Genomic DNA, 288,358 nt, shown 5'->3' with positions numbered 1-288,358 from the left:
ATAGGAAAATATGGAAAAGAGGCAGTCATCTGCCTCCAGGTCCAAATGCCAGCCCATGAGATAAATCAAGACTTGAGTCTGGTGTCAGGGCTGGGGTTGGGAAGGGATCTGGGTGACTTCAAGTTCCAGGTGAGAGGCTCTTGTTTCCTTAGAGATTCAGCCTGCACACATGCTTCCTGAGTTTCTCTAAGAGGCTGGACATGAAGAGTTCCCTGTATGCTTGTGTGTATGTGTGGTGTGTGTGTGTGTGTATGTGTGTGTGTGTGTGTGTGTGTGTGTGTGTGTGTGGTGTGTGTGTGTGTGTGTGTGTGTGTGTGTGTGTGTGTGTGTGTGTGCTCTACCATTTGAGCTATGCCTCCACTTCTAGCTTCTTGCTGATTAATTGGAGATATTTCTACCTGGGCTGGCTTTGAACTTCACACCCCAGATCCCAGTCTCCCGAGCAAGTAGGATGACAGGTGTGAGCCAATGGTGCCCAGCCAAATCTGGAGCAAGCACCGCTGCACAGACAGCCCCTTCCCCATCCTGCTGGTAGAGAAAAGAGTCAACTCACAACTTATCTTGCAAGGTGGAAGTAAACACTAGGCACAGACTTGAACATGCAGAGTTCAGAGGTGAGTTAGGGTGGAAAATAATCAGAGCTTCCCAAATCACTAGGTTGTCTCAGGTCCCTTGGCCATGAGTAGCAGCTCTTCCCTTCCTGTGTGAAGCCAGCTTATCTGGGAGAAAGACAAAGGCCAAATGCTGCAGGAGCTCTCTGTTTCGTAAAGCTGGCACAGGTCAGCACGGAGCCCATGCTACGCGACTGGATCATCTCTGGTGACGAAAGGTTCTCAACCCTGTAGAGTACAGGGGCCCGATAATTAGGAAGTGTTTCCAACCTCTTCCTAGCTACCCGCATTGGGAAAGCACAGTGGAAACCCAGGGATGCCTTGCTCCCAGCCCTATGCTCTGACATTACACCCCATAAAAACAACTCACATCAAAGAAGCCTCCTGCGTTATGGGGAACTCGGCGTCTTTCCGGAGGGACATTTTCTCTCTCAAGATCAGGACTTCCCTTAAAGCTCAACGCAGCCAAGCGTTTTATCTCCCTGGCGTGTCCTGTTTTCTGACCAAGAGAAGCTGTGGGCACATCAGATCTTAAGAGTCCTTGGACCCCTGCCAAACCCTAGATCAAAGGCAGCTTCTTCTGAAGGTAGAGGCTGGTCTGGTTACAGTCAGGAGCGAAGTCAACCTGACATCTCAGAAGGTGATTGAGGCTCACAGGGGCTGCACTCTCCTTGAATTCTAGTCACCTAATTTTGTCCATTCAGTCTATGGTGTGGTTCAGGAGATGTTTGTTTTTTTGGGGGGAATACCTTTTTCTCTTGGGAAAGTCTGGGAAAGGACAGAGCAGTTCTTCTTTTCCCCCAAGAGGGTTCCTTCTACACCTCAGCATTTTGATCACCAGCTAAGGGGGGACTTTCAAGACAATCCATTGAGTTATATTGCTCCCAACAGGACTCAGAAGGGAGATGGCTTCCATGCCCTCCAGACCCCAAAGACACAGAAAGAGTGCCCACCCATTCTGCAGCCTCCCACTCAAGAGCTCCTTCTCATGGGGAGCCCCCAACACTCATTGGAGGGACGACCTTCTCTCTAGAGCTCTTCTAGCAATGGAAGCACTCTTAGTGAACTCGGGCTCAGGTATGAGTTTTGTTTATCTCTGGATCCCCAACCCACTTTTGAGAGAGGTAAGGTCCAACACACAGAAAATGTTCCAAAATATTTACAGAACTGAGTTGAGAACAAAGGATTTATTCTCAGGAGCTAGCTCTAGTATTTTCAGCCTAGTCAAATCACCAGCTGTCTGTTTCTTTGGCAGCTTCTACACGATGAGGGCATCCTGTCTGGAATCCTGTCTCAGAAGGGAGGAGAGATAGTCGAAGATGTAGCCTCTGCATCAACTCAAAATTATTGCTTCTTTCTCTATATTTGGGTCCAGATAAATCAACAGATGATGCAACCTATAATTCTCTCCTAACGGTTCATTATGGGGAGACAACCTCACCAGCCATAACTCAGCTTTATGTAAATACATATTTTTAAATGCACAAACTTTTTTCTGCAGGCCTCTCTATCCATAGAAAATACATCCATGTACAACTTCATAAATTGGAGATCATACACTTGCAAATATTTCCGTGCTAATCTTCCATGCAGACAGGTACCAATCCGTTCTGAATAGATACCTTTGATCAAGTGCTTGGATTTTTTTTTCTTTTACTCTTTTGAAAATGTGCAATGCCTCAGGGATCATTATCTGAGAAACTGAGGGTCACCTGGACCATACAAATATTTATTCAAACTGGACCATGTGAGAATTTCAAGTATAAGTGATTCAATCTTCCCTATTAAAAAAATAAAACAAATCTCTGTTTCTCTGATCCTGCAGTCAAACCTCACTCCCAGACCACCAAGATCTGTCTTTTTTTTTTTTTTTTTACCACACACATACTGTCTGGAGATGAAGTCAAGAGCCCTCTCAGGGAGGGAACTGCGAAGAAACTGAATGTCTAAATAAAGTCAAGTCTTCTCTGAGCACCTTGCATTTTATACATATCATCTCGTTCTATAAAAAGATCACCTTCCTTAGTGACTCAAAAGAGCTAAACACAGCCTGGCACTATCTGTAGATACACATCCATGAGTAGCCTTTTCTTTGATCAGCTTTCTCATTTAATGATAGACTTCATGGGGAAACATGCAAAGAATATTTAAACAATGACACATAACCAAAACAAAGAGGAAGGGGCTTCAAGGGATTCGCCTTGTTTTATTCCAACTTACATGGAATCCATCACTTTTTGTAAAACTTTGGCTCAATTGCTTAGAGCTCTTGTCAGAAACAGATTTGGATCTCTGTCTCTGTGTCTCTGTCTCTCCGACTCTCTGTCTTTCCCTCTCTCTCAGCACTTTTAGCTTTATCTTAGTGTATGTATAGAAGGAAAAGATTGGCACAGAGTCCCTGAGAGGAAAGATAAACACAAGACCAGGGAATAATAGATTGCTATTGTTCAGAGATCCTTCGGAAACGAGTTGGAAATCATTTTCTAAGGGATTTGAACTCTGTAAAAGAAACATATTCTATGCTGTTTAAAACAATCTGAAGGATGAAGGCATCAATCACTGGCTGTTTGTTAAGAACAGTAGAAAAACTTAGTCATAACATTGGCTCTTGAAGAGCTTACACCGTAAGTCCTAGAGATGAGAGAACCAACATACCAGCTTTTGATTGATGTGGACCCAGAATCCGTCTCTACCACTTGCTACCGGCTTATAACTGAGCAAGTTTATGTTCCCCTCAAGTTCTGATTTCCTTATCTTAATAATGGAGATAACCACAGGCCTTACCTCAGAGAAAGCTTGCAAAGGTGACCTAAGACTCATAAAAGCACTAGTATATAGAGAACTCATGTTCTCTATAAATGTGGGCTATCACTATTATCTGCACAATGTCAACCCTAGGTAACATGTGACATGAGAAACATTTGGCAATGTCATTAAGTTCATGGGAGTCCATAGGCTGCGGTCGGGGTCCTGTAGAGATAGATCATGGACGAAATGCTCTGCCACCATCTGGATACGGTCTGCAGAGGTTTGTGTGATGGAAGCTTGGTCCACGGTGTGAGAATGTTGAGAGGTGATGGAACCTAAGGCCTGGGTCCTAGCGGAAGGGGATGAAGTCCCTGGGGGTACTGCCTTCAGAAAAGATTCACATAGTTCTCAAAACACATGGTAATTGTTACAAGTTAGGAGTCTCCATGCATTTAACCTCTTCTACAGGTATTTGGTTCACTTTTTTGCTTCTTCACAACACTGTGACAGTTACAAGTAGAAATGTTGAATTCCCACCCTGGCCTCCCACATTACAGTGAGCACCTCCCAACTGAGTCTTCATGTCGCTCTAAGGTGAGGCTTTAGAAGATCTTCAACATCCCAACAGCAAGACATCTTGCAGAGAGGCTCTGACACAACTGGAGAACTACATTATTCCTTTCCTCCCAAACCAGAGGAGCAGGAGTGAGGGGCGGGGAGCACAAGCTATGTCATACACCCAGAATTCAACCTATCTACTAGAGCACTGGCTTTGGCCTAGACCAAGGCATAGAATGCAAGGAGACTTCTCAGAGCTCCAACAGGAGCATAAATACTAAATGAAGCACTAGAAAAGGTCATAATTCACAGCAGTCTGGAGAGAGTCAGATTAAGTCTACCTTGGGTCCTCTCTTCTACTCAGCTATGTGCTTTGAGAACCTGCTGGTAGAAGGGAGTGCGCACTGTGGAGAGTAAGAACATGAATTAGAAGTTCACTCCCCTGGGTTCCCAGAGCTCTACTTCTGTCCCATTAGGGTGTAATTACCCTGCATCACATTTATTTACTCATCACTTTCTCCAAGTAGACGTTCAGACCTGACTGTATCTCCTTCATTTTGTATCCCCAACATCCAGCTGTCTAGTGGCAAAATACTTAGCAGTTGTTGAAGACTGATTTCTTGCCTTCAGGAACTTACAACCCTCTACCCCTGTGGGTAAGATAATTCCACTGAGCAGTGGAATTACTCAGCCCCTGGAACATCCCGGATGTAAGGTTGCACCAATGTGCATCCTGAAATGCTCAATGGAGGTGACTTCTCCAGAGGTCCTTAGAAATTGAGATTCGAGTCCCTAATAGAGACAAGAGAGTGCTGGGGAGAGGGGAAGGCTGGAAAAGGTATATGTGCATACGGGACATGAATAGTCAAGCGTTTATTTGAGCAAGTCATATGCAGAGAAGAGCAGTGAAGGAATAGAAGTGTCTGGAGCAGGTGTTGGAGACCTGGCACAGGTGCTGGGCTTTAGCAGAGAATTCTCCCTTGCTCCTTGACATCATTTCTTTTTTGGTACTGCAAGTGATAAGACCTTGCATACAGAGTAGCTACTAAGTACCTAGCATGGGAGAGGTATTACGTGAAGCATTTTACATGAATGAATCATTCAGGCCTCACACTATTTGGGGGTAGCCTGCTGTTTGACATATAATAATACTGAGGCACAAAAAGGCTAAATTTACTTCCCAAACTGGAGTAACTCAAAGCAGCAGATGAAGATGATACGTGACTCCAGGTTGCCCACTCCTTTGGTGCTGACCACAGCCAGAAGGCCCTTGCTCAAGTCTTAACCCTCCACTGGTCTGGTCTTATCTCCACTATGAGTCTTCGTTCACCACAGATAGCTGCAGGGATTGGATACAGTCTGATTACCTTCTTCCAGCTAAGGATTATATTTCAAAAATAAAGTCACTCAGAGCTGGTCTTTAATCGGTATGTTAGCTCCTACCAGCAAGTGTCTGTAGTACATCTGCCATTTCGCTTCTGAATCCCCTTGTTTTCTCTCACCATGGCCATTATCTCTGGTGCCAGCCACAAATATACCACAGGATACCTCTCTCCCAGTGTGCCCAAGGCTGAAATCTGGGGGCTACTTTGGTGAGCATGACGCAGCTTCCTAGGGGTCACGCATCCCTTGCAAAGCAGATATTTAAGTTTCTACCTAGAACTACTTCATTCACATGGGCTCAAAAACTATTGATGTCCTACTTAAAGAATTAACTACTACTACCCTCCATTTCTTCCCTAGAAACAGATGCATAAATTTTCCTCTCCACTGTTCCCTCAGGCTAAATACAGATTCCTCATGTCAATAGTCAGAAAGGAATGAGTAAGGGTGTTTGGGGTTCCAATCTTCAACTATTAAATTAAAGAGAACATTAACATGCAAATCTTCAATACAAATTGTCAAGGTCTGTATATCCTCCCCCTTGTTCTTTTTTTCTTAAACTTTAATGGACATACTAAAAGAAACTTAAATTGCTTAATTTCCTATCTGACTAGAAAGTCTCATAAAAAGCTTTGATCAGAGTCATACTGAAATTTTTTTATGACTCCCTACATTCCTATCCCTCAGAGAGTTCTATCTTTCAAACCAGTCCTCAAACTCCCTCCCTAATGGAGGGTTTCTGTCCCTAGTGGAAGGTCCCAAAGGGAAAATGCTCAAAAAAGCATTACTATTGCCACCTTTCAGGCCCAGATTATGGTTTTAAAAAAAAAAATTAGCCAGATGCCAGTGGAACACGCCTGTAATCCTAGCTACTCAGGAGCCTGAGATCTGAGGATCACGGTTCAAAGCCAGCCCAGGCAGGAAAGCCTGTGAAACTCTTATCTCCAATAAACCACTAGAAAAGTGGAAGTGGCGCTGTGGCTCAAGAAGTAGAGTGTTTGCCTTGAGCTGAAGAGCTAAGGGACAGCACCCAAGCCCCAGAGTTCAAGCCCCATAACCAATCAAAAAAAAGAAAATTAGCCAGGCCTGGTAATTTAGCCATTCCTTTAGTCCCAGGTACTTGAGAGAATCTAACTACTTAGGAGGCTGAGCTCTGAGGATAATGGTTCAAAGCCAGCCCAAGTAAAGAGGAGGAGGAGGAGGAGAAGGAGGAGGAGGAGGAGGAAGAGGAGGAAAGAAAAGTTCATATGAAGCCGGGCACTGGTGGCTCACGCCTGTAATCCTAGCTACTCAGGAGGCTAAGCTCTGAGGATCGCAGTTCAAAGCCAGCCCCGGGCAGGAGAGACCGTGAGCCTCCTATCTCTAATAAACCACCAGAAAACTGGAAGTGGCGCTGTAGCTCAAGTGGTAGAGTGCTGGCCCTGAGCTGAAGAGCTGAGGGACAGCGCTCAGGCCCAGAGTTCAAGCCCCACAACCGACAAAAATAAAAGAAAAAAAAAAAAAAAAGAAAAGTTCATATGACTCTATTGCTAACTAATCAGCAAAAAAAAAAAAAAATGCTGGACTGGAAGTGTCACTCAAGTGGTAAACTACCAGCCCATAAGCAAAAAAGCAAGAGTACAAGGTGCTGAGTTCAAGCCCAATTTCCAGCACACTTGCTAACAAAATAAATAATCTAGATTTGCTTTGAATTAGTATAAGGGAAGAAAAGAATATAAATAAAATAGACTTGTTATAAATTGATCATGGTGGTGATGATGATGGTATACAGTAATATACATAGTTGCTTATTACTATATTTCCTTTAGTGGATGTGCAAACATTTCCAATAAAAACACACAAGATAAATGAATAAGTGGGGCTGGGAAGGTGGCTCAGTGGTAGAGCGCTTGCCTTGCAAGCATGAGGCCCTGGGTTCGATTCCTCAGCACCACATAAGCAAAAAGAAAAAAGCCGGAAGTGGCACTGTGGCTCAAGTGGTAGAGCGCTAGCCTTGAGCTGAAGAGCTGAGGGACAGCGCCCAGGCCCAGAGTTCAGGCCCCACGACCGGGGGAAAAAAAAAAAAAAGAAAAGATAAATGAATAAGTGAAATTGATGGGACAAGAAGCTCCGTCTCATTGGCCATTAGCTTCACCATTGTCTAGACACAGGTTACAGTATTACAGCTCCAGCTTCTTCTGAGTCCAGGCTATCATAACCAGAGAGGTCTGCAATGCATCTCAGATGAATGCCATCCTAGAGGTACCTGGGCTAAGCAGAGATGGCAGAGATAATGGACCACTGAAGGATGCTGAGATGAGACATTGAGAAAAAAAATGTCATGGGAATTCTCTCCCAGGTCTTGAACATAGGCCCGCTCAGAGACAGTTGTAAAAAGGGATGTCTGGAAGCTTAGTCCTGAAGGACATTCAAGTTCCTGTGGTGTTCCAATTCTGTGGTGTTCTGTGGTCTAGGTCTGGCCCCCAGTTCGTAAATCCGGCAGGGATGGCCCCTCTTCAGAGGTGAATAAAGATCATTTGAGTGTGAGGAAGCAAAACTAAAAGCCAGGGTCCACACGGAGCAGCCAACCTGTTTGGAAATCTACCACTGCTTCTGTCAAATCCGGATTTCTGCCACTTCCTTGGAGGTGCTCAACCCTCTGAAGAAGCCACATGGCTGGAGGGAAAACTCCCAGGGCCAGAGTCCACTTCCTGATTAGTCCCTCCCTCATGTCTTTGCATCCAGTCTGTCAGTCATCTTCCCTTTGGCTTCTCAAGGAACTTCTAAGACATGACTCCAGCTTGGCATCAGCATCCATCTGAAGGCAAGTCCCAGGTTAACCTCTTCCATCTCACAGAGGCTAAAAGACATGCAGAATGTTGGGATAAATAACCTGAATTGCATCCATCCCCAGACTGGACCCTAGATTGTGCTTTCTTATCATGGCTGTGGGGAAAGCAACTCGGTCCATTTCCCTCTGTCCCCTTAAACCCAGGCCACTATGTAACAGCTTCTAGTTTCCCATCTTGACGTCTCCATTCCATTCCTACAGCAGCCACAGAGCCCTCTAAATCATACACCAGATTACATCAGCCCTTACTAACAAGCCTGCAGTGACTGTGTGTCTGGCATACCCTCACACAAGGCAACAGCTCATTCGATTCTCTGCCCTTGCTCCGTCTCTCACTATCATCGCTGGCATGTTCTCTTCTTACCAGGCTGAACAGCCCCCAGTCCCCAGGATGCCTCTGTGACGCCAGTAGGGCTTCCCAAACCCCATGGCCTGGCTCCATGCCAGCCCTCATTCCATTAGTGACTTGTACAGCATTCATCACACTGCACTGTTCCTGGATTACTTCCCTGGTCACCCAAATTGAATTTGGACAGCTTGACCTATGCTTTTTAGCACTCTGTGTCTGGCGCACAGAAGGAACTGAAATTCAAAACAATAAATAACGCTCAAGGCAAGCCTGCGAACGATGGCTTGGTTGGTCCAGGCCATGGACTCAGTGGAGAAGGTATGGCTCCTAAATGATTTCTCACTGGTTCTTAGGCTTTCTTTATTGACACATTGGAGTAATGGCAACCAAGTCATCTCGACTCTCTCCATCTCTCCATCCCTTAGAGACTGACATCCTCCAAACCCACCCTAAAGGAGGAAGAATTCCCTGAATAGAGAATGCCCCGAAGTTCACAGTGGAGGACATGGCCACCTATGAGGCTCCAGACTACTGAAAGCTGAACCTAAGGAAAACAATGAGTGTGAGTTGGAGTCAGCTGAGCCCCTTGCTGAGATCTTGTCTCAAACACAACACAGACAAACAAGAACAGTAAAGGCCAATAGAACCACAACCCTACATAGAGTATGCCACCACCATACCTGAAGAACAAGTCTCTAAGGACGTCTGTCTAGCAACTGCCTGTCCTTGTCCAACCGGGGGATTGCTCTGGGTCCCTACAGATAAGCAAAATGGTCTTTGAAACAACTTACACAATCCTCCTCATGTTGCCTTGAAAAAGTTTCCCCTTGCCTCAACCTTGAGTCTAATCATTATTTTTATGTGTTGCTTATTCTCATGACATTCAATACTCAATTCTTCAGCTTTAGAGATTCTCTCTCTGTCTCTCTCTGTGTCTCTCTCTGTCTCTGTCTCTCTCTGTCTCTCTCTGTCTCTCTGTCTCTCTGTCTCTGTCTCTGTCTCTCTGTCTCTGTCTCTCTCTGTCTCTCTCTCTGTCTCTCTCTGTCTCTCTGTCTCTGTATCTGTCTCTCTGTCTCTGTCTCTCTCTGTCTCTCTCTGTCTCTCTCTGTCTCTCTCTGTCTCTCTCTCTCTCTCTCTCTCTCTCTCTGTCTCTCTCTCTCTCGGGGTATTTGTTCTTTAGGATGATAATAGGCACTAGTCCAACTAGTCAGTCGTCGGAGATCCAAGGGAGTCCTGGAGATCACCCTGATTTGCCAGAACATTTGGAAAATTCTGCACTAAGCACCATGAGAATTATGTTCTCCAACTGCCACCATCACACCCATTAATTCACAAACATACTTTCCGCACCGGCCCAGAAGAAGCCTGGCTCAGGATGACTGGACTTCCAAATTTCCTCTTTATAGATTAAAGGAGATTTTGAAGTCTTCCTTCTGAGGAGAAGCCTTGGAATGGAGCTTCATGGAGTAGGTATGACTCAAAATGGACTCAGCTGTTCAGATACTCTTGAGGTAGGTGGGATGAGACACTTGGGAAGACACAGACAGAAACTCAGACACACTTCAGGGACTTCAGGGGATTGAGAGGATAAGGCTGTTAATGGATTGGGAGTGTAAGAAGTATTGCTCAATATCTCCCCATGAACATATAGCACCAAAAGGAAACCATGAGGTAACACAAGATGATCCTGAAGGGACCCTACATCCTTACCCTGGCTTGGTGTTTAGCCATCACCAAACTGATGTCCTTACCTCCTGGGCCTTTCTTTGAGGTCCATGGATTCCTGGCTTGGCTATCCATTGAACTCCCAATCTCCTCTTGTCTTTATTGGAGAGATTTTGTTGTTAGCCTCGTTTCTTAAGGACACATCAGAGACCAGTTATTGAGAGATGACCCACTCCTCAAGCAGTCAACCTACTTCCCACAGTTCCATGCTCATGAGAACAGTACACCCTCCCAGCCTGAGACCCCATAGACGGCCCAATGGTCTGCAACTTTCCACCTCCTCACCTCTTCGATGGTGACTTCTCTCTCACTCCTTAATTCATCTAGGGAGAAACAGAACAAAGAAAACAAGTTCATGTGAATCTACTCTTATTGGAGATGGTGTTTACATTTTATCTCTTAAAATTAAGGAGGCAAAAAGGTCCAAATCATCTGAAGCCTAAAATGAAGCTAAGCATGGAGCTTCTGATCATAAGAAACATAGAAAAAGAAAACAAATTCCCCCTGGATAATCTAGCCTTTATCATATCTCCACAAAAGCCACAGATGAAAGTGAAGCAGACACACACACACACACACACACACACACACACACACACACACACACACCTGCATTCAAATCTAACCAGACAATATTGCCAAGGCCCCTGATACAAATGGGAAAAACATTCTGGCCAAATTCTCATCCAGCCCTATGCCATCATCTCATTTTTATTCACATTACTGTTCACAGTAATCAACTATAGATTCCAACTCATGGACAGTCGTTTTATTTAATTTTATACACATGAAGAGTCATGGCAACTTGGCTTGCAAATAAAATTGTAAATAATCCCAATGATCATTGACAAATGAATAATAATGAACAAAGTTGATGTCCTAAAACAGAGTATTACTAGTCAGCAAATAAAAGGGAATAACTTGGTAGGTATGATACTGTAGTAGGTATGGTTCTGTGCCCCTGTCATCCCAATTCTCAGAAGGCTGAGGCAGTAGATTGACAATACAAGGTCATGGCCAGTCATTTTAGGGACCAAATTCCCATAGCCTTATCTCCAGGCTTTCAAGTACTCCCACTGGTTTCTTTTCCCCCCATCAGTTCCCCTTTCCTTTTCATACTCATCTTTCACTTTAAATCTAATTTCCCTTTTCTCCTTCATTATGTTGACTAGTCATCTCCATGACAACCCTCTACATCCCAACTCCACAATGGACCCACATGCAAAGACTTGTACCTATCATTGTCGATTAGTCAAAGTGTGATGAGCTCAACTTCCCCTCATGATCAGCGATGAGTACTTCTTCGATTTGTTTCTTTGTAGCTAAGGCAACTCTGTGACTACTGAGCTATGGGTAGAGCAAAGAGAGTCCTTCCTGGAGAGAAAGAAATAGGCAACATATTTCTTACCAACCACAGTTCTTCCAATGGATAATGTACTTGCATAACCAAAAAAATAATGATGATGATAATAAATCTATAATGCAAAATCAAAAACTGTGTCCTCTTTCATAATGCTGCCAAGCCTGCCAGTACTGAGTCTCTCAGACAGTTTGCAGGGAAAGCTGGAAATTGCCATCAAAGCATTAAAGTCCTCTGAGTGTCTAGAGTGAGCAAAGTTTTCACAGGAAGCAGGAAGAAAATCTCAGTACCTCTTCTCCCTAGTGAAATGTCATTGTAAAGCTTCTTCTCTGCCCTTTCAGTCCAGCCTCTCCTCATACAAATCCTCACCCTGCTAGGCCAGAGGCCTCTTTGCCCCAAAGAACAAGCAGATTCTTTACAAGAAAGCAGAACCAAACCAGCAGAGCTCCCTTTCCTAACTTCCCTGGAAGCTTCATGGTGACTAAGTCAGAAGAAGCAGTTGTGAAAGCTGTGCTCATTCCAAGAGGCAAATCCAAGTCATCAGAGTAGAAAGAGAAACCATAGGAGAGCTTAGGTCTTGTGAGACTTTCTAGGACATGTAAAGGCTCATTTCCAGAATTTTCCACCCAAGGACTGGAAGGGACAGCATTCCTCCACCCACTCCCATCCCTTTGTCTACAAACAGCGTACATACAGGCTGCACCTGAGTGTGCCCTGAGCGAGCGCCTCTAGCCCAAGAGGCAGAGATGACTTTCTGCACAGAAAGGAGATGTCTTGGAGTGAGGAAGATAGGAAGGGAGGGGGGTGAACACTGGAGCCAGCCCATGAGGGCAGCTGAGATAGTCTCTAGGAGGAAGGACCATGAAATGGATTTGTCTGGGGTGTCTACAAGGATCACTTCTATAATGGGCAGGGATTCTTTTTAAAAAGAAGCCACAGGTGCTAGTGCACATCTAGTATACCAGCCCCTGGGAGGCACAGATGGGAAGAGCTCTGGGTTCTAGGTCATTCTGGGCTTCATGAAAAGACTATCTCAAATAGGGATGGAGAAAGAGGTCAGAAAAAGAGGAAGGGAGGCAAGAAGAGTAAAAAAAGAAGGAAGGAAGGAAAAAAGGAAGGAAGGAAGGAAGGAAGGAAGGAAGGAAGGAAGGAAGGAAGGAAGGAAGGAAGGAAGGAAGGAAGGGAGGAAGGGAGGGAGGGAGGGAGGGAGGAAGGGAGGGAGGGAGGGAGGGAGGGAGGGAGGGAGGGAGGGAGGAAGGATGAACTAACATCAGCTGCAATTCCTACAAACTCTCTTCACCTCCACTCTGGTTGAATCACCTTACTTACAAGAGCTCTACAGCAAAGGAGAGGTACCAGCTCCAGAAATGCCCATCCCCTGCCTACTCCTGCCTGGGCATGTCTACCCTAGCAACTTTGAGTTCCATTCAAAGACAGGATGAGAAGAACCACTTACAGTTGCTTTACAAAGCTTCCACTTAAACCACTTCATTTTATTCTTGCAACCAAACGTGGAGTCAACAAGAGAGAGCTTTTAATCTTTGTTTTAGAGAGGAGGAAATGGAAATCCCAAGAGGTGAAGCGGTTTGCTCCAGGTCACTCGGCTAGCAAGTAGCTGCTGCCAGGACCCAGCCTCAGTCCCCAGACTTCTGACCTTAGAAGTAAATGTGTTTTTCTTCACAGAGCACGGGCTGCTCAGCCCAGAGCACAGTGCTCCACAATCTGACCACCAGCATGCCTGGCTCCAAATCCTGGTAAGTCCTGTAACTGTTGAGCAACAAACTAATAATAATCATAGCACAAGTATTGAGTCTTTTTAGGTCTATACCCAGGTCTTTTGTTAAACACTTCATATTTATTCTCTTGTTTAATCCATATAAAATTTTATTGCAGATAAAGAAACTGAACATTTGTAAGGGGAAAAATTTTCCCTGCACACAAACATGTGAACCCCAGGCAGTCAAATGGGAACATTTGACTCCAGGAGTTAAAAGAAAATTACATCATTAGATGTCTCTTTTAAAACAGGTGACTTAGAATGGAAACTTCCAAAGGAGCTCTCAACCATTCTGAATGAGTTTCTAAGTATTACTTGAGCACTGGTTTTTTTTTCCCCCTTTCAACTTTCTAGTTTTTGTTTCTTTGTTAGTTTGGTTGGGCTAAAATGGAGTTTCTCCGTGTAGCTCAGACTAGTCTAAAATGGAGTTTCTCTCTGTAATTCAGACTGGTCTCAAAGTCACAGTCCTCCTACCTTAGGTATGTGCTACTATACATACACACACACACACACACACACACACACACACACACACACACACAAACACACACACTTTTTTCCTGAACTATATCCATTAACAAGAGCCCTCTCTTCTAATCCATTTATACTCTGGACCCTTACCAGAAAAGGTGTGGTTCTGAGCTGACTGATGCCTTGAAAGGTAGAGATAGAGGCTAAATAGTTGGTAGTTGGTTTTTAGTTGATTGAAGGAGCTAATGAACTCTGTGCTCTGAAAGCCTGTATCATTCTTTACCTGCTCCAAGCTGTGACATTTCTAAGGCTAAGATCCTCAGTCAGAAAAAAATTCTAGATCATAGAATGGTAAGACCAGAGGAACATTTGAAAAAGTTGAGAGTAATTTAAGATATAATCAGAAGTTCAGAAATGTAGACAATGGAAGTTACAGAAGAAATTCGGAAGAACAGAAGAAATGAGTTGCTGCTTAAACTAGTGTTAAACCTGCAGGTGTATTTCGTATAACAGTTAAAGAATAAGACTGGGAGCCAGGAGCCTGTAATCCTAGCTACTCAGGAGGCTGAGATCTGAGCATTGTGGTTTAAAGCCAGCCAGGCAAGCAAGTCTGTGAGACACTTATCTCCAATAACCTACTCAGAAAAAGCCAGAGTTGATGCTGTGGCTCAAGTGATAGGGTGCCTAGCCTTGAGCACAAAGAGGCTCAGGGACAGTGCTCAGTCCCTGAGTTCAAGCCCTGGGACCTACAGAAAAGAAAAAAAAGAATAAGAGTAGAAACACGGCTCAGTGATAAACTGCTTGGGAGCAGGCAAGAGAACCTTGGTTCAATGCTCCACACTGAAAAAATGAAATAATTAAATAAGTTAGTTAGAGAGGGGAAAAAGATCATCAATTAGAAAGCTTGGTGGAAGTATAAAAAATTTAACGGGTTTATAAAATTATTTTATCCAGGAAGTACTCATTAATAGATCAATGAATATGCAGCATTAATTTTTCCAGTCATTTTTCTTTCACAATCCATGGCACTTTTAGAAAGAGCAGGGATAGGGTAAATATTTAAGTATGTTTAATGGAAGAGAGATAGAAAGAAAGAGAAAGAGACGCAATAGAGCGCTTAAAATTAAACTTCCTTACTAGTTCCAGCAAAAAAAAAAAATCTGGGTAGACATAGGAAAAATCCACCCTCTCCTTTTCAAAGGAACTTATATATTCATCTTTAAACAATGATGATTGGTTATAAAGGCTCATAGGATCCTTAGAATGTTACCATGATCATACGCTCTCCCCAGAAGAAAGATTATTTATTTATTTATTTATTTATTGTTGATCCTGAGGCTTGAACAAGGGCCTGGGCACTGTCTCTGAGCTTCTCCTTACTTGAGGCTAGTACTCTACCACTTGGGCCCCAGTGCCATGTCTGGCTTTTTCTGAGTTGTTTATTGGAGAAAAGAGTCTCACAGACTTTCCTGCCTAGGCTGGCTTTGAACCACGATCCTCAGATCTCAGCCTCCTGAGTAGCTAGGATTACAAGTGTGAGCCACCAGTGCCCAGCTAGGAGTAGGTGTTTCTTTTAGAAACTAAGAGGTATATTTAAAGATAAGCCAGGAATGAGAATCTCAGCTGAGGGCTTAGGCCACCATGGGCCTGGGGTAGAAAGAGGCATGCTGAACACATGGAACTGTTTGGGCACCAGAACAAGAGGAGAGGAAGTACTCACAGAAAGAAAGGGCCTGGCACGTGGTGGGAAGATGTGCCGGATTAACCATTCCTCCTCTGCTTCTGCTTCTTCGGTACCAAGTGGAAGGAGGCCATGTGCTCTTAGACAGAGCTGGTGCCACTAAAGCAGCAGGGATGAAGGAAGAGAGAGGTGGCATTGTTTTGCTAGCAGCCTCAGACTTGGTGTCGCCCAGTCACAAGCCACCTGGCACCCCTCCACCGCCGGCCAGCTGGCCATGGTGGAAAGGACAGGCTTCAGGCTTTGAAGTCAGCCAAGCACACTTCCCCCTAGTCACCACCGGATGACCTGGGCAGGACTCAGGCATGAGCCACAACCCAGCTTTCCTGGCTGCTTGCATCACATACCACAGGGCAGGGAGGGCAGCCTGGAAAGGGCCCAGACCTATGGAGACTTTCCAGAGCTTGCTCCCAGCTCAGCACCAGAACCCAAATATCACAAGGTGGCCTGGGAGGGGCGTGTCAGGAGGATACTAATTTTTCATCCTTGACTCTGCCAACCCCCCCCACACACACACACTAATAAAGTAATCATTCTGTCACAAGGTCCCTTGCCCAGTGACCATCAGCAAGCCAGGCCCACGATAAGTATATGATAAACATTCTTGAGATTGAACTGTACCTCTCTTTGCAAATGACTTTGAGGTGATGGTACAGTCTCCATCTCTCTCATTGGAGGCTCACATCAATTGAGTGTTTGCTGGGAAATCTGCACGCAGAAAGCAGTCAGCATTTTCGATGAATGTCTGAAAACCTTAAAATTATCTGGGTGTGGGTTTGGATCTTGTGTGTCTGGATGGACTTAGTCATCAACCGTTGATAGTATATATACTCTACCACAACTCCCTCCTTGCTCCTCTTCTGTAACTAAGTTTTGTTTCTGATTGGGTTCAAGGATTTCCAAACCCTGAACCCTATATGGAAGGGCTAGCCTCACACCTTCTGAAGATTATTTTTAGCAATAGAAGGAGTTCTTCCGTGATCAGACAATTCTGCAAACAGTACTAGGTTTGCAGGAGGTGTGTGCAATGCCTCGCATCTCTTGTCACTAACATCTCTCAGGAACAACTACCAGCACGCATACAGGCCTGTGAACAGCCGTCAGTTCTCTGGATGAGCCTGTCTCCAACCAATCAGGATCTTGGAGCCACAACTGGTCACAGCCCTGCCATTAGAAAGTGTCCTCTCCTGGCTTCTTTATTAATGGGCACCTGCGGACAAGAGCATGTTCTTCCCAACTGTATCCATTTCCCCTCAAGACAAGCACCAAAGTGCTTCCTTGTGTTCTCCTTGGAACGTGATTCTGGCACATTTACATGCCTGGCTTTTGATAGCCACAGCGTCTGAAGCTGATGAGCCTGGTTCTGCCCGCCTGCATGACAGCATAAGGAATGCAAAGTTCAGAGAGATTAAATACATGGCTGAGGACAAACAGATGACAAGTCACTGAGTCATTCAGTCTACCTCATAAAAGTTATTTAAGCCTGCTCGGAGCCAGACCCCTCAACAGAAATTAGACACGAGGAAAGAGAAACTATGCTAATGAACAAGTAAATAAGGGAGCCAAAGGAAAAAAACCTGAAACTTACTAGATGGGCCTGGTCCTCTCCCTGAATAGGAATATTCACTCAGGCTGGGAATGTGGCTCAGTGGTAGAGTGCTTGCCTCGCATGCAGGAAGCCCTGAGTTTGAGTCCTCAGTACCACATACACAGAAAAGGCTGGAAGTGGTGCTGTGGCTCAAGTGGTGGAGCGCTAGCCTTGAGCACAGAGAGGCTCAGGGACATTGCCCTGGCCCTGAGTTCAAGCCCCAGGACTGGCCAAAAAAAAGAATATTCACTCCATTTGAGAAATTTTGACTGTGGCACTGATATTTTCTAAAGGAGGAGTGACCATGGAACAAGCGGAGGGGCTGGGATCTGTGGGTCCGTGGAATATGTAGATAATGTCAGTAAAGTCAATTCTGCTAGGCTACAAAGACGGGAAAATTAATTCCAGCGTTCAGTGGCTCATCCCATAAAGACATCAGTGCATGGTAACACATCTTGCTGCTTACTGAGATCTGTGCAGAGAGTTTCCCGTGCATTGTCTCATGCAATCTTCACAGAACTGGCACTGAGCATGGAAGACCCAGTCTGGATGGTTCCCTCTGGGCCCCTTAAAGTGCACATAACCACAGACAGTGCCTCAGAGATCCCATCACTGGTGTGGGGTCCTGACTCAGCATGTCATAGCCAAGAGCAGCGCCCTGGCCTCCCTGCCAGCTAGCACTTTCTGAGGCCACTGACCTACAGAGAAATCCTCAGCCCTGACGGTTCAGTCCTGGAGGTTCAAGACTATGTGTAGCTGCTCCCCAGGAGCCACGCAGGGCTTGAGACATCTAGAAGGCATTTAAGGCATTAAGTGATCTACTAGCCATGCCTGATGCACAGCCAGGCTAGAGGGGAAGAAGCAGGCTATGGTGTTCAGAAGTTAAGCAGCAGGCCTGCTTGCCAGTGTGACCTCACTCCACGTGTTTGTGAGTATGGATTTATCTTAGCATAAGGGACCAAGGAGGCTCCGGGGAAGAGTGCAGTACAGAATGGGTGTGGGAGCTAAACCCAGCTAGATAAGAGCTGGAACCCAAGGACTCCTGACCTTTCTCAGAAGTACAGTCACTGCAACCGTACTTGCCCCTTACCAAAAGTATTCTGTAGAGTGAACACATTTATTAACTCCTTCTACTTTTTATAGCCTCCTGTGTAGACTCAGGTCACAGATGAGGAAACTAAGTATTGTGGTTTGCATCTTTAGAAGGTCCCTAAGGACTATGTCATGAAAGCTTGATCACCAGCCAGGTTGATAAGGCCTTTAGAAGTAGTGACTGCTGGGAGGCTTTTAGGTCACTGGGTCATGTCCCCCTGAGGAGAGCACTGAGACTCCATCCTCCCCCTCCCCCTGGCCCTCGCTTACTGGCCACCACAAGGAGAGCAGTTTCACTCTACCATGCACTCCCACCATGATATTCTGCCTCACCACAGGCCTTAAAGCAACAGGGCCGAGTGACCACAGACTGAAGTCTCTGAAACCATAAACTAATACAGTCCATCTTCTAGGGGACTTTGTCACAGTGAAAGAAAGCTGACAAACATGCTGAGATGCAGAGAGGGTCACCAGCCCAGGGAGACACAAGGTGGCTGGATCCTCTCCTGCTCCCCTGCAAAGCTTCTACCTCCTCTACACCTGCAACATCTGCCAGGATCCAAAGGACACAGGACCTACGTGCTACTGCCGGATCACCAGATATCTGCTGTTTTATGGACAGACATAAAACAAGCATGACCCCAAAGAACTCAGGGTCCTGAATTCTCACAGATGCACAGCCAATCCATGGGAACCCTAGGACACTCCCTGTGCTCATTCCAGCTTCTCTCATCAAGCAGGAGCCTATGTACAACTTCGTGTCATGTCCTACACACCCAGGACCAATGGCCCCCCCTCCTTCATCCCCTCCTTCTCCAGAAAGTTCCTACTCTGGCTCACACTTGGCATCCTTTCTCTTCTTCAAGTGTACATACATGTATCATTTGCAATAACAAAATATTACAGACTACTTTACTTTCCAATGATTCACTCACTGAACATTTATTTGAGTGGCTACATATGTGTCAGATAATCAACAATTAATAATCAACAGTTATACAAAAAAAAGAATCCTAAATACCTGCCTTCAATGGATCTCACAGTCTAATGGGGATTGGAAGGTGGGAACACAAGTGGGCAGAATATTTAGTATGTTGCATTTTTAAAATTGTATTTTTAAGTTATCTTCAAGTAGTTGTGCAAAGGGGTCACCATTCAACAAATCAGTTTACAAGTACAATGATTGAAAGGCTGACCCTTTCATCATTCTTCCCCCATGGTTAACAGACATGATCGAAGAAATTTGGGAGTTTCAGTGCCTCGGTTTCCCCATTTGTGTTCCATAAGTGTGAAGGAAGCAGGGTGCAGGCCCTCTGGGACTCTGGATGACTGGTATCTGGCCTCTCCTGCACAGCAGGCATCCGTTCTACCATGGGGACCCAGTGATTCCAGGCTGGGTCTTCTGCCTCCCCAGTACCTGGCAAAGAAAGCAGTGTTCTGGAAGTGATGTCTCTTCGGTAGAGATTTCACTCTGGATCATTTGTGCCAAGTGAGAGAGGAAAACATAAATAACCCCAAACACAAAACATCACTTCTCCATGACGCCATTCTGCTAGTCGGTTGCACTCAGAAAGCCAGAAAGAGAAAGAACCAGCTGCATTCCACAGCTAATGAGGAGCATAGCTTTCCACTACAAGTGTATCCCGAAGAGGTTGTTTTCACTCAATCTCCTTGTAAAGTTGTGGGGTAGATGGTCCGTACACTGGTTCTAAGTGTAATTCCTTTCAGGGGGAGCCATCCCCCTCCTCCCCAGTCATCTAACTCATAGTGGGCTTTTCAGTCCAGCTCCCTGCCCTGGTGCCATGCAGTGACCCCTCAAGTGGGAGCAGCGAAGAGAGAATCTGGTCCACCAAAGGCCCCAGGGGGAATTGCGATGGATTCCCTCTAGGTTACCTGCTTTTCTTCCCCGGCACCTAGTTCCTGGATGGGGTCGCTGATCTTTGAGCCACATCTGAAGATGGAAGGAAGAGTTCCTGCATGCTTTGTACTGGCCTGGTTAGAAGGGACAATTGTCCCTGTCTGCCACCTGTTCCGGCCCCTTCTGTCCAGAGGTTCTCTGCCCCACCTGCTCAGAAACAAGCTGAGGAGAAGGAGACCAGGTTGGCAGGAGATCTCTGCCTCAGCAGGGAGCATAGGAGCTGCTCAGAGCAGAAGCCAGTGCCCCTCCTTTCTGCCCCTGTCTCCTTCTCTTCTTTGACTCCAGCCCTCAGCCCCAGAGACTCTCTCTATTTCTTCCCTCTCAGTCTGTCTCCCCCAGCTTTCTCTGTTGCCCCCGTCCTTTGTCTTTTTCTCTGTTTCTCCTTTCCCTCTCTTTCTCAGCTACAGAAGGCATAGCCCCTCTCTGCCCCCACCTTAGCTCCCTCTGCTCTTGGCCTCCCTCCAGACATTTGTTTCCACTTCCCGTTGATGAGGCTGATGGGGATGATTAGGGGGCTAAGGCAAGAGGAAAGCCTTTAGTTTTCCAGTGTGCACGTTTGAAACGTGCGTGATTCTGGTGGAGGGGCCTTGGGTGTTTTCCAAGAGCAGGTCTTTCATTTCCTCAGAGTCTGGGCCCTGAGCCTGACCCTCGGGACCTGGAACTGGCAGAATCAGAAACAGTAATGTCTGCATCCCAAGGTTGTCTACCCCGTGCATATGCATGCTTACACACACACACACACACACACACACACACACACACACACACACACACACACACACACACAGAGGCAAAGCCTGACATGCTCAGGTACACTTACCCACATACTCAGACACACAGGCACAGTCTGACACACTCAGGCACACTTACCCATACACTCAGAGACTCACACCCACATGTGTGCACACTGACACATGCACATACCCACAGGCGTGTTCTGTGACACTCAGACACATTCTCACACACTCATGTGCACTTCATTTCTCAGTTTCCATGAACTAAACAAACCAACCTAAATTGATGCAAAATAGGTACAGTGAAATAAGCATTTTAATGCAAATTACAAAAAATTGAAAAGACTGGAGGCATGGCTCATGAGGTAGAACACCTGCCTAACAGCTACAAAACCCTGGGTTCAACACAACACACACACACACACACAGAGAAACATTTAATTTATGGAGAGGTAATAGTAAGTTACTTTTTTCCCAATCAATGTATCTAGCTGTTCCAGGATCATTTGTTTAAAAAGATTGCCCTTTTCTTCATTGAATTGCTTTGATGGCTTTGTCCATTAAAAAAACTTTCTGTATAAATATGAGTCTGTTTCTGGATTTTCTGTTCTTTTCCACTAATCTATTTATCTATTCTTTTTTTTTTTTTTTTTTGGGTCCGGTTGTGGGGCCTGAACTCTGGGCCTGGGGGCTGTCCCTCAGCTCTTCAGCTCAAGGCTAGCGCTCTACCACTTGAGCCACAGCACCACTTCCAGCTTTTTTCTTTTTGCTTATGTGGTAATGAGGAATCGAACCCAGGGCCTCGAGCATGCAAGGCAAGCACTCTACCACTGAGCCACCTTCCCAGCTCCTCTATTTATCTATTCTTACATCAGTGTCACACTGTTTTAATAACTGTCACTTATGAGCAGTGTATCTTGACATCAGATAGCATAACTCTTTGATTTTTCTCCCTTTCTCTGAATTGTTTTGACTTTTCTAAATCCATGAATTTTCACATTTCAGAGTCCATTTGTCAATTTCTAACTTAAAAGGTAAAATCTTATTGGAATTACAGTCGTGTTGCAATTGTACTTATATTTGGGGAGACTCAACATCTTAATATGGAGCCTTCCAATCCATATGCATAGTATTTATTTGTATCTCCATTAATTTTTCTCAGTAGTGTTCTATGTTCTCCATATTGCATTTGTTCCATTTTTCCTTCAATGTATTTTGAAATATTTTGTGTTTGGGCATTGTTAATATATAGAAGTTGAATTTTGTATTTTGACCCATGTATTTTTGACCATTTCAGAAGTATTTTAATAGGATTAGGAAGAAGGAAATATGGGAGAGCCTTCACAAATCAGCCTGTGCCTACCCAGGAAGAGAGAAAATAAGCAAAAACAGAAAATACACTTGTCAATTTCACTACCTGCAAAGCACTCAGCTGGACATTTCCTAAACCTGACTTCCAAAGTCACCTTGTACAGTCAGTTATACATATTCTACAGACAAGAAAATGTATTCAAGTAGAGGCCAGATCCACCCAGAGCACTTGTGCCCCGGTGCCCTTCCCAGTTCATGGCTTTGCCACAGAGCTGCAGCAGGACAAAATGGTGAGTGTTCATAGGGTAGAAGCAAAGAGAAATGGCATCATGTATCAAAGCTGTGTGGCCTCTTGCCCAACTGCAGCCAGAAGATAAGAGTTGTCTGGTAGATAGCCAGGGACTAAGGCTCTGCACCCATTCCATTGTAAGTCATGAGACACAGCTGTCATGCCCATAGCATGGCCAACAGCACATGACCCAGTTTTGACTATGGCAGGAAGGACACAAAGCAGAGCCAATGGGGCCAGCATGCGACCAGCAGGCTTCATGTCCACATGTCCATGTATGCATGCAATGAGTCTTGATCAGAATCATCTCTTCCCATTCTTGCTTTCTAAAGTTATTTTTTAGGTAGAGTTGTGCATGGTTACCAAGAGTCTGGATTCAGACAATAGTCCTCTTTTCTATAGCTTCCTGGCATAGCTGGAAGGGTCACAGACACACATCATCATGCCTAACATTGATTGAGATGACGACTTGCTAACTTTTCACCTGGGCTGGCTTTGAACCACAAGTCCTCCCAGTCTTTACCTCTTGAATAGCAGGTATGAAGCACCATACCGGCTCCTCTTCTGTTTGGTGAATCCCTTATTCACACTTGGATAGCTTCAGCCCCTTCTTCCTATTCTCTCATTCTCTGCTGGGACCCTTCTGTCCTTTCTTCCATGTGAGATCATCAGTATAAAATGATTTTAAGGGCTGGGTGTCAATGGATCATGCCTGCAATCTTAGCTACTCAGGAGTCTGAGATCTGAGGATAGCAGTTCAAAGCCAGCCCAGGCAGGAAACTCCATGAGACTCTCATCTCCAATTAACCACCAGAAAACTGAAAGTGGCACTATGGCTCAAGTGGTAGAGCACTCGCCTTGAGCTGAAGAGCTGAGGGACAGTGCCAAGTCCCAGAGTTCAAGCCCCATGACCGACAAAAGTAAAATGTCCTGTGGGGAGGCATGACTCAAGTGGTAGAATGTCTCCCTAGCAAACTGTTGAGTTCAAACCCTGTACTACCAATAAATACATAAAGGAAACCCAAAAAAGATTCTGAAGGGCTGAGTATCATGATGAAACACATACATGGAAGGCCCAGGCAGGCATTCCACAGTAGGGAGGCCCTCAGTGGGGCAGGAGAGATTCACAGCTGACCTCTGAAACAATCCTGCTGAATATCCACCTTCTCTCCCAAGGGCAGCCCTCCCCTCAACTCCTTGACTTCTGAAGGCCAGTCAAAAGCCTTGAAGCTTTATTTGGTGACCTTTTTCTGCACTGCTGGTTGCCCCGGCAACCACTAAAGCTGGCCTCTTGGCCTCTCCAAAGCAGGCTCAGTAATGGCACTCTCGGGCAGGTTTGTTCTGCCAGCTTTGAGGACAATAGGTGGAATGCGAGGCAAGCAGCTCTGGTTTCAGAACCTGTCCCCAAGGGCAGCCTCTCCTCCCCCTCCATATACCAAATAAGAGAGGGGAAAGGATCCGAGAGGCAAGGTGAGGAGGGGGACACAGAGGCAAAAGACGGCAGAGGAACCAGCGCTGGGAATCAGGATCTTCCTCTTCACAAGCCTTGGGGCAAAGGTGCTGGATGAGAATCCATGCAGGATGGGTTAGTAGTTGACTATACAGCAGTGACTAAAGAATGCGTCTTCACCCAGCCTCAGTCTCGTCTGCATTGTTAGTGTCCAGTGACTGCAATGGACACAGGCTGATTCAATGTGCAGATGACCGAGAGCTGGTGGAGAAAACAACTGGACTTCAGCTGGAAGAACCGGTGTTCACAAAGAGAGATTTGATGACACTGGAATACGTGGCTAAAACCAATCACTTTAAGAAATACATCGGAGGGAAAGTGGATGGAGCCCAGAGAACTTGTCTACAGTGAGTTTACAGCAGTGTGTACTCATTAGCTGAGAACACAGATGTGCGCTTGCTTTCATCTGGATCCCATATTTTACCTATTAGCTGGTAACCTCTCAAGCAAAGTATATCAATCACTCTTACAGGTAAAACTGGCCTATGCAATTTGAATTCATGTTCCTGTATTGTATCCTCCACAGACTCAGCACTAACTGCCTAATCACCTTTGATCTATCAGTCTGTGTCTGGGCAGACTGCACTGAGGAGCTGCATGTCCTTCAAAAAAATTATTTAATCTCTCTTTGGAAACAATATGATTACCTCCCTTAAGGAGTTTCAGTAAGAAGTGAGTCATTTCTAGGTAAAGCACCTAGAAGAGGAAATACATGCTTCTAGTGGTTGCTATTGGTGTGAGTGATTCATCTGAGTGCTTTCAAAAAATTGGTAAGCATTTTTGCCTAAAGGGCCCTGCACCAGCCTCGATTTACTCAGCCCTAACCTCGTAATCACCTGTGAAATATGGGTCTGTGTCATTTTGTAAGTAGACTTTTAGGCCATAAGCCCCACTTTCAGGGTTCCACACGTTAGGTGCAGCCATTCAAGCCCAATGCACCAAATAAAGAGATGAGTAGTGGTGATGGGAAAAGAGATTTTTTTTTTAATGTAGCACAGGCATGCCACAGGAAGAGGCAAAAATAAGCATTTCAGCACATCCTCCAGATTAGAGACACAAGCTTTGGGTTTAAAGAGAGGAAGAACAGCTCCTGTTCCAAGTGAGGTCCAATGGGCAGAGATATTCCAGCTTCACATTATCTCAGGATTGCCCAGGTAGAACCTCAAGACAATTATGCTGATCTCAGGATGGCCTAGAACCTTCGCCATGCATTCAGACTTGTCAGAAAACTGGTTTGCATCATGCTGAACAAGAATGCATCTTCTGTCTCTAAGAGTTCCCAAGCAAAGAGAGGCTGGGAAGCTTTAAAAACTTTGTAAAGTTTCCTACATTTCAGAATCACATTCTTCCCCCCCTTGCTTTTCCCACAAACCCAAACCAGATTTGGAGCAAGCAAAACTATGCAGGAAAGGCAAAAAAAAAAAAAAAATCCACACTGGAAAAATGCCATCTTGTCCTAAAATCTAAATGCGGTCTCTTCCCTTTTGTCCTGACCCACGTTTTCAATTTCACTTATATATTATTCATCTTGCAAACATTATGCAAGTATGGTGCCAGCTATTATTCTGTTTAATTCTCATAATGGCACCATAAGTAGATACTGTTGTCTTTGTCTGCATTGCCAGAGAGAAAAATTGAGGCATAGATCCAAACCAATAAGTAGCCAGGTCAACCTCTGGAGTCTATATAGTCTGAACCCACTGAGGTGCTAGGTTCATTAGAGGTTTCACTCTTCTAGGTTCATTGGCATTTTCCAAACAGATTAGAATCTTCTAGAAAGGCTGAAATCACGTGTGTGTGTGTGTGTGTGTGTGTGTGTGTGTGTGTGTGTGTGTGTGTGTGTGTGTGTTGCTAGGGATTGAACCCAGGACCTCTTGTTTGCTAGGCAAGCACTCTACCACTGAGCTATATACCCTCAACCCAAGATTGTATCTTCATGAAACATCTTCTAATGGATACTGAAGGCAATCAGCCAGCTCCTCTCTCCTCAACTGCTGCTTCCTACTGCAGAAAAAAAAAAAAGCCTAAGAGTAACAAACAACAGCTGCTCTCCCCAAGAGAGAAGCACAGGCTCGGGGCGCCTGCTCTTTGGGGGAGAAGGTTTCCTTGCAGCAGTCCGCCTGACCTCTCTGAGACCTCCACCACCACATCCCGTCCAGCTTCCCGGACTGCAAAACAGCATCTTCACCCTCATTGTTCTCCGAGGAAACTTGGCAGCAGGAACAGAAGGAGTTTCTTCCAGGCCCTCAGCTCTGCACATGAAAGGCAGGCTGCTGTCTGCAAGGCCCTCAGACGCCCTGGATTTCCCTGCCAAATCTCGCAGCTTAGGGAGTGGCCCTGTCTCTTTGGTTAGTGTCCTGACCTGGAGATGCTAAGCTGGAGGAGAACAATGGCTGGCACTGGGCTGACTGGCTCCAAGTTGCAATCTCAGCAACCTGCCTGGCCGGAGTTCCCACTTCTGTCCCCAGGGAAGCTAGGGGGCAGGTGCTGGGTGAGGCTGCTCCTGCCCACGCTGGAAACAAAATGAAGGCGTGGCCAGGAGTACCTCCAAGAGGCTGCAACTACTGTTCTTCGGGATGTAACATGCTTAGCCAGACACCAGTGGCTCACACCTGGAACCCTACCTCTTCAGTAGGCTGAGATCTGAGAATCACAGTTCAAAGCTAGCCAGGAAAGTCCATGAGATGCCTATCATCAATTAGCTAACACAAAAACAGAGGCGGAGGTGTGGTTTAAGTGGTAGAGTGCCAACCCTGAACGAAAATGCTAAAAGACAAAGCCCAGGCCCTGAATTCAAGCCCCAGTGCTGTCACGAAACCGAAAAATAAAGGATATCACATGCCTGATGACTCTAGAAGCCTTACCCAAAGCATACACGATGACAGGGGGTTCTTTGTGCCCTCTCATCCTGGCTATAGCTCATTCCTTCCTCACACCTGTGGAAAAGTCCTCTTTTACCACCCACACTGAGGCTGAGGTATGACTGTCCTGGAAAAAAATGAGATGCTAGGCACCATCATCTAGCAGGCTGCTTCTTTGGGGGATGGACTGTTTCAGAATCCCTTTTCCAGAAACCCAAGTGTTTTTTTTTTGTTTTTGTTTGTTTGTTTCTTGTGCTGATCCTGGGCTTTGAACTCAGGGCCTAGGCACTGTCCTAAGCTCTTAAGCCCAAAGTTAATACTCTACCACTTGAGCCACAACTCCACTTCCAGCTTTTTGGTGGTAAGTTAGAGTTAAGAATCTCACGGACTTTTCTGTCCCAGCTGGTTTCAAACCACAATCCTCAGGTCTCAGCCTCCAGGGTAGCTAGACTTACAGGCGTGAGCCACCAGTGGCCAGCCTGGAATAAATTCTGAAGATGATGCACACACTCCTTGTTTCCCATGCATTGTCCTGTGGTAGTGTTTTCATGGTAATCCTGCAACACAGATGGGATGGGGGCAATTTTATGCTCATTTTGCAGATGTAAAAACTTTAAACTAGAGAAATCATCTACTAAATACCATCCTCTCTGCCTGCCATTGCCAGCATTTTGTGTTTTAACTCTGCTTTCATATAAGGTCACCCATACAAGGGGTGAGGGAAATAAAGATGACAGCTGTCAGGAATGAAATAGGAAATTGCATGACTCTGGGGGTGATCGCCTGTTAGAATTTTGGGCCCAAGTTCACCTGACTGTCTCACTTCAGTCTCAGCCCTGTGGAGTCTCTCTGGAGTGGAATAAAGGCAGGAGCCATCAGGATGTTGTGGCATTCACCAGCTGCACTCCAAGGAGAACCTGCCCAAAACTAAGCAAATATGTCCTCTCTCCAGGAGACCACTCTCCTATTGTTCCTAGTCAGTCTGTCTTCCTTGCTGGACACAGATGGAGGTCCTGGGATGCTCCAAGCTCACGCTGCCTTTCCTTAAGAAGGCCAGGGTAAGCTCTGGATGGAGCTTAGTGGCACAACACTTGTCTAATATGCATGAGGTCCTGGATCAAGTCTTGGCATAGAATGGAGGAAGGGAGGAATAAAAGGAAAGAAGGGATGGAGGGAAGAAAGAAGGAAGGAAAGAAGAAAATAAAGAAGGAAAGAAGAAAAATAAAGAAGAGAAAGAGGGAGGAAGGAAAGAAAGAAGAAAAGAAATAAGGAAGGAAGCAAAGAAGAAAGAGGGAGGGAGGGAGGAAAGGACAAAAGGAAGGAAGGGAGGGAGGTGAAGGGGATGGAGGAAAGAAGGGAGGGAAGGAAGGGGAAAAGGCATCTTCTCTAAGCCCAGGACCAAGGAGACCTCAGGGAGGTGGCTCTCTGGATGAAGAGCTGCCTAAAAATAGGCACCCGCTTCAGAGCACTGAGTGACAGTCCCTCTCTGGGCACAGCTGGGACCGTGTGGCCCAGCATGAGAGGAGCAGAGGCCAGGGAGACTGAGTGTCCCCAGGGGACTTAAGCAAAGCTATTTTGAAGCCAGTTTATTGGGCAGCCACACTGGGTGTTTACGCCAGCTTGCACATGCTTTCTGGCTGACCCTCTCATCAGCACTTGGCCCAGGGAGATGATGACACGAAGAATAGGTGAGATTTCACAGGAGGCCCATAAGCATACCACAGGGCATCAGGGAGCTACACTGGTTCTAGGGAGCCTCAGGACACCTTCCGCCCTTTGAGGGCTTAATTGGGCAGAGGGGACCAATGAGTGACTCGATAGAAGCAAATGAGCTTGTCTCCAGGTGGGCAGCTTCCACCCAACAGACAGGACTTACATTTGCCCGAGAGACCACAGCAACCAGGTTACCAGCTGTCCTGGAAGACGCATCCGTCCATGTCTCTGATGCTGCTGGGCAGTTAGAAACTTGTGCTGTATCTGAGGCATTTTTCAATGTATGCTATTTTCAGTTTACAGTGAGTCTGTTGGCACACAGCCCCACGTTAATCAAGGAGTAAAACTCAATGGCAGTACAATGTAACAACTGATAAGAAGCGAAGGGCTGTTGCCACAGTCACAGCAGTTATTAGGGTTCCCGGGAAGAGACCAATACAATCGCCAAGGCTATTCAGAGAAGACTTCCTGGAGGATGTGGGGCACATACTGAACTCTGAGTATCACTTCAGCATGGGAGAAAGAGTGGGAACACAAGTCCAATGATGGAAATAGGCAGAGTAGATGAGTAAGCAAGGAAAGCATCCATAGGATGGATGGACTCTAAGTGGGAGGTTGGAGGAGTCTCAAGGCAGGAAGTAGATTGGAGACCACTGTAAAGCTCAGGTAAGGGGCTTAATCCTGTGGGCAATGGGTCCTTCCTTCCTTCTTTGCTTCCTTTCTTCCTTCCTTCCTTCCTTGGGATGGGAGTAGGGTGCTGAACAGCAGGGATGAAGGAGGGGGTGTCAGGTGGCGTTTTCCAAAGGTCCATCTTGATGTGATGTAGAGTAGATTTCAGTTAGGAAGGCCAAAGGCAGGAAGTCACCTCCAAGGTCCTGATCAGGCTACGGGGCAGAGTGGCCAAGCAAAACAACCTGAAGTGGACCGTGGCTTCACAGTTCCCAGAGCAGAAAATCTGATCAAGCCATACTTGCTAATAAACACTTTCAGATGACTTCAACAATGGAATGAAATGATAGCCTAAGCGGTCCTGTGACGCGCAAGGCTGACTCCAGGAATTGAAGCACAAGCAACATAGGAGTCTGAGGATACAATATCCTTTCTCACTATCCACTTCCTATGTACAGGACAGAGCTGGGGTCCTTCAGGAGAGAGGAAAAGAAATCCTTCATGCTGAGGGTCAGTCCCCAGCTCCAGCCACTTAGATCTATGGGCCTCCTCTTATTCCTGCTTTGGGAGAACTCTGGCTATTTTCCTACCACCCCACAAATGGGAGAGGCCTGTTCTCTCTCTATTGCAACTAAACCTATGCCTTTTTAATGGAAGCAGGCATAATATAATGCTTTAGGTTTTCTCCAGCTTTCTAGGCTTCCTACTCTTCTTATGGCCCGAGGACTCCATTTCTTCCATAACTTTCTCCTTTCTGCAAAATGTGCTCCCAGTCCCAGACCTCACAGTGCTACTGATTATCTACTGTTTATGTGATTCTGTCCCCATTCTCTCCCTCACTCTCTCCTCTCCTCAAAAGTATCATTCAAAGCCGGCGTTATATGGACAGACAAGGTACTCTCCAAAAGAGCTAAGTGGATGGGATGAGCAGGCACAGGAAAGTCTAGGAAACCGTTTAAATTAAAGATGTAGGAGCCAGGCACCTGGTGCTCACACTTGTAATCCTAGCTACTCAGGAGGCAGAGATCTGAGGATTGTAGTTCAAGGCCAGCCTAGACAAGAAAGTCTGTGAGCCTCTCATCTCCAATGAACCACCAGAAAAGTGGAAGTGGTGCTGAGGCTCAAAAGTGGTACAGTGCTAGCCCTGGAGCAAAAGAGCTCAGGAACAGCACCCAGGCCCTGAGTTTAAGTCCTGTAATTGACAAAAATAAAAGTAAAAATAAAAATAAATAAATTTGTGATGCAAGCTCTGGTTTAAGACTAAATTCCTCACTCTGGCTTTAAGGCTCTCTTCAATTGACCTCCTGTCCCCTCTCTATTCCCCTTCCCACCCCCACCCCCCATATCTTCCTGCCCACAGGAGGTATGCCCGGCTATTAACAAGTCTTTCTTGCTCTGTCACATCTGACAAACTCCAATCCTCTACCCACCTCCATGCTTTTAAAGCCCTAATCTCACAGATTCTCTGAATTCAAGAATTCCTGATAGCCCAACAACTGAATTTTTTTCCCATTTATTCCTCAACACTTAATTTTCACGAAGTGCCCATCAGAACTGATCCGGAGGGAAGATAGCATGGTTCATTCTCAGGGCCTTGCTGGAAGGTTTGGGAAGCATCACAGACAGATGGACCTGAAACCTCCCATGCTTCCTGGATCTGGCCCGGGTTCTGACAGGGGGGTTTGGGCCTGGAAGTGGAATGTGCTCTTCTGACCCTACAGCTATCAGGGCCCAGGCTGAGCGCCCAGCGGAGATGGCACACCTGCCCCTGTAATTCATGGAACCCTCGAGGGGCCTAACGGCAGCTTCCCAGGCCCAGGCTCCGGGATCTTTGAATGACTGGGTCTGGAAAGATGGCTTTCCCAGGCCATGTTCTCTGAAAGCTGGCCTCCCTCCGTGACAGGCTCTAAGCCGGAGGTCTGCACGCCGCTGATGAGGGTGAGCAGGCGTAGCTAAAGGCTTCCTGGGAACAGTGAGCTGGGCCTGCTTTCACCTGTTCTCTTCCTGACAGCTGTGGGAGATGAAGAAGCCCCGCTGGGGCCAGCAGCTAAAGGACAGGCTGACTTCAACCAAAGAGGCTCAGTGCCTGTGCTTGCATGCAACACACACACACACACACACACACACACACGACAGCAAACACATCCTGGAAATGTAACAGAGCTATGTAGAACAAACTCCAGAGTGCTGGACATAGGGTCTTGGACGTGGTCTTGCTGGCTGTCCTTTAGGAACCATCTTTTTCATTCTTCTGTCCTTGAATCTCTAACAACAGGAGGAACCTCTAGGCTGTACAGAAGAGGCTGTACAGCTGGGATCAGGGTCACTTCCCAGGAATCTCTAAGCCACCCTTGCTTCTGGGCCACCCGAAAAGCAGATGGAAACAGGAGACTTGTGAACAGGGGAGCCTGCCAGCCATAGTCCCATGGTCTTTCCCTATATGAGTATGCTCAAGAGGGTTTGATCCCTGAAATCTTTCTTCATCTTTTTTGGTATGAGTAGTACCAGGGCCTTGAACTCAGGACCTAGACTCCCACTTATCTTTTTCATGCAAGGCTGACACTCGACCACTTGTGTCATCCCTCCACTTCTGGCTTTTTGCTGGGTTAATTGGAGATAAGAGTCTCATAGACATGACCATCAGTGTCTGACTTTTTCCTCATTTTATTTGGCAAGCCTCATCCCAGATGCTTTGGGGCGGAGTGGGGGAGGGGGGGTCCTTCTCAGGAATTCTCAAAATTTGGGGCTGGGAAGGTGGCTCAGTGGTAGAGTGCTTGCCTTGCATGCATGAGGCCCTGAGTTCGATTCCTCAGCACCACATAAGCAAAAAGAAAAAAGCCGGAAGTAGCGCTGTGGCTCAAGTGGTGGAGCGCTAGCCTTGAGCTGAAGAGCTGAGGGACAGCGCCCAGGCCCAGAGTTCAGGCCCCACGACCGGACCCAAAAAAAAAAAAAATCTCAAAATTTGGACATGCTACAGTTCAAAAATAACTGGATTGTGCCTTTACTTCTCAAAATAAAGCACCAACGTAGAACACCAAGTTAGGCTATTAGATATAATTTAGGAGCCAGGTGTGGTGGTGTACACCTATAATTCCAGCACTTGAGAGGCTGAGGTAGGAAGACCGAGGCAAGAAAGAAGAAAGGAAGAAAGAAAAGGAGGGAGGGAAAGAGGGGAACTTAAAAGAGTTAGCATCATTATCAACTGCTTGAAGATTTAGAGAGCATGGCTGAGAAGTAGAATAGACTATGAAGAAGTCAGCCCAAGAACAGGGTAATCCGGTGCCTCCCCTGTGCTATATAGCTCAGGAGCAGTCTTGGAGGCTGTAGTCCAGGAAATCTAAATGTTTTAAATAGCAGAGTAATAAAATACTGTATAAGGCACTACTCATCAAAGCCAGAAACCAGGAATCATTTTTCTTTTTCTTTCTTTTTTTTTGGGGGGGGAGGGTTAGTGGTGGGGTTTGAACTCAGGGTCTGGGCACTGTCCCTGAGCTCCTTTGCTCAAGGCTAGAGCTGTACCACTTTAAACCATAGAGTCACTTCCGGTTTTCTGGCAATTAATTGGAGATAAAAGTCTCATGGGGTTCCTGCCCAGACTGGCTTTGAGTCTCGATCCTCAGATCTCAGCCTACTGAGTAGCTAGGATTACAGACATGAGCCTCCAGCACCTGGCTCAAGAATTACTTTTCATTTGGAGGGGAACTACTTTAAATGGCTTGAATCACAACAATAAAACAAAAAGAGGGGAAAAGAGGAACTTAACAGTGATCTAGTCATCACTAAACATCATCTGAAAACATTTTCTGACACTAACTTCGGGTGTGCTAAGAAAAAAAAATGTGAGAAATTCCCCTGGCTCTATTATTACTATTTTACCAATTCCGTGGGATTAAGATTTTTTCCTACTATTAAAAATAATTCATTAGAGCTAGGAATGTGGCTTAGTGGTAGAGTGCTTGCCTAGCATGCATGAAGCTCTGGATTTGATTCCCTAGTACTACATACACAAAAAAAGCTGGAAGTGGTGCTGTGGCTCAAGTGGTAGAGTGCTAGCCTTGAGCAAAAGAAGCTCAAGGACAGCATCCATGCCCTGAGTTCAAGCCCCATGGCTGAAAATAATTATTATTATTATTATCATTATTATTATTCATTAATGTTTGTGGTAGGAAATTTAGGAAGTAGGAATTAAAAGGAAGAAAAAAATGTAAGTTGACTAGGCACCATTGGCTCAAGCCTGTAATCCTAGCTACTTAGAGAGGCTGAGATCTGAAGCTCATGGACAGGAAAATCCATTAGACTCTCATCTCCAATTAACTGACAGAAAAGCCAGAATTGGAGGTATAGCTCAAGTGGTAAAGCAGTAGTCTTTTGGGAAAAAGAGAAGGGAAAGTGCCCAAGTTCTGAGTTCAAACCTCAGTGCTGAAGAGAAGGAGGGAAGGAAGGAAGGGAGGAAGGAAGGAAGGAAGGAGGGAATGAGAAGGAGGGAGGGAGGAAAGAAAGAGAAAAGAAATATATAAATCATGTATATTCTCACCCACAGTGACATTTCATTCTTCCACTTTTTCCTATGCCTGAGTCTGTGTTACTTGGGGCTTGTTAGGCAAGAACACTGATTTGAGGCATTGCCACACATGTTTGATAATGGATTCATGGCAGCAACTATACTTCGGGCTGGAAAGAATTTCCCTGTGAGAATGGTGGACATCTCTTACAGTCATCATTAAGTTGAATACCTATATGAAAAATGGTAGGATCCTTACTTACTATTTCCTCATCCCACAAAATTATCATCTACCTAAGCTGGATGCTAATGGCTCACTCCTGTAATTCTAGCTACTACACAGGAGGCTGAGATCTGAGGATCACAGTTTAAAGTCAGCCTGGGCAGACAAATCACAGAGACTCTTAGCTACAATTAACCACCAAAAAGCTGGAAGTGGAACCATTACTCAAATTGTAGCACATCAAAAGAGCCCAGTAAGAGTGCAAGACCTGGGTTCAAACCCTAATATTAGCAGAAGCAGCAAAAGAAGAAGAAAAAGAGGAAGAAGAGGAAGAAGAGGAGGAAGAAGGAGGAGGAGGAGAGGAGGAGGGAGAGAAGGAGGGGGAAGGAGGAAGAGGAAGTAGAAGAGGAGAGGGGAGGGGAAGAGGGAAGAAGGAGGGAAGGGGGAGGAAGAGGAGGAGGAGGAGAATCATCTACCTTACAAGAAGTGAATGTGTGTGCGTGTGTATGTGTGTGTGTCTTGTTATTTCTTGTTTTGTTGGTTGCTGGATGTTGAACCCAAGGCTGTGCCCTGCAAGCCATCTGTCACCAAGCTCCATTCTCATCCCTGTCTAATTTATTAGCACATGTTCACCTTTGCTTTCCAATGCCGGCTAATGGATATTCAAAATATATCCAGACATATTTTTATAACCTGCCAGCTCCTTGTTAAACCACTTTGATTTGAAGAGCATTGTGTGCACAGTATACAAACTAGCCCAATGCGCCTAGAACTTGCCCCTGACCTCAAGGAATGGTTGCTCTTCAGAACAATCGAGTGACACATGATTAGATATGCTCCCAAGCTCCCATGGATCTGGAAGGCCTCAGAGATAATCAAGCTCTCCCCCTCCAGCGCCAGCTCCTCCAAGTTCCTCATGAAGAACGAGGTCCCCGAATCAGGCTTGCCCAAAAAGCCCTCTCAAAACCCCCTCCAGATTTATTCCTGAGCCCCTATCTGATTTCTCATTCATCTTTGTGGCTGTCAGGTCGAGTAAGTATTCTCAAGCAGGCAGTGAGCTCACAGTGAATCACTCCAGCTCCCAGTGTCTTCTTCCAAAAGACAAAACACCACCCAGAGAAAGTGAAGAACTTTCCCAGCTGCAAAGGGTTAAGAGGGGGCTGGTGATGTCAGCTGGAGCCCACCGAGGTTGGACAGGAAAAGAACTCGGGGCTGTTTTTCTTCTCTGAAACCAATCCCAGTAGAGTCGGTGGGGTTTTTTAAAACCAAATGTCTTTACAGCTTCAAATGAGTAACTGCATGACCTCAGCAGTCACACACGCAGCCCCTGCTGTTCTACCTTGAGCCCGGCTTCTCCCTGGGCGTCCTGTAAATAACCCACGTCTGCACAGCACATGTGGCGGCTGAGTTGCCCTCAGAAATGGTTCTGGCTGGAAACGCAGGGACACTGTCTCTCAGTCATCTGGTAGCGATTTCCCTGACTCCAATATAAAGCCAGACCCCGGATCCATTCTCATGGTGGCAGGCCCACATCAGGACTTCATCTCGGTTGCTTGGATGTTGGTCCCGAACCACATCAATTACAGCCCTTTGTGTGAGTGTGAAATGAAATGATGACAATCTTGTTGCTTCAATACACTGTGCAGATTGTACCGAATGGAATCCCAAGTTTACCATGAGAATAGACTGGGGGTGGGGGGTGGGGGGTGGGGGGGTGGGGGGTGGGGGAGGTGGGAGGGTGGAGGGGACTAGATTCTAGGCTACAGGAATAAGCCCACACCTTCAAAACAGGAATACTTACCCAATATCATCGAATTATTACATTGGACAGGAAGTTTGGGCTGTGTTCAAACTTGCAGGTTCTAGGGAATTAAGTCCTAGAACCTCAACCTAAGAAGTAATTTTTCAAATTGCAGAAGCAAGATTGCTTTACTACTACTACTACCACTACTGCTACTACTATTACTATTACTACTATTAGGAATAGCACATGGAAATTTTCATGGTTATTTACTAACCTCATGGAAATGTTTAGAAAACATAACCTTGAACCAACCAGACAGCAGAATTTTGTTTCATCCCAGTTCCTCTTTGAAATTGCCCCATGCCATGTAGATTGAGCTTCAGTTTCATCTTCTGAATTCCCATCACCCCTAACTCTCTAGACATCTTTAGGAAGAAAAATAAATAAATCAGAATATAAGGTCCTATGTGAGTTGCAGAATTCATTACACCACATTCTGATCCCAAATGCCACCCCAACCCCACAGTTTAGGGATCAAAGACTATCATAAATGCAATGACAAGACTCCTGGGCACAGGATGGAATGTGGACTCCAAACCACAAACATCCATACTGTGAAGGCATGTGAAGAGCTGCTTTAGGATGCTGTGGGTTTTCTAGCTACCCAGCCGCAATGCCAACATTCATGGTAGACCTCACCAGGAAAAGAGCCAAAGCTGGTGTCACTAAGGAAGAAGGCGGACACTGACAGCACATGGACTAATAGCTTTTGGCCTCACAAGTAACATCACACAGAATGGCTTGACTTGGGCCCCAAAATATGACTGCTCCTAGCCCCTGGAGTAGGCTTTGTAATTTATGGTTCGATCAAACCTGGGGGAAAGAGGAAATCTGCAACGAAGACTTTGCAAACTGCCTGTTCTTTTGCTCTCTTTTGCTTTCTACACATGGCTGATGGATGTGCTTTCAAGGAAGTTTGGTCTGATAAGTCATTTCCTCCTCTGAAGGCATTTGACTCACCTCTACTTCACCTCCCATGAGTCTGTTCAGGACCAGACAACTCAAGGGGGTTTTTTTTGGCGCTTTTTTCTTTTTTTCTTTTTTTTTTTTTACTGAGTTGTAATATATCATGACATCTTGCCTCAGGCCCCCACAAGAAGTGTGGCCTGTGCAGGAAATCCAAATAGGGACTGTGTCTTAATCCTGCTTCTCTGCAACAAATCCAAATCATCTCCCAGTTCTACCCATGGGGACAGGCAGCTAATGCTGCCCATGCTCAGAGGAGTGCATAGTCCAGCTGCAAGATCGATTCAGGATCCGACTCCACTTCTGATTCCCACACAGGATTTGTGAGGAGTTCCACAGTAGCTCAACCAGGCTAGACACCCACAGACCACGAACATCACACCCAAAAGGAAATACGTACTTTTTTTCATTTTTTAAAATCTTAATTGTTTACTTACCACGTGTCTTCTAGACTTACCCCCAAGGCTGACAGAAGAGAAAAAATAATCTCCCACATTTTGTCCTTCTTTCTGTAGTGCTAAAGGCCATGGCCACACACACACACACACACACACACACACACACACACACACACACACAGCTCATGCATGCAGGGAATGCAAGTGGTAATAAACACACATTAGCTCATCAGCCCTGAGAGCAGGCAGAAGGAGCCAAGGATAGACTATCCTGGTACATTGACAAAAGCAGATTGGCCACATTGGCTCCAGATTCATTAGGAGAGAAAGTGGCAACTGCACCTATGTCCCAGAAGGGATGTTCTCAGCCAGCCCAGCAATGAGCTGCTTCTGCCTGCAGGGTGATCTGCTTCATAGCTCTCCTTCCATGAACCATTACTGATTGTCCCCACAGGGTCTGTGTATCCTGCAGAGATGATGCAGAGATGGCTCAGTGTCTTCATCAGCCTGGTCCCCAGGAAGCACCAAGTCCTAAACAAGCAAAGACAGGTGGTAACTAATCCGTGGAGACTTCCTGGGGCAGCAAGTGAGTCACTGAAGGGAGAGTCCAAGAAGCTGGGAAGGAAGAGTCCTTTGCCCATCTTCGGTGGAAAGTAAGTCTGAGCAGAGGCTGGACAGCTCATTAGGGCCATGTCAGAGGGGCCTTGGGGCTATGCAGAAGCGTGGAATGGGGCGCTCCCATGCAAAGACCCTGCTGATAGTCAGGCACCACAAGGAAGACACCACCAACAGAGCCTGCTATGGCTCAACTTTGGAGCAGATTGTAAAGAAATTACATGGTGTAATCTGAGAAAGGACAGTAACTAAGGAGAAGAAAGGAGTGGGGATACTGAGGGTGGACAACTTTAGCATTGAGAAATAGACTCAGGTAGCCATTGATGGGGTCAGTTCAATGGGACAGGCAGAAATAGAAACTCTGAGGGTCTTTCCTCTTCCCTTTCCCTTCGAACTTTGTGCTTCGGTATTTTAGAACAAATACATAGAGAACATAAGTAGTAACCTTTACTGTGTGGTCCCGTGTGTGGCAGACAGGGTTGTTATTAACTCATTTCATCTCAAGGGAGGCTTGAGACAGAGTGGAAAGCAGAAGCGGCCTCTACTTTTTCTGGCTTTTGTTATCTAAAGCCCTAAGCAAGAGGTTAGCGGTGTGACTCTGTTGGTAGAATGCTAGCCAAAGAGCAAAAGCAGCAGGTATAAAGTTCAAGTCCTGGTTAGGACCTTAAAAAACAACAACAACAAAAACCCTAAGCTCTTGGGAGAATTGAGGAGGTAATTGTGGCAACAGCAGAGTCTCAAAGAAACTTGAGGGGGGGAAAGATAGCCACTAACAAATATTCATTTGGCCAAAAGAAGGAACTAAGGGACAGAGAGAAAAAGAGGTTGTGCTAGCCACCAGTGGCTCTCGCCTATAATCCTAGGTACTCAGGAAACTGACATCTGAGGATGACAGTTTGAAGCCAGCCCAGGCAGCAAAGTCTATGAGACTCTTATCTCCAATTAACCACCAGAAAACTGGAAGTGGCGCTGTGGCTCAAAGAGCACTAGCCTTGAGCGAAAAATCTCAGAAACAGCACCTAGGACCTCAGTTCAAGCCTCATGACTGACAAAAAGAAAAAAAAAGAGGATTGTGGATTCTGAGATGGAAGTCCTGTACCCATCTTTCCAACTTGTCGGAGGAAAAAGAGTTAGACCTTGAAGGGGGGGGAGGGGGGGGCGGGGCAGACAAAGACAAAATCAAGAAGTCTCTGAATCCAAGCTTGCCATAGAAGCTCAGAGCCAATGTAGATAACCAGAAGCCATAAGGGTCCTCTAAAAACTTTCACCCTCTCTGAGCTATTCTTTGGGCAGAAGAAGCCTGAGACAGACTGAGCTTAAGTTTTCTACAAGTCTAGTCAAATGGGGGCTTGAGCTTCAGAGTTAAATAGTGATGTAAAAACAAAAAGTTCTGCCAGGCACTGGTAGTTCACACCTGCAATCCTAGCTACTCAAGAGGTTGAGATCTGAGGATCACAGTGCAAATCCAGCCCAGCAGGAAAGTCTGTGAGACTCTTCTCTCCAATTAACCACCAGAAAACTGGAAGTAGAGCAATAGCTCAAAGTAGTAGAGTGCTAGTCTTGAGCGAAAGAGCTCAGGGACAGTGTGCCTAGGCCCTGAGTTCACAACTGACAATAAAAATTAAAAAATAAATACATTAATTTAAAAGTTTTATTTGTTTGAAACTGAGTTTTTGGACCCACATTTGCATATGCTATTTATTTCTAAGTTCCCAGCTTAACACCAAGTAGCTCATCAATGAAAGTTTATTGAATGGCAATCATAGTGTTACATATGAGGCATATAGAGACATTCACTGGACTAGTAGTTTTTCTTTTCTTCTTTTCCTTCCTCTTATTTTTTCAATAGAAAAGATTGACCCCAAGCCAGGCACCAGTGGCTCACATCTGTAATCCTAGTTACTCAGGACGCTGACATCTGAGGATCGCAGTTCAAAGCCAGCCCTGGCAGGAAAATCCGTGAGATTCTTATCTCCAATTAACCACCAGAAAACCAGAAGTGGTGCTGTGGCTCAAGTGGTAGAATACTTGCCTTGAGCTGAAGAGCTGAGGGATAGCACCCAAGCCTAGAGTTCAAGCCCTACAACTGACAAAAAGAAGAAGAAAAAAAAAACAAAGATTGACCCATAGACTCACGTGCTCTACTACTTGAACCATACCCCCAACTTTTCTTTGTCTTCTCCTCCTCCTCCTCCTCTTCTTCCTCCTCCACTGCCTCCTCCTCCTTCTTCTTTTTAATTTTTGTCAGTCATGGGGCTTGAACTCTGGGCCTGAGCGCTGTCCCTGAGCTCTTCAGCTCAAGGCGAGTGCTCTACCACTTGAGCCACAGCATCACTTCCACTTTTCTGGTGGTTAATTGGAGATAACAGTCTCACGGACTTTCCTGCTTGGGCTGGTTTTGAACCACGATCCTCAGATCTCAGCTTCCTGAGTAGCTAGGATTACAGGCATGAGCAACCCGCGCCCAGCTGTATTGTACTTTTGGGGACAGAATCTTAATAATTTTTGCTAGGGCTGGTCATGAACTGAAGATACTCTGGCCTTCACCTCCCAAATAGCTAGGATTATAGGCATGTGCTGCTGTATCTGTCTATATCAGTGGTTTTCAAAGTGGAATATGGGGACCCTTGAGGTACCCCAGATCCATTTGTAATAATTAACTTGTTCTTTTCATTCTGATTCCCTCACAAAGGCTATACAATGTGAGGCTGACTGTGAAGGAACTATGACCGCCCCCTGCCTTCTGTGAAGCCACAATGAAAGAGATGTGCAAAATGAAGTTGGGCCCCAGTGACTCACACCTGTAATCCTAGCCACTCAGGAGGCCGAGGTCTGAGGACTGATGGTGGTCTATAGCCAGTCCATGCAGACAGATTTGAGGTACTCTCATCTTCATTTAACCAGAAAAAAAAGTCAGAAGTAGAGGTATGGCTTAAGTGGTAGAACACCAAAAAAGCGAAGGGAAAGTGACTAGCCCTGAATTCAAGCCCCACTACCAGTACCAAAATAAGGAAGATTTGCAAAATGTGAAATAATGCCACTCTTTCCACTGATTTATTTTGTGTTTGAAAATAGTTCATTGATATTTTGGCATCAGATTTATATTAGCATGCAGTGGGTTCATTAATGTATTTTTTTTGGGGGGGTCCGGTCGTGGGGCCTGAACTCTGGGCCGGGGCGCTGTCCCTCAGCTCTTCAGCTCAAGGCTAGCGCTCTACCACTTGAGCCACAGCGCCACTTCCGGCTTTTTTCTTTTTGCTTATGTGGTGCTGAGGAATTGAACCCAGGGCCTCAGGCATGCAAGGCAAGCGCTCTACCACTGAGCCACCTTCCCAGCCCATCATTAATGTATTTTAAATGTATTAGTAGATATAGTGTTTTTAAATTGCTCTCAGCTTTGATTTGTAATATAACACTTATCAATCCCTATAAACAGAAGAAGCTTTGCGGGGGGGAAGCCTCAGTCAATTTTCAGAGTTCAAAGGATTCTGAGACCAACCGGTGTAAGAACCACTGAAGGAGACCAGAAGCAGCAAGAGGGAAGGGCAGGAAGGACCTTGGTCCAATGTCTCTTCATCGTTAACTACGTCTCACTCTGTTCTTTCTCGGGCCTAGGCATCTAGTAGAAGCTCTGTAAAGTCCCAGACCCTCTCTGAAATCCTGGGTCCCTGAGGATATACCAGGAGAATGCCACAGGAAGGGTTTGCTGGCTAAAAATAACTACCCTGAGACCTGAGGGTCAGAGGGCCCCTCCCAGGGCTAGGAAGAGAAGAGGGGTTGATGTCAGCGCTCAGAGCTGTCAGCATTCCTGGGCCGCTCAGGTCTATGGGTGACTGCTCAGGAATTCCACATCCTTTTATGCCTCCAGAAAAATGTCATCACTAATCTCTGCCTGAGCCCAGTGTGTGTGTGTGTGTGTGTGTGTGTGTGTGTGTGTGTGTGTGTGTGTGTGTGTGTGTGTGTTCTGTGTGTGTGTGTGTGTGTGTGTGTGTGTGTGTGTGTGTGTGTGTGTTCCATCAAATTCTCAAATTCAAGGGTTTGTTAATCCGATTTAGGCTCTGACGTTCTTTCACGGAACACTCGCAGAGAAACAAAGTTCAGGACCTTGTTTTTCAGTAAACCCTGCCACACTCCCACCCCCTTGCCACCACCTCCCTGCTGCAACCTCAGTAAGCAGAAATGCTCAGGGGAGGAGGGGCTGTGATTCCTAGCAGTGAGGTAACCTTCCCTCCTCCAGGCCCCTCCTGCCTTGGTTACTGCTAGAGCCCAAGCTGCAGTGTGGAGTTATTGGAAGCCTACTCTAAAACGCTGTTATAAATACCCAATAATAAATATACACAAGTTATTTCTGAAATGAACCCAGAAATAGTCCCCTGCCCAAATAGCCAAGGTTATTCTTCAGATCCTGGGAAGTGGTTTATATTTCCATTGCTCAAAGCAGAAGCATTGGTCATATGTGGCTAATTTTAGTTTTCTGTTTTCATTTTTTTTTTGAAAAAAAAAATCATCATCTGGAGGGGAAAAAAAGAGAAAGGAAAAAAGGTAAGAAGATCAGGGAAGAGTGTGTGTTTGTCTCAGACAGAAACAGAGAGACAAAGAAAGACAGAGAGGAGGGAGAGAATGAAGAAAAATAATGAGAGAAGGGAGATTCTAAGTTTCTACTATTCGTCTCTAGCTCTGGAATGACAATCAGAAAAACATCACAGTCTAGGTTTTCATATTTCCTTTGCCCTGTGAGTCAAAATTATAAAGCTCTGAGGCAGTGGGTGAGCAAGAAGAGTTCCATAAACCTCCAAATCCTCAAAGAATGAAACAACAAATGACAATATGGGTAGCTCAGATCAAAGCGGAGTGCCACAATAAAGACCGGAACTGACTTGAGACATCACAAAAGGAGCTCAGGGCGAGGAAGAAGGATCTGGAATGAAGACCTTTCTTTCAAGAACCTCTGCAATGGGTTCTGTTTGCCACATGTTACTAGGGAGGAGAACAGGCCTGATAAATTCCCTCAAATAAGTTGTTGACATGCCTTGCCTCCAAGTTTGTCATTTACAGAAGGGAACGATGCTCCCCACTGCCCCCTCCCCATCTCTCCCTTGGCTATTAAAACTCAACAAATTCAGCAGATTTATTGAGTCACTGCCAAGATTATGTTTTCCATGTGGGAGAGCAAGTTTACACTGGCAACATTTGTTCCTTCTCTTGGGAAGGCTAGGAAAAGACAGACCCAAGTCTTGTGTGTCTCAGAGGAAAACAACCCTACACAGCTCAGATTCCTTCTGGCCAGGTCCTTCCTGCCAAGATGAGTACCTAAGAGTACTAACACTAGCCAGACCTTGTACTAGCTGCCCTAGAAGTTGAGCTCAGAATCTCCAAAGTAATTTTAGGATCTCTTGAACCCCTCATCTGTTCCTATTTTGCTCTCCCCAGACCCTACCTTCCCCTGGCTGGCTACCTCTCTTACTGAAGTTGGCTTCTGGTGTTTTGTAGATTTAAACTTCCTATGGGTTTTTGCTTTCCTGATCTCCCATCTCACGAAAGGGTCTCTTTGGTTTTAACTCTCATTTTCCAGTGGCGCTGTAGCTCAAGTGGTAGAGCGCTCGCCTTGAGCTGAAGAGCTGAGGGACAGCACCCAGGCCCAGAGTTCAAGCCCCACGACCGACAAAATAAATAAATAAATAAATAACTCTCATTTTTCGATGAACTCTGCTAATTCAGATCTAGCTAAAAGGGTTCTCAACAGCACCCCTGAAAGAATGGGCATATATATATATATATATATATATATATATATATACCTTCTTTCTTTTTTTGGGGGGGGGGGGTCGGTCGTGGGGCTTGAACTCTGGGCCTGGGCGCTGTCCCTCAGCTCTTCAGCTCAAGGCGAACGGTCTACCTCTTGAGCTACAGTGCCACTTCCAGTTTTGTGGTGGTTTATTGGAGATAGGAGTCTCACGGTCTCTCCTGCCTGGGCTGGCTTTGAACCGCGATCCTCAGATCTCAGCCTCCTGAGTAGCTAGGATTACAGGCGTGAGCCACCAGCGCCCGGCTTATATATACCTTCTTTACACTCCCAAGTGTTATTTCTGTTTTATCATCCACACAGACCCTACATGGGGGTGGGGGGGTTGCCCCAGCTGGTAAAGTGTCCATAAGAAGTTCTTTACCTTTCCAGAAGGTCACTGCATGTGGGCTTAGTCATAAAATCTCAACAATTCAAAAGAAAGAAAGAAAGGAAGGAAGGAAGGAAGGAAGGAAGGAAGGAAGAAAGAAAGAAAGAAGGAAAGAAGACTCAATGAAGAGAGAAATCAAAGGCCCTCCTCCAGAGTTGTTTCCATAAACGATGCAATCAGGAACCATAACTAACCTCAAAATCTAGCAATAAGGGGTTCAGATGTTCTGATACCCTGGGATAGTAAGCAATATACCATCTATAAAAGCTTGAATGGCAAGTCCGATAGATAGAAGTTGATGGTGGGTTATAGGTCAGTGATGAGCTTGAACTCTCAAGTCACTTGCGCTTGGTAGGAAAGACAGAGATCAGATCCACAAGCTTATATGGCATTGAGCGAATCACTTTGCTTCCCTATGTTTGGGTTCCTATGTTAAAAAGGCCATATTCCAATGTCAAGTCCACAAAGATGGCCCTCAATCGATATTTGTGATGACACTCTCTGTCATCTAATTCTTCCTGGATCAAGGTTACACATTTATAAGACATCTCAGAGAATTTGGGACATGTTCTGTCACCATGGAGCAGTTAAAAAACTACTGGTCCAAATGAATCTCAAAACCATGACTTCTGTTTATAAGCCTTTACACCATTTTCCAGCTGCCTAGGTTTCCCAGTGAACTACACAGAGAAAATGTTTTTGAAATGTACTTATCTCCTCATTCTATGTTCAAATGAGTTTGAAGTGGAAGAAATAAACTCCACCTAGAACTTGTTCACAGGGCTTCTGATTTTAATAATTAAAAAACTACACTTCATATTATATTCTAGAAATACAGATTTCCTACTGGTCCCTATATGTTAGCTATTTTTGTGGGTGAAATAGAGCAGTTTTAATATATGTACTACTTCAGGGTAGACGAGATAGAGTTCACATTGTCTTTAGAGAGCCCTAGAGCAATGGGTAGAGAACATCAGATGGAGTGGCTGTCAATACTGAAATGCGAAATCCTCCTTATGATCGAGTAAGGCAATTTTCTCCCTTTATTGGGCTTAATTTCTTACAAAGCAGTAGTTTCAATAAGCTAAGCCTGCGGTGGCTTAAGGGATTTGATCATGATGTTGATGTCTGGAAACCAAAAGGATAGCCCAAGTGAATAGGCTGGAAAAAAAATATATCTATGGGATGACCGATGGGCATCTATACCAGATGTTCATGGAGGTAAAGATCTGTGAGTTGGGACAAATGAATTTCAACGACCAAGAGTAACCAGAAAGTTGTGGATTTGTTCAAGTGATGTTAAAAGAAGAGGAAAAGGGATTAGAGAACAGAAAAGAGCTGCCAGTGAGTTGGACAGAAACAAAACACCTTGTGTTGTCAGCTTGCCCTTGTTGAAATGCTTCAATGCATGGGTTCTAATCATCTGTGCAACTGCAAAAGCCTAAAGAATTCCTGAGAGCTTCTGGGTTTGTTCAGATATTCTGGAAGGCACTCACTTTCCAATATGGCAGAACAGAGATGCTGGCTAGGCCCCAAGAAGAAACACACACACACACACACACACACACACACAGGAGTCAACATGATTAGTATCACTTGTTCACCTGACCAGCTCTTACACTTTGAAAGAGACTCTGAGACTCATGCCTAACTTGACCTGATTTTCTATTTTTCTCTCCATCTCTCCCCTTCTCCCCCAAAACCCAGAAATCTCCCTCCTGAACTCGTGATGTGAGTTGAGGCACAACAACATCATTCCACAGCTTTTGAGGAAGTAATTATGTTGCTTTAGAAATCTTCTAAAAAGCACACAAGCTTTTCTCAACCTAGCAAGCTGCAGACTCCAAGGTGACTGGAGTCCTTCCCTGTTGAATTATCACCCCTTAAAGACTTGTTTGTTTGTTTTCTAAATTACTGGTCACAAATTTGGTTAGATTAAAAAATAATAACAGCAGGGCCTCTAGGAGCCTTACTTAGTTTCAACATGCTATAAAAAGTTCCATATACTTACAACTTACAACAACCCACAGCAACTGCCCCCCCACTCAGAAGTTTTGCCCTTTAGAAGTTCCAGACCCAGGGCCCACAGGCATGTTAAGGGGAGAGCCTTCTTCCTGGCTACAGCTGGCTGACTGCTCCTTATACCTTCACATGGTGGAGAGGTTGAGAGTTCTCTTTCAGAAAGTGACTCACCCCTCATGAAGTCTCCACCTTCATGATCCAGTCACTTCCCAGCATCCTCACCTCCTAATACTATAGGCTTGGGGACTTGAGGATTTCAACACACAAATTTTGAAGGACACACCGTTCTGATCACTGCATCAGGAAATTATACGCCTGTGACTCAGTATATGGGAACATTAAAAAGTCATTCCTTTTTGCTTTCTTTCAGAAGCCACAAAGACCGGTTGTCTTTCCCTCGAGCTATAGGCACCCTGGGAGCGTGGGACATCTGGTCAAAGTTCTGAACTACAGCATGGAAATGAATTTTGGAGACAGCATTCATTTTTTCTGGCTTTGAACTGAAGTTTTCTCTAAGCTTGTCCCCTGCTTCTTTCTACCCTGTCCTCTTAGGGAGTTTTGTACTGGGATCAACATGCTCAGGATGTGGCTTTGGTTTTAGAAGCTTTCCAAGGAGTTGAGGCAAAAACCACTCTGCAAACAAGCTAAACACAAAAGACTTAGCATGTACTGAGAACAGGTAAAGTTCATTTGCTGTTATAAGTTAGGAGGGACGGAAGCAGGTGGAAAGCAAGAGACTTCTAGATGTGGTTTCACAGGTGTGTGTTCTGGTTATAAAAAGTCGACTGGCAAGGTTTATGGCATGTGTGCATTATGGATAGTAAAAACAAAGGAAGTTAAAACAAAGGAAACACCAGCACAGCCTACACTACTCTTCAAATGTTGACAACTTCCATAGATGTGGCTTCTCTTTTTGTTCATGGGATAATTCCCTTCCTGTTCTCTCATAACAGTGATCAAGGTAGCTGGGCACCAGTGGCCTGTAATCCTAGCTACTCACGGAGGGTGAGATGATTGAGGTTCAAAGCCAACCCCAGGCAGGAAAGTCCATGAGACTCTTTTTTTTTGGGGGGGGGGGGTCTGGTTGTGGGGCCTGAACTCTGGGCCTGGGCACTGTCCCTCAGCTCTTCAGCTCAAGGCTAGCTCTCTACCACTTGTGCCACAGCGCCACTTCCGGCTTTTTTCTTTTTGCTTATGTGGTGCTGAGGAATGGAACCCAGGGCCTCAGGCATGCAAGGCAAGCGCTCTATCACTGAGCCACCTTTCCCAGCCCCAATCCATGAGACTCTTATCTCCAAGTAAGCACCAGAAAACTGGAAGTGGCACTGTGGCTCAAAGTGGTAGAGTGCTAGCTTTGAGCATAAAAGCTCAGGGACAGTACCCAGGCTGTGCGTTCAAGCCCAATGACAGACAGACACACACACACACACACACAAACACACACAAGATGGAGGTATTTCTTTTCTCATATCTGAAAGGATGTATCCTCTAATGCTGAAATTAAGAGGAAGTTCCCTTCTTTTTGCTTTTCTCCATTATCTTGTCACCTAGAAAGGATGCTGAGCTCCAGAACATGAGGAAGGAAACATTCAGAACATATCCACAGGATCCTGAAATCAGAAACTTCTCCTGGTACTTGCATGGAAGACCAGAAGTAGACAAGAATCTGCACTTCCTGCCCATACCTTCCCCCACTGCCCAGCATTCAGCTTGATTGCACTGGTCTTGCTTTCAAGGATCTACACATGCTTCAATGCAAGATTCTTCTGAGGAAGACCCGGAGTGTAGGGTGGAAACTGAGGCCTGAGAGGAATTCCCCCAGGCCAATATGGGATCCAAGCTGTCTCCAAAGGCAGCTTGATTCCCAAAACTCAAATGAAAACACCGTAGGAATTTCCAGAACAGGTCCCCAACCAAACAGTGTCACGCCTTGTAAAACCTAAACAAGCAATGCATATCTCTACCTAAAAATAAAACCCAGCTTCAAAACAAGCCCACAGGGTGATATACACCATAGGCACAAGGGAAATGGAAAGACGGGGGCGGGGGGGGGGGGGGGGAGCTCCTGCTGTCAAAAACAAAAACAAAACTCCTGCCAACCAGTAAGCATGGCCTCTGTGGAACAACTCTGAAGGTTCTCATTCTCCTGTTGTCCCTTCTGTGCCCATAAAACTTCAAAAAATGCCTCCTAAAAATTGTGCTGCTTTGGATTAATATCTTCATTTAGCTATTCAGCTGTTTATGCATTTAGCTATTAACAGATTTGGGGAGATTGACTTCCAGGCAAAACAGATTTCCATCACTAGCTCTTGCACACTGAACTGTTCTAAACAGAGACTTACGAGGTGGGTTTAAGCATCCTAAATCTGAAGATATCCATGGTCTTTTCAAGCCACCTGATCAGGTGAGAATCTTAACAGAAAAGCCAAGAAGTAGAAAGGGATGATGATATTTGGTGGCTTTCATTTTTTATTTTTCAGACCTTAAAAGAGTTAATAATGGGCTGGGAAGGTGGCTCAGTGGTAGAGCGCTTGCCTTGCAATGCATGAGGCCCTGGGTTCGATTCCTCAGCACCACATAAGCAAAAGGAAAAAAGCCGGAAGTGGCACTGTGGCTCAAGTGGTAGAGTGCTAGCCTTGAGCAGAATTGCTGAAGGACAGCACCCAGGCCCAGAGTTCAGGCCCCACAACTGGACCCAAAAAAAAAAAAAAAGAGTTAATAATGCCGGTGATTTAAGTCACAGACTTTTTTAAAAAACATTAAGTTTATCCACTTATATGATATATTTGTAAGGACAACCCCAGGACTGGAGATCAAGAGATAAAAGTTTCAAGAGTTCAAGGTCAAATCCTACCACTTCCTAGTGTTTATTTGGGGACCAATCTTGTCCCCTCCCTGGAACTTCGTATAAACCTAAAGAAAGGGACTTTGCCTCTGCCAGTGTCTAGTGGAGTCTTGGCAACAGTGTCTTCTGGCATCAAGTAGCTGTGACATAGGGGACCCTCTTGCACCTTTGTGTAATGTATCTTACTGCTAAAAAACCATGGAGTCCACCAAGACAAAGGCCCCTGAGCAGCCACTGTATGACTTGGTTCAACAGCTGAGGTCAGTGCATGAGTGGTTCCCAAGACATAGCTAATGTACCAAGCTAATGTAGCTAGTATTGGCTTCCTCATGCCTTCCCACTGCTGAGCAGCAGTAACCAGGGCTGACTTAATAACTGGAGTCATGTTATAGTTCTTTCATCAAATGGATTAAGTGCACTTACCCACATAGCAAAGGATGTTGAGCTGAACATGGAATATAGCAAGGTGCTATCTGCCATGCCATGCCCAGAAGAAACAAAAAATCACCACAGACTAGGCAGGGAAGGGCTTTCCTAACACTCTGCCATAAAAAAACCAAAATCACCAATATGGAGTTCAGAGGAATTAGACTTATGTGTTTGGTCTTCAAGATTGAAGGCTGATGCATAGAAACGAGGCAAGCAGACACTTTATCACTTCTGTGGGTCATACAGATCTAACGTGTCTGCAAAAGGAGAATTCAAACACTAGAGTAAGTATCAAGAAAGAAGCAGAGGTGTGCGCAGGATGTAGGTACATCATCGTATCCTAAAAGGAAGATGCTAGATATCATTGGGGACCAGGACAGGCTGTAGAGCTAGACCCACTGCCTGGGCCTTCTTGTTTCTTTTCCATAGACATATGTTCTGAACATGTGTGTTTGGACTCAAATACCACTCCAAGAGGTAACCCTTCTAGAATCACCAATCATTTCTTCTTCCTACTCCTCTTCCTCTTCTTTCTCCTTCTCCTCCTCCTCCTCCTCCGATTCTGCCACCACTACTACCTTCTCCTTCTCCTTCTCCTTCTTCTCCTCCTCCTCCTCCTTCTCCTACTCCTATTCCTTCTTCTTATGGCTCTTTCAGAGAAGTTCTACCTCACTTCAGTTATTTTTGAAACTCAGTCATCTTGCTGGGCCAGTACTATCATGCCAAGAAGGGGCCAGACAGGAAGTGCAGAGTTGATATTCCAACACTCACTTATAATTCCACCAACCCGTCATACAACCCAGCCTTTAATATTACTCTTTGATGTGGTTTCCCAAACCTATGTTGTGAGAATTCTGGGAGCCCATCCCACCTCTGTCCACCCTGTAGTGGCCTATGGTGTGGGTGTGACAGACAGGGAGGGCAACCTGGTTACCTAAGGTGATTTTCCCTGTAGGTACAATTTAGCCAGTGACCCAAAGCCTAAATGAATCCATTCAGAGGGAATCCCAGATCTTCATTCTAGGTTTGGAAAAAGAGAAGATCCTTCCTCCTCCTAGACAAAGATCCACATGGCCTAGGAGGTGAAGGCTGCTACACCATTAGCAGAAGACAGGTTTGATCCTTTGAGGAAGGCAGGGTTGAATCATGGATAAATCACCCAGCAGTGTTAATAAGATTGGGACATTTGGAGCAAATCAACCCTGAAGTTTGCCCTACCTCTGGTTGTTTTAGTTGTGCCAGCCAACAAACTGCCTATTGTTCATACCAGTTGGCCATGGATTTTCCATTATTGAACTATGAAGTGTCTTTATGAGATCACCATAGAAATTGCTGCTAAGTTTATGCATTTATTACTACAAAGGAAAATAGGAAGATATGCTTGCTCTAAAGGTCCACTCCAAGACAAATGTTTTTTGGCAGCACTGGGATTTTGAACTCAGGTCAAGCATTCAACTTGAGCCATACCTCCATCCCTTTTTGCTTTGTTGTTTTAGATAAGACCCTGCATCTCTCCCTACCTCCAGTGCCAATCTCAGATTTCCAGCCTCCTGTCTATGCCTCCTATGTAGCTGAATTACAGATGTGATCCACCACACACAGTGTGTTCCGTTATAAGGCAGTTTTGCCCCAGATGGACTCAAATTTTGGTCCTTCTAATCTCTCTCTCCAAAGTAGTTGGGATTTACAGGTGACCCAGTCCCAAGATACTTCTTTTTTTTTTTTTTTTTTGGTCCAAAATAAACCTTAATCCCTCCCTTCCAACCAGATTGTCATGTTAGCTCTTCTGATATAGATATCCTAGAGCCACTGTGTAGGAAGTCCCATCTATAAACATCCTGAGAATTATGTGTGCACTGTGTAATTCCTGAGCAGAATGGGCAACACAATGAATGAGACCTTTCAGGAAGATGATCCGGAGTCATTGTGTAGAAAATATTGAGACATAGACTAGACAGTAGAAAACCCATCTAGGAGGCAGAAACCATTATGAGGCCTAAGGAAGGCCAGATGGAGGCCAAAAGGAAAAGGGAGAGGGCTGGGAATATGGCTTAGCAGTAGAGTGCTTGCCTAGCATGCATGAAGCCCTGGGTTGGATTCTTCAGTACCACATAATCAGAAAAAGCAGTGCTGTGGTTCAAGTGGTAAAGCAATAGCCTTGAGCAAAAAGAAGCTCAGGGACAGTGCCTAGACCCTGAGTTCAAGCCCCAGGACTGGTCAACAAAAGGTGGGGGGCCACAAAATGGGGCAAAAGGGGGGCTGGGAAGGTGGCTCAGTGGTAGAGCGCTTGCCTTGCATGCATGAGGCTCTGTGTTTGATTCCTCAGCACCACATAAGCAGGAAAAAAAAAGCCAGAAGTGGCGCTGTGGCTCAAGTGTAGAGCGCGCTAGCCTTGAGCTGAAGAGCTGAGGGACAGCACCCAACCCCAGAGTTCAGACCCATGACCGGACCCAAATAAAAGGGGCGAGGTGGGGGGGGAAAGGTTTGATAGCATTAGAAGAACAAAGGATAGAGTGGCCACCCACAGCAGGGTGAAACCTTTCACAAGAAAGAATAACATGGGATTTGGGAAGGCAATGTGTGCTGCAGTTGTGTTAAATGAACCACAATTGCCTGAATGGTTGAAATTGAGAAAGATCTGTCTTCGTCTCCAATTATTTACAGTTCTGTTAAATTTGTTTTCACTTGGTTTGGTTTGGCTGAGGGAGATCAGTCACAAGTGGGAGAAGATTTCTGGGACCAAGAACATGAGAAATAACTCTTCCACTAAGGAAAGCAGAGAAAGAGATAAGGAAAAACAAATTCCTGTATTTTCCTATTCAAACTCCAATTAAAGCCAAGTGGCTGGTGGCTCATGCCTGTCACCAAAGCTACTCAGGAGGCATAGATCTGAGGACTTCAGTTCAAAGCCTACTCAGGCACAAAAGTCTATGTGAGATTCTTTTCTCCAATTAACTACCAAAAAGCCAGAAGTGGGATGTACCTCAAATGGGAGAGCTCCAGTCTTGATCCAAGAAAGCTAATAGATAGTACCCAGCCCCTGAATTCAGTACTAGCTCAAGAAAACAAATAAACAAACCTCCAATTAGAGGAAAAGGGTGTACAGCTCAAGTGGTAGAGTATTTGCCTAGCAAATGTGAGGCCCTGGGTTCAATCTCCCAAGGAGAAAAAAAATCAGCAGCCTAACAGGTACTCAGAAATGACTTTTGCTAAAAAGCACTGACTCCCTGCTTAGGCCTACTTGTTAACCAAAATCAGAATAGCTCTGCATCTCCCTTCCTATCACCTCAGAACCCAGAAAGAACAGATAACATCTTAGAAGAAGGGACTGAAACTACCCCGAAGGAACAAAACAGTTTTACAGCCTGGACTGCTCCCTAAATGAGGGCAGTTAGCTAAGATGCATCTCATGAACACCCTTTCATTTCAGGTGTTCCCCTCCAGTGCTGACCACCATGACTACTTCTCAGGGGAATCTCTGGAATCTTCCACAGAACTAGAAGTGAGATGATGATCAGCCAGGCCACACTGCTCCACGGACCGCTTAATTACACAGGCCTCTTCTCCCCTATACCCCACCTCAGGGCCCCAATTCCTCTTCTATTTAAACCTCAAGTACATGCCAGCACCCTGAAGACAGGTCAAATGCTCTCTCTTCTCATCCCACACATTAAAAAGTGCATAAATAACTCTCCTTTCACCAACCTTCATCGCTTCAGCAGGACCTGGCATGTTAGTCCTCTGGCCAACAACCTCCTTAATCAAACATCACCAAGGTTCACATATTTATTGTGTTAATGGTTAAGTTCAGCTAAGGTCCTGCCTTCTAGGAGATAGTCTACTATGAATAAAATGTGTTTCACCCCCCCCCCCAAATGAAATAGAATATTTACTATAAAGCTGTTTATTAGATATCTAACTGAAGGAAGAAGTATCCAATTAAACTAGCATTTGACAGATACTTGCAAGGGAAGGAGAGGGGAAGAAGAACAAATGAAGGAAATAAGTAGAATGTTGGCAAGAATGCATTGCATATGCCATAGAACTGGGAAAGATAAGGGAAGACAAGATCATGAACTGCTCTGTTGAATGGCAGCTGCTTTGTAGAACTAGGTAAAGAAAATAAAAAAGGGGCTGGAAAGGTGACCCAGTAGTAGAGTGCTTGCCTCTCATGCAGGAGGCCCTGGGTTCGATTCCTCAACACTAAATAAACAGAAAAAGCCGGAAGTGGCGCTGTGGCTCAAGTAGTAGAGTGCTAGCCTTGAGCTGAAGAGCTGAGACAGTACCCAGGCCCAGAGTTCAGGCCCCCATGATCGACCAAAAATAAATAAATAAATAGTTTAAAACAATAATAAAATAAAAAATTATAATAAAATAGCATTTGACATATGAAGAAATAGAGGCTCAGAAAAAATAACAGCAGAGTTCAAAATCCAACTTGAAGCTGGGAATGTGGCTTAGTGGTAGAGTGCTTGCCTAGCATGCATGAAGCCCTGCATTTGGTTCCTCAGTACCACATACACAGAAAAGGCCAGAAATGATGCTGTGGCTCAAGTGGTAGAGTGCTAGCCTTGAGCAAAAAGAAGCTCAGGGATACTGCCCAGGCCCTGAGTTCAAGCCTCAAGACTGGAAAAAAAAAAAAAAAATCCAACTTGATCTTCTCAATTACAACTAAGATGTACTGTCTTCCTACCAATTTAGCATCATTATCATGTAAGTGAGTAATCCATAAAGTCTTTAATAAGCTATGCTTATAACCACCTCAATGTTTTACATTTCTGGGACCTGCAGAACAATGGTAGAAGTCTTCAGAATGGATAGATCTTTTTTTTTCTTTTTTTTTTTTTTGTGGGTCCTGGGGCCTGAATTCAGGGCCTGGGCACTGTCCCTCAGCTCTTCAGCTCAAGGCTAGAGCTCTACCACTTGAGCCACAGCGCCACTTCCAGCTTTTTCTGCTTATGGGGTGCTGAGGAATCAAACCCAGGGCCTTATGCATACAAGGCAAGCACTCTACCACTGAGCCACCTTCCCAGTCCCAGAATGGATAGATCTTAATGGAGCTAGCTCCCAAAGGCATAGTTCTTGGTCACTTATAGTCTCTCCACCCAGGAATGTTCTAGTATTGGAAAATGGACCTGGATGGCTCTCCTGTACTGTATGACTCTTCTCCTGCCAGTAAATGGAACAAATACTGCATGTTCACTAGGACTGGGAGAGATCTTCAGCCTCCCTCAATGTGCTCCAGGTGGACCCCTGTTTCTATGAAGCACTGGGGGCTGGAGGGGAGGGCATGCTGCCTCACCAAGCTGAGTACTCCCATTAAAGTCCATGGGTCAAGAGTAGAAGGAGCTCCCATTCTGTGCTGGGGACATGCGGATCTTGGGCATCACAGGTGAACCAAAATTCCACATGCAAATTCATTAGCCTCCAGACTGCTGTTCGGGATATGCCTTTTTAGTGAAGTAATGAGACCTTTCTGTTCTTTGGGGTTTCGTTTTTATTTTTTGCCAGTCCTAGAGCTTGAACTCAGGGCCTGGGAACAGTCCCTGAGCCTCTCCATGCTTAAGGCTAGCTAGCACTCTACCACTTGAGTCACAGCACCACTTCCGGCTTTTTCTGCTTAGGTGGTATTGAACGCAGGGCTTCATGCATGCTAGGCAAAGCACTCAAGTACTAAGCCATACTCCCAGCCTTTTGGTTCTTCTGGACTTAGAAATCCAGGCTTGTGGAGAACCATGAATCCGGGTGTGTTCGTCTCTGCACACTGGCCAGTAAGGGTCAAGGATCAGCCCCAGAAATCCACATACCTGACCCACCCTACACTCGGTATTTTGGTTTGGCATTCTGAACAATCTCATCCCTAACCCTGTGGTTTTCAAAGCCTCCTCCTAGCTCCTATTCCACTGGGTTCCTCTTTTCCCCAGAGGAGTCTGAAGGCCTGGGGCCAACATACATTCTGGGAATTGGAACCCAATGGGACTTTTCCAAAGGAGTGTCCAGAGTATGTGCTGGGGAGCCTTTTTCTCTGTAGGCCCTACCCTGTCTCCACCTGCATTTTAGCGGCACACTCCAGCTGGGCTGGGGGCATCTCCCCAATCTTGCAGCAGCTAAGCTTTCTCACATTTCTTTAGATTGGCAGCAACAAGGAGACATTGCAGCACTGGAAAATGCCTGTTCTTGCATCTATCTCAAACCACAGAGCTCCACAAGAGACAGGGGGAAATGAATTAAGATGCAAGGAAAAATGATTCAGCAAGATATGCTTAGCCGGGTGCCAGTGGCTCACACCTGTAATCCTAGCTACTCAGGAGGCTGAGATCTGAGGATCACAGTTAAAAGCCAGCCTGGGGAGAAGAGTCCCCTGAGACTCTTATCTCCAATTAACCACTCAAAAACCAGAAGTGGTTCTGTGGCTCATAGTGGTAGAGCGCTAACTTTTTGAGAAAAAGAGCTCTAAGACAGTGGCCAGGCCTGGAGTTCAAGCCCTATGCACACACTTAACTATTCAGGGGTCAGAAATGGTCTTTGATTTCCTTAGTTAAAAGTGTTGTTTTTATTACATCTATAAAGGATAAAGTGAGCCAGGCACCGGTGGCTCATGCCTGTAATCCTAGCTACTCAGGAGGCTGAGATCTGAGGATCGCAGTTCAAAGCCAGCCCGGGCAGGAAAGTCTGTGAGACTCTTATCTCCAATAAACCACTTGAAAACCGGAAGTGGTGCTGTGGCTCAAGTGGTAGAGCTCTCGCCTTGAGCTGAAGAGGGCAGGGACAGTGCCCAAGCCCAGAGTTCAAGCCCCACGACCGACAAAAAAAAAGAAAAAAAAAGGATAAAGTGCTAGACTTGCACAGATTTTACAGCTGAGCTCAAATTCAACTAACTCTCTTACAATAATCGACTGCAAGCCATGGAGTCTTCATTAGGTTAGCCTATATTTAGCATTCTTAACAGAGAGTCAATGAGATCCCATTAACAGTTCGTTTTCATTCCTCCACGTTGTCATATTTTAACTACTTCTCTCTTTTTTTATCCTTACCTTGCATATACATTTTGTTTTACCAACTTACTTAGATAAGGTTAAGTTCCTGCAGACATTAAGTCAATTATCAAAGTAGTTATTATTCATGAATTACCATCAGTACATTTTATCTGGATTCTACCTTAAATCTTGTACGCTGGTTCAGTGGACCTTTTGTCTCTCAAAAACATGAACGTCTGTGGCTGGGAAGGTGGCTCAGTGGTAGAGTGCTTGCCTCACATGCATGAGGCCTTGGGTTCCATTCCTCCATACCACATAAACAGAAAAAGCCAGAAGTGGTGCTGTGGCTCAAGTGGTAGAGCACTAGCCTTGAGCTGAAGAGCTGAAGGACAGCGCTCAGGCCCAGAGTTCAGGCCCCACGACCAACAAAAGTAAATAAATAAATAAAAATTAAAAAAAAAAAACAAGAACAACTGAGCAAAAAAAATTTTTAAAGGCTTAGTCTCCCATGCAAGCCATTTTTGCTTGCATCATAAATATAGTGGACAAGAATGCCTCTAGGTGTACCCAGCTTTCCTCTAAGTTTTGGCTAAAAATCAATGGAGGGTGCATTGAGGAGTTTGCCTCTTAAGGTGACTTAAGTGTCTCTGACCTGAGCAAATTGAAACACCCAGCCCCTTGATACAAAATAAAACAATCCCCTGGAAAAACTGCCCCCTACCCTTGCAGCCATTTCTGTCCACCAAGATTCATTAGGAAAATCAGCTAAGTTTGAGTTTTCTTTGAGTTTGAGACTAGGCAGAGACCCCTGGCTTTCAGTATAAAGTGATCCATGGGAGAAGCAATGAGATCATGTCTGCAGAGGCCCCCCGGCCCATTGGAAGAAAACCTCGCCATCATTTCTTGGAAGAGACTTCTCCTTCCAATCATTTTTGCTCACACCATCTCAGTTTTCCTGTCTGGCTGCAGCCATCAACAGCAGCCAACAGGATGTTGCCAAATTTCCATTTGCTTGCCCTCTGGTCTTTTCATATGGTTGAGTTTCTCCCCTCTGGGACCAGATGCTGGTCTGACTGCATACGCAGAGTTTTAAATTGTGTGGTCCCCTCCGATCATTTAATCCTTCAGATAACTATAATAAAGGGAAACTGGGGACTTGAGGGCACATATTTAGTTTTGCTTTTTCATTTTAATTCATTCCCTCACTCTGTGTGGATATAGGAATCCTCAGAGGGAGAAGAAAAGTGTCTTTCTCTGTAGGAAATGTACTATTAGAGAGTAAAGTAATGCAGGCTTTGGGGCACCTGTGTCAGTCTTCAGTTTTGTGTGTGTGTGTGTGTGTGTGGTTTCCTTTCATTGGCTTCTCATGTACTCAGGTAGCTATGGGTAGAGAATTCCTAGGGCTCTTTAAACAGCTCTATTCCAGATACCAAGGGCACTAGACTCCAATTCCACCTTTCATGGGATTTTTTCTTTTCTTATTTTTTTCTGGGGATTGAATTCCGAGCTAGCTCAGCAAGCATACTCAGACAGCCACTTGAGCCTCACCTCCAGCCCCTTTTGGCTTTTGTTTTTTTTTTTGGTCATGGGGCTTGAACTCTGGGCCTGGGTGCCCAGAGCTCTTCAGCTCAAGGAGAGTTCTCTACCCCCTGAGTCACAGCGCCACTTCCACTTTTGGCATTATTTTCAAGGTAGGAAAGTGCATCATGCCTGAACTAGCTTGGACTGTATTCCTCCTACTTACACTTCCTACTTATATCACCGGGGAGGCAGGTGTGTGCCCCACACACACAGTCATTGTGCTTCCTTTGTAGCTTCGCTAACATGGGTTGAGATGGAGTCTCTTGAACTCGTATGCTTAGTCCAGCCTCAAATTATGATTCTCCCAATCTCCACTTCCCAAGTAGGTAGGATTATATAGGCTTGAGCCACTGTACCTGGACTCATGTTGATTTTCTTGATATTAGATGATAAATCCATTCTCTCCTCTAATATTGATACTCTCCTTGAAGATATGGTTTCCCCTTCCCTTTCTGGGAAGATGCTAAGGAGGCACTGGGATAGATGGATGAGCATGGACACATAAATCATGAGAGCAATGAATGATTATTGTATGGTTCTACAGAAGAACAGGAGGGTTGGCTGGTGGAGGCAGTCAGGAAAGACTGATTTCCTCCTGTCAGATGGCAGCAGGCAGCTGCTGAGAAAGATGGAGCTAGATGGGTAAATGCGAGCAGGCAGGCAGGTAGGCAGGCTTTCAATACTGTACAAAGGAATGTAGAGTTTATCCTCGGGACCAAAATCAATCTGGTGGAGGCTGGCAAAGCCAGGGAAAGGAAGACTAGCTCCTCCTCTCATCAGAGGGCATCAGAGAGAAACAGAGTGAGTTAGAAGATCCAGGGAAAGCCAATGGTACCAAAACCTTCAGGTAAGGATGCACTGGGATGGATCTAGGAGGGAGATTTCTTTCCCTTTTTTTGCCAGTCCTGAGGCTCGAACTCTGGGCCTGGGCACCGTCCCTGAGCTCTTCAGCTCAAGACTAGCACTCTACCACTCAAGCCACAGCATCACTTCTAGCTTTTTCTATTTATGTAGTACCGAGGAATCAAAACCCAGGGCTTCATGCATGCTAGGCAAGCATTTTACCACTAGGCCACATTCCCAGCCCTAGGAGGGAGATTTCTGTAAGTTTTAAGGATGCTGTGCTTCAGAGAAAAGTCCTTGTCATAGCTTTATCACTCGGGTCCCAGCCTCATCCGTTCATGGCACCAATGAGACAGGCAAAGCCAGAGCAGGACTCAGCATTGCGCATTGACAGTGAAGCCAAGGTACTCCAAAAGCAGGCAGTGAGCATGACTGCTCTTCTTTCTCTCACTGGAGGTGGGACAGGGTAGTGACCCAAAACATGGCTTCTAGATTCCAGTGTCCAGGTGGGACTCTCAAGTGTGCCACTTAACAAGTATAAATCTGAGGATACATTTTTTAATTTCTCCAATCTTTCATCCCCCTCATTAGCAAACCAGAGTTTGTAGCAATAGCTAGCCCATAGAGATCATCTCAGAGCCCAAAGTGATCATACACGTAAAAGATGTAGAACTGTGCATCACGTATTACAAGATTCTTCTTTGCCAACAGCTATGATGAGCTGCATTTTTCTTTGAACCTATCTTTGGAGAGTCAAATAATAATCATCAGCCTTGAAAGAACTTTTTGGAGGTTGGAAATACAATTGCTGCTTGCTATACAACCCCCAGTGGATTAAGTAACTTAGCCAGGAGCTCCCCACTCTTAAAAAGATTGGGTTGCAAGAATGGCTCTTTTTTCATCACAAGCACAGCAGGGAGAAGGCCAATTCTAGACTGAGCCTTAATTAATCCATGTTCAGAAATGAGGATAAGAAATGCAGACAAGGGTCAGTGGCTCATGCCTGTAATCCTAGCTACTCAGGAGACTGAGCTGAGAAGCTCAGTTCAAAGCCAGCCTGGGCAGGAACATCCAGAAGATCTCTTTTTTTTTTTTTTTTTTTGGACAGTCATGGGACTTGAATAACATTTTTTTTTTTTTTGGATACAGAAGACCTCTTATTTCCAGTTAACCACCAGAAAACTGGAAGTGGCACTGTGGCTCAAAGTGATAGAGCATTAGCCTTGAGCAAAAATAGTTCAGGGACAGCGCCTAGGCACTGTCCTAGGACCAGAAAAAGTGAGAGAGACAGAGACCGAGAGAGACAAAGAGAGAGAGGCAGGGAGGGAAGGAGGAAGAGAAAGAGAGAGGGGGGAAGGAAAGAGAGAGGGGGGGGAGGGTGGAGGGAGGGAGAGAGGAGGGAAGGAAGGAAGGAGGAAGGAAAGAAAGAAAGAAAGAAGGAAGGAATGAAAGAAAGAAAGGAAGGAAGGAAGGAAGGAAGGAAGGAAGGAAGGAAGGAAGGAAGGAAGGAAGGAAGGAAGAAAGAAAACACAGGCGGCCATGTGCCTCAGTCCTTGGATACTTCTCTTAGCCAGGGCCTTGGGTGGGTTCAGTATAAGGAAGCCAGGGCCTATACAGCAGACACAAGGCCATGACTGCTGGCTTTGTGAAACCATAGGCCTGCCTTTTTTTCTTCACAAGTGGTGGGAGACAGCAGCATTTCCTTTTTGGAGAAAAGACGCCCAGACCTCCAGGCTGAGGCGGGAAGGGTAATCAGCCACAGCTGTGGCCTCAGCTGATTGAAAATCAAGACTCCAGCCCTGCGCTTCCTCCTGTGGTTTTGCAGCCTGGCTGATGTGCAGCTCGGAGCTGCTTGCCAGAACGCTGTACACAGCACTTCATTCCATCTCAAGCCAGCTGTCTGCAACAGGCCACCTGTCAGTCTGAAGAGACTGAGGTTGAAACGGTGCAGGAACCCATTCGGTGCTGAAAGGATGGATGAGTGGGTGGAAGAGAGGATGGAGGAGTGGATGGATGAATGAATGAATGAGTCCATCATCCCTTCTCTTCTCCCATAGAAGATTGTTTCTGGCTAACTGTTGCACAGGCTTTCCAGCTCTGTGCTAAGACAGGGATTGATTGTTCAACATCAGATGTAACAAGTCTCACAGAGCGGAGAGCGCAGACAGCCAAGGAACATTAGACCATTCCTCCTGCAAGAAGGCCCACATGTGTGCATTGGTAGCCATGCACTGGGCACTTGCATACAGAGAAAAGCAATGATTCCCAGCCTAGCACAGGGCCTACAGGAATGCTGAACAGGGCTATGGAGGCAAGTAAAAGAGAAAATGCCATCTTATTCAGAAGGAAGCCAATGCACACAGACTTGGACCTTGTCGCTGGGGCCTGGGAGGAAAAAGGTAAACTACTCTGGCTGCAAGCAGAACATGTGGAAAGAGTTAACAGGGAAAAAACCACATAGCCAGCCTGTCTCAGGAGAGGCTGAGGTTGCCTGGAGGCTGAGGAAGGGGTTGGGGAAGGAAGTCTGACATTCAGCATTGGAGAGGCAGCTTATTCCTCCAGACAACCATTTCCTCCCTGTGCGGCCCTGTGGGAGGCCGCCTATCCTGAGGCTAAACTTCCAGCTCTGTTCTGAGGGGACATTCCCTCCTCTGTTGCTCCCCTATTCCCACCCTCTTCCCCCTCCCCGAAACCCAAATCTTCTCTTCCAGGCCTGGAAAGGCTCGACAGAGCCCACAGCCCACGGATCCAAGCCTTGTCACGTCATTGTTTTAAGTAGTCTGGATGTGAATCCATTCTGGGTTTGTTTTGAAGCCAAGATACATGTTTTCACTCCCCACCCCCCTCCCACCCCTTTTGCTTTTCTGTAAACTTGTTATGACTCATTTGGGGAATTTAAGGGGTGGGGGAGATGGATGGAAAAAGAGCAGACTGTAGGAAAAGTGGCCTGTGTTCTGATGAAGAGCTAGAGCCTAAAAGGAGGTACCCGATGGAGCGGCTGGGGTAAGGTACACTGATTTAAAGGGCCACAGAGAACTGGAGAAATGAGAAAGGTGGATGCGCTACCTAAAACGTGGCTTAGGGTTAAGGTTGGGGAGTAGGCCCTATGTCCTGGGTTCTTTGTAAAAAGCATATTTTGCTTTGTAGTCTGGACTCTGCTAAGCTCAGACCACATTTTATCCACTATGAGCTGATCATTTCTTATTTGCTGGGAAGAACTGAAAAGCAGAAGCTAGCTTCCACCGGGACAAAAGACCACACCAGGTGGAACCCTACTTGGGGCAGCCCTACTTGGTTGTGTCCTAACCAGCCCTGTTCTGGGGCCTCAGGCCAAAGCAGTCAGGTTGTGTGTAGTCAGGGAGCTGACCCATCCTGGGGAGTATACCACCAGTGGCATTCTGCAGTCACCACTGCCTGGGAGAGGCTAGCACACAGCCCCAGACTAAACAGAAGACAAGAAAACACTGGTTCTGAAGAACTGCTATTTTTACATCCCTTTTCCCAGAATTCCAAAGTACCAGATCTGATTTAAAACCAAAGGAAATAGCCAGGGGCTGGTGGCTCACACCTGTCATCCTACCTACTCAGGAGGCTGAGATCTGAGGATGGTGGCTCAAAATCAGCCTCAACTACAAAGGCTGTGAGACTCTTACCTCCAATTAACCACCTGAAAACTAAAAGTGGTGCTGTGGTTCAAAGTAGTAGAGTGTAGCTTTGAGCCAAAAAAACTCAGGGACAGTACCTAGGCCCTAAGTTCAAGCCTCATGACCAACAGAAAAAGTAAAAATGAAAAGTAACCAAAAGGATACAGAAAGTAGGAGAGATGCTAATGAAAGCGATTCATCTCTTCAATACATTTCTGTCGCATTATTTCACCCTATTGGCAAAGAACTAAAAAGAATACTGATTGAAGGGCCTGGTACCAGAACGACTGAATCAACCCAGGCCCAGAGAAGGCTAGGTTTCCAGAGAGCAAGCCAGCGGACTCGCTGTACCACTGTTCACAGACCACATTCCAAGACACAGGAGTGTTTAAACATGGAGAGTGAACCATGTTGTAAAAAAAACCTTAAATGAAATGCAGTAGGGTCTTGAGTAAACCCTGCTGAAAGTTACTGTTAGTGGCAGTTTCTGGGATGTATGAATAGAATTTGTACCTTGGGCTCTGTTCTCCTGTTGGTTTGTTTTTTTTAATCTCACTTTGAAAAATTAATCATTTTATTAACTTTAAGTAGCTACATGAAAGCATTTCAATTCAACATATCCGTTTGTGAGTACATATATTTTGATTAATGTATTCCTTCCATCATTCTCTCCTCTCAACCCTGCCTCCATCCCCTCAAGTTATCTTCTTCCATTTTCACATGCATACATAGTATTATGACTTTATTAGCTTGTCCTTCAACTTTCCTTGCACTCCTGGCTTGTTTTTCCTACCTAAATTCAGCCACTCCTCCAGGGCCCAGTAGTAGGACACTGGAAAGAAGATTCCAGTGTCCAGATATTGAGGTTACTTGTTCCCAGACACCATACCCTGCAGTAGCCCTTCAACAGACCCTTCAAAGCTAGCACAGTTTATGTAGGCTACCTTCCCTATCCCTCAGCCACACTCCAGGACAGATGGCAGGTGGGGGGAGAGATGGGTGGCAGGGAGACCATTAAGGACTCAGCTAACCACAGAGAAAGAAAGAAAGAACGAGAGAGAGAACCAGAGAAGGAGGGCAACTCGTCTAAGGTCACCTAGGCAAGGGAAAGGTCAGATAGGTATGAGAAACCCACAGTTTAGTGAAACCTAAGCTTCATCCCTGGTGTATTTCCTGCAGAATTAAAATCCAAATTGGCCAGAGAGTCCAGCAGTTCATTATGCAGGATGAATGAGTTCTTTGAGATCTAAAGTACAGCCTAGGGACTACAGTGAAGAATACAGCACTGTACACTTGAAGTTTTGCTGAGAGAATCCATCTCGTGTTCTCATTGCACACACACACACACACACACACACACCAAAAAAAATCACAATTAGGATGAATGTTCACTAATTTGATAATGGGGATCATGTCATAGTATGTACATATTATCAAAACATCACATTGCACTTTCCAAACACATGCAATTTTTTCAAATCTAGCCCTGGAAAGCTGAAGAAACTACAAATTTTAAATTTAAAAAAATCAAAGGCAGAAAATGTCCTCAGAGATCTTTCTTGTGCAGTCCTTTAGTGTTTCAGGTAGAGTCTGAGACTCAGACTCTTAATGATTCCCTCATTAAGCCAATAGTGACACGTGACAGGGCAGCCCAGCTCTACCTCTAGAGCAGTGTTTTCCTGGGACTGGAGTTGCCTTTGTGACTCAGTTACAGAGGTGACTGAAGGTTGTAAGGATGAGGGAAGGGAGTGGCTTTGTAAATAACTTGAGTCAGGCCTCAACCAGCTTGGTAAACCCCAGATTGGCCAGATATAGCTCAGGTGGTTCACTTTCTGACGTGCTAGGCTGGCTCGTGGGCGCCCCCGTGTGACCAAATGTCTAAACACAGGCTGGAGGCAAAGCAGGTCTGGGCAGCGGACCCTCAGATTGGTTCCCTTCTATGGCTTCCCCCAACAGAGTCACCACCAGTGGTATTAATGAAGGCTAGACACTGATGCTTCAAAGGGCACAAGTTTGTGCCCAAATAGTGACTGACAAATATTTTGCAGTGAGCCCTTGGTCATTCGTGAAAACTAAGGACATACAGAAGACCCTGAGTTGAAAAGAGTTCATAATGACATTAAACAAGCTAACATTTTGGAAGTGGGGCTGTGGCTCAAAGTGATAAAGCACTAACCTTGAGCAAAAAGAGCTCAGGGTGGGGGGGGGGGGGGAGGGGGGGGTATGATTGGGTGGGAGGGAGGGGGGAGGCTGGGAAGGGAGGTGAAGGGTAAACAAAGGAGGAGGATGCAATGCTTGGTAAGAAATGTATGCATTATCCTGCCCATGTAATTGTAACCCCTCTGTACAGTATGTTCTCAAATAAAATAAAATAAAATTTAAAAAAAAAAAAAAAAGAGCTCAGGGATAATGCCTATATCCTGAGTTCAAGCCCCACCACTGACAAAAAAAAAATCTAACTTTTCCAAGTATGGTAGTAAACACCTATAATCCATCTTGCAGCACTCCAGAGGCTGAAACCAGAAGATCGCAGACTTTGAGGCTAGCCTAAGCAGCACAGTGAGACTTATCCCAAGAAAATAAAAAGCAAGCAAACAAAAAAAGCTAACTTGATAAATAGTTACAATGGTGCATTTAGCTAGCAGAGCAGAATAACTATAACTGCAAATAAATCAGATAGATTTTTTTAATGTAGAAGTTTTTTTGGTTTGGGTTTGGTCTTTTTTTTTTAACATATAATAGAAGAAAATGTATCTAGGACAAAAGAATCCCTGGAGGCCACTTGCAAATGGAACTCTGGCCAAATCATAACAGAGTGGCAGGTTCCAGCCAGGCCGCTGGACAGGTATAGACAAGAGCTGCACACCTGTAATGCTAGCTACTCAGGAGGCTGAGATCTGAGGATCTCAAAGCCATCCCAGGCAGGAAAATACATGAGACTTATTTCCAATTAACCACCAGAAAACCAGAAGTGGTGCTGTGGCTCCAGCAGTAGAGCACTCACCTTGAGCTGAAGAGCACAGGTACAGCACCCAAGCCCAGAGTTCAAGCCCCATGACTGACAAAAAAAAAAAAAGAAGAGCTGTCTTTAGCCACTTCACTGAACCATGATCTACAGAACTCATCACCAATTTGTCATCTACAATTCTATAAGCTCCTCAGAAGAAGAGACAGGAAAGGGATAGAATTGTCATGATTACAGGCCTTCTGGTCTGTTCATCCTACTGCCTACAGGTAAATGATAGAGCTTATTGACACAACCCCTGCTGTATTGTGTTGTTGTTGTTTTAACTCTCAAGTATACCTCATTATGTTAGTGTAGATGTGAGGTAATAATGTTCCGACTGTGTTTGCATTTTAAAATATCAGTCACCAAAGGCACAAATATCTAGAATCCACACACAAACCTGCTCCTTTCAGAACTGCTGAGTAACACAGTAACACAGTACCTTAGACACAATGGCTTAAACCACAGTTTTAGAATCTGAAAGACCAGGATTGGGGTCCATCATAGTTGGGGGTCTGTTGAAACCTCATCTTTACCTGCACACAGATGTCTTCTTACTATCTTCATGTGGCTTCTTCCTTAGGAAATAAAGCATATCTCCCTCTTCTGGTATAGACACTAATCCTGCTAGATCAGTATCCACCATCACAACATTTACCCTTAATTATCTCCTTCAGGGCTCTGGCTCCATATAAGTCACACAAGGAGTTAAGACCATATAAGTTTTGGATACACATAATTCAATCTATAGCAGGTATGTCTGGCAATCCATCACAAGCAAAACAAAAAAGCATGTGAAGGTAGACCAGTATTAGTAGTCCTCACCTGTAACACCAGCACCTGCAGGCTAAGGCCGGATGACCTCAAGTGCAAGGCCAGCCTGGGCCTCTCACAAAATAAAATAAACCAGAGTTGAAAAGAGAGAAGACTGGTAGGGAAACAGTCAAAGGAAGAGGTTGTAGCTGTGATGGGTGGCAAAGAAAGCTGCTAAAAATGTGTGGTAACTGGGGATCCAGTTCAGCAATTGACCCCCTGTCCCCTTTCTATATTATCAGTTCTTTTTATTCTAATGATGACTCAGACTTTTCTCCTCTAATGTCCCCTGTCCTCATTAAAAAATGGGGAGAAGAGAGAAAAAGAGAAGGAAGAGGTGGAGGGCAGGGAGGAGGAGGAAGAGGAGAAGAAGGTAAAAGAAGAATAAAACAACGATCTTCAAAAGAACAACAATCCAATTAATAAATGGACTAAAGACTTAAAAAGAGACTTGTCAGAAGAAGAAGTAAGAAATAGCCAATAGACACATGAAGAAATGTTCAATATCTCTAGCCATAAAAGAAATGCAAATCAAAACAACATTGAGATTCTACCTACCCCAGTTAGTATGGCCATTATCAAGAAAACTAAAAATAACAGATGCTGACAGAACGCTATTGCACTGTTGTGGGAATGTAAAATCATTCAACCACTCTGAAAAGTAGTATGGAGGTTCCTCAAAAGACTAAGCACAGAGCTTTCCTATGACCCAGCAATTCCACTCCTGGGCATTTATCCAATAGACCACAAACCAGCCACACTAAAGCTATAAACACAACCATGTTCATTGCAGCATTGGTTACCATAGCCAAGATATGGAATCAACCAAGATGCCCCTCAGTGGATGAATGGATGAAGAAAATGTGGTATATATCCACAATGGAATTCTATGCTTCCATCAGAGAGAATGATATTGCACCATTCATAAGGAAATGGAAAGACTGGCAAAAAATATATATTAAGCAAAGTAATCCAGACCCAAAGAAACAGGCTGCATTATTTCCCTCATTTGTTGTAACAAAATTGTGCCTATGCATCTAGAAATAAGCACACTGGATGGTAAAAGACAAAAAAATACATTTGGATATAATAAACCATACTGCACTCTAGACATTTACATTGAGACCAAAGGAAGATATTCTTAGGATCATAAAGGTTCAATAGCTATGAGTATATAATCATATAAAATTATGTTAATCAAAATGAACTCCAAGAAATGGAAACTAGAGGATTTCTTATTTTTTTACTTTTTGCTTTTTTTTCTCCTTGCTGTTTTCATTCTGTACCTTTAGTCTTGTACGTGAGTTTATCTGTCTTAAGAAGGATAAGGGGAGCTCAGAAAGGGCTAAACAAAGAATGAACAAATGCAGCAGTGATACTCACTAGACATTACTTTAAAACTGGACTACACATTTTGTGGGAGAAGCTGGGGCAGGTGGGGAAAACTAGGAGAAAACAAGGGAAGAGGTGACACTGTTCAAAAAGAGATGTACTCTTACCTGACATATGTAACTGTAACCACTCTGTACATCACCTTCAAAATAATAATAAAAGAAGAAGAGGAAAGGAAAAGAAAGGAAAGGAAGGGAAGGGAAAGAAGGGGGGAAGGAAGGTAGATAGGCAGGCAGGCAGGTAGATATTAGATATTTGATGGTGAAATGAAGAATGAGTGTGGAGGAGAGGGAAGGAAGGTCAAAGGAAAAGGAGGGGAGGGAAGGTGAGAGGAGAAAGAAATGATTACACTTATGTTCTGTCCCTGGCTGGAAGTCTGGGACTTTTTGCAGCACCATTCCTCACAGGGTGAGGAGAGAGCTGCAGGAACTCAGTTCTGAGGTTTGGAAAAAGACACTTGAAACAGCAACATCTGGGCTTTGAGGAACAACCCTGCCTTCTCATAAAACCCTTTTGCATGAGGGGCCATCGCCATGGATTATCAGGAGGTATCACAGAAACTGCTCCTCTAAATCTTTGCGTGAACAGGACAGATAATCTGGTGGCCATCATGCATACACATACATACACATACATCATGCATCATGCTCTGAAGCCTGGGGCCCCTCGCCCCACAGCTCTCCTGCAGCTTCCAACAGTCACTGCTATGAGTGCAAGAGCACAGTGTTAGGTAAATTAAATTGGCAGCCAAGGAAAGAGAGCAGCACATGGTATTCAGGAATAGAAAGGATCGAACCACAGCCAGGTCAGACTATCAAGGCCAGGGGTGGAAGAAGCTGTGGACACACAGGATTCAGTGACTGCCTCCAAGGGTGTTGTTACCAAGGTGACACAGGTACTGGGTGGAGACTTAACCAAGAAGAGGGAGGAGTCTGCTCCACCTTCCCAGGGTGGACCTTACACACAGAATATGCTCTTTCCTGCCCATTTCTTTTCTTCTGACCTTGAAACCTATTTATGATGCAAAAGGAATTGTTGAGGTAAGGGATTTTTTTTTTAAAGATTGGAAAGTCTGACTCATCTTTTAGCAAATTTGGACTTTGAGTGTTGTATTCTCTTCTAAAAAGTTAGTGATGGAACCAAGTTAGTGACCAGAAACAAGTAACTATGGCATTTATAGACTGATTTTCTGCAATCTGCCTGAGCAGATTTTCCTCTTGTATGGAATTCACTCTGTTCTGGTTGTTATTGAGATTAATGAGTGATTTAAACACACACACACACACACACACACACACACACACACACACACACACACACACAGCTTTTATCCTTCTTACACAGAAATAGTATAAAGATCTCTGGGTTTAAGAAAACTAAGACTTCTGCATTTTCCCTCCAAAGACTCAGTTCAGAACCATGCATTGAACATTGGACAGTCCACATGTGTCTATTAAGTAATACATGAATAGATCAATAATAGACAGGTCATAAAGAGATAGAATGATGATGGTTGAATGGGTGGATGGATGGATGATTGACATATAGAGATGATTGGTACATGGTTAGATAGGCAGGCAGGCAGGTAGGTAGATATTAGATAATTGATGGTGATAAAAGACACAAACAGATAGATGAGGGAGAGATAAAGAGAAATAGTGACAGAAAAGTAATACAAATAGTCATTATCTTTGTCTTATAGGAACCTGCCACCACCATGTTAACAGCTTTGGCTGATTAGGAGCTCGATTCATACTCAGCCTCTATCTCCCCAAGCACTATGTGAAATAACCCTGACTCTATGAATAGCACTATGTGAAATAACACTGCTTTCCTCAGAGGGTCCTCGTGGAAAATGACACTAGGCCAAGTGAATATTCTGATTCTCTAAGGGGACTTGTTTGGACCAAAAGAACTCTTTGATAGAATAATGTATAGTAAAAGTCCCTGGAATATTTCTAAGAGGAAGACAAACTGTCCCTACTCAGCTACTTATTTGGAAGTAGTGGCTTCAGGATGTATAAGGCCCTATCTGCAGGTGGTATATAGGAATTTTTCTGTCTGTTTTTTTTTTCTCTACTTCTTAGTCTTGTGGTGTGTGTGTGTGTGTGTGTAAAATGGAAGCAGCTCCCTTTTTTTTTTCCTTCTGGTCATAGGGCTTGAACTCTGGGCCTGGGCGCTGTTCCTCAGCTCTTCAGCTTAAGGATAGCGCTCTACCACTCGAGCCACAGCACCACTTCTGGTTTTCTGAGTGGCTTGTTGGAGAAAAGAGTCTCATGGACTTTCTTGCCCAGGATGGCTTTAAACCATGATCCTCAGATCTCAACTTCCTGAGTAGCTAGGATTACAGGCCTGAACCACTGGCGCCTGGCCAGCTCCCTTTTTTTTACATGAAGCTACTGCAGGGCAAAATTTGACAAAGAGCCTGGAAGTATAAAATACATAAAAGAAACCCACCTCTAGGTGGCTTGTCTGTACATCCATATGATAAAGATTTATCAAACAGCACTGGGCTCTCCCACTCATCAATCACTTCCTTCAGCACCTGGAACATCAGGAAGAAAATAATGACTTCCACCTGGTCTGAGGTAACCAGTGTTTGTTGTCTATGAGCACAAAGTATATATAATTACAATGTTCAGTTACCAAGGATCAAATGCTTTGGCTAACACTAGAAGTCTAAGAAGGGAGGGCAGAAAGAAACACAGTAAGATCCTTGGGAGCTAAAATCTGCAAAACACCTTTCTAGGGACTCAGACTTAAGAAATCTAGGTAGGAGCGATTTCTCCACACAGCAGAGTAGAATTCACAATAGAAAATAGGTCTCTTCTGTGAGCTAACACCCTAAATCCCGTAAGAGTACAAGAGGGTTCCTTAAAAACATGATACTTCAAGGACCATGAACTAAACTGAGCCAAGAAAGGAAAATGAAAGAGGATAGCACAGAGGACAATGGAGTAGTGGATTAAAACAGTGGTTTTTCATTCTGTAGTTCCTCCCAACATGTCCCCCTCCCTCTGGCTCTACCAGCACCTCCTGGAACCTACTAGAAATGCAGATTCTTGAGTCTCACTTGAAAGTTAACTAGAAATTCTGGGGATAAAATCCAGCATTCTACATTTTTGACAAGCACTCCCTATTACTCTGATGCATGCTACAAATTTAAAATCAAAAACAAAAACCAGGCACCAGTGTCTCATGCCTATAATCCTAGCTACACAGGGGGCTGAGATCTGAGGATTGCAGTTTGAAGCCAGCCTGGGCAGAAAGAAAAGTCCTCATGAGACTTTTTTTTCTTTTTTGTACTTTTTTTTAATTATAAAAATACTGTACAGGGGGGGGGAGCGGGGAGGATTGGGGGGGGCAGGGGGAGGATGGGAAGGGATGGGAAGGGGAAACAAAGGAGGAGGCTACAATGCTTGATAAGAAATGTACTCATTATCTTGCCCATGTAATTGTAACCCTTCTGTACAGTATTTTCACAATAAAAAAATACTGTACAGAGGGGTTACAGTTACATGAGCAAGGTAATGGGTACATTTCCTATGGAGTATTGCCTCCCCCTCCCATCCCTTGTTTCTCCCCTATCATCCCTTCCCTCCCACCTCCACAACTCCCCCCTCCCATGGACTCTTATCTCAAATTAACCACTCAAAAACAGAAGAGTTGCTGTGTTTCAAAGTGGTAGAGTGCTAGTCTTAAGCAGAAGAGCTCAGGGACAACACCCAGGCCCTGAGTTTAAGCCCCACAACCAAATGACAACAAAAAAACAAAACAAAACAAAAACCCTGAGCTGGTCACTGGTGGCTCACATCTGTAATCCTAGCTACTCAGGAGGCTGAGATCTAAGGCTCACAGTTCAAAGCCAACCCCAGGCAGGAAAGTCTATGAGACTCTTACCTCCAATTAATCAACCAGAAAACCAGAAGTGATGTAATAGCTCAAAGAGCACTAGTCTTGAACAGAAAAACTCAGGGACAGCACCCAGAACCTGAGTTCAAGCCCCATGACTGACAAAAATAAAAAAGTACTGGATTAGATTAGATGGCTTTGGAAAGTTTCATGTCCATTCTGAATTTCTCCACTGGTAAATCAAAGAGTATGACTTACATTAGGTCTATTTGACCCTGATCTTCTTAATGCATTCTCTCAAGGTAGCTGGGGTAAGGCAGTCTCTGCAGCCTCCTTTATAAGGGTACTAATCCTACCCAGAACTCTTTCCCTACTGACCTCATCTCTCCTTAAGACTTCATCTACTCATACTGTCATACTGGGGAGAAAGGATCCCAGCCTATGAAATTAGATCATGATCGTTATCTAACCTTCAAGTCATCAGATAATATTGGTTCTTATGCCTGCCTAGGCCTGTGGGTCTGATTATAAATTCCCTCAGGTCCAGATCTGTTTTCATACCCATTAGTACCCAGCAGAGAATCTAAAACAGAAAAGCTGGTAACAATGAAAAACAAAATATGAGGAGGGATGGATAGGCAAGTGGGCCAAGGAATGAGTAAAGACTGCGTCTTTCCTTGCCCGGCCCTCTGTCCATAACACATCAGAATGAGCTTCAGTATTTGGGTCAACATATGAAGTGGTGGGGATTGTCTTTCTTGATTACCTATCATTCAGGCCAAATAACTAAACTAGCATCCTGGCCCAGAGATTAGGAGTAAATTCTCCTCTGCTTTAAAATCTGGGTTCACAAAACCCACACACCTGGAGAGCAGTTGCTGGGAAGTAAATGTTCTTTAAATCAGATGGGATAGGAAGGAGGGAGAGGGGGAAGGGGAAGGGGAAGAAAAAGGAAGAGGTGGGGGGGGAGGGAAGAGACCATGAATCTATTCAGTTTGGAAGTAATAAGCTTATAAATGTTTCGGAGATACCCCGTTTAAGTTGGGCCAACTTCAGACATATTTTTATTCAAATTCTGAGAGATCACGAGAGTTTCATGCCGGCATCATGGAACCTAGGCATCAATGCTATCTGGTACACGGTGGAGGAAAAAAGGCACAGATTCCCGGGTCTGGAAATATTTGCCAGGTTATCCAAGGGAGAACAGGCCCGCCCAGAGGGCGTAGGCACAAACCACAGCCTCTCAGGACTTTTGTGGTGCTGCTTTCGTCTGTGGGGTAGCTCAGCTGCTTGCAATCTGAGCAAGCTGAGGGGCTTTGTTCTCAGAGGCAGTTTTAGTTCACTTTCATGAATGAAAGAACTCCACTGCTTAGAGGAAAATGGTGTTGTCCTTGGGAAGCAAGCACGAGCAATCTTCCTGACAGTCAGTCACCCAAGGAGGAAGCAGACCTGCAAAAACAAATCTTTTTGCCCTAAATGACTTGCAAGTTCTCTGCAGATCTAGATGTTGGAGGTAAGAGCACAGGTATATCTCTATGGTACGAGACAAGATGCCATTTCCTCCCCCAAGAGACTACCAGGAAGGAACCTAGTGATGGACAGCTACTGCCAGGATCTCCCTGGAGTCCCTTCCTTCCTCCCTCATCACTTCCTACATCCTAGCTACAGAGGACAAGTAGCACTTGGGACCAGAGTGGCCAGGCAGAAAGCCCAGCACAGGCTGGAGACAGCTGATGCAGCTGGCAAGATGGTACCTATTTTAGAGGCACTGTTTTGATTCCTTCAAAGGGATTAAAACTGGAGTCTAGCCAGTCATACCCATAAGGCTCATCCACAACTCGGCTAGAGGAGCCATGCCAGAGCAGATGAGGTTCAATCAAGGCATTTTATCTAGCACTTTCCTTCAGTGGAGGTGAAGATAGTGTCATGAACCAGAGAATAATCTAGGGCTTTTTTTTTTCTTTTTGGTCAGTTGTGGGGCTTGAACTCAGAACGTGGGTGCTGTCCCTGAGCCTGTTTATGCTCAAGGCTAGTTGCTCTACCACTTGGGCCACAGTGCCACTTTTGGCTTTTGAGTGGTTAATTGGAGATAAAAGCCTCACGGGGACTTTTCTGTCCCAGCTGGCTTCAAACCACAATTCTCAGATCTCAGCCTCGAGAGTAGCTAAGATTTCAGGCATGAGCCACCAGCACCCAGCTTAATCTAGGGCTTTTTTTGTTGTTGTTTGTTTTGGTCAGTGGTGAAGCTTTAACTCTGAGGGCTTGAACTCTGGGCCTGGGCACTGTCCCTCAGCTCTTCAGCTCAAGGCTAGCGCTCTACCACTTGAGCCACAGCACCACTTCTGACTTTTTCTATTTATGTGGTGCTGAGTAATGGAACCCAGGGCCTCACGCATGCGAGACAAGCCCTCTACCACTGAGCCACCTTCCCAGCCCCAGTCTAGGGCTTTTAAGGTCTAGTTTGTCTAAAAAAAGTAGACCCCCAAAAGGTACCAACACTCAAAGGATAAGAAGAATTTTTAAGCAGAATTCATTTTGACAATGCTCTTTCCCCATTGTTGCTCCTCTCTGAATTAAATTTTCATGAAAAATGAAATACTGAAATATGTATATAATACTTCTTTGTTTCCTTTCCTCTTTCCTTCTTTCTTTCTCCTCCCTCTTCTCTTTTTTCTCCTCTTCTTCCTCCTCCTCTTCCTCCTTCTCATAATGTAGCCCAGGCTGCCTCCATTTCATGACCCTCCTGCTTCAGTCTCTTAAGTGCCCAGGTATTAGCTTTTTCTTTTTTTTTGGTCAGTTGTGGGGCCTGAACTCTGGGCCTGGGTGCTGTCCCTCAGCTTTTCAGCTCAAGGCTAGCCCACTACAACTTGAGCCACAGCACCACTTCTGGCTTTTTCTGCTTATGTGGTGCTGAGGAATCAAACCCAGGGCCTCATGCATGCAAGGCAAGCACGGAGCCTCCTTCACAGCCCTAGCTTTTTCTTAATGGTTGACAAAAAGATCTTTTTATATCTTGATTATCAGTTACTTTTTGTATGTGTTGCAAAGGCCTTCTCCAACACTGTAAACTGCACACTGAGTTTCAAAACATAAACTGGGAAGTGTTCTGATAATACTTCTGAAAGACATGGTACCAGGCCAACACAGAGAGAGAACAGTTTATATAGGTGTAAGGTCTACAACCATCAACAAATCCAAACAGGGAACCACATAACTTTTATACTTGAGGAATACATTATACTTTCTAAAAGATCCTTTAATCACCTAGCTTCAGTCTCATGACAATCTATGAATTTGTGGAAACTCATTTCCTCACTTGGAGTGAAAAGTTGGTCAAGATCTTTTTAATGGTCTCTGTCTGACCTGTTATGTCAGTTTTGCAACTGTACCAATCCAGGCCCAAAGGATCAAAGAAGCCTGTCTATCATCACAGCTCTGCCTCAGAACAGAGAAAGACCTAAAATGTTCCTCATCTGGTATCTTGAAAGGAAATTACTTCTCTCACCGGAGTCTGCTCCAGTGTTTCTGATCTTAATAAAAGGGTCATGTAAACACAAGGATGAGCTACATTCAACAATTTTTATTGAGTATTAAGGTTGTGGGACCTGATTCTTAGAGATATATTGGATAGAGATGTTGTCAGATTTCATTGTTAGAGTCAAGTTGCTATTACTAAAATGAACGAGGCAGACCAATGCTTTTTAAAAATATTATTATTACATGCAGGAACATTCTTTTTTTTTAGAGTTTAGATCTAAGATTACATTGGAAAGGGAGCGAATCTTCTTCCCAGTAGAAGATGACTAATTACGCAAAATCCTCTAACTCCTTGCTGTATATGTGTTTTTAAATTAAGATACAAGATATTAGGCAAAGCCAATATGAATACAAGACTTGTTATTATATTTCACCTTGTGGCCTGCAAGGGGAAAGAACAGTTTTATGACTACAAGAAGACACTGCAAAACATTTCCTCATTCTGCCTTTTCCTGGCTGATGGATCTCATTCTGGTTCAGGTCAAAGCCCTGAACCAATACCTTGCATGATAAATATTCTTAACAATCTGAAAAATGAGTGGAGAACTGAATGTTAATGCCCAATGGGTACTCCTAACCACTTCTACTAGTTTTATAGCTTCAAGGAATTAGAAGGAGGAAAAAAAAAAGGGATGGTGAAGAATTTGGTAACTGTAGAAACAGATGAAAAGCAAGCTCTAAAGAGTCTTCTAATAGCCCTTTACATTGGAAATGACTATACACTCATTGACAAATCTTAGTATTACTGTATGGAGCTATATCCTATATAACTTTGTATGCAAGCTAATACTGGAGAAACACTTCTAGCAGCGGGGATACAAAGTCTGAGCTTTCCTCGGTATGACCCGTATAAAGCCCCTGAGTGATGGTCCACCTGAGTGCAGGTAGGCCTTAGAAAGTGCTGACTGGTATCTCAGAAAGGGTGCCTAGATAGCAGAATGTCCACAGCGTGGCCATTGCAGGCCACGCATGACTGAGACCTCGTATTTCTGCAGCATGACACCCAAACATACAAAACTCAACCACCGTGCCCCCTCAGGCTCCAGCCTGGCTCCCTGACATCTGTCCTGACCATTCCTTAGAGGGAAGTCAGTGAAAAGCAGAAAATTGAGGGGTTACGCCTATGCTGGAGTGACAGCATCAGTTCCAGAAAAATAGCACAGGGTCACATCCACAACCGTGACCCAGGACACCGGCCTCCTGAGGCTAGGTGAGTGATCAGTCTGCCCGGCCCTCTTCCTACAGCTCAGTTGTAGGAAAGGTAGTCGATGAGCCGGGGAGGGATGTTTAACTTGGCGATTTTCTCCAGCCCTCGAACTCCAGTTGCCTTCCTCAAGGTCACTCTGCAGAGCTGAGATAAAGTCAGAGGTGTCTCTAGAAGAAGGGAATCAAAGAGTAAGGGAAGTTAGTTTTAGGCAGGAGCACAGCTGATGGATCTGAGGGTGCAAGTGGAAAAAGATTCCCTTTACCCTGCAGTTAGGATGGGACCAGGAGGAGACCTCTGAAAGGTCAACAGAAGGGTGATTGGAGGAAGGAAGAGCAGGAAACAGAATTCTTGTAATGTCCATGGAAATTTAATTTTGTAGGTTTTATGGCTTTTAAATGGTGGTATTTGTTTTGTTTTTGTTTTATGAACCACAGAAACTCATCTAGGACGGGGAGAATCATTTGTCAGACATTCAGCCGAACAAGGCACAAGTGGAAAGTTTGTACTAGAGCGGGTGGTAGTGGCTGCTGCCTGCTACTCCAAGCATGAGGTCTCCTTGGCCCTGTGATGTTGAAGCTGAAGCCACAGGGATCCCAAGAAGAGCCCTTTACTTATACAAAAGAGCTCCTACCCACAACATCCTTCAGTGGCAAAAGATCGGAGCTGAGGCTTAAACACTAAGCCATCACAGGGAGTTCCAGAAGAACGAGCAAGCTGGGGGGGAGGGGGCGAGGGGCGGGGGGGGGGGGGGGTGGCTGAGCCTGGCGGCCTGGCGGACACAGGACTATGTACACAAAGGAGCCCAACTCACTTTCATAATACTCAAAGCACTTGGCTGGGGCACTGCTGCTCCATGTGTAGTCGGATGGTTTCTTCCCCCTGTTGTCGCGGGCGTAGATGTTGCCTCCAAACTCAATGAGCATCTCAATGAGGTCAACATTCTTCACCTTGGCTGCATGATGAAGGGCAGTCTCATGAAGTTTGGCTGCATTCACATTGGCTCCTGAAGGTCAAGTAGAGAACATGTATCACCAACAACAGAACTTGGGGAGCCAGGACAAAAACTGGCTTGGACTTGAGCAGTGTACTAAAATCACATGTACAAGGACCTGATGCATCTTTTCTCCATTCCCTGGAGCTTGGCTCTCCTTAGGTTTTCCAGCAGGACTGTGACCCAAGCCCAACAATGCAGAATCATTACTTCTATAAAAATCCATTTGTGAAGCCAGGCACTGCTGGCTCATGCCAATAATCTAGCTACTCAGGAGGCTGAGATCTGAGAATCATGGTTTGAAGCCAGCCAGGGCAAGAAAGTCCATGAGGCTCTTATCTCCAATTAACTACTAAAAAGCCAGAAGTGGAGCTGTAGCTCAAGTGGTAGAGTGCTAGCCGTGAGCAAAAGAAGCTCAGGGACAGCACAGCACCCAGGCCCTGAGTTCAAGCCCCAGTACTGGTGTATGTGTATGTGTGTGCGTGCACACACATGCACACACACACAATCCATTTGTAAATAAATAGGAATAATCTATTGCTTCTTACTACTTCTCTGTGGGTTTGAAATGTTACACAATTTTTTGGGGGAGGGTCCAGTCGTGGGGCCTGAACTCTGGGCCTGGGCACTGCCCCTCAGCTCTTCAGCTCAAGGCTAGTGCTCTACCACTTGAGCCATAGTACCACTTCCAGCTTTTTTTCTTTTTGCTTATGTGGTGCTGAGGAATCGAACCCAGGGCCTCAGGAATGCAAGGCAAGTGCTCTACCACTGAGCCACCTTCCCAGCCCTGTTACACAATTTTTTAAAAAAAGTAATTCTAAGGAAAAGAAGAAGCTAATCTAGTTCATCATCCAAGGACTCCTGAAAGTAAAGTACTTAGCCATCAAGTTATACGTAGAGCTACCAGCTTCAACAAGACCTTGTAAAAGGCTATACTATACATTTCCAGCTCTCCCTCAGCAATGTGCAATCTGGCAATGTGGAATAGGGATATTGGCAAGGAGTAAATAGACCTCAGCTCTAGGACTGGCCCTAATGTATCCAACCTGCTTTCTCTACTTTAGTAACTGGTTTAAATAATCAAGAGAAATCAGAAATTGGCAGAGTTTTAGCCCGAGGGGATCTGTTCAGCTTTGGATATGGGATCAAGTTTGGGTCAGTAGAACATTATGGTAGGTATGTTGGAGGCATTGGGAAGAACAAGTAAATGTTTGGATTATTTATTTAGTGTCAGTACCACTGCTTGAACTCACGGCCTTGGAGCACCCTCTCTTGGATTTTTCACTCACAACTGGTACTGGTACTCTCCCACTTGAACCACACCTCCCTTTCTGGCTTTTTTGCTAGTTAATTAGAGATAGGATCTTAGGGATTTGTCTGTCTGGACTAGCTTCAAACCAAGATCCTCCTGAGTAGCTAGGATTATAGGCATAAGCTATTAGCACCCAGTGAAGTGTTTGGATTTTTGGGGGGTCCAAAACTGGGATTCAAACTTGTTATCTGATACTTCTCACTCACTGGCTGGTGCTCAACCGCCTGAGCCATGTCTACAATCCCAAGTGTCTGGATTTTAAGTCTGAATCTGCTATAAGCACTGACCACTGCCCTAGAGAATAGCTAACATGGAGTGAATCACAATTGCAAAATTCAAAAGCATAGAGGGTTCTGTGACATTGTTGAGCCATGAGGTTGGCTACTGAGCTTCCCACCTTTGTTACCTGAACTTGCAAATGTTCTCCATTGTTTTCCCCAATTGGACCTGGTTTCTGCATTACAGTCAGTCTTCCCTGTCCCTGAGTGCTGTATTCATAGATTCAACTAATTGAGGATCAAAAATATTTAGGGAATAAAAAGACTGCCTCCATCCTAAATATGTACAACTCTTCTACCTTGGAGAGCTCTCTGTATTGTATTGTCTTTTTTTTTTTTTTTTGTCAGTCATGGGGCTTGAACTCAGGACCTGGGCACTGTCACTGAGCTTTTTCACTCAAGGCTAATACTCTACCACTTTGAGCCATAGTGCCACTTCTGGTTTTCTGGTGGTTAATTGGAGATAAGAATCTCACACTTTCTTGCTCAGGCTGGCTTTGAACTATGATCCTCAGTTCTCAGCCTCCTGAGTAGCTAGGATTACAGGCATGAACCACTAGTGCCTTTTCAAACTTGACCAGACAATGACTGGATTCAAATGCTCCTTTCTCCTAAATGATGCCTATCCCTATCAGAACTCCTTTTCTCTAAGTAGGTATTGTGAACCCTGTCTGTACTCGACAACAATAGTCATTCATATTTGTTAAGCGCTAATCGTATATTAGGTCTTATGGATGCTTTATTAAAGGTATCCCCAGGAGCCCTGCAACATAGATTTTATTTTCTTTATAGAGAACCTGAGCTCTTTCCCACCTCTCTTTCCCAGCTCTTTCCCAGCTCTCTTCTCTTTCCCAGGTCTTTCCCAGGCCTTTCCCAGCCGCGTGGAAGGCCAACATGGCCTGGGCCCAGCAGGTCTACTGAATAAACCTACCGCTTACCTGAATACCATGTGCGTGGTGTGGTTCTTACTCGGCAACCTCTTTTTAAAAACCTAATATAAATGGTGCCGAAACCCAGGAAGGGCTTAAAGTCAGGATAGGTGAGATTCCTCTCCGTTTTTTTTCTTTTTCTTTTCTTTTTTTTTTTTTCTCTTTTCCCTCTTTTGCTGAGGAATACCCATAGTTCTGACGGCCTTTTGCGAACCCATCTGTCTGCTGCGGACACAGCATATCAATACCATTGCTGGCCTTCACATCTACGTCCACACCACTTCTTTACTCTGGTGAGTGAAACTATTCTCTACAGTTCTCTGTTGCTCAGTCTCTGTTCAGATGTGGCGCCACGCCAGAAAGCTCCTACGGCCTTTAGCTGAAAGGCCAATCACCTCTGAAGCCGAGGACGCTTGGGGCTTGGCCATTTCTCTATACAGGGCTCTGGGGGAAGTCGGGATGCCGCTTCTGCCTGGTCAGCTCTCCTTCACTCGACTGACTCTCCTACACAATTCTCAGATGTAGACAGTTTTTGCCACTGCAATGGTAAATGGTCAGAAGTCTGTTCTCTTTGCTCTCTCTCTGCCATTCATGTCCAACTTTCCTAATCTCTCCTATTCTCTAGGAACCCCCCTGTAGGTTCCCCTCAAAGGCTAGCCAATGTAGGCTTGATCTATTTGTTCAGGCTTTCTTTGCATTTTTTCAGAAATTCACCATGTTGAGTTCACCATCTTGACCACATGGTGGGTTAAGGGTTTGGCCCCATCTAACCCTTAACCTTCCACCAAGCTTACTACTCCATCAATCTATTCTAAGGAGCCTTGCTAACAAGTTGTTCTTTTCATAGGCCCTGGTAACTGATGCCCAACCATCTGATGTGCTTTGTTAGCAAAGATGTCTACACATTGTTGTCAAAATTTTAGGTTTTCAGTTTTGTCTTTTTTGTTTTGTGTTGTATATTCTACTACTGACTACATGGTTCTAAAATACTGGGCCTATCTGTGCTAAAATCCTCATCACATCTAATGAGTTTTGTCATTTCAGAATATTTGTTGGCAATTCTTGATAAAGACCAGGTAAACTCTACTTATTCTACTTGATCTCCTTGTTGCTTTAATTGGAAATAACAAAGGGCTTTTGTGGTAAAGACTGCAGTTCAAAGCCAGCTCGGGCTGAAAAATCCCTAAGACTCCATCTCCCAACTAACCTGCAAAGAGCCAGCCTGGAAGCATGGCTCAAGACTCTTATCTCTAACCAGCAAACACTGCAAGTGGTACTGTAACTCAAAGTGGTAGAGTGCTAGCCTTGAGCAGAAGTGTTCAGGGATAGTGCCCAGGCCTTGAGTTCAAACCTCCTTGAATACCAGCTGGGACAAGCCATCCCAGCAATGAGCACCTAGACTCAGCCAGTCTGGGGAACAAGGGAACATGGAGAGAAACAAGAGGAGATGATGTCACATCAGCCACTTTGTGCCTGCCCTTTCAAAATTAACCAGAGCTGGGAGGTCAGTAGAAGTAAGAAGCCTGCCCATCCAATGTCTATACCTGTCTACCTATTAACTGAACAGGAATTTATATTCTTGCCTTTGTCACCTGACTTCTCCTCTACCTAGTCGCCAGATGTCAGAAGTAGCTAGGGACATTTCTACCAACATTTTCAGCCCCAAGTCCTTCCTCTTGCCATTTATTTGCTCTCTAGTATTTTTTTCCCAGCCCCTCAATGCCTCATGAGACTTCTCCAGACTTCATGGACTCACGCCACCAAGGGACAGCTGCTGCTCGCCACCTTCTCTGGGAGGGGACCAAATTCCAGCCTCTTACCCCTAATGTCAACGCCCCTTGTCAGCAAGAAGTAGCCAGAGAATCTGTGCCCAATTTCATGATTATTAAAAAGCTGGAATGTAAGGTCTGCTCCTGGATGGCTAGCAGACTCCACCCTCTTCACTGCAAGGTCTCCACCCAGTACCTGCATTACCTAGGCAACTGGCACACCTGGAAGAGGTCACATCTGCATCTGCTGAGGTCACATCTGAAGTTGATGTGGCCACACCTTTCTCTGCCCATACCCTAGATAAGGCCTAGCCCAGGCCCAGCTCTCTCTCCCAGCTCTCTTCTCTTTCCCACCTCTTTCCCAGCTCTCTCTCTTTCCCGGCTCTCTCTCTTTCCCACGTCTTTCCCAGGCCTTTCCCAGCTGCGTGGAGGGCCAACATGGCCTGGTGCCAGCCAGAATGATGAATAAACCTACCCCTTACCTGAAAAAAAAAAAAGTGAGTACCTGAGGCTAAGGTCTGTCTTCCTGGTAAGTGGGAGAGACTGCTTCAAACCATCACCCATCTGTCTCTCCTGGCCAGCTGCTTGCCAGATATAGCATAGGTAAGACATTTACACAGATAAATACCAATACAGGGAAGCAACCCACACAGGTAAACGACAGCTCAGGTAAACCACCACACACCTGCATTGAGCAGCACTTTGACACAGTCTAGATGCTCCCGGGCGCAGGCCACATGCAGAGGGGTCCCAAAATGGCAATCGTGTGCTTCCAGATTGGCCCCAACATCAATTAGAAGCCTCACACATTCAGAACTCCCTTAAAATAAATGGAAAAGAATGGGAACATTCATGAATCTGCTCACTGAAAACGATACGCATGGCAAACGGCAGCTGGGACTCACTGCCTGTGCTCAGGTACAAGAAACAAAAGGGGAATTGATGACATGTCCCAATCTAGGGAGTGGTTTACAACCATATACAGCTCTGGGGAAGGCCAGAGATGCTGTCCTTTCCTGAGGACTGTGCAGGCTTCCGGCCCACCTGACAGTGGGGAATAGGTCATATCCACCCTCTTGCTGAGAATCAAAGATTTGGGACCCCACCTGGGAACACCTAGGGAAGGAAGACTGGAGTCCTTCCTCCCTGAGGTGGCCCTTGCTCCATGTCTTGGCTCCTCTGTCAAAAATCAGTTGGCTGCCGGGCGCCAGTGGCTCACACCTGTAATCCTAACTACTCAGGAGGCTGAGATCTGAGGATCGAGATTCAAAGTCAGCCCGGGCAGGAATGTCCGTGAGACTCTTATCTCCAATTAACCACCAGAAGGCTGGAAATGATGCCATGGCTCAAGTGGTAGAGTGCTATCCTTGAGCTGAAGAGTTCAGGGACAGCGCCCAGGCCCAGAGTTCAAGACCCATGACTGACAAAGGGAGGTGAGTTTATTCTGGGTCTTCTGTGCTATTTCGTTGAAACTTGAGTCATTTTTACTGCTTCCCAATTTTTGTACTTCTGTGCAAGCCAAATCCCTCCCCAAAATCTTTTTTTTTCTTATTTTTGTCAGTTGTGGGGCTTGAACTCAGGGCCTGGGAGCTATCCTGAAGCTTTTTGGTTCAAAGCTAGTGCTCTACCACTTCGAGCCACAGCATCCCTTCTGGTTTGTTAGGTAGTTCACTGGAGATAAGAGTCTCATGAACTTTCTTGCCCAGGCTGGCTTTGAAACATGATTCTCAGCCAGCCTCCTGAGTAGCTAGGATTTAGGCATGAGCCACCAGCGCCCATATCTTTTAAATGAATCCTTTCCGTGCCAACATCCCCCTCTGGGCTCTGTGTGCTTGGCATTTAGATCATTTCAATGGTCCCTAACATCAACTCACCACTCATGCAGGCCTCGTGCAATGGGGATGCTGTGTACAGAGGAGGGTTGACCTTTGCCCCATAGGACAGCAACAGCTTCACACACTCAATGCTGCCTGAAGCACAGGCATCACAGAGAGGAGTACTGCCATCAATGTTGCGGGCATCCACCTCAAGGAAAAGAAACAAATGATAAAGGACAGGCTAAAGCCCATGTACCTTTCTCTCATCTTCATAGATTCATCTTTGCAAAGACAACTTGGTACAAGCACAAGTTTGCTATTATGTACTAAGGCACCATGCCAGGCAAGGGAATTCAAAGAGAAAGATTGGAGGTTAGGGTATTGGGGTGGAGGCAGTGGCAATCATGATCCTAAGACTGGAAGACTCCCATTTCATGTTCTTTCCTCCCTGGAAGGTCAAACTTAGCCTCACTTGCCACCACCTCCAACAACTACTGAGCATAGAGCATGAAGGAGAACCTGGGGTTGCAAGCCGGGAAGAGGGTATCAAGATGGGTTTTAATTCAAGCCTCAGCTTAAAAGAAGCACCCAAGGCTGCCTTAACACGCCTCACCTAGAATGAAAATCATAGGGCAGAAAAAGGAGATCCCCTGGATTGGCAAGTTCCACTCTGAAATTGTCCAAGATCAGCCACTGTGTGTGTGTGGGTTCATGCTGGAACTTGTTCCACTGCTAGCTTCAGGAAAAAGTGGGTAGTATACCACTTTTACCTCTTCCCCACACAAGAACTCTGAGACCAGAGCTGCATTCCTCGTAAGACACTCTGTGTGGCAGGGCATCAATGGCTCAGGCCTATCATCCCAGCTACTTGGAAGGCTGAATCTGAGGATTGCGTTTCAAAACCAGCCTGAGTAGAAAAGTCTATGAAACTATTTTCAATTAACCAGCAAAATGCTCAAAGTAGAGGTATGGGTCAAGCCAATTAAGAGTGCCCTGAAAGCTAGGCACTTCTGGCTCATGCCTATAATCCTAGCTACTTAAGAGTCTGAGATCTGAGGACTGTGCTTCAAAACCAACCAGGGCAGGAAAGTCTGCGAGACTCCAATCTCCAATTAACCCCCAGAAAATCAAAAGTGGAGTCGTGCCTCAAAGTGATAGAGCACTAGCCTTGAGTAAAAGATCTCAGGGACAGTGCCCAGGCACTGAGTTCAAGTCTCACAACTGACCAAAAAAATACGTTACCCAGGGTGTGCTGGTTGGCTCTGAGCAGCCTGGTAGTCTGCCCGCTAGAAATCGCTGACAACTTAAAACTAGCCATGGTGTACTAGGGCAAGAACCAAAGTCAGAATCTTTACAATGTTGTTCCTTGCTGTCTGCCCCGCCTCCAGAAACCTGGTTTTGCCAGAACCCCATTTAGCCATCCTAGAATCTGGAACCCTGCTCTTTGAGCCTTAACAGCAGCGATTCGGCATTCACCCAGCTTCCCTCCCAGAGAGCTTGTGCCTGGCGCGTAGCTGGCCTGCCTGTCTCTGCGTACTATAGGCCCGGACACACTGCCACCACTATGTTAAAGTTGCCCCATTTATGAGCTCTTCCAGGCCCATTTCTCTTGCCTACCTCTAGAGGTCTCCCTATCCACTTCCGCAGCTGCCAGCCAAGTTAGGAGATGGTCCCCAGGGTCACTCACCTGAGCACCAGCTGCCAGCAGCAGCTGGACACACCGCGCCTGGCCCTGCAGACTGGCCGCGTGCAGGGGGGTGATGGAGTCCACCGTGACCTGGTTAACGCAGGCGCCGCTCTCAATCAGCTGCTGTAGCTGCAGGCTCTCACCCCTCTGGGCAGCCTCATGCACTGGGGTACGCTCCACCCAGAAACCTAGAGAGGAAACCATTGTCTGCTAAGACACTGTCTCTTCCACCCAGGTCCAATGAACATGTGTAAGACTTCAGAGCCCCTGAATGACACTCAAGACACCAGCTGTGTTTGTGTAATTGGTCCCAACACGCTTATTAAAAACCCACTACTAGCAATCCCTAGTGCCCAGAGGGTGGAGTCCACACTTCTCAGCTGGGTATGTATGGGAACTGCTCACATCCAGGACTCCATCTCTCACCACTGTCCACACAGAGGCTGGACTCTGCAGGTACACCTGTAGCTAGCTCATCACTGACCCCTGCAGTTCTACATACACACACCTCTGACTGCTGTACAGTCTCAAGAAGTTTGCCACTCCTAGGTAAAGAACAATAACCTGCCAGGAGCTAATAGCTCATGCCTGTAATCCTAGCTTCTCAGGAGGCTGAGGTCTGAAGATCACAGTTCAAAGCCAGCCCAGGCAGGAAAGTCTGAGACTCTTATCTCCAATTAACCACCAGAAAACCAGAAGTGGAGCTGTAGCTCAAAGTGGTAGAGTGCTAGCCTTGGGCACAAAAGCTGAGGGACAGTGCCCAAGCCCTGAGTTCAAGCCCCGGGACCAACAAAAACCAACAACAAAACAGTAACTTATGTATAATTGAGAGGGCTAAATATCACTTTAAGGTGGGTGCTCGGAGAGCAAAACCCAAAGGTATGACTTCAAATCTATCCATGAAGAGTGAGTACACTCTCACCCTCATTTTGTAGTCTGACTGGCCAGGCCTGAATACAGGTTGTTTTCATCCCTTGTTCTTGGACCCCAGTTGTTAACCAGATGTTTTCCCTCCCCAATTCTAGTGCTCACTGCCTCCCTGATAGCATGCCCTCTGGAAAGCGCAGATGGTGTACTGTTCTAGTAAGTTCCTCTGGGACCAGAGTTTTGCCCCTAAATCCTTGCCACATAATTAGGCTACTGTCTCCAGCGCCATCCCCCTTCCCCTAATGCAACTCAATAACAAGCTGGTCAAGTGGGACCAGCTCAACATCCCCCAGCCATTCTTCAGGATAAACTCTGCATGCAAGGCATCCAGCGCACCTTGACACCATACTGACATCAATATGATCACAGACCATCATCTGGTCTCATGCCTCAATGCTCTGTAGGCATTGTTCCTTCCCAGGCCTAGAATACCCCTCCCCAAGCCCCCAGCTCTATCTTCCCCCACCCCCCCCCCCCACAAGTGAGTCAACTGTGAGTTAAATCATCCTCAACCAAGACTGAGTGGAATGTCTGCTCTTTCAGGAAGCCTCCAATTATGCCGTCTACCCACCCATGCCCTTTCTTAAACCCTATCTCTACCAATGGCTGATCTGTATTCTTCTCAGCCTTTCTGCTAAGGTAATCACCTGGGATCCTCCATCTTCAGCATCGATCTGACACACAGGGATCTGAATGAATAAGTAAGCAACTTCTGCTTACCAGACTGAAGTTCCTACCCCGGAAGCTGGCTCTGTCCCTGCCCTGACTGAACTCATCTTTCAGCCTCTTACAAGTCTACCTAGTCCTAGACAGTGACCTGAGAGGCCAGACAAGGCTATGACCACACAGTCTGGACACACCCACTAAAAGGAAAATAGGTGCTATAACAAAAGCCAAGGCTGCAGCCCTGCATAGCAATGCGTTTGGTGATTGGTGGTTCAGTACTAGCAGCTGACTCTAGTCCGTTCTTGCCTCTTCCAAACTTGCGTGCTTTCATGTGTTTACTTGCTACTTGTATGCCTGAATAAGAGATGGCTAAGCAAAAACTTTAGCCTCAGAATGAGAAGGCTTCCTGAACATCAACTACATGTCTACTGCTAACTAACTGCTGAGGTCACCACAAGAAGAAATGACAGGTAACTGCAAACCCTCATACCAGTCCTTTGCCCACAGGACCTTTCAAGCACAGTATCTAAACCAGCATGGACCTTTCTTGTTCACTATTCCCACGGCCCTCTCGGCCTTTTGTGTCCCCTTCCAGACCACATCTGAAGGCCAGGCCCAGACGAGGACCAAACCTGACTCGAGCCTGAAAAGCTTTAGTGTGAGTTCTCAGCATAGATCTCAGCATCAGTCTTTCCTGAGGGAGTTGATGTACACGGTAGACCAGCCTCAAAGTCACTCAGCTCATGAGTTCAGATCCTGTCTCTGTCACCTACAAACAGCTCTGCCATTTTAAGCAATCCATCCACACAAAATTCCAGTCTCCTAACCTGTAAAATGAGAAGACTAAATGAACTAATGCTTGGATACTGTTTTATATAGTGCCTTGCCAATTCCAAGTAGTAACTGACAGATGCTGTAACTATTACAAGATTATTACTAACCCTATTAGTACTTGTTTTGGGGGGCCCAGTATTGTGGCTTGAACTCAGGGCCTTATACTTTTGTTTGGCTATTTCACTCAAGGCTGGTACTGATACTTGGAGATGCACCTTCATGTCCAGCTTTTTGCTGATTTTGGAGATCAGAGTCTCTTGGATTTGTCTGCCCAGGCTCGCTTCAAACTGTGATCCCTAGATCTCAGCCTGAGTAGTTAGGATTGATTATAGGCATGAGCCACCAGTGCCCAGCTACTATTAGTATTTCTATGAGTCCTATTTGGAGCTCCTGAGCCAGATCTTTGTTCTTTAACAAGCTCCTTCCTCCCCCTCCCCATACACACATACTGTACTCTAGTCCTAGTAACTAGATCCTCTCTCCCCTTCCCCCCAACTCCCTCATGAGTTCACCTGCTCATTTCCTGGGCCTCTGAGACAGAACCTACATTCTTTGTATTTGGTGTGCCTGAGCCAGCCCCACACAGCCCACTGCTATATCACCAGGAATTCTGCTAGATAGGCAGCCTTGATGTACTGATATCAAGAAGGGCAACAAATCGATTTTCTCTTTTTTTTTTTTTTTTTTAATCTCCAGAGTTCACTAGTTCACCAGCATCCCACTTAGTCATTCCAGGGGCAGAGTCCTGCTCTTTGAGCCCTAGTAGTGGTTGTTCAGCCCAGACCTGGCTGACCTCCCAGAGAGCCAGGAGAATGGAGCTGGCCAGCCCAGGCGGTGCCCACTGAAAAACAGAGCAAACCCTCCTGAAACCACTATAGCAACGAGTATTTTCAAATCCACCAAGGACAAAGCTGATCCAGCAGTGTGGCTTTGAACCAGGGCCAAAGATCCATGATGTACTCCTAAATATCAGAGGGCCGGAGAGTCTTTCTTTCTTTCTTTCTTGAACTCCTAAATATCAGAAGGCTGGGGAGTCTTTCTTTCTTTCTTCCTTCCTTCCTTCGTTCCTTTCTTTCTTTCTTCCTTCCTTCCTTTCTTTTGAGTAAGTCATTAAAGGGAATTTGGGATAAGTCCTCCCTGAAGATGTCATCTGAGGACTGAAAGCAATCTCCAGGCTCTAAAATAAGCTCTTTCCCAAAAGCACCCCAATAAACACTCTTGGAATGAGAGAGCTAGCCCTCAACATGCACCACCAATAAATGTAAGTACAGGAAGAAGGTCAGCCATATTTGTCAGAAAAAGAACTATGAACAACCATGAGCAGGAGTGGGAAGCTGAGGGTTTTTCTGAGGGTTCTCAAGAGGCTCACCTTTCTCTCTCGTGGAAAAGCTCAGAGTCCTAGTGACTTATCCCCCCCCCCCCCAGAATGCTAATAATGAATGCTAGAGCTGCAAAAGACCTTAGAAATCCATTACAATTGCTGGACCTGCCAGGCATCCAGCTCGCTCCTCAGGAGGCTTGGCTGGAAGGATCACAATCTGAGGTTGACCCCAGGCAAAAATGCCAGACTTTATCCAAAAAACAACTAAGGCAAAAACAGCCAGGGAGTGTGAGTGGCTCAAAAGGAAGAAAACCTGTCTAGCAACAGAGACCCTGAGGTCCAAATCCCAGGACAGCCCATAAAAGAAAAAGAAATTCTTTATAATTGATACTCTCAGAAAAGGACAGTAAAAATTGATCATTCCTATGTCTCCCATCTGTTTCCTGAACTTCATGATGATGAAATTAGCAGTTGCCTGAATTCCCGAGTATGTGTGTGTGTGTGTGTGTGTGTGTGTGTATACATATATGTGTGTGTGTTTATTTTGATTTTTAGGAACACCTAATAGTTTGGTTTTCTTCCTTTAAAGATTTTTCAACCATGTCTTTTTAACTTTTTTTTTGAAAGCCCCCAAAATATTCTGTTCAGTAAACTTGGGGCCAAATGACACATGGTGGTTTAAAATACATTGAATGGAAGTAAAAAAATGTTTGCCTTCCCTTAAGGGACAAACCAGACAAAACCTGGTATGAGTGAGGAAAAAGGAAAGTGAAACAAAATTTGAAAACAAAACACAAAGAGAAAAGAAGTTACAAATAATCTCCTAAGAAGTGGAGAAAACTAAGAATAGATTCTGTTGCCTTAAGGATGGGGGTAGGGGGTGTTCTTTCAATAGTGGGCTTGTTAAATCCAATAAAGAGCCTTACTCTCTTACCATTCCTCCGCAGTCCTCATCCAGTATCTGTTACACCTTCCCATGGCTCTCCTCCATCTCAAGCTCCAACCACAGAGCACAGTGAGCCTGGACTTTGCCTCAGAATGATATGTCCTTTCTTTTCCCTCTTTCTCTTTTAATTTTATTCGCATACATTAGTTGTACAAGCTTGGGGGTGGGGGGGTGTTCCATTTTGACAGTTCCACGCATTAAACAACAATGTATCCTGATCATTGTCCTTCCTTCCTTCCTTCCTTCCTGTTTTGTAAGACAGGGCATCCTTCTCAGCTGGCCTTGAATTCTCCATCCTTCTGCCCCATCCTGCTAAGTGCTGGAATTACAAGCATGAATCACTACACCTGGCTTGTCTTCTCCAGTTCTGATGAGAACTTTAGGGACCTATTTCATTTTAAATCCCCTATGCCTCAGTTTTCTTATGATATGAGGTAACATCTCTTACAGCCATTTGAGGGAGAAAATAAGATGTTTCGCCTATAAGTGATCAGCATTTATAACTTACTGTTTCCTTTGATTCTCTTCTTAGACCTAAGACTTTTCTGGTTTGTGAACAATGTCTTTTTGAATTCTTACTTTAGGATAAGTTTCCTACTGTAAGTATCGCTCTACCCTTTAAAAGATGCCCTGGGGTACTGCCTTATTTTGGATTTCCACACACACACACACACACACACACACACACACACACACACACACACACACACACACAGAGAAGTAAAGGAATGACAGAGTTGAGGACATTTCCATTTAGAAATGGGAATCTTCTTAGTCCCTTCTCCCAAAGACCTCATCAAATGAAGAGTAAGGAGAGAATAAATCCATGTAAATAAAACAAAAACCAAGAGAGTATAGAGACAAAGTTCTGCAAGTTCAAGAATACGTGGGGAGCCAGAGAAGACATGTGACTCTTAAATTCTATGTACTGAGTAAAAAGCTCCTAAGGGGGCTGGGAAGGTGGCTCAGTGGTAGCCCGCTGGCCTTGCATGCATGAGGCCCTGGGTTCGATTCCTCAGCACCACATAAGCAGAAAAGAAAAGCCGGAAGTGGGGCTGTGGCTCAAGTGGTAGAGCCCTAGCCTTGAGCTGAAGAGCTGAGGGACAGAGCTCAGGCCCAGAGTTCAGGCCCCACGACCGGACCCAAAAAAAAAAAAAAAAAAAAGCTCCTAAGATTCTGCAATGCCTCTGTGAGGCATTCTACGTCACAAAAATAGGAGAGATCAATCAGAACGTTAAAATGAGTGAAGCATCCACTTCCACTAATATTGTTTTGAACACCATTAGGTTTGGAAATGTCAGCAGAACATACTTTTAAAAGAAACGTATTGAATTCTTAAAAATGGCAATGTCAAAAATACCCACAAGCCCCTAAAGTTGTGCATCCATTAGTTTAGAACCTGCTTTATGTCTCCAGAAAATACACTCAGAGCTTATGTCATGCTATTGAACTCTACCTGAGCAAAATAAAATGGGTGCCTCCTCGGGTTTCACAGATTAGCTATTCACGGCATGTTCTCCTGAAGCGATCACACACAGATCACACAGTCAGGGTCAAAGTCCGTGCCGCCCGCAGTGGAAGGCCAAGGAAGACTTATTAAATGCCTTTGATCATTTGCAGGTGGTGTGCAAAATCATCTGAAATATCTCTGCCACGTTCTGAGGGCCATTGCTCCCTTCAATTAAGCCCCTAACTTAGGTCTTTCATTTTTATTCGCATGTGTGAAACACACACACACACACACACCTACCTTCAGTTCCTAGCTTTCTGGGTACTTTTGCAGTTCAATTCATTTTGTCTTATTAAACACGGAAAGAGTGTCGGTTTACCCTCGGATCCACTGTGTTCGTGGGCTGCCCAAAAGCCAAGGGAGACGGCCTTGTAAGCTGAAAGGACGTGGGGGGCGCGGGAAGGGGGTTCTGGGGATCGCAGCCGGCGCGATGCACCCAGCGACCTCCTGCCCGCCCTCCCCTCACCCCAGGGCCATCGAGTGTGCCCCGGTGTCCTCACTCCAGGGCGGACTCCGGGGCCACCTCCGTGGGATTGCGGGTGACTTGCACACCGGCTGACCTGACAGCAGCAGGCGCCCCGGGAGAGGTGCGGGGACTGCCCGGCCCGCGCGTCCGGCGGACTGGGCACGCGCCCCGCATCTCCCGCAGGGTGCGCGGCGCCCGCTCGGATGGCTCTACCGCGCCAACCCCCCCGCGCGCGGGGCGTCACTCGGATGACCGAGCCCGCCGGCCGGCCGGGACGCGAGCCGCTGGGGACGGGGCTCGGGACCCCGGGGTCGCCGCCCATCCACCCACCCAACCGCCCCAGGGCACCGACCAGCCGCGAGCTCGGGGACCCAAGCCACCCGAGGAGCTGCGTGCGTCCCCGGGAGCCGCCGGGCCCCGGCCCCGCTCCCTCCGCCGGCCTCGCACGTACCCACGTCGCCCAAGAAGTAACCGTCCGCCGCGCGGGGCTCCATGCGGGTCGCCGGCCGGCTCTCGGCGACTCCGGGTGCAGGGACCTGAGCGGCGACGCGGCCCGGCCGAGCCGCCCCTGGGCGGGGCCGGCCCGGAGGTGGCGCGCGCCGGGAGTTGTAGTTCCCGCCGTCCAGGGGGGGCGGGGGCCGGGCAGCGGCCAGCTCCTGGCGCTCTCCCTCCGTCCCGCTTCGCCTCCACTGTCAGTGTGCGTGTATGCGGGATGCGTGTAAACGTGTTGCTCGTGCGCGAGTGTTGATAGTTGCAGATCGTGTATGCAGGTGCCAAGCACGGCTTCCTGTGAGCAAAAACAAACATCCGTGTGCAAACGTGCTTGGGGCGCAAAGGGGTGTCCAGATGCACAGGGTCCTGCCAACCCACTCCCCTGCTTTGCACTAACCACGCTCGGGAGAGGCATCCAGGGCTCTTTATTACTTAACTATGAAGAAGCGCTTTCCGGCGTTCACAACAGCCGTTTCTTCCCCTTCTTTGTCAATCATCAGGCTTTTAAAATCTGGACCATCTGCCAATAATACCTATCCTGGGCGCAATCTTTTCCTGTGTGGGGAACACTTAGATCCGAACTATAGCAGTCAGTGAGATATATAGGCTGTAGTGGAGTGATTCTATCTTGAAAGGCACAAGAAGTCCTGATATTTGAGGTATTAATAACGTGTCATTACAAATTGGAACACTAGCAGTCAAGCATGCAGCGATAAGCACTGCAGTTATCCCCTGTAAGCTGGGCTCTGGCAGGCCATTGCTAGATACTTAGAAGGCTCAGATCTGGGGAGACCTGTTGGAAGGATCTTGGTTCCAAGTCGGTCCAGGCAGAAAAGCCTAAGAGATTCTTATCTCCAAGTAACCACCAAAAAGCCATTAGTGAAACTGAGTCAAGTATTAGGGTGCTACACATCTTGAGCAAAAAACGCTCAGAGACAGCACCCAGGCCTTGTGTACACACACACACACACACACACACACACACACACACACACACAAATTACCAACTATAGACAACTGAAAGGTTTGAGATGACCAAGTAGATACAAACTTTATTCAATTTAGGCTCATATAGAACATAGATGGATACTGGAGAAAAGCTGCTGATTTATATCATGAACTTGATTAGGGGAACTGCAGATGCTGCTTTATTGTTAATGCATAGCTACTGGTGTGATGGAAGTGTTCACTATCTCTAATTGTGAAGACCCAGCTGGGGTGGCCTTCAGCAAGCAGGAATAACAATACAGTGATATTCACTGTATTACCTCAGGCCTGTCTCATCATTTTGACTTTGTGTCATAATGTAGACTGCAGAAATCTTTTTTTTTTTTTTTTGCCAGTTCTGGCCTTGAACTCAGGGCCTGGCCTCTGTTCTTGAGCCTCTCTGTGCTCAAGGCTAGCACCTTACCATTTGAGCCATAGCACCACTTCTGGGTTTTTCTGTTTATGTGGTAGTAAGGAATCGAATCCAGGGCTTCATGCATGCAAGGCAAGCACTCTACCACTTAGCCACATTCCCAGTCCCTCTTTGTTTTGGTTGATCCTGGGGCTTAAACTCTGAGCCTCGGTGCTGTCCCTGTACCTTTTTAGCTCAAGGCTAGCACTTTACCACTTTGAGCTGTAGATCCACTTCTGGTTTGGGGATGGTTAATTAGAGATGTTTCCTCAGACTTTTCCTGCCTGGGCTGGCTTCAAACCATGATTATCAGATTTCACCTTCCTGTGTAGCTAGGATTACAAGCATGAGGCACCAGTATCCAGAAGCTGTAGAAATCTTGACTGCTTCTCCATTCAATGTCTTATTGCTCTAGTCCATTGTTATGATAGTATAATGTTTATTGGTTCTGATGAACAGGAGTGTACATACACACATTTAGTAAGATATATGCATAAAGACAGTAGGAAATAAATGCCACCCCCCAAAAATTATACCTCAGGGAAATTTAGAGTGAACTGGGGCATGCACATCCAGGTACCACTTCCAAAGTGAAAAGGGTTCCGGATGTGGCTCATGGTTGAGCACTTTTTGTCATGCCTGAGGCCCTGGATCCAACTCCCAAGTACCACAAAGAAAAGGGAAAAAAACAGAAAGAAAAACAATGTGAAAAAAAAATACCTGACCCTACAGCCACTAAGAAACATGATGGTGAATAAGCTTCCTTGGGTTTTTGTTACAACATATCCCCCAATTTCGAATAGAAGCATAAATAGACTCTCATTTGATCTTTAATTTCAGCTTCTCAGAAGTCCTGGGGTATGTGTGTATGTTTATCTCCATGATAAAGGGCATTGACTTCTGTTAGTTAGCCATGTTAATGAAGTTGGAGATTAAATGGATAAAGCTATGAATTTCCCTCTAATCACTTCTTTGGCTGCATACAAGTTTGTTTGTTGTTATCATTTTTTGCCAGTCCTGGGGCTTGAACTCTGGGCCTGGGTGTTGTTCCTGAGCTTCTTTTAATCAAGGCTAGCATTCTTCACTTGACCTACAGTGCCACTTCCAGCTCTGAGTAGTTTATTGGAGATGAGAGTCTCATAGACTTGCCTGCCCAAGTTGGCTTTGAACCACCATCCTCAGATCTCAGCAACTTAAGTAACTAGGGTTATAGGCATGAGCCACCAGTGCCCAGCTTTTGCACACAAGCTTAATATGTAATTATTTCATTTTTATCCAGTACCAGATGTTTTCTAATGTCTCATCTCTTCTTTTACTTGTGGCTTATTGTTACTGTTATTATTTTTGTTGGTCCTGGGGTTTGAACCCAGGACTTAGGTGTTGACTCTGAGCTCTCTTTCTACCACTTTGAGCCATAGCAGCACTTCCAGTTTTCTGGTGGTTAATTAGAGAAAAGAGTCTCATGGGGCTGGGAAGGTAGCTCAGTGGTAGAGCGCTTGCCTTGCATGCATGAGGCCCTGGGTTCGATTCCTCGGCACCACATAAGCAAAAAGAAAAAAGCTGGAAATGGTGCTGTGGCTCAAGTGGTAGAGTGCTAGCCTTGAGCTGAAGAGCTGAGGGCCAGCGCCCAGGCCCTGAGTTCAGGCCCCACGACCGGCCCCCCCCCCCCCCCGCAAAAAAAAAAAAAAAAAAAGAGTCTCAGGAACTTTCCTGCTCTGGCTGGCTTTGAACTTCAATCCTCAGATCTCAGCCTTCTGAGTAACTAAGATTACAGGTGCAAGCCACCCACAACTGGCTTTTTTTTCCTCCAGTCCTGGGGCTTGAACTCAGGGCCTGGGTGCTGTCCCTGAGCTTCTTTTGCTCAAGGCTAGCACTCTACCATTTGAGCCACAAAGCCACTTCTGGCTTTTTCTGTTTTTGTGGTACTGAGGGATCGAACTCAGGGCTTCATGCATGTGAGGCAAGCACTCTACCATTAAGCCACATTCCCAACCCCAGCTATTATTTTTTAACAATAACTAAAAAAACTATGTTTTCATTTCCTGGAATTTGTTTTGATAAATAGAATTTTAAATGTTCACAGAAGTAATACAGTTGGGAATTCTTCAGCTATTTGGTCATTGATTTCTAATTTAATAAAGAATAAATACACAATAACTCAGTAGTTCTTTCAGTGTTTTAAAATTTAACAGTATTTATATTGCAATGCACCATATATTCCAAACACACATTAAAAGAATGTGTGTGCATGCGTGTTGGCAGTGTTATTAACTGAAATTCCTATAACTTCCATTAGGTCAAATTCTTTGTCAACTTTCAAGTCATTTTTTAAAAATGTTTCATTCACTTCTATCAATTCTTAAGACTAGAGTTTCCATAAATGAGTTCCCATTAAACTTCAGTCACATCAAATTATTTGTCATGTTTCAAGTCTCTCTCTATATATATACTATATACTTAATTTCCATCTGAGAGAGTAGAGCTTCTAGCTATTAATGTGGATTTGTCCTTTTCCTTTTTAGTTATCAAATCCTGCCTTATGTTTTTGTTTAAACAGTACTTTCTTGATGAATTAAGTTTTGGTGTTTATTAACTATCCTCTTTACTTCTAGTACTTTTAAAAAAAATTTTCTGAATAGTCTATATTGTTCAATATAAAACCGATTCCAATTTTCTTAAGATTTTTTTCAATCTTCTGTTTTTAGCCTATCTAAGTTCTTATAGTTAAAAAGCATGTTTCTTCAATTTAGCATATACTTGGGCTTGAAAAATCTTCACCTTTTAATTAGCATGTATAGTACATTTTAATTTAGTGTATTTAGTGATATAGTTGGGTTTGCTGGTTTTTTTCTTATTTGTTCCATTTGTTCTTGTGGTTTTTGGTTTTCCTCCCTTCTTTTGTCACTTGTACTTTTGCTGTAATATCTAAGAAATTATCTAATGTAATGTCACAAAGATTTACTCCTATGGTTTCTAAGTGTTAAAGTATTTACACTGACATTTAGGTCTATAATCTATTTTTAGTTAATTTATGCATATGGTGTGAGGTAGTTTCATTTTTCATTCTTTTTAATGTATTTATATATGAACCCCAATAATAAATATCTAATACCCAAAGGGTTAAACTCCCTTAGCTGCCTCTGGAACATCAAGGCCAGCCCGGGCAGAAAAGTTCACAATTTCCCTTCTTTATCAATAGCTGAGTGCTGTCATGCATACCTATCATTCTAGCTCCATGGGAGGACTGTAGGATTGGGCTAGCCTGTGCAAAAAGACCACCAGACTTCATCTCAGTAGAGGAAATATGAGTAGTAGCACACGCCTGTCATCCTAGCTACTATGGAAAGCCTAAAATATGTAAACAGGCAGAGTGTGGCCTAAATGTGGGTGTATATCTGGACAAGAAGTGAGACCATATCTCGGAAATAAAAATATCTCTAGTGGCACAAAAATAAGTGAAATCATAGCTCATGGGTGGAAATCCTGCCTAGCAGACACCATGCCTTAAATTCAACCCTCAGTACTTTCTGAAAAAACAACAAAAACTTTCAAAAAACAAGAGGAAGAAGGCAGATGAGGGTAAGAAATCATAAAATGAGTGAATTAGATCAAAGTATAATGTATGCATGTATAGAAATACCACAACATGCTATTATGCTATTACATATATAATAAACATAATGATAGTAACAACAATAATAATAAAGCTTAGAAAGGGAGCTAACCATTCAGAAATCAAAAACCACCCTTCCAATAATCTCTTTAACTACTTAGGAAGATACCACTGCTTCCTGAAAACCTCCATTTTTGAGATGAGCAGTGATAATACTTGAGGCCTAGAATGTGATGACATAATATTCAAAGGAAAATGTATAAGCAGACTTCATGATTAAAAAAAAAGATGGGCTATACCATTTCCTTCTTTTTGAAGAGTTCTTTTTCTGGTATGGTTACATACTTCACATCTCTTAATGTTACAAGCCCAATAATATTACTCCCCCAGATTGGTCTGTTCAACACAATCCCAAACAAAACCAATCTTTTAAAAATATAATTCTAGGGGCTGGGAAGGTGGCTCAGTGGTAGAGCGCTTGCCATGCATGCCTGAGGCCCTGAGTTCAATTCCTCGGCACCACATAAGCAAAAAAGAAAAAGCTGGAAGTGGCGCTGTGGCTCAAGTGATAGAGCGCTAGCCTTGAGCTGAAGAGCTGAGGGACAGCACCCAGGCCCAGAGTTCAGGCCCCACGACCGGACCCCCCCCCCCAAAATATATATATATATAATTCTAAAACTTACTTAAAAAACTGAAAATAGTCAAAATGTATTTGAAAAAGAAAAAAGTTGGAGGCAATGCAAATTCAAACTATAATGCACCATCTAGAGCAGCTAAAATTAAAAAGTGTTAGAAAGGATGTAAAAGAACAAAAAGTCTTATACAGTACTTGGAAAGTGTAATTTATAAATATAATCTGCAAAAAGTTTACCATTATACCAAAGCTGAAAGCATGCTTTCTTTGTTGTTACATAATAAACCACTCAAATAGTTTATAACAGCATTAACCCTCACACTGATCTATAATGTTGGGCTGTAAAGTGATGTCAAAAGTGCGTTATATAGGTTTGTTCTGGAGACTTAGGCAAAAAGGACAACAGCTGCATGAGACATAATTTTCATAGGAATCTCTGAAAATCAAAGCCTAATCAAACAAAGAAGCCTAAGAGTATTTATTACACACTGTCTTCTAGGATCCTATCAGCTCAACCAAGGTAAACAGCAATGAGGAACAGAAGCAAATCTGGCCAACAGTATGAACGGGAGATAAGTATTTGTAGAAACAAAAATCCAAATTGTTATGGCTAGCATTCTAACATCCCATTCCTTGGTATTCACCCAATAGAAATGAATGCACAGCTGAATAGAAACGTTCAATATTATTATAATAGCAAAGAACTGTAAACAAAATCTATTGGCTGTGCAATCAGTTAAGAAAATTTGCTACATTCATATATACAACAATGATAATGAAAGAACAAGAACCATGAACCCAAGAAACAGACCTGAAGACATAGCACAAGTGCCGCCTAGCAATAACAAGGCCTTGAGTTCAATGTCCAGTATTGCCAAACACACACACACACACACACACACAAAACCACACCAAAACACAGCAAGTTGTACACAGACAAAAAAAAGCTTCAATTTACATTTACAAGTGCAAGAAAATGATATAGTTTAAGGATGTATATTTAGGTGCAAATCCATTTTTTAAAGTAAAGATTACCATGAAAGTCAGAATGATTATTAGTGTTTTGGTTGCTGTACCTATCACAGACTGGGTAAAGCTAGGACAGAAGTTTACCAGGCTACATTCTGGAAGCTGACAAGACTGAGGGGCTGCCCCTGGTGAGAGCCTATATGTTGCATGGTAATTTGATAGAAATGCAAGCTAGGACACATGAGAAAATCAGGCCAAATTTCATCACTTTATCAGGAACCAATTCTATAATAGTCCATTCATGAGAGTTCAGCCCTCATTACCTAATTAACCTTTAAAAGTGCCAGTACTGGGGATTGGGCACTGTACCTTAGCTTTCTCTGTTCAAGGCTGGCGCTCCACAATTTGTGCCACACCTCCACTTCCAGAATTTGCTAATTACTTGGAGATACGCAATTCTGAAACTTGACTTTAAACTGAGATCCTCAGATCTCGGCCTCCTGAGTAGCTACAATTATAGACATGAGCTGTAACTTTGGGGGGTGGGTACTGGGGCTTGAACTCAGGTTTTTCTTTTTCTTTCTTTCTTTTTTTTTTTTTGAACTCAGGTTTTTCTACTCATAGGTTTTTAGCACAAGGCTAGCCTCTACTGTTATGGTAACACAGAGCAGCGAAGATGGAGATCATTTTTAGACCCAAATCAGGCTAGTGCCAGAAAGAAGTTTGGGTCCCTAGGTGGGGGAGGGTTGTTTTGTTTTTTGTTCCATCGTGAGACTTGAACTCAGGGCCTGGGTGCTATCTCTGAGTTCTTTTGCTCAGGGCTAGTACTTTGACTACCACTTCTGGTCTTTTTGTGGTTAATTGGAATCTCACAGACTTTCTTGCCCGGGCTGGCTTTGAACTGTGATAAAACTCCTGAGTAGATAGGATTACAGGCATGAGCCACCAAGCACCTGACCTTAAACCCAGAATTTTATATAAACCTCTAGTTCCATACAAAACATAGGCATTAATCAGATGCTCAAAAGGTCAGGGAGGCGGACATCAATCTCTGACCAGGTGGGAAATTCCTGTCTAGTTGTGCAGAGATCACATTTACCTTGTTACTTCCCCTTCTGTACTGTTAGTAAAAGTAATGCTTTGTGGGCTTCCCCCTAAGTCTGCCCCAACCTGCAGTCTAGCAACAGCCACCAGGCAACTTTCCCACAACTGTAAAGTCCCTTCGCCCAGAGGGATAACTTTTGTCTTCTTCACTACCACTTGGGCCACAACTTGCGGCTTTTTTGGTACTTGAAAATACTGTACAGACTTTCCTGCCCAGAGTGGTTTCGAACCGTGATCCCCAAATCTCTGCCACTGAGGAGGTAGGATTATGGGCAAGTATCTCCATACTTATTCGGGTAAAGATAGAAATCACTGGTCATTTACAGTCACCTCGGTTCTTCATATGTAAGATTTAAACTTCCAGAATTTTCCTGGTTAAGTTGCTCAGAGACACCCCCAACACCCATCTAACTCGGATCTTAAATTAATAAAAAAAAATGGCAACATTTCAAATGATTTTTTTTTTTTTAGACTAGACCACACCAGCGTCGTCCTCAAAGGTGAGCTTGGCATTGAAGGCGGCCTCACCGCACATGGAGACATCTCCACGCGGTTTCCCCACGCTCCTTCAACACCCGACACGCACTAGGCAGTCGCGGGAGAAGCCAGATTCCACCGTCCAATCCCGAACGAGCTGAGGTCTTGCGCCTGCGCAGAGAGAAATAACAAGCACAACGTGGACGCCGTCGGTGGTTTGCGCCTGCGCCTTGGATTCGCCGTGCTGATTGGCTCCCGTCTCGGAGAGAGACACGGCAGTTCCGTTTTCACTTTCTGTCTTTTCTGCCCCTCCCCCCGCCTCCTCGCTTTTCTTTCCTCCGCAAGGTTTTACTTCCGGTGGCTGGCGCTCCGCGCGGGGAGAGTTGACGCGCTCCTTCCGGTGTGGCCGCCGGGACCCGGGTTGGTTCTCTGAGGGGAGCCCGCGGCGCCAGGCGGGGCGCGAGGAGGAGCACGCGGAGGAGCTCGCGGCGTCGCTCGCGGCGTCTCCCGGCCAGACGGACGGTCCGTGCGGAGGGCGGGAGCCGCTGCCCGCTTCGCTGTGGTCTCCGCCGGCCGGCCGCCACGCCGGGACAGGAGGAATGTTCTGGCTGGAGAAGCCTGCGTGGAAAGCTCGGCGGTGACCTGGGCCGGTAAGCACCCTCCCCCCCGCCCACACCGGGTGTCGGGGCGCCCCGCGCGGAGCGCAGCGCGCGGGCGGGTCTCGGGGCCCGGCGCGGGCTCGGCGCGGGCTCGGGGGTGGGGAGGCTCCGCCGGGACGGTGGTGGGGTGCCGCGTGGCGGGCCAACTCCAAGCCGCCGCGGCTCGCAAAAGGTCCCGGGAGAGTGGGGCGGGAGCGCTCGCGTGGCCCGGGCGCTTTATTAGACTTGGCTGCGAGACTCGCTACGGGCTCCAGGGCTCTGGCCAGACTCAGTTTCCCCACCTGCGAGAGCTCGAACTGTACACACACACACACACACACACACACACACGAGAGAAAAGGCAGGGTTACACACACACACACACACACACACACACACACACACACACACACAGACACACGCGGGAGAAAAGGCAGGGTTAAAAAGAACTTTGTTTGCGCCGCCTATCCGGGCTCCTGGACCCTAGGGGAGATAGATAATGAGTTCTAGATGTGAGTTTCCGACAGGCAGGCAAATCATTTCCCAAAGCTTTCTTTAATGCAGCTTGCTACTCAAGTTCCATTCCGCAGAGACCATGGCAGCGTGTGATTTTATTTATTATTTGTTAAGTGTCCAGCCGGGCCTCCGTGGTTCACAAGAATAATCCTAGCTATTCTGGAGTCTGAGATCCGAGAGGATCTTGGATGGTGGTTCAAGGCTAGCTTGGGCCCCTTAAGAGTCCTTTATCTCTAATGAACGAGCAAAAAGAAAAGAAAAAGCAGAAAGAGGAGTTGTGGCTCAAATAGTCAATAGTTCAAGCCCCAGTACCCACACACACGCACACTAAACAGAGTGTCCAACAGTCGGTCCGTAGATAATAGGTCATTTAGCAGCAAACTGGAATTATACATAAGGAAAGTTACAATAGATGCAACCTAATAATTTGACCGGAGGTGGCATGCCCCCAGACATTGCAAACAAGGATTGATAAGTGAAAATTCTCAAGTTGTGCTTGTGAGTACCCTGGAGCTTAAGTCCAGAGTCTGGGTGCTGCTCCCTATCACTGAGCTACAGCGCTACTTCCAGCTCTTTTGAGAGTCTCAAGGGCTTTCCTGCCTGGACTGGCTTCCAACCCCTATCCACAGATCTCAGCCTCCTGAGTAGTTTACAAACTAGGTGGGAGCCACCAGAACCCAGCTCAAGTTTTTTTTAAATCATAACTTGTCTGAAGTTTCTTAGATAAACCATTTGTTCTCCCCCTATAAAGAAAATTAGAATGGTAAGGTTTATGCAAATGTTTTGTAGATTTTAAGTGCTGTAGTTTGGGTTCCTCTGAGAAGGGGGGGTATGGCTCAGGTGAGTGTGGGATAGTTAATGTTACAGCATTTTAGATTGGTGGTAATTCAAAAAGGCTTATTACGAATGTTCCTTAATAGCATCAGAATAGTCTTGTGTTCAGAATCCTTGTTAGAGAAATGGGTAGCTGTTTATAGCATCTACAGTACATCAATAACTAGCCCAGTCTAGAAAAAAAGAAAGGTGACAGTATCCACAATTATTTTAAGGAAGACAAAGACAGTATTTGAAATGTTGTGTTCTCAGGATATTGGCCCAGATGTAATTTTAATTCTCTTTTCAAAAAGATATATCACATGCATCTCCTATCCCAAATGCATTTGCCTAAATGGATTAAAATCTGAAAAGTGCCTAAAAACTTGTCTGATAGTGTTTGTTATAGTATAATAACAATATAGGGGCTGGGAATGTGGCTTAAATGGTAGAGTGCTTGCCTAGCATGCATGAAGCCCTGGGTTTGATTCCTCAGTACCACATAAACAGAAAAAGCAGGAAGTGGTGCTATGGCTCAAGTGGTAGAGTAGCAGCCTTGAACAAAAGAAGCTCAGGGACAGTGTCCAGGGCCCTGAGTTCAAGCCTAGGAATGGCTAAATAAATAAATAAATAAAAATTACAGTGAATGTGTTTATCTGTTTCTCAGTTGCCAAACATTTATTTGCAAGATTTCCTTATAGTGACACAATGATGATTTCTCTGCTGCTGATAATAAACACACTTAAAGCACTCCTGCTGGCATTTCTGTAGAACCAAGTCCTTTTGAGAATGCTAGGTAATATTCATCTCCATGCTAGCAGTACTAGATGGTAATGATATATATATATATAGATATTTTTAGGTTTTTTTGGTCGGTCGTGGGGCTTGTACTCTAGGCCTGGGCGCTGTTCCTCAGCTCTTCAGCTCAAGGTGAGCACTCTACCACTTGAGCTACAGCGCCACTTCTGGTTTTCTGGTGGTTTATTGGAGATAGGAGTCTCACAGTCTCTCCTGCCCGGGCTGGCTTTGAACCTCGATCCTCAGATCTCAACCTCCTGAGTAGCTAGGATTACAGGCGTGAGCCACCAGCGCCCACCGAAGACAACTATTTTTGGCCTGGTCCAATCATCTTTGCCTTATGTGATGAACACTCTTAGCTAGGATAGTGTTTTAATAATTGTAGCTTTTTTATTTTAATTTTTTTTCAATTGTAGCTTTATAATATATTTTGATATACCAGTGTCTTTTGGTTTTTTTAGCATGTTTTCTGTATGAAATTTAGAATTATCTCAGTTATTATAGAAAATCTTGTTAGGTATTATTTGTGATTGCATTGAATTTAAGTTTGAATTTGAGAAGAGATTCTTTTGAGTTTTTCCATCTAGGAAAATTGGTATGTCTTCCTGTTTTAATTTTTTGTGATACTATGAATATATACAGTTAAATAAATTTGTGTACTCCATTGAATAGGTACCTCAGAAACCTTGTGTGTGTTGATTCCACAAGGAAAATACTCCTTGCCAGATCACCAGAGTCTTCATTAATTTTATGTCAGATGTTCTTTTTCTTTATTTTTTTTGGTCGGTCGTGGGGCTTGAACTCTGGGCCTGGGCACTGTCCCTCAGCTCTTCAGCTCAAGGCGAGCGTTCTACCACTTGAGCTACAGCGCCACTTCCAGTTTTCTGGTGGTTTATTGGAGATAGGAGTCTCACAGTCTCTCCTGCCTGGGCTGGCTTTGAACCGTGATCCTCAGATCTCAGCCTCCTGAGTAGCTAGTATTACAGGCGTGAGCCACCAGCGCCTGGCATGTCAGATGTTCTTTTGACTTGCTTATAGTTGTATCAGTTACATACTTTCCTTGTTTATTTTCACTTGATTTTGAATATTAGGTAGACTCCCACTGCATATCCTGTGACTTTTGTTAAACATGTTTTTGCGATTCATTGATGTTGAAGCATATGCCTGTCATTCAGCAATTTAGACTCCTTTACATTTATTTTAAAACCTATTGAGACTGAAAGCTACTGGCTCATGCCTATAATCCTAACTATTCAGGAGGCTGAGATCTGAAGATCATAGTTTGAAACCGGCTGGGGCAGAAAATCCATGAGAGACTCATCTCCAGTTAACCACCAAAAAGCCAGAATGAGAGCTGTAATTCCAGTAGTAAAATACTAGCCTTGGGCAAAAGAAGCTCTGGGACAGGGCCCAGTTCTTCAGTTCAAGCTGCAGGACTGGCGGCCCCTCCACCTCTCCCCCATACACATGTCTCTCTGGCTCTGAAACATTTGACCCATTTGCATTAATGTAGTGGGTCTTTGCATTTTTTCATTGTTTATTTATTATTACCTCTCTTTTTTATATTAATGTTCCAGGACTTGGGGATTTCTCGCAGTAGAAGAGCAGCAGCATTTGTCTGACAAATGCAAGGCTCTAACTTCAGTCCTCAGCTCTGCTAAAAAAAAAAAAGCTAATTTATTCCATTTTTTCATCTAGTTTGGAAATTGTATACTTTCAAAATTTTAGAATTTTCCTAGAAATATGCACCCTTGACTAATCTCTTTAAACCTTTCTTAGTTAGAATCATTCATTTCATCCAATCTCTTTGTGGTTATAACTTTTTGTTACCATGTGCTTGAATTCTTCTAAAATTTATTACTGGAGAGATAAGATACCAGGTAGATGAGTGTCTAACTAGCTTATTGTGGTTTACAACCAATGCTTGTTTATATTTCCTACATTTTTACTACTTCATTATTCAGACTTCATTGTTTCTTTTATCCAGCTGGACCCATCTTCCTCCTGTATATTAAAATACTTTCTTTGTAAAGGTTTTTATTGAAGGTTTGTTGATGAACCCTAAAAGTGTCTTTCACTATCACTTAAAAATATTTTTGCATGGAACACTCATTTAATTGATGCTTGTCTTTTAGCATTCTAGAGAACTTATTCCTGTGTATTTAACTTACATTGTTGCTGTTAAGTCACCTGTGGTTGGTATATTCCTTTTTCTCTGACTGCTTTTGGTATTTTTCTCTTAGTCTTTAGCATTCTGCTGTTCCTTTTTTTTGGGGGGGGGGAGTCTTTAGCATTCTGCTGTTTCTTTTTTTTTTTTTTTTTTTGGGTCCAGTCGTGGGGCCTGAACTCTGGGCCTGCGCGCTCAGCTCTTCAGCTCAAGGCTAGCGCTCTACCACCTGAGCCACAGCGCCACTTCCGGCTTTTTTCTTTTTGCTTATTTGGTGCTGAGGAATCGAACCCAGGGCCTCAGGCATGCAAAGCAAGCGCTCTACCACTGAGCCACCTTCCTAGCCCCTGCATTCTGCTGTTTTTGTGATGTGTCTATCTTGCTTGGATTGTTTGGCTTCTTTCGTTGTGTTCAAGTCCTGGAGCTTAAACTTGGCCTGGGTGCTGTCCCTAACCTTGTGTACAAAGCTACCACTATACCAAGTGAACTACAGTTCAACTCCCTGGATTGCTTGCCGCCTTAACCTTGTGAATTGGAAATGTTTTAAAATGTATTTGTTGCCTATTCATAATTCCTGAAAAAAGAGTCTCCCTTTCTTACTTATCTGTAATGGACTACGATTAATCTTTCATCGTCTGCATGACAGTGTCTTCTTTCTTTTTAAATTTTGTCTCCTGTAAGTTACTTAACAGAATGCATTGCCAGACTTTCAGGTTTCTGATCATTTGCTAAGTAGAATAATCTCTGAAACTGGTCTTTTGGAAGAAGGGATAGAGCTGCTTTCTTTCATCATTATTGTTTTATTCAAATAATAGTTTTACGGATTTGCTTATCTATCCGATTACTGTTTTCATAATTGAAAGTATATTTGTATAAATTGTTTCTGATAATGTATAATTTTAGAAACCTTTTCCCTGTATTTGTGGTTCACAAATGTTCACATCTTCATTTTTTTCTTTTTTCTTGCTAAAAGATTTAGTATTAGCTTTTTGAAACAACTAACTTTAGCCTTTATCCTTTACTCAATTGGATTTTTTGTTTTATTTTATTTTATTTTTTGTCAGTCGTGGGGCTTGAATTCTGGGCCTGGGCGCTGTCCCTCAGCTCTTGAGCTCAAGGCTAGTGCTCTACCACTTGAGCCACAGCGCCACTTTCAGCTTTTTCTGTTTATGTGGTGCTGAGGAATTGAACCCAGGGCCTCATGCATGCAAGGCAAGCATTCTACCACTGAGCCACCTTCCCAGCCCCTGTTTTAAAAATTTTTTAATGGCTTATCATAAGAAATGTGTTAGGGCATACTTGTGTTTTACCTTAAGATTTAATAACACTTAATTGGAGAACTAAGTCCCTTGTTAGTCTGTATTCTATTCCTTGGCATGGTGAAATAGACCCTGTTTAGAACCTGTGATGTACACCTGCTCCTCCCTCATTAGGAGAAATATTTAACCATCAATCTTGAAGCCTGGTTTGTTCACTTGAGGAAACCTACCTTTATGGAAGTCTATTTATCTGTCAGAAGCATTGAGTGGGATACAGTAGAGAGTTTGATGCAATCAGTTACTAATTTTGAAACTTACAAATCCAGTTTGATGAAGAGTTAGAACAGTAGTCATAAGGTTTATATAGATGTCATAAAAAGTCACCATAAAGGGCTGGAGGTGTAGCTCAGTGGTAGAGTGCTTGCCAAGCATGCCTGAGATGGTGAATTCAGCCTGTAAGCACTGAAGAAGCAACAACAACAAAAAATATCACCATATAAACTATGAACTGATTCTAAAATTGCATAATCTTGAACATAGCCTTTCTATACAGCATATCAAAAAAAAGCTAAGTGTAATATTATACTAATCTAACTTTACAGTAGAATGGATTTTGAGAATGTTAAAACAATCTTCAGAAGCCAAATATTAAACCCAAAAGTAACCAAACTGTAGTTAAATGAAAAAGTTATATTACATTGTAAGATTCACTTTACATAATAGTCTCTAAAAACATTTTTTTGGGGGGGTCAGTCGTGGGGATGGAACTCAGGGCCTGGCCCCTGTCCCTGAGCTTTATTTGCTCAAGAGACGCTTTGAGCCACAGCACCACAGCTTCCCATTTTCTGGTGGTTTATTGGAGCTAAGAGTCTCACTGACTTTCCTGTCTGGTCTGGCTTTGAACCAGGATCCTCAGACCTCAGCCTCCTGAGTAGCTAGGATTACAGGCATGAGCCACTGCACCCACCTTCCAAAAACTTTTTACACTAGTTTCTCTTCACTAGCTAGTGAGTTTCTAATTTAAAATAACATTTAAAGCATGTACATAATTATTTATTCATTTAATTTAATTGTCTCAGCCACGTAAGATTTCCTAGTTAGATTTCACTTGGGAAATGAATAAGTAAGTTAAAACCCTAGTGAAACATAATATTAATGAGACGGAGGTAAAGATGTTCTTAGATCAGGCAAAACACTCCTCCTCTCAGCCCTATTTCAGAAGCCGGTACATAAAGCATTCGCACCCATATTCAATAGGTCTTTCATTTTTGTAAATTGAATCTCCAGACACGGTGGGAAAGGCCACCTTCACTGTGGACAGAACGCTTAAGAAACCGGATTTTGTAGAGTGTAAAGGAACACAAGAAGCCATCCCCCAGCGGCGATTTTCCCCAGGGTCACCGTCCCGGCGTCAGCTCCGAGGACCGCACTGGTCGCCGGTCGGTAGGCGTCCCCGGCTCCGAGCTTCCCCGCCCTCCCCCGCATCGATCAGAGCTGCCCCTGTCGAGCTCCCCGCCTCTGGCGGGGTGGGGGAGGGAGGGAGTCAGCTCGTGGAGCCCCGGAGTCCACCACCCTGTTGACTTTCAAAAGGCACTGCTCGCCCCGTGCCCAACACCGGCTCCCCGCCCCCGTCCCCCTGCTTCCGGTGCTGGCCTGCCCTGGCCGCCCTGCGGGCAGGGCGGGAGGGGGCCAGTAGGGCTGCGGGTTGAGCAGAGCCCCCTCCCCCATACACCATGGGGTAAGGAGAGGGGTGGCCTCGAATGCCCTGAAGCTGCGGAGACAGTCCAGAGACCCCTTGAGGACCGCTCCTTTGGTTCACCTATGAAAGTGTTTGAGAATGGATCGATTCTGTGCTGTACCTTACCTGGTAGGAGGTTTGAGGGTGTTTGAGAATGAAGCTTTACCAGGGTCGTGTCAAGCCCCTGCTGCTGAAACCAGGTGATGACGGAGACCAGGTGATAATAGACATGTTTGTATGGTTCTTCAAGGTTTACTGAGTGCCTTCATTCCTGGTTCTTGATAGATTGTGTCATGGTGTCAGATGCCTTGACAGAGACTCATGTGTGTAGATCTACAATAATTGAGATTGGTTTTGTTGTTGTTGCAACAAAGCCTCACTGTATAACCCAGGCTGGCCTCAAACCCATGTTTCTGCTTCAGCCTCCCCGGTGCTGGGGTTATGGGCCAGTACCTCTATAATCTGCTGAGATTGTCTTTTGAAATGTAGACTAGTGATTCCAAATGAACCTTGCGCTTCAAATAAATAATAGTAACTTATTATTCCTTTTGTGCATGAATCTGGCTGGCACATACTTAAGACTTTTGCACATTAGAGACTTTTTTTTTTTTTGTCAGTTGTAGGGCTTAAACTCTGGGTTTGGTCACTGTCTCTGAGCTCTTCAGCTCAAGGCTAGCTCTACCACTTGAGCCACAGCACCACTTCCGGTTTTCTGGTGGTTAATTGGATGTAAGAGTCTCATGGACTTTCCTGCGTGGATTGTCTTTGAACCACAATCGTCAGGTCTTACCCCCCCCCCTCCCCCCAGTTCCTATGATTATAGGTGTGAGCCACCAGTGCCCAGCTGGTATTTTCAATTTTTAATAGGGGCACTTTGTTTTATGTGTCTTGATTGGGCTTATGTTGCTTTCTCTGCCTCTTCCTGCCCCCCCCCCCAAAAAAATTGTAAATTTGCTTCTAGGTAGAGCTGTGAAAGGTCTTTTTTTTTTTTTCTGAAATCAGAGTAGCTTTATTTCTCCTGGATTGTATTTATGCTAAGATTTTAGAAAATACAAAATTCCCTTCATTTGGCCTACTCAAAGGTAATTTCTGTTATAGAGTTTTATTATCTGCTGTAGTACTAAGAGCTTCCCTGGACACTAGGGACTTTGGTGAATAACACATAGTGTCTGCCTCTATGCACCTGGCATTCTAGTAGGGAAGAAAGATTATCCCCCCCCCCATCCAAAAACAAAACAAAAGCCATGAAATAATAGCATGTGTAAGGAGAGTTTCTTTTTTTTAAAGCAAACATACTTTAGATGGAATGACTTACAAGTTTCACTAAGCAAGTAGGAGCTTAGTTAGGAGAATGGGAGAAAACCGTCCCCTTAGAAATAACAGCTTGGACAAAGCTTAGAAAATAGATCAGTGTGGCCACAGCTTCATAGAAAGGCATGGACAAAATAAAGAACAGGAGCCAAGAGCCCAGCCCACACCTATAAGGTTGAAATCTGGGATTAAGTTCAAAGCCAGGGGAGGGGGGGGGGGCAGAAAAACCTGTGGGACTCTTCCAATTAACCACGGAAAAGCCAGAAGTAGAGCTGTGGCTCAAGTGGTAAAGTGCTAGCTTTGAGCAAAAAAGCCCAGAGATAGTGCTTAGGCTCTGAGATCCAGACCTAGGACTGGCACTCCTCCCCCCCCCCCCAAAAAAAAAGACCAAATTATATATAAGGCAAAGAGCTGTTGTTTTGTTCTGAGGACACTGAGAAGCAAAGAGTTTTAACTAACAATCATCAGAGAAGCTAACTGATTAAATAAATATGTATTGAATCCCTACTGCATACCTGTTCTAAGGGATCAAGACACACCACTGAAAATGAAAATGCCCCTTTATTCATGAAGCTATATCTAGTGTTGGGAAGCTAGTTGGAAAAACAAGACCAATATTAGATGTTGATGAGTGTTACACTGTAAGATGACGATTAATCTGCTTTTTTTTCTCCCTAAACAATTCACGGTAGTACTTTTTCTGTCTTATTAAATAAGCAGCTAAATTTATTTTTAAATATAGTTAAAAATAACAAGTAGAAATAAGCTGCAGCAATAGAAATTTACAAATTATAAGAAATCTACTAAGAATTACATAGTAACTTCCTTTTACCTATCTTCTCATGCCACAGCAGTGTTTCTGTGACTTGTTTTCTTTGAATTAACTAGTATAGTTCATTAAATTTATAGTTTTTCTTATTTCTTTGATTTCTCTATTGATCATTAATTGATGTCTGTTAACTTTTAATGCTTAATAGATTATCTTTGTCAACACATGATGTGCTTAAGACTTGAGAATCAATAGTCGTTAAGATGTAGGTCTATATATTTGTCAAGTTTTGTTATTAGCATTTACTTGCTTTGTAAGAAAAAAAAATTAGAAGCCTTGTTTTGTTTTCCAACTTTCAGAACAGGTTGCATATAAGGATGAATATTTAGTTAACAAATGCATGTCTATTAAATACTTACGATGTGAAAGCATTGACCTGAATATTGAATAATTATTGGTAAACCAAACATAACTCCTCCCATCATAGGGATGGTTTATTAGGAAATACTGGTTTATTAGGGAAAATGGTACTTGCAAAGTAATTATAAATATGTATGTATAAATAATTAACTACTTTGGGGTAGGCTGGTGAAAGGTATAGTGGTTCTTGCCAGAGTCAAAGCTGTTGAAAAGATTGAAACCAGAAGATAGCTTGAGCCCTGGAGTGCAGGTCAGTCTGGGTAACACAGTAAGATCATGTCTCAAAGTAAATAAAAGAAATTTATTAGGTGCCATTGGCTTATGCCTATTATCCTAGCTACATAGGATGCTGAAATGTGGAGGATCAAGGTTCAAAGCTAATCTAGGCAAAAAAAAAAAAACTCCCTGAGATTCCATTTCCAAAATAACCAGCAAAAAGCCTAGAGAAAAAAAGGTAAGATGCTTTAAGAGAATGAGGATCAATTTGAGGTTATATTATTTGTTAATTTGAGTAAATAATTGAATGCATATGCACTATAGGTTACTCCTTTTTTTTGTGTGTGTGCCAGTTATGGGGCTTGAACTCAAAGCCTGAGAACTATCTCTGAACTTTTTCTGCTTAAGACTGGTGCTCTACCACTTGAACTTCTACTTCCATCTATCTGCTGGTTAATTGGAGATAAGGATCACATGAACTTTTCTGCCTGTGCTGACTTCATACCATGATCCTCACATCCGAGCCTCCTGAATAGCTAGGAATACAGGCGTGAGCCACCAGCACCTGGGTTATCCTTTTTTAAATAAATATGGTAGGTGTGGTAGCACATGCCTGTAATCTTAGTACACTAAGGCAGAATACTCAGTACACCGAGGCAGAACAACCAGCCTTAACTGAGTTTATGTGTGGTACTAATTAATTAATCAGGTTTTGTACATATTAGCATACAGTAAAATAGTGTGCTAGCACTAAATTCATCCCCAACCCTTGGAAGCTTTTTGTTGTTTTGTTTTGTTTTTAATTGAAGAGATTGAGATGAGCTAAACTGACAGTTCTAGTTTAACATGTCCATTTGTACACTGGAAATGGTTTTTGTTCTTCTTTTTTTGGCCAGTCCTGGGGCTTGAATTCAGAGCATGGGCACTGTCCCTGAGCTTCTTTTTACTCAAGGGTAGCTCTCTACCACTTGAGCCACAGTGCCACTCGTGCTTTTTCTGTTTATGTGGTAATGAGGAATCAAACCCAGGGCTTCGTGCAGGCTAGGCAAGCAGTCTACCACTAAGCCACATTCCCAGCTCCTGGTGTAAATCCACAAAGATTAGGAGGAAAAAGCAAAGAGAACCTATACAAAAGCAATATTTGAGAAACTACAAAGAAAATAGATGGGAATATATTACATGATTTAATGAATTAGAGAATGGTAAATGGGAAAGGGAAGTAAGCCAACAAAGAAGCAAACTGATTATCCACAGAATCTGGAAGAAGCTCAAGAATTGGAGAGGTATAACTTTTCAAGGAAGAGTGAAGTGGAAATAGGACAGACTGTCATAATTTGACTAGCTGGACTCCTTCACTGCTTTGGTATATCTAGAGGCTACTTTCCCTCTACACTGAGAAAAGACTGAAGGTTTATAGTCAGGAGACATAAACTAGACAGGCTTTATTTAGAGAATTGAGCTGGGATGAAGCATCTAAGTGAAACTGAGAATTAAGTGGAAGACAACATGTTAAACAGTAAAATCCAGAACCATTTTTTTTCTGTTTCACTCCCAGAAATAAACAAGTTGATATGCTCCTAAGCAGAATATTAAAGGATTATTCTCTATATAAACTGACTAGCCCAGATCTTAACCTGATTAAATAACTACATCCCCATCAGAACAGACCAGATCTTGACTAGAGTTGCTAGTCAAAAAGAGTGTTCAAGAATGAACATGGTAGTGCATGCCTGTAACCTCAGGACTGGGAAATTTGAGGCAGGAAGATTGGAGGGTTCAAGGTCAGCTTGAATTACATACTGTAAGATGAGGCTAACCTAGTACATATTAAGACTTACCTGTCTCAAAAAAAAAAAAAAAGAGGGGAAAAATGTCTATCATTTCTATGGAGTAAATATCTAGGAATTGAATTGATGCAACATGTTATGTTTATCTTCATAACAAACTGTTCCTAATTGTCCTTAGTACAGTTTATTCACTACAGCTTTTAGACAGCATTTACTGCGTCACACATACACATGCACGACAAAAATTACCAGGCATTTGATAGATTTTCCATATGAAAAACACCAAATAGGAAACAAGCTAAACAGAAAATAAAAGGAGCTTGGTAGAAATAGATTTATTGCTGGGAACAAAAGAAACTGTATATGTGTGCGTGTGCACACATGCACATTCATGCTTACACATGTGCATAAGAGATCACATTTGTGAAAGATTAAAAAATTATTCAGAAAATAATTGTGACTGGACCAGTTTTTAAAAATTAAATATTTAAGCTGGGTGCTGGTGACTCATGTCTGTAATCGTCACTTACTCAGGATGCTTAGATCTAAGGATCTTGGTTTGAAGCCATCCCAGGCCATGATGTCCATGAAACTCTTTATCTCCAGTTAACCACATTAAAAAACAGAAGTGGAGATGCAGGGCCTAATAATCATAATATGTAGGGAGCTTCTAAAAATAGACACCTAAAGGAAGCACTTCTCAAAAGAAGTACAGATGGAAATAAATACATAAAGAAATGTTCAACGTTCCCTGGCCATAGCAAATCAAAATGATACTGAGATTATATCTCACTTCATTCAGAGTGACCATCAAGAATATGAATAAAGCTTGGTGCCAGTGGCTCACGCCTGTAATCTTGGTTACTCACAAGGCTGAGATCTGAAGATCAGTTAAAAGCCAGCTTGGACAGAAAAGTCCCTGTGAGACTGTTTCTAGTTAACCACTCAAAAACTGGAAGTGGTGCTGTGGCTCAAAGTGGTAAAGCATTGTCCCTGAGCAAAAGAACTCAGGGACAATACAACACCAAGGCCTGAGTTCATGACTGAGTTCTTGACTGACCCCACCAAAAAAAAAAAAAAAGAATATGAATAAGAACAAATGCTGATGAGGATGGAGAAAGGGAACCTTAATATATTATTAATGAGAATGTAAACTATGTAACTTTTATGGGAAGCATTTATGGAAATTTCTCCCCCCAAAACCCACCAACCAGATATAGCAAAAGTAGCATATACTAGAAGCATCTGTATAATCATGTTCATTATAGTACTGTTCACAAGTTATGGAGCAGCTCATGGATCAAGAAACTATAGATAGATCTAGACCTGTCAACATATGCACCAGATTATTCAGCCATAAAGAATACAGTCAGGCCATTTGCAAGGAAATGAATGGATCTGGAAACCCTCATTAGGTGAAGTAAGCTAGTCCTCAGAACACAGGTCATGTTTGTTCTCATGTGAATTTTGGACCTAAAAAATAAACATAAGAATGAAAGATTGTGTATGCTTTAAATATATGTGTGTATTTATATGTGTGCAGATATGATCAATCTAAAATATGATATATTCATGTGTGAGATATCCATGTTGAAACTTCAGAACAGTTAATGTGCACTTTTAACAAAAATGAATATTAAGAGTTGGAACATGTTTTCTCTGGGGTGTAGGTGGGATGGAATGAACAGAGAGGGAGGAAGAGAGGCCTGATTACAGTAAAAAAGCTTTGTATGTGTGAAAATGGAACAAGGATACCTGATGAGATTAGTTTGGTAAAGGAGGGAAAAGAAAAATGACAGTATCATGATCAAGTTGCATTGTATATATAAATGGACATGTTCAAGTGAAATTGCCTTGGATTTATAATCTCTGCTTTTCAATTTGAAATTTCAGTGAGGGAGAAGTGACTCCTATGAGCGTAATTTATTTCTCTGTATAAAATTTCTGATTAGGGCTGGGCCCTGGTGGCTCACGCCTGTAATCCTAGCTACTCAGGAGGCTGAGATCTGAGGATCGCGGTTCAAAGCCAGCCCGGGCAGGAGAGACCGTGAGACTCCTATCTCGAATAAACCACCAGAAAACCAGAAGTGGCGCTGTAGCTCAAGTGGTAGAGCTCACGCCTTGAGCTGAAGAGCTGAGGGACAGCACCCAGGCCCAGAGTTCAAGCTCCACGACCGACAAAAAAAAAAAAAAAAAAAAAATTCTGATTAGGAATTGAGGATTCTCGAAAAAGTATTTCAAACTAAGTTACTGCATACAGAGCAAATTCAGTACTTGGCTGTGAGATTCATTAAAGGAGAAAAATGAGCATTATAGCTTTATTCATAATTACTTGGTAAACATTTGTTTAGATAGTAGATATGTTGTAAATTGGATCATTTTTTTTCCTTTGTTAGAGTATTACATATATTTTAAATATTTTTATTTTAAAAATAAAAATATTGGGCTGGGAAGGTGGCTCAGTGGTAGAGCGCTTGCCTTGCATGCCTGAGGCCCTGGGTTCGATTCCTCAGCACCACATAAGCAAAAAGAAAAAAGCCGGAAGTGGCGCTGTGGCTCAAGTGGTAGAGCGCTAGCCTTGAGCTGAAGAGCTGAGGGACAGCGCCCAGGCCCAGAGTTCAGGCCCCACGACCGGACCCAAAAAAAAAAAAAAAAATTAAATATTTAAATAAAAATATTGTACAAAGGAGTTGCCATTCAACAAAGCAGTTTATGAATACAATGCATTTTGATTAGTGGCATCCCTTTCAACATTGTCATCCATTTTTTTCTTTCTTTTTAGCATTTATGACATTAACAAAGAAAAGGACCATGACAACAATTCTAGGGGCCTATGTGATGAAAATGAATTAAAACCACCCTCACATTCTGTCTTAGAGAATATTAATAGAAGGATTCTATCAGAAGACAGTAGGTATTAAATTAAGTGCTGTAAGTTAATTATGAATAATCCTAAACTAGAATTATAAAGAGATTTAGTTTGAATTTAGGTGGTATAACACAATTGTTTTTTATTATAATTTCTAGTAGCTACAGCTTCTACAATCAGTCTAAAATTGATAGGTGATTGAATATAGACTACATCCCACTTCACTGGTTTTATATTTTCCATTCTCTTGCTGATGACTCTAAGGTGATGGGAATGCAGGCATGTGTCACCAAAACTATTTTAATTATTGTCTTTTAATTTAAACTGAAAAAAAATTCTTTTTTTGGGGGGGTGGTACTGGGGATTTAAATTCAGGTTTACATGTACACTAGGCAGGTGTTTTACCACTGATTCATACCTTAGCTCTGGTGTTTTTCACTTTTTTTTTTAACAATTTTTTTTAATTGTGAAAATACTGTGCAGAGGGGTTATAGTTATTCACTCATTATTTTTGTGATAGGGTTTCAATTTCTTCCTAGGCAAACACCTGTACCATCATCTGCCTATTTTAGGTTTCCTGTTGTTGCTGTGATAACAGGTGGGCACCAGCTTTCCATGATTGAAATGGAGTCTTAGAGACATTTTCTCCTGGGTTGGCCTGCAACCACAATCTTTTTTTAACTCAGCTTCCCTTGTAGTTAAGGTTTATAGGTGCTTGCTACTGCACCCAACTGTAGGTTTAAGGAGTCTTTTAAACTTTCCTGCCCAGGCAGGCATTGAACTTCAGTCCTCCCATTCTCAGCTTCGCACATAGCTGTTGCTGAGCCTGAATAGAGATATTTTAAATGATATAATACAAACTTTTTCGAATGTAATTTAGTTTACTTTTTCTACTTCCCAACCTCAGTAACAACTGATTTAGCCACTATTTATGGCTAGTTTCAGCATTTCTAAATAATTTTCTGTATTCTTTTGAGCCCCTATTTTTATGTGTTTTTTAAGTCAAAACAACATTATAAGCTAACCACTGGTGGCTCGTGCCTGTATTCCTAACTACTAGGAGACAGGTCTGAGTAATACGGTTTGAAACCTGTGTAAGCAGAAAAGTCTGTGAGACTCTTATTTCCAATTAACCACCAAAAAAAGCACACATATGGACTTTTCTGCCTGGGTTGACTTCAAAATGTGATCCTCTGAACTCAGCCTTCTAAGAAAGTAGGGTTACAGGTGTGAGCACCAGTGCCTGGCAAGTATTGATTTTTAGAAATACCCTACTCTTTGAGAAGTGTTGACCTAAAGGAGAGGGCATTTTTAGCCATAAGTACATAGTTTTGGAATTAAAAACATGTAAGTGAAAAGAAAAATTCTTTTGTCAGTTGTGGGGCTTGACTCAGGGACTGGGTTCTGTCCCTGAACTTTTTTTTTTTTTTGTCGGTCGTGGGGCTTGAACTCTGGGCCTGGGCGCTGTCCCTCAGCTCTTCAGCTCAAGGTGAGCGCTCTACCACTTGAGCTACAGCGCCACTCCCGGTTTTCTGGTGGTTTATTGGAGATAGGAGTCTCACGGTCTCTCCTGCCCGGGCTGGCTTTGAACCGCGATCCTCAGATCTCAGCCTCCTGAGTAGCTAGGATTACAGGCGTGAGCCACCAGCGCCCGGCCCTGAACTTTTTTTTAAGGCTCAAGGCTAGTGCTCTACCACTTTGAGCCAAAGCACCACTTCCTCTTTTCTGGTGGTTAATTTGAGATAAGAATCTCATGGACTTTCTTGCCAGGGGTTGGCTTTGAACAGCGATTCTCACATCTTAGCCTCCTGAGTAGCTGGGATTACAAGCCTAAACCACCAGCACCGGTTCTTACTTGTAAATCATGTCTTTCAGCTTAATTGTGATGAATCATTTCCCACACTTTGAAAAATTCTATGAGCACATTGCATTTGGGAAACCCATGTTAAAGTTAAGTAGACGAAACTCTTCTTTTGCACTACTTTCTTCTTTTCTTTTCTTTTCCTTTTCTTTTCTTTCCTTTCTTTTCTTTTCCCTCCCCCCCCTCCTCCTCCTTCTTTTGGTGGGTTGTGGGGCTTGAACTCAGGACCTGGGTGCTGAGCCTGAGCTCTTTTGAGCCACAGCTCTACTTCTGGTTTTCTTGTGGCTAATTGGAGATAAGAATTTCAGGGCCTTTCCTTCCACTGGCTTTGAACTGTAGTCCTCAGATCTTAACCTCCTGAGTAGCTAGGATTACACGCATGAGCCACTGGCACCCGCCTTTTGTACTACTTTTAGTTTCCATTGTACATGATTTATTTAAATATGGGGAGGTAAATGGTACTCATCACTTTACAAATTTAAAGATATATGCATACCTATTCACATCTTAGAAAATCTGGAGCCATCAGTAATACTAGTCTTCATTTTTAAAGTTGTCTTTTTTTTTTTTTTTTTACTACTTTTCAACTGTGAGTGACATGCTTCTCAAATACTGAGCCTTAGATGGTTGAAAATTACCTTTATAAATAACAGTCCATAGAAATTTCCCAAAATCATAACTTCTAAAGGATTTTTGGTTTGTGTTTGGACTAGCAAAGGGATTTGAAGGCTTGGAAACCACACAGGTTTCCATTTTTCTTGGAGTCATACAGCTTTAAAAACTGTAACATTGTCACCACTGATGTTTTGTTATTTGAATCTAATCAAAAAAAAAATTTGTTTTTGAGCTTGAGTCCCTGGCTGATCCTGAGCCCCTACTCTCAAGTGACCCTTCTGCCTAACCTTCAGAGAAGCTGGTATACCATATACTAGCTCAGAATAACCTCACTTTTCATGGTGCTGACATTCAAAGGGAAAATGAAACTGAACAAAAATAAAAGTAAAACTTAGAATATATAGATTAGGCATTCTAGCTAGCTTCACTAAATCCTTACAATGCTTCATTCATTTTCCTTTCTTGCTTTCTATTTATATCTGTTGATGTTAGGAAATTTATTAAATGATGAAAAAAATCTTGAGTGAGGCATTAGTGGTTCACATCTATAATGTTAAACTACTCAGGCAGCTGAGATCTGAGGATCATAGTTTGAAGTCAGCCCAGGAAAGAAAGTCTGTGAGACCCTTACTTCCAATAAACTATCCCCTCCAAAAGACAACCAATACCCCCCCCCCCCCCCGAAAAAAGGTGCTGGAAGTAGTGCTGTGGCTCAAATGGTAGAGCACTAGCCTTGAGCAAGAGAAGCTCAGGGGTAGTAACCTCAGCACCCCTCCCCAAATAATTCTGATAGCTGAAGTATTTAGGTTAGTGTAAGTCCAAATGAAATTTCTTGAAAAAATTGTATGCATTTCCTTGATAGTCTAATTTTAGGTAACAACAGAGAACTTATTATATCTGTTGTTCATAAGGTAATTTTTAAAACTGATTTTTATTATTAACGTTTGAACTTTAATGCAATTGGAAGAGTTTAAATAAAAGTAGGAAAGCTTATTAATATGCCTACTTGTACTATGTGACCAAACCTTCCAGTGCTCTGTAAGTGATTTCATTTTTATTTAGAAATAATAGAAGAAAGTTAAAATATTTAAAAGCTATAGTGGTAATAAAACTAATAAGATTTAGTTTTTGCTGAAGGGAAAAAGTGTTAAAAGATATAGAGATGTAGAAAATTGCTGATTCTGGTCAGTATTCTTCTAGGAAACATTGGGTCAGTACTCTGTTAAGAAACATATCTTTCAGAGGACAAGCATATCACAGTCTCTGGAGATAGTATAAGAGTATGGATAGATGGAAGTACTTTTTAAAAAATGATCTGGGTGTGATGGCTTATATATGCAATCCTAGCTTTTCAGGAGGCTGAGACAGAAAAGGTCAGAGTTGGAGGCCAGCCCAAGCCCCCCTCAAAATCATGAAGACCCCCACCCCATCTTAGCCATTAAACAAATTGGACACTGTGGCATGTGCCTTTCATACCCAGAAATGTAAATAGGAAGATTCAGTCCAAGACCATCCAGACAAAAATTAAGATCCAGGGCTAGAGATGTGGCTTCAGCAGTAATATCCCTCACTAGCAAGTGCAAGATCCTGAGTTCAAACCCTAGCACTACCAAAAAAAAAAAAGTGGTACAATTATGTGAAGTGAAAGAAAGTTATAATACAAGCCATAAAAGTAAAGCTCTGTAGACTTTTGGCTGCAGGGAAACAGCAGAAATAAAATTATTTCTATTGTGTTTGGAAGGTAAGAAATAACAGGTCCCTTGAAACCTAACAGGTTTACTTGGGAATTTGACAAGAAATTGGAAAGGGCAACTTTATTAGAACATGGCCTAGGTGTGTGTGTGTTGTGGGGAGGGGGGCGGGGGTGGTGACAAAAACAAACTAAAGATGGAAACACTGGCCTAAGCAGTTGCTGACCAGTATCCCAACACTGGAATTGCATATGCCTTAATAGCATGCACAGCTTTAATCCAACATGCTTAAGAGTTATAGCAGTACATATGTCGTTTCTGTGCTAATTTCATCCTCAGTTACAATTTGTGTAGGTTAGTTTTTTTACATGACAGGTCTTTCACATCATGAATTACTTAGTCATATGTCACACAAGAAAGGAATAAGTTATTGAGTTTTCATTATGTGCCACTCAGCCATCTTTGGTTATCTTAAACAGTGACATTATTTTTGTTTGTATTTTACAGTTTTTGAGTCAGTGTCTCTGAGTTCAGATTCTCTCTTCCAGAGGGCAGTTTCAATTCTCCACACTTCTTACTTGGATTCTGCATCTGAGCATGGTTTTCAGTATAGTCAAGTGACTTTTGTGAAAAATGACATTTTCTTAAATGAGGTGAAGTATTTGGTACTTTCTGTGTTTGTGAATTAGTTTTACTTTAGTTTCAAGGGAAATGAATTCATCATAATATATATGTATACACACACACACATATATACATATAAACCTAAGTCTTAAGAGTATTTTATTGGGTGTGAAATACTAGAACTTGAACTCAGGGCCTTGGGGTTTCAGCTTTTTTTATTCACAGCTGGTGCTCTTATTGCTGAGCACTCCCTTCCAGCTCTTTTGTTGGCTAGAGATAAGTCTCAGACTCTTCTGCCTGAGCTGGCTTCAAAATAAAATGGTCAGATCTTCATCTCCTGAATACCTAAGATTACAGATGTGAGCCACTAGTACCTAACTTTTAAGATAATTTCTTAGCTATTTATCAGATAAAAGATCCCTGGAAATGGTCACTTAGGAGATAATACATTCTAGGGAATAGAAGAATAATGTGTTTACTTAAGTAAACACGTGTGTGTTTAAACATATGAGATGATAGATTTAAAAACAAATTAGTTCTTAAAATTGGTAAGAGAGAGGCTGGGAATGTGGCTTAGTGGTAGAGTGCTTGCATAGCATGCATGAAACCCTGGGTTTGATTCCTCAGTACCAGAAGAAGCCAGAAGGGATACTGTGGCTCAAGTGATAGAGTACTAGCCTTGAGTACAAAGAGGTTCAGAGACAGAGTCCAGGCCCTGAGTTCAGGCCCCAGGATCTCTTCCCCCCCCCCCCCAAAAAAAAAATTAGTAAGAGAGCTAGGTGCCAATGGCTCATATAATCCTAGCAACTAAGGAGGCTGAGATCTGAGGATCATAGTTCAAAGCCAGCCTGGGCAGGAAAGTCCGTTGAGACTCTTTATCTCCAATTAACCACCAAAAAAACTGGAAGTAGCGCTGTGGCTCAAGTAGTAGAGCACTAGCCTTGAGCAGAGCTCAAGGACAGTGCCAAGGCCCAGAGTTCAAGCCCCACGACAGACCAAAAAAAAAAAAAGGTAAGCAGTATGTTTATAGGATATATTCTCTTTCTTTATACAGTACAAAGCCTTTTACCAACAAAAACAAACAAGTAATTATACTGAGGAAGAACTTCAAGAAACTTACGGGTTTTTCCTGCTTGAAACTGAAAATCAGGTAAGAAAATCAGATTGTATAAAATTAGTGATATTGTTAGCCATAAATATTGGTATTTTAGTTTTATGAGATTGTAGGAAGACCTGTATTTTTATTTAGTAGAGTGTCATTGTAAGTAATACTAAAATCTAATCGTGAAACAGATTTAAGTTTTTAGAACTTTACAGTTCTTCTTTAAAATCTAAGTTTCTACCTAGGCACTGGTAGCTTACACTTGTAATCTTAGCTACTCAGGAGTCTGAGATCTAAGGATCACAGTTTGAAGCCAGCCTGAGTAGGAACAGTCCATGAGACGTTAACTCCAATTAACTACCAGAAAACCAGAAGTAGTACTGTAGCTCATGTGGTACAGCACTAGCCTTGAGCAAAAGAACTCAGGTACAGTGCCTGAGTTCAAGTCCCATGACAGAACAACAAAAGAAAATGGTAACCCCTCTGTACAGTATGTTCACAAAAAATTAAAATTAAAATAAAAAAAGTGGTAAAATTTATATGAATATGGGTTTGTTTCATTACTACAATTTTTAAAATTGCTTTTATAAAAGGGGGGTTACAGTTACATAAGCCAGATAATACTACAGTTTCAATGCTGTTGAATGCATGGACATTTTTTTCATTAATCAGTGTTTATTTCTGTGGGGGTTTTTCAGATTTAAATTGCATGGTTTTGAGGATAATAAGATGAACACTTCTTATTCAGTATTCTAGTTAATTGTTTAAAGATTGAACATTTTTATTAATAATTTCCCTTGCCTAAATTGGAGGAAAAGGAAAGCACTGTGTATATCTCCAGAGATATGTGTAGTATCTAAGAAGGAGGAATCTATCAATACAATTACATTTGATATTAAAAAGTAATTTATAAGGCTGGGAATGTGGCTTAGTGGTAGTGTTTGCCTAGCATGCATGAAGCCCTGCGTTCGGTTCCTAAGTACCACATAAACAGAAAAGGCCAGAAATGGTTCTGTGGCTCTAGTGGTAGAGCACTAGTCAAGCACAAAAAACTCAGGGACAGTGCCCAGGCTCAGAGTTCAAGCCCTAGAACTGGGGGGGAAGAGGGGGGGGGAATAGATAGCTAGATAAATATAGATATATAATTATGTAGGTTACATTACAGGCTTATAAAAATCAAAGACATATTTGCCTAAGGAATAATTAAAATATGTGGATTTACACTAAAAAAGACACTTTCAAATTAAATAGTTATAAAGCAAGAAACCTTCAAGAGAATACTTAAATATGACCTTGTGGAATTTTTTTTTCGTGACACTTTTGATAATAGAAATGGTAAAAAGCAGGGCTGGGAAGGTAGCTCAGTGGTAGAATGCTTGCCTTGCATTCATGAGGCCCTGGGTTCGATTCCTCAGCACCACATAAGCAGAAAAAGCCAGAAGTGGTGCTGTGGCTCAAGTGGTAGAGCGCTAGCCTTGAGCTGAAGAACTGAGGGACAGTGTCCAGGCTTAGAGTTCAGTCCCCACAACTGACAAAAAAAAAAAGAGAAATGGTAAAAAGCTTATGACAGTCTTTGGATCATTAATCAAAAGACAATTGTATGAATTTGCTCTGTGCTTTGTTTTGTATTTTAATATTTTTAGATTATGTACCCACTGTTTAATTTGCTTATCCCAAGACTGGTAATAAACAAAACAGTATCTTTTGTTTAAAGGCAAAATTGATATGTCAACGTGGACTCTGTGTTGGTAGCAGTGCTGTTACTACTCTTGGTGATCCAGCCAAAGGTGAGGCTGTAAGGAAGAAAAGAATCTCTTATTTTACTTGATGAACTGAGATTTAATTCCATAAGAAATATTAAAACTAGTTTCATTATTTTCAAACAAGTAATCTTTAGAGTTAGAACTTTAAACATAGGGGTTTTGAATCTGAAGCTTATAGTATTCTTCAGTGCCCAATGTTTAGTACTGACTTGAGGATTTCCTCTTAACTATCATAATGACAGTAAGTAAATAGAACTGAGTAAAGAGAGAGAATAATCAAATGTAAGGTTCCAAGCACATACCATAATATTATTAATATATTAATTATATTATTAATATATTAATTATATTATTAATACATTAATATATTAATATTATTCTCACAAGATGAGAGAAGCCGATTGTTTGGAATTGCTAATTAGTTAAGAGACCCTAGTGATGTAATGGTGAAGAACACAACAGTTTTGTAAATTTCAGGTTTCTCATTGGAAAATAGATTGGGCTATTTTGTAGAGTTGGTGTGAGGACTGAGACTTTATAAAATGCTTAATTAGCCAGGAATTTGTACCAAGTAGTTTATTAATAAAAGTATTACTTTATGAGTTACACTTGAGAAATAACAAGTTTGCCTTAAGTACTTCTGAAACAGAAAAGGGACCAGAACCAGGGCAGAAGTGAGAGAATATTGCTTGAAGCCAAGTCATTGTTAGGCACAATAGTGTAGGAGAAGATAGCAAAGAACAGAACTTCTAAATTGGTAATGGGACCTGGTGTCCTACACTGGGATGGATGATGTTATAGAATGAAAAAGAGGCAAAAGAAATCCATTACATGGAGAATTTGGAGGTAGAGTTTGACACGTAATCAAAGGATCTCAACTGAAGAGAATGTTCAGCAGTGCCGAGTTCTAGAGAATGTAGGACTAGAAAGGATTATTAGGTCTTCACTAGATTCTTGCTGACTTGTTAAAAAAAATGTTAAATTCCCAACGTAAAAAGTCCCTAAACAAAACAGTAACAACAAAACTACTTTAAAATGGGTATATAATATAGCATGTACAAAGTTGTATGATTTAAGTTGTACTCTGGTGGTTCATGCCTGTAATCCTGGCTAATCAGGAGACTGAAATCTGTAAATTGCAGTTCAAAGCCAGTCCAGGCAGTCTGTGAAACTCTTACCTCCAATTAACCACCAAAAAATCATGCTGTGGCTCAAAGTGTACAGTGCTAGCCTTGAGCAAAAAAGCTCAGGGAACCACTAGTCTACTTTGTGTGTTTGAGAATTTGCCTATTATGAAAGAACGTTCCTGTGAATGAAGCCATATATTATATAATCTTTTATATATAATTATATTTATTTAGGATAATGGCTTTATCCACATTATAGCCTGTACTTCATTTCTTTTGTAGTTGAATCCTATATATTTATATCACATTATATTTGTTCATTAGTTGGGCTTTGTTTCATATATTCTGAATGTGAAGATATATGAATAATGCTACTATGAATATATGTTTAAGCTAGCAATGGAATCATTGGGTTATATGGTAATTAGAAAACACAAAAATTTTAAGTTATATTCATCTAATTGCTTAAGAAAAAATAAGCTTATTTAAGAGTAAAAGGAGGGATTTCTCCTTATTCCCCCTCTCCAGATGAAGTGTTTCTACTACTATCTTTCACAGAACTTTTCTTTAACATTCCAGTAAACTTAATTTTTACTTAATTAAACTTACCTTTAAACTTAATTGTGAAAGGAAAGCCATGAAAGAAAGTAGTGAGACTGTCCATCTGAAGAAGGGTCCAAAGAAGACCAGTGAATCCTCTCGGAGGGCAGTTTTATACTATAGGACTCCCCTCAAATCTCCTCTCCTGGGCTTTGCACTGATTGCTTGATGGTTTGTATGTGTCACCTCAGCTCTTTCCATTGGTTATCAGGTACCCAGGGCATAATGGGAAGAAGTGTTTGAATGGGAACTTAGAGCATTATGGAAAGAAGCAGCATTTGAGCAGAATCCTGAGGCACTGTGAGAACAAGAAACACCATGAGGGCTGGGAAGGTGGCTCAGTGGTAGAGTGTTTGCCTTGCACACATGAGGCCCTGAGTTCGATTCCTCAGCACCACATAAGCAGAAAAAGCTAGAAGTGGTGCTGTGGCTCAAGAGGTAGAGTGCTAGTCTTTGAGCTGAAAAACTGAGGGGCAGCACCCAGCTCCAGAGTTTAGGCCCCATGACCGACAAAAAAAAAAAAAAAAAAAAAACACCATCATATGGGACACATGTTATCTGCCATGTGTTATGTCTGTTAGTTTTATCCTCGTCTACCTCATAGTTCCCCTTTTTCTCTCATTCCCCTTCTCGATGTGATCTCTAACTTCTGTAAGAGAACATAAATGATGATGACTACTACAGACTGTTTCTGCTCAGCGTGAAGTATGACAGTCTGGAATCCTCCAAGCACACAAGATGTCCATGGTAAAACTAGAGGACAGTTTAAATAAAGCATCTTTTTAAATGGCCATTTGTAATCTGATGGACTCCAGTCTAGAAGAAACAAGACTTAACAAGCAGGTTGAAAAATACAGGAATTCTTTTACTAGAAAGGGGTCCCAGGAAAGGTAGCAGTCAAGACAGCCAGGAGCAGATGTCTCTCCCCATAAGAGCCATTCTTGAGTAACTTGTTCTCTATGAGAGACCTTATAAAAGATTAATTTGTGGATGTTAGTTTGGACTTTTCCTGATCTGTTAACCCCCATATACTCTTTGTCATGGCCAAGCCCTGTCTGAGCAGCTGTGAGCTGCTGTAGAACCACGGCTGCTAGGGAGTCAGTTTGTCCCTGGAGATTATAAGGGTTTGGGCTAAAGTCATTGACTATCTCTTGCAACAAATCTTAACATACTAGAGCAGAATAATTTCTCCTATTCATGACTCCATGCCTGATGTAATTGTAGAGCCTACCAGCAAGAGGTATAAGTTTGATAGCACTCTTTTAAGAAGCTGTGTATGCCCATACATGATAATAATAACATAATAATGTAATATGATATATATAATAATATGATAATAACATGACAGGGTACAAAACTTACAGGGAGACAGTCCAGTATCTCTTCCTCTCTGGCCTCTATTGTTGTTCCCCAAGAGAACCCATGTCCAAGAGAACACAGAGTTCATTCCCATTTAATGTGTCTAAGAGCCCAAGCCCTAGAAAATTTTAAATGTTAGAACATGCAGCATTTAATCCTCCCAAAGGAAGACAGAGGCGGCACCCAAAAGAACACTCAAAGCATGCTATGCTTGCCAAGCAAGCATTCCCAAATTATTGGGTGAAGAAAGCAGTTAAGAGTCCAAGCAATTGAAAAAAGGTGCTTGCAGAATAGAACAGAGGTAGAGAGGATAATTCTTAGCTACTGCAGAAACTTACTTGTTAGATCCAAGATACCGAGTCACACACAAAAATAAATTCAAGTCAGAAACAGCCATATATGCCTCTTCATCATTGATGAGTTCTCAAATGAAGTGATCTAGAAAAATGGATTTATTTTCTCTGCCCAATATAATATTAAAGGCAGGAAAGTGTTTAAGCAGTAAATTAAAAGAATAACCATGAAACCATTAGTTTCCGTGCAAACTAATGATTATGAGGGTGGTAAGTTTTAAACCCTAGGAACTGTTTTGCATTATTGCTTCCTTTACTTATGTATTTATTTTAAGAATTGAAAGTTGGGTGCTGGTGGCTCCTGCTTGTAATCCTAGCTACTGAAATTTGAGGATTGCAATTTGAGGCTAGCCCAGCCAGGAAAGTCTACCACTTGAGCCACAGCACCACTTCCGGTTTTCTGGTGGTTTATTGGAGATAAGAGTCTCATGGTCTTTCCTGTCAGGGCTGGCTTTGAACCGTGATCCTCAGACCTCAGCCTCCTGGGTAGCTAGGATTACATGCATGAGCCACTGGTGCCAGTCCATACCAGGATTTTTATTATCTAATGGCTTTTCTTTTTCTGCCTCAATGCTCTCACTGTGGCCTATATATGTCAAATAATTTATGATCTTTTAGGCTTCTGTATTTTCATTCACTTGCCTATGTAGGAGTTATTCTCTGTCTAAAGAACTTCTTGCTCAAATATATTAACTTTTTTCTCTTTGGCCAGTCCTGGGGCTTGAACTCTGGGCCTAGACACTGTCCCTGAGCTTCTTTTGAAAAGCTCAAAGCTAGCACTCTACTTCTTTATAGTTTTTTTTTTTTTTTTTTTTGTCCGTCGTGGGGCTTGAACTCTGGGCCTGGGCGTTGTCCCTCAGCTCTTCAACTCAAGGCGAGCGCTCTACCACTTGAGCTACAGTGCCACTTCCTAGCAGTCTACTTCTTGAGCCACAGCACCACTTCTGGCTTTTTCTGTTTATGTGGTACTGAGAAATTGAACCCAGGGCTTCATGCATGCTAGGCAAGCACTCTCCCACTAAGCCACATTCCTAGCCCTAAATTAACATTTCCGTGTTTTTCAAGTTTTTTTTTTTTACTACATACAGTTGATTGTTTCAATTTCTTTGTATCTTCAGATACAACATGTTCTTGACATATATTTAAATGTCTACTATATTTTGACCTATGATGTGACTGAAGTGGAAAAAAGAAGTATAACTGTCTTGATAGAGGCAGGAACTTTTTTTGTTTACTTTTATCACTGCTCAGAAATCTACTATATAGTAAATTCCTGGTGCATATGATTAAAGAAAAGTGCTTTCTAATATTTTTTTTGTGAACTATACATTGAGAGTCATCATAAGCCTTTTGGTTGGATGATTATACAGATAGAAAAATAGAGGGAAAGTCAAACAGATTTTTTTTTCTAAGAATGTCATACTTTCCTTTTTCAGTTACTGTGTCAAAGTAGAAAATTGGTTGTCAAGTATCCTTTACTTTTAAGTTTCTGTTTCTTTAGAATCTCAAAATGGTGATTATTTAAAAGGTAAGTGAGGCAGGCACTGGTGGCTCATGACTGGAATTCTAGCTACTCAGGATGCTGAGATCTGAGCGCAGTTCAAAGCCAGCCTGGACAGAAAAGTCCCTGTGAGAATCTGATCTCCAGTTAACCACTTAAAAACAGAAAGTGTTGCTGTGGCTCAAAGTGGTAGAGGGCAGAAGAGCAGAAGAGCCCAGGGACAGCGCCCAAGTCCTGAGTTCCAGCTGCAAAACTGTCCCGTTCCCCCCCCCCCCCCCCCCCCCAAAAAAGGTAAATGAGATCAAAGCAATTTTTAATGGACTTGTTCTTTGGGTAGTGTTATTACTTAAATGTTATGGTTTTTGTTTTTTTGTTGTTTTAAGTAGTTAAACAAAGCAGTTTTAGTTAAATCAGATTATAAATTCAGTGAGTCTTGATCAGTGTCACTCCTTGCATAGTTCTCTCCTATATATTTTTTGTTATATGTAAATTGTATTTGAATAGATTCTTTCTTAAAGTGTAAATTAATCTATGTTTTATACTTTTATAGGTGTATACATTTCCAAATATTCAGACTATCTTCATCCAAGACCATGGTGCCATGGGAAATCTGGTTATATTGTCATTTTTAATATAATTAAGGTAAAGCCCACATGTGCTTTTATGTAATATTAAAAATTGAAGTTTGTCAGCCTAAATTTCTTTGTACATTATTAGCCACATTTCTTATCTACTAAGACATCTATCCAAATTCAGAAAAATGACACTGTATTTTCTTTTTTGGCACTGTTGAGGTTTGAATTCAGCTTTGTGCTTGCTAGGCAAGTGACCTACCATTTGAGCCACACTATTTTTCAGATAGCCTTGAGTTTTTACCCAAACCTCACTTTAGACCTTGATCCTCCTACATATATGGTCTAACACAGAGCTGGAATAACAGGTATATACCACCATGCTCTACTTACTTTATTGGCATGGGGGTCTCACTAAGTTTTATCTGAGCTGGCCTTGAACCTCCTCCATCCTCCCAATTTCTACCTCCAAGTAGTTTGCATTACAAGTATGAGCCACTATACTTGCCTTCTTTAAAGACAAAGCTTAAGTTTGTTTTAATAATCTGTGAATATATTTTTAAAAGAAACTTCAAAATAATAAAAAATATTTACTGAGAAGTTTCTCTCACTGATGTCTAGGAAATTAATGTTTTTATAAGTAAAATAACAAGTAGTTGTTTATGCAATGATCATGGCTATAAAAACTGAACCTTAGAAGATAGCATACCTTGTCCAACTAAAGTGGTTAAATAAAAATTCATTTTCTTTTCTTTTTCTTTTTTTTTTTTCCTTTGCTGGTCCTGGGGCTTGAACTTAGGGCCTCACCACTATCCCTGAGCTTCTTTGCTCAAGGCACTACAACACCACTTTCAGCCTTTTCTGTTTATGTGGTACTGAGGAATCAAACCCAGGACTTCATGCATGCTAGGCAAGCACTCTACCACTAGGCCACATTCCCAGCCATCTTCATTTTCTTTATCCTTCAAATACCCAGCCCTGTTCGCAGCTTCATGAGACACCACTAGTAGTGATCTTACAAATTCTAAATGTCCTAAATAGTGAAGTTTTTAGTAAATCATTCAGTTAGAATATTCATCCTACTAGTAGAGGAACTCTGATTTCAGAAGGGGTAGGGGTACTTTTTGTGATCTTACTTTGCTTTGGTAGTCTTTCTTACTATCTTAAGTTCTTTGGTTTATAAAACCGAAACTACTAACCACCCTCCTGCGGGCTAGCATTCTACCACTTTCCAGCCTTTTGGTACTTTATTAGAGCTAAGATTCTCATGGAATCCCTCCTTTCCCCCCCTTGCTGGGTTTAAACACAATCCTCAGGTCTCAGCCTCCTGAGTAGTGTGAGCCACTGGTGCCCCAACCTGACTTTTTTTTTCCCAAGAGAATTCTCTGTATTTCAACATCTATTCTCTAAAAGTGAAGAGCAAGTAACACTACTTTGCTGTACAGTCCCTGCTTTTTCCTCCTCAGTCCTTATTTTCTTGCTCTAAGATCAGTGGTACAAGAAAGTATGCCTGTCAACACAGATAGTAAACATTTGATTTTTTTACATGTGTTAGATTCTACTTCTCTTTTGGTTTCCTGTCCATGCATACTCCGATTGGCTGGATATTGCTGTTTAACTTTTGCCAGTGCTCTCTATTGTCCTTATTTATTTCACAAAAGAGAATCATACCTGAATCCATAAAATGCTTGATGGGGAAAAGATAAGAGGTGATTATTTTAAAACAGAGCTAATAACATTCTTTGGTGTCTTAGTATAGCTTTTGGTGATTATATAAAGAAGAGGATTTTAAACTCATGCACACACACACACACACACACACACACACACACGCTTGTGCACGCGCACGCGCGCGCACACACACACACATACACAATCTTACTTCAAAGAATGTCGTTTTCTGGATGTGGTTGGTAGTAGTTGCCTGCAATGCCCACACTCAGGAGGCAAGAGAATGGACAATTCCAGGCCATCCTCAGCTGAATAGTGAGATCTGAAAATAAAAAGAATGCAGTTACATCTATCTTAAAATTTAAATTGCCTACAATCCTATACTCCCTTGATGTATATCATATATATTTTGTATTTCAATTTTATATTTCAATATTTTTCATGTAGATCGATTTCATAACCCCAAAAAGATCTTATACTTTATTCTTAAACTTATATTAAGAATAATTTCTTATTTTATTTTATCTTAAAGACATTTCCGCATATGGTAAAACTTTTCATTTCCTTTTTCCATTGCTGGAGATGAAACCCAGGCCTTGCCTGTATTAGACAAGCACTATCACTGAGCTATATACCCTCAGTCTCAGTAAACTTAACTTTAACCATTGTGAAGAGGTCTGTAATGGGAAATACTAGGACTATTCACTAGTCATTGCCAGTTTCCACAAAGCACTTTCCTACATATTTGCTCCTTCTGGACTTTCTGAGCCCTAGTATAAATATATTTAGTTTTATACTTGAGTTTGAAAAGTGATTTTTAAAATTTTATATTTCATTTTTTTCTGTTATAGTCAAGTAAATGTATCATAAAAGATAGTGGGCTAGTTTTTCTCATAAGAAATTTGTTCTCTCAAATTTGGGATGCTTATATATTTATTTGATATTGTGTTAAAAGTTATTGGTATCCACCTCAAAAAGGGTATTGTTCTTATTCAACTTACTAAAAATGCATCCACATTCCTATTAGACCATCTTTAAATAAATTCTGCAGTTAAAGTTACTGCTATTTGAAGAAGACTGATAAGTTTTATTATTTTCATTCTAGGGAAAAGTCAAGTTTGTGTCTGAGAATTACACAACTAACTACACTAGGCCATCTTCGGACTATGACTGCCATGTGGCTAAACATGCTCACAAAGTTTCTGACAAGACAAGCCATTTTCGTGCCTTTGAACTGAGTCAGGTATATTGCCTGTGAATAAAAATCTAAGACGTATTTTGGAATTAAATTTGTCAGATTTCGAAATTGGTTGGGGTTGAGATAAACTTAATGTGTATGCAGTTTCCATACTGTTAATAATGCTTATTTTTCTTTTTCAGTGTTACCTCTATGAACTTTCAGGCAACACTATTATTAATCGACCCAGACAAGTTTGTCCTTTTTTAATTGTAGCTTTTCAATACAGGGAACCTAAAACCATGGCAGCACCAGCTTATGAAAGCATGTAAGTAATGAATGTACATGCTTTGTTTTGCTGGATGTGTTTCTCTTGCTCTTAAAAAAAAATATTCTTTTTTTTTTTTTCTTTTATAGGTTTGAACTCAGTGTAGATGGTAAGAAATTATTACTTTCTTTTTTAAATGATTTCTGGGTAAAAACTCTTTCACAAATAATTAGTTTCCCTTTTGCCCTTATTTCTTAAAGCTCCCATCCCTCCATGGAAAGGAAAATTAATTATTCAAGGTTGTGTGCTATGTGATATAACTCTTCAGTCCACTTATAGCACAGTTCCAACACAACTGTAAGTATTTTGTGTCTTTCCTTACATTTGTAGGGGTTTTTTTGGGGGGTCTGTTTTCCTCAGTTCTGGAAATTGAACCTACATACTAAGCAAGTGTTCTACCATTGAGCTGTTTCTTTAGCCCCTCGTTTTTTTTTTTAAACTGGTATTTCAAGGTCTTGATGGGGGTTGAATTGAGATAAAGCAATTGTATGTACTAGTATGGCTGTATAGAGTAAAAGGAGACCTAAAGTCTATCCATTAATGAGAACATGATTTCTCAGGACAGTATGCATTCCCAAATATACACTTTCTTTGGAAATGTCTCACTATGTAGCCTAGGCTGTTCTCAAACTTGTAGGCTCCAAGTATCTCCCACTTTGCCTGGCTAAATAAAATTATTTGGCACTAGAGTTTTGACTTTCCCACCAAACAGATCAAATTTGTTTACTTAGCAAATACAGCAGATTATAGTTATTTAGTTCTCTTATTGCGTCCTTATTAAGATTTACAGTATTTGCAGCTAGAACTGGTAGTGCATGGTTACAATCCCAGCAACTTTGGAGATACAGGCAAGATGATTTCAAGCTTGACACCAGCACAGACAAAGTTATTGAGTCCCTATCTCAAAAACAAACAAAAAGGCTGGAATCATAGCTCAAGTGGCAGAGTACATACCTAGCAAGTACAAGGTTTGGGGTTCAATCCCCACTACCACAACCATCTGGGAAGTAAACAGTAAAAAAAAAAGGCAGAACCTACTTGAAGGATGGAGTTAGCAAATAAAAGGTAGTCTACTAAATATATTGTGTAAAGTATTCCATAATCTTATCAGAACATAGAAAACAAAGACTGTCTCAAGGCTTGGAATGTAGTACATAAGGCCTTTGGTGTTTGGTTCCCGGCAACACAAAAATAAGTAGCAATGTCCAGTTTTCCAATTTTCACTTGATTCCTCTTGAAAATACTAAGTAAAATAATTATTAACATCTGTTTACATTATAATAGATTGTAATTATGAATAGTCTCTACTGGGATATTGTAAAGGACATCTTATGAAATCTTTTTGTCCAACCTGTTCTTACTTTGTAGATGTACGGATTCATTGATACATAAGTAAAGATGGATATGCTATCAGAATTCATTTTCTTTCTCTTGGCCTCTTTTCTTTTTTTTATCTTTCCTTTCCTTTTCCTTTGTTGAGTGCTAGCCCTTTTTCTCTTTGTTATTTTCAGATAGTTTTGTATGTATGTGTGGCTGCGTTGGCCTGGACCACAATCCTCTCTCTCATCTAGTACTTCACATAGCTAGGATAACAGGTGCATGCCAATGTGTCTAGGTTTGATGGAGACTGGGATTATGAATATGCTATGAACTGCAGTCTGTTGTGGGGCTATTTTGGTTTTGGTTTTTGTGTATTTTTTTGAGGGCCAGTACCAGGGTCAGGGGCTCATGCGTGCTTGGCTGGCATTCTGTAAGTTAAGCCATTTCTCTAGCCATGCCGGGCATTTTGCTAGTTATTTTGGAGATGGAGAATTACAGGCTTTTCTACCCAGGCTGGTTTCATACCTCAATTCTCCAGATCCTCAGCCTCTTGAGCAGCTAGTATTATAGGTGTGAGGCATGGCCACATGACTTTGTTGGCCTTTTTAAAGAAACAGCAGCAGGAGCTAGGCATGGTGGCTCAAACCTGGTTAGCTAGTTGGGAATCAGAGATTGGGGATTATGGTTCAGTCCCAGCCAAGACAAAGTGTGAGAGACTCTTTGTCAGCCAATAGCTAGGTATGGTGGTATGCCCCTGTCCCAACTTCAGGAGAGCACAATGGTTGGGTGCAGTATCATTCCACCTATGTGAGGAAGCACAAATAGGAGGATCATAGTCCAGGCCATCCAGTTATAAAGGAAGACCCTATATAGAAAATGTGTAAATAATAAAGCAAAATCTTGTGAGTACAATGAAAAAGAAGAAAAGATTCTTAGTACTGTAGAATGTTACTACTACGTTCAAAAATGGAATTATCAAGCCATAGAGAACTTCAGTACATTGCTTGATGATAATTATTTTGTTTTTTTAGACCACGGGAACTAGATTTTAAATATATAATGAAAGTGTCTTCTTTGAAAGAAAAACTACCAGAAGCTGCCTTTAGAAAACAGAATTACTTGGAACAGAAAGGTCTGTTGGAACATAGTGGCACATTGCATGTCTTGAGCTTGGTTTCAGTTCTATTCCTCTCTGTCTTCTAAATACAGACATAATAACTTGCAACTTTCAACTGATTCTTAAAAGGGTCTCTTCAGAAAGTTCTTGAGTTGTCATGTTCTTTAGTTCTTTGGAAGCCAACTCGGAACTGTAAAGAAGTTTGATCTATGATAACAAAGACCAGTTTTAATATAGAATATTGAATTGAGCAAACTATTAGAAGGAGCTGGAAACTCACACCCTGAAAAAGAGCATGGTTTTAATTGTTTTTATTTATTTGTATACTTTTAAGTTCAAATGAAAAAAAAATATGAGAGGAAAATTTAGATCATTTAAGGAACATTAATGTTCATTTTGTATTTGTTTTGTTAAACCTATAGAAGTCTCAATGCAAATGAGAACATTATTTTTAATTATTTCAGTAACTTTTTAAGTTTTATAATTTAGAACATTGTGATGAGAGTTTTTAAGCAGTGTTCCTAATTCTTTTCCTTTTGGTAACCTATAAAATGATTGACTTATAAGTAATATTAGAAATAAGATCTGTTTATCTGATTTTTCTACAGTTTGTTGCCAAGATTTGTGCTTTGATTTGTATGAGGTGGAACTGTCAAACAAACAAGGAGAAAACTTAGATAAGCTAACAGAATATATTAAAAACAAGCAATTGGTAAGAACCCTTCATTTTAAATACTATTTTTTTCTTAAACTGAGAAATTAATGTCTGTTAGCTAAATTAGATGAGATTGCTGAAAGGATTTTTATTAATATTTATTGACAAGCTGGGTGCTGGTGGTTCACACCTGTAATCTAGCTACTCAGGAGGCTGAAGTCAGAGGGATGTCATTTGAAGCCAGCCTGGGAAGGAAAGTCTGTGAGATTTTATTTCCAATAAACTATTCATAAAAAGCTGGAAGTGGGGCTGGGATATTGACTCAGTGGTAGAGTGCTTGCCTCTCATGCATGAGTCCCTGGGTTCTATTCCTCAGCACCTCATAAGCAGAAAAAAGCCCAAGTGGTGCTGTGGCTCAAGTGGTAGGGCACTAGCCTTGAGGTGAAGAGCTAAGGGACAGCACCCAGGCCCAGAGTTCAACCCCATGACCGAGAAAAAAATAAAGCTGGAAGTGGCACTGGGGCTAAAGTGGTAAAGTGCTAACCTTGAGCACAAAGAGGCTCAGGGACAGCAGCCAGGCCCCGAGTTCAAGCCCCAGAACTAGCCAAGAAAAAAAAAAAAAGATAGATCTACGTATATCTTGATACATTGGCACAATTATGGTCTTAACATTTTCTTCCCCCTGTATCTCAGTTTACTTTTGTATCTTGCTGATCTATTTACATTTCTGATTGTAAGAAATAGAAAGTTTTTCTCAAAATATTTTTTTGACAGAATAATAGATGAGACCTCTAGTGCTTCTGCACTTATTAGACACTTATATTTCATTTTTTGTTAGCATGCATTAATTATACAAAGCTGGTCTAATTGTGAAATTTCCAGACATGTACAGATGTATCTCAATGAATCTTACCTCTTCTACCCCTTACTCCTCTCTCCTTAAAACATTTTCATACAAGCAAACAAAACTTTGACCATGTGCATCTTCATCCATCTCCTTTACTATTCCAACTTCCTCTCACAGGTACTTCTTCCCAACTTGTAAGATCCTTCTTCTTTTTTTTTTTTGGGTCCAGTCGTGGGGCCTGAACTCTGGGCCTGAGTGCTGTCCCTCAGCTCTTCAGCTCAAGGCTAGCACTCTACCACTTGAGCCACAGCGCCACTTCCGGCTTTTTTCTTTTTGCTTATGTGGTGCTGAGGAATGGAACCCAGGGCCTCAGGCATGCAAGGCAAGCGCTCTACCACTGAGCCAACTTCCCAGCCCTGTAAGATCCTTCTTTAAAAGCACCTTAATCATTTCTATTACCATTATCCACAGGTTTGTAGGAGTTATTTCTTCTCTTATTTTTGTAATGTAGAAAGTAAGACTGTTGCTGGTGCCTATAAATCCTAACTATTCAGGAGACTGAGATAGATCTAAGGGTCACTGTTCAAAGCTAGCCTGGGCAGAAAAGTCTCTGTAAGACTCTTAATCTTCAATTAACCACTCAAAAAGCAGAAGTACAGCTGTGGCTCAAATTGGTAGAGTACTAGCCTTGAGCAAAAGAGCTCAGAGACAGTGCCCAGTTTCGGAGTTCAAACCCCACAATAGATTTAAAAAGAAGAAGACCATAAGACTGCCGAGAAATATTTACTGTCTCAAGGAATTCCATAATTTTAGCCATGTATCTTTTTGAGAGATTGGATCCAGAGTATCATTCAGCTCTCATTGTGACTAATTCTTAAATCACAAAAGATATGACACAAATACTGAACAGTGGCCAGGCAAGTCTAAGCCTTTTAATAACATGACTATTCTCATAACAGTAAGAAATTGATAAAGTAAAACAGACCATATGTAACTTTGGAAGGAATTCTGTCTGACTGATAGTACTCTGAGCTGGGTATGGTGGTTCAAGACTCTAATCTCAGCTATTCAGGAGGTGTAGATTGGGAGGATGGAGGTTTGAGGCAGCCTAGGAAAGAAATTGGTGAGACCTTGACTCACTTAACAAGGTAGGCATGACGGTAAACTTGTGATCCCAGCTATCGGGAGGCATAGACAGGAAGCTTGGAGGCTGGCACTGACAAATAATAATAGTATGTTTTGCAATGCATGGTTCCAGTCCATCTTTAACACAGAGGGATTTAATAGGCTTATTATTTCATTCTAGATGATAATCATTCAAGTGCTATATGTCCTTCCTTTAGCCCTCTGTGTAAGTTTTATTCTAAGACTACCAATCAGGGCCACATGTTTCATTTTCGCATGGATGGGAAGTGGTGAAGTGAAGTACTACTTCAGTCACTTCAGGCCAGTTTGTGTCATCTGCACATTCTTCAACTAGTAACTGGATCACAGGGATGAGCAGTGATACTTGAAAGCGTCTCTTAAAAAGGTGTGAGGTCAGTTCCCCCCAGTCTGTAGTAGTGATCCCAGCAGAGGGAAGAGGTACTTAAGAATCTTCTTTCATATGTTTGTTTGTTTTTTAATGTTTAAGGCAATTGTCAAGTGCTTAGAAGATAGAGGAGTTTTCATTTTACTTACATCATCAGCCTTAATACCAGCACCAGGTAAGGACTACTTTTCTGGGAGTGGAAAAAAACTTCCTGTTTATTTTGTCTTATAAGATCAGCAACCTTAAGTTTTCTTCTCATTCTGTATAGATTTTGAAGAGGAACAGATGGGTCTATACGGGTTACATTTATTCCATTCACCTCTGTCAACAGGTGAGTATACAGTGGTATCTCATTTTCAATGTGTTGCATAGTCTTAAATTCTAAACTGACTTGACTTTTCAGTAGTACATGACACCACTAACTGCTCTTTTCCCTCTTAAGTAGCTCATTTTTCTTCACCTTCTATCTGACCCTTCTTGGCTTCCTCTGCAGGTGTACTCTTCAATATCTGTTCACCTTTCTTCTGCCTTGATGTCTCTGAGGTGCCTCACATTAAGCATGTCTGAGTTTATCTGTTACTGAACTAGAGTACCTAGGAGATACTTTCACCTTCACCTGATGAGTAGCTTGGTGTGAGACTATGGTAACAGTAATCTTAGAGTCTTAATATGACTACTGTTCCATGTCTGGACTGTTGGGTTTCATATTTGACTTACACATTCTCTGGATATTATTGACTCACAGAGAATCAAAACCTTTCTTTTAGGTGCCTAACAGGTAGGCAGTATGTAATATGAAGTTGTGATTTCAGTATCACTTTTTATTCCAACTAGCATCCCTCGGTTTACCAAAATAGCATAAATACTTTTATGTAGCCCAATCCCTCCTTTTTTGAGTCAAGGGTTTATTAGAATATTGCTTAGGGTAGCCTCAGTATTACATCCTGCTTAAGCCTACTGAATGCTGAGGTTATAAGTGTTTACTACTACTCACCCTTCTTATATCTTTTTTTTTTTTTTGATAGTGGTGTTGGAGATCAAATCTAAGCCTCACACATTCTAAGTGCTACCACTAAGCTACATCCCCAGTACAATGCCTACTACCCTTCTACTGTATCCTTAGTCTACCTGTACCAAGCATATGAAAAATAAATACTTGCTGAACAAGTGAAAAAATGAAAGTGAGTCATTTAGTTTTGCCACAGAAGGAAATTCTCATTGTTTTGAAGTCATGCTGGGTGCATTTAAAGAAAACACTATTTAACATTTCTAAAGCTACAAAGAATACACAAAAGTTTTTAAGTTGATTTTTCCTTAAATTATACTGTTACTCAAAAGAGCTGTATATTCTTGGTAATTGTAACAAAGTATTATCAATTGCAGTACCAGAATGGTAAAGATTATTTACATTTATTAGGTATAATTGATTTAGTAGTCCTTAAAATACCCTTTTTAAGATCTGACTACAGAGCTGGCTCTGAACCTCTCCCTCTCCCTGCTCCTCCTCTTTCTCATACACACACATACACCCTCCTCTGTGGTAGGCAACCACTTTACAAGTAAGCTATATCCTAATCCTCTTTCCTACTTTTTTTGTTGTTGTTGGTCATGGGGCCTGAACTTGGGGCCTGGATGCTGTCCCTCAGCTCTTCAGCTCAAGGCTAGCACTCTACCACTTGAGCCATAGCACCACTTCTGGCCTTTTCTGCTTATGTGGGACTGAGGAATCTAACCCAGGGCCTCATGCGTGCATGGCAAGCACTCTACTGCTGAGCCACCTTCCCAGCCCTCTTTCCTACATTTTTAATTGTAAATTACCAGTCACAAAAAGAACCATTCCTGACTGTATCCAGGACAAAAATAAATACTGGAATAAATACTGGAGTGCTACTTTTTCATGTATTCCTCATTAAGACAGTTTGTACTTGGTCTACTAATTCTAACCTACCAGTTGCTTATCAGACCGTTCTTTTTCATTTTCTTTATGTGTATAACTTCAAGAATATGGATATATTTTCTCATTAAATATATTACATATATGTCTTATATAAGTTCTTAGTTACCACTTCGGTTTTCATTTGAAACACTGATATATTTAACCATTCCATAATTTTGAAATCCCAAAGCTTTTTTTCCCTCCTTTGTTATAAACCAAAATGATATCGTGTTTTTAATGTGTGTATTTTAGGAGTGAAGGATTGGAATGTCGAAGATGACATGTCTTTGAAAGTGGTACCTATAATACCTGCCCTTAATTGTGCCCTGCTAGAAGCAAAGAAATCACTTCCTCAAGAAAGAACCCATCCAAAAACATTGGTACAGAGCAATTTGCAAGCACTTTCCAGAGCAGACAGTAGCCTTTCATTGACTGCTGTGCCTCATGATGGCGTGAAGGAGACTGTATCAGTTGGAAAACTGCCCATGGATTTTGACTTGATCCCCCCTCCTGAAAAGTGCTCTGTAGAGTCTTTCATTCAATTGAAGTCTTATATTTCAGATCCCAGTGGCTATTCTTTTGATGTGTCTACTGCTCAGGATTTGTTAGTAGAGCAACAACAGCCTCCTTGTATTTCAGATGGAATTTGCGATGCTGGATTTTCTTTAGTTATGACTCCAGATCCTGAACTTCTGGACCTAGAAGAAGAAGTACAAAAAGAAACTGAAACAGAAAATTCAGAAAATATATTGAACACAAAGAACAATGGAGTTATGGTTTCAGTGAATCCACTAGCATCAAATCCGAGAGTGCAACCCAAGAGAAAGGCCAGCGTACCACTTGGGGTGCACAATAAAAGGATGAACTTATGCCACCCCTTTCCCAAAAGAGCTGCATCTGAAACAGATCATGGTTCCCATTCTCCGACAACTCTTAAGTTAGTTAAAGGACAGTTTCCTCAGAAAAGAAAAAGAGGTAAGCATGCGGATTATTAAAATGATAACCATAGACTTCAAGTCCTGTTCCTATCTGGATTTCTTTGGACTGTAGCTTGGCAGCATATTAGAAGTTGATTCAAAATTAGAAATTATTAGAAATGCCAACATTTCTCTTTAGTTGATGTTTATCTATATAACTACTGAAAGCAAGAAACTAAGATGACAAAAGCCTTCCCACCAAAAGCTTATGTTATACTTGTAAAAAGCTATCATTCACATATACTTACATCCTATTCTAAGAAATAGTGCATAAATTGACATGTGCCACAGATTCATACATTTGGAAACAAAAAATAAAAAAGTGATGTAATCTGATAATTTGTTACAGTGAACAAAGAACTCTAGTCACGACCCATTGTTTATTAGTAACTATCAGTGGGTTATGACATGTAGTCTGAGAAACATGGCATTGAATAATACATAAAGAGAACATTGTCTTTTTTCATTTTTCTCTTTCTCCAGAACCTGTGAGAGATCTTTCCTTCCTATTTGTGCAAGAGTTAGATCATAGTTGTCTAACCTTAATTTCTTTCTCTTTTAAATTTATCCTCCACTATTTTTCTGCTACTTACTACCTGTGATGATTTAGTAAGAAGGAAAATAATTAGATCCAAGGAAATGTACATTAAATTCTAAGAGCTTTCTTAGTGATATGAAATGGGTCTAGTTTTTTTTTACATTTCATTAGTATTCATCATTGTTTATTATTTTGTTTTCATGCTTAAATGTTCTCAATCAGAAACAGTATTTTTTTGTATAATGTTACTTTAAAAATATTTGCCACCAAGCACAGGTTGCTCACACCTGTCTGTAATCTTAGCTATTCAGAAGGCCAAGATCTGAGGATTGCAGTTCAAAGCTAGCCTGGGCAGCAAAAGTCCGTGAAATTTTTTATCTCCAATTAGCCACCAAAAACTGGAAGTGGCGCTGTGGCTCAAGTGGTAGAGCGCTGAAGTCTTGAGCTGAAGAGCTGAGGGATAGTGCCCAGCCCCAGAGTTCAAGCCCCATGACCGACCATTGCTAAAATTCAGATACAGGATTATTTCATGTATTTTGGGTCTAAATTTTGAGTGGGAGCAATTAAAATTACAAAAAGTTAATAGGAAATTTTGTCAAAGGTAGCATTGGCATGTTTTTAACTCTTAAAAGATTTAACTGCAATGTTTAAGCAGGTGGGGTGTGTATTTATATGTATATGTTTATGTGCTGCTACTGGAGCTTGAACTCAAGGCCTGGGTGCTGTTCTTGAGCTTTTTTGCTCAAGTGCTCTATCACTTGAGCCACAGCTCCACTTTTAGCTCTTTTGGTGGTTAATTGGGGATAAGAATCTCATAGACTTTGCTACCCAGGCTGGCTTGGTATAATGATCCTCAGATCTCAGCCTCCTGAGTAGCTAGGATTACAGGCATGAGTCACGGGTGACTGGCTAGCCAGTAGTATTTTTACATCTCCACTTTCCCCTTTAGCTATTTTCTTAGTTGCATATGAGAAGAAAAGCACATAATTTTGTAAAGATGTGTTTTTTTTCTCGATATGTTTACTAAGTGCAGACTTTTTTCAGTCTTCACCTGTCTTAAATGTTTAGTTTCTCAGATATCACTACAATTTAGATGTATACAAATAGTAACATAATATGACTCTTTAGAAATATATAGTCTTCTGTATAAAATGTGTTTACAGATTTAACCATATCACCTTATGTGTGTTGTTTTTACAAACATAATTAATGTTCTACTTTCAGAGCTGTAAATTAGTACAGTGTTACTTCAACATCACTCAGTAAAAGTTTTAATATTAAGTTGTATCTTGTCTAATGAACTTAATACTGTGATAACTTTTCTTCACCTAGTAAGATAGACTTAGTAAGTAGTAGTAAGTTCCTATCTTTTTTTTTTTCTAAGTTCTTCATTGTGATTAAGTGAATACACAATTTCCCAAATTTCACAGTATTGTGGGATACTGATGCTTAGTTAAAGTCACAAACACATTCTAACTTTCATGGGGTAAATTGTCTATTGTGGTCTATAACATTTATGAGTTCTATGAGGTTTGCAATACAGTTATTTCTTCCACATTGAGTGATATGTACATTTCTTTCGTTTTGCATAGCATCAGCGCTCTCTTTTCCACTCGTTCCCTCCCTCTCATCACTGCCATTGAGTTGCTTAGTTCATTTTGATCAATGTCCAGTACCGCTGATGAGTCCTACTGTTGTATGTTTTTCCCCTGTTCCCTCTAGTTCTGTGTCGTCATCCTGGTTTCCCTCCCATGTGCACATATATACCATTTGTGTGATCAGCAGCATGGGGTTATTTAGTAGTGATTTGACCAGTTGAGTGGGAGTTTTTTTTTTTGTTGTTGTTGTTGTTGGGTCTGTTGGGTCCGGTCGTGGGGCCTGAACTCTGGGACTGGGTGCTGTCCTCAGCTCTTCAGCTCAAGGCTAGCACTCTACCACTTGAGCCACAGTGCCACTTCTGACTTTCTTTTTGCTTATGTGGTGCTGAGGAATCGAACCCAGGGCCTCAGGCCTGCAAGGCAAGCGCTCTGCCACTGAGCCACCTTCCCAGCCCAAGTGGGAGTCTTTTGTTTCTTTAAGTCTTGTTAATTTTGTCGTATCACCTTACATTTTGGATTTTATATCCACTTATCAGGGAGTTCATGTGCTGTTTGTTTCTGCTCTTGGCTCAACGTGATTTCTTCCATCCATTTCTCTGCAAATGCCATTATTTTGCCCTTTCTAATGACTGCATAATATTCCATTGTGTATAGATACCACAGGTTTTGGATCCATTCATCTGTGGTGGGACATTTGGGTTGTTTCCATATCCTGGCTATCGGGAACAGTGCTGCAATAAACATGGAGGTGCATGTGTCCTTGTATACTGGTTCCTGTTGTTCAGGATAGATGCCTAGAAGTGGTTTTACTAGGTCATAAGGAAGGTCAATATTTAGCTTTCTGAGGACCCTCCAGACTGCTTTCCAAAGTGGTTGTATAAGTGTACATTCCCACCAGCAGTGTAATAGGGTTCCTTTTTCTCCACATCCCCTCCAGCATTTGTCTTGGCTGACTTTAGGATGTGGGCCATTCTGACTGGGGTAAGGTGGTATCTCCGGGTTGCAAGTTCCTATCTTTATGTGAGAATTAAAACCCTACCTTATTTTTTAAAAAGTTCTTTTAGAACTGGGTGCCGATGGCTCATGCTTGTAATCCTAGCTACTCAGAAGGCTGAGATATGAGCATCATGGTTCAAAGCCAGTCTGGGCAGGAAACTCGTTGAGACTCTTATCTCCAATAAACCACTTAGAAAATTGGAAATGGTGCGGTGGCTCAAGTGGTAGGGCACTTGCCTTGAGCTGAAGAGCTGAGGGACAGCGCTCAGGCCCAGAGTTCAAGCCTCAATTGACACCCCTCCCCAAAAAAAAAATTCTTGTAGAAGTAGCTAAAACTTTATAGTTTTCCCCCAAACAAAAGAAGTACAGGAAAAAGGTAGGCTGATAAACATCTGGGCTCATCTTCCTTAAAAAATGGTCTCTTCTACATAAGGTGCGGAAGTGCTGACTGCACAGTTTGTACAGAAAACCAAATTGGATGCGAAAACCCAAGAAGGTTCTATTTGTAAAGATATCCCAGTGGCAACAAAAGTTAAAAGGGCAAAGAAGCAAGAGAAATCTCCAGTCAAAACTAAGCCACATGTGAAGAAATCTCCACAGAAACAGAGGGTAAATATAGTAAAAGGCAAAAGGAATTCCACAATCAGAAAGCAGCCACAACCTGGTAAGAAACACTTCCTGAAAATGCAAATACTACATGCAGATTTAGTGGGTATTAAAAGATAATATTGAAGGGCTGGGAATGTGGCTTAGTGGTAATGTGCTTGCTTAGCATATACAAAGCTCTGGGTTTGATTCCTCAGGACCACATAGACAGAAAATGCCAGAAGTGGCGCTGTGGCTCAAGTGGTAGAATGCTAGCCTTGAGCAAATGAAGCTCAGGGATAGTGCCTGGGCCCTGAGTTCAAGCCCAGGACTGGCAAAAAATAATAATAATAAAAGATAATATTGAAATATGTAAGAGTAGTTTAAAATTTATCATTGTATATTTAGTTCTGACTATAAATAGCTAACTTGATTTCTTATTGCAAATCTACATGTAACTTGGTTTCTTATTATAGATAAATTAGAGAAGATTCAAGCCATCAAACAAAGTAGACTGTATAATTTGCATAGAGTATGAACATGAATTTTTTTTTTTTTTTGGTTGGTTGTGGGGCCTGTCCCTCAGCTCTTCAGCTCAAGGCTAACACTCTACCACTTGTACCACAGCGCCACTTCCAGCCTTTTCTGCTTCTGTGGTGCTGAGGAATCAAACCCAGGGCCGCATGCATGCATGGCAAGCACTCTACCCACTGAGCCACCTTCCCAGCCCTGAACATGAATCTTTACAAGATAAAAAAAGTATAAATAGCCTTACTTATACCTAAATGCACATGCAAATACCTGGCAGATTTGTCTGCTCTGTAGTCATTTATAAAGGTAAAGAGTTGTTTGTTTATAGAGGACTATAAATAGAGTGCTGTTAGGAATCCAGCATGGTTGAAGTGGTAGAATGCCTGCACAGCAAGCATGAGGACCCCCAGTACCTTTACAAAGCAAACAAGCATAAAGCGGTCAGTAATCTAGAATCTTATATATTGATTTAATTGATTTGATTTGAATGGTGGTTTTGTGACTATTTCCTACTGTTAAACAACTTTGTTATTAGAAATTCTTGTGTCACCTCAGACTTCACCTCTATACAACGGAACATAATACCACCAAGTCTACTCTTGGGTCTTTTCTGTGTATAGTGCAGTCCTTCCAGACTGTGATATCTATAATGACATTTCATCTTTTGTATTGATTCCTAACAGAGAGACTACATTCCCTTTTATCTTTATATTATTTGTTTGGGGTTTTTGGTTTTGGTTTTTTTTTGCTAGTCCTGGATCTTGAACTCAGGGCTTGGGCACTGTTCCTGAGCTTCTTTTTGTTAGATTAGCACTCTACCACTTGAAACCACAGACCTACTTCTGGCTTTTTCTGTTAATGTGGTACTGAGGAATTGAACCCAGCTTCATGAATGCTAGGCAAACACTGTACCAGTAAGCCCCAGTCCTAGCCCCTATCTTTTTTTTTTTTGGGGGGGGGGGTGGGGGGTCTGGTCATGGGGCCTGAACTCTGGGCCTGGGCGCTGTCTCTCAGCTCTTCAGCTCAAGGCTAGCACTCTACCACTTGAGCCACAGTGCCACTTCTGGCTTTTTTCTTTTTTTTTTTTTGCTTATGTGGTGCTGAGGAATCAAACCCAGGGCCTCAGGCATGCAAGGCAAGTGCTCTACCACTGAGCCACCTTCCCAGCCCCTCCTAGCCCCTATCTTCATATTATTATTCATTTTCTTTTTTATTTCCCTGGTGCTACTTTATCCCTCATCATCTACTTGATTCTTATATATCACATAGATCAGGAGTGGAGAACATCCATCATCTGGGCCTTTATAAGGGCCACAAAAAATTATTTCATCTGGCTTTGCCAAGACAAGTATAGGCAAGACTCAAAATCCAATAAATCTAGGCCCCCAAATGATGTTACAAATATCCAAATGGCTCTTAATAGTACAGTGATAGAGGTTTTCCACTCCTGATGGATGGTGGGGAATTTAAGACAGTTATTTTATTGGTGGAATTAGTGATGAGCTTGGGAGTTTTAAGTTCCTGTAGTGTTACTTTATGACTGAAGACTTTTTCATAGCTCATCATGTTGTTCTAAAACCTGAAGTGATAGATTGGGGCATGGCTGAGGTGGTAGAGTGCCTGTAGACCTCTAAGTGCAAGGATTAGAGTTCAATCCTGAATACTGCCAAGAAAAATGGGGGGAAAAAAAGGTGTAGTAACATAGTTTGGGTTCTGTGGAAAATTTGAACTTTTGTGATTGTTTTTGAACGATGCATGATACAGTCTTACCCTACATGACCATATGACCGTATTTATTTAGTTCCTGCTGTTCCCTGACTTATTACTTCCCTTTTGGCTAACTTATATTTTTCTTAAGCTCACTGTTTTTTTTCTTGTGCAATTTCCCTCTACACATCTAAGTTCTAGTTCTACAAAAAGTATATCCTTAGACTCTACCCCTTATTAATCTTCCATTTCCACCTGTTTTTTTTTTAAAGCACATAATTTAATTAATAGTAGTTTCTAATAATTTGATATGTCTTGATGTTCCATCTTTCAAATTAGTTTGTAAACATTATGAGATTGGCTTTTATAAACTAATTGGTTGACAGCATTCATTTGGGTTTATACAGAAAAGCACAGAAAATTAAGTTTTCAAAATATGTTTAAAACTAGACAAATTTGTGCTGCATTTATGGCCATATAAACCATTAAAATTTTAAGGTTACAGCTGGGTGCCGGTGGCTCACGCTTATAATCCTAACTACTCAGAAGGCTGATCTGAGGATCATGGTTCAAAGCCAGCCCAGGCAGGAAAGTCTGTGAGACTCTTATCTCCAGTTAACCTCCCCCAAACCAGAAAATGGGTCTGTGGCTCAAAATGGTTGAGCGCTAGCCTTGAGCAAAAAGAGCTCAAAGACAGCCCCAGGCCCTAAGTTGGAGCCCCATGGCCAACAAAAAGAAAAAAGAAAAAAAATTCAAGGTTACTAATTTTAAAATGTGATTTCTTTATTAATTACCTATACTGGTCTGTTTTCTTACACTTGAAATGTTAAGACTAAGATGGCAGATGGAACATGGCTATGTTGGATTCATTTTGAAAATTGTTGATCTTAATTTAGGTTGCAATTAGCAGAATCAAATGAGGATTTCTAAGTCATCAAAACAAATTTTTAATGAACAAATAATCTGTCCTTTTCAAAGTTTGTGATACAGTTTTTCACTAATTTCATTTATATAATTTGGCATTGTCTTGTCTCTGTCTTAAATAGAGGTAGATTATTTATGTTATTTTTTGAGAGCCTACAAATAAGTCTGTAATTGTTTTATGAGAGACTGTACATACTAAAGTGTACCATTTTTTGTGTTAAGTATAGTATAACAGTATTCTTTAGAGTAGGCTTAACTAATAAGAGATAAGTATATGGAAGTCATAAGGTTAACAATGATGGAATGAAGCTAATGTCAATAAACACATTTCCAACATGCCTGTGTGCTAAGACAGTTATTTTCTTTGGGCCCCTTTCCTCTACATTGCCCCTTTAGGATATCCTATTTAAAATAACACTGTTTAGTGTTAGATTTAATATTAACCACCCTAATCCTTCTCATCCTAATTGATGACATCTTTATTAGTTACTTGCCTTTTCAGACAGGTTATCAATTCATTTTAGACCTACTTTGGTTATTATAAAGAGAAATCCAGTTGGTATTTTCCTTATGTCCACTTACCTACAACAGGGATTCATTGCCTAGCATCTCTGCTAACTTTATCCTTCATAATAACATTTCAGCCGGGCTCCAATAGCTCATGCCTGTAATCCTAGCTACTCAGGAGGCTGAGATCTGAGAATCACAGTTCAAAGCCAGCCCGGGCAGGAAAGTCGGAGAGACTCTTATCTCCAACAAACCACTCGAAAACCAGAAGTGGCGCTGTGCCTCAAGCAGTAGAGTGTTCGCCTTGAGCTGAAGAGTGCAGGGACAACGCCCAAGCCCAGAGTTCAAGCCCAATGATCGACAAAAAAATAAAAATAAAAAATAACATTTAAAACTTTTGTTATTCTGAGGAAATCCATGAAAACTATTGGAGAATATAAATATTTAAGGGGCAAATGTTTAGGTCTTGATTATCTACAGAAATCAATAGTTGGGCTGGGAAGTTGGCTCGGTGGTAGAGTGCTTGCCCCACATGCATGAGGCCTGGATTCGATTCCTCAGCACCACATAAGCAGAAAAAAGCCTGAAGTGGTGCTGTGTCTTAAGTAGCAGGGTGCTAGCCTGGAGCTGAAGAGCTGAGGGACAGTGCCCAGGCCCAGAGTTCAGTCGCCATGACCAACCAAAAACAAAAAAAGAAAGAAAATCAATAGTTCTGCTCTCTGGATAAAGCAAAGGGGTAATATTTTCATAGAAGAGAGTAAAGTTTGAAATGATGACTATTTGAAAAAGATGAGCTCATTTATGACTTCTAACTTTATCTCATTACATTATATTGTTTAAAATCAGTGTATGCTAGGCACTGGTAGCTCATGCCTGTAATCTTAGCTACTCAGAAGCTCAGACTTAGAAGATTGTAGTTTGAGGCAGTTCTGGCAGAAAAGTCCATCAGAATCCATCTTCAGAATAACTAGCATAAAGCTGGACTAGAGATATAACTCAGGGCATAGAGGGTCAGCCGAGCAAACAAGCCAAACAAGAACAGGCACTGTATGGGGAAAGAAAAAAACAAATGAGCAGGCACTAGTATGAGCAATAAAACAAAAAACAATATAGTTTTTTAAAAATCTGTTTTGGACTTTGGATACTTTTCTAATATATCACATTAAGGGAAATGGTTCCTGAGATGCTGTTCTAAAAAACTGGAGTACACAGTTCAAACTAATACTATTTTTTTGTGTGAGTGTGCCAGTCCTGGTGCTTGAACTCGGGACCTGGGCTTTGTTTAAAGCTAGCACTCCACCACTTCAGCTACAGCTAAAGCTATAACCAGGTTTTTGGCTGGTATTGGAGTTAAATTCTCATCAACTTGCTTGCCCGGGCTGTCAGCCTTCTGAGTAGCTAGGATTACAGGTGTGTGCCACCAACACCCAATAAAACTATTATATTCTCCTGTCTCTCTCCCTCCTTCCCCCCCAAATTGTAAACTCACTGAGAGCTAGGACTCTCCTTTTTTCTTTTCCCCTTATTATATGATTCTTGAACTGAGTAGTATATGTTGTTTTTTTTTCTTACTCCTGTTATCACTATCCTTTATCCTCTACAACATATCACAAATCAGATTTCATTATTGCAGTATGTCTTGTGTATGGTTCAGTACATGCATTTTTGAATGGTGTTTTTTAATGTATAAATTCATTACGATTTGTCTCTGAGTCACGATTGGAAAGGATCTCAGTCTGGTGGCAAAATTTTAATATGCAGTCTCTAGGTTTTTCTTATATATATATATACATATATATATATATGTTCATGTAAATCATTGATTTTCACTAAGACATGGTATTGACAGAAACTTGATTCTGTGGAAAGCCAATGTTATATTTATGTTTTTTTTTATTTTATTCTGAAGCCAATAGAGAAACCACTTTACAGCTTCAATCAGAAATTTCATCAGATGGTCAAAAAGATGGAATTAGCATAAATACAGCGCAACCAGAATGTACTTCCAATGCTCCAAAAGATCTTCCTCAAAACTCCTCTATCATCTGTGACTCCCAGGCCCTAAATATGTTAGCTGACCTAGCTTTAAGCTCTGCTGCCTCTTCTGTACCATTATGTGATCCTAGAAACCTCTCCTCCACTGAATTGCTACAAAATGATGTTTTACTCTCTAAAGAAAATTTATTATGTTGTACTTCTGACCATGAATATCATAGGGGAGTTAAAAGTCAAAAAGGTGTACTACTACCTAAACCATCCTCAGATAGAAAGGACAATTCTGAGTCAGACATAACTGTTAACCAAGAAGAGAACTTGGTTGCTGGTAGTCAGGCCCCTGCCAAAGCCCAGTCAGCACTCCCTGAAGAAGCTCTACCATCTTCAGCTACAAGCCAAAACCTAAATGCTTTTGTTGCTGTGGAACATTCATATGCCCTGCTCCTTCCAGAACATTCAAAGAAACATTTACACCAGAGAGGTTTACCAGGCCCTACTTTTACCAAGAATGGGACAAAAGGCCCTGAGACTGGAACTCCAGTAGGAAAAGTCATACCATTTCGGCATCTACAGAACACTTCCCCTCTACAGAAGTTTTCTGAGGACTCATTGATTAAGCGCAAAAGTCGATTTGTAACTTCTAACCTGAAAGAGTTCTGTTCTCATACTGTGCTTAACTGTGATGGCTCCTTGAAGATCACTTTCATATGTGAAACAGAATACAAATTTAGTTTAGATAGTAAATATACCAACAACCCAATGGAAAAAACTATTTTAAGAGCATTACATGGGTAAGTAGGAGTGAACTCAGTGAAAATGACTATGACTTTTCTGTTAAGATAAATATTGTCAGATGGAAAACCTGTGCTAAACTTTGGTGAAAGAAAAAAAGCTGTTGTAAGAAAAACTTGTAATTGATGGTTATACTGAAAAGTAGTATTGAAGGTGTACTGAAAGTTCACTTTACCGAAGAGTAATAGGAAGTCAGTGGTCATGTTTGTGGAAAGCTTTTAATGTTACAAATGGCCTTTTTTTTTTTTTTAATGGCTTTCCATTTTGCAGTATTTATTTGCCAGTACTGGTGATCTTAATGTAATACTTTGGGATACAAAAATAATGCTTTACAAACTGAGTTCCAGAGAAAACATTTAAAAATGACTTCTAGCCAGGTGCCGGTGGCTCACGCCTGTAATCCTAGCTACTCAGGAGGCTGAGATCTGAGGATCACGGCTCAAAGCCAGCCCAGGCAGGAAGGTCTGTGAGACTCTGGTCTCCAATAAGCCACCAGAAAACTGGAAGTGGCTCAAGTGGTAGAGTGCTTGCCTTGAGCTGAAGAGCATAGGGAAAGCACCTAGGCCCAGAGTTCAAGCCCCACTACCAACCAGAAAAAACAACAAAAAACTTCTAAGCCGGGCACCGATGGCAGGAAACTGTGAGACTCTTATCTCCAGTAAACTACTCAGAAAGCCAGACGTGGTGTGCTATAGCTCAAAGTGGTAGAGTGCTAGCCTTGAGCAGAAAAAGCTCAGGGACAGCACCCAGGCCCAGAGTTCAAGCCCCAGCACTGGCAAATATTAAAATTAAAAAAAAAAAAGACTTCTAGCTTGTTCAGGTATTCAGATTGGTAGAAGTCATGAGTAAATGGTTCTATAAATAAGAAAGCAAGAGCCAGTGGGTCACACTTGTAATCCTAACTACTTGGGAGGATGAGATCAGAAGGATCACAGTTTTAGGCCAGCCTGGCTGGGCAAAAACTTCTGAGAGACTTCATCTCTTTAGCAGAAAGCTGGACACAGTGGTACATCCATGATCCTAGCAACTACAGGAAGTCTAGGTAGGTAAACATAAGCTGAGCTATACACCTAGGCACCTAAAACAACCCAAGAAAAATGGCTACAGGGTGTAGCTCTACCAAGTTAAAGGCCCTGAGTTTGAAACTCTGGTACCTCCTGCTATAAAAGTAAAAGGAGAGGGGCAATAATAGGGTTGTTAATAGCACAGCACCACAGGCATTGGATTTAAAACTAACCTCGGTTTGCATCTAGGCCTTCCCAGCTCTTTTATCTTGTGACCAGGGTCACAGGCTTCTCAGACGTCATTGTGCAGCTTATTTAGGGATCTTACTGAGCAGCAGGTGCCATCTATGGTAAGGTAGGTCTGATAGTCTATATTAGTAACAAATTTCCAGGTGATGTAAATGGAGGATGACTGTTTGAGTAACATTGTGTGTATGTGCATACACACCAGTACTGGGACTTGAATTGAGGACCTGGGTGCTATTTCTGAGCTTTTTCACTCAAGGCTGGCACTCTACCATTTGAACCACAGCTTCACTTTTTGGTCATTGATTAGAGATAAGAGTCTGTTCAGACTGTCTTTTGAACTTCATCCTCAGGTCTCAGCCTCCTGAGTAGCTAAGTATGAGCCACTGGTACTTGGCAAGGTAGCACTTTTTTTTTTTTAAGTATAGGTTTTTCCGTAGTTAAAGCTTGAGGTTATTAATATATTACTTTTTTTTTTTTAAGTGACTTTAGACGTTTCTTTGGGGTAGGCATCACTGGTGGCACAGAGTCAGGAAGAAAGGATGGCTAGCTATTACATGGAATGCCACTATCTTTGCATGGTTTCAGGATATCCAAACATGTAATCTGAAAAAGCATTGTTGTACTTAATTGCCCAGAATAATATTGGTATTACACCCACATAAAACAGGTATGCCGTCTTCAAGGAAAGTTGGTATAAAAGCCAAGTGCCATGTCATATAGATTTTTGTGGTTTGGAAAAAGTTACTTAAACTGGAGAGGTGTGGCTCAGAAGTAAGACATCTTGCCCAGTAAGTGTGAGGCCCTGAGTTCACATCCCAGAACTACCCAGAAAAACAGAACAATGACAAAAAGAACTCACTTAAATGTTGTGTTTCTTTGTTTCCTTCTCATTAAAATTAGTGAGTTAGACTTAATAACATTTGTTAAATTAACTACATAGTATTCATTGCTTCATATCTGTAATTTTGGGGGGGGGGGTGGTCGTGAGCCTTGAACTCTGGGCCTGGGTGCTGTCCCTGCGCTCTTCAGCTCAAGGCAAGCGCTCTACCGCTTGAGCCACAGTGCCACTTCTGGTTTTCTAGTGTTTTATTGGAGATTAGAGTCTCATGGACTTTCCTGCCTGGGCTGGCTTTGAACCGCAATCCTCAGATCTCAGCCTCCTGAGTAGCTAGTATTACAGGTGTGAGCCATCGGCACCTGTAATTTTAAAAATAAAAATGAATACAAAACTTATGGTTAGTGTTGGGGGCATTTGTTTTTTTATAAGATTTAAAATATTTGAATTGTTTTTGTGTTTTTTCTAAAATTATAGACCCTGGAACTCTAATGTACCTGAAAATGTGGAAGACGTGAAGCTTTTACTTCACATGTGGGTCGCTCTGTTTTACAGCAATCAAAACAAAATCATACCATCATCCCGAAAAGTTGTGGAACACAGTAATCCAGCAAAATATGTGTCTATAAATAGCACTTTAGAATCTTTTGAACTCAGTGAAATGGAAGAGAACTCCAATGTAGAAAAATATTCTCTCGACCCTCTGTTGGAGAATAAAGAAACACCTAGAAGTCATGCTAAAGTATCCTTCCCTACCTCTAACAATGTGCTTCCATTCATTAAATCACCACCTATGAGACACTTGGGATTCTGTGTACAGAATGAAGAGAAAGAAGCATTTGCAAGAGAGCGTCATTTGGGTACCTCTGTGAGCCAGAATTCTGTCTGTTCTTGTAATAATGAGGTAAGACTAAGTTTGTAAGTGCTGCCATTATTTTGAAGACATGTTAAAATTACATTTGAAACAGTATTATTTGGAGAAAATGTGTTCTTCACATGAGTTAAATGATGTGGGAGCCCACCATGATCATGCACTTACTGTTACCATTTATGGAGTTTTTTGTTGTTGTTCTTAATAGGTGACTGTCAGTACTTGTCATGTCTTACCAAGGTATTATTTAAGGACCAAGTATGTTTATAGTAAATACTAGAAATGCTGGGATTGGAGCCTTGGCTCAGTTGGTAAAGCATTAACCAGTGAATGAGAACATCGGGTACTGAGTTGAAGTCCCTGTCTCAGACCCAAAAAAACAAAACTTTGGTAAACCTTGACCTGATTATATCTGAGCTAATTTTGGAGAAAAGCTATTGCAGGTCACTATTTTCAAGTGTGGAAGACACTTTGTTTTATTCCATTGTTTTCAACTGATGTTCAGCTAGGCTAGATAATTCAACTTTTAACTGGAACAGATCAGAAGTTTGTAACAACATTCTAAGGAAATAGATTGCCAAAACATCTGCCCTTTTAAGTTTATAGTCCAGATTTAGTGTAGACTAGTTTTTCTTTTTTTGGATTTGGAACACACACACACACACACACACACACACACGCACACGCACGCACACACGCATGCACGCGTGCGTGCGTGTGGGGGGGGGCGGGGGCTGAGATTGTTCTCAAACTCTTGATTTGACGCTTTTGCTCAGTTGTCTAGACTAGTTTTTCAAGAGTTTAGACAGCACCTGTAATAATGCTTTAACATTAGGGAATGGTGAAAAACATTTTATCAGCAACATCATTATTGTGAGGGTTTCTGGAGCATTATGTTCCGTTTAGTGATTTCTCAGATAAACCAGTGATAAGCCATTTTATAGATGAGGAAAATAAGGCATAAAAATTACTCAGGAAGTAATTCCCTGAAGTCACATAGTAAATTGCTATGTCAAGGTTCAAGTCTAGACAACCTAGATCACTGTCAAATTTTGTTTCATGTGCATCCTTACATGCATATTTAAGATGTGTACATCTTAAAATATTTCATGTAATGTGTGGCTTTTTTTTTTAAGGTATTTATGTGATTCTCAGCAGAATTAAGAACTACTGCCTTAGAATAAAAAAATATGTATCAGGGCTGGGAAGGTGGCTCAGTGGTAGAGCGCTTGCCTTGCATGCCTGAGGCCCTGGGTTCAATTCCTCAGCACCACATAAGCAAAAAGAAAAAAGCTGGAAGTGGTGCTGTGGCTCAAGTGGTAGAGGGCTAGCCTTGAGCTGAAGGGCTGAGGGAAAGCGCCCAGGCCCAGAGTTCAGGCCCCATGACCAGACCCCCCCTACCCCCCAAAAATATGTATGGTGTCATTAAGCAGATTTTAATTACCACTATTTGCATGCCAGTTTCTTATAAAGTATCTTTTTGTTAATGTATAATTAACTACCACCAGTATTAATTTTAGAAATGACTTGGCAAATAGGAAGTAGAGTGTACATAAATATATATAGTAGCATATTAAAATGAATAATTATTAACAGTATTTCCAATATATATGAGTTAAATATTCCACATCCAAAATGTTTAAGACTAGAAGTGATTCAGAATTGAGAGTATTTATGATTTTGGAATATTTGTGTATACTTTATATACATCCCTAACCTAAAAAGTCTATATCCAAAATGATCCAAAATCCTGAACTTAAGTGTTAAATGAGTGTTTACAAAGCTTTTGGTTTGGGCTGGGAAGGTGGCTCAGTGGTAGAGCGCTTGCCTTGCATGCATGAGGCCCTGGGTTCGATTCCTCAGCACCACATAAGCAAAAAAAAGAAAAGAGCCAGAAGTGGCGCTGTGGCTCAAGTGGTAGAGCGCTAGCCTTGAGCTGAAGAGCTGAGGGACAGCGCCTAGGCCCAGAGTTCAGGTCCCACGACCAACCCCCCCTTCTCCCCCCCCCCCCCCCCCCAAAAAAAAAAAGCTTTGGGTTTTGGATGCTTGTATTATGGGTACTGACTGTATTTCAAAGCTGCTCCTGGCATCTTGTTGGATACTGTACCAGTCCTTGTGGGCATAGTGGGATGCAAAGAATATTTTAGCACAGCAGGCACTAGTTTGTCATGTGTTTGAAAAGTTCTTTTTAAATGATCAGAAACATAACTCTTTACCTGTATCTAAGAACATATATCTGAATATAAATATGTCAAAATGCCACAGTTGGCATTTCATTCAGACCACAGGCATGAGATAAAGGAATGTGGCCACATGTTACCTTATGTAGTGTGATACAGAGAAGGCTACCCAGAAGTTCTTAATACTCTTGCTACCAAGACTTTGCATATGCTTTGTTCCTTTAAAACTAAAATTTAAAACTGACATCTGATATCTCAGCCTGTCCTGCTGAAGTCATGCTTCAATGTCCTTGAGTTAAGTGTCTCATTTGGTTGAAGCTGAATTTTTTTTATTAGTTTACATTGATTATAGTGTGTATGGTGGGGGACGTTTCACTATTATATTTCCACATGTTTACAGTTTTATTCCAATCAGTGTTACTCTATCACTTCTTTTCCTCTTACCTCCCATACTTCCCATAACAAAAATGCTTTTATTTTTTATTTTGTGCTGGGCCTGGGGCTTGAACTCTGGGCCTGGGCATGTCCCAGGCTAGCCTAGGGCTAGCACTATACCACCATCTAAGGATCTACTTCCAAATTTTTGGTAGTCAACTGAAGATAAGAGCCTCACCAACTTTCCTGCCTATGCCAGCTTTGAACTGCATTCCTCAGATTTTAGCTTCCTGATTAGCTAGGATTACAGGCGTGAGCCACTGGCACTGGGCTTCCTGGGATACTAAGATTTCAAGATTCAAACAAACTAAAAATATTTGCTTTTTCTGTTCACACATAATTTTATTTTATTTATTTTTTTGCAAGTCCTGGGCTTGAACTCAGGGCCTGTGCATTGTCCCTGACCTTCTTTTGCTCAAGGCTAGCACTGTATCACTTGAGCCACAGGGCCACTTCTGGCCTTTTCTGTTTATGAGGTACTGAGGAATCAAACCTAGTTCTTCATGCATGCTAGGCAAGCATGTGAACCCTGTTCACATGTAATTTTAAAAGATTGTATTTAACTACTGTTATTGTTAATGTCATTAATAGCATTTGTTTTATTTTTGTCATTTCAGCTAACTGGAGAAAAAGCCAAAGAATTATCAGATAAACTAGAGACTTCTAATCTTGTGCTTTCTGGTACTATAAGTAAACAAACTAATGGACCTTCTATTTCTGGTGAAGATAAAACCTTTCAGTCACTTGAGAACTCAGGATTGGCTTCTTATAATGACACTATCATACAAGCCACATTGACCACGACTAGTGATGGGTCCAGTAGTCAGGCAGTGACGCGTCAGAAGTCTTTGTACAGCATCCTGAAAAGTAAAGGTGATCCTTTTCCTACAACAGTGCAGAGGGACACATGTGCTATACCTGACCTTACCCAGCATAGCAACCTCATAAGCAATGAATGTCAGCCCTCTCTGCAAAAGATAGATGATAAGAATATGGAGTGTGTGATGATTAATGTGGAACCACTTACTCTCACTTTTGAAAAAAATACCTATGAAGAAATACATACAGATGTAAATATATCCACCAAATCTCCAACCTTTAATACTGAGTTGATTAAGCAAATATCACCTACTGTGAGTGTTAAGCATCCTATAATTTCATTGGAAAAGGCACAAACACAAGGTCTCCAGGAGGTTCCATCTCTAGCACCAACTAGACAGGAAGGCACTAAGTACCTCTCTGTCTCCTCAGTAAGTGAAGAGATGATTGCTGAAGAACTGTCTTTCATTCAGAAAGAGATTGCTCCTCCAATATCATCACCACCTACTGAGAAACCGATGCTATCATTAGTTGAAAGTTCAGGTTATACAGTTGCCAATGAAGACATTAATCACTCTGAAGATGTCTTTGTGAAGACGCCAAGTCTCTTTAGCGTATCTTCAGAAGAGATTATAGAGCCATCACAAGTTGAAGTAGCCTCACCATCTGCTTCAGCTGCCCTAGGAAATGATTCCCTTAACTGTATCCCACCAAAAAGTACTATGTTAGATGGGGCTTTAGAACTAAGGAATGATGACAAAGGCAGCCTCAACCATGAAAATATGAATTTGGAATCATTAAATTCAGTGTATGACCAGCAAAGTAGTGTATCTATGAATAAGGAGGAGGTTAGCGCAGAATTGTCAGAGGAGGAATCTGATATTGACCTGACTCTAACAATATCACCACCTACAAGTCCCAGAGAAGAAATCCCAGCTGGCAGAGTAGAAGAACTACAGGAGTTACAACTTGAGGGTAGAGCTAAACAAATAGTTAGATCAAACAAGGAGGCAACCCTCCTAGAAAACAGAGAAGTGAATTCAGCCAGGGATATATCAGTGCATCCTGGTATGTCAGAAGAACCATTAAGTAATGAGAAAAGAGATAATTCACAACCAGTTACTTTAATACTTTCCAAAGAAAATTGTGCCCTTGAGATTGTAGAGGAAATTAATGTTAACTCTAACATTCCATTTGATTCTCTAATTGAAGAAGTGTCACCAGCTTCCAGTCCTGGCTTCCCAGTATCATCTGAGGAAATACGACCATCTCAGACTGTATCTCCCTGTAGTTTGAAAGTTTGTGGTACACAGTATGAGAAAAGTAAAAAATGCTCTCAGATTGAGGTGGAAGATTTACCCATAACAGAAAAAGAAAATTGTTCTGTTTATTCCACTTACCCAGTGGGAAAAGGCGACTTAACTCAAGTACAACAAATTCAGCTCTCAGCTGAAGTGCCTCTAAAGTTAACTGATCATCCAGGTACCAAAGGTAGAGTAATCCTTCCTGGTAAAGCAAATGAAGGTATTGTCATAAGTAACCATGATGAGGTTTTAGCTTTCTCAGAAAAGGTACAGTGCTGTGATGCAGAGTTAAATAAGCCTACCTCTGTTGCCAAGTATGAAGGTGATTTTAAACCTTATCTTGAAAAACTGGCAAAATCAGGAAATCCTTTGCAGCCAGTTAGTTTAGAGAACAGAAATTTAGACTTTAAACACCTTTACTTAGAGTCCAGTAAGCCTCTACTTAGTCCTAGGAAGATTACTGAAAGTAAGTCTTTGGCAGACATACTGGTTTCTACAACTCACGTAAGTGGAATAATGAATACACCATTCAAACAGACTAGCCCTAAAAGCATAAAAAATATCCAAGACTGTGACTTGCAAATAGATGCCACTGATGGAGCTGATGTTACACAGGCATATATGCACCCAGAGTTTCTAAATCTTAATTTTTCCTCAGTTGGAACTACAAGACTACCAAGTGTAAACTCAGGCTATCCAACACAGGAAATATCTGTAGTCAGAATGGCCCATTTGCTTAACACTGAAACAGAAGTTGATTTATATGACAAAAACACAGATCTCAGCACTATGGGACCTCATTCTCACCCTCATACAAAAGATGAACAGAAAACCCAGGTGCTGCAGAGTGCATCAACATGTGAAGTAAATGAGCTGTGGAATGGTGAGGGTTTCCCTGTGTGTGCTGCTTCTGACCAAGACACAGCAAACACCAGTGAAAGTATTGATAAAGAGTCTTCAGATTCCTTGGTTTCAGAATCCTTTGACCCTCTTGTCTGTCGTGTTTCTGAAGAACAGATTGTCAGTAAGAGCACTAATGAGAGGCACAGAATCTACACAGAATCTGAAACCCTTGTCAGAGACACAGAGATGAGCATGGACATTAATATGTGCTATGAGCCACTTTCTGGAGACTTTGATGAAGACACTCTTAATTTTAGAAATCCCAAATTAAGTTTGGAGAATTCATGTACTTTGAAAGGTAGTCATGACAGCAAAAAAGAAGATGCTGCAAAAAGTAGTTATGACTCTTGCATGAACTTAAACAATAGAGATAGTGAAGCTTGGGGCTACTCTAATAATAAGAAGGTTCCAAAGCTGGAGATAAACATTCCTCCCAAAAACTGGACCATGGGTCTAAAGAAGGATAAATACATGCCAGGTTATGTCCAAATCCCTGACTTCCAAGGTATCCTTAGGACTTACGCAAATTTCACTGTCACAAGAGAGGTCAAAGATGAAAGGAAAACTAATCTGAAGAGCCATCCAGGTTCTACTACAAATACAAATGTCAACCTGCTCAGCTCCTGGACTTGGCAGGTGGCAGAGGACCTCACACAGAATACTTTAGACATGGAATACCTACGTTTTGCACATGAGGTAAAGAAAGTAGCAAAGAATAGTTACCCTCAGCAATCTGCCTTAGAACCTAACAGTATCTTTTGGAAAGAATTATCTGCCCAAGTTGGAGCTTTCCCTTCAACAAAAGTATCTGAGGCCTCAATTTTATACCCAGAGTCCAAAAGCCCTATTCTGGTAACAATTGTACACTCCAGCAGCAGCAGACAGCAGACTCCACAGAGAAGAAATTGCTCACCTAGCAATCTGCACAATTCTTCCTTTTGGAAAGAGAAATGTCACAGTGGAAGTCTTACAACTTCTCAAAGAAATCAGACTGTTCCTTTCCACCTCAACAAACTAAGATATAGAAGTACTTTGAAAGACTCTCGCAATGATATTTCTCTTATCCTAAATGAATATGCTGAATTTGACAAAGTGATGATGCATAGCAACCAAGTTGTTTTCCAAGATGGAGATTTCAATGTGACCTCTGGAGAAGCCACATCCCAGCAGCTGTATCCTTCTTTCCCAAGACTGTCAGTCTCCTACAAAAATATGATTACAGACTTCTGTGACAATTTGCATGTCAAACTAAAGAGTGTTATGCAAGAGGCTTCTGAGGGTCCCTTCCAGTTTTACCTTGTTGAAACAGAAGATAAATCATTCTTCTTACGAACAAAGGTAAAAGTGGCTGTTTATTCTTAATACTATTTTAATTGCCTTCAGTTTATTTTAGGAGCAATGAACTTAGCAGTTTAGGCTCCAGAAAGTACTTAGGTTTTATATAAAAGCTCAGTCTTTTATCTGCATACTCAGTGTTATATATCAAATGGAAGACAGATAAATTCTGAGAGGATAAAATGAAACAAACTGATGGTGAATTGATACACATCTGGCCCCTACCAACTCAAGATTTCACCATGGTTTCATCATCAACCATGTATTCAACCAGGAAATAAATGATCCTAGTAATCAGGATTTTTTTTTTTTAACATGGGCAAGGTAACGAGTACATTTCTTTTTTTTTTTTTTTTTCTTGTAATCAGGATTTTTTATTGGTCGGTTTTGGTGCTGGAACTCAGGGCCACCTGAGTGCTGTCCCTGAGCTCTTTTGCTCAAAGCCAGTGCTCTATCACTTTGAGCCACAGTGCCACTTCTGGTTTTCTGGTAGTTAGTTGGAGATGAAAGTCTCACAGATTTTCCTGCCAACGCTAACTTTGACTGTGATCCTTATATCTCAGCCTCCTGAGTAGCTAGGCTTACAGGTGTGAGCTACTGGTGCCAGCCTAGTAATCAGATTGTAAAAGGAAACATTTTTCTAAACCAAAAGAGGTTCATCTCATGATCCATACTACAAGAAGAAAATATGTAGTAATAATTTTGGAGGTTCTGTATTTCAGTATTAGAAATAATACTTACATGTGAATTATGAGCATGTCCACCCTTGTGACTTTTTGTAGAAGTTAGTCGTGGCACAAATTCTGGAATGTCCTATGGTGAAAGTGCTGCAGAGAGAACACGTGAGTGCAGAAGCAATGAGGATGACCCTGGGATGACTGGATGTGGGTCAGAAGGGTAGACAGGAGCCAGGCAGGACAGCAGCTGTCAGCATGGCTGCATGTAGTGTGTAGTGTGTACTGTTGAGAGATAAAGGGCTGATGATAGGAAGGGACATCTTACGAAGTTACCTTATCATAGACTTTATCTTGATGTCACTGGTCACCTAAGCCACTGAGAAGCATTTACAAAAGATGAATAGCAGCATATTTGCATTTTAGAGTGTTACCTACAATAAATGGAGAACAAGGGGCTGGGAAGGTGGCTCAGTGGTAGAGCACTTGCCTTGGATGCCTGAGACCCTGGGTTCGATTCCCAGCACCACATAAGCAAAAAGAAAAAAGCTGGAAGTGGCACTGTGGCTCAAGTGGTAGAGCGCTAGCCTTGAGCTGAAGAGCTGAGGGACAGCGCCCAGGCCCAGAGTTCAGGCCCCATGACCGGACCCAAAAAATAAAAAATAAAATAAATGGAGAACAAATTTTCACCTGTCAGAAGCTGTTTGTCACAGCTTGTTTTCTTCCATAAAATGGCTATTTAGTGTCATGTAAATATGGTGTCATTTGATTCCCCTCCCCCAAATTTGTAGAGTTTTTTCTTTAGCATAAACTCCTCCCCATGTCCTCTTTCTTCTAAGGCTTATTTTGTTCTTCAGAGTCCTTAACAAGTGACTGCTGGGTTTGGTTTGTCCTGTCCTTCACCTCTATGTTATTGCTTCAAGTTCCTTGCCATTTTAGTGAGTAACATAGTTGAAAAGACATTGAGTGACGTTGTATGATAACTTACACTTAAAATCCCAGAGATTGGGGGGTGGGGAGAGACTGGTTCAAGGCTGAAATGTTAGCAAGTCAGTAAGTAGTACACCTGGTAGTATACACACATCATCTCAGCAAGGAAAGATGCTGTAAGTAGGAGGGTCAGAGTCCAGGACAACTCAGACAAAAAGGGAGCATGGCTTAAGTGGTAGAATGCCTGCGTAGCAAATGGGAGACCCTAGTTTCAAACCCCAGTGTAACCAAAGAAGTAAAAATAAAGAATGATCTTCCCCAGTCTTTCGGGAGATGCTTGGCTTCCAAAAGCCATTTGGAAATTAATTTTGTTACATGTCCAATACCCAGTGTGCTTGAATGAATCAGAAATGAGGAAGCCAATGGCTGGCGGTTCACACTTGTAATCTTAGCTACTCAGGAGGCTGAGATCTGAGGATCACAGTTCAGAGCCAGCCCAGGCAGGAAAGTCCATGAGACTCCTATCTCCAGAAAACACAAAGTAGCACTGTGGCTGAAGTGGTGGAGCACTAGCCTTGAGCTGAAGAGCTCATGACAGTGCCCAGGCCCAGAGTTCAAGCCCACGACCCACTCCAACAAAAGAAATGAGTGAGTCAGTTGAGTTAGTATCATGATCATGTATGTTTTGCTACAGAGTAATTAACTTCTTGTTTTGATTTTTTTTTTTGGGTCCGGTCATGGGGCCTGAACTCTGGGCCTGGGCGCTGTCCCTCAGCTCTTCAGCTCAAGGCTAGCACTCTACCACTTGAGCCACAGCGCCACTTCCGGCTTTTTTTCTTTTTGCTTATGTGGTGCTGAGGAATCGAACCCAGGGCCTCAGGCATGCAAGGCAAGCACTCTATCACTGAGCCACCTTCCCAGCCCAGTAATTAACTTCTTTTTGCGTCTATCTTCTCCAAAACAACCAAGTAATTATATGAGTTTTCCATTCCTTTCCAGTTCCTTTCCAGACAGCACTGGGATGTTAAATTTTCATGTAGAAGGGAAATCATGGCTATTTTATCTTCAGTGGGACTACTTCTGGAAAAGCTTGTTTTCTATACTGAATGTATTTTTCGAGAGAATATTTTATCATTTAGCCACTATTTGCAAGTAACAAATTTGTGCAAATGGTAAAATTTTCGAGAGAAAATGTTAAATAAGTTTATTTTAAATAAATGAGAATTAGGGTACTATCAATAGAATAGTGTCATCTTCAATAATTTTTCAGTGATTAGTCCTGAAGCATTAATTAAGGATGGGATGGAATTAGTGATGAAATGTTTGTTTATGAAACAAAGAGATGCACAAGGTCTTTACACAAAATAATAATTGCTCATAACACTACAGGGTTTGATTTTTTTTTTTTTAATGTGTTCATTACAGAGCTGAGCACTAGTGGCTCACACCTGTTGTAATCCTAGCCACTTTAGGAGGCTGAGATCTAAGGATACCATTTGAAGTAGAGCTGTGGCTGAAGTGGGAGATCAGTAGCCTTGAGCACAGAATCATAGAGATAGTGCCTAGATAGGCCCTGAGTTCAATCCCCAGTACTGGCATTAAAAAAAAAAGTGTTCATTCTAATAGTTTATTTGTTTTTTTTGGGGGGGGGGCAGTGCTGAAATTTGAACTCACAGCCTCAAGCTTGTTAGGCAAGCATTACTGCCACTTCATCATGTCCCAGTCCTTTTGCTAAAAGCATATTTTTCAGATAGGGTCTTATGCTTTTCTCCTTGCCACCTTCAGGGTATAATCCTACCATTTGCCTTCAAAGTAGCTGGGATTATAGTCATGTACCATCACACACAGCCTCATTCTAGTAGTTTATTAGTAAAATAATGATGGCTCAAGATTAAATATTTTAGTAAGTCCTTGGTAAAAAGAAATCTTACAAGAATTTCTTAAATATCAGGCCATCCATTATGAAGTATTTAAAGTCAGTCGTTCAGGATCCAAGGCTGATGCGTCAACGTTACACTGTATTTTTACAAAGAAAATAGTTTTGACTAGGTCATACAGTGGCAACATTGCATCCTTCATTTAGAAATAACATGTTCATGGGGCTGGAAAGGTGGCTCAGTGGTAGAGCACTTGCCTTGTATGCCTGAGGCCCTGGGTTCGATTCTTCAGCACCACATAAGCAAAAAGAAAAAAGCTGGAAGTGGCGCTGTGGCAAATGGTAGAGCGCTAGCCTCGAGCTGAAGGGCTGAGGGACAGCGCCCAGGCCCAGAGTTCAGGACCCATGACCAGACCTTAAAAAAACAAAGAAAGAAATAACATGTTCAAATCTCAGTGGAAGCTGGGTCCTGGTAGCTCACACCTGTAATCCTAGTTATTAAGGAGGTTCAGAACCAAAGATGTTTGGACCCAACCTGCACAGACAAATCTGAGAGACTCTTTTTAAAATCTCTAGTTAACCAGGAAAAAGCAAGAAGTGGAGACATGGCTTACATAGTAGGGTGCTAACCTTGAGCAAACAACTACCTCAGTAGAAGGCACTTTCTCATCCTTAGAAACTGTTTTGTGAGTTAGAATAATCAGCATTCCATTGTTACTGTATTGACGATCTATTGAAAGATAGAGATCTATAGGACTTTATTTCTCTCCAAATTAAGTCCCTAGTAGGGATATGAAATTCCCAATTGATTTTTAATGTTTTAGTAGTAGCTCTAGTAGTGGCATTTAAAAGTAAATAACTAGTGAACCCAAAGATATTTTATGCTCTAGAAAAAAATTGAAAGTCATTTATGTAGATTTGTTTGGTAGTTTTTAAAAAGTCAGCTTTTGTACTTTATGGACATGAAAAAATTATTATAAATTGCTTTACTTTAAGCTTCTAATTTCTTTTGAACTTGTAATACTTGTTACTAAGAATCTAATTTATCATTTTTATATGTAAAAGTTTGGTAATTTACACAAATTGCTACTTAATGTTGCTTTGATAGGATATTCTATAATGACTGCTCTAAATCTTTCAGAACATTCTGAGGAAAGGAGGCCATATGGAAATTGAACCTCAGCATTTCTGCAAAGTTTTTGGCAGAGAGAATGATATGTTAATAGTTATCATCAGAAATGAAGATATAGCATCACATTTGCATCAAGTAGGTTTGGAAACATCTTTCTTAACAAAAATAATATATTCCCAACACTGAAGTTGTTCTGTAGTATCCATGCTTTTCTGTGTTGGGAAAAGCTAACGTGCACTTCATATTAGACCTGCAAGTGAGAAGATGAAGACAAGGGGGGTGCACTGTGGCATACTATGGCAATTGTAGGGTATTTGTAGGGCAGTTCGAGCTTCATGAAGTCAAACTATTCATATTAAACAAGGGAAGTACTGTGTGAAAATGTGATTTCTAAATTTTCTCACTTGACATCTGTATCCTAAAATCTGTATCACTTGATCTCTGATAAGAAGAAATGTTGATTAAATGGCTTAGGTGTATTCAAGTGCTATTGCATCTGCTTAAAAGAGGAAGGGAGAAAGAGAAATTTTGGTTTTGTGAACATTTTGTGAACATTCCCTTATCCCCAGAAAGGGCCACGGCCTTAGTGTTTTGTCCAGGCCCACTGTTATCACTGGGCAGTGAGCTGTTGATAGCACAGTTCTAAGTTTATGGGACCTGACCAGTTACTGTATAGGTACCCAAAACCCCAGATGCACTCTTCCCGCTTGAATTTTTTCCAAGTCTTTGGAAGTTTTTGAGAGGTCTTTAATTTTGACAAATTCATTTTCGTTGATGAGCTGAGAAATACTACTTAAACTTGTGTCCAAGTTATTATTATGGGCTAAAGATACTTTTACCTGTTGGGACAGAAAAGTGACAAAAGTGTTTAACACCATGTGTTTGATGCACCTGCCTTGACAAAGGTCTTTTTATGTCCAACAGATTCCTTCTTTGCTGAAGATGAAACATTTCCCCAGCATTATGTTTGCTGGAATAGACAGCCCTGAAGATGTTCTTAATGACAGTTACCAAGAACTGTTCGGCACTGGAGGCTTTGTGGTATCAGATGACAAAATATTAGAAGCTTTAACGTTAGGTTGGTCTTTACTTTGGCCCTTTTTAAAAAAAAAATTGTTATAAGGTGATATACAGAGGGGTCACAGTTACGTAAGTCAGGTAATGAGTACATTTCTCTTTTGACAAATTTCACACTTTCCTCCATTCTCTCCTAGTTTTATTTTGGCCTTGTTCTTTGTTTGAAACCTTGCCAGTTCAGTTCCTCCTCCAGTGAAAGGAATACTGTTGCATCTTAAAAAAAAAATCAATATTTGAGTGATTATGGCTCATGCCTCTACTTGGGAAGCTGAGAATTCTGACTGAAGTCCAGTCAAGGCACAAACATGTAACTCCTTTTCAACCAGTAGTTGGGTATAATGGCACAAGGTGCCATACATGGCAGGCTGAAAAGGATTACAGTTCCAGGCCAACCAAATCAGGAAAGTCCTCAAGCCTCTATACAAATAGAAGCAGCTGCATAATGATGTGAACATAGGATCATAGTCTAAAACTTCCTGTTCACTCATCTGAACAGGAAGAGAGACTCTATTTCAAAAATAGTGTACAAAAGGGCTGGAGAAATGGCTTAGTGCTAGAGCCCTATCCTAATGAGCACAAACTGAGTTCAAACCCCAGTTCCCCCCCCCCCCACACACACACACATACAAACACGAGATGTTACCAATTTAAGAATCTCAGTTGTATTTCTGCATATTACATGTATGTATATATGTGTGTGTGTATATACGTATATATGCATACATACATATCAGTCTATATATTACTGTGCTACACTCAGCACTTTTTACATACTAAGTCTTTCATTAAAACTTTATTTAAATTTATTTAGGATAGTGTTGAACGGCCATACATACTATCTTTGGTCTTCTAAACATTCTCTTATTTGTTCTTTTTTCTACATTTAATACATACTAATTCTTTTAGTACTACTCTTGTTTACTCTTATTTAAACTGGTTATTTTTTTTATCACCAAACCTGCTTTTAAGTTTCTTCCTTCTCAGGGTCGTCAAACTTCTTCACTTAGCAAGTAAGTCCACTGCGTGAGAAACATATTGCTTAGAATCATCTGTGTTCTCCATGTCTGATGGCACCACCCTTAATGAGTTGTTTGAACATTCAAACAATTCACTTCTCTCAGATCAGATACCTTTATGTACAACCCAAACCTGCCCTAGGGCGGATCAAATTAGAAGGGGACGTGGATACCCTTTCTGTTTGAAACCATAGGATCTGCCTTAGCATGCATTCAACATGGACACTTAGAGCTGGGAAGATGGCTCAGTGGTAGAGTGCTTGCCTTGCATGCCTCTGAAGCCCTGGGTTCGATTCCTCAGCACCACATAAGCAAAAAGAAAAAAGCCGGAAATGGCACTGTGGCTCAAGTAGGGACAGCACCCAGGCCCAGAGTCCGGCCCCACGACCGGACCCAAAAAAAAAAGAATCTCAACATGGACACTTAGATTTAAAAGTGTGCTCTGTGACACTGGGCTTTGCTTCTGTCCCATCACATGGCTGGTCCAGGGAGATCTCTCATCACCAGTGACTTCCATGCTCTTTTTTAAGCAGTCCTTTCCCACTGTTGGTGAGCAGTAGGACTGAAGTAAGGAGGTTGTGCCTCTGACAATGAGTGGATGGAAGTGCCAGGGATGTACACTAAACCAAGGCTACAAGTGATAATCATTAGACTTTGCATGAGACAAAAAAGAAAACACTTGAAACACAACTTTTCTTTCCAAATTTAATCTACAGCTCAGCTGAAGGAAATGATCAAAATCCTAGAAACACTAAATGGGAATGGAAATGGAAGATGGAAATGGTTGCTTCACTACAGAGAAAATAAAAAGCTAAAGGAAAGCGCAAGGTAAGACTTGGTGTGAGACAGGAATGGAGATGCCTTGTCCCCCCTGTGCCCAGTACTCTAGGCTGCTGTCAATCACAAGTTGCATCACTGACACAACTGAGCTCCGTGGGCCAGCTTTTGGGTTTGTTTTTGTAGCAAGACATCAAATAAAAGAAGCCATGTGTTAATTGTTTGATCTGCACATGTGTCTAAAGTCACAGCAGTCAAACTTACAAACCATAAACACCCATATAATTATATTCAGGCTCTGCTACTATGAAGGCACTGGTGGCTCACCCCTGCAAACGTAACCATTCAGGAAGCTTGAGACCTGCAGGATTTCCATTTGAAGCTGCACACAGGCAATTAATCTCTTAATTAGCTAGCAAAATGCTGGACTAGAGGCATGGCTCAAGTGGAACAGCAGCAACCACGAATGCAAAAAGACCCTGATGAGTTCAAACCATTGTAATGTCAGAAATTAAATGTGTGTGTGTGTGTGTGCATATTTCACTGTGGACTAGATGCTTAAATGCCTTTGGATATGTTACATTGCCATCGTTCAAGAAAGAAGAGACCAATCCTTCATTATCAAGTCTGTCTTTAATTGGCAAGTCTTTAAGTGTTAAGCAGGGGTTTTAAGAAGAGAAAACCTTGTTTGATTGTTTGGCTGAAGGTATCTAGGGCCTATGATACTCTCGTTCAAACATACATCCCTGAGAGATATGTCTTCCTTGTATAGTGTGAAAACTTGATGAAGGTCCACATGCCAAGTTTTGAACCTGGGTTGCAACTTCAAAAACTTACCCATAAAATGAGATAGTTGCCTTTTTAAAAAAAAAAAAAACAAAAAAACCATAGTGCTTTCTTCACATTAGGAGCAAACATAGCTGAAATAGTAACTGAGATGCTTTAAGGTAAAGAATAGGGTTTTTGTTTTTGTTTTTACATTACTGGGATTTGAACTCAAGGCTTTGAAATTGAGGTAGATGCCCTAGTGCTTAAACCATACCTCCAACCCTTTTTGTTATTTTGCTTGTGCCAGACTGCTCTGTAGTTCCTGTGTAGCTGGAATGATAGCTGCACGTTATTGTGCCCAGCTTTTTCTCATGAAATGGGTGGAGTCTCAATAAACTTACTGACTAATCTGGATCCACAATCCTTCCATTCTCCACCTCTCACAATCGGAGTAGCTAGGCTGGGGTGTGAGCCACTAGAGCCAGGACAAGAACATATTTTCAGGAAAGGCTTTACCCTTGATAGAGGACCGACCCTAGCAGAGAGAAAAAGGTTTCATTGACAAGAAGGTAAAGAGAGTAGAATGTACAAAGGCTTATTCAGACCAGGGTACGCACAGAGAACATTGTTAGGAGGCAGGGGAAAAGTCTAGCTTAATAGCTAGAGAAGCAGCACACTTACACAATATAAATTGAAGTGACATAAATTCTGGTTATTCTTTTTTTGGGGGCGGGAGAGTGGGGAACAGTAGTGTGACGGCTTTAACTCAGGGCCTTCGTTAGAATTACGGGTACAGTTTGCTCTTAAGGGTAGTAACAGAATTTTAAGGAAGGTAGGAAACAAGAAAATTCTGGTTACTACCTAATGTTTGTTATCTAATCACAGACGTGAGAGGTAGCATCAGTACCGTAAGAGATTTGTGGGTATGAAAGGGATGACATTAAGATGCATTGTGTTCATAAGCTGCTTTACTGAAGGGCAACTCCTTTGTACTACTTAAAATAATAAATTCATTGGTGTACAGCTAATTAATGTAAAGCAGTGAAAAGTCTACCAAGACAACTTGAAGTGCAGTTCGATGTAGTTATGATGCTTCTGGCTCAGCATGAGTGCAAATTTACAATTGTATTTACAATCATGTTGTAAGGTAGTGCACCTTCAGGAAAGGGTTATGAAAAAGAAAACTGATAATGGGATCTTATTTTAAAATGACTAGATAAAACGAAGTAATTTGTGATTTAGTAAATCACAAAGGGATACCGAATTTGATTTTGGCTATTAATATTCAAATCTATTTTCAGAGTGGATCCAATTGCATATAGAAAAAACTTAATACTGAAATCATATCAAAGTGCCAATATCATTGAATTGCTTCACTATCACCAGTGTGACTCTCAGTCATCAACAGAGGCCGAAAGTTTGAAATGTTTGATAAACCTGCAAATTCAGCATATTAATGCCAGGTTTGCTGTCTTCCTAATAGGTAAGTTCACATTCAGTTTTCATTGTTCAGCTAATGCCAAATTAGGTCAGCTCTAGAAATGTCCATCCAAGTAGTCAAATATGGGCTAACACCGTAGTAGGCAGTCAAGCTATATGTGTGTTTTGACAAGTGTACCTAAGACCAGGAGGGGTTGGGCACAGGTACCAGGTGAGTTGTGTGATAGATAAATCTTCTGACAAGTTTCCTCAGTTCTTACAAAGTACTTTCTCAAATTCTTTGCTTTTATTTATGTAGCTGATCACAAAGCCATCTTAATTGTGAACCACACATACTTCCTTCTTCTCTGCTACCAGTGTTAAGAAATTGGAGGCCTAGGTGCTGGTGGCTAATGCCTGTAATCCTTATTACTTAGGAGGCTGAGAACTGAGCCAGTCCTGGCAGGAAAGTCCATAAGAATCTTTTTTTCTAATTAACCACCAAGAAGCTAGAGCTAGAAGTAGAATTGTGGCTCAAGCAGTAGAGCCACTAGCCTTAAGCAAAAAAAGCACACAATACCCAGATCCTGAGTATTATTGATATTTTTCACCATTTTTTTTCTCTTTTCAGATAAGCCTACTTTTACTGCCTCCACCGAAATCTTTGAAAATAGTGGAATCCTTGTTACAGATATAAATCATTTCATTGAAAATATAAAAGACGTAGCAGCTCCATTTAGGAGTAGCTATTGGTAAGAACACTTTTTATATACCATCACTCTGGGTTTCTGAGGAGAATCTTAACTGGGTATCTGTGGCTCACACCTAAATGGGTAGCTACTCGGAAGATCTGAAGACCTGGATTTGGACCCAACCTCAGGCAGAAAAATCGGTGTGTCATTTCAGCTAACTAACAAAAAGCCAGAGACCTGGTGAGAGTAGGAGGGCCAGAGTTCAAGCCCATACTGGCACACACAAACCAACAGAACATGTGCAGCATGCTATAATTTTTAACTTACTGTTAGCTTCCTTAATCATAACTAATGATACAACTAACCAGCTGAGCACTGGTGCCTCATTCCTGTAATCCTAGCTAGTAGCTCAGGAGGCTGAGATTGAGGATCATGGTTCAAAAGCAGCCTGGCAACAAGGTCCATGAGACTCTTATTCCCAATTAACTCCCTAAACACCAGAAGTGGAGCTGTGGTTCAAACTGGTAAAACAGCTCAGGGACAGTGTGTAGGCCATGAGTTAAAGTCCTGTAGCCTATAAAAAATTAAAATACTTGTTTATTTCATCTAATTTTGTTTCCACAGGTGATTCAACTAAGCTTACCTACACATGGAGGACATCAGCAAATGAAGATTCCTCGCACTTGAAATACTGTTCTACAACAGTTTCCTCTTTTGTTACTTTTCTTGAACTTCTGACTTCACAGTGGTATAGTAGTTGTCATTAACTTTGAGTGGTAGTTTAAAGTACTATTTTAAGTTATTTTTAAGATGCCTTCAAAACTTAATTGAGCCTATTAAAGACAAGAACTTCATGTTTACATAGACAAAATCAACTTTAACGAAGCTTTGTTTTTCTAACATGGTATTTTAGACGTTTTGACACATTTGTAAAAAATGTACTTATTAAATGTTTTCTTTGTTGTATATAAAGCAACACTACAGAAAGGTAAAACACTTTTATAAACGGTACAGATTTATAAACTTACATTTTCTGTTTTTGTAAATACTGCACTACAAAAACTCACCCTGAAGAAAAAGCAATCACTTATTTATGATATTAGAAATCATTTCTATAGTAATCTTTAAGACACAAAACCCAGCAAAAAACATTTGTAAGATACTATTTGGAGCAAAGATTTTTATAACTAGTTTGTTTCTTTTTTAAATAAAGTAATGTAAAAATCACCTGTTTCTGCAATGAATTTTAGAGCAAAATTTAATTAAAATGTATGAAATATCTTAACACTTTTTATGCCAATCATTGGAGTAACTAACTAGCTTCCAGCGCCTTTTGGTTTGGCCCAGGTAAAACCCTTCCCCTCATCCTTCAAAGATATTGAGCAGCAAGCTGCAGAAAGGCGAAGCAGGCTGTCCAATTGCTTTACATCATTCCTACTTACCTAAGGTGCCATTGTTACTGTTGTTTTTCTCATGAGGACTATTAATACAACTTTTCACTAACTAACTGAGATTTTCCTATTAACACTTGCAGGGACCTAGATAACTACCCTTGGTACACTTCGTGTTACTAAGGAAAAGAACATATAGCCCTACCTGACATTCTCTCTCCCTGCTGAAAGGCCATCCAGTATCACAAGGCTCCCTTCATCCTGCCTTTACTGTTTCACTGCACCACACCATATGAAAGCATGCTGCCTCTGTGCCAGCCCACCAGAAAATGTGTGATGATGTTTTTGCTTCAGTGGCATGGTTCGTGAATTATATAATTTTGAGTGAAGGCTATGAAAATGTTCTTTTCACTCAGTGGGAACATGAGAAACTCATCAATGACAATCTGATTAATCCCTTTCCCCATTCCCTAACAGTGAGAGTTGATGTTCATCATTGGGAAACTGCAGCATTGGCAGCCGTCACTGAAGAAAAGGCAGTACCTGCTAACTGCTGCTGAAAGCAAAACTGTCACATTCTGTCAACTAAGAAAGCCACAGGACAGGGCCTGATCTGACGTCCAGATGAGGTGCTGTGCGTTAGTGCCTGTGAAAAACCCGGTGACTCTCCTGCCTGGTGTTGACCTGGGCCCTACTAAAGGCAGTGTGTAGTAGCTGTGCTGTGGCATTCACAATCATGACACAAACAGACCAATGTATGAGTGCGGTGGTTTCCAGATTTTGGCTTTATTTTGCAGTACAGAAATCATTTGGAGCCATTTTGAGACAGACATCAATGAAGTAGAGGCTCTGTCAAATCAATACTGCATTGCAGCTTGGTCCACTGAAGAAGCCATACCTGGGAAACAAGATGCTTCTACACTTTACCTGCTTTGAGATGTGTTCCTCTCCCCTTCTCTCATCAATTTTACTAGGTTAAAACACCACATACTGGCTTCCTCCAAACGACTCCTTAAGCCTGGAGTTTGGTTAGAAACTTATGCCCATAAACCAAACTTGTGGCAATCCTATTTGGGCCCTGCCATAATACTTGACATAACACAAAATGTAATAATGCACAACACTTAAGAAATGCTGTCCCAAACTAGAAAATTTAGATTCAATGTCAAGATGGCATACAAATTGTATAGATCCAGCTCTTGAGCAGTGGAAGCACACAACTGCAAAGGCTACACTGATTAAAAGATACAAATACTGTACCAAGTTCTCTATCAATATCACAATGTATGTTTAAAACTGCTCCTTCACTACAAAAAAGCCAGTCTGGTTGGTTAAATAGAACAGAATGTGGTAAACAGCCAGTTCTGAATAGCCACTCCATGAAAACAAGTTAATACATGATATTAGAGAGATGAAGGGGAGGAGTATTTACTGGTTACAGCACTCTCAATCTTCATTTTGATTACAAACCAGGCCTTACAATATTGATTTCATACAATATGCACTATTTGCCAATTTTTAAATGTGTCCTAATTAGATAACATGTACTGCTGCTAGTCTTCCCCATAGATATCATTTTTCTTGCGCTTCATTTCCTCAAAGTCAAACTCGGATCCTGTCATCCTCTTATAGATGTCTTTTATGTCATCACACGTTGTCTCAAAGTGAGTTGTAGCATCATATGCACGGGAAATAAAGATCTGGAAACAAAAGTTTATGAGAATTTTAAGATTATATAGGCAATTTCCCTATAAAGCCTGATACATTTTTGTCAAGTCACACGCACCTGGCTGTCTGTTCCGAAATCTTTTGGTACAAGGAGGTCACTGATGCTAACAAATCTGGAAGAGAAAAAGAAACTGGCAGGTTAGTTCCCACACCCCATCTCTGCCTATATTTTCAAAGTTTAAGGTTGGTAGAGGAAAGACAGCCCACAACAATGGCTGCCAGCCTGGTTCTCGGGTTCACTACCATTGAGCCCAAACTAAGACCTCAGTTTGTATCCTGGTTGACATAAATGAATACAACTTACTTCTGTTCAATTGGTTCCAAAAGCTCCAAAGCTGGTCTAATTTCTTTCTCAGGTTCCTTTGTTTCCACAGTTGTACTAACGATCGCAATGTACTTGCCCTGGGCAGCCACATTGTGTGCAGACGAGATCATGCAAACATAGATATCTACAAACAAATAACAGCTCAGCCTTTCATGGTTTGTAACCCTGGGACATGAACATTCCAGATTTCACATAATTGATTTAATTATGAATAAAAACTACTGGGAAGAGCAGAGATCTTCAAGGCTTAATAGGAAGATGAACTGGGTCAGAGTAAGAACACATATATTTAATAACTGGAACTTCTTTTAATCTTGTTATGGTTTGGCTGTGGCTCATGTGTTAAAAGACTTGGTCTCCATCTGGTGAAGCTAATAGGAAAACTGGACTGTGGTGGCACTGGCTTCATCAATGGTCAACTGGTCAGTCTACTCTGCTCCCTCTCTGTGCTTCCCAATCACCACTGAGATGATGGTAAGTGGCTTCCTCTACCACACAGATAACATTAGGTCTCATTTCAGCTCCCCAAAATGGAATCTACTGACTGAACTAAGTCAAAATTTTCCCTTCTGGAAGCTCAACAACAAAGGCTAACAAATGAGTTGAAGATTGGGTCAAAATGATGGAAGACTCCAACTTTAAATGATACAAAAATTTCTTCAGTGTACAAAATGAGGTATCTGGGTTTGAAACCCTAAACAATGTAACAAATTTCTACCAACATCTACTACTTACCAGACTTTCGATTGACTTGGTTCTGTGGAATAATTATCTGGCAGGAGTTGGCATCATTGGTATTCTTGATGGGATGGCTGAGAACACAGATAACTCTGATAACCTGGCCCACTTTTTCTACCCGATCTTTTACATAGCTGGGGTCACAGATGAGCTGCTTACAGCGAGCAATCTAGAACAAAATATTTAAAAGATTATAAAGAAGACATAAATGGAAATACATCCTGTGTTCATGCATAAGACTATCTAGAATTCAAAACTACCTCAAAAAAGAACAGTGCTGGAGGAATCCCTATAAAGCTACATCCACGCAATGGTATGCAAGATAAAGAACCCAGCAATAAATGCTTCACATTTATGGTCAAATGACTTTTGACTAAACCAAAAACATGGGCTGGAAAGCTGGCTCTGTGGTAGAGTGCCTTGCACGCATGAGACATACAACCAGCCCACCTTCCCCCCCCCCCCCAAAAAAAAAGCTTCATGATACTGAACTTGATAATGTCTTTCTTACATCTCAGACACTGACAACAAAAGAAAAGAAAAAAATAGACCAAGTAGTCTTTGTGAAATTTTAAATTTTTGTGCATCAAGAAGTACTATTGACAGTATAAATGAGAAAGCCATGAAATGACAGGGAATATATCAAGAACTCAAAATGTTATTCAACCTCACTAAAATCTGATCTCAAATCCTCATTTCCCATGAGATTGAATCACCCGAAAAGGTTGAGGTTTCTACATTTACTAATAGCTCAGTGCACTGGGAAGGGTAAAGCAGAAGAATTCAAGTATAAGATTTACATTATAAAGAGCCCAGCCTGGGCTAGGAAGGTTGCTCGGTGGTAGAATGCTTGCCTTGCAGGTCCTGGGTTCGATTCCTCAGCACCACATAAGCCAAAAGAAAAAAAGCCAGAAGTGGCGCTGTGGCTCAAGTGGTAGAGTGCTAGCCTTGAGCTGAAGAGCTGAGGGACAGCGCCCAGGCCCAGAGTTCAGGCCCCACGACTGGACCCCCCCAAAAAAAGAATAAAGAGCCCAGCCTCAAAACACCAAAAGCGTTTTAGGTTTCCAGGCACCAACAGCAAATAAGGTATTTTGGAGTGCACGCATTACTAGCAGAACGGGCAAGGGCAATGACTAAGACAGGGCAGAAGTACTAAACAGTATGGTGACAAAAGGAAGGAATGAGTAACAATGTATTTAAAAACGTACAGCTCTCTGACCAGCAATAGCATCTTCACCTGAGTCTTTATTTTTTTTTTGGTCAGTCATGGGACTTGAACTCTGGGCTTGGGTTCAGCTTAAGGCGAGCACTCTACCACTTAAGCTTCAGCACCCCTTTTGGTTTTCTGGTGGTTTATTGGAGATAACGAGTCTCAGGGACTTTCCTACCAGGGCTGGCTTTGAACCTTGATCCTCAGATCTCAGCCTCCTGAGTAGCTAGGATTATAGGCCTGAGCCACCGGTGCCGGGCTCACCTGAGAGTTTCTAAGAAAAGGCAGAGTTCTAAGGCTTCCTGTGTCAGAACATGCACTAAAACCAGACTAGCATGGTTTACAGAGTATTCAACTTTGAGTAACACTATTCAGAACTCTGCCTATGTGGATGACCAGATCCACAGCTGAATCCTATATTAACCAACTAGCTAAGCCCAATTTCAACCAATAAATTCTGGATGGTAAAAATAAAGCCAAACAAAAATCTGAAAATTCTGGAGACAGACTCCAAAATACCCTTTAAATATGGGATACTTTTAAATTCCATAGTACTACATATTTTAGTCTTAAAAGAGCAAAGCAAACCAGAAAAGGTTAACATATTAAAAACAACCCAAGGCACATCAACTACACAACAATCATGGGGAACACCGGCCACCTAACAAAATCGTATAGTCTAGAAGCTAGCGTCAATGTCCACCTCCAAATAAGCACTTTTTTCACAAGAATGTAATTTTAAAATTGTAAAAGCTACTTACCTCTCCTTCAGATTTTACACCAACTACTTTTCCATTCTGCACAATGATTTCTTCAATGGGCTTGTTCAGCATGTAGGTGCCTCCATAAATAGCACTTAGCCTACAAAGGTTGTTAAACCTCCATTATAATACAGAATTGTTTCAGCTGCATAAGTCTCCCTTCTTAGGTCTGGAATGTATTAAGGACTATTTGTTCAATTTCTTTCTAGAAGGATGTTATAGAATCTATAGGTAAAGTATGGATTTAATAAGCTGAGTTAATTTCTCATACCATTACCACATCAAAAGGATCCAATGACCAGTATTTGAGAGATAGCTTGTAAAAAAGTCTAGTTCCGCACATAAATTGTATACTTAGAAACAAAGATTATCAAAAGGCCCAGGAGAAAAGCAAGCAGAAAATGGAGAAGAAATTAGAAGAGAAACAAGTGGCAAAGCAATTTACATGATTTACAGGGCTCTTCTGAGGAAACCACCTCTGTCTATGTAATACAGACAGGTTCAGACAGCCAGGACAGAAATGGGAAGCCTGCAGTCTGTAGATTTGAGGTAAGGTGGAATTTGGGGTAGTCTGTAGGGGAGGCTGGGCACCAGTGTCACACACTGGTGCTATTCAGGAGGCTGTGATCTGAGGGTTGCAGGTTCAAAACCAGCTTGGACAGTAAAGTCCCTTAGACTCATCTTCAATTACCAAGCTAGAAGTGGAGGTATGACTCAAGTGGTAAAGCACTAGCCTTGAGCAAAAAAGCGCAGGGACAGAACCAAGGCCCTGAGTTCAAGCCACAAGACCAGCACAGGCAGGAGATGGGGAATGGGGAGGGGCGTAGGAGAGGAGTAGCTACTTGTGTCCAGGCCCTGAGTTCAATCCCCAGGACTACACAAAAAAGCGTGTGTAGGAGGGAAACCCTGTAAAAAAAAAAAAAAAAAAAAAAAAAAAAATGGGGTGTGTGTACAAAGAATTTAATGAGTCTGTATAAACTTTTCAAATATTAAAAGTTGCTCATACAAAAGGGAGAATCCAGTTGGGCACTGGGGTCTAAAGCCTATAATCCTGAGCCCTGAGCACCAGCCTTGAATGAAAAGCTAAAAACGAGCACTCAGGCCTTGAATTCAAGACCCAGTACTGGTCATACATGTGTGCACACATGTGTGTGCACACACACACATCCCAAAAGGGAGAATCCAAGAGATCCAAAGACAAACTTCAAATGATAAAAGCTGAGCTGAGGTTACAGTTTTAAGTGGCAGTTTTGGAGAATGGTGACCCCAGAAAGACTTCACACCTTAGTGTTCAAAGATTCAAAGTAAAAAAGATTTACCCTAAGAAAGTAAAATCAAGCCTCCACAAGTTAATAATTTAAATTAATTTAAAAAAATTAATTTAAAAAAAACCAGCTTTTCAGAGAATCTCTACCTATCCTATCCATTTATCCTGTATATAATCTGTAACTACTAACACATGAAAAAGTGTAAAAATATGATCCAAAGTAAACAGAAAAAGCAATCAACAGAAACAAATACAAAGGTCCAGATGTCAAACGGCACAGGTAAAAAGACAGCTGTTGTAAATATGCCCAAGGACAAATATCCTTCTTCAGAGAAATTTGTAAAAATGTCATGTAAAAAATAGAAATTTTAGGGGCTGGGAATGTGGCTTAGTGGTAGAGTGCTTGCCTTGAGCAAATGAAGCCCATGAACAGTCCTAGGCCCTGAGTTCAAGCCCCAGGATTGGCAAAAACAAAGAAAAAAAAGGAAAAGAAATTTTAAAACTAGAAGGTGTAACATAAAAAAGTCACTGAATGGAATAAACAGGTTCTTTTCAGATTTTTCTCTTGGTTCAGGTAGGATGGGGATGGAGGTCATGTTCCATCCACACACATCACCAGCAGTAAAAGCAACCATAGCACAACAGCACGCTGCTCACTGGCCCATCCCAACTACTATAGCTCCTGGACTCCACAACAGCACCAGCTTCATTCTGTTCACAAGTATACCTACTGTACATACTGTATACATACTCTTCTATATCCTGTCCCCATACTCTTCTACATCCTATCCATCATCCTGTCTATCCGTATTTCTCTACATCCTATTCTCCAGCAGGAGCACCCCTTACATCCTGTCCTCCAATGGCAACTCACTGTCCAACAGTGGTATAACTGCACTGGACCCTGTCCTTCAGCAGTCACACAAGGTCACAGACCGGATCTCAAGGATTCCTATGTCTTGGTGTTACCTAAGGTAGCACACATGTGCATGACTCAAGGTTATATAGGTGTGATGAATTCTAGTCCTGGGGAAGTAAAGGCCCAAGCCCTCCCTCCATAAGCTAGGGTGCGAGTAGCCTGACTTACTCCATTCCCATATACTTGAGTACAGCAGGAAAACCCAGGTTAAGGAGCTGTAAACCTGAATCCAAGGTATTTGAGAGACTGAGGCAGGAGGATCATGAGTTCAAGTCTAACCAAGAGAATTTAGTGAGGTCCTGTCCCAAAACAACAATAAACAGGGCTGGGGTGAAAGTCAGTGGCAGAGATCAATTCTCAGCATCCCCTTATCAAGCAAACAAACAAAAAAGAAGTAGAAGTAGTCAGTGAAACTGAAGATACATGAACAGGCATTTTTGAACATGAGAGCCAACGAAAGAGATTAAAGAACCTCAATAACCTCAAGAGTTGCAACGAGCACTAGCACTTTGTCAAACTGAATTTTGTTTTATTGAAGCTCCGTGTTCAACTGTTTAGAAACTTTATTTAAAAAAAAACAAAAACAATGTATCTGGCAACAGTGGTACCACCGTTCTCTACCACCCAGTTCCCCTAGGTGGTAGAGATCAGGAGAATCTTGGTTCCACACCAGCCAGAGGAAAATGTTTGCAACATTTCATCTCAACATAGTAGCACAAACCTGTCATTGTATCTAAAGTGGAAAGTAGAAATTGGAGGATCACAGTCCAGGCTGGCCTGGATAAAATTCCTTATCTCAAAAATAAGAGAGCAAAAAGGGCTAGAGGTATCCTTGAAGCAGCAGAGCATCTGCCCAGGAAGCATGAAGACTTCGATTGGAACCCTACTACTGCCAAAACATTATTATTATTTTTTTTTTCCCCAGGGCTGAGGACCGAACCCAGGGCCTTGTGTGCGCCGGGCGGGCGCTCTTCCGCTGGGCTAAACCCCCAGCCCCAAGACATTATTTTTTTAATGAAATAGAATAAAAAGTCTCAGAAAAAAATAACAAAAGGAGAAAAAAGGAGAAGCGAATCTTTAAAAAAAAAAAAAAAAGATGAATGGCCTCTCACTATTCAGGAGTATATCTCAACAGTCAAATCACAGGTTATATACATCTACTCAAAATAAAGTTCAGAATCAATGTTAAACATAGGCTCTTACCTTGCAAATCCTTGAGGCAGTTCTCCAAGGCCATAGAGTGGATAAAGGTATGGGCTTTTACCATATCTTGCCAAAGACTCACTGTAAAGTTTAATCCTGTTAATGGTTTCACAACATGGCTGGTCTAAGTAGCTAGAAAAAAAGAAATAAGAAATAAGCGTTTGGTTTTCTTGTTCAATTTAAAATCTTTCTCAAGCTATTATCTTCTTATTTCACTTCCAAGGTTGCAACATCAATTTGCCATTAGAACCGCTTCATTCCTAGTATAATACAGCTATAAAATTGCTGTTAAAATTTCCACTTTGGAGATCTGGGAAATTCACTTAAAAGTTCTAAGAAAACTACAAGTCAAAAAAGGCCATCAGCTCATATCTAAAATATACTTGGAACTCAAAAAATTAAACCACCCAACAACAAATCCTCAAAGAAACAACTGCCCAATAAATAAGTGGGCGAAAGACTTAAAGAGAAGCTTCTCTGAAGAAGAAAGAAGGATGGCCAATAGACACATGAAGAAATGTTCAACATCCCTAGCCATAAAAGAAATGCAAATCAAAACAACATTGAGATATCACCTCACTCCAGTTAGAACAGCAAAAATCAAGAACTCTAACAACAACAGATGCTGGAGGGGATGTGGACAGAAAGGAACCTTACTTCATTGTTGGTGGGAATGTAAACTTGTTCAACCACTTTGGAAAGCAGTATGGAAGTTCCTCAAAAGACTTCACATAGAACTCCCCTATGACCCAGCAATCCCACTTGTGGGCATTTACCCAAATGTTTACAAAAAAGACCACACTAAAGCTACCAGCACAACTATGTTTATTGCAGCATTATTTACCATAGCTAAGATATGGAACCAACCCAGATGCCCCTCAGTAGATGAATGGATCAAGAAAATGTGGTATATATACACAATGGAATTCTATGCCTCCATCAGAAAGAATGACATTTCCCCATTTGTTAGGAAATGGAAAGGCTTGGAAAAAATTATATTAAGTGAAGTAAGCCAGGCCCAAAGAAACATAGGTCCCATGGTTTTCCTTATTTGCAATATCTAGTATAGGTATGAGTCAAGTGGAAAAGGTCAGATAATGTGATGTTAGGAAAACGAACCCTTAAATATGTATTTTAATGTTTTTGTTTCTTTCATGCATGTGTTTCTAACACATTTATAAGGTTATTTCTTTGTTGCTTTGTATGTCCCTCCCCCACAGTGTAACCCCCGCTTTCACTATATTTGATGTCAGTATAACATGTGGAGGAGATGGGGACAAACAAGTCGTTTAAGGATTCAGGTGGACCTGTTGCAACAATGAGAAGTACAAAATGTCATGTCAAAACCAGCTTTACAATGTCGGTGTGGGGGGGGGGGGGAGGTATGATTGGGTGGGGGGGAGGGGGGAGGCTGGGAAGGGAGGTGAAGGGTAAACAAAGGAGGAGGCTGCAATGCTTGGTAAGAAATGTATGCATTATCCTGCCCATGTAATTGTAACCCCTCTGTACAGTATGTTCTCAAATAAAATAAAATAAAATTAAAAAAAAAAAAAAAAGGCCATCAGTTACTTACTCATCAGTTCTGTAAAGTGCAAGAGAATGACCAGTAAAATCTATGACATCTTGGCCCAGATCAAATTTTTTATACAAATCTCGCATTGACGTCTTCTTAGGATCAACACCTTCAAAAGTTCTAGGATCTTTTTCATCAAAGTTGGCAACATAGACTAGAAATTTCCTGAAGCGACGTTTTTCAAATAGTCCCATTAAGCCTACAAAACAATTTTTCAAAAACCACACATTCACAATAGAATACTAAGCAAAGGAAAGCATGGAGGAAGTTTAAACATACATGTCATTTAACTTCAGCTCTTCTGATATAAAGTATGATTTAAGATAGGAAAATCTGAACCACATGGCTTCCAGTTTCATTTTTTTAACCACATAATTAAAACTGGACATTACAAAGACTTTAATTTGACCATACAAATACAAATCTTTATAGCCAGTATCTTTAAATTTTAAAGTTGAATTGTCTCTTACTCATACAGAGTAAATGTGATTGACAAGCACATTATCTATGAAGGCATCTCAATATCTGTCCCTGACAACTCTGATCCACACAGCCCACCACCAAAAATTCTGAATGCTTTTTCTTTTTTTTTTTTGTCGGTCATGGGGCTTGAACTCTGGGCCTGGGCGCTGTCCCTCAGCTCTTCAGCTCAAGGCGAGCGCTCTACCACTTGAGCTACAGCGCCACTTCTGGTTTTCTGGTGGTTTATTGGAGATAGGAGTCTCACGGTCTCTCCTGCCCGGGCTGGCTTTGAACCGCGATCCTCAGATCTCAGCCTCCTGAGTAGCTAGGATTACAGGCGTGAGCCTCCAGCGCCCGGCTCTGAATGCTTTTTCTTTTCCTCTTCAGCATGTTAAAATATACTCTGGCATCTATTGGATACTCTGGCATCTATTGGGAAAGACATTTAAGACATCAAGGATAAATTGCATCAAAATAATTTGGAAGTAGACTATACTACAGGTCACTGTTTAATGAAGTTCTAGATAGTCAAGTTCACTGCTTTTTACTTACACACACACACACCCTCACCAGATGAAGTGAGAGCTATAAATTACCTCTTTACACATAGTTTTCAGTTTTTTCCTACTGGTTAGTATTCCTACAAATAATAGGTAGCTGGTAAGAAGACAATGAAAAGGAAACTTTCCTAGTTTCATCTCCCTTCTCCTCCTCTGTTTAAATTGCCTGAACAACATCAGGCACACACAGATATTCAATAATACTTGGAGACTAGTTTCTGAGATTCCTTTCCACTACAAAATCTCATGATTCTGAGTGGGGGAAAAAAAAAATGAAATCACTTACTAGATGCCAGGGCTTCTGCCTCAGTGGAAGGAACCTTGTAGATTTTTCCTCCTTTATAGACAAAGCTCCCTTCGATCACTTTGAAATCCATATAGCGAGTGACCTCTGTATAAAGCAGCATCTTAACCAGCTGACCTAGAAGTCATATAATTCAAACTATAATATAAACCTTAGTATCATAGGAAATTAAAAGAAATACTATGCATGTACAGAAAAGTCATCATGCAACTCCCTCTCCCAATAAATATATGTTAGTAAAAAATATTAACTTGCCAGGTGCTGGTGGCTCACACCTTTAATCCTAGCTACTCAAGAGGCTGAGTTTTGAGGATCTCAGTTCAAAGCCAGCCTAGGCAGAAAAATCTGTGAGCTCTCATCTCCAGTTAACCACCAAAAAGCCAGAAGTAGATGTGTAGCCAAAGCAGTAGAACAAAGAAACCAGGTGAGAACATGAGGCCCTGAGTTCAAGTTCTAGTACCAGCACCAAAGAAAAAAAGAAGACAAACCAGAAATAAATGTACATTTACACATTTCTAATATTAGCAGCTGCCAAATTTTTCATTACATCGTCCAATAACTCCTACCAAAGAAACATCTATGGCTTTATTTAAATGGTAGAACCAGAATGTATACCTACTGTACACTTACAAAGTTCTTTAAATGTTGTACCTTCAATACTAAATCTTACCAACTTGCTTTGCAAAATCTATGTATTTTACTTATTTGAAGTAGGAGGTTTAGAATTAATAATATTACTGCAATTTTATTTAGGCTGCTTATTTAGGCTTCTTTTTTTTTTTTTGGCCGGTTGTGAAGCTTGAATTCTGGGCACTTTCCCTGTGCTCTTCAGCTCAAGACGAGTGCTCTACCGCTTGAGCCACAGCACCACTTCCAGTTTTCTAGTGGTTTATTGGAGATAAGAGTGTCACAGAGTTTCTGCCCAGGCTGGCTTTGAACCGTGATTGACAGATCTCAGTCTCCTGAGTAGCTAGAATTACAGGTGTGAGCTACTAGCACCCGGCTATTATATTTCAAAGAGACAATAAAATATTTGAATGTCTAAGTCAACTTATATTCATTAAACTTAAATGAACATCAGATAAAGAACAAGGCTTGCAATGAGTTCTAACTTCCTATAAGCCCAAGAATGCTCAAACACTAAACGTAGAAAAATGTGCAGAGTACAGGCTGGCCAGTTCACTACCTAGGAAAGCTGATATAAATATGTATTTATTTGCTATTGCCGGTTGTGGGGCCTGAACCCTGGGCCTGGGCGCTGTCCCTCAGCTCTTCAGCTCAAGGCAAGCGCTCTATCACTTGCCTTTTCTGCTTATGTGGTGCTGAAGGCCTCATGCGTGTGAGGCAAGCACTCTACCACTGAGCCACCTTCTCAGCCCAGCTGATATATTTCTTTTCTTTTCTTTTTTTTTGTTGGTTGTGGGGCTTGAACTCTGGACCTGGGCGCTGTCCCTGCGCTCTTCAGCTCAAGGTGAGCGCTCTACTGTTTGAGCCACAGCGCCACTTCCCCAGCTGATATATTTCTAAACCTCATTCTGTTACCTTCAAATAGGACAAAATGACAAAAAATAAAATGAATAATATTAAAGGTTGTTGGGTAAGGGTAGTATTACTAATGAAAGCAAACATTGCAATTTAAAGTCTTTTTAAGAAGGTCACAGCCATAATTAGGAAGTAAACGGTAAAGACTTATCATTAATGCATTCTTTCTCCCTCTCCGCCACACACATAAGCATTCATACCACACTAGCTGAAAAGTGCAATGTTTACTGGGACAAGATTTATGTGTGTGTGATATATACATCTGTATATATCTATACATACATACACATATGCTAAAACAGTCAATCTTATTAAATTTTAATGGTGAAATTTTGGTTATGTAAATTTATTTCCTTTAACCTATATTTCTATTTTTGTGTCTGTATGCCAATCCTGAGGCTTGGACTGAAGGCCTGAGCACTGTCCCTAAGCTTCTTTCACTGAAGGCAAGAGCTCTATCACTTGAGCCACAGCTCCAGTTCTGGCTTTTCTGGTGCTTAATTGGAGATCAGTCTTATGGACTTTCCTGCCCAGGCTAGTTTAGAACTGCAATTCTCCTCAGATACCAGCATTCTGAGTAGCAAGGAGTATAGGAATGAGCCACTAGCACCCAGCTGTTTTCTAATTTAATAATAATACTTGAGAATAAAACTTTCTATGATTCATTTCTAAAGAATTTGGTTCATTTTAAATTTCAGAGCATATTTAAACTTCCAACTCTTTGTATTAATACAAACTACAAAATATAAACAGAAAAAAGAAAGGGCAGTACATACTTACTTCATGGGAAACAGATTTAGAACCAAGAATCTAGTTTTTAAATGTCATCTTAGAAAAAGAGTATCACAGCAATTTAAATATTTTATGCTTCTAAAATAAGGGAATATTAATATGAAAGTATACAAAATATTTTAAAAGCTACAAAGTTGAAAAACATTAAAATGACAGTTTCTGAAGATCTAGTTATTGAAGACTGTTACCAAAGCATCAAGAGGGAAGTCAGTCAAAAAGAAAATCACAATTTTGGTATGTACTACACAATTGTGCCAAATGTTTATAACTGTGTCAAATGCTTACAAAGTCACATTTACAAAATGCTTTTGGTTTTGGTTTGTATAGTGCTGCATCATAATTTTGTTTCTCCAGAGCTGTTTATTAGTTAGTTCTCCCCTCATTCTTATTGACTTCAGATATTCCTAATGGATCATTTATTAACCATACTGTTGGCATTCCACAAAACCCAGTTCCTCACACCCACAATAATTCTGTCCAAGAGTTAGTTTTTACTTCCAAATCAGATTCAAAATTAAGTTAGAATTCTTTACCATTAGCCATAAGGAACTTGGGAATTAAGTCAACATTCCAGTCTCTTCCTCTCCCCATTGATGCTGGTGGTACTCCTGGTAATTTAAATCTTTTGTATAACTAAAAGTAAAACAAAGAATTTCCATAATGTAAGAAAATTTTATTTTAATTATAAAATGAATAAGTGGCTTTGCCAATAATAACTAAACATTACTATGTAAGGGAAAGTATGAAGGAGTTTTACTTTTAATCAGGTAACATTTTTATCAAGATTCCAATACATTTGTAAATTAAATATATTATGTAACTCACGAGTGCTAAAATACACAAGTTTGCTTTTGTTACTAGTAGAAAAGCAAGAATATAAAACTGTGTGTCAGTGACATACACTAGTTCTAGAGGTGTATTTATTTTTTGTAGAAATCACTTAAACTCATTCTCTCCTGAATAAAAGAAAGAAAGGCTTAGTTCTGCTTCTGTGGTATGAAAGAATTGAAAAACTAAATTTGAATTATGTCAGAGGAAAACTAAAATTAGTTAAAATTTTCAAGTTCTATTGAGAAATAACTGAAGTACAAATTGTAGCACACACCTAAGGTTTACAGTAATAAGCCTCGACATATTCATATACCCATTATTATTAAATCACCACAAAGAACTAAATATATCCATCATCTCCATAAACTTGTCTTATGTGACTTTTGCAGGTGTTGGTCGATGTGGGTGGGTATGTATTGGATAGCCAATTCATTTTTACTTTCTATGAGCTAAGTATAAGCTTAGATAAAAGAAAGTTTGTGGTTTAAAAGTATGAGAATATAAACCAGATGCTGGTGGCTTATGCCTTTAATACTAACTACTTAGAAGGCTAAGCTCTGAAGATCATAGTTCAAAACCAACCGGGGCAGGAAAAGTCTGTGAGAATCTTATCTCCAAGTAACTACCAGAAAACTGGAAATGGAGCTGTGGCTAAAAGTGGTAGAGCACTAGCCTTGAGCAAAAAAGCTTAGGGATAGCACTCAGGCCCTGAGTTTAAACCCCATGACAGAAAGAGAAAGAAAGAAAGAGAGGGGGGGAGGGGAGGAGGGGGGAGGGAGGGAGGGAGGGAAAGAGAAAGAGAGAAAGATAGAAAGGAAGGAAGGAAAAGAAAAGGAAGGAAGGAAAAGAAAGAGGGAGGGAGAGAAGGAAAGAAGGAAAGACGGAAAGAGAAAGAAAAAGAAAGAAAGAATGAAAGGAAGGAAGGGAGAGAGGGAGGGAGGAAGAGAGGGAGGGAGAGAGAAAGAGAAAAAGAGAGAAAGAAAGAAAGAAAGGAAGAAAGAAAGATAGAAAGTAAGGAAGGAAAAGAAAGCAAGGAAAAGAAAAGAAAGGGAGGGAGAAGGAAAGAAGGAAAGACGGAAAGAAAGAAAAGAAAAGAAAGAAAGAAAGAAGAGAGTGGGGGGGAGGGAGGGAGGGAGAGAAGGAGGGAAAGAGGAAGGAAGGAAAAAAGTTTGAGAATATGAATTCAACCTTTTAATTCCTACTCGGAACAGGAAATGTCCGGTGAAGGCTGTGTATGGCACAGGAAATATTTGGCATATGACAAAATAAACACATATGCTTTTTTTGTACTTCTTTTCAACTTCCCAGAGCTGTCTTCTGTACTGGTAATTTTTTATGGGCTGCAAATAATCTTATAAATATCTAAATGGGGCTAGGGACCAGTGGCTCACACCTGTAAACAAGCTACTTAGGAGACTGACACCTGAGGATTGCAGTTCTAAGCCAGTCCAGCTAGGAAAGAAAGTCCATGAGATTCCTATCTTCAGTTTAGCACCAAAAATCCACAAGTAAAACTGTGGCTCAAGTGGTAGAGCACTAGCCTTGAGCAGAAAAGCTCAGGGACAGTGCTCAGTGCCTGAATTCGAGGTCCAGGATAGGCACCAAAAACAAAACAAAAACAATCCAAATGTCTTTTGGCAGAAATAACAGGAAAAAGGTTCCCCATCCCTAAGTAACACTAGCAACAACTGAATAAAAATTAATGAGGAGGAAAGGGAATGGTAAAGGAGAGAAGAAAGCTTGTTTGTCTTAAGAGCAACAGTAAGTATACTAGTGTGGAAGGAACAATGCCAGCATGTCCCTGCACAGATGACCTACAAGAAGAGATCTGAACGATGTCATCACCCCAACCAAAGCTGTAAACATCATTCACAGTAGGGGTAACCTGACATTATGTGCCTTTAATGCAATGTAGAAGGAAATAACCAACAACCTATAAAATATCCTAGCCTTCTCCAAAGGAAAAGAAAGGGGGGAAGTGAGGTAGTCTTTTGTAGACTAAGAGAATTAAGAGAAACAACAGGAATGCAAAACTTAAACAGTCAGAGATCAATGGAAAACCTGAGTCTAGACATTGTCATTTTTCATAAACATGTAATGATATTATGATTATGCAGGAGGATAATGTTCTATTTAACAGCTGTATGTTATCATGTCTACATTACTTTCAATGGTTCAAACCCAACAGAGCAAAGCTGAGTGTGGTGATACATGCTTGTAATTCCAGCACTCAGAAAGCAGAGGCCAAAGGATCATGAGTGTTCAGGCTAGCCTGGGCTCTATTTTATCTCAAACAAAGAAACACACACAAGAATAACCCCGAACCATTAACAACAATAATAAAAAGACATGGAACAAATGTATCAAAACATTAATTGCTCAATTCAAATGGAAGGATTTTGATACAAATAGTCTTTCAACTTGTCTGTATTCTCTCTTATTCTTTTTTCTTTTTTTGGCCAGTGCTTGATCTCAGGGCCTGGGCACTGTCACTGAGATTCTTCTGCTCAAGGCTAGTACTCTACCACTTGAGTCACAGCACCAGTTCTGGCTTTTTCTGTTTATGTGGTATTGAGGAATCGAACCCAGGGCTTCATATATGCTAGGCAAACACTTGAAGCCACATTCCCAGCCCTGTATTCTTAAATACAGAAAAAAATCTTTATGACATGTAAGTATGAAGTTCAATAAGTCACTGAATATGTAAAAAACATGGAATACATGTACAAATTTCTTTGTCTCTCTCTCACACACACACAGAGAACATAGTACAGCTCATATCCATACGTGTATCTACATGGTCTACAAGACCCACACAGAGAAATAAACAATTTAGTAGACAGAAAATAGTTCATGTGCCCATCCCCTAAAAACTGGGAATCACGACACATGTTTCACAAGCCACTCTGAAATGTTAACCCCACAAACACATTTCTGTAATCAGAAAAGTGGGGATAAATGTAAGACAATCAGTAAGACTCTGGAGAGAAGACTGGTACCATGCCAGGCACACACCAGGTTCCCTACCATTCCTCCCACTCCCACTATGGTATTAAATGCTACATGGCAACGAAGTCACAATTTAAAGTTCTATAAGTCCCAAAGTAGAAGCTCCTAAAGAACCATGGTGCTACAGACTTTCTAGTTAATAAAACAAAAACAACCCAAGTGGTAAAATCCTTCAACTACAAAGGTATATGAATTCCTATAAATACGTACATCTTCCAGTGGCGTGATAGACGCACTTTCACCTCCATAATATGGGTTCTGATCCATGTGGAGAACCTTCTTTCCATTCACTGACATTATACCTGACAGGATACATTCCTGCAGAGAAAACAGACATCTCTTTAAAAGAACAAAAGCCACAGCATGTTAAAAACTGACTTTTTTTTTGCCAGTCCTGGGGCTGGAACTCAGGGCCTAGGCACTGTCCCTGAACTTCTTTTGCTCAAGGCTAGAGCTCTCTCACTTGAGCCACAGCGCCCCTTCCAGCTTTTTCTGTGATGTGGTACTGAGGAGTCGAACCCAGGGCTTCATGCATGCTAGGCAAACAGTTTACCACTACCACTACTACTACTACCACCATCCTACCACTCTACCACATTCCCAGCCCCCAAAACTGATTTTTTTTAATAGGAAGAAACTGTCGCCAGGTGTCAGTGGCTTTACGTATATAACCCTAGTGAATCAGGAGACTGAGATCTGAGGACTGTGGTTCAAACACTCTTTATTTCCAATTAATCAGCCAAACCTGGAAGTGGGAGCTGTGGCTCAAGTGCTAAAGTGCTAGCCTTGAGCAAAACAGCTCAGGGACAGCACCCAGGCCCCAAGTTCAAGCTCTGTTACTGACATGAAAGAAGAGAGAGGGAGAAGGAGAGAAAGTAAGAAAGACTGAATTACCCAAAGTAAACCAGTGCTTTCCAAATAACAGAAATAATACTATAAAAGAATGCAGGGGCTGGGTTCTAGTAGCTTACCCTTATGGTAGTAAAAAAATAAAAAGAAATAAACAAGGTTCTGACAAAACAAAGAGGAAGAACCAGCTAATAAAAATAGGTATCAGGACCCAACTTTTGGAGGCAAGATCATAGCAAAGTGAGTATTGCAGAGCCTCTACATCTAATTCTTCACACTCCACTACAAATAAGCACGACATACTAGTTTGTGGCCCTATAGTAAGTGCTAAAGGTTAAAATCTAAAATAAAGGGCCTAGAAATTTAAATTCGGGAGTCTAACAGCTGACAGCTGCTAACTTCAACAGCACTGCTTGGAACAAATATGACCAAAGCTAAGTGAAACTAGTAGGAATTCTACAGGGTCAGACTATATATTCATCTATAGAAGACTGTTTCTATATTACTAAAATAAAACATAGTACCTTAAGTGTAATGCTTGAAACTCTATTTTAAACATGGGATGAAGTTACTGATTCACTGATAAAAATGAGTCAGAGCTGGATATATTAATGATCCTCAATTTGAGTATCTCCTAAAATTAAAACTTATTACTACCTACCTTTTAAATATGGAATAACAAGCAAGTAACTAGAAAAACTGGGAGAGAATGAGGGAAAGGGAGACACGGTTTGAAAGGATTGTACTCATTACCTGACTCATGTAACTGTAACCCCTCTGTATATCAACTTTATAATAGCAATAAAAAGAAAGAAAACCTGGCCCAGGGCTGGGGAGGTAGTTCAATCATAGAGTGATGGAAGTGGCACTGTAGCTCAAGTGGTAGAGCGCTCGCCTTGAGTTGAAGAGCTGAGGGACAACGCCCAGGCCCAGAGTTCAAGCCCCACGACCGACAAAAAAAAAAAAAAAACTATATAGAGCACACAATCATAGAGTGAGCACTTGCCTAGCATGCATGAGATGCTGGTTTTGAATCCCAGCATGACAAAAAAACAACGAATCACCAACAAAGAAAGAAAACACTTTCCATCAATTGTGTATGTCAAGAACAATAATAGGCTGGGTGCCAGTGGTTCAGACCTGTAATACTAGCTAGTCAGGAGGCTGAGATCTGAGATCAATGTGCAAAGCCAACCCAGGCATGAAAGTCCCTGAGACTCTTATCGCCAATAAACCACTCAGAAAACCAGAAGTTTGGCACAGTGGCTCAAGTTGTAGAGCACTAGCCTTGAGCTGAAGAGCTGAGGGACAGCTCCCAGGCCCACAGACCCATGACCCCCCTACCCCAACACACAAAAAAGAGAACAATAATGGAAATGTGTATGACTATCCTCAACATATAAGGCTTAAACCCAACATATAATTTTAAACTCACCCACAAATGACCTACACAAAACAAGAACACACACAAACATCAAAATAAGATATACAACTATGTTCAAAATACAAATTCTTTATGAGTTGCTAGCCTCCTAGCAAAGGGGGGAAGAGAAGATCAAAAAGTGGACTGAGGGATTAAAAAGCAGACAGGTCTGAGATGAAAGGAGAATCAAAGTACCCTCAAAGCTAACTAAGTCTTTTTTTTTCTCCTTCCTTCCTTCCTTTCTTTCGTCGGTCCTGAGGCCTGAACTCTGGGACTGGGCACTGTCCCTCAGCTCTTCAGCTCAAGGCTAGCACTCTACCACTTGAGCCACAGCATCACTGCTGGCTTTTTCTGCTTATGTGGTGCTGAGGAATCAAACTCAGAGCCTCATGCATGCGAGGCAAGTGCCACTCCCTCACTGAGCCACAATCCCAGCCCTAGCTTACCTAAATCTTAATGAGAGTACATTTATTATAGCACAACACAATATTAACATTCATGAAGTGAGATATTAGTTATCAAGTAAATTCACTGTGTTGGTGAAGTTATTAAAATCATTAGAAAGGTTTTTTTCCAAGAACTGTAGACCTTCAAAGGGATAATTCTCAATTCTTTAGGAAACTAAATTACACCAAATACTCCATTTTTCCTAGCCAGAGCAAAGATTTTAGTTTTTACCAAATTATTTCAGGTCTCCTTCATAAAAGTTATGGCGCATATTTATGGATTTAATATGAGCTTAATTAAAACTTAATGGATAGAAAACAAGGGCAAAAAGGCAAACTCCAACACACTTGTTTGAAAGACTATCTTAAAGGAAGAAGATGGGTGTAGTATGGCATCAAAAAACAGGAGGATCCATGTTCAGGCATGTGGAAGTAGGAGGTGCAAGATTCTATCTCCAAAAATACGTAGCACAAGGACGAGAGGCCTGGCTCATCAGTAGAAAGCCTGCCTAGACAGCATGAGGCCCTAAGTTAAACCCCTTACCAACAACAAATAAGTAAGTAACAAGCTCTTAACATGCAAAGTACTTAATACACGGGGCATTATATATTTTGGTACCTATAACTGACACCATCTGCCTTCATTAGGTCTTTAAACCTTACACAGTAAATATTTAAATTAAGGAAATTAAACAATTTAACTCTGAGTCAGCTGTACTTTGGGGGTTTTTAACTTCGACGATCCTTTAGTCATGTAAGCCCTAGTACCACTAAAAATGAGGATCTAAGATTTCTCTTTACTGCTAGGTGCAGGTGGCTCATGTCTGCTATTCAGAAGACTGAGATCCAAGCATTGAGGTTTGAAGCCAGCCAGGGCAGAAAAGTCCTTGTGAGATGCTTATCTCCAACTAACCACTCAAAAACTGGAAGTGGAGCTGTGTCTCAAAGTTGCAGAGCCCTAAGCCTTGCACCAAAGGAATTCAAAGACAGCAAACAGGCCCTGAGCTCATACCACACAACTGATTCAAAAAAACCTTTTTTTCCTCTTTATCAAAATCATCCTTTCACCACTGCTTTTATCAATGGTGTTCATAATGCTATTGCCATGAATTGATACAATTCTTAAAGAATGTGCCCCAAAATAGTCTAGGAAGACTCATGGAGATTGAAGCTTTTACACTAATAAAACATAATGTGTCTAATTTCAAGTTCAGTATGTACTCATCGCCCATCAGTAAGCTCACAACCCAAATGAGTTTAAATAAAAATGTCTTGGTTGGGGGCTGGGAAGGTGGCTCAGTGGTAGAGCGCTTGCCTTGCATGCATGAGGCCCTAGGTTCGATTCCCCAGCACTACATAAGCAAAAAGAAAAAAAGCCGGAAGTGGCGCTGTGGCTCAAGTGGTAGAGCGCTAGCCTTGAGCTGAAGAGCTGAGGGACAGCGCCCAGGCCCAGAGTTCAGGCCCCACGACCAACCAAAAAAAAAAAAGTCTTGGTTGTTATAAGGACTGTTTCACTGTTTCATCTTTGGTACAAAGTGAAGCTTCTAAACAAGGAAAGTGAAACTTCCATGATGGATTTGTACGCACTTATCGTGTTCAACAGACCTTAATCATGAGCAAATCTGAAATACTAGCAATACCCAGAGAAAAACAGTAGTAGAACAGCTCCTACAAAAAGAAATTCAGCCAAATGGTCCACATTGAAAATGACTGAATGGCTTTTGGGTTTTTGTTTCTACTATCTTTAAGTAGTTATACAAAGAGATTAAGTCAGTTTATCAATACAATGCATCTTGATCAATATCACCCCTTTCATGTTTTCCCCATCCCTCCTAACCCCAAGGGATGGCTTTTTGAATAAGTAATAGGCGTGTATTTGGTACTACTTCCTAGATCATCATCACATGCCTGTTTCTGGACTGGTTAAATATATCCAATAATAATCACTAATCTTTTTTTTTTTTTTTTTTGTTAATTGTAGGGCTTGAACTCAGGCTCTGGGCACTGTCCCTGATGTCTTTCTGCTCAAGGCTAGTGCTTTACCACTTTGAGCCACATGCAGCTTCTGACTTTCGAGCAGTTAATTGGAGATAAAGAGCCTCATAAGGACTTTTCTGCACGTGGCTGGGTTTGAACCTTGATCCTCAGATCTCAGCCTCCTGAGTAGCTAGGATTACAGGTGTGAGCCATCAGCACCCAGCTTAGAACAGTTCTTTAGAAAACTAAAAAACTCAGCCAAATAATTCACAACACCCAAGTAATAGGTAGGTCCAGATGCCCACTGACAGATGAATAAAGAAAATATGGTGTATACATACACACAAGGGAGTATATTATTCAACGATTACAAATCAAATTATGTCATCTACAGGAAAATAGATGGAACTGGAGATCATGTGAAGTCAAGTGAGATTCAGAAGGACAAATATTATATGTACTATCTAGTATACTGAATCTAGATTCATAAATAGCAAACAGACACAAATCCCAATGGATGTCTATTTGCAGACCAGGCAGTGATAGTGGCAGGAAGCAGACAAGTGATGGGAGGTGCGATCCAAGTACATGGAATATACAGCAGAAGTGCCATAATGAAACATACTGTTTTGTACAATTTTTAAAAAGTCAACATGGCTTTATCTTAGGGAAGAGAATGATATGGCAGGGTTTTTTTGTTTTTGTTTTTAAATGAACCTTTCCTTTCACTATGTGTATTTGTTATTGAATCTGAGACAGATCTAAGTGTGACTTTTAATTTTTCTTCTTTTCTATTTTTCCAGATTTACTACAGAAACACAATAGCCAAATAAAAACTCAGATTTTTCTCTTGTCGAGATGGCTACATAATTATTTATGAATGTCATCTAAATTGTATATCATTTGATCCTGAGATTACACTGCAGTTCAGTAAATGTGAAGTGGTGGTTTAAATTAAATGATTATGTGAAGTCAAATCATATGGAATTCACAAGACTTACAACAGTGCTCCTAAGATTATGTGGGAACTCAGTTCAAATTTCAAACGTTCCCCAAACTGACAGCCAAAAAGGCTGGTTTTCCAAGATGAAATTGTTGTTACATTTTAATAACAAAAGTACAATTTCCAAAAATCTGCATTATTTGCAGAATATTATCTTTAAGCAGACAGATACCCAGGAAAATAATTATACTGTGGTATTGGATACCCCTTACACTTCTATTAGGAATGCATTCTTCGTGTTTTTGATTTATCTTCTAAGTCTTGGTAAGGAGTGTAGTAGGTACAACAGAGAATTTGGCTTCTGGCAAGCTCTATCATTAATCCATTTCTTAGGGAAAAGCATGCAGGTGGGACAGTGAAAGCAACAAAACAAATCCCACAAAGGGAACATTATAGTAAGGGTCCGGTGGATGAGAAAGCATTGGATAAACACGTCTGGAGGAAACAAACAACTCACTTCTTCCAATTCACCAGATGCTCAGTAAGTGAATGAAAGGATGGCTTAAAAGAAGCTATACGGCTTCTTCTTTGGAAATTGGGGAGTAAACAAAAAAAAAAATTAAAAGTTAGTGTCTTCACTTTCTCCAAAAACTTTTAAAACTCTTGCAATTACAAATCAGCGGCTATCCAAGGACTCGTCACGAAATCTTCCGCTGGACTCCGCCGGCCAAAGCCTGACCAGTAGAGGCGGCTGCAAGCTAGATAGGAAACGCGCCGGCCGGTGGCCACCACCTCCCCCTCCGTCTGCTTCCAGTCGGAAGAGGTCACCCACCCAAAAGGGAAGTGCGGGGACATCTGCACCGCGGGCAGGCTTTAGTTATGGTGTTTCCTCTTTGCTAGCCGCTCCTCACCAGCCGTCCTCAGTCCCACCCGGCTGACTGCCTTCACACACGGATGCACACCAGAGTTCCAGTTCCTGCTCTTCCCCCCGCCCGCCCCGCGCTCCGCCGCACATTGGGCAAAGCCCACGCGGGGGGCGCCCCACAAATCTCACCCATACCCACGATGACACCTCCGCGCCCCGCTTTCCAAAACCCAAGGCGGACGAGGAAAGAAGCCCGGGAGCAGAGGCGCCCCGAGGTCGCTGGTGGGCGACGCGGGGCCCCGCCGCGGCCCGCGGGGTGCGCCCACCTTCCCGACGCGGGCGGCCCCGGGCCGCGGCCTGGCCGGGGGGCCCCGCAGGGACCGCCCCGCCGCCGCCACCCTGGGCCCATCTTCCCTTCCGGGCCGCCCTTTCACCCCGGGACCGATCCCCGCCCCCCACCCTCGGACGATCCCGCTCCCAGGCCGACTCCCCCCCTCTCCGCGCCACCCCCCCACCCCGGTTCGGGCCGCCCTCCACCCCCTCGCCGCTCGCCGCTCACCGTCAGGCCGGTGCCCAGCACGATCACGTCGTATTCCTCATTCATGGCGGGGAAGGGCGAGGCTCCGAGAAACGAGGAGACGCAGGGGCACTGCAGCCGCCCTCAAGAAGCGGGAAAGGACTCAGGCCGTCCTCGGGCCTGAAGAAAGAGGGAAGGCCGAAGGAGAGGTAAGATGGAGCTGAGAAAGAGGCAAGGCCGGCCGCCACCTCAGACGGGAAGAGCTAGGAGGGAGGGCGCGGGGCGGGGCGGGGCGGGGGTGGGGCGAGAGGGGAGGGCGCGGCGGCGGCGGCGCAGCCTCCTCGGCCAGGGCGGGGCCTGCGGAGAGGTCGCGAGAGCCGTCAGTCACGCGCTTCCCGCTCTCTGATTGGATAGTACCAGTCACTAACCCAGGCCTTTTCCGCCACTCGAGAGAGGAGGGCGGGATGTCGCCATTTCAGCTTCCGGTTCCCCGCCCGTCTTCTGCCACCGTGGTCCGGGCCGCCGTGGCATGCGGGGCTTGGACCGAGTTGAGCTTGAGCGTGGCGGGACGGAGGCCGCCGCTTGGCCGCCGCGGTTGTTACTCCAGCCATTGGGCAGGTGGGACTGGCTGGATCCGAGGCTCCAGAGCCCGACCGCTGCCCTTGGACTCTGGTGCCCGCGGGGCCACGTGGGTGAGGAACTTGGGGCCCGGGCCGCCCCTCGGCGGACGTCAGCCTGGTCGCCACGGGCCCGGAGCCTGCTCCCGCCCGCAGGGTTGGGCTCAGTGGTGCGGCGAAGAGCTCAGACACATAGTCCCTGCTTTATTTTGAGTTCTGAGTCATACTCGTTTGGCTCTGGCCCCCAAACGTGCCTGCGAGAGGTAAAGTTTGTCCCCAAGTGGCCACCATCCATAGTGGATCCTCTTCCTACCTGGAAGTGCAAGCAGGTTATTACCTGCCCTGAGAGTGTACCCTGGTAGCCTAGCAACCGAGCCTAGGCCCGCCCCCTGCCCAAGGCCGCCAAAGTGTGCCCATATACGGCAAATGCTGAATTGCACTGTTCAGATAGTTTTGAACATTTCCTGATTTTCTGGTTTTAGATGTAGTTTATCACACTTGAGTTGAGATGCATTTATGAGCTCTCTTTGGTCCGAAGTGCTCTTGGTTCCAAGACTATACTGTTTAAAATTACGCTAAATGCGTTTCAGCTTTTGTTGTTGCTTAACAGATTAGCATAGTCTGCAGGACCTAGAATTAAACATGCTGTGGTCCCCAAGCTCATCAAACCAACACGTGAGGTACCCACCTTTTTGCAGCAGCTGGTGGGCCTAGGTAAGTTTTACTTTTGGACCCACGCTCCACTCATTTTATTTTTTGAACTCTCCTTTGTCTGAGTAAATTAACTGAATTGAATTCAGTTCACAGACTTCAATGGTACAAAATAGGTTAAATAGACTTTGAACGCTGTTCAGTTTCCAATTGGAATGGACAGTTACTGGATTAGATTCAATTAAAAGTCTTGCGTAGGCATTTTTTGTTTTGTTTTGTGGAAAAATGTGTGTGTCTTGGTACTCTAACTCAGCTTTTATGCTCTCTGCTACAACTCTGCACTTGAGCCACGCCTCCACTTCTGGCTCTTTACTGGCTAATTGGAGAAAAGAATCTCTTAGATTTGTCTGTTCTGGCTGGCTTCTAACCTGGATCCTTGATCCTCAGAGCTCAGAGTAGCAAGGATTAGAGATATGAGCCACCAACACCTTGCTTGTTTCCAGTAATAGGATTTTTTTTTTTCTTATTTTATGCCAGTCCTGGGCGCTGGGAGCTTCTTTTTCCCAAGGCTAACACTACCACTTGAACCACAGCTCCATTTCCAGTTGTTGTTGTTATTTAGTAGTTTATTGGAGATAAAGTCTCATAGACTTTTCCTGTTAGGGCTGGCTTCAAACTGTGATCTCAGCCTCCTGAGTAACTAGGATTACAGGTATGAAACACTGATGGCTGGGTAAGATTTTAACTCAGGGCCTTGCTGAATGCAAGTACCTTAACACTTGAGCCACTCCTTCCTCCCCTTTTTGCCTCCCTCTCTTTATGTTTGGTGGCCCTGGGCTGTGATCTCCCCCTTCCCCATGAACGTGAACGTAAGTAGGAATGACAGTCACAACACTTCACACAGCCATTGAGGTGGAAGCTCACAAACTTTTATATCCCAACTGACCTCAGACTACAATTTCTGGCTCTCCGGTAGCTAGAAGTACAGATTTGAGCCACCACTACTGTTTGGGAGGAAAGTACTAGCAGAGTTCTGAGAGTCCCACTGACTTGCCTGCCCAGGCTGGCTTTGAACCTAATATCCTCAGATATTAGCCACCTACTGAGTATATAGAATTACCGTTATTGGTCACTGGTCCCTGGCTTTAATAAGTGGCCCTCAACAACTGTAGGAGTCAAAAGTGCCATTGTTTGCAAGACTTGCACCACCATTGATACTTTCCTCTCCCAGAAACTTGCAGAGTGTATACTTACATGTCCCCCCCCCCAACTAAAGATAGTGATTTAAATTTCCGTACATCCATAAAATAACATATACATTAGTCACAAAATGAATTTGTTGTTGTTGTTGTTCGTGGAGCTTGAACTCAAGAGTGCGGGCCCTGTCCCTGTGCACTTTTGTTCAATGAGAGCACTCTACCACTTTGAGCCATAGCTCCACTTCCAGTTTTTGAGTAGTTAATTGGAGATAAGAGTCTCACAGGGACTTTTCTACCTGGTCTAGCTTCAAATGGCAATCCTCAGATCTCAGCCTCCTGAGTAGCTAGGATTACATGCTGATTCACTGGTGCCTGGCTCACCAAATGAATTTTTATAATATAAAACTCAAGTACAAAATGGAAGAGACTATTGAATGTCCTCATGTAACAGTGGGTCTAACTGACTTGTTGGCAAAACAGCTGATATTCAAGAAGGTCTTTAATTAGAACTCACAAGGCCTGTATTTTTTAACATACAATACCCCACTATTTTTTTTGATTTAGCAATAATAGTAAATAAATGTTGAAGAGGGTTTTAAGTCTGTCAGCTAAGATATGCTGTGTTTTGAATGAAGAATAGGGTTACAGAGAAACTTAAAGGCATTAAGATAAGGGGATTAAATTTAAGACTTAGAATAAGAATTCCTTATACTGGAGAGCTTCCTTCCTTCTTCCCTGGAGAAAAACGAATCAAATAGTATCTTAAGGAGACTGAGTCTCTCCCAAAGTGTGAGCCTGCACTTGGATCTTTCCTCCCCACTTACCACAGTTGTCAAGAAACTTGGAAAGCAAAAAAACATTTTATGGTGAAGTAGCTTAAAGTAGCTTAACTTGGTTCAGTGGATTGTGGGGTCACAGATGTTTTTGGTTCCTTCTAGAGTGAAACCTGAGGTTTAGTGGAAGGAGGTACATTGATGGAGGAGAATAGAAAGCACCATCCATCTTGAAAATACTGCAGATCTTTACACAAATGAGGAATTTATGGCAAATGTCTTACTTGTATTTGGCTTTTAGAAAATATTGTTTATTAATTTGTTCTATTATCTGAACTTTATCAGGGGAGAGAATGAACCTAAGGAGAGAAAGTTACAGTGAACTTTAATCCAGGCCACTTTTCACTCTCCTGAGTCACTGCAGCAGTTTCTGCGACAGATTTTCCCACCTCTTTTTTACCTGGTCTATTTTGTTTATCAGTTTCTAAAATATGAATTTAGATCATGTCACTACTTCTCCATATCTTTTAGAATACAATGGAAACTCTCTAATAGGGCCTACAAGGGATTGTTTGCTCTAGGTTTGACATTCCAACTTTGTCTTACAGTGTTTACTTGCTTGTTGGTCACTACACTTCAAGCACCGTAGTTTCTCAGTTCCTAGAATCTGATCAACCTTTAACTACCCAATGGCCTTTGTACTCTTACCAGCTCCTTAACTGCCAAGGGTCACTTCCCCCCTGCACCTCTTTACAGAGTTAATTCTTTCTATTTCCCCTCAGCCATTGCTACAGCACTCTGCTAGTTCTTTTCACTGCCTTATCAATTTGCTTATTATTTTCTTCACTTGTTCTTTGCCAACTAGGGCAGGGATATCATCTGTTTTGTTCATAGTCAATGCTCCTAGCACTCAGAAGAGTGCTGAGCACCTGGTAGATGATGAGCAAATATTTGAGGAAAGAATAAATGACTCAGAAGTCAACGAAGACTAAATGTGGTAGAATCAGTCCCAATTCTTCCAGACACTTGAGAAGTAGGTCCTTTCTCCTAAGATACTATAATTACTGTTTCAAAAAGTCTTCGAGACTTGGTATCTTTTCAAATTTCCTGCTAATGCTCTAGAAAAAAGAAATAATAGGCTATCTATGAAAAATAATCTTATATAGCTCCAAATATATGTATTTCCTAAGATGATGCATCATTTGTCTATGCCCACCCCTAACAACTCTTCCTCTTTTCCCATTCTCCATTTTAGCAGTGACTGGTTACGTCTTTTGCTCAGACAGAATTCTAGATGTCATTCTTTATTATACCATCTTTGTCCCTTGTCTGCTCTGATTTCATTGCTGTACACAAACCATCCCCAACTTCAGGAGCTTAAAAATAAACAGTGGTAATGGGGCAAATGAAGGAAAGGGTGACATTGTCCAAAAAAGAAATGTGCTTATTACCTGACTTATAAATTAGTAACCCCTCTGTAAATACCTTAATAATAACAATAATATTATATCTTTAAAATAGACGGGTTTAAGACAACCAGGTAAGATTAGCTTGTTGAATGGGTCAGCTGGGTGGGAACTGCTTAGGTTTATTAGGAAATTTTTGTCAGTGGCTGAGGCTGCAGTTGTCTGAAGACTCAATGGGGCTGGTCAGCCAAGATGGGGCACTGAAGTCCTGGCTGATGTTTAACACTGTGGGCTTGGAGGCTAGGAGATTAGCTATAATCATAGCTAATCTAGAACAACATATATGGTATCTGGTAAAGAAAAAGATAAATTCCCGGAAGAAGTTGAGTATCAAAAAGGCTTTTTCTGCTGAGCTCCCAGTTGCTCACATCTACATTCCTAACTGTATAGAAGACTGAGAGCTGAGGATTGTGGTTGAAAGCAAGCCCAAACAGACAAATATGCAGGACTTTATCTCTGATTAACCAACAAAAAGTCAGAACTTGGAGGTATGGCTCAAGTGACAGAATGCCAACTATGAGTGAAAAAATCAAAAGGATATCAAGGCCCTGAGTTCAAACCCTGTGCTGGTATGGGGGCTGGGGAGTTGGGGGGGCCGGGAATAGGGAAGGCTATTTCTAGTGACTTTATAGGAATTTACAACTTTAATTGACTTTCTACATGGTGTAGTCTCCAGACTCATGATGTGTTATAGAAAATACATCTCATGGCAGAAATCAGTTGCAAGTGCAAGTGTGTGATTAGCTGCAGCTCTATGGAATGCTTTGTATATAAGGACTGGGAGTTGGTAGTAATGGGTGGGGCTCAGGGATAGTAACAAAGCAGGTTGGCCTGGTGTTCTGATATACAAAAAATCTGATAAACAGGCTGCAGGCATGTCCTATATCCCTCTGTTCTTGAAAAAGCTTATACTCACTCTAGCACCTACGTGTAAAACAAGTTAGGGGACAGGCGGGTCATGTTTTGAGGTCAGCCCATGGAAAAACTTTACAAAACATCCCCCGCCCTCCAAGTCCTTGTCACCCCAAGCTTTGCAGAAAGCTGAGCTTGGGAAGATCCTGGTTCCTGGTCAGCCCAAGCAGAAAAGCCCAAGAGAGTCCATCTTCACAGAGGCAAGCTGAATATGGTTAACTTTGGAGGGCATTATCTCTAAATACTCAAATCTAGAGCAGTCTGTCAACCTAACACAGCTGCCATACAAAGTTAAGTCGTTCTTTTCTGTGCAGTCTGTTCTGTACCTTGTATGATACTTAGACTACACGCTGGGTACCTGCACCCACCTCATGCACCTCACTAGTTGTGGTAGTCAGAATTCCTTCAGACATTGCAGGATCTCTGGTTGACAACATTTACTTCAGTTGAAAACCACTGAATTAGATTACCACCATTTCTAAAATTCCTTATCAAATTCCCAGAAGACAAATCTCATTGGCCCAGCTGGAGCCAATGAATTATAACCAGAACGTGGGATCACATGGCAGAGATATGGCTGCCAGGAATCCACACCTATGCCAGTGCTGGCCCATTCCCAGAAAAGAGGAGTGGACAGATAAGTAGTAGGTGTCAATTACATTTCCTTAATCCTAGTCATGAGGTTTTTCTAGCCCAACTCCATGTACTCTGGCTCCTACATGGTTTAGCTGAAATGTTGAGATACACTTAAGTTATCTCTATACCCTTAAAAAAAATTTTGGAGTTGGGTTCTAGCACAGTGTAGAGGACTTACTTAGCATGTATGATGCCCTGGGTTTGATTCAAAGCACCTAAAAAAAGCCCCAGCAACATGAACTTTTGTTTTTAAACCTCCAATTTTTCACTATAAGGATTTTAAGTAAAAATACCTGATTTTAAAATGTATGTCCTCCAGGGCTGGGAATGTGGCTTAGTGGTAAAATGCTTGCTTAGCATGCATGAAGCCCTGGTTGGAGTCTTTAGTACCACATAAACAGAAAAAGCTGGAAGTGGCACTGTGGCTCAAGTGGTAGAGCTGCTAGCCTTGAGCAAAAGAAGCTCAGGGACAGTGCCCAGGCCTTGAGTTCAGACTCAAAGCCAGCCTGGACAGAAAAGCCTGTGAGACACTTATTTCTACTTAATCACCAAAAAGCCAGAAATAGAGATGTGGCTCATGTGGAGTAAAAATCTTGAGTGGAAAAAGCCAAGTTGAGTGTATCAGGTCCTGAGTTCAAGCCGCCAGTACTGGCCTGTGTGCATGTGTACACACACAAGAAGATACACTATACAGAAATGCTTATGAAATTATAATATACAGTGGCAGAGAGTTGCCCATTTTTCCCTCCTCAGGGAATGTCAAGTAAAATGTGAAGTGCAGTAAGACTTCTTGCAACAATCAAAAGCCTTATGCTAAAAGGTAACAATATGAGGGCTAAGAAAAAGTCTAGCAGTCAAGTGAGAATGTTTGTTCTCCTATATCATTATTTAAAAATATAAAGGTATGTGCATGTTAGCCCTTGTTCAAATTATACTTAACGTTTGAATACATGTTGAACAGAAAAGACATTGATTCGGGGAGGGGGGTATTATGGAGGAAGAGACAATTGCAGGAAATAATGATACAAAGGGTTGATTTTCAGAGAACATTTTGCAAATTGAACACATTCAAATTGAACACATTCCCACTCTTTTCTTGATCCTCTTCAACAATGCCATTAAAGGAATTTTTTTTAAGATGCTAACTCACAAGTTCAAAGACAATAGAAAAGGAGCTTCAGCGGTTAAAAAGTGAGGGACTCAGATAAAAAGCAGATGGTTAAACATAATAGACTTAAACCAGGTATGGTGTAATCCCAGCATTTGGAAGCTGAGGCAAAAGGATTTCAAGTTTGAAGTGACCACCTCAAAAGAAAAAGGTGCCAGGTGCTAATGGCTCACACCTGTAATCCTAGCTACTTAGGAAGCTTGAGTTCTGAGGATTGCAGTTTAAAGCCAGCTGGGGCAGAAAAGTCCCCATGAGATTCTTATCCAATTAACCACTCAAAAACTGGAAGTGGTGCTGTGGCTCAAGTGCTAGAGAGGTAAACTTGAGCACAAAGAGGCTCAGGGACAGCACCCAGGCCCTGAGTTCAAGCCCCACAACTAACAAAAAGAAAAAAAGACATGTCTTTTGTGTTTCTTAGCCCAGAGAGTTGAAATTTAAGGGCTAGCACAAAATATAGATGTAAAAGCAAGCCACATAACACAAGAACTAAATGTAGGTAGAAGACTCATACAAGATGTGTCTGCTCAATCACCTTGACCACCCTGGTGGGGAGAACCTCCCCCCATCCCATGATCCTGGCAGTGGGGACTCCTGGCTCTTCTGCTTTTCTGTGGCCAGAGGGGCACCTCTGGCTTCTCCAGTGGGCACCTAAGAATAAGAGGCTCCCCACATGCTAGGAAGTGCAAAGAACTTGAGAAAGGACTGATGGGCTAGAAATGTCAAAGATAATCCTGGAAGTCTATTGCAAACATCTGTGGACAGAAAAGTTTTTATTGTGGTCATTCTCACACTTAGACTTGTTTATCATCTGGGGATTTTGTGATGATGTACAGTGGGATGATGGTGGTGATGGTGACAATTGCGACGATGGTTCACTGGCATGTAGAGTGTTGCTGTCCAAAGTTCTTCTCTCTGTGCTGGAGTCTTCAGACCATTTAGAACTGGAGGTTGAGAGACCTCACAGAATTTCCCTCACTCATTTGGGGTGTTAGGAAACTGCTACCTACCAAAATATCTTGTATCATTAACTATTATCTTATAGATAATTAAATTTCTCTCCTTCTGGAGCCTTGCCAGGGCTGCGTGCTTTTATGAAGGCAGGCTTTATGCTTTGAAGGTTGTAATTTAGATGCAGAGAATTACTTCAGCTTTGTCACTTCAAAGAAACCATTCCCATTGGAAAGCTGTCAGTGTGGTTTACATCTGTGAGGGAGGCTGAGCCCACAGGTTTGGCCTCATTACCTTTGTCTTACTGGTTGGTGCAGCAAGAAGGCAGCCTAAGAAGAACTATGTGCATTGGGTTGTGGCCTGGAAACTTTGATCACACTTCCTCCCTCTCCCTCCCGTTTCTTCCCTCTCCCTCCCTCTCTCACCTCTCTCCCCTTCCATCCTCTTCCTCCTCCTCTCTCCTCTCCTCTCTCCTCTCTTGTGATTTCTAACCAGGCTAAGCTACATAGTGAAATCCTGTCTCCAAAATGAAGGGGAAAAGAATTTTTACCAGTCTGGTATGACATGAGCTCCCAGCTTTCTGCTCTGTACATCCTGTGCTTCTAGTCCTGTCATACACAGACAGAGCTTCCTGGAGTTCTAGTTCTCCAAAGGTTTTGCTCATCCCAACACCAACGAATTGTAGGTAAATGTGTGGGTAAAATGTCCCAGATGCAGCTTTGAGGAGCTTGCTTCTCCCCCCACCTCCCATAGTAGTAGATCTGTGAAAACACGCTTGATGGCAGATTGTGCCTTTCAGCTCACAAGGCTGGGAAGGGCGTGGCTAATGTGGTAGAGCATCTGCGTAGAAAGTTTGAACCCTATCCCCCTGGTCCACAAAATATAAGGAAGAAAAAAGTAGCTCATGGGCCTGTTTTTTTTCCCAATAGTGTTAATACACCCATGTGTCTGAGTAGTCCTGATTTAATTGGGTAAATTCATAGATGGCAGTATTTTATTGTGTAAACATTATTAGTCTGTGCTGAATGGCTGTACAACAGATGCAGAGTTGCTCTTCCTCAGCATTTTCACTCAGACTGGAACAGAGCTGCTGTTTTATAAAACGGAGTCACTCAGGGCAAGGCCCAGGCTGCAAGCTACTTACTATTCTGCACATTATGTCGTAGCTTAGAGCTGGGCACAGCCTGATCTGAGTACTATGTGTGGCGACGGGTTAGTGGGTGAATACTCTGGAAGGATTCCTGGGGAGGCAGGGGCCACCTGAGCCACTGGAGCAAGGGACCCCTGTGTGGGGGCTCCTGGAGTTCCTGTCTCTTTGGGATGTACAAGAAGACTCGTGTCTCTCCCCGGAGTGGCTCTCCATTTCAAGGTCAGCCCTCCAAGGGTTGGTTGTATTTGCTAGAGCCATCCTAGGCATTCTTGTTACTTTGATTTACAGTCTGGGATAAAAGGCCATTATCAAAAGGCTGCATGTTCTGGGCCTGCTCACGATAGGCCTGAGCAGTCTCCCCAGAGGCCATAAATTTACTGGACACGAACAAAAGCACCATTGTTGTAGGGATAAAGCAGATAGAAAGTCGATTTTTCTTTGCTAGTAGATTGATTTCTGTATTGCAGCTCACTTGGGTCATGTCTGAGGGAGAAGGGGAGAGCCTGGGGCCCACCTCAGGGTCCTCATGCCCTTGCTCTCCTGGAACCCCATTGAGGACTGGTGTAGACAGTTGGCCAAACCCAATAAGGACATGGACTTCCCGGAGTTCAAGCCCCACATCCCATCCCGGAAGGTCTCATCAGCTGCAGTGGCCTTGGCAGGGTTTCGGCACAATGTTTTGGCCTACGTGGCTGCAAGCCAGGCTGGTTAGGTGAGGCCAGCATGTCCTCAGCCCTCAAGCTCCCTCTCCCCCCCTTCATTCCCACCTTTCCTGCCTGCCGCGTTTAAAGGCCCCTTATTCTGAGCACCAGCTCTTCCCAGTTCCTGAACTGATACTGTATAATCTGTTTGATCAAGGACACTTCTATTTGAGGTTCCATTTTAGCCAGGTTCTGCATAGGTATTTAGTATATGTTGGTTCTTCTAATGCTATAGATATCACACTATAGATATTACTGAATCCATTGCACAGATAAAGAAACTGATTCAGACACTGGGGATCTGACCAAGGTAAACAAATGTTGGACTCAAAATTTAGGAGTTGTATGCTACATCTAACATTCAGTAAGCCAATCCCTACTAATAAACCAGTTAATAGAGATGCCATTCTTCCCAAATAACCGTTCCTCCCAAATGACATAATGATTTAACAAAGCCATTATGTAGCTCAGAGGCAAAGTGCTTGCATAGCAAGAACAATGTCCTGGGTTTTATCCCTAGTACCAAAAACAAAAAACCTTTGCTTGAAGTGGCTCACACCTTTAATCCTAGCTATTCAGAAGACTGAGATCTGAAGATCATAGTTTGAAGCCAGCCTGGGCCAGAAAAGTCTCCACGAGACTCTTATTTCCAATTAATCACTCAAAAACCAGAAGTGATGCTGTGGCTCAAGGTAGTAGAGTACTAGCCTTGAATAAAAGAGCTCAGGGACAGTGCCCAGGCCCTGAGTTCAAGCCCCGAGGAAAAAAAAAAAAAAGAAAAAAGATCACCACATCACCTCTTTTAGCTACATTTTGGTATGTTTTTTGTCTGTGTAAATGCCAGTACTGAGAGTTGAACTCAGGGTCTGGGTGCTGTCCCTGAGATTTTTTGCTCAAGCTTGGTGCTCTACCACTTGAGCTGCAGCTCCACTTCTGGCTTTTGATTGGTTTATTTGAGATACGTGTCTCACGGACTTTCCAGGCTGGTTTCAAACGATGATCCTTAGGTCTCAGCCTTCTGAGTAGCTAGGATTACAGGCATGAGCCACTGGTGTCTCATTTAGCCACATCTTTTTGATGTAGCTAAAATCTGTTGGAATTTGTGTTAAAATTGGGGCTTGCACATACAAAACTATATTTACACTTTTTTTTCAGCTTTATTTGTTATGTTCTACATGCAAAGAGCAGCTGCTCTGACAACAAGCTTCTCTTTCCTGTTAAGTACAAATGAGAAATCTCCATCCTGTTTTTGTCTGCCTAAGTAGTAATTGTCTTCTGCTAGCCAATCTTCTCTCATTCTCTCTCCTTTCTTAGTTTCATATCCTTTTATTTCAGGAGGAAAGGCTGGTTCATACTTTAATTGGATCTGACAGAATAGTGACTGGTTTCAGAGCAGAGATTGCAAGAGTAATTGCACTTATTCACTTATCTTTTTTTCTTTTTATGATAATCCTGGGGTTTGTACTCAGGGTCTAGATGCTGTCCCTGAAGGTTTGTTGTTGTTGCTGTTGTTTGGTTCACAGTTGGTGCTCTACCACTTGAGCCACACCTCCACTTCCAACTTTTTGGTGGTTAAATGGAGATAAGTCTCATGGACTTTCCTGCCTGGGCTGGCTTCTGAGTAGCTAGGAAGACAGGTTGAGCCATTGTCCCTGGCAAGTTGCTCATCTTTGTTAAGATAAACCATGTGAGAAACTCTCATGTCTTAAAAAGTGACAAAGGATGCTCCTCTCAGGAATTAAGTTTATGAAGCTGGGACCAGAAGGCAACAGAAGCAAACCACACGACATACTGAGAATTTTCCAGGAAGAAGATGTGGTCTGTTGTGTTTGAGGAAGTGAAAGGCCTGTGTTGTGTGAGTGAGGTTTGAGGAGGGGGCAGGGGGAGGCCTCACTGCTTGGATGGAGGGACAGCAGGGCACTCCTTCCTGTGCCTCTAGTAATGAGGCTGGACTTACCTCAAGGAAGAAGTCTGAGAGGGGAGGGGCACCGTCCACTGTCAGCCTTCCCAGGTTGCTGTCAGGGTTGCATGGAGCATGAAGGGAATTACGAAAGCAGAAGTAGTAAGACCAGTTTGGAAGATGTTACAGTTCAGACAAGAGAAATGTCTGAGAGGTGCTCACACTGGATTTCCTGTCCCATAAATCCTTCCAGAATATAGAAGACTCCACTATGAGATGGAGTCCATCTAGTCCCTTTGAACCTAAGTAGCACTCTTTCAACTACATTCACAAATGGAATGAGGGGGAAAGATGCTGTATGACTTTCAGATACATTATGAAAGGCAATGTGGCTTTGTGTGTGTGTGTGCGCGTGTGCTCGCACACAGATGCTGGGATTTGAACTCAGGGCTTTGCATTGTTGCTTGGCTTTTTCTGCACAAGACTGGTGCTGCATTGTTGTCTGGATTTTTCCACTTAAGGCTAATGCTCTCCCACTTGAGCCACACTTCTAGTGTTTTACTGGTTAATAGGCAATAAGATGCTCTCAATTTGTCCAGGCTGGCTTTAAGCCACAGTCCTCAGATATCAGCCTCCTGAGCAGCTGGGGATGTGAGGTGTGAGCCACTGGTGCCTGGCCTACAATATTGCTTTTGTACTGTTACAGTCAGATGGTGAGACCCTCCTTCCCTGCCCACCTTCGCGTACCCCCCTCTCCCCCAGCAACATTGCCCATGTGAAGGGGAAATGAGGTTGCCAAGCAACAGCAACAGCAACCTCTAGGCACCTGCGTGATTTCAGCTTTCAGGTCTTCTAGCCAAGGCCCCCATCACTGGGGAGCAGAGAAGAGCCATCCATGCTGTGAATTCATGACCACAGAATCCATAAGCTTTATCAATAGCCGTTTCACACTGTTAGATTTTGGAGTCAAATTTGCTCTACAGCCTTAGTATGGGAAGAAGAGGGCAGTGTCTGGAACTTGTATGATGGCAGTGGTTTGGGAAAAACATGGACCTATTAGAGCTCCTGTGTGGAAACAAAATTAACAGGATATGGTCATGATAGTGACAGAGTGCCATTTCTGTCTCTCAGCAAACTAAAGAAGCTGCTTCATTAGAGAAAATACCAGTTTGGAAGCTGGGCATGGTGGCTCATATCTGTAATCCTGGCTACTCAGAAGGCTGAGATCTAAGGATTGCAGGGTTTTTGTTTTGTCTTTTCTCTCTCTTTTTTTTTTTTTTTTGTCATGGGGGCTGAACTATGGGCCTGGACACTGTTCCTCAGCTCTTCAGCTCAAGGCTAGCACCCTACCACTTGAGCCACAGCGCCACTTCCAGCTTTTTTCTGCTTATGGGGTACTGAGGAATCGAACCCAGGGCCTTATGCATGCAAGGCAAGCACTCTACCACTGAGCCAACTTCCCAGCCCCTGCAGGGTTTTTGTGTGTGTGTGTGCATTTTCTTTTTCCAGTCTTGGGCCTTGAATTCAGGGCCTGGCACTGTCCTTGAGACTTTTGGTGCTCAAGGCTAGTGCTCTACCACTTGAGCCACAGCACCACTTCTGGCTTCTTCTGAGTAGTTTACTGGAGATGAGAGTCTTATGGACTTTCCTGCCTGGGCTGGCTTTGAACCATAATCCCCAGATCTCAGACTCTTGAGTAGCTAGGATTACAGGTATGAGCCACCAGAGCCCAGCTCTGAGGACTGCAGCCAGCCCTGGCTTAAAAAGCCAGAAGTAGAGCTGTAGTTCAAACGGTGGTAGAGCGTTAGCCTGGATCAAGTTCAGGGACAGCACCCGGGCCTTAAGTTCAAGCCCTAGAACCAGCACCAAAAACAAAACAAAACATAGAAAAGAAAATACCAAGCTGTGTGCTTGTGGTATGTACCTATAAATCTTAGCTACTCAGGAGGCTGAGATCTAGGAGGATCCACATTCAAAGCCAGTCTGGGTAGGCAGATCTTGAGACTAATATTTTCAATTAGCCAACAATGAAGGCATGGTTCAAATGGTAGAACACCAACTGTGAGTGAAAAAAATCTGGGAAAAACAAAAAACCAAGCAAGAACTGGAGGCCCTGAGGTCAATCCCCAGTATAGGCACCTAAGAAAATAAAAGAAAATGCCACTCTCTTCTCTCTCTCTCTCCCTCTTTCCCTGTCTTTCTGTCTCTCTCTGTCTCTGTCTCTGCATGGCTTCATTATTTGGGTCCTGGCTTCTCATTCATTTGAAGCTACTCCAATCACACTGTTAGCCCATTACTTCCACAACATAGTCCTGTGGAAGCCCCAGGGGTCAGGCCAGGAGCTCTGGCCTCCTCCTTACTCATGCAGATCACACCCACTTCCTACCACCTCCTTGTCTGATTCTTTCTGATCCTTGAGGTCTACGCTGCAGTAGCCAGGACTCAATTGCAGAGCTGCTTCTCTTCTCTTTCTCTTGGGTGATCTCAGCCACCTCACACCATCTGTCTGCACACGCACGGCACCTCCTGCCAACCTCTCGAGGGCTCTCCTGCTGCCTCCAGGACAACTCCTGGACGTCTCCTGGAAAGTCCATACTGGACCAGCATCCAGTCTAGACTCCCAACCTTTCTTACACCCACCTCCCAAAGGAGGCAATGCTGCTCCCATTTGCACAGGCTCAGATGTTTGATCTTGCTATCCATTCACCCCACGTCCAACTCCTTAGTAAATTCTGTTGGTTCTACTTTGAAACCATCTCAGAATCCTGACCCTCCGCCCCTTCATCCTGGTCCATACTGCTGCCCCATCTCTCAGTGGCCTCCTAACTAGTTTCTTTGGTTCTGTTCAATACTCAGAATAATGCTCTAAAAATCAGGTCAGATTTAATCTTCAAACCTCCTAATGTCCCATAAGGGCCTGTGTCATCTGGCTCTGACCTCATCTGCCACCCTCTCCCTGCTTACTCATTTCTGCCACACTGGCTGGCTTCCTTCTTTCTCCTCAGTATGGCAGACACAGCTTCCCTAGAGCTTGGGCAGCCACTGTTAGCTCTGTCTGGAATGTTCTCTTGGAGCTTACACATTCTCTGCTGAGATGTCTCTGGCAAATCCATTCCTTGGTGCTTCCTGTCCCCTTCTCCATTTTATGTTCCTCCTAGCACTTATGACCACATGATACACTACTTATTTCATTGGTGTCTGTGTTCCTGGCACACAGTAGGCTCTCATGGACTTGAGTGAACATGTAATCCCCTGTGGCAGGTACCTTACTTTAGGTGACTCACTCTTTCCTTCTCTTTCTTTCTTCTCTCTCTTTCTCGTTCCTTCCTTCCTTTTTTTTTAAGCTGGTTGTGGTCTAGAACTCTGAGTCTGGGCACTGTCCCTGGGTTTCTTTTGCTCAAGGCTAGCGCTTTACCACTTCAGCTACAGTGCCACTTCTGGCTTTTTCTGTGATTAACTGGAGGTAAGAGTCTCAGACTTTCTTGCCCGGGCTGGCTTTGAACCACAATCCTCAGATCTCAGCCTCCTGAATAGCTAGGACTACAGGTGTGAACCACAGTCGCCCAACATATTTTCATTTCTGAGGTGAATTAGATGAGGCTTGGAGACAGTGAGCTACATTTCCCAAAGCTACATGATTATTAAGTGAAAAAGCTAAGGTTTGAATCCAGAGCTCATATTGGCAAAGCTATGCTGGCCTTTCCTTACTTGGAAGATCTCAGAGACAGTACCAACTCCATATGAGAGTGAACTATGATGCATGTGAAACTTGTGTTTCAAATGCTTCTGTGTTACCCTGTCCTTGAGGATATTCTGAGATTTATAGAACTGGAGGGAAAGTGGTTGCAGCTCTTGGAAAGTATCCTGCTGGGTTAGATGCCTGTAGAGACAGCTAGGCTGATGTGCTGAGGCCTGAAAACGCACAGTGGCAGAAGTAGGGTACTGACAGGTATAATCATGCAGTGCTTTTCTAAGGAATGCTCAGCCTGTCCTCCTTATTGTCAATCACTTTTCTCGGGGATGGCTGAGGAGACAAGATTCTGCACATTCTCTCTGTTGGGCTTAGTCACAAATACCCAGCAAATCCTCACTGCCCTAGCTAATGCCACAGGCTACACTTTAGCTTACTAGTTTTGTTATCTCAACAAAACTCTACCACTCTTTCTAACTTAACTTTGACCCCTTTTTCAGGTTGCTGGTTATACAAGCATACAGACTATCAAATACAAGTTCATATTACTAGTCAGCATTATAGAAAATGCAATATGCATGTCACTAACCGCTCCCACACTGACATTCAGTCATGTATGGATGTGCATTCTGCCTTAACCTTTTTATCTTCACTGCCCCCTCCCCCTTTTTAATGCCTCTGAGCAGGAAATATTCCTTTTGCATGTGGAGCTGCACCGCCATCCCAACGCCTCCTGACTCCTCTTTCTCCTGACCTGCTGAAGATTCTGGCTCCATCGTGAACCTCTCTTGTCACTTTTATTTCTTCCCATCTATAAACATCATGCACTTACCCTCTGAAACAGATTACTCTTCTATGTCCTGTCTATCCATCTACCCACCTCCCCACCTAGCTCTCTCATGGTAGGGACAGAACCCCAGAACCCAGGGTCTTGAACATGCTAGGCAAGTATTCCATTACTGACATGTATTCTAGGCCCAAATTCTTTCCTTTTGGTATCATTTGAACACTCAAAAGGAGGAGTACTAGTGAGCTCAAGCACTTCCATGGCCTCTGTGGCCTCTCAAGCATTCACTTAGCCTCTGGCCTGCTAGTGATCAAACCCAAGACCCATTGTTCAGTCCCTATCCCTTTGCCCTGGCTTGCAGTCAAATTTGACAAAGCTTTACATCCTTAAGAAACAAAGCTATGTTGTCTTTTTTTAAGATGGGAACTGGGGCTATAGCTCAGTGGTAGAGTACTTGCCTGGCATGTATGAAATCCTGGGTTTGATCACCATTACCACAAAGACGAGAAAACCACACCCCAACATCTATACAAAAGAACATAAACGGTTATATAAAGAAGCATGTAGCAGTGATTTAAAAGTAAAGTTCACAAAGTTTGTAAAAACGTTGAATTTGCTTGAGCATTTTAACCATATGCATTTTATGCATTTAGAGGGACTCCACCAGGGTTCGGTTTGTTTTCTCCTCTAATACTTCTTGTATCTTCTATGTTTCACCATAGCCTCGTAAAACAAGTCTGGGAGAACAGGCCTTTTCTGGTCTGCCACCTGCTGGTAAATCCTAGCAACACCCAAATTCAGTGGCTGCTCATCCCTTTTCTCCAAACCTGAACTCCTGTTAACCTGAAGTTTTTTTCATTTCTATTCTGCAATCCCTTTTCCATTTAGCTCTATAAATATTTTTTACATATAATTTTATGTGGGTAGTTTTAATGTATCACATTCTAATACTCTGGTTTCTCTTCATATCTCATAAATCTTTCCCCTATATCACATTCTAGCTACCTTCAAGTTTTTGCAGTGCTTACCTATTTGTATCTCTTTCTAGCAACTTATACCCTGATTAAGCTTAATTACTAATGTGTTCATGTGGTCAGGGTGTGCTTTTAGGAACAGCTGAGGGCCAGAAGTCCTAATGAAAGTGTGGTCCACTCTTGAGGAGGGCAGGTACAATGAGCCACCATAGGCAATCCCTTGGTTAAACTGGCCAGAGTTCTGGACTGCTGCATGCAGGGACTTGAGGACAGGTCTAGAAGCAGGAGGAGTCATTAAGGGACTGCTGCAGTTATGGTCTGGGACAAGAATATGAGAGCTTCAGCAGCCAAAGAAGGGAAAGTAACTGTAATTAGAAAAGTGAAGGAATAACAGTAATTATCATCATTGTGCACAGCACTTCAATATATTATTACAGAAGTATATTATTACACATTATCAGCACTTTCTTTGCTACAATTAATGCTGTCATTATAACCATGCTGCCTCTGGCTGTTGAGTCATTTCAGCAATGGCCTCCAGAAGCTAAGGTTTATGTCACATAAGTATGTGGGATCTGGAATTACCAGGAAACAAGTGTGACACAGTCATTGGCTAGTTTGTAAGGACAGAGCAAAGGGACACACAGGAACTTTTGTGCATACAAGGGACTGCAAATAAACTGTTGTGGGGCTAGGAATGTGGCTTAGTGGTAGAGTGCTTGTCTAGCATGCATGAAGCCCTGAGTTCAATTCCTCAGTACCACATAAACAGAAAAAGCCAGAAGAGGCACTGTGGTTAAGTGGTAGAGTCCTAGCCTTGAGCATAAAGGTCAGGGACAGTGCTCAGGCCTTGAGTTCAAGCCCCAGAACTGGCCAAAAAATAAAAAGAAAGAAAGAAGAGCTGGGAAGGTGGCTCAGTGGTAGAGCGCTATCCTTGCATGCCTGAGGCCCTGGGTTTGATTCCTCATAAGCAAAAGGAAAAAAGCCGGAAGTGGCACTGTGGCTCAAGTGGTTGAGCGCTAGCCTTGAGTTGAAGAGCTGAGGGACAGCACCCAGGCCCAGAGTTCAGGCCCCATGACAGGACCCCCCACCCCAAAAAAAAAAGAAACTGTTGACTGTGGTGGCCAGTGCCTGCCATCCTAACACTTGGGAAACAGAGGCAGGTGGAATGCAAGTTCAGGCCAGCCTGAGTTACATAGACTTGTCTTAAAAAGAGAAAAATAAAGACAGAAAGTGCTTTATGTTTGTTGTGAGGGTAGCTTTGGGCTGATTTTTGGCTCACTTGCATGTACGCATCATCTCCACACTCAAAGGTTCAGCTATCTCTGAAGCAACCAAATAATCACATCTCCAATCAGCCCAGAGAGGTCATGAGACAGGATTGAATTTCTACCTCAATCCTAATTATTTGGGAGTTAGGAATAGGAATCTGCTGACATGGGGGAATAATCAAGAGAAACTGGAAATTCTTGCTATTTTCCAAGGCCAGCACAGGCTGAGGATCAGGTGAGTGTGCAATAAGTATTGGCTGGATTATGATGAACAAAAAAGGATTAAATCATTAGGATTGATGCATTCCAATCTTAAAAGACTGACTTAGATGAATAACTATATTTTGCAATTCAGAGAAAATGATGGAACATTTATGCATGTTACATACTTCTGGAAGGATACCTGAGATTCACTTCCTAATAATTATTCCTACTGTAATTTATAGTTAGAAAAAGTGAGATGTGGAGGGATCATGACCCTGCTGGGGGATTCTATAACACAGTGGGAATCCAGATTCCCCGTCATTCACGTTTGTAGTGGGAGAGGTGTGTACAGAGGAGCAGGTGAGGTGGCAGGGGAGGGGGATGGAAACACTGGCTGCTGACTGCTTTCATCGAATCTGTTAATGACTGAAGAAAAGAAGCAGAGTAGAAATTGCCTTGCATTTTATTGGCTCCGTGTAGAAACCTACTTAGGTCGTAGCGCAGGGGTAAAAGCCTTGGAGGATGTCCGCTCTCTGTGTGAGTTGCAGAGCCAGGGTGCCCGTTATGTCTTCAGAATCCTTCAGCCCAGACCGCAGGAGAAACTGGGCACAAGCCAAGTGCTGACCTGCACAGGCTAGATGCAGGGCTGAGAGAGGCAAGAATGACATTAGCTTAGAACACAACCGCTGGAGTACACAGCCTAAGGTTGCAATTTGAATCCAGCCAGGGCAAAGTGAAGTGAGAAACTATCTCAAAAATAAGTCAGATGTGGGGATGCATGCTTATGGTTCCAGCTGTTCAGGAGGCAGAAATAGGTGGACCAGTCCCAGCCAAGTTACTTCAAGGTCTTATCTGAAAAACAAACTAAAAGCTAAAGAGTAGGGGTATGGCTCAAGTAGTACAACATCTACCTAGCAAGCACATGGCCCTGAGTTTAATTCCCAGTACTGTAAAAAGAAGGGAAGTAAGTGATTTTATGACTTAACAGTAGTAATTAAGCCGATAGTCATCACCATTGTCAAGGTAATAGCATTAGTTCTCCAACTTGGCAAATACAGAAAAAGTTATTTTAAGAAAAAGCTGTCAAGGGCTGGGAATGTGGCTTAGTGGTAGAGTGCTTGTCTAGCACGCATGAAGCCCTGGGTTCCAATTCCTTAGTACCACATAAACAGAAAAAGCTGTAAGTGGCACTGTTGCTAAGAGTGGTAGAGTGCTAGCCTTGAGCAAAAGAAGCTCAGGCACTGTGCTGAGGCCTTGAGTTCGAGCCCCAGGTCTGGCCAAGAAAGAAAGAAAAAGCTGTTGAGATACTTAAGAATAATATTAGCACCAATGTTTTCTTTTCTTTTTTGTTGATTGTGGGGCTTGAACTCTGGGCCTAGGCGCTGTCCCTCAGCTCTTCAGCTTAAGGCAAGCACTCTACCACTTGAGCCACAGCGCCACTTCCCGTTTTCTAGTGGCTTATTGGCGATAAAGAGTCCCGCGGACTTTCCTGCCCAGGCTGGTTTTGAACTGTGATCTTCAGCTCTCAGCCTCCTGAGTAGCTAGGATTACAGGCATAAGCCACCAGCGCCTGGCTTCTTTTCTTTTTTTGAGACAAGGTCTTGCTATGTAACCCAGGGTAGGCTTGAACTTGGGATTCTCCTGCCTTAGCCTTCTGAGTTCTGGAGATGGCACCCAGGTTTTGTGCATGGTAGGTAAGCACTCTCCACTAGGCTATACTCTCAGCCCCAAATATGAAACTTGGTGAGTTGTTCACACATTCAATACCTGATCGATTTCGTTCATCTTTAACATTGATGTCAGCACCCAAGGATAGGAGAGTCTCAAGTGTACTTGTGTGTCCTTCCTGAGTGTTGAAATAAATTCATTATTACTGTGATGATAACACAAACCTTTAAACAAACTCTAATCATATTAGGCACTTATTCTAAAATAGTCAACTAAAAAACCTAAATTGTATAGCTAAAGGGTAATGACTTGTATCACTCTTAATAAGGCATCCATCATTAAATATCTTGGTCACATTTCATTACTAGGATTTAGATGATCAACTTTATATGCCACATTAGTGACCTAATCTATCAATATAAGCTGTATAAATTTTGTGATTTATACAGAACTACAATTCCAAAATTTTCCAGACCAATATTTATCTAATTAAAATCTGTAGGGTAGATATAGATGACCAAAGACTACATAACCTCTTATAAAAGAGAATCCTAGGGGCTGGGAAGGTGGCTCAGTGGTAGAGCGCTTGCTTTGCATACTTGAGGCCCTGGGTTTGATTCCTCAGCACCACATAAGCAAAAAGAAAAAAGCCGGAAGTGGCGCTGTGGCTCAAGTGGTAGAGCGCTAGCCTTGAGCTGAAGAGCTGAGGGACAGCGCCCAGGCCCAGAGTTCAGGCCCCACAACCGGACCCCCCCCCCCAAAAAAAAGAGAGAATCCTACTGCAGCTAGTATTATGAAGCAATTATATATATATATATATATATATATTTTTTGGTGAAACCAAAATCAAAGCTTGATGTTCAGTCTTCCCTGAAGACTGGAGAAAACACAAGCCTGTCTCCCCTTGTGGCATCTCAGCCCATCCTTACGCACCTCCCTACCTTCTCATGAGGGGAAAATAGGACAGAAGAGTGTAGATGATTTAAAAATAATCACTGCTAGAAAATCAAGCATGGGACAACTAAGTAATGGATCAGTAATATGGGAGACTGCAGGCACTGACAACAGCTTCCTTTCTAGTTGAACATTTTGTCTTCAATGTGACAGGGAGAGACCAATGAATGCCATTCCCTTCTCCCATTTAAAGAGATCTTAACTTCTAAATGCTGCATAAGTATAGAGATCTAGGAGTTTCATACAACAGACATGTATGGCTTTAAATGATTCCTGAAAACAAAAATGTTAGTAGTGTGACATAAAGCCCAAGAATATAAAGGGTACTTCTTTATTTCTTAATTTCTTTCTTTTTAGTTTCCTTTTAAAGGGATTAACGACTTCAGATTCATGATTATTTCAAGTATATGGACAATTACCATTCACCGAAATGAAGCCATAAAAACCAGGATTATAGCTGAGGGCCAGTGGCTCATGCCTGTAATCCTACTTACTCAGGAGGCTGAGATCTGAGGACCACAGTTCAAAGCCAGCCGGGCCAGGAAAGTCTATGAGACTCTTATCTCCAATTAACCACCAGAAAACCAGAAGTAAGCTGTGGCTCAACGTGGTAGAGCACTAGCCTTGAGCAAAAGAGCTCAGAGACAGCCTTCAGGCCCTGAGTTCAAGCCCCACAACTGACAAAACAAAACAGGATTACAGAGCCATCCATCAATGGAATAACGCAAGTCAAAGTAAGGTAGGGACATTGTCATGAGAAAATACCAACCTTGGCCGCATAATGAAGTGCTGTGTGGTGGGTTGTGGTTGCTCTCACATCTACATCAATGCCAAGATCAGACACCAGGAAGCGGATGGCTTCATCCTGCCCTGTGACAGCTGCCCTGTGCAGAGCCTGGGCCCCCAGGCTGTCCTCAGCTGAAGAGCAAGCCTTGTAGATGGGAGGGGCAAAAATCAGAAGAAGCAGAAAAACCTGGGCCCATACACCTGGCTGGCTGTACCTTCCTCTGGGCAGAGGATGTGGAGCTTCTGTCTATTTCTCTAAGGACTCTAACAAAAAAAAAAAAATGGATGAATCCAGTGACATTGATTATGATGTATTATGCTCAAACTGCTTTGATGAATAGTATACTCCTTGTAAAACTACTTAAAGATTTGAAAGAAAGAAATGAAAGGAAAAAGAACCGGATGAGTCAGTACTCCTGGCTACAGTGCCAAAAGTGCTTCCAGGGGCCTCCGATGCCATCAAAGGACTAGTATGTCTTAGAACATGGATCTTTGGGACCTCTCTCCACAGAGTCAGTGAAATTGACTGCTTTTCCTTGCTTTTCTTTCCCTTTTAAATAAGCTTGCTCTGATTATTTATTTATTTATTTATTTATTTATTTATTTATTGGTCATGGGGCTTGAGCTCTGGGCTTGGGCACTGTCCCTGCACTCTTCAGCTCAAGGCAAGCGCTCTACCACTTGAGCCACAGCGCTACTTCGGGTTTTCTAGTGGTTTATTGGAGATATGAGTCTCAAGGACTTTCATGCCTGGGCTGGCTTTGAACTGTGATCCTCATATCTCAGCCTCCTGAGTAGCTAGGATTACAGGCATGCACCACCTAGCTCTTTTAAATACCTAAAAATAATAATAATAAGGAGCTATTTCTAGAATACTTAATTTGCTAACTGCTCTAAGTAGATTACATTATTTAATACTTCTAGGAGCCATCTGAAGAAACTCAACTTCTCTTTATTTTATAGCTGGAAATACAGATACTTAGGACCCAGGAAATAAAGTGTGCTGTTTATCCTATAATCTAAAAATTGTAAGAAGAATCAAGGAATAAATTTTGATACCTGATGTTTTTTAAGGAGTAGCCTGGCTACTTCCACATGACCACATTGAATTGCATCCATAAATGGGGTGACGCCACAATTGTCTCTGCAGTCTGGTTCATACTGGCACCTAAAGCCCAAACCCAGAATTACAGAACTGAGAGTATTACCTTCAAACTGTCTTCTCTAACCATATGTTGTCTCCTCAGGTTATCTTTTCAAATTATCATCTCTGTTGCTGACCCCCACATTTATATCTGGGCCCACCTGTGTCTTGAACTGCCTGCCTGAGCCCCATATTTCACAGGCACACAACACTCAACATTACCTAAAGTAAAATTATCATCTTTCTCCTCCACCTGCTGCTCTTCCAGTGTTCCATTTCTCAGCAAGTGGCTCTGACACCATATCCTAAAGTCATCTTTGATGTTCCCTACTCCTCATTCCTTTCATCTGTTTAATTTGTTGCTATGCTAGAGATGCTAGGGCCCTGCATATGCTGCCAAGTGTTCTACCACTGAGCTGGATCTCTAGCCCTTCTCATCTCCTTTAACAAGTTACTCATCTTGCCCCATTGGCTCCACTTTCAAAATTACCTCCAAATCCCCCTCTTCATCCCTAGACATCTTTGTGTCCAGCTACTATCAATTTTTTTTTTTTTTTTTTGCCAGTCCTGGGGCTTGAACTCAGGGCCTGGGCACTCTCCCTGAGCTTCTTTTGCTCAAGGCTAGCACTTTACCACTTGAGCCACTGCACCACTTCTAGCTTTTTCTGTGTATGTGGTACTGAGGAATCAAACCCAGGGCTTTGTGCATGCTAGTTGAGCACTCTATCACTAAGCCATGTTCCCAGCCCCCTACCATCATTTTTGTCTTTCTCACTGCACCAAATAGATCATGGAACCTCCTGCTCACCCCATCCCCCAATCCATTCTGCCTAAGGATTGACAATTTTGGGAAACTGTTGTCTGAAAATCCTTCAATAGCATCTTAAATGCTTAGAATAAAATCTGAACTTTCTCACATGGTCTACAGTGTCCACATTGTCCAGGCTTCAGCATATTCTGAACTTCCTGTTTCTCAGATATACCATACTTTCCCATGTCTCCTATTGGCAATTAACTCTCATTCTCCCCTTCAAGTGGCACCTTCAATATTGCTGGTGCTGAGATTCTGACTCCAAGGTATACTCAGTTATATGCTCCCTTTGGGATACTGCAATTCCTTGCAATGTTGGTAAGTCTTACAGAGCTTGTTCAGTCTGTACTGCTGCCAGTCTGTGATCCTCTTCAAGTAAAAACAGTATTAACCTCTTGTTAAAATGTCTAATAAATATTTCTCCCCAATTTATTGCTTTGCTCTTACCTCTTAAGAAGTACCTTTACTGCTTCTAAACAGCCATGCATTGCTGGGAGAAGAGAGTTGAAAATTAGAACGTTTAGGTATACTGTATACTCAAAATGTTTCTTGGCTGGGGATGTAGCTCAATGGGAGAATGTTTGCCTGACATGCATAAAGCCCTGAGTTTGATCCTGGCACCACAAAAATAAATAAAGTTCTTTCCTCCTGGTTCTCTCCCTTCTGCCTCAGTCTTCTAGTTATGACTTACAGGAATACTTAAATTTGGTATACTTTTACTGCCCCTAAAAATAAAATTCAACTCAATTAGTGGTAATGATGTTTTTACTTTAGGAATACACGGCCAATACTTGATTATTTCTCTCTCTCTTTTTTTTTTTTTGGCAGGTCTGGGCTTCAGCTCTGGCCTGGACACTGTCTCTGAGCTCTTTTGTTGAAGGCTAGCGCTGTACCACTTGAGCCACAGCTCCACTTCCATTTTATCTCTATGAGCACTTTCATGGCAAACTTTTAGTCTGAAACTTATCTTCCCAGTTTTGTGTTGTAAAACTCCAAGGTCAGTCAGCTTTCATCCAGAAAATACAAAAACATTTTACTGTCTGTATTAATCCTTAACAAAGTAACCAGAAATTGAGTCCCTCTCCTAAAAATAATATTCAATAATAAAGGTTTTGATGTCTTCTACTTATTTGGGGCAAATGATAGGGTGCTATGTCTCCAGGGAAGTATCTCCAGATCTGTGTGAAGGGCAAGGTGACCAAATAATTAATAAGCTAGAGAAATGTCTTTCCATTTACTTGGAATGTTTAGGAAGATATTCTTCCATCCCTAAGTGCCACTGTGTTTAGAAAACAACTGGATGTGTTTTACCTAGACTATATCACATCGCAGGCATTAAGTTCTAGAGAAACTAAATTCAACACACTTCCTAGTAGGATAAGGTTACTTTCCAAATTTCAAATTTCTTGTTCTAGACTCTTACTGTAACAACTTTACATTTTTCTTAATTTAAAATCATCTACAGATGCATAACAGTTAAAAGTAATTAAAAAATAAAAACCGTATGCTAAATTGTATTTAGACACTGGGGCCAATGTATCTATAAGCATTTGTATTTATTTAGACATAAAACATGGTATTACTAAGAATATGAAGGAAATATTTTCTTTTTTTCTTCTTGTCTTCAGTAACAATGTATGCTTGTTGTTTTTTTTTTGGGTCCGGTCATGGGGCCTGAACTCTGGGTCTGGGCGCTGTCCCTCAGCTCTTCAGCTCAAGGCTAGTGCTCTACCACTTGAGCCACAGTGCTACTTCCGGCTTTTTTCTTTTTGCTTATGTGGTGCTGAGGAATCGAACCCAGGGCCTCAGGCATGCAAGGCAAGCACTCTACCACTGAGCCACCTTCCCAGCCCCTTCAGTAACAATGTATAAACTGTTAAGACAATAGTAACTATTTATTCTGGGCCTACATGTGCCAAGGATTGTGTGAAGGAACTCACATAATGACCTCTTTATCCCTACAGTAATTATGTATCATGGGTATCATTGCTGATGAAGACATTTGCTCAAGAGACAGACTAGGGGGGCTGGGAAGGTAGCTCAGCGGTAGAGTGCACGCCTTGCAAGCATGAGGCCCTGAGTTCCATTCCTCAGCACCACATAAACAGAAAAAGCCGGAAGTAGCGCTGTGGTTCCAGTGGTAGAGTGCTAGCCTTGAGCTGAAGAGCTGAGGGACAGCGCCCAGACCCAGAGTTCAGGCCCCATGACCAGCAAAAAAAAAAAAAAAGAGACAGACTAGGTTTTCTACTGAAGGTCAAAGACTTTGAGAGGAACAGAACCAGTTTTCCATCTAACTAATAGAAGGTAAGAAGGATACACATGAAGAGTTTACTAACATAAGAAAGGCAGCTAGCCAGGCACCGGTGGCTCGGGCCTCTAATCCTAGCTACTCAGGAGGCTAAGATATGAGGATTGGTTCAAAGCCAGCCCGGGCAGGGAAGTCCGTGAGACTCTTATCTCGAATAAACCATTAGAAAACCGGAAGTGGTTCTATGGTTCAAGCGGTAGAGCACTCACCTTGAGCTGAAGAGTGCAGGGACAGTGCCCAAGCCCAGAATTCAAGCCCCACGACCAACAAAAAAAAGAAAGAAAAAGAAAGGCACCTAGCCAGTTACATGATCTATAGAAAACATTCTTTTTCCTTACATCTATTTTCTCATAACCTTCATTTCCCTGCAGGCAGCTTGAACAGGATGATGTAGGCAGTGCTGAGTGAAGTGACTGCACATCTGTACCTGTTTGCCTAAGGCTACTGGCTGTACCTGCAGTGTGCAGAGGAGTTCTTCTGATTTTGCTCTCTGTCTTCCAGGCATCTGGGCTCACAGTGAGCAAGTACTGGAGGATAAGGGGGTCGCCTTCTCGACTGGCAATGTGGAAACTGTTCCAGCCGTCTTTGTTCTTCAGGAGTGGATTGGCACCGTGTTCCACGAGGGCCTGGATCACCTCAAGATTCTTCCTTGTGCAAGCCATCATCAGAGGAGTCCTAAGGCCAACCAGTGTAAGCCATCAGATGGAAGGAAGCTGAGACATTAAAAGGGAGAGGTCAAGTCTTCAGGAAATGCATATAGCCTTGGCACAGATGGACAACCTAGAAGGATCAGTGGTCTTGAAGGAAGGAAAAGAGCTTTGACTGGTAAATCCTCTGCATGATGTAAGAACACTGGGAGAAATAACAAGGGGAATATGATTGTCACCTACAAGTAGATGGGGACCTGGGAAGCAAAACTGCTTGAGAGCTAGACCTGAGTAGTGACCTGGGACAGAACTAATAAGAACCACCTAGGACCAGGTCTACTTTTCTCCCATAGTGGAGAAGATGAACTTTATACCATTCTCTTCTGTACTTTTTTCTTCTTTTGTGAGGTTGAGAATCAAACCTAGAACTTCATACATACTAGGCAAAGGCTATAATAGTAAGTTACATTCCTAGCCCCTGTTTTCTTTTTTTAATTGTAATGAGATCAGGAATCACTTGAAGTAGAAGCTTCACTATGTAATAAGCCTTAAGAAGTTCATAGCAGGCCAGTGAATGTGGCTTAGTGACAGCATGCTTGTCTAGCCTGACTGAGGCCCTGGGTTTGATTCTTGGTACTACATAAAAAATAAGTAAAATGAAAAGAAACAAAAAAGTAACCATTAAAAAGAAATCATAGCTTCAGAAAGACCAGACACAATGAAAAAAAGAATTTCAGCCAGGTAGAGGTAGCTCAATCCTAGCTACTCAGGAGTCTGAGATCTGAGGATCCAGTATGCAGACAAATTCTTGAAACTCTTTTCTTTTTTGCCAGTCCTGAGGCTAACACTCAGGGCCTAGGCACTGTCCCTGAGCCTCTCTGTACTCAAGGCTAGCACTCTACCACTTGAGCCACAGCACCACTTCTGGCTTTTTCTGTTTATGTGGTACTGAGGAATCGAACCCAGGACTTCATACATGTTAGACAAGCACTCTACACTAAGCCACATTCCCAGCCCATCTTGAAACTCTTATCTCCAGTTAACCAGCAGAAAGACAGAACTAGAGATGTAGCTGAAGAGGTATAGCACTGGCCTTGGGCAAAAAAGCTAGGGGAAAGCACCTAGGCCTGTTCAAACCCCAGTACCAGCACCTAAATAAATAAATCTAATCTAACAAATGAGATTGAATTTGTGTGAGGTAGAGTTTCTGGACTGTGTTGATAGTAGTTGTTACAGCAAGGCAAGAGGTGAAAACGACATAGTGTTATATCTGCACCTGCACTGTATCAGTCATATTCCTATGGTCTGTACAATACCAGTTAAAATAATGCAATCTGTGAGCTAAGAATTTAGCTAGACGTCCCCAGAAGAACATCACTACCGGTACAATCCATTCCCTATCTGACCACATTAAGCAAGAAGGTTGGGGGCGATAAGACCTTGCCGTTGGGTGAAAACTGGATGCTGAGAAGAGCTCCCCTCGTGTACCCACGGGGTACACAAGCCACGATTCTGATTCTGCAGGACTAGGGAGGAGGCGTGTTTTTCTGGACCGTCGCCACCTACCAGTCGCCCTTCTTCAGGCAGTCTACCGCCGCCCCTCGGTCCAACAGGTAGCCCACGCAGTTCCGGTGGCCCATAGAGGCAGCCTCGTGAAGAGGCCGCTTGTAGTCTCGGTTGGCGGCCTCGATGTCCATGCCACAAGTCTCGGCTAGGTAGGCCAGGATGTCCAGGCGTCCGTGACGGGAGGCACAGTGGAGGAGCGTGTCCCCAGCCGGGCCCTGACAGCCGCCGGCCGCCCGCAGCTCCTCCTGCAGAGCGCGCAGCCGGCCTTCCTGCACCAGCCTGCAGAGGCGGCGCGGGTCCCCCGGCGGGGCCATCCCGGTGGGCCAGGCGGGGGCACGAGTGGGAGGGACACCGAGCCTGAGTCCGAGGCAGGGTGCACAAAGCTCAAAGGGAGCCTGGGCTTCCGCTTCCTGCACGTGACACTCCTCCGAGCCACCCCGCCCTCCGCCCAGCTCTTTTTCCCGGCGCGGTCGCCGCCGCTGCCGCCAGAGCCCCTTCTCGCCCCGGGGGCCGGGGAGCTGCGCCCTCCCGGCGCGTCGGGGCGGGGCCCCCGGCTCCAGGCGCCCCTGCTGCTAGGGGTACGTGGGCGCACCTGTGGTCCCGGAGCTGCCCTCTGCACAGGGAGCCGAAAACGTCAGGGGATGGGGGCGCATCTCTCTACCGCGAAGCCCCGAAGCTTGAGGGGCCCGTGGGGCCGGACCGCCCCCCCCCTCACGGCTCCGGAGGCCGTCGGTCCGGGGCCTGGCCTGAGCTAAGAGCCGAACGCAAGCGGCTCTCGCTGCCGCTGCCGAGCGCGCGTCCGCGGACTGCGAGCCGGGGCCGCCGCGGATCCCGGAGCCCGGGCTGGACACCGCCCGGGTCTTGGGGGTCTGAGGCGGTGCTAGGGGACGGGGCGGTGCTCCTGGGCTCCGCCTCCTCATCCAATCGACAGTCGCCCGGCGTCCTCCCCGCCCCTGCCGCTGCAGCCCCCAGGAACTCTGGGAAAGTTTCCCGGTGCCGTCTCCGGGCCAGCGGAAACACGGAAGGGGCGTGGTCCGCTCGCGGTGGCCGCGCCCCTTCCAGACTCGCATTTCGATTGGCTCAGGCGGCCGTCCTTCAGATCCGGTGGCAGGCGCTTCCCTGGGCAGCGACGGGGCGGAGCTCGTGGAGGAAGTCGTCCGCGGTCTCGGCTCGCTGACGGGGCGGGAGGAGGGGCTTGCTGCAGGGGGCCGCTGGGCTGGGAGGCCAGCAGCGGGGACCGGGCGGCGACGGCGGCGGCGGGGGCCCGGGTCCGGAGCGCCATAGTGCGTGAGATCCTAGACGTGACCGGGGATGCAGGCGGGGCTCCGATGCGTGGGAAACTTCAGCCTTTCGGGTCTCGGGGGTGGGGCCGTACTCTCCGGCGGGGCGGGGCGGGGCCCGGCCGGGGGTGGGTGTGGGGGCTCGGCGGGCTCGGCGGGCTCGGCGGGCTGCGGGCGGGTGCAGGTCGCGGAGCGCTTGCACGGTGAGGCCCGCGTGTCAGGTGAACCCCAGCCAGGCCCGAGCCCCCGCGCTGCCCCCTGAGGCCCTGCCGTCATTTCTCGGGGGCTTGCGGAGGTGGCTGGGGAGACGTGGCCTTGGTTACTGGCGAGCTAGGCTTCTCCACTCTTGTTTTGACCTTGGGTAAGTCGTTTTATTCTGCCCAGACCACCCTCTACCATCGATCCCCCCCCCCTTCCTTTTCTTTACCTGAATGTAAGAAGATAAAGGTGAGGTGAGAAGGCCTTAAGCTTTTCGAGGATTCACTGAGATCTGAGGACTGACTGGAGGTGATGGAAGAAATTAGGGTTAGGTGTGGTCTTCCTTGATGGAACTAGTCATTTAGCCTCGGTGTTTTTCTCTTATTTCAGGGGAAAAAAATGGAAATCACCACTAAAGGCCAGGCTTCAAAACAACCGCTTTTTTTTTTTTTTTTTTTTTTGGCTGTGTCTTAACCTGAGCTTATTTTGGTCTACCACTTGAGCCACACAGCTCCACTTTGGCTTTTTTGATGGTTAACTGGAGATGAAGATTCTCATGGACTTTCCTGCCTAGGCTGGCTTTGAACCTCTATCTCAGGTCTCATCCTGCTGAGTAGTTAGGATTGCCGGCATGAGCCACCAGGGCAAGGCACAACAACTGATCGTTAATTTGGTTCTGCGCTCTGGTTTAACAAAGCACTTGGCATTAAGTAAATCCACATACCATCCCATAAAGCCGTCCTTTTGGTCTGACAAGCAGTGGACTTAAGGCATAATGAAGTTAGTGACTTTACCATGACAATGTAGTTAGCGAAGTGTAAAGGAGGAAGGAAGGATGGGTGCAATCAGAATGCATTAGTGCCTGACGCAAGCAACATAAAACGGGAGATAAAATGAAAAAAGACACTTGAATTTCGTATGTTCTACCATTTCTTTTTTTCTTTTTGCTTGTAGTGTTCCTCTATTTCTTTCCTAGGCTTTTATTTGGAAATTGAATTTGAATTCTGTCTTTGCTGTTTCTGGCTATGAAATTGCTTAACTCCTAGAAATTTATCAACTCACATCTTAGATACTCTTTGGCCATTCACATGCCTTTTGATGACTACTCTCATATTTCACACTGTTTCCTAGGCTGTAACCTGATTTTCCACAGATACTGTGAAAAGATAAAGACCAGATGTGATGGTGGATGCTTGTAATCCCAGGAGACAGAAGACTGAGGCAGGAGGATCTTGAATTCAAGGCCAGCTTGACCTACCTATTGAGACCCTGCCTCGAAAAATCAGAACCCCAAATTACTTTTAAAATTGGAATTTTGAGCCTCCTTCCTCACTCTAGAAAAAACATGATTGAAGAAAAGAAGATCTTTTAATCTTTAATATGATTAGTAACATTACTTGTCCTTGCTGTTCTTTCTCTTTTGTCTTTTCTTGTCAACAGCTCAAAACACATTTTTGGTCTTCAAAATGTTTTGCTGCCCTCAGGCAATTACTAGCTCTGAGTGTTGCTGCCCTCAGGCAATCACTAGCTCTGACATAAGTTGGTAAAGTCACTTCCAACTTGTTTTTCTTACAGTTTTCACGTCTATCTAAATTTGATTGTTATAATGACCCTACTTAAAAACTGCATGGTACCCTGAATTGCCTACAGAATAAAGGCCAGTTTCTTCATCTTCTTTTTTGTAATGGCACATATTGAACCGTATAGGAAGAGTTTTTGTCATACTATTTCAGTATATGATCATATTGATCACATGATTACATTGATCATATATTCTGATCATATTTGCCCTCTCTGGTACTCTTTCTTATCCTTCTTCTTCCTTCCTGTTTCCCTTCTCTTTATTGTGTGCCCCCCATTCCTTGCTTTTATTTTCATGACTTTGATTTTCTTTTTCACAATGAGAGAAAGTATTTGATACTTGTCTTTGAGGGACTGGCTTATTTCACTTGACATAATGATTCCGAGTTCTGTTCATTTTGCAGCAAAAGATATTTTAGTCTTTCTAATGGCTAAATAAAATTCCATTGTGTGTGTTTATAAGTATGTATATATTTGTATGTACACGTGTATGTGTGTAAAATCACATTTTCCTTATTTGTTCATCTGTTGATGGGCACCTAGGTTGATTCCATAACTTGGCTATTGTGAACAGTCCTAGGATAAATGTGTACTGGTACTACAGCTTGAATTAAGAACCTTACTGTATCCCTTGGCTTTAGTCACAGCTCCACTTCTGGCTGTTTGCTGATTCATTGGAGGAAAAGGTGCCACAGACTTTTCTGCCTCAGACTGACTTTGAACCATGATGCTCAGATCTAAGTCTCCAGAGTAGCTAGGATTACTAGCATGAACCACCAGCACCTGGCTGACTTTGATTCCTTTGAGATTCTATCTACCCAGAAATAGTATGGCTGGGTTATAGAAGAGTTCTGTTTTTAATTTTCTGAGGAACATCCATAACTGATTTTCATATTGGCTGGAATAATTTACATTCCTACAGTGAGTAAGATCTCCACCCCCATATTTGTTTTGTTTATGATAGCCATTTTTTTTTTTTTTTTGCCAGGCCTGGGGCTTGAACTCAGGGCCTGAGCACTGTCCCACTTGAGCCACAGCTGCACTTTGGTTAGGGGGTGATTCATTGAATTGTCTCGCAGACTTTCCTGCTCAAGGTGGCTTTGAACCACAGGCCTCAGATCTCAGCTTCCTGAGTAGCTACGATTATAGGTGTGAGCCACCAGTGCCTGGCTTAGTTTTGGTTTACATTTTGCTGGTGAAGGTAATTTTTTTAGCAATGTATTAAATGACCTTTGTTGTTTCTGACTTCAAATTCATTTTCCAGCCTTGTTTATCATCATTCCTCATCAGTGACCTTGTTCTAAAGAAATGCACCTTTTCTGCCACACAAGTGGTTGGCCATGCCTCTGGGGGTTTGCTTATGTTTCTTTGACTAACTGAATCCCATTCGTTTCTCTGTGTGTGTGTGTGTGTGTGTGTGTGTGTGTGTGTGTGTGTGTGTGTGCCTGTCTGTCTGTCTGTCTGTCTGTCTGTCTGTCTGTCTCGTGGGGTCTGAACTCAGGGACTGAGTGCTGTCCCTGAGCACCATTATATTCTCAGATTTCAGCCTTCTGAATAGCTAGTATTACAGTTGTAAGCCACCAGTGCCCAACACCCATTTGTTTTTTTAAGGCTCAATACTTCTTAAAGCCTCTTCCAACATTGCTAGTTCTATTTACTTTTCTTTACCACCATAGCGCTTTATGTATTTATATAGCACTTATATTGCTCTTGTGTTTAGCAATTTGTGTTTGTTTTGATACCTGCCTTATGGTCAAGCATATTCATTTTTATATTCTCAGTATCTAAAATAGCATTGAACAAGGGTACCATAAGGAAATCCCTCGGGGAGTTTATAATGAATCTGGGACATAGTACATACATAACGGTGGTTGTGGAGAAAGCCTTTCAAATATATAAGAATATATTCTGCACAGTAAATAGTAGTCTTTTTCTTTCTTTTGTCATTCCTCTCCTTGTGAGAAACATAACCGTGAACAATCCAACCTATCCATGCTTGTAGAAAATGAGTGCTGTTTCCAAGAGAATCATGGTAGTTTAGCATATAAGATGATTGGAGAGATAGAACCTCCTAACCTGTACCCTGTGGATTTAGAGGATAGCTGGTAGCCATCTGGCTATGCATCAAGGGTTAATACCAACTGGCACAGTGGCTCCCTCCTGTAATCCTAGCTACTCAGGAGACTAAGAACTGAGGATCAAGGTTCAAAGCCATCCCATGCGTAGGAAAGTCTTTCAGTCTGTTTTCTCTAATTAGATAGTAGAAAGCCCAAAGTGGAGTTGTGACTCAAGGAGTACTGTCAACTTTAAGTGAAAAATCTAAGCAAGAGCATGAGCTCCTGAGTTCAAGCCTCAGTACCAACATACAAAAAAGAGTTAATACCAGAGTGTTGAACTAGTTGCAGTGTGTTCCTTGTTTATTTTAAAGAAAGCAAAATACTTTTAGTTTCCCATTTTGAGTCTGCAGAAAATATTAGAAGTTTTCTTATAGTAATGTTTTTTGAATATTATTAAAATTTTGATACAGGAATTAAACTTGAGGGTTTTTTCCTTTCTCTCTCTCTCTCTCTCTCTCTCTCTCTCTCTCTTTCTCTCTCTCTGCAGCACTGGAGTTTGAACTCAGGGACTTGTGCTTTCTACACAGGCCCTCTTTCATTTGAGTCATAACCCCAGCCCCCCTCCCCTTTTTTTGCTTTAGTTATTTTTTACATAGGGTCTGATAGTTTTTCCCTCTTCCCTACACCTGAATTACATCCCATCAGGGTTACAGGCATGATGTGTTAACACCATATTTGGCTTACTGACTGAGATAGGGTCTCACTGTTAACTCTTTGTTGGGAATGGACTTTAACTGCAGTTCTCCTGATCTCTGCCTTCTGAGTAGCTGGGATTATAGGTGTAAGCCACTTTTAAGGAGAATTTTTTTTTTTTTAACAGAGCTTCACTGGTAGCCTAGAAGTTGTTATATGGACTCAACAATCATCCTGCCTTAGCTTCCCAAGTGCTGGCATTACCAGCTTGTGCCATGCCTGGCTAACTTGAAGGGATTTTTTGTTTGTTTCTTCCTCCTCTTCTGCCTCTCCTTTCCTTCACTACTACTCCTCTTCCTCTTCTTCCTTCATTTTTTTGTCAATACTGGAGATTGAACCCAATGTCCCTTCTCCTCTTATTTTTTCACCTCCTCCTTCCCCTCCTCCCTTTCTCCTTTTCCTCCTTGAACCCGCCTCTTGCTTGCTAGACAAGCACTTAGGCTAACTTGAGGTTTTTTAACTTAAAGCTTTCTTACAGGGCTGGGAATGTGGCTTAGTGGTAGAGTGCCTGCTTAGCATGCACTGGGTTCAATTCCTCAGCTGGAAGTGGTGCTGTGATAGAATGGTAGAGTGCCTTGAGCAAAAGAGGTTTAGGGACAGTGCCCAGGCCCTGAGTTCAAGCCCCAGAACTGACAAAAAAAAAAAAGCTTTCTGACACAGAAAGGAGATTGTTACCATAGCAAGTACACTAGACCTGACAGTCAGGAGACCCATGTTCATCATTTACAAGCTGTCGTGACTTTCAGCAAGTCTTTTCTGAGCCCCAGTTAATTGTGGCCCAATCATGGGATTACTGTGCAGATTAAATTTGAGTATAGGAAAGAACAGAAGAACTTGTAAAGTACTCAGGAGCTGTAAGATAATTTAGAGCTTCCAAGCCTAGGGAGACGGCCTCAGCCTGAGAAGAGGGCCCTGTTTTGATGCTGTTGTTTCAATTATGAAGCAATATGTTAGCTTCTGGAGATAAGTGAGCTATGCCTTCCTACTTACCATTACCATAGAGATTTTTTTTTAATTTAAATTTTATTGTCAGGTGATATACAGAGGAGTTGCAGTTACGTAAGTAAGGTAGTGAGTACATTTCTTGTCTAATACCATAGAAATTTTAATCTAGGAGTGGAAAAGACTTATTAAATAGGTTCTTACACAAATAATTGCTGTTTATATAAGAACAACATGAAATAACTGCAATGAAGATAAATAAACAGTAATTTGCATAAGGTATGCATTCATATCAAGTTGAAAAAAAGTTGTGGGCTAGAAAGGTGGCTCAGTGGTAGAGTGCTTGCCTCCCAAGCATGAGGCCCTGGGTTTGATTCCTCAATACCACATAAACAGAAAAGGCCAGACGTGCTGTGGCTCACGTGGTAGAGACTAGCCTTGAGCTGAGGGACAGAGCTCAGGCCCCACGACCAACAAAAAGAGGGAAAAAAAAAGTTGTTATAATATGTAGTATGTCAGAGATCATTTGTTGCTATGTTAACGTGTTAAATGCTTCCTTGCTGAGTGAATCTATTCTGCAATGCTGGAGTCGAGCAACAACTCTGTTAACTGTGTTTAAGTTGGGCTCTCAGTTTTCTCAGGCTGTAGTTAGACCCACTACATTCCAGAGTCAATGTAATGATGAGGGTTAACGTTGTAGTACACCTGTAGTATCTATAGAGACCAGACGTCCATGTGTATATCTTCACAGCCTCCTGTCAAAGTGCAGAGCTTGTAGAAAAGCTCACCAAGTGAGGGTAAGTGGCTCTGTATATTGTCTGATAAGCAAAGGTAGATACGGTGTTAAGAGCAGTTTCTTCCATTGAGTACCATGCTTTAGGAAGTTAAATTGATTTTTTAAAAGATCTTTGATTAGCCATAGTTATTCCCTTTTAGGACAGTTACTATCCTCATCTTGTCCATTTTGGTTCATAACCTGTTAAGTTTGAGAGGACTTTTTAATTAGGAAAGATAGGGGAAGAAAGGAAAATATTTGGTATCAATTTCAAATGACCCTGAGATGGTTAGGGTAAGTTTTGCTGCAGAAACAAATAAATTCAAACCTGCAAGGACCTCACAATAGAAGTTTATCTTCAATCCCTTAATAATCTAAGAAGTTTCCATGTATATTGACGGCTGTCGGGCCATGTTGATGTGTGAAGGGAGATAGTCGGTTACTTTAGTGCTTCCTTCTTTGGGGGTTAAGTGATGAGTCATGATCCCTCCCTTCAAGGAGTGGAGGCTTAGTACTAAGTGTTGTTCAAGGGAGACTAAACTTAATTTCCGTTAGAGGATCTCCCTTCAAAGGGTAAGAGTTAGAATAGACAGTCCTGAAGTGAAGAGATCTGACGACTGGGGCAAGTCTGAACTCCAGGTAATGACTACCTTAAGTCAATAGCTAAGAGGAGGAAACTGAGGTGCCAGCAGGCCACAGAGCCAGAGCTAAAATGCAAGGATTATCAGAGACATCTGAGGGTTTTAGAAAGGGGGGAGTCTTACGTAGGGGGAGGGGGAACAGAGATAAAGCACAAGAAGAGAAGCTATCCCACAAAAAGCAGTATGGGAATGGGTTTACTTGAGCCTGGCAAAATTCTGTTTGAGAAAATATTTTTTCCCACATTCTTGGTCTTTTCTGTCGTGTCCCCTGAGGATATGACACCTGTCTGTTAGTCACCGTTGGGAGAGAGTCTGAAAGAGCGGTATAGGCCTCGTGCTGTGGAGAAGGTGAACCTGAGCATCTGTGGAGGCTTCATGGAGTTTGGAAAGCCTCACTGTCTTTCTCTGTAAGCATAAGGATGCTCCCTGGTTTAGACAGCTTTGCCTCTCCTGTGCGTGCCCACCGTGGCAGCTAGCACTCTGGTTTCAGATGTCCTTTTAGAGACATGTAAAGTGCATCTGCTATGCGGGGAGGGCTCAGCACCTTGAAATTGGGTGATGTGGAAGGTTTAATGGAAGCAGGCAGGGGAGGGGGGTGGCATTTGAACATCTTTATTTATGTTGATAAAGCTGTACTAGACCTGCTTTCAAAAAAGGCATACTAATAAAAATAGAAGGGTAATTAGAATTTCGGTGTAGTTAAACTATACTTTAGCAAGAACACTAATGCTTTTAAAATAAAGCAGGTCCCTTTAAGGAGACACTCCACTGGTATGGTCGTCAGGTAATTGTTCTAATGCTTCTGTTGCTAGGCTTTGAGGTATAGAGGTAGGCGTCAGCCTCCACGTGGGTGTCACAAGTAGACTTTCTCCTGTGAATTCAGTGTGACAGGTTGTTATGCCCCTTGTTTTCATAGACTTGAATAATATAGACACCTGCCAGGGGACCTACCACCCAGTCTTTAAGGGGCTTTGAGGAGGTGTTTAATGGCTAGTTAATGCCAGAGGAGGTGGAGTCAGATCTCCCGCTCCCCATCCCCATTTCTGGGTATCACAGCACTTACATCTGAGAGACCTGAGATAGAGTTTATTTGTACCGGCTACTAGCTGAAGTTGGGACAGTTATTTTTGCCGTGCCAATCCAGTGAAAATGACAGCTCTTCCTCAGGTAACACTGCACCATTTAATGTACAACAGAGGCAACTTCCTTAAGTATACCAAAGCTGGTTCTCCCAGGTGAGATGCCCCCTCCACACATCATTACCTAAACTCACCAAGTAAGGACTTGGTGAGAGAATACACTGGGATGTAGCTGAACTCTTGACTCAGAGCGATGTGTTCCAGCACTTCCATTAGATCTTCATTCCTGTGCCTTAGTTTGATTTCTACAAACGTAATCTCAGCGAACAGTTCAGATCTGGATGAGGCAAATACGTTAATGTATTCCTCTGTCCATATTATCCCCTTTCCTCAAAACCTTTCCTTTTGAGACTGGACCGAACACTTTTGATATTCTCCATCTGTCCTATGTGGTGTTTGAGGAGATCCCTTTTCTGGCTGTGCTCTTGCCCAGATCCACATAAAAGGCCCAGTGGTCTCGGCTTAAGTTCTTTTTTTTCTTTTAGGCTTAGGTTCTACACCACCTAAGCCTAGATCACTTCACTTTGCCCTCCTCATCTTTCACTCAGTTTGTTCAGAACATGCGCATTGAGGCTATTATGATAAAACACCATAGACTGGGTAGCACTTATCAGTAACCTAAGTTTATTTTGCACAGTTATAGAATCTTTTTTTAAGCTTATTCTACCATGCCTTGCTTATATTTGCCTTTGTAATTTAGAAAAACTTAAAAAAAAATTTTAGTGCCTTCATAGGGGTGAATAAGATTTAGTGTTTAGAGTATTCAGCAATAACAAATAAATCATAAAATCATTCAAGTGGAAGGGATATTGGATTTTCTGTTTATAATAAGATATGAGCTATTAAGATATTAGCTATTAAAGTATTTCTAGTAACAATTGGTTGTAATGAGGCTGCTGGTATACTTTCAGTCTTACCATTATATATTATCTTTATATTTTGAAAGATAGTTCCATGTTTTATGAAAGTTAGTCAAAGAAGCTTTATTCAGTAGAAGATAGGTGTGTGTGTGTGTGTGTGTGTGTGTGTGTGTGTGTGTGTGTGTGTGTGTGTGTGTGTGTGTGTGTATGTTGTTTTGTTTTTTTGTGTGTGTGCCAGTTCTGGGCCTTGAACTCAGGCCTGAGCGCTGTCTCTTAGTTTTTTTCACTCAAGACTGGCATTCTACCTACCACAGCTCACTCAAGTTCTGGCTTTTTTTTTTTTTTGGGTCTGGTCGTGGGGCCTGAACTCTGGGCCTGGGCACTGTCCCTCAGCTCTTCAGCTCAAGGCTAGCGCTCTACCACTTGAGCCACAACACCACTTCCGGCTTTTTTCTTTTTGCTTATGTGGTGCTGAGGACTCGAACCCAGGGCCTCATGCATGCAAGGCAAGTGCTCTACCACTGAGTCACCTTCCCAGCCCCAAGTTCTGGCTTTTTTATTTTTCCTGGTTAATTGGAAATAAGAGTCTCACGCGCTTTCTTGTTCCAGGACTGGCTTCAAACCATGATCCTCGGATCTCAGCTTCCTAATTTGTTAGGGCTACAGGCATGAGCTACTGGCACCCAGCCCTACCATCTAGTTTTTGAAAATGATAACTATAATGTATATCTGCACATGGTTTGAAGCCAATCCTGAGGCAAGAAAATCTGTGAGACTCTTTATTTCCAATTAACTAGAAAAAAAGCCAGAAGTGGAGCTGTGGCTTACCTGGTACTCTATTAATCAAATCCTGAGTTGTATATATGCTAGGCGAGTGCTTGCCACTGGCCAATACTGCCAGTCCCCCTTTTTGGTACTCTTGAAAGAGTCTTCTAGGATCAATTACTCCTTAACATAATGTTAGGGAGGATGAGAAATTTCTTCCTCTGAGGGTTCTGAAAATTGGATTCAGTTTTCTTCCACTTGAGGGCCTTACTGCTATGCCTCAAAGTCTGTTCTCAGTACCATGCTGTTTTGTGGGGCAGAGAGGTGTATGCCAGGTGGTCCTTCTAAGAAATTTCTAGCCTATTTCATTATAACTGTGTTTTGATTCTAAATTTTGGAGAAGCTGGTATATACAAGGGATGGTGAATATGTTTATTTTTAAAAAGCTATATCTTTAGCTAGGTGCCATTAGCTCACCTAGCTAAATCCTAGCTACTCAGGAGGCTGAGATCTGGGGATCAAGCCAGCCTGAGCAGGAAAATCCATGAGACTCTGATCTCCAATTAGCCACCAAAAGGCTGGAAATGGAGCTGTACCTTAAGTGGTAGAACACTAACTTTAAACAAAAAAGTTCAGGGATAGTGCCCAGTCCCTGAGTTCCAGCCCCAGGATAGGCACTCCCCCCTCCAAAAAGAAAAAAGAAAAAAGCTGTAGCCTGCTCTTGGTTGTTGTTGTTTATTAAATCATAAGGGGAAAAAGACAAATATACGGATTTTTTTTCAAATATGTTACAATTTTATTTTAAAAAATCTATAGCCAACTTTTAAATATTTGTAAATATAAAAACATTTGTCTGGAAATGGCGTTCAAGTGGTAGAGCATTAGCCTTGATTAAAAGAGCTCAGGGATAGTACCTAAGTCCTGAGTGTAAGCCCATTGATTGACAAAAAAAAAAGTTTATGGTCTAGACAATGACCTGGAAAAGATGTCAAATTACAACTATCCATTCATAGCAACTTCTTTTTGAATGAGTATTTCAAAATCATTTAAGGATCTTAAAATATCATTTTGAGATTCTTTATGAAGTTCTTTTTTTGGGGGGGGGAGGGTACAGTCGTGGGGCCTGAACTCTTGAGCTCTTCAGCTCAAGGCTAGAGCTCTACCACTTGAGCCACAGCGCCACTTCTGGCTTTTTTCTTTTTGCTTATGTGGTGCTGAGGAATCGAACCCAGGGCCTCAGGCATGCAAGGCAAGCACTCTACCACTGAGCCATCTTCCCAGCCCATGAAGTTCTTTTGTGGTGATAATGATGGTTTAAACTCAGGGCCCTGAGCTTCTTAGGCTAGTCCTCTGCCACTTGCCATACCTCCAGCTCTCTGTTAAATGCTAAGGAATACTAAGACATTACGACAGTGGCTGAATGTTGGTGGCACTGGAAGAAGGAAAGGGCTGGCTGGAGTGATCTATAAAATCAGTCATCAGTTATTATATTTTTTAAAAACTTGAGTAATTTTCTGGCTCGCTTATAGAGCTAGTTATAACTAATGAATATCTCATTTCCTCTGCTTGTTGATACGAAACAGTGCAACGATTTAAGCGGAAGCATCTTACAGCTATCGACTGCCAGCATTTGGCTCAGAGTCACTTGGCTGGAACCCAGCCCTTCGGCCAAAGATGGACAAACAGAGATCCCAACCATGGTCTCTATCCTAGACCCAGAACACAAAGAGGGAGTAGGGGTAGGTCTTCAAAAAAGAATCTTGCATTTCAAACTCCCATTTGTGTGGCCTTTGAGTATCTCCAGTTTAAAAGCATTTGAAAATACCACTGGTATGATTTTTATAGTCCTGTTGCAGTAGTGTGATACTTTCCCTGTGAATTTTCCATGAGAATTCTGTCCTAATGATTGACCAGAGCCTCAGGACACATGCTAGTATGTTCTAAGAGATATGGATCAGTGTCAGCATTGTGATTATGCGACTTTATTAATCTTTGACCACTGTGTCACTAGGTCCATGATGTCATTAATTTTGTTTCCCAAAGTCTACCATCATTCAGTGCTTTTATGTCAGAGCCTGTTCTTTGTCATCTAGTAACCCTTCTCCTTTACAAGATTTTAGTTTTTTTCATATCAACTGGAATACATGCTTTGTTTTCTTATGCCAGTACTGGGGCTTGAACTTAGGACCTGGGCACTAACCTTTAGCTTTTTCACTCAAGGCTGGTACTCTGCCACTTAGGTCACAGTCCCACATCCAGCTTTTTGCTGGCTAAATGGAGATAAGAGTCACAAAGACTTTCCTGCCTGGGCTACTTTCCAAGTGTGATCCTCAGATCTCAGCCTCCCAAGGAGCTAGGAACACTGGCATGGGCCACCAGTACCCAACTGGAATATATGTTTTAGCTAATATTTTTGGACATCATTTTCTAGCTTGTTACAGTCATTCCTAAAAAACATGTTTCCATGTTTCTGTAATAGATGCAATCTTATTCTTGCCATCACCTTATTTTTTTTCTTTCTTTTTTTTTTTTTTTGTCAGTGGTAGGGCTTGAACTCAAGGCCTGGGTATTGTCCTTGAGCTCTTTTGCTCAAGGCTAGAGCTCTACCACTTTGAGAACAGTGCCACTTCCAGTTTTTGAGTCATTAATTGTACATAAGAGTCTCACTGAGACTTTTTCTTCCTGGGCTGATTTTGAACCACAATCCTCAGATCTCAGCCTCTTGAATAGCTAGGATTACAGACATGAGCCACTGGCACTGGCATATTTGATAATACATAAATGTCTTCATCTGGCTGTTTGATTCTCTTATTACCTGTCTTTACCAGAAGAATTCTTATTTTGCTAATTCCTGCTAGTATAAACTAGATTGGTTTTCTCTTTTGATGCATCTGATTTTACCATGGAATTTTAATGTAACCTACTTTTCTTAAAACATTGTAGGGCTAGGAGTGTGGCTTAGTGGTAGAGTGCTTGCCTAGCATTCATGAAGTCCTGGGTTCGATTCCTCAGTACCATATAAACAGAAAAAGCTGGAAGTGTTGCTATGACTCAAGTTGTAGTTCTAGCCTGAGCAAAAGAAGCTCAGGGACAGTGCCCAGGCCCTGAGTTCAAGCCCCAGGACTGGCAAAAAAAAAAACTCTCTCTCCCTCTCTCTCTCACACACATACATACACACATACATTCATATGTTTCTTATTTTGTGGGTACCTGTAAAAATATTGTGAGGCAGTTTAAAAAATCTTAATTACCTGTTTTTGATACTTGGTGTGCTTAATGTGTTTAAGTCACTTTCTGTGTTGTGAGTTCTTCAGGACTCTGAGCGTGGACCTGAGCATATGGTAGGTTCTTCACTATTAGTGTAAATGAATTTGACAATTATGAAATGCCAGAATTTAACTAGGCCTGACTTGAAAATTCTGGGTTTCTATCACATTTTTCTAGAAGCAGCTATAATGATTTCTTTCTATAATATGAAGGAAATACTCATTGCAGTTCCATAAATTCACTTAAAAGGCTAAACCTAGTTTCAGTCCATTACCTTATTTTCCAAAGTAAGAATCTTTGTTGGCATTTGAAAATAACTTTAGGATTCGAAAATGCCACCAGGATGTGTAAATCACCATGGCATCTCCTACATGCCTAGATGTTCTGTGAGGTTGGGAATTGTCACTTTATTTTTGTCTCAGAAGTAGAGATAATAAATAAGTGCTAACTAAAGACATGTATATGAGAAATTGGACACAATTAATAATACAAAAATAATTATGATTCCTTGAACTTAATGCATCAGCTTTACAGAAGGAAGTTAAAAAAAAAACATTAAAAGACTTTTAACTGTCACATTAGAAGAGTAGGATTTTCTGAACCTGGCAAGGTAAGGCATTTTTCTTTCTGCTTAAGCAGGAAGTCTTCCTACAGATTTGTAGGTAAGAGCCAGGAGAGCTGTGTTGTATGAGTATATATGTGAACAGGAACAATTATCTTCTTTCTATCTGTCCAGTCAAGTGTCCAGTGTGTAGCATTTGACATTGCATATGTTTTAAGGTATAACTTAGATAATCATACCACCCAATGACTGATCTCTGTCTCTTTCTTAATGTCTGATTATTTTTTGAATTAGCTATTCATATAACCACTTGACCCATAGACATCCTTGTCTCTTCCTCTGTTAGATAATTAAGAATTAGGTTGTCTTATTTGGGTCAACTTTGGGTCAGTAATCACTAATCATTGCTTCTCCATTTTCTTCTTGTTCTTTGCACAGGTCAAGGATGTCAAAGACACAGTCCTGAGTTCTTCCTAGCTGGCCAGCAGCAGTGCACCAATGACATGGCCAAGAGCAGTTCAGTTGGCCAGGACAGCTGTCAGGACTCTGAGGGTCACATGATCTTTCCTGCTGAGGGCAGTTACGCCCTGCCCCAGGAAGGCGATGGAGAAGTGAGAGTAGGCTCATCAAGGTCAGCTCTACCTCCCAGGAAGAGGTCCCGGTCCTTTGAGGAAGACAGCAATAAGGTTACAGGGACCAAGCAGTGGGATGGAGTGGCTAAGAAGACTGCACGGCTTCAGTTTTCCCCACCGTGCACAAGGCCTAGGGAGGCCATGCAAGAAGCAGAGGACTGTTTGTCACAGCACTCTGCAGATTCTGGAGAAACTGTCCAAGACATTGAGGACATTGGTCCTGACCCCATTCCTGACTCATACTATGGCCTTCTTGGGACCTTGCCCTGCCAAGAACCACCAAGCCACATTTGTAGCTTGCCTAATGAAGTCCTGAGGCATATCTTTGCCTTCCTGCCTGTGGAAGACCTCTACTGGAATCTGAGCCTGGTGTGCCACCTGTGGAGGGAAATAATCAGTGACCCACTGGTGAGTCAAGCACTCTGTTGAGCATCTTTAGCTTCACTCAACACAGCCTTATGATTAGACACTCTCTTCAAACATGGTGGTTCCCATTTTTCCTCAGAAAAATGTCCAAACTCGGGCCAGCCTTTAAGAAGGCTTGTCCTACCCTACTATTCCAACTTCTTTGATCCTTCATCTAAATACATCTCTTTAGTCCACCTGATTTACATGATTTGTTGTGTTTTAGTCTTGGATTGTATTTTGTGCCCACTGTTTTCTAGTTTCCCCACCCTACTTAGAGGTACTGTTCTTTCTTTCTTTCTGTTGGTTGGTTGGTCTTGGGGCTTGAACTCAGGGCCTAGGCACTGTTGCTGAGCTTTAAAAAGCTCAAGGCTAGCACTCTACCATTTGAGCCATAGTACCATTTCCAGTTTTCTGGTGGTTAATTGGAGATAAGAGTTCATGGCCTTTCCTACTTGGGCTGGCTTTGAACTGTGATCCTTAGATCTCAACCTCCTGAGTGGCACGTACTAGTGGTACCCAGCTAGAGGTCCCCTTATTTCTGTGGCCTTCTTCAAGGCTCAACCGTTCCAGTAATTTCTTCCCTTCTCATCTTGTTGAACTCCATCATTTTCCCCTCTTTGAGGCACGTTATAACTCTGTTAACATCATTTATCATGTTCTGTTATTATAGTTTTAAACAGGCTTCCTGCCCACCTAGCTCATTGGTAGAGGCTAATGATTTAAGCTGGCTATCATATTTTTTGAAGGTTTGGTTTTGGATTCATTGTTGTACCTTCCCATGTTGTTTTTAATCTATAAGAGGTGGTTAATATATGAGTGTTATGAAGGAATCTCCCTTTGAGATGGACATATTGGGATACCATATTCTCAGGAAAGATCCTGTCCTTTTCCTTCATTGCTCCATTATTAGTGATGGAGTGCAAGATAGCAGATTTTTCTTTAAAAGATTTTGGAAGAAATTTTGTGTCACTCTAGCTCTATTCTTTCTGCTTTAAGAGGTATTTATGTACTAGTATTTCTGTTCACAAAATTGAGAACTGAGGAACCGAGCAGTCATAGGTGGGACTAAGTCAGGATTTTCTCTGTTCCATTTGGGAAGCTCCTTGGGACAGTGTCCTAGTTTGTACTTAACCTCCTGAGATGGTAAAATAATGCTATTTTTGTTATTTTCTGATGATTTATTTTTGGTAATCTGTCCCAGCTGAGGATTTTTCCTCTAGTGTTTGTGTCTGGTTTTGTATCATGGTAGTAGAGTGACTTTGGTAGTGCTCCCTACTTTTCAGTGTTTGGAACAGTATAAGTAGGACTTAATTGTTTCTTAAATGTTGTGTAGGATTCCCCTGTGAAGCTATCTGTTGTAGGCTTTTCTTTGGGAGGTTTTGATAGTTGGTTTGATTTCCTTATTCATTATTGATGTCTTCACAGTGTCTATATCTTCATGATTGTGATTTCTAAGAATGTATTAATTTCTTCTAAATGACTCAATTTGTTGGGTTGTGGTTGTTCTTAGTAGTCTCTTATTTCTGTACATCAGAAATAGTGTTATAATATTCTTTCATTTCTTCTTTTTTCTTAGTTTATCTAAGGATTTATCCCCTACCCCAAAACTCAGCTTTATGTTTTGGTGAGCCTTTTTTTTTTTCCGATTTTTCTTAATAGTTCTGTTGCAGGAACAAGCTTGGAACACACACTTGTTCCTCCTGCCTCAAGGCTCCAAATTGCTGGGATTACAAATGTACTGCCAAGCTCAGCTCTGCTTCAATCTTTGTTAGAACTCCCCTAACCTTCACTAGGGAGACCAAAAAAAAAAAGAATAAAAGAAACAAAGTTTCCTGTTTAAAATCTGTGTATTTGTGTATGCTCTAGTTTTCCTGCTATTTTGATTTCTAGTTTCATTGTATTTTTTTAAACTACTGGGTATAACTTGAGTCATATTAATAAGATTTCTGTGAGTCTCCTGGAGAAGGTTCCATGTATACTTGAGAAGAATGCATATTCTGTTGTTGGGTGGTGTATCCTCTATACTAAAGAGTTGATCAAGTCTTGGGTTCCCTTATTCAACTTCTGTATGGTTGCTCATCCACTGAAAGTAGCTGTTACTATCTATTTCTTTTTTCTATCAGTTTGCTTCATATATTTAAGAAACTCTGAATATTATAGTGTCCTGATGTTTCAGATAAGGAAGCTCAAGCATTAGCTTTTTCCAGAATCTGTGGTAAATTACTGTTAGAACTAAGGCCCCAGTTTTCCTAGTTTCCACCCAGAGTTGATGCAACATTTCTACCTGATTTGCTCAGCCTCTGAATTGTGAGCTCTAAGTGCCTGTAAGTTGGTAGAATGTTGTCTGTGTGTTTGTGGCCTAGTTTTCTTTCTAAGAGCCGTTGCCCACACGTCACTTCCTTTTGTTTTCTGACTACACAGTTCATTCCTTGGAAAAAGCTGTATCATCGATACCTGATGAATGAAGAGCAAGCTGTGAGCAAAGTGGACGGCATCCTCTTGAACTGTGGCATAGAAAAGGAGTCAGACTTGTGTGTGCTGAACCTCATACGGTGCGTTTCTTCCTTGGTGCAAGGGAGAGTTCACCACGTCCTTTCTTGTATGTTGCTGCCTTATGGATCCTCTGCCTTATGGACTCATCTTTGACTGTCTTACAGATACACAGCCACCACTAAGTGCTCCCCAAGTGTGGATCCTGAGAGGGTGCTGTGGAGTCTGAGGGATCATCCTCTCCTTCCTGAGGCAGAGGCATGTGTGCGTCAGTACCTGCCCGACCTCTACATGGCTGCTGGGGTACGCAGAGAAGGAGCCCGTGGGAGGATGGGGGCAATGCTTTTCAAGGGAGGAAAGTATGTTGATGATAAAAATTTATTTTCACAGTCTCCATTTCATCTGTGAATGTGTTGAAGCATTAATCTTGTTGTGGATCCCCTTGGAGGAAATAAAGGGCCATATAATTCCAAATTCTTGGATTTAGAAGTCATTTTAAGAAGCAATTTCCTATTCTGTTGAAAAGTCCTGTCTGAAATATTCCTGAAAGATAGCCATCTATCTTTATAAGATTGGGGGCAGTTTTGGTTGTATGAAAGGTGTGGAGAAGTTAAGGGTCTTGTTACAGTCACAGTGAGGTAAGGAGAAGATAGAAAATAGCCCTGAGTTTCCTGGCTCTCAGCCCTATTTGGCCCTCACACAGATCCAAGGCTCTCATGTTTCTTTTTGGTAACTACATGCAACCTTCACCTGTATTCTAGCCACAGAGGTTTAGAAACCCCAGCATTGTGTTTCTTTCTGTCTTGATGGCTAATGGTGGTAGGGTATACTTTCTCTCACAGAATAGGTATAGTCGAGGGGCATGGGAAACTTCCTTTCTCAGAATTCGTTCTTTAACAGGGATAGGTATAAGAATAATAAAGAAGCCAGGCGCCGGTGGCTCACATCTGTAATCCTAGCTACTCAGGAGACTGAGATCTGAAGATTGTGCTCCAAAGCCAGCCTGGGCAGGAAAGTCTGTGAGACTTTTTTTTTTTTTGTTGGTTGTGGGGCCTGAACTCTGGGCCTGGGCGCTGTCCCTCAGCTTTTCAGCTCAAGGCTAGTGCTCTACCACTTGAGCCACAGCACCACTTCTGGCTTTTTTCTTTTTGTTTATGTGGTGCTGAGGAATTGAACCCAGGGCCTCATGCATGCAAGGCAAGCACTCTACCACTGAGCCACCTTCCCAGCCCAGTCTTTGAGACTTTTATCTCTCCATTAGACTCTTATCTCCAATAAACCACCAGAAAACCGGAAGTGGCACTGTGACTCTAGTGGTAGAGCGTTAGCCTGGAGCTGAAGAGCTGAGGGACAGCGCTCAGGCCCAGAGTTCAAGCCCACGACCAAAAAAAAGAATAATAAAGAATAAGGTGCCCATTGTTAATTAATTCCTTCTGTGTTAGTCACCATTTACTTAGAATTATCTAAATGGAGCATTACTACTATCGTCATAGAGGATACTTAAAATCATATTTAATATGTATTTAACTTAACATTTAGTCATTATTAACTAATAAAAACGTAAATAAATGTTGTAGTGTGAGAGAATTGTCAGCTACAATGTCTCCAAAAACTGCAGTGCGTTTTTCTGTCTTTTGTCTTTTGAGACTGGGAGTCAACGATATAGCCCATACTGACCTGGAACTCATGATATAGTCCAGTCTAGCTTCTTAACACTTGATCCTTCTTCTCAGCCTCCCGAGTGCTGGGATTACAGACATGGACCATAATGTCCTGATGTCTCTTCATCTTTGTGCCTCCCAGTGAGGCACTGAGGACATGTGAACTCCTACTGACCTAGAAAGGAGAGATGGGACAATGAGAAGAGAATTCATAATTTTGGAGTGCCCGCCCCCCATGCAAGGCTTCATGTTCAGTACTTTATTAATGTAATAATACTAAAGAAAATCAAAGAAGAGAAGGAATCTGGAGCAAAAGGAAGGTCCTGTAGTTTCCCAAATATTATTGGAGCACTTGGGCTCAGTTCAGTCAAGCTGTAGCTAGTCCCTGATTTTCTGGTGCAAATCTTCCTGATTGTGTCCTGTGCCTGGGCGGCTCCGCTTATCCCGTGTGCCTCACTTCACAGGGCGTTAATGTCTGGGCCTTGGTGGCAGCCATGGTGCTTCTCTCCAGCGGCGTCCAGGACATCCAGCAGCTGCTGTTCTGCCTCAGGAGACCCGGCTCCACAGTGACCATGCCAGATGTCACCGAAACCTTATACTGTATAGCTGTGCTGCTCTACGCCATGAGGGAGAAGGGAATCAACATCAGCAATAGGTACGCGGCCGGAGGGGGGATGACAATCTCTGTGGTAATGTGAGAAGGTCCCAACTTGGCCAGTTCTCCCTCCCACTTGCCAGCAGTAACATCTGGCAGGCTGCCTGGAGTAAAGACACCCAGATGGGCAGGCAGTAAGCATGTTGTGCAACCCTAACATGGATTTTACTGCTTTTCCATTCCCTCCCTACCTCTCTTCCCTTCCTCTCTGGTACCAGGGATAGAACTAAAGACCTCATGTTTTCTAGGCAAGCATTCTACCATTTAAGTCATATCCCCAGTCCTTTTTCTTTTAGTTTGTTTTTTCTTTTTTAGATAGGGTTATGTGCTGACTTTTTCTGAGCTGGTCTTAAACTGAAATCCTCCTTCCTCTACCTCTTGAGTTGCTGGGATTACCATAGCCAGATCAATGATCTTTTCAGATCACATCTAGAGCTCCTGTTCGGGGGATGGCATGTCCCCATCTTGTTCCGTTTGACGTCACACATAGAAACAAGCACCTTGCTCAGAACTGTGTTTCCTGACAGTGCTTCTGTCACCTCCAGAGAGAATCTGATTAAGAAATAGATTGTGACCTAAATTTGAAAGTCTTTTTAATTTACTTTTCTCCCTTATTAGGATTCACTACAACATTTTCTACTGCCTATATCTTCAGGAGAATTCTAATACTCAGGCCACTAAAGTTAAGGAGGAGCCATCTGTCTGGCCAGGGTATGTATGTATATAAATATAAGCAAGTGTTTTCTCTTCCATTATTAATTCTGCTAAGTAAGGAGTGGAGACATTTTACATTACCATTTTTATTGTGGTATAATTTACATTATATAAATTTCATCCATTTGAAGAGTATAATTCAGTAATTTTTGAGTAGCTTTACCATGTTGTGCAGCCAGTATCATAATCTGATTGTAGAACATCATTTTTATCCTTTGAAGGGGAAGTCTATTTTGGGTCAACTTCTGATGAGCCAGTTTGCTCCTTTGACTTTGTTTTGTTGTTGTTGTCGTTGGTTGTGGGGCTTGAACTTTGGGCCTGGGCACTCTCCCTCAGCTCTTCAGCTCAAGACAAGAGCTCTGCCACTTGAGCCACAGCGCCACTTCTGGTTTTCTGGTGGTTTATTGGAGATAAGAGTTTCACAGACTTTCCTGCTTGGGCTGGCTTTGAACTGTGATCCTCAGATAGGATGACAGGCATGAGCCACCGGCACCCAGCTGCTCATTTGATTTTTGGACAGTCAATTCCTTGCACTTTTTCATTACCTTTTTTTAATTTCTCTTCTGTGAATGATTATAGCAAGAAAGCATCCATTCAACTTACACATGAGCAACAGCTGATTCTGAACCATAAAATGGAGCCTCTCCAGGTGGTAAAAATTATGGCCTTTGCAGGTAAGGGAGTACACAGCACGTTCCTGGAATAGAGCATCCAGTTCATGTTTGCTACTTTTTACCATCATTCCCTCTGCTACCCATTATCTGCCTGCCAGAACATCTGTGCATTGATCTTTTATCAAACTGTCTAGTCAGATAGTCTCATAAGCAGTAGGCCAAGAAGTACTTGCTTTCTTGCACTACTCTAGGGAACATTTTTTGACACTAGAATTCCTGTTTTAACAAATATTTCGTAGATATTAATTGACAGTGGGATTGGTTGAAACCATCAATTATCATTGTATATGTACAGTAACTGATTGCTTCAGGAAAGTTAGGCCATTGCTAATTAGCATAAAGAGTTCCAGTAGCTTTCTAATTTTGTAGGGTGATATCTTGAGGGCCCTCCCTCCATTTATTTTTAGCAATTTCCCTAAATATGTTGTCGCTGAGCTGATCCTATAGTCTCCTGAAATACTTGACTAGTCTTTTGTCTAAATCTTTTCTCATGCTATTTTTCTCTACTTAGAACCCATTTCTTTTTCCTTTCTACCTGCTAACTACAATTTATTAAATGCATGCAGTATACTGGCTTGGTGTTCTCTTTAACATCATTCTGTAAAAGTTGGTTAGCTTATACATAAGGAAGTTTAAGCTACAAGAAACTTATTTCAGATTATATAAACAAATAAGAGGTAGAACCAGAATTCAAAGCTGGTTTTTTGTCTTTCCAAAGACATGTGTCCTCCTCCCCTCTCCTTTCCTTCCCTTTTTTTTTTGGTCTGGTTGTGGGGCCTGAACTCTGGGCCTGGACACTGTTCCTCAGCTCTTCAGCTCAAGGCTAGCGCTCTACCACTTAAGCCACAGCGCCACTTCCAGCTTTTTTTTTTTCTGCTTATGTGGGGCTGAGGAATCGAACCCAGGGCCTCACGCATGCAAGGCAAGCTCTCTACCACTGAGCCAATTTCCCAGCCCTTCTCTTTCTTTTTTTAATGCCTCTTCTTTATTGCTCCATCTTCTTCTTCTTTCTTCTCTTTTTCTTTGCCATGTATATTGACTCATCATTTGTGTAACTCCCTGATAAAGGTTTCTTCAGTCACTTGAATCCTAAATATCCAGTTGCAGTAACCTTTTTTTTTTTGCCAGTCCTGGGCTTAAACTCAGGGCCTGGGCACTGTCCCTGAATCTCTTTGTGCTCAAAGCTAATGCTCTACCACTTAAGCCACAGCATCGCTTTTGGCTTTTTCTTAGTAGTTTATTGGAGATAAAAGTCTCCCAGGGACTTTCTCACTGGGCTGGGTTCGAACCATGATCCTCAGTTTTCAGCCTCCTGAGTAGCTAGGATTACAGGCATGAGCCACAAGCACCCAGCTTTTTCTCTTATAACTAATAATTTGTTAATCACTTGATACCTCATCACAATCGTAGAGATAGGTGACAAATGGATTTTATAAATATTTCTTTAGTTTACCACAGTTCTTCAAAACAACCCTCTTTGTCTATAGGTGAGACTTTTATTGTTGTTGATAATCCATATTCTTTTTTGTTGTTGTTGGTTATGGGGTGTGAACTCTGGGCCTGGGTGCTGTCCCTGAGCTCTTCCACTCAAGGCAAGCACTCAGCACCGTTTCTGGTTTTCTGGTAGTTAATTGGAAATAAGAGTCTCACGGATTTTCTTTCCCCAGGCTGGCTTTAAACTGTGATCCTCAGATCTCAGCCGCCTGAGTAGCTAGGCTTACAGGTGTGAGCCACCAGTGCCAGCTTCCATATTCTTTTTCACTGTCTTGTGTCACACTATGCTCTCATGTTGTCTGTTTCACTTGTGTTGGTGTTTTATTTCCAGCTAGACTGTAGTATATCTTCTTTTAGCATCTCACAATGCTTAGCACAGAGCTGAACGTGTAGTAGGTACTCAGAAATCCTTGTTAAGTAAGTGACAGAACAATTGACTTGAGTGGTGGAGAGGTAGAACAGACGAGAGTCTAGAATGGATCCGAGGAATCCCCGAGTCTCCCTTTCATGCTCTTGCTTGGCATGTATCATTGAATGTTAGGCCAGCAACAGTTACCCATTATTAAATTCCTGCTGCGGGAGACCTGATGTTTATCTTTGCCCTTGCAAATCCTATGCGTACAGGTTACTCACATATTCCCCTGGGTCAGACTGGAGCTCAGTGAGGAGAGTCAGATAGCTTCCCCTTTGTTGTTTGGCTAGAGCCAGGAACACAATGTCCCCATCCACCTTTACCTGACTTTAAAGTTGCTGCACCCTTTTTGTCCTTATGAAAGTCATGTTGAGTTCAAGCCAGAGGAGAGAGAAGCCTGATTAAGACCTGAATAGGGTCCCCCCTTGGAGTGTGTTTTGCTTGGGTTACATCCTCTCCTCTTGGCTTCTGCAGGCACCGGGAAGACCTCTACCCTAGTCAAGTACGCCGAGAAGTGGTCTCAGAGCAGATTTCTGTATGTCACATTCAACAAGAGCATCGCAAAGCAGGCTGAGCTCGTCTTCCCCAGTAATGTCATCTGCAAAACCTTTCATTCCATGGCCTACGGGCACGTCGGGCGGAAGTGAGCATTGCCAGGCCAGCGCCATTTGCACGTCTCTTTCTGGGTTTTATATGCGATCCTCGTGATCGCATGTGAACTTACCCCACAACATTAAGAATATGTGATGCCATTATCCATTTACAGGCAGCGTTAGTGGTTGGTTCTCTTACCCTGGAAGATATATTGTTCGTACATAATATTTTGCTGAGAGGAGCATTCTCATTTCTCTGACATTGAAGCACAGAAAGTCAAAATGATCAAGATATCACACATCTTGATACTTGGAAAGTTGGGTGGGGAAACCTGCATGTACCCCTGGCTTCCTGTGCACAAAGGCTTCAAAGAGCTTCAAGTGTCCCATTGTGGGGCTTCTGGGAGCCTTGATCCCAGCTGGGAATAGTAGCAACAGCCATGAGTAGATTCATCTTCTGGATCTGTGAGATGTTCGTTCATGAAAGCCTAGCAAAAACCAGATTGAATTAGATGAAGACTTTTCAGGATTTTTGTGGCCTTTTAAGCATTCTGTCTCACCTTGTATAATATCTCTCAGTTACCTGTGGTGTCACTGGAGAGAGGGGGATGGAGAGGGGGAACTCATTACCACAGTGCCAGTAAAGCCAAATGGTATTTACTTGACATGTGCATTACAGGTACCAGCTGAAGAAGAAGTTGAATCTCTTCAAGTTAACGCCTTTCATGGTCAATTCGGTTCTTGCTGAAGGGAAAGGTGGATTCATCAGGGCCAAGCTTGTATGTAAGACTTTGGAAAACTTCTTTGCCTCCGCTGATGAAGAGCTGACTATTGATCATGTACCTATTTGGTGTAAGAACAGCCAAGGACAGAGAGTCATGGTTGAACAGAGTGAGAAGTTGGTAAGTATCAGATGTCCCTAGTTTTAGGGAGCTGTTGTTATTTTTGTCTTGCTTGGCTTTTTCACTCAAGACTGGTACCCTACCATTGGAGCCACAGCTCCACTTCCAATTTTTTGCTGGTTAATCATTACTAAGAGTCCCACAGATTTTTCTGTTTGGAAAGGTTTTGAACCGAGATCCTTAGATCTTAGCCTCTTTTTGTTGTTGTTCGTTGTGGGGCTTGAACTCTGGGCCTGGGTGCTGTCCCAGAGCTCTTAAGCTCAAGGCTAGCACTCCAGTGCCACTTCTGGTTTTCTGGTGGTTTACTAGAGATCAGAGTGTCACGGACTTTCCTGCCCGGCTGGCTTTGAATTGCAATCCTCAGATCTCAGCCTCCTGAGTAGCTGGGATTACAGACGTGAGCCACCAGTACCCAGCAGATCTTAGCCTCTTGAATAGCCATGATCACAAATTCAAGCCGCTAGTGACCAGCTTATTTCTATCTTCTTATTTCCTTCTCACAAGAAATTGAAAATAGGCAGATGAGATTAAGGTCTGTCAGGACAAGTACAGTCTTAACACTCAATGTACATATGTGAAAAAGGAAGCGGAAAACTTGATGGAACTGAGGGGAGAAGTAGGTGAGGGAGGAGAACAGTGAAAAGGGTGACTGATCAAGATGCACTATAAACACAAGTTGATGTGTCAAAAGGTAACCCCCAGTCGGGCACTGGTGGCTCATGCCTGTAATCCTAGCTACTCAGGAGGCTGAGATCTGAGGATCACTGTTCAAAGCCAACCTGGGCACGAAAGTCCATGAAACTCTTCTCTCCAATAAAACACTAGAAAAAAAAACGGAATTGGCACTGTAGCTCAACTGGTAGAGCACTAGCCTTGAGCTGAAGAGCTGAGGGACAGAGCTCAGGCCCAGAGTTCAAGCCCCATGACCAAAAAAAAAAAAAAAAAAGGTAACCCCTTTGTATAACCACTTGAAGATTAAAAAAGATATATTAAAAAAAAATTCTAAAGTACAGGCCTGACATGGCACTGGGAATTGTACAGTATTTTCTCCAGGGAAGACCATGCATAGACATGTCAGTCATCACATTAATTCTTGTTAAACAGACAAGAATAGACATTGAATGATGATTTTTTCCCCCAGAACTTCTTATTGCATCCTCAGGCCCCAGAATTGAATCAAATCTAATGATTGGGAGTCTTTTCTAATTGTTTTGGTTATTGGTTCTATATTGACTTCACTAGCAGAAAAGTTACTAGTAAAATCAAGTCTATTCAATCACTTCTCTTTTTTTTGGTGCCAGTCCAGGGGCTTGAACTCAGGGCCTAGACACTATCCCTGAGATGTTTTTTTCTAAAGGCTAACACTCTACCACTTGAGCCACAGTGCCACTTCCAGATTTTTCCAATAATGATATTGGAAATAAGCATCTCACAGACTTTCATGCCTGGGCTGGCTTCGAACCACAATCCTCAGATCTCAGCCTCCTGAGTAGCTAGGATTTATAAGTTTGAGCTTCCAGGGCCCAGCTCATTTCTCTCTCTTTTTTTTTTTTTTAAACAATTGTCAGTAATGAACCTAGAAGAGCAGTTGGGCCTTTTCTAGTTCTTCAGCCATTGTGACTTTGATCTCTGCTCTCATGTTTTGTGTGAGCCCAGCTTGTCCCTCCTCTCAGCATGTGAAACCTCCACACTGTTAAAAGTGGAGCCTTGGGAGGTGCCTGTCCCTTTATTCAGTAATGATGCCTTTGCTTGTCCTGCTGTATGTGGTAGTGACAGCATGAGTTCACCTTGCTCTCTTTTCCAAGGTCTTAAACTTTGAGTTATTGTGTCATTTACTTTCTAGAATGGTGTCCTTGAAGCAAGCCGACTCTGGGACAACATGCGGAAGCTGGGAGAATGCAAAGAAGAGGCTTACCAAATGACTCATGATGGTAGGCAAGTTTCCATACCTCACTCACTGTTAGGTGTCAGTACTTAAGGAAAGTGAATTATGACTTTTGCTGTTTCCCTCTTCCAGGCTATTTGAAACTCTGGCAGCTGAGCAAGCCTTTGCTTGCCTCTTTTGACGCCATCTTTGTGGATGAGGCCCAGGACTGTACCCCAGGTGATAAACTATTCAGGACATCAGTAGTCTCAAATACGTAGAAACACCATCATGATTATGTAAGAGGACTATGTGTGGAATAAGTTGATTATTCTTATTTGTGATAAAGAAGAGGAACAAATGATATTTAGTCATTGAGAAATCCTTTTTATTTGGCTAAAGATGTTAGCAATTGTTCTCACTCAAAGCAGATTTATCTTCCTCTAACTGTTTTACCGAAGTTATTCTTAGAATGTGGGGGCTGAGCAATGTAGCTAGTGGTAGAATATTTGCCTACATACGCAAGGCCCTAGGTTTGATCCCCAGCACTATAAAGAATAAATAAAACATAAAAATATTGATTGAGGAGCTCACCCAGTGATAAAGATCTAGACTCATGCTGAATGGGGAAAAAGTTTTCAGTTTAGACCTAAAAAAAATTGTTTTTTATTTCTCAAGTGGTATGAATATGACTTTCTAGGTAATTTTGGAGTCTTAGAGTATTAGAGAAAATAATTTGCCTCGTTTTATATCTGCCTATAAATTTTCTTATACTCAGTTCACCCAGAACGAAAGATCATTTGCATTTGTAGAACCAGAACCTGTTTCCTTTGACTGTTATACAAGTGTTCCTTTTGATTGAGCACCTATCCTGTAAGAAAAGACAACCCTTGTCTATCCTGCTCTGGCTTAGTTTTGTGAAAGCATATACATCCTTTTCTCTTTTAAATATGGTTTCTTTTTAGCTGTATGGGTTGGAATCCTTCAGATTTCTCACTTTCCCTCTTGTTGGTTGCAGCTATAATGAATATAGTTCTGTCTCAGCCATGTGGGAAGATCTTTGTAGGGGACCCACACCAACAGATCTATACCTTCCGGGGTGCAGTCAATGCTCTGTTCACAGTTCCCCACACACACGTCTTCTATCTCACACAGGTAAGTCTCTGCCCCTCATTCCCCACGATTGTAAGCAAACAATGTATTTCCTGTCCCCTCCTAGTTTCTTACATGCTGGGCTTTGTGTATGTTTCTATGCTAGGTTCACAGTATATAACAAACCCTTTGCTGTAAGCAGTGGTTCTCAGCAGGTCTACAGAGTCAAAACTATTCTCATAATAGTCATGTTTCTCTGTTGGCATTTGCATGGTTGTAGGGTAAAACTATTGGTGTCTTATGAATCAACGCCTTGATACCAAACTGGGCTAACAATTATATTCTTTCAGCACATTCAGATTAAAAAGAAAAAGGTTTACTTGAGCATGTCCTTGATTCTGAAGTGAAAATGATTATCTTGTTACCCATTGACCTTTTGCAGTACATCTCTCTAATATTCCTGTGTTGCAATGGGAAGTACACACAAACCACTTCCTCTGCAGACTGAAGCTGTAGACTGACAAGGAGCACAAGGCAATTATGAGCTGAAGTGGATGCTTTTTTCTTTTCTTTTTTTTTTGGATCCGGTTGTGGGGCCTGAACTCTGGGCCTGGGTGCTGTCCCTCAGCTCTTCAGCTCAAGGCTAGAACTCTACCACTTGAGTCACAGCGCCACTTCCGGCTTTTTTCTTTTTGCTTATGTGGTGCTGAGGAATCGAACTCAGGGCCTCATGCATGCAAGGCAAGCGCTCTACCACTGAGCACCTTCCCAGCCCCGGATGCTTTTTTCTTATAGTACCTTTTTTTTTTTCCAACTTGAAAGAACAACTGACAGACCACCTCAGGTTAGGCAGAGTGGATATTTGCAGTTTCTCAAAGATGAGTGAAAATAACAGTGACTTCAAGGAAAAACAACAGTGTTTGTTGCCAAAGACAAAATTCTTACTTTTAGGTGCTGGGAGACAGTGAGGGAAGGGGAGACACTGCTCAAAAAGAAACGTATGCATTACCTGACTTACGTAGCTGTAACCCTTCTGTACATCACCTTTATAATAACAATTTTTTTTTTTTTGGTTGGTCGTGGGGCTTGAACTCTGGGCCTGGGCGCTGTCCCTCAACTCTTCAGCTCAAGGCGAGCACTCTACCACTTGAGCTACAGTGCCACTTCCGGTTTTCTGGTGGTTTATTGGAGATAGGAGTCTCACGGTCTTTCCTGCCCAGGCTGGCTTTGAACTGAGATTCTCAGATCTCAGCCTCCTGAGTAGCTAGGATTACAGGTGTGAGCTACCAGCTCCCGGCTTAATAACAATTTTTTTTGTTGTTGGTCGTGCAGCCTGAACTCTGGGCCTGGGTGCTGCCCCTGAGCTCCTCAGCTCTACCACTTGAGCCACAGCACCACTTCCAGCTTTTTCTGGTTAAGTGGTGCTGAGGAATCGAACCCAGGGCCTCATGCATGCAGGCAAGCACTCTACCACTGAGCCACCTTCCCAGCCCCTATAATAACAATTTTTTTAGAAAAGGGTTCTTTCAAGCAAAGTGGAAACTTTGAAAGCTTGTGAGTGTGAGAAATCACAGTGCCCTTTAATTATATAAGCATTCCTTCTTCTCCAGCTGCACATCTGTGTGAGGCTAGATTTTCTTCTTTTTTTTTTTTTTGGCCAGTCCTGGGGCTTGAACTCAGAGCCTGGTTGCTGTCCCTGAGCTTCATTTGCTCAAGGCTAGCACTCTACCACTTGAACCACAGCGCCACTTCTTTTTCTGTTTATGTGGTACTGAGGAATTGAACCCAAGGCTTTATGCATGCTAGGCAAGCACTCTACCACTAAGCAACGTTCTCATCCCCAAGGCTAGATTTTCTTCACATACTTCAGCCAAGACAATATTTCATTAGACTGAATGCAGATATAAGGAAGAGAAGTCAAACATTAAAGAAATTTGCAAAAAATGTCAAACTCTGTCACGCTTGCTATTTTTTTGGTGGTAGGGGGGAGGAAGGTGGCTTATAGTTACGTTCAAAAAGTACTCTTTGTAGGACCTCTGTCATTTGTAAAAAACGATCAGCTCTCTCACCCTAGAGGACTTGAGTTGTTACTTGTATTAAAGTATAAACTACTGAGTTGTGTAAAGTTAGTGAGAGGTCTGTGAACTGATTATATTTCCTTGTGTTCCCATCTGCAGCACTAATTTAAAGGTGGCAGCAGGAAAGCTGTTTTTTTTAATTGACCTGATGTGTGTCTTAGAGTACTTTCAAATTTACAGAAACACTGAAATAATGGTACAGACCAGGATAGTTCTCATATAAGCTCAACTCTAATAAGCCCTAAGGATTAGCATTTTATATTAATGGAGAACACTTGCCACATTAATGAACCACAGCTGATAGTTTATTATAAATGAAAGTGTAGAGTTTGCTAAAATTCCTTGATAGTTTTTGAATGATGTTTTCTGCTGCTCCAGGATCCCATCTAGGAGAACACATTAGTTATAGTTATGTGTCCTTAGGCTTTTCTTGGCTGTGAGAAGTTCTTAGACTCTACTTGTTTTTAATGACATTGACAGTTTTGAGAAGTACTATTCAAGTAAATGTTTCTCAAAGGTGCTGGTCAGGCCAGGTGCCGGTGGCTCACGCCTATAATCCTAGCTACTCAGGAGGCTGAGATCTGAGGATCATGGTTCAAAGCCAGCCCGGGCAGGAAAGTCCATGAGATTTTTATCTCCGATTCACCACCCCAAAACTGGAAGTAGCCCTGTGGCTTAAAGTCGTAGAGTGCTAGCCTACTCAAGCCCCATGACGCATGAAAAAAGTGCTGGTCAGGCATTTTTAGTATGCCCATGAATGGAAACTTGCCAGCACAAAATAACAAAACCCTTAGACAAATCACCAGCCAGGCTCAGTTTTACTCTAGAAAATGTCCACATCCCCAGCCTGTGGAGCACAAGTCAGGTCTTGGCAGTGATAGAAGTGTGTTCATTTATATTGTGCTGGTTTCAGTTCCTTTCATTTGTTGTCTTCCAACAGAGTTTTAGATTTGGTGTGGAAATAGCTTATGTGGGAGCTACTATCTTGGATGTCTGCAAGAGAGTAAGGAAGAAGACGTTGGTTGGAGGAAACCATCAAAGTAAGGCTTGCCGTTGCTCTTCTTTTAGAAAGTTGCAAGTTATAAAATTAATTGCCGTCTTTCATTTGATTTGCCATGGAATGTATGCTTTCTTCCCAAAGGTGGCATTCGAGGTGATGTAAAGGGACAAGTGGCTCTTTTGTCACGGACCAATGCCAACGTGTTTGATGAGGCTGTCAGGGTGACAGAAGGAGAAGTACCTTCCAAGATACATTTGATTGGGGTAAGAGTAAATTTCTGGAGACCACTTCATGCACAGAAACATAGCAGGTAGCCACTGAAAATGTTCAGCTTCATTAGGATCAGCTTACAAGGAAGCCTTTAGGTTTTTGAATTCTTAGCCAACTGTACCAGGCCTGAAGTCCTTATTCCTGGCTACTTTAATTATGGTATCAGAATATTCCTATGATGTCAGACCCACTAAGGACCGAGGACCTTTTCTTCCACTCTAAAAAAAATGAGTCTTGACTCTGAATGGGAGACTGCTCGCTCCCTGGAATTTTTCTTGTATGTTGTCCATGTGAGAGAACAGTGGAGCTGATGACATCCTGGGCCACACCAGTTACCCTAATTCACATGGAATTAAAACCTTGAGTTCTAGCTCTGCCTCTGTCACTAACACATGTGGCATCTATATGCCCCATTCTCTTCTCCATACTGAAGATGAAACAATGTCTTTCCTGTGCCTGTTCCATGGGGAAAGTAGGATTCAGTGACAAGCTTGTGATATTTTTAACTTTAGGTTAGATAACTACTATATATGTTTTTTTACTTATGGTAAAAAGGCCCTACTGTGTGGCAGGCACTTAGTAAATATGGTTGGTATATTTTAAGCTGGGCACCAATAGCTCATGCCTGTAATCCTAGCTACTCAGGAGGCTAAGATCTTTCCTAGACAGGAAAGTCCATGATGCTATAATCTCCAGTTAACCACCACATAATCCCAGTATTTCATATAATCTATTTTGGGATAGTTCTGTTGTCTTTGTCCTTACAGATTAATATTTCTGCGTAGTATTTCATTTATTGTATACATAAGAACTGGGTGCTGTTTTTTTTTTTTCCACTCAGCACATGAGCATATTTTCTTTCATTGCTGGTGTGATGACTTTATCTTATTTCCTCTGTTAGAAGTTAGCCATTTTCACTATGGTAAGTGATTATGGAATACCATCCCCGTAGGTATGATAGGAAGCACGTTGTTTTCTTCCCCCTCCTACATCTGCTCTGCCTGTAGTACATGCCATGACACTCCATTGCATATCTGATTGTGGGTCATAATGGATACTGTCATGTTTTGATCTGTGTGTTATGTCATTGTTTCACCTGTCCTTCCCTAAGAGATGACCAGTTCTGGGGGAGGGTGGAGCCTTTATCACATGTGTCCTCTGATCTGGGCTGGAACCACAGGAGCACTGGGTCACAGCCAGGACTGGGCAGGCACTGCTTAGATAGAACAAGGTTAACCTGTAGTGTACTCAGGCCCTCTCTTCCAAGGGCTGACCTTCAAAATCACAGAATGATATGGACTTTAGACACTCAGGGGTTCTCTCTTAAGAAACAATGGTAAGTATTCTACTCAAGTGTATTTATCATTTGGTAACACAATTTCTATTCCTGGAAGGTCTGCTCAAATTGCCCTTTTGTTGATGAGAAAGCCATATGTAGCTAGCTAGATCTTGTCCTTTTTAGAACAGGAAGATTTAGAGCAAGAGAATCTGCAAATTCTGAGTTTCTAGCCATATTATAGTTTAGTGCTTTGTGCTTGATGAAGTTCCCCACTTCCTGTAGATGCAGTTTGAGATCTAGTTCCAAGAAACTACTTTATTGTAAAATCCCATCCCTGCATTTGTTTTATTTTGTTACATTCAAAAGCAAAACAAAACAAAAAGCCTTACCAACAAACTTTTTCAGGGGATTAAATCATTTGGACTGGACAGAATCATTGATATTTGGACTCTTCTTCAGCCAGAGGAAGAACGGAAGAAACGTGAGTAGTTGGCTGGCCTTAGGGCTAGGAGCTGGGAGTCCCAGAGTCAGTGTTCTTGTTGTTCTTCTGGAAGGGGAGATTGTTTTGATCTTCTCTCTCAAAGAGTAGAATGCCCTAAACCTCCTGTTTTCAGAGGTACCAACAGAGTTCCAGAATCCTTGTCTCACAAGTCTTCTGCTCTCTGCTGCTGGTCCCTTAGGCTGTCTTCCCCTGTATCTGTCAAGCTGGGCAGCTTTGCCCATCAACACTTCCATATGGGCCCCAAATGCTGGCTTCTAGTTTTTCTTTTTATTTTGGATTGTGCTATTTCAAATCCTCTGAAAGAGGTAGAGCTCTTGAGTATAGTCTGTTGATCCTCTGAGGAGGTAGAGAGACCACCATGTTGATTTGTCCAGGGATACTCAGCAAGTTAGTGATGCTGTCAGGACTCGCCCCTGGGTCCCTCAACTCTACCATCTGCCTTTGTGCTTGTGGTTGAAAATGTGCATTTGTGTTATCTACCTCCTGTCAAGCTGTGTGCATCCCCTCCTTAGGAAACCTCGTCATCAGGGACAGATTCATCAGAAGATGGGTGCATAAAGAAGGCTTCAGTGGCTTTAAGAGATATGTGACTGCTGCAGAGGACAAGGAGCTTGAAGCAAAGATCGCTGTGGTTGAAAAGTACAATATCAGGATTCCAGAACTGGTGGAAAGGATAGAAAGATGCCACATAGAAGACTTGGACTTTGCAGGTAAGGAAAGTAGTTGATTCTTCCTTGCTTTCTAATGTTTCTTTCTCTTTTTTTTTGTCAGTCGTGGGGCTTGAACTCGGAGCCTGGGTACTGTCCCTGAGCTCTTTTGCTCAAGGTAAACACTCTAGCACTTTGAGCCACAGCTCCACTTTTGGGTTTTGAGTGCTTTCTTGGAGATACGAGTCCTATAGGGACTCTTCTGCCCTGGCTGGCTTTGAACCACGATCCTCAGATCTCAGCCTCCTGAGTAGCTAGGATTACAGGTATGAGCCACCGGCACCAGGCTTCCCTCTACTGTTTCTTTACCTACATGAAGTGTCAGTAACTGTGGATGGCCTTCAAAAGCTATCAGCTGCTAGGTGCTGGTGATTCACACCTGTAAGCCTAGCTACTCAGAAGGCTGAGATCTGAGGATCGCAGTTCAAAGCCAGCCCGGGCAAGAAAGTCCGTGAGACTCTTGTCTCCAGTAAACAAACAGAAAACTGGAAGTGGCACTGTGGCTCAAGTGGTGGAGTGCTAGCCTTGAGCTGAAGAGTTCTGGGACAGCACCCAGGCCCAGAGTTCAAGCCCCACAACCCACAAAAAAAAGCTATCAGCTGCTTTGGCATTGAAGGAGGGTATTTATTTTTAGGAGAAAGGGTTAGATAAGGCCCTGGGATTGATGTGCAGTAGCAGTATTAAGTGAAAACAAATAAATAATGAGAAAAAGGGAGCAAAGCAATTGTTTTCCCTCAGGCCCTCTTTTATTGGTGTGCTATTTTCAAGCCAGTAGAACAAGATTTTCTAGCCCTAGCACTGCCAGGGATAATGCTGGACAAGCCACACAGCCCTCTCCTGTGTTTCTGTCCCTCCATATATAAAGAGTAGAGAGAAGGTAGGTCAAGTCATTTGGCTGTGGATGGCAATTCTTAGCGGTATTCCTGGTATTCCCAGGGTTGATAATAATTAAGATAAATTTTTTTTTATTTTTTACTTTTCCTTTCAGGTTTTTTTCCTGATGATAATTTGCTTTTCCCCACAAAGCTCCCCCCTCCCCCCCTTGAGACCCTCCCTAACAAAGTTGTTTTTCTGTCCTAGAGTACATCTTGGGTACTGTACACAAAGCCAAAGGCCTGGAGTTTGACACTGTGCACGTTCTGGATGATTTCGTGAAAGTGCCTTGTGCCAGGCATAATCTTGCCCAGCTTCCTCACTTTAGAGTTGGTAAGGACATGAACTGGTTACTTTGGTATGTTGGTATTTTAGTAGGTACCATTGCTTGAATGCTTCATTTTGAGTGCCTTAACTTTTGTTCGTGTGGCCTCTTGATATGGTCCTTCTAGAAGGAACCAAAAATAAAATAAACAACATCATTAAACTTAAACTCTTGATTGTTAATGTTGTGATTCGTAGAAAAATCTTAACTTCAACAGAGTGCCCCTCTCAGGGGTGTTTTCCTTCTCTGTGACAATGTTAGACATCTCCAGCTTTATCTGAGTCAGTCTAGATAAATGTGGGAAGGGAGAGAACGTAGGTACTAGGTACCAGTAGACTTGGGTCCAGCTCTGGCCCTGATTCATGGTAGGCCTACATGTAGGAGCGACTTTTCCTCTGTGAGCCTCAGTTTCTCCATCTACCTCATAGGTGTTGTGAGAACTGGATGATGGATATCCACATCATCAGGTGCTGGTAATAGTTAGCATGGTCTAGGATTTATGGTAGTGCTAAAAGAAAAGAAAAAAAAAATCTAGCATTTCATGCCACTGTAGTCTGTGAGGTTCTTGTTTGCTTTTGTGGTTGCTATTTGTAAGAAAATTGTGTATAGACAGCCAGCAAATGTTGAGAGGTATTTTGGAATTGAGTATATTTGAATGAGAACATAAGATGTGGAAACAGGCTTTTGAGTTGACTGTTTTTCCTTTTTCTTTAGAGTCATTTTCTGAGGATGAGTGGAATTTACTGTATGTTGCAGTAACGCGTGCCAAGAAGCGTCTCATAATGACCAAATCACTGGAAAACATTTTGACTCTTGCTGGGGTAAGAGGAACAGGAAAGCCCAAGTTAATTTATGAGCATTTGAATACTGTTCCGTTGGAGGACTCAAATTGGAGTCCTCACATCTGGATGCTGGGTGGGAAAAGGTTTCTTGGATGTGCAGAAGCCAGCCACTTGTGCAAAAAGGGTTCCCAGCAGTAAAATAGAGTGTGTCTTCTTTCCAAATTCCTTCCTGATGAAATTTTTAAAGACCCATCTAAATTGTCAACTGACTTCTTGTATTTCTTAACTTTGTTTTTTTTTTTTTTTTCCCCCGTCAGTTGGTTCTCAGCACTCGGAGTGGGGGAGGGGTGGGCTTGGCAGTCAGTTTTTCTGCATCTTAACTTCCGCTCTTCCCCTCCTTGATTCAGTTGAAATGCACCTGCTTCTGCTGCCAGATTTTTCCCCAAATCAGCCTTTCCTAGAGAGAAAATATCTCCAGATATCTAGTCTGAATGAGGTGAAGAAAAGTATGCTTCTTCACAGTCTTTAAAAAAAGTAACATGAATTAGCCAGGTGCCAGTGGCTCATGCCTGTAATGTTAGCTACTCAGGAGGCTGAGATATGAGGATCGCAGTTCAAAGCCAGCCTGGGCAGGAAAGTCTGTGAGACTCCAATAAACGGCCAGAAAACTGGAAGTGGTGCTATGGTTCAAGTGGTAGAGCACTAGCCTTGAACTAAAGAGCTGAGGAACAGCACCCAGGCCCAGAGTTCAAACCCCACAATCGACAAAAACAAATAAACAAAAAACCTGAATTGATATTAAAACATTAATTAATACAAGAGGGTCTCATGAAAATTCCATCATTATTTTAGGTCTAAAATTATGCGACTTTTTATAATCTCTTATCCGATACTTTAAGGAGTTAAGCAGAATTTTTATATACAAATAGTCTGTACATATTACATGAACTTTTGTATACATTTTGGTTATAAGTACTTCTTTTTTTTTTTTTTTAAAGAACTTGTAGTGTGGCTTTTCATGGAATTACTTTTACCCTAGTGGTTTGACTTGTAACAAAATCATATTGTCATACCCTTAACTTATTAGTAAGTATAATAGAAGAACAATATCATTCACAATGTGAGATAAATTGGATGTGTGTGTGTGTGTGTGTGTGTGTGTGTGTGTGTGTGTGTGTGTGTTTACGTGGGCACATGCATGCATGCACCAGTCCTGGGGGCTTCAACTCAACCCGAGCACTGTCCCTAAGTTTTTTGCTCAAGTCTATCATTCTACCACTTTGAGTCACAGTTCCATTTCTGGCTTTTTGATGGTTAATTGTAGATAAGAGCCTCATGAACTTTCCTGCTGGACTGCCTTCAAACCATAGTCCTCAGTCTCCTGAGTAGCTAGGATTACAGGCATGAGCCACTAGCACCTGTAAGATTTTTTTTTTGTCATAATGCAAGATCTATTGGAAATTTATTTGTGGGTGTGGCTCATTGCACACTGCAGGCCCTCACAGCGCAGGGTTTGTCACTTACCCAGAAGACCACGATTTGGGACATATATGACTCCACAGCCATCAGGAAAGAGACACTTCTCAGCTACCAGGTCTTCAAACTCATCTACACTAAACTAAGTAAAGCCCCACTTCTGGAAGATGCAGATCTTCTGGCAGACAGGGAACTTGAACTTTTGTGATTGTGTCAAAAATGCTTTTTTTAAAAAAAAAAAAAAAACAATGGTTTGCTAAAACCAGGAACCAAATAAGCATTTATTTGTTAGTCCGTTAAGTTACTTAATTTAGAGCAATCAATATCCTTTCCCCTTTCTGTGCACATGTCTTACTGTAGAAACTGGGTCAGTTGTCTGCCCAATGGAATATTCAGCATTCTAGATATGTTTCCTGTGTGATTGTGAAACTGGTTGTGCCGTTGCCTGCCCTAGGCTTCCTGTAACTGGAAGTAGCTATAGATAGAGGCTTACTTAGACTCAGCCTTCATGGCTTTGTCAGGATTTCTCCCTGATGGGGAGGTGGCCATGTTTGCTTCATGTTTCATCCCATCATGCACCAGAGCAAATTCTTAGCCTTTCAGAAATGATAATATTTTGTTTTTGTCTTTTTAGCAGAGCTAGGAAATCTGTGTTTTTGAAAGGAAAGAAAAATGTCAAGAATTTGTACTGGTAATTCCAATCCTGATTTAGTTTTTGTTTGTTTGTTTGTTTTTGTTGGTTGTGAGGCTTGAACATGGGGCCTGGGTGCTCTCCCTGAGCTCTTTTGCTCAAGGCTGGCGCTCTACCAGTTTGAGCCACAAAGGGAAAACAGGACAGTCAGTGTATTTCTCACATGAGTGACGCAGGTTGTGTCTAAAGAATGTAGCAGTGGTGTGTATTGCCATTCCATCTCCGTCTGGCTCTTTCCTTCCCAGGAGTACTTCCTGCAAGCAGAGCTGACAAGTAATGTCTTAAAAACAGGAGTGGTTCGCTGCTGTGTGGGCCAGTGCAATAACGCCATCCCCGTGGACACGGTCCTCACCATGAAGAAACTGCCCATCACCTACGTATGTTTGCTCTCTGGGGTTTAATGCAGCCGTGCACATTACATCACTGTAAGCTTTGTGCTTACCTGGGCTGTGGGGTGAGGAAAACAAGAGAAAGCTGTGTGATCCCTTTTAAAGAGCTCTTCATGTGTCAAAGCCCAGCAGATGTGAGGGCTTCCCTGCCCGCATGGCAGGGATGGAATAGTCAGGAGTCACAACAGGTATTGCTGTCTGGATGTGCTGAAGCTTTCTGCTTTGGGAGATGAGGGTGTGACTAGAGGTTTTTTCCCAGAGCTTTGTTTAGTTTTTCTTGGGTTTTGTTGTCTCTCTGGCTCTTCTTCTGCTCTTATTTTCATTATTTGGTATTTGGGATCAAACCCGGGGCCTTGTACATAAGAAGCATGTGCTCTATCACTGACCCCCCCCCCCCCCTCCTGCTAGAGCCTAGTTCTTCCCTCCCCTACTTTTTTTTTTTTTTTGCCAATACTGGGACTTGAAATCGGCCTCACGCTCTTGCTTACAAGCTTTTTCATCTCAAGGGTGGAGCTCTACCATTTGAGCCACACCTCCACTTCCTAATTCTTCATCTCTTGACCAGATGAAGCACGTTACTGCTCTAAGGAAACTTGGTAGAGTGGCATCTGTGCTAGATGATAGACTTGTGGGAGGTGTTACCTTTGAGGGTTTGTGTCAGTTGGAGAACATCAAAATCATAATGCCTGTCAGTTGGCAGCTACGATGGTAACACAGCATTTGTTGGTGAGAAGTTCTTGTTGCTGGGTTGGTCCCTTACCTCTTTTGCTTATCCTTCACCACAGAGCAACAGGAAGGAAAACCAGGGTGGGTACCTGTGTCACTCATGTGCAGAGCAGCGGATTGGGCCTTTGGCGTTCTTAACTGCCTCTCCGGAGCAGGTACGGGCCATGGAGCGCACTGTGGAGAACATAGTTCTGCCCAGGCACGAAGCCCTGCTCTTCCTTGTCTTCTGAGGATGTGCTCTCCGTGACGCAGAGTGGCCTGCGGTGGGCTCCACCTGCTGCAGACAGCCAGTGCGGGCAGGCTTCCTGCTCACCTGAGACTGGGAGTTCCATCACGGACTGCTTTCTGAGGAAGAAGACACCAACCCAAGTCGGACCTGCCATTTCTCTGTTCCCTACAATAGCCAATTTTCCACTTGCCTAGCCTCCATATGTATCAGGTCAGGGAAGTGGGGGAAGTTCTTTTGATAAAACAAACAAACAAACAACATTTTATGTATTTAAACTTTTATTACAAGGTTTCAATTAAATAGGCATTGCACTGACATGCCACTGTGACACCTAGCTTCAGCACGGTCATTTCTAAACTCTCTCCAACTCTCTCCTCTTTTTGCTTTCAGCAGCATGTGGCTGGTCACATGACCTAAGCGTACCATTGTTTTGACATGAAAGTCACATATATAAAGGTGTAGTGTGTGTCTGCTATTATAGCAAGGATGTCACATCACACACAAAAGACAAGTATAAAGTAAGAGTAGCCACATTTCTCATGGTTCTAGGACATCCAGCTGGAAGATCGGAAGGGGCGGGCAGACCCTGTGTGGTGGATGGGGTGTTGGTAGAGGAGAGATGGGAAGGAGTTCATTGTGCTTGAAGATGCTGGGTAGCTATTGTAATGAAGTTATAATGTTTACATAAAACCTATCACATCAGTGTACATGGAACAGTAGCTGGTATGTTTGCCATTCATCAGGATTAGGGATGCTAATGGTACCACCCAAATAATACACACACTTTAGTCTTTAGCTAAGCCAGAAAGATCTTCTAATACTGGATCTTTTTTATTTTTTGGTTGGTCATGGGGCTTGAACTCAGGGCCTGGGCGCTGTCCATGAGCTTTTTTTGCTCAAGGCTAGCACTTTACCACTTTGATGCACAGTATCACTTCCTGTTTTTTTCTGGTTGTTAATTGGAGATACAAGTCTCACAGACTTTCCTGCCCAGGCTGGCTTTAAACCTCAATCCTCAGATATAAGCCTCCTGAGTAGCTAGGATTACAGGTATGTGCCATCAGCACCCAGATAATATCAGATCTTTTAAAGAGATGGCTCTACTTAGTTTACAGGATGCTAGTGTTGGCAAGATAGTGATATCTGGTGGGCTGGACCCAGGTCGTTGCAGTGGGTCTGGTGTTTTGGGAATGAACACATTTGTCAGTGGTTCTGAAAGCATAGTTCAAATGAGCAGTATTGACTTCACCTAGGAACTTGCTAGAAGTTGTCTCACAAGCCCTACTTCAGATCTGCATGGTCAGATGCTCTGGTGTTGAGTCCCAGTCATTGATAAGCCCTGGAAGTGACTGTATTTCACCTGTGTGCTGAGACCTTCCACTCTTGATGAAATCCAGTAGATCCTAGTAATTAGATCAGTGTCACAATGCAATGATGGGCTCTGTTCTGGCTAGTTCTCCAGGTAGATGAGGACAACCTTCATTGAGAAAGGAAGTAGGAGATGTAGGTGTAAATGAAAACAAAGCTGATTTTCAGAATGTTGGGATGGTAGGGAAAGCAGTGGGGGAGAAGGAGAAGGTCATGAGAAATCAGGAGAATAGGAGTTCCTAGAGAATGTAATACACTCAAGTGAGAGGGTAAGCCAAGACTGGACATTGCCTTAAGAGGCAATATCCAGTTGGGGAGGGACTAGATGCCAAGGTACCCCATTGGAGAGGAGCACTTCATCAGAGGAGGGCCCAAGGCTCCAGGTGCAGACTGTTCAAAGATGAACTTTGTAGAATGATGTTTCTGATCATATCGCCACGGGAGACTTAGATACCTGGCAGTATTCAGCCTGGAGTTAGTGCTAAGCCTAGAACACTTGGCAAGTGGGAATTTTGAGAGTAATAGCTTTCAGATAAACCTGATTCTGGTGTGAGGCTCAGCCACTGAGGCAGATGGTGCCTAGAGAAGAACAAGCAGGCAGACTGACTTGCCCAGAGATTGACTTACTGGAGACTTTCAGAAGCAGGGAGACAGGTGAAGGCTGCACCTCATGGCAGGGGGAAGGAGTTTATATGCTAAGTTAGACAATAGTGGGCCACAGCCAACTGGAAAGTACCTGGCTTCAAAACCAGTGATTATGATGTTAAATTTCAAGTCTGAAACGGGCATTTTTAGGGGGTGGCTCAAGTGGCAGAATGCCTTCATAGCAAGTACAGGCCCTGAATTTATATTCTCTCTCACTTTTATTCAACTCTCCCTTCCCTCCCCTCCCTTTCTCCTCTTTCTCAGGGCCTTAAGCCAGGCAAGCTCTCTACCACGTAGCCACACCTCAGACCTTCTGCTCTTAGTTTGGTTTTTCAGATAGGGTCTTTTCACTAACTGTGCCTGGGCTGGCCTCATGCTGAGATCCTTTTGTCTTCAGGTAGGAGTAGCTGGGGTTGTCCCTGGGAAGAAATTTGGAACAGAGATTTCCCTAATAGAAGAGGGGAGCACTTGTTATTCAACTTTCTAAGTCCATTGTGGACCTCTTCCCCACACAGTCTTGGACTAGTAACAAAATGAATTTCGAAGTCATTCATGAAGGAGACACAGAAGGTAACTGCTGAGGGATGAGGCATCTCTTACCTTCACAGTTTCTCTCTAAAATGACAAGTTTCAGTGTCTCAAAATGGAGAGTGTTATAAGGTGGGAATTCTATCAAGCATGTATTTTAACATAACAAAGTAGGGAGAAATACTTCCTACTTCTCATACAAGAAAAAGAAGTGGACAATTCAAAATGGTGGGCTTTTTTTTATTTTATTTTTGGTCATGGGGCTTGAACTCTGGGCCTAGGTGCTATCCCTGAGATCTTTAGCTCAAAGCTAGCACTCTACCACTTGAGCCACAGTGCCACCTCTGGCTTTTTCTGTTTATGTGGTGCTGAGGAATCTAACCCAGGGCTTCATGCATGCTAGGCAGGCACTCTACCACTGAGCCACCTTCCCAGCTAGTGTTTGATTTTTGTAATTGTATTGTTGTTATCTTTAATTGCACAAAGGGTTGTCATTCAACCAATCAGCATATGAGCACAATGTGTCTTGATCGATGTCTTCAAAATGGAGTTTCATATCTAGGGTCTTTATACTTTCTGAGTTGGAGAAATATGTCTGGTCATCTGTTTAGCATTATTAGACAATGGTGCCAGGTGACTAAGATGAGTATTATTATTCTAGAACTAGATCTGATCTAGGCCTACCCAGAACTCAAGGACAACAGGTAAGTTTATGAGGCATGCCATCTAATTTTTTATGTCTTCCCATTCAGCTAGTTTCTTAGCTCCTTACTAACATCTCCAAGAAGGCAGCTACAGAGACCCCCCCTTTATGTCCTTATTTTGTGTGTCGGGGGGTAGAGGGGTGGCTGGTCGTGGGCTTTCAACTCACAGGCACTATACCTGAGCTCTTTTGCTCAAGGCTAGCACACTGCCATTTTGAGCCATGGTACCACTTCTGGTCCTGCCAGGGCTGGCTTTGACCCTCAGTCCTCAGAGCTCAGCCTCCTGAGTAGGTAGGATTAACAGAAGTGAGCCGTCAGCACCTGGCTGACTCAGACCTATGTCCCCTAACTGGGCTGGGCTTTCTAGTACAGGACTGGTCACTTGGATGACCAGTTGCTTAGCAACTTGGTTGCCTAGCAACTTTCCAATTACCTTGTTTTGATATTACCATTAAAACACGGAAAAAGGTCTGGGTTACAAAGGGTAACATATATGTCAGTTCTTGATGGTCCTTTTTTGTGGTCTTCTTGCTCACCAGTTTATAAAGCCCAGGTGTTTTCTATTCCTGGGCCAATCATTCTTCTAGAGCAGTGAATCTTTTTTTTTTTTTTTTTTGTTGGTCATGGGGCTTGAACTCTGGGCCTGGGCATTGGCCCTCAGCTCTTCAGCTCAAGGCGAGCACTCTACCACTTGAGCTACAGCACCACTTCCGGTTTTCTAGTGGTTTATTGGAGATAGGAGTCTCATGGTCTTTCCTGCCTGTGCTGGCTTTGAACCGTGATCCTCAGATCTCAGCCTCCTGAGTAGCTAGGATTACAGGCATGAGCCACTGGCACCTGGCTCCAGTGAATCTCTTTAGTATCTAAAAGAGAAGGGAGGGAGGATGATGTAAAGAATGCAGGAGTATGCATTGTTAAATAATTAATTCAGTTTCTTGCTATTTCCTGGCTCTGTCTTAACTCTTGAACCTGGTAGTTTTTTTTGTTTGTTTTTTTTTTTTATCTACTTTCCCAGCCATCTTACTCTAGCTGTCCTGCCTCTGGATTATGAGTGTGGGCCTAGAGCACTTCTTGGTAAGGCACTTTATACAATTATTGATTCTCTGCATCTGATAAAGCTCAAGGTCTGAGTGGGAGCCGAAGAAACATACACATTCCTGTAGATTAGACCCTTACAAGCAAGGCTGGACAGAGATAAGAGAGGAGAGAGAGGATGACATGACCTTGGAGAGGGATTTTCTTAAATTTTTAAATGTAAGAGATTTGAACAGATTTACATACTGAGTAAAACTGAAGAAGAGAGATTAAAGGTACCATGATCGGTGCGTTGATGGATGGACAGCAAGTGGGGGATTAGGATATATGATGCAAAGGAAGAAAGCTACATGCGCATAATAAGTGTTGTTGAGTAAGAAGTTTATGTAGCTCTAGCCCAATCATTGTATTTCTCAATGAAGTCAGAAAGAGGATCATCCAGAGAGATTATTAAAAATATGGGACAGATAAGACAGCACAGGGCCACCAGAGAGTATCATTGCTGAGCTGATGGTAAGCAGTACCTTGAGTAGATAGTGTTTTCTCCTCCAGAAGCATAGAGGTGAGAGCAGACACATCAATGGTTAGACTGAAACAGTTTGGTAAGCAGGGAAAGTGGGTACATGTGAGACAGCCTGCCCAGGAAGCCACATAATGATTTCAGCTGTCCCTCCCCTCTCCCCTACCCCAAAACACCCATCCTACAGTGGCATCTGCTCTGCCTTTCAGAGCAACTACTAGATTGAAAGGGGGCTGTACACCTAGTCAGACTGGTGATCTAATACTCCTATCAAGCCTGATCTTTCTCATCCTGAACCTATGGGTTTTTAGGAATGTGGAGTGCATGGAGAGACTGGAAGTTGATTGCTTTGGATTTTCAGCAAATTAGTATAGTTAAAGCTGACTCAAAAAGAGAGTTCCTATAACTTGTTGTCCCATACAGGTGAAGACCCCATTATGTACATAATCCCTCCACGGTTCCTCCTAGCACTTCAGCTTACAGAGGGGTGGCGGCTCTCTGCACATTCACAGGGTGCCCCTGTCCTTTTTCACAGGGCTGTTTTCATTATAGATTCTCCAAGAGAATCTCCAATTCCCAGACTTGTTGTCTCCATATTCCTCCATATTCACCAGTGATGTTTGCATATTTGATGTTTCTAGTGCCCTAGCCTAAGAGATAGGCTAGATGGAGACCAGCACATACAGAAGAGAGCATGCTTAAACCTCAATTTTTTATTCAGTTACTCATTTGATGTCTTAGTGATTTCTCAGACTTGGAGTATTCATAATGTGACACGCTCTTTTCTTCACTCCCCACCCCTTCTCGCCCCAACTGGGTCCTTGTGTCAAGATATTTTGTGCTGTGATTAACTTCAAAGCACAACCCCAAAGATATCTGACAGCAAATGTAATGATCTCACGTAGAAGTTGAAAGGAAGGAGGGAGAAGGGACTTTTATCAGCTGCTTAGCACCAGTGCAAAGAATTCAGTGGCTTTCTCTTCCTGTCATCTTTCCTGTTTTTCCCCATCTGGCTTCCCTTATGACCAGCATTTCCAAATTGGTGTTTAGAAATGGCAGTAGCAAAGAATTAAGCTCATCTTCTGTGTGTCTGCATAGCAAGAAAACCATTCCCCTGGAGTCTCTTCAGCTGACCTCCTATTTGGTTGGTCAGAATTAAGGAACCCAGCCACTCTTTAGCCAAATCATTAGCAAGGAGAAATGGCTTGAGGGAAGACCTTAAATGTGTCTTATGGGTTCCTTTTCTCCTTCCTAATGTCTAGAAGATTTAAAAAGAAGAGTCTTTTGTTTTTTTCATCAAGGGAAACCAAGGCAAAATAGAAAAGACAAAGACTGGTCAGGGGCCCGGGAGTTAGCTCAGTGGTAGAGTGCTTGCCTTGCATGCCTGAGGCCCTGGGTTCGACTCCTAAGCACCACATAAGCAGGGGGAAAAAAGCCAGGTGGTGCTGTGGCTCAAGTGGTAGAGCGCTAGCCTTGGGCTGAAGAGCTGAGGGACAGTGCCCCAGCCCAGATTTCAGGCCCATGACTGACAAAAAAGAAAAAAGAAAAGACAAAGACTGGTCAATTTTCTTCTTGACAATATTGTAGAGGATGGGAAATAGGGGAGGAGGAGGAAATGGAAATTTTCGTTATTTATCTATTGCTAGCTAAAGACATCTGGGCTGAAAATAACTGTAGAACTTTTCTCTGTGGTTGTGTATACATTTCCTGTTCTAAAACAAAATTTTGAAAATTGAGTACCTAGCAGATACTGACTCCAAGACCATTCTATTCATTACGTCAATAGTTACTGGTATTTGCCAAGTGTTAAGATATGTTACACTTTTCAAAAACTCTGAAAAATATGGTAGATGGTCACTGGAGCTCCTGGGCAGTGCAGGTGGGAAGAAGGTTCGAAGGACAGCTGGGAGCAGCCTTAACACCCAGATCTGCTGGAGGGAGAATGGAGGCCCAGACACCTACAACCACTTCATGGATGCTGTCCCTCCCTCTTATTCTTACCCTATCCTTGAATCTTCTTGGACCAATAGAACTGCAGCAAAAGTTGTATGTGTTCGTTTCTGGACTAGCCTTAAAGGGGCCTGGAAGTTTCTACTGTGTTTCAGTAACCTGGGGAGGAGTTAATAACACAAGACCACCATACAGTAAAGAAGCGCAAGCAGCTGTGTGGAAAGGCTGCTTTTGATTTTGATGACTTGACTAGCAGATGTCAGTGAGAAAGGGCACTGTGGCCGCCCAGGGAGCATGGGAATCAGGTACTATGTCCATGTTCCACCTCCCAAATGCTCTAGCTCTGGAATGGAGGGTTATAATTGGTTTACAATCAGGACAACTGCTCTCAAACCCCACCCCATGCCTGGTTCTGTTCAAACTCTGACATTAATTGATTTGTATGACTTTAGGAAGGTCAACTTCTCTGGTTCAGAATTTTCTTTCTTTTTATAACATAAGGAAGTAGGATTTGGCATATGATTTTAGAAACAAATGTCATACACAGCAAAGAAAGAAAAAGAGAACACAGGAAAGAGAGAATGTATATGCTGTGTATATCTGGATCCAAATTTGCCATAGTTTTGATTAGATCAAATTACTTCTCACATGGAAATTCCCTAATCTGTGCCATCTCTAGGCAAGAGATCTTCGGACAAAGAAAACCAACTCAACCTTTTTTTTTTTTTTTTTTGGGTCCAGTCGTGGGGCCTGAACTCTGGGCCTGGGCGCTGTCCCTCAGCTCTTCAGCTCAAGGCTAGAGCTCTACCACTTGAGCCACAGCGCCACTTCCAGCTTTTTTCTTTTTGCCTATATGGTGCTGACGAATCAAACCCAGGGCCTCAGGCTTGCAAGGCAAGCACTCTACCACTGAGCCACCTTCCCAGCCCCATGAACTCAACCATTTTTGACTCTGCATTCCCTTCTTTTTTCGTTTTGAAACATTTTTCTATGGTGTAATTTTTTTGGTATTGGAAATATTTTATTTACACAAGGCACTTGTACAAACCATATGCTACAGGTAGATATGACAGACAAGGAAGTATAAAAATAAATATATATATACACAAAACATCACCGAGTTCAATTTGCTTCTGAATCCTTCACTCAGGAGGATTCGCTGGCCCATTACTCTTCTGCCTTTCTCAGCTTCTTTTTGATACCTGCCAGAGTTTCTAGGATCTCAAGAGCTACTGGATGTCTTCCTGGTTGACATTTCCCATGCCAGGAAGAGCCCTGAAATTCACCGGGGGCCTCAAGTACATTCCCATTATCTGTAAAGTGCAGAGATATGGATAAGCGATCCTGGGTCACTGTCAGAGTGAAGTCCCAGGCCTTCCTGGAAGCCCCCAGCCTCTCCTAGGAGAACTTCAGCCGCTCAAACTTTGGGAAACCAAGGCCTGATGAGCTGGCAGTGTCATCTGTGAGCTTCTGCAGGAGGTAAGATGACACCAGGGACCTGATTGCACTGGTGGGTGTTTCCCTGGCTCTTAGCCCCGTGGGTATCTTTCAGGTGCTCTTAATTGAAAGCAGAGCTGGGTGCCTTCTCTCCAGATGTAGCTGGGCTGGCTTCACATCTCAGAAGTCCTGCGGGTAGGCTCCCATGCCCCACTGTGGCCAGTGTCCGCAGCCATTGGCATCACTTCCATGGGTTCCATTTCAGTAGCAGGTGGCTGGGATGTTCGCCTGCAAAGGAGATAATTCAGAGGTTTTGACTAGAGGAGAGGACTGCCTGAAAGTCAATCTACATTCATACACAAATATATTTATCTTTTAAAAAATTTAAAAAATAAAGGTGATGATCAGAGGTATATTTCTTTTGGGCAAGGTCACCCCTTCCCTCACTCTGTATATTTACCTTTATATATGTATATATGTTTTATGTTTGGGATGGTGCTTGGGTTTGAATGAAGGGCCTTATGCTTGCGACAGGCTCTCTACCACTTGAGCCACTCAGCCAGTCCTGTTGGTTCATTTCAAGATTGCCTTATACCTGTGCTAGCCTGGATTGTGATCCTCTCATGTGTGCTTCCCTTTGATGCTGGGATGACAGGTGCATGCCACTGTCCCAACCGTTGTTTAAGACAGTCCCGTAAACTTTTAGGCTTGGCTGGCCCAGAATCACAGTCCCCCAAGTAGCTAGGATTACGAGCTTGGGCTACATGCCTGGGCTTTTGTTTTTGTTTGTCTATTTTTTGTTTGTCCAGAATGGTCTCAGACCCATTATGGAGTCCATGCTGGCCTCAAGTTCAAGATCTTCCTGCCTCCGCCTCCTGAGAGGTGTGATTACAGCAATATAACAAGTATGTGAAGCACCAAGTGGGTTATATTAGACATGGAGTGAAAATCAGGCTCAGTCTTAAGTTTTATATTGCTACAATATTTATTACCAGTGACTTCAAGTTAAGCTGCAAGAACTCTGATATCCATCCAGAGAATAGTGTGAAGGAAGGATCCAGAGCCACTACATCAACTTACGTGATGAAAAGACAAAGGCCAATATGCCATTTTAGACAATGAAAATGATTTTTAAAAAAAGCCTCAAGATTTGAGGAAAAAACACTGAAATGTCGGAGGTGGCATGGCACAAACGTCAGAATTTCAGTGATTAGGAATGAAAAATTAAGGTTGCCATAAATAAGGGCACGCACACGTCAGGAACATATTTGAGAATGTATTTGTGAATACATAGAAGAAACGATTCCAGAGCTTCTGGTAGACAGACTTCCAGTATTGTTGGCCTGGATCCGGTTGTCCCATTTCGGGCTTGTGCTCTGAGAACCATGGGAAGCAAAGACTGGCTCTGTCCTGCAGGGCCCATTTCTGGTGGGACAGAAGACCAGATCCTGCCGTGCCACTCACCTTGATCTGATGCACCACACCATGACAAGCAGCACACACACTCCACAAGTCAGGGTGACGGATGTGGAGATGGCGACTGGAAAAGAACAGAACTGAGCTGCAACCACGGGTGTGGAGAGTACATTCGCTCATTGCCAAGGATCAGTCACTTGTAGGCAATGTGCATCCTCACAAAGAAGTCCAGCATGCTTTAGTTGGATCTCTTCCACATCTGGGCAAACCACGTGATTTTTGCTGCCAACATTGCCAATTCAGACTGCTCCCATGCCTGCTGTCCCACATCCCTGCTCCCTGTCCTTGGACAAATAGCTCAGGGTGACCCTCGGTACTGGGAGTAAGTCAGGAGGGAGGCCCCAGGTGAAAACTGGATGAATGAGGGGAGGATGGGGGTGGGAAATAAGGGACACGTCAGCTTGATCTTCCTCACTGTCCCCTTTCTGACTGTCCCCTTTTTTCTTAATGCTACAGATTTGGGGACAATAGCATTTAGTACCATTTTCCATCCATTTCTATTGTCATTTCTTATTTATATTTTTATCTCTATTTTTGTTGTGTGCCAAATACTGGGGCTTGAACTCAGGGCCTTGAACTCTTGATTAACTTTTTTTGCTCAAACTTCATGCTCTACCCCTTAAGCCAGACCTCCATTTTTGGCTTTTTTTTTTCTGGTTCAGTGGAGATAAGTCTCTTGGGTTTGTCTGCCTGGGCTGGCTTTGACATTTGATCTTCAGCTCTCAGTTGCCTACATAGCTAGGATTTCAAGCATGAGTTGCTGGAACCTATTTTTTATCTTTTTGGTGGTACTGAGTTAAAACCCCAGTACCACCAAAAACAAAATAATGACATGAAGGTACATATATTAACATGAAGAGATGTCTATAATATTTTGAATGAAAAAAGCTCATTGAAGGGGAAAAAAGTAGTTTCTAAGCCACAACTATGTACACAGAAAAATCTCAAGAGATATATAGTGCATTGATGTGTCATGTAATTATACAATAACATAAAATCCTCATTTTTGTTTTAAAATATTTCAGGTTTGTGTCTTTTTGTTTTGTTTTGTTTTGTTTTTGCCAGTGCTGGGGCTTGAACTCAGGGCCTGAGAGCTGTCCCTGAGCTTCTCTTTGCTCAAGGCTAGTGCTCTAACTTGGAGCCACAGTGCCACTTCAGGCTTTTTCTGAGTAGTTTTCATATAAGACTCTCATGGACTGTCTAGGTTGGCTTTGAACACAATCCTCAGATCTCAACCTCCTGAGTAGCTAGGATTACAGGCATGACCCATCAATTACCAGCCTATTTCAATTTTTTTCTCTCATATTTTTACAGTGAGAAATAAACCCATAAAAATTGTAGAAATGAAACCAAAACCTATGTAAACAAAATAAGCCTAGTGAGGTTGATAGAAAAGAAATAACAAGCCATGAGACATTAGTGAAAGATGTTTCTTGAGTTCTGATTTAATACTGATTATCAGGATGACTGGAAAAGAAGCAAATGATTTTTTATTCAGAGGCATTGCATTCTAGAGTAAACTGTGCCTCCACATTGGCTAGTATGTTTGGCATACATTTACTGTTTGAGGAGTGATTTATTGGAAAAGGCAGGTTGGTTTGAACTGTAGTTCTGCTTTCATGATGCTTCTTCCTGTTTCTTTTTCAATAAGACTAAAAACTGCAGAGTCAAACTCAAGAGAGAGAGAAGGGCTCTGAGGCCAAGGATGTCAGAAAGCAACTTGAATTCAGTGCCTTCAATCCTCACCCTGAGCCTCTTCTCCAATAACCTCCAGGCAAGGTTAACAAGAAAACAAACCAGGGGCACTAGTCCAATACATTAACAAATCACCTGCCAAACTCTCCACCTTATGGTGTTTTCTAGAGGGTATGGATTCAGGAGAAAGGAAGAGAAGGAGTTGGTGAAGAGGAGAGGAAAAGGAAGGGGGGGAAAGCTGATTATTGTACTGGAGGCCACAGGGGCCAGCGCCCATCCCTTTTCCTTGCCCTGGCTTCAGGCCTCAAGTGCTGATGGAATCTAAGATGGTGAAAGAAGTAGGCTCTCAGGGCCAGTATTCAGCGTAGATGGAGATCAAGTGACTATAGAGGGACCAGTCCTTCCTTAGCAGCTTCCTGATAAACCAGGTCAGTCCTGGTGGAAGTACTGCTGTCACTGTTAGCGTAGTGCCCGTGTCTGCACTAGAGGAGGCGCTGTAGAGCTCAGAGCATTGATTCATTATTCTCTCCCCCTCCCTCCCTCCCTCTCTGTCTCTGTCTCTGTCTCTCATCTCTCTCTGTCTCTCTGTCCTCTCTCTCCCTCTCCCTCTCCCTCTCTTTTTCTACCCCCCCCCCCAACCTAGGCGTGTAGTAAGTGTTGGGGGTCAAGGCTGGGGATGTGGCTCAGTAATAAGACTAGCCTAGGATGCCCAAGACCCTGGGCTCAATACTACACTGCAAAGAACAGACACAAAAATCCTTGTTGGGTTTGGCTTACTCAATAAATAATTGTTTGAGTTTAACCCTTAAAATTCTATAAATTGGAGTCTGTTTAAACTGACATTGAAGCTGGGCACCCATGGCTCAAGCCTGTAATCCTAGCTACTCAGGAGGCTGAGATCTGAGGATCATGGTTCAAAGCCATTAAGGGCAGGAAAGTCTGTGAGACTCTTATCTCTAATAAGCTACAGAAAAGGCTGGGAGTGGAGCTGTGGCTCAAGTGGTAGAGCACTAGCTTTGAGCATAAAGCTCATGCTAGAGTCCAAGCCTAGAACCGGAAAAAAGAGAAAAAGAAAAAAGAAAAAAAAATGACATTGAGCTTCCCCCCCCCACATCCCCCCAGTAATAGGACTCAGGGCCTTTTACTAGAACTTCTTGATCATGACTAGTGGGACTCTACCATACTCTAAACCAGGCCTACGGTCTAGTTTTTTGCTGATTAACTGGAGATAGACTCTTTTCTCCTATCCACAACCCTACCCAGGACTAGCTTCATATTGCAATCCTCTAGAACTCAGGTACCTGGCCTTAAATTGCTGTTTTGTTTTGATTTTTAAATAATGCTGTGTTTCCAGAACTCTTTATATAGAACTATTTTTGTCCATTTGGACGTTAAGCTATGGTATTTTTATGTTTTGTTTGTTTGTTGTGTGATACCAGGGTTTGAACTCAGTGTCTTACACTTACAAGGCTGTCACCTAACCACTTGAGCCATATCTCCCGCACTCAATTAATATTTACCTGATTACAGGTGTTAAAAGAGAAGTTTCATATTTTATCCAGTAAATTTTTTTTATATCTCATCCACAAACTAGAAAAAAATGAGATGACAGATTATAGCCTAGAATCAAATACTTTGAGGATCTTTGTAGAGAATTTCACTGCAGGATTTAATCCTGCAGACATTCCTAGGTTGGCGAGCTTTTAATTAATAAAGAATGTAAGCAGTCATAAGTCCAAAGAGTAGACTGGCAATGTAGAATGTGGGCAGGTCCATGAGTGGTATAGTATGTAGCTGCTAAAAGAGAATAGGCAGGTTTATGTACTGATATGGAGAACCTCCAAGCTGTGCTATTAAATGAGGGCAAGTTGCTTGGCTGTCAGCATCTTCTCTCAGTGTTCTCTTTTTACACAGCCTATCTGGAAGGATCTGCAAAAAATCTACCTGCATTCTTCAAGGACATTTGAGTGGGCAGAGGGACTTTTTACTGTACATCCTTTCATAACTGGAGTTCTATGCCACGTGCAAAATAGTATCAAAATGAAAAACAGAAATTAAAAAAATGCAAAATACTGTGGAAAGATTAATTTGGGATGTGACTAAGGCAAAAAATAATCAATTTGGATACTGTTCTCCTTCTAAATCATGAACATATTTTTGTCCCCACATCCTGGACATTACACACTAGTCTTTCAATAAAAATAATCCCCAGAGAGCCTTTTTTTTTCTAATTGCTTGCACAGCTTGGGGTGTGACTCAAGTGGCAGGGCCTAGCAAACACAGGGTCCTGGGTTCAATCTCCAGTGCTGCCAAAAACAGAAACAAAAGCCTCGTCTTTACATAGATGGGATATTCTACTCATTTAAGAAAGCACGCCTAGTGCCAGTGGCTCATGCCTGTAATCCCTAGCTATTTGGGAGACTGAAGGTCGATTCAAAACCCAGACAGAAAAGCCCAGAGACTCTTTATCTCCAGTTAACCAGCAAAGAGCCAAGAATGGGTGAGTGGGACACACACACACACACACACACACACGCACGCACGCACGCACGCACGCACGCACGCACGCACGCACGCGCACACAATCAGGTTAGCAGCACCTGAATGGAGTTTAAACTATGCACGCCTGTGAAAAGCTGAACTACGTACAAGGACACTCTTGTGATGCACTGACTGACTGCACCATTCTGTGTGAGGATAAATGGTCCTAATCAAATGAAGAATTCCATCCACTGAGTGTTACGCATTATGCACCTTCTTATCTGCTGGGGGCACTGCAGGGAGGGAGGAGGGGTCATGCTGGTGTGAATGGGACCAGGGCCTACTCTACAGGCTGCACCTACAATTCTCTCTGCCCATCAGCATCCTGGACAAGGAAAAGTACTCACCAGTGGCCGATGTGCGGCTGTGTGGATGGACACCTGCGGAGGAGAGAGGAGAGCACACAGTCAGGACTGCAGAAGCTTCTCATGAGGCCGGACAAATAATGGACGGCTTGGCTGCCATCTCAGATCCTTAGATACACAGCTGGCACAACCAGACTTGAGCATAGCACCGAACAAGCAGGGTAAGTCACGGGGGTGCTGGGCCACACCTAAGACCTGGCCAGGCCTTCAAAGAGAGCCAGATGGCCCAGGGCTTCTCAACATCTCCCAGAGCATGGCTCTGGACTGCAGAGCACCCCTTCTACCCTCCCCCAGTGGGAGAGCACAGTTAAGTCCTAGCACGGGCCAGGCCATGTGGGTTAATCGGTGTAGCTGGGGCACATGCCTGAGGCGGCTGGCATGGTCAGCCATGCCCTCTGGCCCAGGGCAACGAAGCTAGAGCTGGTGGGAGCAGGAATATGTCTTGGTTAGTCTTGACAATGGATTAGATGGCACCAAAGTACGGGGGTCCCTGGCACCAGCTCTCAACCCAAGTGTCAGAAGCAGCATGCGGGGAGCAGTAGTCCTCTCTTCCTGCGAAGCTGGGGGGGCTAACCTGGTGTCCCATGGGGGGTGGAGGGCAGGAGCTCTGAGGCCTTGGCTGTGGTCTGAGATGGGGCCGGGGAAGACTCGTAGCTGCCTAGCCCTCTGGTTCCTGGGGAAGGCGTCTGGGATGGGGTGAGTGGGGAGCTGGGTACCATGGCTGTATCCATGGCTACAGAAGTGCCTGACTTGGGCCATGATGTGGTTGGTTCTGTAAGAAATTCCAAGACAGAAGATAAAGATTCAGACTGGCTCGAGCTGGACCTCACAATCCATGTGCCAGCCCTCCCTGGCCAGCCGGCTCCCAGTGGCCTGTGTGTTAAGCCAGTGGCACCACCGTCCACTGAGCCACGGAACTGGCTGTGGCACCATTTTTTGCATCAAAGTGCATATAAAGAATCATTGGTTGGGCTGGAAAGGTGGCTCAGTGGTAAGAGTTCTTTCCTTGCATGCATGAGGCCCTGGTTCAATTCCTCAGCACCACATAAGCAGAAAAAGTTGGAAGTGGTGCTGTGGCTCAAGTGGTACAGAGCTAGACTTGAGCTGAAGCGCTGAGAGACTGCACCCAGGCCCAGAATTCAAGCCCCACGACTGACAAAATAAGAAGGAAAAAGAATTATTGGTGTTGCTTTGGGAAGATCTAGCTATTTCCTGGGGAAGGATACACTTAAAATTTGGCTCTACAAACAAGTGGAGGCTTATTTGCCAAAGATAATTTCCTTTCTTCCCTTCCCTTTCTTCCCCTTTGTTTCCTTTCTTTCCCCTTCTCTTTCCTTCTCTTCCCTTCCCAACTCTTTTCTTCCCTTCCCTTCCTTTCCATTTCTTCCTTCCTTCCTTCTTTCCTTCCTTCCTTCTTTTTTGGGGGTAAGGTGGGAGAAGGTCTGAGTAGGCCAGGCTGGCCTTCACAATCCTCCTACCTCAGCCTTCCAAATGCTGGAATTACAGGCATGTACTACCATGCTTGCCTATATTTTACATGTTGTCACATTGTTGAAATAAAAGGAAGTCTGAGACTCAGCCTGTCTGAACTCCTTGAGCTATATCCGAGGAAAACTATCCCGATTTAACTCCATCCTCAGGAGCAGAGGCTGCCTGGACTTCAGGTTCCTCGTTTCCTTGTCCTTCACTGGCAGATACCCTCTCCCCACAACTGAAAGCTGCTGTGTGCCCCACACCTGCCCGCCATTGTCTTCATGAAAAAAAATGGGTCTTTCATGTGATGAATATGGAATTGGGAAGCGAAGCCCTGGAGCAAAGCATCTGGTAAGACAAGCCCCTCTGCGTTCCGTTGCCTGTGCTCTCCGTGGTGGCTCTGCACCCTGGCCTTCCCAGCCCTGCGTGCTGTGAGAAGGCCTTAGACTTCAGTCCTTCATCACTACCTTGCAGCCAGCTGCCACCACTCCAAGCAACCCAGCAGATACAGCCTGCGGAACACTCACGCCCAGTGCGCAGGCCCCGCCAGCCTGGGTTAATGGCTCCTCTTCTGTATGGTGACTGCAAAGTTTGACCTTGGAAGTGGAAATCTAACCAATGATTTGGGACAAATACCCCAAGACATTCAGCATACAAGCTCTCAAGCCAACCTTCCTTCCCTCCTTCCCTCCTTCTCTCCTTCTCTCCTTCCCTCCTTCCCTCCTTCCTTCCTTCCTTCCTTCCTTCCTTCCTTCCTTCCTTCCTTCCTTCCTTCCTTCCTTCCTTCCCCCCTTCCTTCCTTCCCTCTCTTTTCTTTCTCTCCCTCCCACCCTCTCTGACTCAGGGCCTAGGTCTGAGTTATTCTCCTTTAGCTTTTTCTCTCAAGGATGGTGCTCTACCACTCCAGCCATACCTCCACTTCTGCCTAATTCAAGCTAAGAGTCTCATAAGACTCTCCTGCCTGGGCTGGCTTTAAGCTACCATCTTCAAATCCCAGTCTCCTGAGTAGCTAATATTATAGGATTATAGGTTCAATTTTCCTTAACATCAAGAAAAAGGCTAAGGACATTGAGCTGGAAGATTGCCTAAGACTCAGCAGAAATATGGAACTTCATGCCTTGCTTCAAGAACAGCAGTGATGTTCACTTGCTCATGAGAAGTGGGGGTGGGGGGGTGGGGAGAAGAACTCTTCACCGATCCGCCATGGTGCTCTACATTTTGCCAACAAGGAGCCTTGTGTGGCTCTCTCTGCAGACAGTGTTCTCAAGGATGTATACGCTGTGAATGTCTTGGAAGACTGAGACCACTCCCTTCTGAAGCAAAGAGCAGACACAGCTGCTGCCAGTTAGAAAACACTCATAGGCCCATCCCTGTTGCCTGGGCAACAAATGGTAGATACAAATATCGATGCTCCTATTGCTCACGGTGCGCGAAAGCTCTTTGTCTCTCCCAGGTGAGACAGTGACATTGAAGCAGTCAAGTGAAATCACATCTCAGACTTTCCCCAGTTCTTGGCAAAAAAAAATGGCAACAATTCAATTTGGCCTGACCTAGTCAAAGAGGATTCTAACCTACTGCGAAGTGTGCATGCATATGCAACCTGGGTGTCAATTAATGCATATTCTCAAGGGTGATGGGAAGTTTGCTCTCTTGGCTGTTTGCAGTAGAGTGCACACAGTGGTTTGCACATCTGAGGAGGGGGGGTGAGAGGGTGGGATCTGAAATGTCCTACCTTGTCCAGGGCGGGAAGGGCTCTCTGGGTGTGGGGTCACCTTTGTAGTCACTACTGTGGATGGTGGTACTAGCCTTTGGTGAGTCAGGGAGGGGTCTCCTAGAAAGAAGATAACCACCTGGTGTTTAGAATCCTAAGGGGTGAAAACTGGAGTGGCTTTAGATCTGAAAGTAATTTTTTTTTAAAGTGACATGCACATTAACAATGGAGATCACTGGTATCTGAGGGCAGGTTAAAAAATCACAAGAATAAACTGTGCTTCCTAACCCAAATGCCAAGGCATTTTTTTCCCTAGCATTTCTGAGAAGATTGCATAAGTTGAGCATCAAATTTCCTCTTTTTGGCTGGAATGAGGCCAATGATATGAGCCCAGTTTTATAATTTTGGCTATTCATGGGAAAATAAGTGATAATAGATTCCATTGTTTGGGAATCTTTTGATACATAGAAAATTTGGAGCAACAGTGTAAATAGTTGCTAGTGGTTAAAAAGGTCAGGGCATCAGTCATTTGGAACAAATGAAACCTAAAGATTCCTTCAGGCTGGAGGTTCTGAAATTCTGACCCGAGTTGGCTATGTAGCTCACATCTGTAATCTCAGCTACTTGGGAGATAGAGATTGGAAAGATTACAGTTTGAAACCAGATTTGACAAAAAGCCACTGAGACCCCCTCTCAACCGATATCCAGGCAAGGTAGTTCACTCTAGGTAAGAGTAAGAGAGGGGTAAATAGTAGGATTTCAGTCTGGGCAAGCCCAGGAATAAACATAAGATTCCATTCAAAAAATAACTGGAACACCTGCTTAGAAAGAGCAAAGCCTTGAGTTCAACTTAACTACCACCACAAATCTTAGGATTCTAGATTCTTCTTTTCTGCCACCCCTCCCTGTTCAGAATGTGCAGCTGTTGTCTTTCCTGGATTCATTTACCGTAAGATGTGGAACTTTGAGAAAAGGTAACTTTCCCCAAAGTGAAGAAAAAAGTCCTGATTTTCCACTTGCAGTTTCCACATTCATGGTTAGTGTTGCCTTTCTGGGCTTTTCCTTTGAGCTGTACTCAAAGCCAAGGGGTGGTGGGGGAAGTCTGATCCCCCAACACACTGATTCCTGGCAGAACCCCTGTTCTCTGCCCTCCAGGAAGGAAGAATCTAGAGGATTAATCTCACATTACACATCCCTGAGAAAACCTGGCTTTCCCCAGAGTTCCAAGCAGAAGGATGTTGTTGTACAATGGCCGCCTCCAGGCTCCTGGCCTCTAGAGAAGGGGAGCGTCTTTGCAAATGTTCAGTGAAAACAGATCTAGCTTCTAGCCATGAAGACTTGCTAAATCAGAAGTGTCTTGGAAGACCAGAGGTGAATCATTTTTTTTTTTCTAAAGGAGGAAGAAGGAAGTAGAACTGAGCTTCATATTCTTGGGAAGAGCACCAAATGGCTTCTCCAAAGTTATTAGGCTTTTCCTAGGATGGTTATCCAGTTATAAGTGATTCAGGAAAGAAGATTTTTGCCATCTTTCTTATCCTTCCTCTTGAAAGCTGGCTGGCTGCTAGACCCGTGTGACTAAGTCAAGAGGAACTTGGATTTGTGTTCATTTCCAGCTACTCCCCTCCCCCTGGCCCCATGTTGGGCACCAATGGACAAGGCAGATTTCTACTTCCCTTCAGTTTGCAGCCTTGTGAGAAGTTGGAAGAGCTGTCTGGGAAGCTAGTCTGAGCACACACCCTTGTGGGAGCCAATCAATCCTTTTACTGCCCTGATCTCTAAACAAGCATGGCCACCGTAATAGTTAATATTTACCAGTCTCTTCTTAAGGCTCTTAACATCTCACAGTGTTGTCATCTTGTTCATTTGCTGGATGTTCAATTTGAGTTCAGACAGGTTAGGGACTTTACCCAGAACTGTGAGGTGATACACGGCAGAGCCAGGATTTGAACTGGAGAACTGCCTAAGCACAGTGCCCACGGATCTCCATCTCAGGAGGTATGGCTGATAGTGTCCCAGTGGTATACTGAGTCTCGGCTGGGCAGGAAGGGTGGGGACCGGGGCAGTGAGCAGCTACTTACGGATGCATCTCAGGCTGGGCATTGTCCACTGGGCCGTGTTGGTGGTCTCATTAAACACGCACTCGATCAGGCTCGACGTGCCGGCTTTCCGCTTGAAACCAGAGTTGCAAACATACCTCTCCCTGGAGCTCACATGGTAACTCTTGATGTTGATGTCTGCGTGTTCCACAGACATGGGGCTTGGGCACATGACGCCTGCAGAGTATGTGAGAGAGGACCGGTGAGATCTCAGCTTGTCAAGATGGCTCTCCAGGGAACCATGCGGCAACGGTAAATTACACTGGAGCCAGAAGGAAGCCTAGCCCCGGGGCTCCTTCAGCCAAACTCCAGGCTCCAGGCATGTGGAAGGTGATCAGGAAGGGAACTCAGCCTCTTAACTTAACTTCCATGCCAGCCAGGAGCTTAACTTCCATGCCAGCCACCCAACACAGGTACTGGGGAGTCAGGAATGAACCCCCTCTCTCCCTTCCTCCATTTCCCATCAATCTCCAAGCCCTCGATATCTCTACAATAGGTCCAGCTCTGTCCCCACTGGACCAAACCAGCTTGTCTATGGCAAGCTTGGATATTATTTATTGCTTGTTTATTATTATTATTATTATTTGCTGATAGTGATAGTTCAGATCTGTCACCTTGAATACTTTCCCCCGAGCTTTTGGTCATTTCCACAAGGCAGCCGGCATCATCTCTAGGAATGCAAACTTGCTAACTTCAGTGTTGGGCCAGGGATGGAGTTCATGAGTAGATCACTTGGCTAGTAGGCACAAGGCTCTGAGTCCAATCCCCAGCATCAAATGACCGTTTTTAGCTTTCCCTGGCTGCCTGGTGCTCTTAGAACAAATGCTGAAAGCTCAAAGAATCTTCAAAGGTCTGCCTGCCCCTCTAACTCTCTTCCCATTTCCACATCAGCCTTTGCTGTTCCCTGTGCCTTTCACAAGTATGGTCCTGCTCTTCCCCCACAGCTCCCCTGTCTGTTCAGACAGGTCTGCCTAACATCGCAAGCAGTGATAACCCAAACTGTATCGAAACAGGGACAGATTCACTGCCAATGTGTGAGTCCAACAATTTTTTTTCTTTTTTACAATGAAAAGTAAGTTCCCTAGCTCCTGGATAGATAACGTCTGCCTCTCATCTGCAGATTTTCCTCTCGAGTGTGTCCATGCTGTTCTCAGTGTGGGCAGAGCTCAGCAGCAGTGTTATTTTCTCTGCTTCTCTGGTGGATGATCTGTAGGAGCCAGGTGTCATCCCTGAGTAAATGAAACCATGTCCAGGGATCCCCCTGCTGGAGGAAGATGGTTTGACTATGGCAGGGTTGATGGAATGGGAATGTGGAGCAGATACTAGGCAATGGTATAGCACTAAGGGGAATGGTCCTGCAGTGTGCTGGGTTCACGTGGCAGGGTCCCTTTCTGAAGAACAACTCTGTCCTGAGGAAATGTCCACTGAAGGAGATGATCAGGAAAGGCGTGAGGTCCCCAGCTTCCTTGAAACTGGTTTTGAAGAGGATTCATGTATATATTACATAATAAATAGGTTTGGATAGGGAGGGGGAATAGTTAATACAAACAAACGTGGAGCAAAATCTAAACAGTTAGTGAGTCTGGGTAAGGAATATCCAGAAAGTCTTGATGTGATTGTTGCTTCTTTAGTGTAAGTTTTGAGTTTAAATCTGAACAACGAAGTAAACAAATAAAAACCACATAATGAGGGGCTGGGAAGGTGGCTCAGTGGTAGAGCGCTTGCCTTGCATGCCTGAGGCCCTGGGTTCGATTCCCCAGCACCACATAAGCAAAAAGAAAAAAAGCCAGAAGTGGCGCTGTGGCTCAAGCGGTAGAGCACTAGCCTTGAGCTGAAGAGCTGAGGGACAGTGCCCAGGCCCAGAGTTCACGCCCCACGACTGGACCCCCCCCCCCAAAAAAAAGAAACAACACATAATGAGCGGTGGAAGGACCTGCTAAAGTGCTTGTGTGTGGAAAACTTAATCCTCAAAGTCAGGCATTGATGGCATTTGGAGGTGGGGCCTATGGGAGGTAATCAGGACTAATTAACTTCATCAGAGTGGGGTCTCTAAGGTAGTGCCAGTGGCTTTATAAGGAGAGGAAGACATGGAAGCTAGCAACTTGCTCTGTACCACTATATGGGGCCTGCCATGCTCTGGTGCTGCACAAGCCCCTCTGAGGTACTGAGCAGACGCTGGTGCTGTGAACTTAAACTTCCCAGTGGGAATCATGAGATGAATAAACCTCTATTCTTTATAAATCCTCCAGTCTCAGGTAGCATGTTATACAACTAGAAATTTGACTAAGAAATCAATCTCTGAGGATTTTCCTCCTCCTTTTACTTTCAGTGTTGTGGCCTGAACTCAGGGCCTGGGCACTGTCCCTGAGCTTTGGTGCTTACTACTAGCACTCTAGCACTTAGACCCCAGCTCCACTTTGGGTTTTTAGTGTTTTATTGGAGGTAAGAGTGTCTGGGACTTTCTTGCCCAGGCTGGCTTTAAACTGCGATCCTCAGATCTGAGCCTCCTGAGCAGCTAGGATTACAGGTGTGAGCCACTAGTGCCCAGTTCCTAATCACTACTGGAGTAGGGAGAATTACAGGCATATGTCACCATGCCTGTCTTCTAATATCTGTAAGTGACTTTAATTCTTCCACTGTATTCTTCAAAATACCACCCCCTACCCTGCAGCACACATATACTGTGAATGTATGTGTGCTTAGTTTAGCAGGACCATGTGTTTAGTTCCTTGCTATCGAAGTCTTAAATCTCTACCCATGCTGCTTTGCTGCATGTTACTTACTCATCGGGGAAATACTTAGGGATAGAGAAATGGGAGTAAGGTAGGGAGGAATGGCTATAAAAAAATCACTGGGCTCAACTCTACAACTGTTTGGCAGACTATCAGAAAAGAGAGTCTCATGAAAACACTAAGCTTGCTCTGTGATAAAATATTCCTCCATCTGAGAGAGCTGGAATCAACCTTGGACCTTTGGACTTCTTTGGGTGTTTTCACATCATCTGTGGCTAGACAATCAGATCGATGACCCCAGAGAGTAAGAGAAACATAAGGTTACCAAGGGGGAAAGGATAGACAAAGACTGGATTTTAATTGACCAGATATTTTTTGTTTTGTTTTGTTTTGTTGTTGGCCACTGAGCTTGAACTCAGGGCCTGGGTTCTGTCCCTGAGCTCTTTTTGCTCAAGGCTAGTGCTCTACCACTTTGAGCCACAGCACCACTTCTGGTTTTCTGGTGGTTAACTGGAGATAAGAGTCTCACACTGCCTGGGATGGCTTTGAACTGCCATCTGAGTAGCCTCCTGAGAAGCTAGGATAACAGGCGTGAGCCTCTGGTTCCTGGTTGTCTCTTTATCTCTCCAGATTTTAATCTCCTTGAGTGTGAACTTGTACAGCAATTCACAAGGATGCTGGGAAGTGCCAGGGCCTAGGAGTATGAAATGTACTTTATGACTGTGACATGCGAGGGATCATCATCACCGTCTTCATCTTGTCACTGTTGATCAGACACTAAAGAAACTGAACATGAGATGGTCAGAACCAGGCTGGTGGGGGCTTTGTGTATCCATGGGTCAGAGAGAACAGGAAAGCGGAAGGAAGAAACCTCAGTCTCATGATACCAGTGGGGCAGGATGCATCCTTTTACACATAATTGTGCACAGGCTAGACTACTGGAAGACTGGGACGTGATGAATCTTGACAGAGGCTGCCGAAGGCCTTGGGCTTCCCTTCCTCCCTTCCTCACTCCCTCCATCTCTTCCGTCCTGTGATTGCATAAATCACCTACATGGGGCCCTTTCATCGTTTT

The 288,358-nt window shown here is 42.8% G+C and overlaps 6 protein-coding genes across 12 annotated transcripts in view; 2 read left to right on the top strand and 4 right to left on the bottom strand.

The window, feature by feature from the left end:
• Window positions 1-75,015: 75,015 nt before the first annotated feature.
• Window positions 75,016-92,069, bottom strand: Asb13 (ankyrin repeat and SOCS box containing 13). Its single transcript, XM_042686272.1, has 6 exons — window positions 91,969-92,069; window positions 84,848-85,035; window positions 83,218-83,368; window positions 82,029-82,163; window positions 76,876-77,067; window positions 75,016-76,231 (listed from the first exon to the last, which is right to left on the bottom strand). Exons 1-6 carry the CDS (start codon window positions 92,009-92,011, stop codon window positions 76,104-76,106), a joined length of 837 nt encoding a protein of 278 aa, XP_042542206.1. The 5' UTR covers window positions 92,012-92,069; the 3' UTR covers window positions 75,016-76,103.
• Window positions 92,070-108,129: 16,060 nt separating this feature from the next.
• Window positions 108,130-171,568, top strand: Tasor2 (transcription activation suppressor family member 2). The gene is made up of 25 exons (XM_042685900.1): window positions 108,130-108,134; window positions 115,420-115,547; window positions 120,181-120,326; window positions 121,352-121,447; window positions 123,114-123,186; window positions 128,653-128,744; window positions 131,451-131,588; window positions 131,726-131,850; window positions 131,940-131,959; window positions 132,051-132,147; window positions 134,202-134,302; window positions 134,896-134,999; window positions 137,423-137,495; window positions 137,589-137,651; window positions 139,509-140,231; window positions 143,799-144,029; window positions 149,529-150,405; window positions 152,972-153,398; window positions 156,598-160,344; window positions 164,963-165,088; window positions 165,878-166,031; window positions 167,763-167,874; window positions 169,893-170,074; window positions 170,642-170,762; window positions 171,327-171,568. Exons 1-25 carry the CDS (start codon window positions 108,130-108,132, stop codon window positions 171,328-171,330), a joined length of 7,965 nt encoding a protein of 2,654 aa, XP_042541834.1. The 3' UTR covers window positions 171,331-171,568.
• A 1,292-nt stretch (window positions 171,569-172,860) lies between these two features.
• Gdi2 (GDP dissociation inhibitor 2) lies at window positions 172,861-196,614 on the bottom strand. Its single transcript, XM_042686131.1, has 11 exons — window positions 196,380-196,614; window positions 189,528-189,635; window positions 186,011-186,110; window positions 183,126-183,260; window positions 181,818-182,016; window positions 180,245-180,376; window positions 176,856-176,955; window positions 174,882-175,053; window positions 174,126-174,270; window positions 173,880-173,934; window positions 172,861-173,793 (listed from the first exon to the last, which is right to left on the bottom strand). The coding sequence occupies exons 1-11, from the start codon at window positions 196,422-196,424 to the stop codon at window positions 173,647-173,649; spliced, it is 1,338 nt and encodes a 445-aa protein (XP_042542065.1). The 5' UTR covers window positions 196,425-196,614; the 3' UTR covers window positions 172,861-173,646.
• A 19,216-nt stretch (window positions 196,615-215,830) lies between these two features.
• Window positions 215,831-225,786, bottom strand: Ankrd16 (ankyrin repeat domain 16). Of its 2 annotated transcripts, none has more exons than XM_042685886.1 (7): window positions 225,270-225,786; window positions 223,511-223,731; window positions 221,196-221,238; window positions 219,853-219,961; window positions 218,777-218,938; window positions 217,153-217,231; window positions 215,831-216,031 (listed from the first exon to the last, which is right to left on the bottom strand). In XM_042685886.1, exons 1-7 carry the CDS (start codon window positions 225,581-225,583, stop codon window positions 215,874-215,876), a joined length of 1,086 nt encoding a protein of 361 aa, XP_042541820.1. In that variant the 5' UTR covers window positions 225,584-225,786; the 3' UTR covers window positions 215,831-215,873. The 2 variants fall into 2 exon arrangements, with proteins under 2 accessions (XP_042541820.1, XP_042541821.1); XM_042685887.1 differs by having other exon boundaries at window positions 223,511-223,769; window positions 225,270-225,338.
• A 692-nt stretch (window positions 225,787-226,478) lies between these two features.
• Window positions 226,479-265,335, top strand: Fbh1 (F-box DNA helicase 1). Of its 4 annotated transcripts, none has more exons than XM_042685883.1 (21): window positions 226,486-226,552; window positions 237,844-237,999; window positions 240,528-241,129; window positions 243,551-243,681; window positions 243,787-243,922; window positions 245,745-245,935; window positions 246,554-246,646; window positions 247,229-247,323; window positions 249,704-249,872; window positions 250,502-250,724; window positions 252,568-252,655; window positions 252,742-252,828; window positions 253,607-253,743; window positions 256,699-256,798; window positions 256,900-257,021; window positions 258,713-258,788; window positions 259,322-259,519; window positions 260,597-260,722; window positions 261,429-261,535; window positions 263,909-264,040; window positions 264,838-265,335. In XM_042685883.1, coding segments are annotated over exons 1-21 (3,141 nt in total). In that variant the 5' UTR covers window positions 226,486-226,551; the 3' UTR covers window positions 265,009-265,335. The 4 variants fall into 4 exon arrangements, with proteins under 4 accessions (XP_042541818.1, XP_042541817.1, XP_042541816.1 ...); XM_042685882.1 differs by having other exon boundaries at window positions 240,516-241,129; XM_042685884.1 differs by lacking the exon at window positions 237,844-237,999 and having other exon boundaries at window positions 226,479-226,552.
• Window positions 265,336-272,758: 7,423 nt separating this feature from the next.
• The window catches only part of Il15ra (interleukin 15 receptor subunit alpha), a 25,410-nt gene continuing 9,810 nt past the window's right edge, over window positions 272,759-288,358 (bottom strand). Inside the window, exons 2-7 of one of the 3 annotated variants that reach the window (XM_042686122.1) lie at window positions 284,534-284,728; window positions 282,477-282,575; window positions 279,846-280,043; window positions 279,254-279,286; window positions 274,659-274,734; window positions 272,759-273,482 (exon numbers count right to left, since the gene is read on the bottom strand). In XM_042686122.1, the coding sequence (XP_042542056.1) occupies window positions 273,368-273,482; window positions 274,659-274,734; window positions 279,254-279,286; window positions 279,846-280,043; window positions 282,477-282,575; window positions 284,534-284,723 (711 nt within the window). In that variant the 5' untranslated portion in view covers window positions 284,724-284,728 and the 3' untranslated portion in view covers window positions 272,759-273,367. The remainder of the gene's footprint in view (window positions 273,483-274,658; window positions 274,735-279,253; window positions 279,287-279,845; window positions 280,044-282,476; window positions 282,576-284,533; window positions 284,729-288,358) is intronic. The other 2 variants (XM_042686123.1, XM_042686121.1) reach the window with 2 other exon arrangements.

This window comes from Dipodomys spectabilis, unplaced genomic scaffold, assembly GCF_019054845.1.
Source record: "Dipodomys spectabilis isolate Male_0828 unplaced genomic scaffold, ASM1905484v1 ptg000096l, whole genome shotgun sequence".
NCBI classification, from domain to species: Eukaryota; Metazoa; Chordata; class Mammalia; order Rodentia; family Heteromyidae; genus Dipodomys; species Dipodomys spectabilis.
Note: the sequence above shows the minus strand (reverse complement) of the source record. Positions and strands in the feature narration are given on the sequence as shown.

Coding starts and splice junctions, on each gene's coding strand:
- Asb13 (XM_042686272.1), bottom strand. CDS start 92,011: ATGGAGCCCCGCGCGGCGGACGGTTACTTCTTGGGCGACGTGG. Junction 83,369..84,847: donor TGCTGGCAGCTGGTGCTCAG/GTGAGTGACCCT, acceptor CTTTTCCTTGAG/GTGGATGCCCGCAACATTGA. Junction 76,232..76,875: donor GTGCTTTGAGTATTATGAAA/GTGAGTTGGGCT, acceptor CCCTTCTTCTAG/AGACACCTCTGACTTTATCT.
- Tasor2 (XM_042685900.1), top strand. Junction 121,448..123,113: donor TGCTTGAAACTGAAAATCAG/GTAAGAAAATCA, acceptor TTTTGTTTAAAG/GCAAAATTGATATGTCAACG. Junction 137,496..137,588: donor AGCCTTAATACCAGCACCAG/GTAAGGACTACT, acceptor CATTCTGTATAG/ATTTTGAAGAGGAACAGATG.
- Gdi2 (XM_042686131.1), bottom strand. CDS start 196,424: ATGAATGAGGAATACGACGTGATCGTGCTGGGCACCGGCCTGACG. Junction 189,636..196,379: donor TGCTGGGCACCGGCCTGACG/GTGAGCGGCGAG, acceptor TTTTCTCTGCAG/GAATGTATCCTGTCAGGTAT. Junction 174,271..174,881: donor CCAAGTCAATCGAAAGTCTG/GTAAGTAGTAGA, acceptor ATTTGTTTGTAG/ATATCTATGTTTGCATGATC.
- Ankrd16 (XM_042685886.1), bottom strand. CDS start 225,583: ATGGCCCCGCCGGGGGACCCGCGCCGCCTCTGCAGGCTGGTGCAGGAA. Junction 221,239..223,510: donor AACTCCTCTGCACACTGCAG/GTACAGCCAGTA, acceptor CTCTTCTCCCAG/CAATGCATGGCTGTTTAGAA. Junction 219,962..221,195: donor GTAAAGGTACTTCTTAAGAG/GTAAGAGCAAAG, acceptor TTTGGGCTTTAG/GTGCCAGTATGAACCAGACT.
- Fbh1 (XM_042685882.1), top strand. Junction 246,647..247,228: donor GAGCCATCTGTCTGGCCAGG/GTATGTATGTAT, acceptor GAATGATTATAG/CAAGAAAGCATCCATTCAAC. Junction 252,829..253,606: donor GGCCCAGGACTGTACCCCAG/GTGATAAACTAT, acceptor TGTTGGTTGCAG/CTATAATGAATATAGTTCTG.